General features: G+C 45.8%; 9 protein-coding genes and 1 pseudogene across 15 annotated transcripts; 7 read left to right on the top strand and 3 right to left on the bottom strand.

The window, feature by feature from the left end:
• The first annotated feature begins 50189 nt into the window (after nt 1-50189).
• On the top strand, nt 50190-81776 carry CSF3R (colony stimulating factor 3 receptor). The gene is made up of 15 exons (XM_060257631.1): nt 50190-50292; nt 51564-51860; nt 52723-52846; nt 54312-54499; nt 55792-55946; nt 60862-61015; nt 62427-62509; nt 65453-65663; nt 66400-66594; nt 71475-71576; nt 73125-73271; nt 75084-75224; nt 76878-76968; nt 78364-78445; nt 81111-81776. The coding sequence occupies exons 1-15, from the start codon at nt 50220-50222 to the stop codon at nt 81591-81593; spliced, it is 2526 nt and encodes an 841-aa protein (XP_060113614.1). The 5' UTR covers nt 50190-50219; the 3' UTR covers nt 81594-81776.
• Nucleotides 81777-88155: 6379 nt separating this feature from the next.
• On the top strand, nt 88156-97933 carry MRPS15 (mitochondrial ribosomal protein S15). The gene is made up of 8 exons (XM_060258194.1): nt 88156-88385; nt 90677-90739; nt 91231-91306; nt 91708-91756; nt 92199-92283; nt 94974-95032; nt 96044-96235; nt 97762-97933. Exons 1-8 carry the CDS (start codon nt 88310-88312, stop codon nt 97870-97872), a joined length of 711 nt encoding a protein of 236 aa, XP_060114177.1. The 5' UTR covers nt 88156-88309; the 3' UTR covers nt 97873-97933.
• Nucleotides 97934-99002: 1069 nt separating this feature from the next.
• On the top strand, nt 99003-103079 carry LOC132586245 (cornifelin homolog A-like). The gene is made up of 3 exons (XM_060258247.1): nt 99003-99207; nt 100377-100513; nt 102002-103079. Exons 1-3 carry the CDS (start codon nt 99096-99098, stop codon nt 102098-102100), a joined length of 348 nt encoding a protein of 115 aa, XP_060114230.1. The 5' UTR covers nt 99003-99095; the 3' UTR covers nt 102101-103079.
• A 669-nt stretch (nt 103080-103748) lies between these two features.
• On the top strand, nt 103749-122335 carry OSCP1 (organic solute carrier partner 1). Of its 2 annotated transcripts, XM_060258245.1 has the most exons (11): nt 103892-104093; nt 110065-110094; nt 113314-113468; nt 114403-114570; nt 115447-115527; nt 115642-115745; nt 116424-116552; nt 116643-116712; nt 117518-117657; nt 118549-118612; nt 121696-122335. In XM_060258245.1, exons 1-11 carry the CDS (start codon nt 103982-103984, stop codon nt 121810-121812), a joined length of 1170 nt encoding a protein of 389 aa, XP_060114228.1. In that variant the 5' UTR covers nt 103892-103981; the 3' UTR covers nt 121813-122335. The 2 variants fall into 2 exon arrangements, with proteins under 2 accessions (XP_060114229.1, XP_060114228.1); XM_060258246.1 differs by lacking the exon at nt 110065-110094 and having other exon boundaries at nt 103749-104093.
• Nucleotides 122336-129796: 7461 nt separating this feature from the next.
• Nucleotides 129797-131943, top strand: LSM10 (LSM10, U7 small nuclear RNA associated). 2 transcript variants are annotated; one of them, XM_060258597.1, is made up of 2 exons: nt 129797-130032; nt 131300-131943. In XM_060258597.1, exon 2 carries the CDS (start codon nt 131300-131302, stop codon nt 131669-131671), a length of 372 nt encoding a protein of 123 aa, XP_060114580.1. In that variant the 5' UTR covers nt 129797-130032; the 3' UTR covers nt 131672-131943. The 2 variants fall into 2 exon arrangements, with proteins under 2 accessions (XP_060114580.1, XP_060114581.1); XM_060258598.1 differs by having other exon boundaries at nt 129882-130244.
• A 4189-nt stretch (nt 131944-136132) lies between these two features.
• Nucleotides 136133-159144, top strand: STK40 (serine/threonine kinase 40). The gene is made up of 11 exons (XM_060258602.1): nt 136133-136278; nt 148779-148892; nt 149770-149855; nt 151743-151886; nt 152548-152775; nt 153157-153209; nt 154454-154569; nt 155517-155661; nt 155832-155951; nt 156142-156226; nt 158534-159144. The coding sequence occupies exons 1-11, from the start codon at nt 136275-136277 to the stop codon at nt 158750-158752; spliced, it is 1314 nt and encodes a 437-aa protein (XP_060114585.1). The 5' UTR covers nt 136133-136274; the 3' UTR covers nt 158753-159144.
• Nucleotides 159145-159165: 21 nt separating this feature from the next.
• On the top strand, nt 159166-198043 carry EVA1B (eva-1 homolog B). 4 transcript variants are annotated; one of them, XM_060258607.1, is made up of 3 exons: nt 159166-159367; nt 189236-189326; nt 195348-198043. In XM_060258607.1, exons 2-3 carry the CDS (start codon nt 189308-189310, stop codon nt 195758-195760), a joined length of 432 nt encoding a protein of 143 aa, XP_060114590.1. In that variant the 5' UTR covers nt 159166-159367; nt 189236-189307; the 3' UTR covers nt 195761-198043. The 4 variants fall into 4 exon arrangements, with proteins under 4 accessions (XP_060114590.1, XP_060114587.1, XP_060114588.1 ...); XM_060258604.1 differs by having other exon boundaries at nt 159169-159367; nt 189236-189322; XM_060258605.1 differs by lacking the exon at nt 159166-159367 and adding an exon at nt 175590-175795.
• Nucleotides 198044-199884: 1841 nt separating this feature from the next.
• Nucleotides 199885-234086, bottom strand: SH3D21 (SH3 domain containing 21). The gene is made up of 17 exons (XM_060258601.1): nt 233985-234086; nt 232919-233076; nt 225460-225520; nt 224308-224432; nt 223005-223095; nt 222189-222283; nt 220874-220934; nt 220050-220156; nt 219232-219330; nt 217440-217476; nt 217110-217178; nt 211738-211849; nt 209976-210040; nt 209686-209801; nt 203751-203896; nt 200992-201055; nt 199885-200837 (listed from the first exon to the last, which is right to left on the bottom strand). Exons 1-17 carry the CDS (start codon nt 233986-233988, stop codon nt 200739-200741), a joined length of 1509 nt encoding a protein of 502 aa, XP_060114584.1. The 5' UTR covers nt 233989-234086; the 3' UTR covers nt 199885-200738.
• On the bottom strand, nt 208159-209185 carry LOC132586442 (F-box only protein 28-like; annotated as a pseudogene).
• A 5044-nt stretch (nt 234087-239130) lies between the features above and the next one.
• On the bottom strand, nt 239131-273429 carry THRAP3 (thyroid hormone receptor associated protein 3). 2 transcript variants are annotated; one of them, XM_060258512.1, is made up of 12 exons: nt 273320-273429; nt 264158-264237; nt 258788-258948; nt 254986-255870; nt 251618-252364; nt 249942-250114; nt 248714-248819; nt 248111-248195; nt 245187-245368; nt 243381-243579; nt 240804-240959; nt 239131-240468 (listed from the first exon to the last, which is right to left on the bottom strand). In XM_060258512.1, exons 3-12 carry the CDS (start codon nt 258922-258924, stop codon nt 240247-240249), a joined length of 2892 nt encoding a protein of 963 aa, XP_060114495.1. In that variant the 5' UTR covers nt 258925-258948; nt 264158-264237; nt 273320-273429; the 3' UTR covers nt 239131-240246. The 2 variants fall into 2 exon arrangements, with proteins under 2 accessions (XP_060114495.1, XP_060114496.1); XM_060258513.1 differs by lacking the exon at nt 264158-264237 and having other exon boundaries at nt 273320-273413.
• Nucleotides 273430-285249: the final 11820 nt, after the last annotated feature.

Raw genomic sequence — 285249 nt, 5'->3', positions numbered from 1 at the left:
TCCCTGAGACTCTGGAGAGCCACTGCTAGTCTGAGTAGACAATACTGACCTTGATGGACTGAATCAGAAAGGCAGCTTCATGTGTTCATTTATGTCATTCTAGACAAATTGTGCACCCAGGTTAGGCCACACAGGAAGTGGAGAAGGGATCTCCCTCCCTATTCAACCTCTGCTCAGTCTTGTTAATCAAAGCCAGACACCCCACACATTTTAAGGAGGGAACAATGGTTTTTTTCAGAGCCAAGACTGCCTTCCTATTCCCACAACCCTGTAAAGCAGAGGGGGGAGTCTGGATGAGCACCACCCTGTTTTGACACGATTTGTCCCACCTGAGACTTTTGCAAAAATGAGGCTTTTAAAATTTGTAACCATCCCATTTACAGTTTAAAAGATGCATACCGGGTTTCTACTAAAAACTTCTGAGGTGGTTTCCATTTTTACTAGCATTCCATTTAAAACTGGCAATTTAAAAAAATCATTTCATAGTCAAGAATTTAAAAAGAAACATCAAACAAACCAGTTCCTAAAACCTTAAGTCATGGCATGTGGCCAAAAAGTGCAATGCCTGAGAAACCGAGTGAAGGGTTAATTTTGTAGGCAGGAAAACATTCTTTTGACAGCAGGCACCAAATGCTTCTAGCAAGAGGGACAGAAGGCAGGGGCCGAATGGGTGTTCGAGGTTTCGCTTTCATGACATGGGACCATGCCAATCTCTTTCTTTCTTATATGGAAACAAATAATATGCATATAATCTTTTTTAAAAACAAAAATCTATACTTGATATTCCTCTGACCTGGATAGCCCAGACTAGCTTGATCCCATCAGATCTCAAAAACTAAGCTGGCTTACTTGGATGGGGGACCACCAAGGAAGTCCAGACTTGCTACACAGAGGGTGCGGTCTCACTCACCATTAAATCCATCTGCAACGCACCTCTATTATAATCCGCACAACCAATTTCCCGATCAGACAACAGCCAGTCTACCGTTCTATCCCATGTGGGTCCCGTCGCTGGTCGATCAGAGTGCTCAACCGGACCTCATTTTTTGAGATGGCATTCCACGCTCGTGCAAGCACAGTACCATGAAATATCGTGCTTGGCTTTTTTTTTTTTTAAGGTGCCAGAAAAGGTGGGCGATCTGCCCCCCCCCCCCCCCATTTAAACACCCAGAAAGGAAAGGGAAGCCCAGGAGTTCTCTTTGCTGTCTCTCCGCCTGGCGGGGAGATAGCAAAGGTGTGGGATCTTCCTCCCCCCCCCCATTTAAACACCCTGCCATGGTGTTTAAATGGGGGGGGGGGGCGCACGGCAACTCTCTTTGCTGTCTCTCCGCCTGGCGGGGAGACGGCAAAGGTGGGTCATCCTCCTCCCCTGGCAGGGAGACAGCAAATGTGGGTGATCTTCCCCTTCCCCATTTAGGAAAGGTCCCCTGTGCAAGCACCAGTCGTTTTCGACTCTGGGGTGACGCTGCTTTCACAAAGTTTTCACGGCAGACCTTTTACGGGGTGGTTTGCCATTGCCTTCCCCGGTCATTACACTCCCCCCCCCCCCCAGCAAGCTGGGTACTCATTTTACCGACCTCGGAAGGATGGAAGGCTGAGTCAACAATTGCTGGCGCAATGATATCATTTGGAGTGGGCTCTCGCAGGGAAGCGGATGTGCGCTTGTGACGAGTCGGCTACAATGGAGCGTTCAAACATAGAAAGTACGTGCAGGAGTCGTCAGAAGCATTCTTATTCCGGATTTAATGTACTATCAAAAAAGTCCGAGTCTCAGTCGTGGCAGTTCAGGACACGAACGAGCCAACGACCATTGCCAGATGCTGATGTTTGGACAACCACATAAAATCTGACATGCATCTGGCTTTCATCCATGCCCATCTCATCAGTTTATGTGCGTCTGACCTCGGCCAGAGGCAGACAATGGCAAACCACTTCTGTTGTTCCTTGCCTTGAAAATCCTACAGGTCACCGTAAGTTGGATGCAACTTGATTACACTTTCCACTACTATAATTGACTATTTCCTGACTGAAATGGCCCAGGGTAGCCTGATCTTGTCAGATCTCAGAAACTAAGCAGGATCAGTCCCAGTTAGTGCTTGGATGGAAGACAACCAAGGGAGTCCAGGTTTGCTATGCTGAGGCAGGCAATGGCAAACCACCTCTATTCATCTCTTGTCTTGAAAATCCTCACAGGTTGCCATAAGTCAGCTTCAGTTTGAAGTTGTGTTCCACTGCTATGCTTGATATAAGAACTGAATCTAGCACCATTTTAAGGTTTTATATGCCTCAAAAACTAAAATACATTTTTAAAAAGATTAGATTCACTTGCAGAGCTCAGCCATTACATCTACAATCACTTCCTCCCATTTTACTCCTAAACTTAGTGGGACCCTGAAAAAAGACAAGTTGGCAGTGCTGCCTAGCAGGTATCTGGGCAAAACCAGAAAGCGCTCCATGCTCCATGGTCTGGGGTGATGCTGCATGGGCCTGGCCTTGTCTCCCATTGAAGCTAAGGGAAGGAGTGAATGGGCAAGAGCATGGTTGCATTTGCAGGTCAAATGGAGAAGAGCTAGTCCCTCCAGTGAAGCCAATGGTCCAGTAAGGGGAGTACAGAGCACACCCCAAATATGCTGAAGGGATCTATTTTCATTGACTGGCTGTACTTTCATAGAATACTTCCCCTGGGGATGCTCCGAAAGAGCCATTACACTGGTTAGAAAGAGTTAAGCACATGACACCTCCAGGTGTGAGTCCTCTTCCACCTATCCTGGCTGAGCCTTCCCTGCAATTTCTCATTTGCGATAACATCACCAAAGTGCCTGCCTCAGCAGCCTGCCAGCTTTCATTACCCAGCAGGTAGAAGAAATTGCCAGTGACACCTCACTTTAGACTGATAACAGGGGCGCACCTGGTACATTGTTACTTTGTCTGCCATCAAAACTCACAGCATGGTTTGGATTGTGCTTGGAGAGAGAGAGAGAGAGAGAGAGGAGCTGCTCCAGCCAAAGGCTGCTGAATACGGAAGAGGTGCTAGTGCCTGGAGGTTCTTGGGCAAGGCAATGCAAACTCTCACCCCACCCCCCACACACTCGGATGAACACTGGGCTCAAACCCACAGGGAAGTCAGTCCTTCTGCCAAAGCCTCTTTGAAGTGAGTGGGAAGTAAATATGAGGCAAAAGCATGCATAGAGGTTCACCACCCATGGGTTGCCATATAGTATGTCACAGGAGTACACCCCCTCACATTTTGTAAATATTTAAGTATATCTTTTCATGCGACAACACTGAAGAAATGACACTTGGCTACAATGCAAAGTAGTGAGTCTACAGCTTGTATAACAGTGTAAATGTGCTGTCCCCTCAAAATTACGCCACAGCCATTAATATCTAAGCTGCTGGCAACAAAAATGAGTACACCCTAAGTGATAATGTCCAAATGGGGCCCAAAGTGTCAATATTTTGTGTGGCCACCATTATTTTCCAGCACTGCCTTAACCCTCTTGGGCATAGGGTTCACCAGAGCTTCACAGGTTGCCACTGGAGTCCTCTTCAACTCCTCCATGACGACGTCACGTAGCTGGTGGATGTTAGAGACCTTGCGCACCTCCACCTTCCGTTTCAGGATGCCCCACAGATGCTCAATAGGGTTTAGGTCTGGAGACACGCTTGGCCAGTCCATCACCTTTACCCTCAGCTTCTTTAGCAAGGCAGTGGTCGTTTTGGAGTTGTGTTTAGGGTCATTATGTTGGAATACTGCCCTGCAGCCCAGTCTCTGAAGGGAGGGGATCATTCTCTGCTTCAGTATGTCACAGTACATATTGGCATTCATGGTTCCCTCAATAAACTGTAGCTCCCCAGTGCCAGCAGCACTCATGCAGCCCCAGACCATGACATTCCCACCACCATACTTGACTGTAGGCTAGACACACTTGTCTTTGTACTCCTCAACTGGTTGCTGCCACACACAGTTGACACCATCTGAACCAAGTAAGTTTATCTTGGTCTCATGGGACCACAGAACATGGTTCCAGAAATCCACGTCCTTAGTCTGCTTGTCTACAGCAAACCGTTTGCGAGCTTTCTTGTGCATCATCTTTAGAAAAGGCTTCGTTCTGGGACGACAGCCCTGCAGACCAATTTGATGCAGCGTGCAGCGTATGGTCTGAGCACTGACAGGCCGACCCCCCCACCCCTTCAACCTCTGTAGCAATGTCATGGTTCAAACTAAACCCTATTGAGCATCTGTGGAGCATCCTGAAATGGAAGGTGGAGGTGCGCAAGGTCTCTAACATCCACCAGCTACGTGATGTCATCATGGAGGAGTGGGAGAGGACTCCAGTGGCAACCTGTGAAGCTCTGGTGAACTCTATGCCCAAGAGGGTTAAGGCAGTGCTGGAAAATAATGGTGGCCACACAAAATATTGACACTTTGGGCCCCATTTGGACATTATCACTTAGGGGTGTACTCACTTTTGTTGCCAGCAGCTTAGGCATTAATGGCTGTGGCGTAATTTTGAGGGGCAGCACATTTACACTGTTATATAAGCTGTAGACCAGGGGTGGCCCACGGTAGCTCTCCAGATTTTTTTTGCCTACAACTCCCATCAGCCCCAGCCAGCATGGCCAATGGCTGGGGCTGATGGGAGTTGTAGGCAAAAAACATCTGGAAAGCTGTTGGCCACCCCTGCTATAGACTCACTACTCTACATTGTAGCTAAGTGTCATTTCTTCAGTGTTGTCACATGAAAAGATATACTTAAATATTTACAAAATGTGAGGGGGTGTACTCACTTCTGTGACATACTGTATATTCCACATGGAAAACCCTTTCTTCCTGAGCTCCACAGCTCCACTCTGCATTCAGGATTGAGGCTGGGCCTGGCAAATCTCAGCTCTCAGACTCAGACCTAGTCTTAGGCACTTGGGATAATCGAGCTGGCCCAAACCCCCTTTCTGTTTTGGTACTCAAAATCTGTCCCCTGAAACACCTCCTGAGAGTGGTGCCCCTGGGTGCAGTCTGCTGCCTGGAAGCACCTCTCTCTGCCTTGAACCCATGGTTGGACTCTCCTTCTCAGTGGGTTGCAACTGGGAGATTTGTGGGTGGAGCCTTAGGAGGGTGGAGTTTGGGGAGGGGAGGGACCTCAGAGGGGTATAATGCAACATAGTCCACTCTTCAAAGCATCCATTTTATTGGAAATGATCTTTATAGTCTGGAGATCAGTTATAAATCTAGGTTTCCAGGTCTTACCTGGAAGTTGACAACCCTACTTCCCAGGTGCACACCAATCTGCTCTGGTGCAGGAGGGGAAGATGCTGGGATGGACTGGCCTGTCTGTTCCTTGGAGGCCTCATTCAACTCCTGCCTCCTCCCTGCTTTTTTTAAAAGCCTCTCTCAGAAGCTAAGCAGGGTCTGCCCTGGTTACTATTGGGATGGAAGACCACCAAAGAAATGCAGGGTTGCTATGCAGAGCAAATGACAAACCACCTCTGTCTCTTGCCTTGAACCCCCATGGGGTCTCCAAAGGTTGGCTGCGATTTGACAGCACTTTCCACCACCAATCTTTGAAAGATCCATTAGTTTCCCCTCTTTTGAAAAAGCACTACCCAATGGCCTGAGGAAGAATTGTCTTGCCCAAGTGCCAGTTTAAGCTCTGTTTTGTGCAGTCACACATCTGGGTTGTATTCTAATTTTGTTCATGCAACCACAAATCTGTTTGATTCAGAGATGCCACAAAACTACTGCACGTTTATAAGGGACAGCAATTGCAGCACTCAGTAACACATTCTACCATAAAAATTCCAAGAGTTAAAGAAATGATATATATATATTCCAGGAAACTAAGGGCTATTTCTGTGAGTCCATATCCTCCTGTCTGGTAACTGTGGAACAGGGTCAGTAAAACTGCTAGGGGGCCAAAATGCCTTGAGTGAGCCCTGGCTGTGATTATTCACTAAAATGAACAAACACGAAGTTTCTTCGTTCCAAGAATCCTGATTCCTGCACAGCTTCCAAGGCCTTTCAGGTCTTTTGAAACCAATTTCCTGCAGTTCTGCCTCACTAAAAGATCAAACTTGCTCATTTTCCGGAACTGCTCTGTAGTTTTAGCTGGTCTTACAATTAGCGAAGCTGCTTTTCTCCAACCACATTCAGAACGCATGACTCAGACCTGCTTATGAATCAAAAGTCTGCCTTGGTTGGGCAGAAGGGGGAGAGACAAATGTTGTAAATAAATAAATAATGATATGGTTGCACCTGCAAACCAGGGTTTGTACGATGGCGCCAAGCTACCATTTGAAATGAGTCTGAAACTGGCTTGATAACCACAGTTTGTACTAATTGTGGTTTGCTGGGCTGTTTCAGTTCATAAACCACCGATTGCTGAGGAGCACCCTCTTTGCACTGCTACCTGGCAAGGGAAATATGTGGCATGTGTTCCTTGCTGGAAGACGCAGAAGTGACAACAAAAAAATGGACAGGCCAACATTCATGCCCGGTTACTTTTGTAGGGAAAAGTAACCACATTTGTTGAAAATAATTTATTATTATATTTAAACTTTATCTGTTGTAATCCTTTAGTGCATCCTGCATAGGCCATTTTTGCTTTTCACTGCGTTCATTTTTCCTTCATCAGGAGCAGCAAACCTGTTGTGGCTGAAGGGTATAAAGGGCAGTATGAGGCTGGGAAGGAGGATCTAAGCCTACCACAGAGAATTGGTTGTGTTGCCCGCTGGGTACCAGACAACATTTCTTTTGCACAGGAATGAGTGCATTAGTGCCACAACCACTTCTTAATGAGACTGCTGAGGCTTAATGAGGCTGTGTGGCCCGCTTTCTCAGCATTTTCATACAGCTGAAATCCCATCTGACCTCCAGTCATTCCTTGTACTGAGTCAGTGGCTTCTAACGCCTTGGAAATAGGAATGGTTGGAAGGGACACTTGGGAGTTCCCTGAGCGTATGCCCAAAGCACAACCTGTCCTTGCGGTCAGCTCCAGTGCAGCTGTTCCCCATTAGTACCCATTTGTGACCATATTTCCCTGGCAGATAGCCCAGATGGCTATATCTGCATACAGTTCCTTTGACTGAAATCAAGTCAGTTTTCCTCTTGTTAAGTCTAAAAATAAACCTGCTGGCCTGCTTCTCTTCCCATTGGCTGAGCTTCTATGTTGTCACAGAATATATCGGCAACAAAACACAGCTTCTGTAAAAAAACTAGAAGGTCCTTTGATTGACCTGAAAGCTGACATAGGCTGGAGACAGGAAAAGGTGAAGGAACATGAGAACTATAGCTTGTCTCCTGCCTTTCCAGGTGGGGACTTACTACTGGGATGGAAGACCACCAAAGAAATGCAGGGTTGCTATGCAAAGCAAATGACAAACCACCTCTGTCTGTCTCTTGCCTTGAAACTCCATGGGGTCTCCAAAAGTCTCCCCACCCCCACCGCCATGAACTTGAGAAATCCACCTGAAATCCGGGCAAACTCAGGTGGGATGATTTGTTAAGTGGTTTGTATTTGGGGCACGAGTAGCCACCACTCCACATGCTGCCAACTTCTGCTGATTCAGAAGTCGCACTCAAGCTCTGCCATGTCATGAAACTCAGAAATGTCCGGAGGGGAAGGGATCTGGCCCTTACTCAAGAGCTCTTCTGCTCCTAGCTTCAAAGTGATCATTCCCTAGTCTGTTTTCAACTTGAGCCAGGTACTCGGCTTTTTGAGAAAGCCAATGAGCACACACTTTCCGGAAAATAAGATGCAGTGAACGCAGCAGAACTTCCTTCCCGGGTATATACAGCATGCTGGCTGCGTGTTAAACTGACGGCAGCGGGGAGGAGTATACCGGTATATATTCAGAGCAGTCCTTCCCCGCCAGTTGGCACAAGACGCTCGCAAAGCAGCAGAAGAGGATTGCTAAGGAAGTCCATGGGGGGGGGGGGGGTATCCTTCAATGTTCCTATTCTAAAAAAGCATCCCTCGTTTTTAAAGTGGGAATCATGTCACAAGTTAATAGCCCATTTTGCAACGGAGAGGGCAACGGGCCGGCTCCAAAGAAACCGAGGGGGGGGGAGGGGGAATCAGCTCCTGCCTGCCTGGCTCCTCTTTTGCAATTGCTGGACACCGTCGCGCCTCCTTAGCTTTGCGGCCCACCCTGACTTCTTTTCCACGGATGAGCGAAGAAAAGCTGAGGCCGCCCTTAAGGCCTAGCAACCGCCGGTCCTCCAAGCCCACGCTGCTCTGAGCCAGACGGCCGTAGGGGACGAGCACCTTTCCTTGCTGAGAGCGAGACGCCCCCGCGGAGTGGGAAGGGAAGGCCAAGAAGGGCCCGCGTGGTTTACAGGTCCCTCCGGCTTCCTGGGCTGCTTTTTCCTGGCTAGGAAGGGGGAAGCAGCCAGAGCCCGCCGGGAGGCACGGAAGCTGGAGCCGCCGTGCTTGCGATTCAGACGAGGAGGGCAAGAGGCATTCGAACTGCCGGCGTGAGAGAAAGAGAGATGTGCGGACTCCGCGCGCAAAAGTGGGGAAGCAGCAGCACCTAGTGGACGAAACGGGAAAGGACAACCAAGCGCTACTTGGCTCGTCGGGCTCCTCGATCGCTATAGCTGGCTCAGAGCCGGGGTGGGGGAGGGGAGACAGACCTGCTTTGGCTCACCCCAGTTCTAATCTCCCAAGGCGCCTTCACACTAAGACTGTTTGTAAGTGGATTTAACATAGTAAAATCTAATAGCAAGTTACATTGAAACGAATTATTGTGTGTGAACGCACTCCGAATTAGCAGAACGCATACTCCACACACCTCTAAACTGTGGAGTCTTGTGAGCAAAAATTCTACTTTGTGAGCTACTGCATAAATTAGTGTGCTCTGGAGCAGGGGTGTCGAACTCATCTGTTATGAGGGGCAGGTCTGACATAAATGAGACCTTATCGGGCTGTGCATTGTCAAGCTGGGCCATGTGTGTAATTTAAGATTAGGTAGCAGAGATATAAACAACACAAACAAAACAAAGATTTTTTAAAAAAAAAACTTAAAACATTCTTAAAACATTAACACTCAGTCTTAAAGGTCCTTTCTTTGTATTTCTCCCAAGGGATCCAGGGAACTGGGCAAAGGAAGCTCTGACTATCAAAGATTTCAGGTTACAAACCCTAATGAAGCTCTGACTCTTTCCTTCCTTCTCCAGAGGACTAGGAGGGGGAGCAGCTTCAGCCAATAGAAGGGAGACTTGGCTCAGCAGCTCTGCTATGCTATTGAGAGAGTCTGGCAAAGCAAGCTCTCCCTCCCCACCCCCCTTCCTCCACAAGTGAGGAGCTGAGAAAATAGAGGCCTTGCTCTGTAGCTCCTGTGCAACTGAGCAAGCCTGTTAAAGCAAGCTCTCCCCCCACCACCACCTTTCTTCCCAAGGGAGGAACCTCAGCCAATGGAGAAAATAGAAGTTTCGCTCTGTAGCTCCTGAGCAATTGAGCAAGCCTTTCAAAGCAAGTTGTGATGCAGAAGGAAGTTAGAGAGTGGGAAAAGGAAGTGGATGACAGCCAGTTGCTCGGAGGCCTAATAGGAGCCCTCTAAAGGCCTGATTCGGCTCCTGGGCCACATGTTTGACACCCCTGCTTGGGAGCCATTTTTCTGAGCTAAGGCAAAAATGTGTGAGCCAGCGGCTAAAAAACTGAGTTAGCTCACACTAACCTTAGAGGGAACACTACTTGGAGTTTGCCTGATTCCATACCTTCTGAGTGGTACAGTGAGGGGAGAAAAAATCCTGTTTGCAAAGGCAAAGTGCCTTGGGAGGGACATGCTTGCCAAGTCAATCATCTTGCTTTTCTGAGGGGCCACAGCTCCTGCCTCAACCTGCCCAGTTTTGTGAAACTAAGGAAGACAGCTGAGGCTGCCATATTTGACTGATTGGTGGTGAACAGTGATGCCATCCGTGGGAAGGGCGGGATATAAATCCCAAATAAATAAATAAAATAAATAAATAAATGTCAAGCTGCAGCAGCTGTATGATGACCTCATAGGGGTTTCAACGTAAGAGATGAACAGAGGTGGTTTGCTATTGCCTGTCTCTGGGTACATTCACACTACACTAAATAATGCGTTTTGCAACTAGATTTTTGCTATTATATAATAAAAACCCAGTGGCTGGGGAAAAAATGCCAGGTTCAGTTGTAGACTGTCAACTGTTGAAAGGGGTTAAAGAGGACACCCAGCTACTTGGTATCAAGAGGATCATATGAGGATGGAGGTGGGGGAGAAATGTCCCCATTGATCATATTAGTGGGAGGAAAATACTTCCTTTTAAAGGATTCAAGCCTTAGTAGAAACAATCTGTTTCATTACTGTAAATCCAATTTGATTATTACTGTTATCAAAACTACATCCTCTGTGTAGCAGGCCTGGGCTTTCCTGGTAGTCTTCCTTGTACCATAGAGTTTCCCCGGAAACGGCTAGAGCGGCTGTGTGTGGCATTGCAAGCGCGATGTCGCTTCTGGGTGATGTTGTCACATCGGGTGCTTCATCCACATGCAAAAGTCCCCCGCTTTGGGACGAAGGGTTTTGGCAACCCGAGGCCAATGGGACCAACTTTATGCAACCCTAGCTAGCGTGTCATTGGGGCATTCAAACCAGCAGGGGGCTTGTGATTGGAGCAGGGTAGTAGGGATTTGGATTCTCCTGTCCATTGTTCCTAAGGCCTCCAGCTTGGCTCTTCTGGTTCCAATGAGTCAGGCAGGAACTCATATAAAACTGTGCAAATCACTAACAAGGGCCAACCCTGCTTAGCTTCTGAAATCTGATCAGATCAGGCTGGCCTGGGTCATCTAGATTAGGACTTGGCTGACCGGTTGGCTGAATTACAAAAATGTCCAAGTTAATCATACAGTAAGTTTTAAAAATGAATACAAATGGAGTACTACAAAAGGCTTTTTTTGTGGTAGGAACTCCTTTGCATATTAGGCCACACACCCCTGATGTAGCCAATCCTCCTGGAGTTTATAGTAGGCCCTGTACTAAGAGCCCTATAAGCTCATGGAGGATTGGGTGCATCAGGGGTGTGTGGCCTAATATGCAAAGGAGTTCCTACTACAAAAAAAAGCCCTGCAAAAAACCCCATGACCATCTTAAAACAGTCACTCTCCCTCCCTCCTTCTTACAAAATGGCAGGTTTACAAAATTACGCATAGGGTAGAGAAAGCACTACTTTTCTCCCTTTCTCACAACACAAGAACTTGTGGGCACTCAATGAAATTAACGAGTGGTAGGCTTAGAACAGATAAAAGGAAGTCCTTCACTCAAAGAGTAATTCACATGGTTGGTGGCTACAAGCATAGACAAGCAGCTCCTTGGGGCCTTTTGAGGCTGGCAAAATGGCGCAGAGGGGAAGATTTCAGCTCTTGCATGCCATGATCTTCATTCAAATCAGGTCCCCAAATGCATATGGATGTTGGGAATTTTGATAACACACTATCCAGCAGTTCAACTCATCATGTTCAAATGATGTTAGTTGATTGCCCAGCCTGTTTGGTTTGTGTTGAATAGCCACAATTGCCTGCCGAACAGGGTTGCGTGCATCAGATTTTTCCCAAACTGCACATGAACAAGGATGTTGATGACTCAAACTAACTGACAGCCATTTTGGAAAGTGTGGTCAAGTCACAGCAGACTTATGGCAAGAGACGAACAGAGGTGGTTGGCCATTGCCTGCCTCTGAATAGGAACCCTAGACTGCCTTGGTGGTCTCTCATCTGAGTACTAATCAGGACTGACCCTGCTTAGCTTCTGAGATTTGATTCCATCAGGCTATCATGACCCATCCAGGTTGGAGTATTAGCCTGACTAGAGTCTATTTATATGAATACCGCATAGCAGGATTTAATTAAAACACAGCGTTTATTTATGATTGATTTATATCATTCATGACTGATCTAATTGTCTGTTTAAACAATTGCCTGCTGAGCAGAGCAATTATGCTGCAAAGATTGGGGTAGGGAGTTGAACTCAACTGTGCTGTGATGCTGCTGCACATGCGCAAAACTCCAGTTGCACATGATTGGGAAGGAATACAGCAAAGCAACCTGCTGAACAGCCAGCAGGGTAAATGTACGGTTGAACCGATCACTGAAAAAATTGCTGGCCATTCAAAACCAGCAAGAGTATGTGAACTGAACTGGCAAGTATTGAATCATCCCTACGCATGCCTGGGAATTGAGTTTGCAGCATGGAACTCCAGGTATATGTCTGATCCAAAATCAGCCCTAAAGTAGCCATTCCCAGGGGGAGTTTTTTAGCAGGAACACACAGGAACACAGTTCCAGCTGGCTTGGCATCAGGGGGTGTGGCCTAAAATGTAAATCAGCTCCTGCTGGGCTTTTTCTACAAAAAACCATGTGTGAAATAATGGGGATGTCGCCTAATATGCAAATGAGTTCCAGCTGGACTCTTTCTATAAAAGCCCTGTATGAAACAATTGTGATGTCAGGGGGTGTGGCCTAATATGAGAATAAGTTCCCGCTGGGCTGTTCCTGCAACACAGGTCTATTGTCAAAACAGAGAAGGAATCTTTTGCTTCAGAAATACTGTTTTATTGATATATAAAATTCACGCAGATTGGATTAACTTGAAACTCATAGGATTAATCAATGAGATGTCAGTCTCAGAATTTACCCAAGTTGTCAGCTTTGTCCTCCTGTCATCAACCAATGGGAAGCTCTGGCCCAGGGGCCTCCAGCAGGGCGCCCACTGACTCCTGTCTTTGCACCTAATAAGTGTTTTTTAGAAAGTGCGCAGGGCCAGGGGGGGCTTTTACTGACCAAGGTTTCTGGTTTCAAACAATTTTATTAGTAACATATGGCAATATATTCAATTTCTTTTATCATTAATAATTGCTTTTTTTTCTCTATCCCATATATTACTTTCTACCTACCCCTCCCCCCATTACTTGACCCCCACCGGTGTACTATATTCAAAACATCATTATGAAAGGTACCCCTAATTAATAAGAACCAAAGTTCATATCCTCCTCCCACTTCTACTTAGGCATTATCAAAAATTGTCCAATGTCCTTTTATTCTCCATTCTTTTCCTACATATTTTCTGAACTTCTTCCACTCCATCTTAAATACTTCTAAATCATAGTCTCTTAAAGTTCTTGTTAACTTATCCATGTCGTAACTTTAACAATCCAGTCCCATTTCTCTGGAATTTTTTTTGCTTCCACAACTGCGCATACAATGTCCTAGCGGCTGAGAGCAAGTGCCAGATTAAAGTTCTATTTTTTTTTTTGAAATGTTTCCATTTGTAATCCCAACAGAAAAGTCTCTGCAACTTTGTTAAATTCATATCCCAAAATCTTAGAAATCTCTTGCTGAATCATCTGCCAAAACATTTTAGCTCTTTCACAAGTCCGACACATATGGTAGAAAGAACCTTCATGCTTTTTACATTTCCAACATCTGTCTGGCATCTTGTTATTCACCTTTGCCAATTTTTTAGGAGTTATATACCATCTATACATCATCTTAAAACAGTTTTCTTTAATACTTTGACATGTTGAGAGTTTCATAGAGTTCTTCCACAAATATTCATAGAGTTCTTCCACAAGTTTCCATCTGTATTTCTTCATTTACATTAATTGCCCATTTAATCATTTGAGATTTCACCACTTCATCTTCTGTAGACCATTGTAGAAGTAATTTATATACTTTCTTATACTTTGAAATTAATTTATCATTATCTCCCAACAGAACTTTTTCCATTTCTGTTTGCTCTTTCCTTATTCCTTCGGTTTTAATATCATTCTCCACCAAGCTCTTTATTTGTTGCATTTGAAACCAATCATATTTATTATTCAATTCTTCAGCAGTTTTCAATTCTATCTTGCCACTTGGTATTTTTAATAGTTGACTATATGACAACCACTTTTCTTCGCCTATCTTGGCTGTTATTTTTATTACTTCAGCTGGTACTATCCATAACAGTCTTCTCTCATCTCCATACTTCTTATATTTCATCCATGTATTTAATAAATTGTTTCTTATATAATGGTGAGAGAAAAAACCGTCCATCTTCTTTTTTCCATAATAAAAAAACGCGTGCCAGCCAAATTTATTTCCGTGACCTTCCAACACTAAAAGTTTTTTGTTTAACAACATTATCCATTTCTTTATCCACACTAAGCAAACCGCTTCATGATATAATTGTAAGTATGGTAATTGAAATCCGCCTCTCTATTTTGCATCTGTCAAAATTTTCATTTTAATTCTTGGTTTCTTCCCAGCCCACACAAATTCTGAAATTTTTCTTCGCCATTTATCAAATTGCTTACTATGCTTCACAATAGGAATAGTTTGAAACAAATACATTATTCTTGGTAAGATATTAATTTTAATTGCAGCTATTCTACCCAACAATGACAAATTAAGCTTGTTCCATTTTAACATGTCTTCATCCATCTTACGCCGTAACTTCTCATAATTATTTTTAAATGGATCAATATTCTTCATTGTTATCTCTACCCCCAGATATTTTACCTTGGAGGTGACTTCACAACCAATTAGCCTCTGTAATTCTTGTTGCTTGTTTATCTGCATATTTTTACACAGAATTTTTGATTTTTCTCTATAAATACAAAGTCCCGCCAACTCCCCATATTCTTGTATTTTAGCCAATAGCAAAGGCAGCTTGTATGGGGTTTTCATTTATAAACATTATATCATCAGCAAAAGCTCTGTATTTGTAAGTAAATCCTTTTATTCTTAATCCTTCTATATCTTTTTCTTCTTGGATCGGCATCAATATTTGGGGAGGGACGGTGGCTCAGTGGTAGAGCATCTGCTTGGGAAGCAGAAGGTCCCAGGTTCAATCCCTGGCATCTCCAAAAAAGGGTCCAGGCAAATAGGTGTGAAAAACCTCAGCTTGAGACCCTGAAGAGCCGCTGCCAGTCTGAGAAGACAATACTGACTTTGATGGACCAAAGGTCTGATTCAGTATAAGGCAGCTTCATATGTTCATATGTTCAAGAGTCATTATAAACAACAATGGTGAAAGTGGACAACCTTGTCTAGTACCTTTGCTACTCTTCATATCTTCTGTAAGATCTGCATTTATACATAACCTTGCACTTTGTTCAGAGTATATTGCTTTTATCATTCTTATAAAGCTTTCTCCAAGTTCCATTTTTTCCATTACTGCAAACATAAAATCCCAATTTAAATTGTCAAATGCTTTCTCTGCTTCCGCAAAGAATAATGCCATTTCCTTTTCTGGATGTCTTTCATAATATTCTACAATATTTACAACAACTCTAATATTGTCTCTTATTTGCCTTTTGGGAAGAAACCCTGCTTGATCTTCCTTTATAAAATTTACCAAATACTGTTTAAGCCGTTCTGCCAAGATTCTTGTATATATTTTATAGTCATTATTTAATAACGAAATTGGTCTATAATTTTTTACGTTTGTGACATCTCTATCTTCCTTAGGTATCAACGAAATAACAGCTTCCTTCCATGTATTTGGTATTTTCCCTTTTATTCTTATTGTATTCATCAACTTCTGCAATTTTGGTATTAACTCGTCTTTAAAGGTTTTAAAATATATAGCTGTATATCCATCTGGCCCAGGTGCTTTTCCATTTTTCATTGCATTGATTGCTGCTTCAATTTCTATTTTTTTCAATTGGATCATTTAAAACTTTTCGCATATTTTCAGTTAAGGGCTCTATTTTTATCTTTTGCAGATATTCATTCATCTTCTCTTTCTTTATTTTAACATCTTTAAATAATTTGGCATAATACTTAAAAATTCTCTTTTTATTCCTTCTTGGGTAACCACATCTCTTCCATCTACCATAATTTTATTAATAATTTTATTTTCCCTCTTTTTTTTTCAATTGCCAAGCCAAATACTTTCCCGGTTTGTTTGCTCCCTCAAATGTTTTCTGCTGCAATCTTTTCAAGCTCCATTCCACTTCTTTATTTAACACATGTCTCATTTGGGTTTGTAATATTGTAATTTCTCTTATAATTTTCTTTTATTCTGGCCTTTTTATCAATTCCCCTTCTTTTTTCTTTATTTCATTTGAATGTCCAACATCTGTTTTTCTTTTGTCCTCTTATCTTTATTATTCAATGTAATCAGTATTCCTCTCATTACTGCTTTATAAGCATCTCAGACCGTCTGAAAATCTATATCCTCTTTGTCATTCATTTGGAAAAAAGCTTTAGTTTCATTTTCTAGGTATGTCACTGTTTCTTTATTCTGTAGCAAATCTTCATTCAATCTCCATCTTCTCACCTTCTTAGACAATTTTGTAATCCACATTATTGGGTTATGGTCAGCCCCAATTTTAGGTAAAATCTCTATTTTCCTTGTTATAAGACCTAAATCTTTAGTTCCCCACAACATGTCAATTCTAGAAAAAGTTTTATGTCTTGCTGAAAAAAAGTATAGTCCTGAACTTCATATATCTCCATATATCTTCCAGATTTTCTTGTTTAACCAACTCAAAAAAAGACTTTGGCAATTTTCCTTCTTTACTATTGTTTTTTCCCCCCTACAGACCTGTCCAATGAATTCTTAACTGTTCCATTAAAGTCACCCATTATCAAAATTTGGTCATAGGTCAATTCATCAAGCTGTTGTATAATGTCTTTAAAAAAAACATCCTTTGCACCATTAGGTGCATACAGTCCCAATAACAATGTTTTCTTTCTATTTAATATTGTTTCTACTGCTACAAATCTTCCATCTTTATCTTTAAACACTAATTTTGGCTCCAATTCTTGTTTAATATAAAAAATCACTCCCCTTTTCTTCTGTTCAGCCAATGAAAAAAATTTACTCCTAATTGTTTATTCCATAAAAATTTATGCACTTTTGTAAACAAATTATATTACAGTTTTGTTTCTTAATCCAATGAAATGTTGCTCTTCTTTTTTGTGGTGAATTTAGTCCATTTACATTCCAAGATAATAATTTGTAATCCATCATGGTGTAAATTCTTTATTTTCTTCATAAAATCTATGCATTTCCTGTGCATTTGTAATTGTAATACTTTTCCCCTGAAGTTCAAAGCTCAAACCTTCAGGTATTATCCACCTAAACCTTATTCCATTGTCTCTTAATTTTTCTGTCAATTTTTATATGTTCTTCTGTCATTTATCACTTGCCTTGGCAACTTCTTCATGATTCTTACTCTACTGCCTCCCACTATCAATGTCTTTTCAAAGTTTTTATTCATGATCCTTCCCACCATTTCCTTTGTCATAAATCTTATGACAACATCTCTTGGTAAATTACTTTTCTTGGCATAAAGTGAGTTCACTCTATACATATAGTCATACATGTTTTTAGTCTCTCCAGGATCTTCCTCTAAAAATTCTGCAATTATTTTTATTATATATTCTTTTAAATCACCATCTTCCTTTTTGGGTACTCCTCTCAGACATATCTGAGTCTCCATCAATTTGCAGTCATGGATTGTCACTTTTCTTGCATTTTCAACAAGGTGGAATCATATACTTTCATTCTGCCTTCTACCTCCTGTACTTTCTTAGATGTTTCCTCTGTTTCCTTTCTGAGATCTTCCATATCCTTTTTAATCTCTTCAATAATTTCTTTTTTCAATTCAGTTATCATCTTTCTCATGCCTCTCAGCATTCTGGCCTCCATCGCCTCTAATTGGTCTTGCATTTTTTCCAATGAAGTAGCCCTTTACGGGGCTGCTTATGTTCTGACGTTTAAAAACAGTGAAAATTTGGACTTCACCAATTTCAAATTCAACTATCAGATTCAAAATAATAGGACTTGCCTTTCATAACAAGCCTAATTTTGCCATCCTCAGAGCTCCCAAAGTCAAGATATTTATTTTTAAAGTTTTTTAATCTTTCAAAATGGTGGTCACGACTATTTGCTGCTCCTTACAATTTTTTCCCCTTTTAAAATCGTCTGAGGTCCACACAAATAATATGTCCAATGGCATATATCTTCTTGTCCCCTTCTCAATTAATTCCAACAATTTTTAGTGTCCCTAACACTTTAAAAACATTATTTTAATTTTGACCTCCAAACAATGGCCGCCGATGTTTCTCAATGGTATTATATTCCTAGAGTAGGTACTTCCTGCTTTACTTGCCACAAAGTCTCATTCACACTGGTAAGGAGATCTCACAATACTTGACGTACTTCCTGTGTTGCTTGAATGTGCTGCAGGTCTGTGCTCTTTTTTCAAAACCGCAAGTAGACCAAACAATAAATTCCTTTCTACTTTTTAGCACTGTCCTTTATATTTACAAAGTCCAAATTTCACCTCTTCCTCCCTTCTTCTTCCAAACTTTCTAAATTTTCATTTCCCACCTTTTAAATTTACTCCATCAAACTGTAAATAGTCCCGGAATGAAAGATAGTAATCAGTACCTTCTCTTCCACTTATCCAAGTTCCCACCAGTCTTGTTTCGCTTTAGATGTTTAGCAATGTCCAAGAAGGTTAGTATTCTGTCGAGCTTATGTCAAATAAATGACTCTGAAAACTTCTGCAGATGATGAAAATGCAACTCTTCCTGGAGACCCCTCAAAGGAGCGCCCCCCCCCCCCTGGGACTCCCTTTTAGCCAAGGTAAATCTCCTCAAAGTTTCCTGTGCATATCTTGGACTAATCTCTGACTGAGAAAAGTAGGCAGTAGGCATTAATTTGCCTTCCACTACCCCGAACAGAAGTTCCAGCCTGCTCCCATTATGAGAAGCAGCTCAGCTTGACATTTTCCTCCCCTGGAAGTCCTTACCGACCAAGGTTTCTGATTGGCCACTGGAGATTTGATTGGCTGTGCAGATTTTTAAAAACATTTCTTGGCAGCACAAGGGTTTGAAGGTAAGCTGTGACAGCCATTTGTAGCTGTGCTCACAACACTGTGCCAGAATTCCAAACATGCCGACTCAAAAAAAGCCCTGTCTCTGATCCTTCTGCAGGCACTGCAGAGATCCTAGAAATGAAAACATTCCATTTAGTCTGGTTGCAAGACACATTTCTTCCCTCCCAACTCCATAGGGCTGCATTTTGGGAAGGAGAGCCCTGAGCTTGATGCGCTTCAGTTTGTACTTCCCCAGCAGAGCCTGTTTGCACCATGACAGCTGCCTGAAATCCCTGTTCTGCAGAATGTCAAATGACCTGATTGACATTCACTCGTGTGGCAAGATGGAAATGGTGCACTGCTGCAACAAGCTTCCAAAGAAACCTGACAGCTTTTTTATTTTGAAACAGTCCTGCAAAACCAGACCTCAGATACTCTCTGCATAGGATTCAGTGGGGTTAATTTGCTGTTCACCGAAGCTCTGAAGAATACACTCTCAGAGGCCCACCCGGGCCGTAAGCAGTTTTATTTTCAGCAACAACCTGGGAAGCATGTTACAAGGCAACCCATAGCAGACATACTGGTATGCCACATGGGGTTAGATAGGGGAAACATAACACTGAATCAAACCTCTGATGAGTTCACTTCAAGGTTGCCCTGCTCAGGCTAAAAATTGATCTTTTTTGTTGTTCTTTTAAAAAAGTTTGAGATAATCTCTCTTTGCTGTTTGGAAGGGGCTCAGACTACAAAAGTTTACAGGCCTCATGGTATAAGTCGGGTATAGGGTTGCCAAGTCCAATTAAAGAAAAATCTGGGGACTTTGGGGGCGGAGCCAGGAGACTTTGGGGGTGGGGCCAGGAGACATTGGGGGTGGAGCCAAGAACAAGGGTGTGACAAGCATAATTGAACTCCAAGAGAGTTCTGGCCATCACATTTAAAGGGACAGCACACCTTTTTAAATGCCTTTCTTCCATAGGAAATAATTAAGGATAGGGGCACCATCTTTTGGGGCTCATAGAATTGGACCCTCTGGTCCAATCGTTTTGAAACTTGGGGAGTATTTTGGGGAGAGGTACTAGATGCTATATTAAAAATTTGGTGCCTCTACCTCAAAAAATAACCCCCCCAGAGCCCCCGATACCCGCAGATTAATTCCCCATCATTCCCTATGGGAATTGTTCATGGAGGTGCATAATGGCTGTGGGGGAGGGGCTTCCCCCGCCGGCCAGCTGGCTGGGGGAGGGGGGAAGCCTGTTAAACCGGGGGATCCTCCGCTGGGACCTGGTGATTGGGAAGCCTATGAATGGGGCTTGGCTTGCTAGACTTGGATTTCAATTTCTCACTATCCCGATGTGTCTCCCTTCAGTTTTGTCTCATCATGTTGAACAGTATTAATTACCCTTCTTTACATGTTCATAAATGGGTACCGTATTAAATGGAAGGGTTAAGTTAAAATTGTATGCGTTCCGGATCAATTCCCTATTATTCCCTATGGGAATCGTTCTCCATAGGGAATAATAGAGTGCCCAGTAGACATTTCCCTCCCCCCACAATTTCTAAAGGGGGGGAGGGCCTCCAAACCAGGGAATCCCATGCCCCCTCCCTCTCTCACACACACAAATACTTACTAGATCTTCTTCCTGCAGAACTTTCCTTGCTGTGAAAACGAAAGCAAAAGAAAAGGAGGGGCCATTCTCCATGGAAACTATTACTGACCGTTTCCAATGAAGCCCTTCCTGTTTCCTGTTTCCTGCGCAGCCTTAAAGGCACACATTTTACAAACGGATCAGGAGCTCTACAACTACATGATGCCTACATGCATGCTCTCCCTCCCCCCCACGCTTCCGGATTTTTGGAGACCGGGGGAGGAGGCTGCAAATTCAGGGGTCTCGAAGCCTAGTCGGGTATAATTCACTTGTTATGAGGGCTGGATTTGACATGAAGATCTTGTCGGGCCGGGCCATGTGTGTCATAAAATGTAATGACAGATAGCAGAGACATAAACTTTATAAAGGACACACAAACACAATTTTTTTAAAAAACTTAAAACATACTTAATAGATTAGCACTTTTGCAATATTTTGTTTATTTAACAGTCTCTGATAACTGACACCTCTTGCACTGAATTATTGCATCAACATCTGAAGACAATGTCTGTGCTCTAGCAATCTTGAGTATGCTGTTAGGTGTGTATCTGTAAATTGCAAACCTACCTTTAATTTATTGACATTCATTAAAGAAATCTCATGGTCAATGCTTTGAGCCTAAGACCCAGAGGAAAACATGAAATGGCTGGGCATTGCGAGCTTTTGTGCATAAGCTGCTTCATGTGCAGGTCAACCAATGGGGAAAAAATAGAGGCTTTGCTCTGTAGCTTAATTGAGCAAGCCTGGCAAAGCAAGCTGTAATGGAGAAGGAAGTAAGAGAGGGAGAAGGAAGCAAACAACAGTAAGTTGCTCACAGGCTGATAGAAGCCCTCCAGCCCCTGGGCCACATGTTTGACACCCCTGAGATAGAGGTACAAATGTGGACTTTTCTTGCGGACCACTAAATTTTTATAGAAAGTGGGTGGTGCCAGGTTGGGCACTTGCCCTGCAGGGCTTCTGACTGGGTTGCCACGTCCTACCTCACTATCAGTAGAGGGGATCCTGGCCATAATCTGGTAGTGTTCTGCCATGCTCACAAAGTGTGCTATGAGTGATGATGTCACTCATAAGTTAGGTCATCATGTCACTGACATTGCATGTGATGCATGTGAATTTGCCCAAAACCCAGAGCATCATTACACAACTGGGATGTCGTGCAACAATGTCTCTGTTTGGGGGTGGGGTTTCCCCCACAGATCAACTGGGGACAGGTGGATTGGGGCCCTAAAGACCAGGGGAATCCCCTGACCAGATCAGGGGGCTAGCAGCCCTACTTCTAATTGGCTGGACAAATTAAAATATTGTTTTAGGAACGGTTATCAACACAGCATTGTTTTTATTCTGTCTCACTCCTCTTTTCCAGTGTATGTTTTTTTTAAAAAAAATTCTCCCCCTTGCACTTATGCTTCCTCTGTGTGGCTGGCTCCACCTCCTGGGGCAGCCATTTTGTGGCTACAATGCCCATTGCCCTGAGTCAGAATTCCAACAGTGCCTGAGCCACTTGTGGGAAGGGCGGGATATAAATCCCAAATAAATAAATAAATAAATAAATAAATAAAAGGTTCATAAAGGTTGGAGACCCCTGGCATAAGCTTATCCTTTTCTATTATGGAAACTAATTTGGGGATTTTAGGCACACAAACACCCACCTACCATGCAGGGGTTTATCTCAAGGCTCAAGTAAACACTATGTGATTCATCTCAAGGCTCAAAAATCACTACGTGATTCTGCCTTCCTTCCTGTGCCATTATCTCAACTTGAAAGGGCTGCTGTGGGGAGGAAGCTGTTTATCTGCATACGTCGCATTCTGTACATGTAAAGGTAAAGGTAGTCCCCTGTGCAAGCACCAGTCATTTCCAAATCTGGGGTGATGTTGCATCACAATGTTGTCATGGCAGACTTTTTATGGGGTGGTTTGCCATTGCCTTCCCCAGTCATCTACACTTTACCCCCACAGCAAGCTGGGTACTCATTTTACCAACCTCGGAAGGCTACCTGAACTCAGCTTCTACCGGGATCAAACTCAGGTCAGGAGCAGAGAGTTTGGACTGCAGTACTGCAGTTTTACCACTGCACCATGAGGTTCTTATTCAGTACATGTAGAACCCCACAATGGGGCAAGCATCCCCTCTAGTGGCCTTTCCTGAACTCCTCAGTCTAGCCCTGTTGATACAGTGGAAGAAACACACGAAACTAGGGTTGCCAGGTTCAATTCAAGAAATATCTGGGGACTTTGAGTGTGGAGCCAGGAGCAAGGTTGTGACTTGCAAAACTGAACTCCAAAGGGAGTTCTGGCCATCAAATTTAAAGGGGCCGCACACCTTTTAAATTCCTTCCCTCCACTGGAAATAATGAAGGATAGGGGCACCTTCTTTGGGGGCTAGTAGAATTGGACCCTCTGGTCCAATCTTTTTTAAACTTGGAGGGTATTTTAAGGAGAGTCACCAGATGCTATGCTGCAAATTTTGTGCCTCTACCTCAAAAACAACCCCATAGGGCCCCAGATACCCATGGATCAATTTTCCATTGCATCCTATGGGAATCGGTCTCCATAGAGAATAATGGAGTGCCCAGCAGACATTTCCCCCCCCCATTGAATGTAACCAGGCTTTTTGTACAAAATGCCCAGCAGGAATTAATTTGCACAATAGGCCACACCCCCTGACATCAAGATTGTTTCATACAGAGCTTTTTTGTAGAAAAAAACAGCAGGAACTCATTTGCATATTAGGCCACACCTCCTGACACCAAGCCAGCTGGAACTGCATTCCTGTGTGTTCCTGCTAAAAAAGAAAGCCCTGAATGTAACATGAGGATTACTGAATGCACATACAAGGAAAAATCAAGTGGACACCATTCACAAATTGTACATGTATTCCCTGTAGTTTGCTGACAGGGCTTCTGGAGTTTGCCTGCCTTTGTGTTCTGACCAGATTTTCTGCATTTTCCGTTCCGGCTGGCTCCTACTCTCAAGCCCGCGGTCTGATTCTGCAAAGACTCTGAACAGATGGAGCTGTTGTACCTCAAGGCAGACCATTGCTGTGTCTGACTAGCAGCCATTTCTCCAGGCTCTCCAGTAGGGGAAGATCTTCCCCAGCACCTGCTACCTGAGATCTATTAACTAAAGATGCTTCCAGAGATTGGCCCCATGGCCTTCTGCACATGATGTGCCTTAGTACAACATTTTATTTTTTATGGGTTGTAATTTGGTGATGCTTTTAGAAAAACAGCGCCTAGCTCTGTCCTAAGAATGCTCTACCGTGCTCATTTTGTCTCTATGGAAAGACTGGATTTGTTAGATTTATTTGGAATAATTGCACAAAACAGCATAAGGTCTGTATAACCTTGGGTTTCCAAGACAAGAGATGGTTTGCCATTGCCTGCCTCTGTCAGCAACCCTCAACTTCCTTGGTGGTCCTCGCATCCAAGTACTAACCAGGGCATGCCCTGCTTAGCTTCCTAGATCTCACAAGATTGGGCTAACCCAGGCTATCCAAGTCAGGTCAAAATTAATGCTAATACAATTTAGAAATAAGTGCCAGGTTCTTGTCAGTCATCCCAATGCCACTGCATGCATTGGTCAGAATCCCAGAAGGTGGGGCATCTGGATCTTACTGAACAGTTTGGTGGAATTCTGCCAGCATGTTTCCCCTTGCATTGTCATAAGTTTAAAAGGCCAATTTCTTTAAAGTTGTAAATCTAGGGTCTGGAATAGGATCAGCATCACCACCCTCAAAAGCTGCAGTCTCACCCCAGGTCTTTAAAAATTAACAGGATGGGCAGCAGCTGCACTCAGAGTGCCAAGAGGCACGGCTCTCGTTCTCTTGCTGGGTGCCAGAAGTAGGCAAGAAGCAGGAAGAGCAGCTGAGAGTGGCAGGGATCTCTGCAGCATGTTTGTACATGTGGTAACCGTGTTTTTGGTCAGCACAAGTAGGAAGATAAGAAAAGGGAAGTGGGGCTTTTCCGTCATTGCAGAATAAGCAGCCCATGTGAGTTCTGGCAGCAAGTGAATGTGGACAAAATGTTTCCTCAGGGGCCACAGAGCAAGCATGCGCCCCCCCCCCTTCACACCATATCTCCTCCCCATTTACACTTGGTCAGCTGTCATTGGTAACTGTCTATCATGTTGATCTCCAGGGTGTTTAAACAAAAGCAAAGCCTCTTGTCTACATAGGTAAGTGCCATCAAGTTGCAACCAAATTAAGTTGACCCCAGCAAGGGGCTTTCAAGGTGAGTGAGAAGCAGAGGTGGCTTGCCGTTGCCTTCCTTTGCAGAGCTTCCCTCAGTGGTTCCCCATCCAAGTACCAACCCTGCTGAGATCTGATGAATCATAGAATCATAGAGTTGGAAGGGACCTCCAGGATAATCTAGTCCAACCTCAGTAAGGCTATATCATGCTACCTTCCCTCCCGCTAGGACTGCCAGTTTCAAGTGGAGCCTAGCATTCTTCAACTGATCTGTGGACCACTGGATTACAACTGATCTGTGGACCACAGAGATCAATTCCCTGGGAGGACATAGCAGCCGCACAGGGCGAGTGTATGGCATCATGTCTGGGCTGAGCTCCCTCCCCAAACTCTGCCTTCCCCTGGTATTACCTTCAAATCTCCCAGAGTTTCTTGAACAGGAGTCAGCAACTCTCTTGAGTATTCACCCATTTATTTTTGGGCCTCATGATACTATAGATGGAAGCAAGATTTATCTCGAGAGGCTGAAACTCCAAGTTCCATGAAGTGTTCAGTCCCCTGTAAAAGGCCCAAGAGTAAAGGTGAACCATACTGGGCCATGGCCCATAAAACAATTCCTTTATTAGGACCCAGGGATGTTTGCCAAACTGTATGTGAGCATTTAAATGTCACAGGATGCTTTTTGCCCCACCACAGGGTTAGGATCAAAGGAAGAGGTTTATGCACCTTGGAAACTTCTCTCTTTTCCAAACCATAGTAGGCCGTCTTAATAAAGATTCCATGTCCAGGGTCCTCTGGGAACCAGGCTGCAGCACCAGAAGAAGCATCTAAAGAAGGACCTGCCAGCTGAACCTTGTGGTGCCAAGCAGTTCTAAACTCCACCAGCTCAGGCTGCCAACGCCGGGTTGGGAAATTCCTGCAGATTTGGTTATGGAGCCTGGGGAAGATGGGGCTTAGGTAGGGATCTCAGCAGGATATAATATCATAGAGTCCATACTTCAAAGCTGTCATGTTTAGTGTTTCCTAGAATTACAACTGATCTTAAGGCAACAGAAATCAGTTCCCCTGGAGAAAATGACAGCATCAGAAGGCACACTATGGTGTAGTAAGGGCTTTTCTTCTGGGGGAACACAGCAGTGTGGAGTTCTGAAACCTCTTTGTGAAACAAAATTCTCAACAAATGTTTAAAAGTTCATGAGGGGCACCCATGTGTTTCTCTTCCATTTCCCTCTTGAGAGTTTTAACATTTCTTTTTCCAGGAAAAAGCCCTGGGTATACCATAGATTCTGGGTGAAATTTCTCCCCAGATTTCTCATCCCTCCCCCCTCACCACCACCGGCACATATCCAGGAATGTTCCAGGCTGAAATTAGCAGCCCTACATTTTCTCCAGGGAAACTGGAAAATGGCATTACTTTAGCCCCATTAACTTTCATTACTCTACCCCAGCTATGGTTCTGTTCTTTGCTGCATCTAATGTTTATGAACTTTCATTATCTTTCAAGCATCCGATCAATACAGTTTCAATTTGACCAGGCTTTAACGGTTTAGAGTTGTGTAGTTATTGTTTTTAACCTAGCCTTTTGCCACGCGGCATATTCTTTTTATCATGCTTCTGCTTTCATGTTCTGTCACTTGCTCCAATTGTTACCTCAGACTGGATTTGTGTTGAGGGATGGTGGTAGGTTCAACTTACTGTGGTAGGGACTGTATATGCAATGCAGCCTCACCCATTGTAGTTTTTCATTTTTCTACCATTTCTTGCATTGTTTATTTGAAGTTGAAGTTTATGGTGAGATAAATATCTTAAACACACAAATAATGTGGCAATAGTTTGGCAAGATAAAAATGAAATACAAATAGACAAAATAGCTTCTTTTTTTACAAAAACCCACCTGTCCCACACAATATATACCTGTCCCCACATTAGGGTTGCCAGCTATTGGTTGGAAAATACCCAGAGATTTGGGGGAGTAGAGCCTGAGGAGGGTGGGGTTTGGAGAGGAGAAGGACTTCAAAGGGGTATAATGCCATAGAGTCCGCCTTCCAGTAGCCATTTTCTCCAGGTGAACTGACCTCTTGCCTGGAGATCAGCTGTAATCCCAGGAGATCTCCCGCCATAACCTGGAGGTTACAAAGACAAAACAACCAACTGTGAAATAAATAATGAAAGAAATTCAAAAGCTTAATAACTATTTAACAAATGATTAAAGCAATACAATACTAATATTCCAAATACTGTAAATTGATTACAAACACCCTACAGTTACAATTTCAATAATAAATATCCCAAACAACAATTTTATTCATTCAAGTCCATTTAAAGATATCAGTTTCTGACTTTTAAAATTCACAACGATTCACCCGCTCTGACATGCTGAATTAAAGTGCTGGTACTCCCAATATGGCCATGCAAAAAAGGTTCCTATAGTTTCCACATTTTTCTTAATTGTCCAAATTCATGGCTTCCAGTGTTCATAAAAGAACTTTTTGCACACGAAGTGGGTATGATATAAGCCTCTGAAAGGAATGCACCTTTACTTCTGTTTCCGGGAAAGCTCTTCTTCAGAGAGGCATATCCCAAAAGTTCTTCCGCCAATCACTTGCGCACAGCACCCAAGTATGGAGAAAGTCTCCTGATAACCTGGAGGTTGACAACCATGGGGAGTTTGAGAACAGAGAGTTGAATTATGATTGCATAAGATCCATACTTGAACTTCAAAACAATCATCAGGTAAAGGGACTTTGATGTTATCTTCATTCATTTTTTGTCTTAATGGATCTGGTGTTTTTGGATATTGTTACTACTGGATTTGGATTTTGCATACCCATTGGCTCAATGTGAAAGACCCCTTTTTGTCTCCGTTTGGAGTTAGGATAAAGTATTCTAAGACATTGTATGTAATGTGAATTCTGATATGCATTTATAATGTGATATTTCTTCATAGTGATGATACATATCCTTGGAGGCATGGTGGCTCAGTGGTAGAGCATCTGCTTGGTAAGCAAAAGGTCCCAGGTTCAATTTCCAGCATCTCCAACTAAAAAGGGTCCAGGCAAGTAGGTGTGAAAAACCTCAGCTTGAGACCCTGGAGAGCCACTGCCAGTCAGCGTAGGCAATACTGACTTTGATGGACTAAGGGTCTGATTCAGTATAAAGCAGCTTCATATGTTCATATATATATACATATATATATGTTTATATTTGTTCCATAGTGTTTAACTTTCCCCCCAGTATCTGAGTTTGCTTTGGATTTTCCATAGACTGTGGGAGCCCATGTTTACTTTTTCCTATAATGCCAAAAATCATCCTTCAGGAAGACCCTGATTGTCTGAACCTGACTTAGAGTTTGCCTACCTCCTAAAGACTGAAACTAAAGAAGAGGAAGAGGCAGTCACTGCCTCTTGGCTGCTCCCATGAAGTTTCTTCCCATAGAAAAGTCCAACGCTCAATCGCCATAGATACAAAAAGAAAGAAACCCATCCTATTTCCTGTAACAAAAGAGCTGTGAGAAATTGCATCACCTTTCTAAACCCAGACGGGTAATTACAATGCTGACTCATCTCTGCCTAGCCACTAGTAAATTGTTTGATATTAGCAGAAAGAGATTGTTGAGGGTTGGATGGGGTGGGCAACACGGGGTCACAAATGAAATTGAGACAGGCCTATTCACTCCTCTGTTCTCATTCCAACAATCACTGGGCGAGCCCTCCACCTAGGGATTGCCAGCTTCCAGCTGGTGAAGAAAACAAAAGAGGAGCACAGTGTATGATACAGAACAATGAGGAACATAAGAGAAGCCATGTTGAATAAGACCAATGGCGCATCCAGTCCAACACTCTGTGTCACACAGTGGCCAAAAAACCAGGCGCCATCAGGAGGTCCACCAGTGGGGCCAGGACACTAGAAGCCCTCCCACTGTTGACCCCCCCAAGCACCAAGACAGAGAGTTCCATCAATATGTTGTGGCTAATAGCCACTGATGGACCTCTGCTCCATATGTTTATCCACTTCCCTCTTGAAGCCGGCTATTCTGGCAGCCGTTATCACCTCCTGTGGCAGTGAATTCCATGTGTTAATCACCCTTTGGGGGAAAACACTGTGTAATAATGCCATTATATTGTCAACACAATGAATTATTATACTTAATAAACTGTTAATTTTAAAATTATATAAAGTGTATTCTTTATGTTTTAATGCATGCAACAATCATATATTCTAAGGTTACAATAATAACAATGAATGTAATTAATTCTTTTCAGTGCAAACAAGCAACATTCGTATAATAGGAACATTATCTATATATTGCATCAAATTGTAAGTATAACGAGGTCACATTGTATATTTCTAGTGGCCTAATTGCAACGAATGTTTAAATGCAATCCGCTGTCCAAAGAATTTCAGTAAACTCTACAGGAAACAACTTTCCAGTAATTGCTTTCCAGCGAACTGACAAGAAGCCTAGGTCTGCTGCTCCTGTTGCGACAATTCTTCTACGGAGTTCTGTCACCTTCAGCATATCTCATGCACACAACATTCTCAAAACTGGAACTGATATTAAGATTAAAAGAAAGGAAAACTGTATGCAGCCCAGGTGGCTACACTGAATTGTTTATGAAGTGAAAGATATCTAAACTTACCCAGTGTTGAAACATTACTAACCTAGCCAATCCAAAACTTTTTAAAGAACGATAAATGCCTTGCTCCTGATAGGATTGACAAAAGGTTCTCATTAGAAATAAAGTGAAAGGTATATTAATAAAACTGAATTCCATTAACTACTAACACCTGGCTGCACACTTAGCTCCTAGTTGATGTTTAAAGAGGTCTCATCAATATAATGCAATTTCCTCAAAGCTAATATGTAGTATCCATACAGATTATTTAACAATCAATTATTCTATTAAATAAAACAAGATAATACTAAGGTTTGGTTAAGACCAAATTTAGTATAGGCTGTTAACCTGTAAGTCCGTTGTGCTTCCTGGTGTAATAAAACCTGTTCAACACTGACATTAAAGGGCTGTGCATCATATTTAAAAAATATCAAAAGGTGCATATCTGTAGCTGAATGATTTTTTTCAATAAAATGAGCATCTAACAGTACCTCAGCAAATGTATTATTATTTCTTGATTTATGCTCTAATGTGTGTTGCTTTATTGTCCTGGTGGTACTACTCATGTAGAACAATTGACATGGGCAAGCTATGACATACACTAGTTGTTTACAATTTAATCGTAATTGTAAAGTGCGTTATCGAACAAAACCCCATGGGGAGATTGAACTCCTTAAATTCCCAGTTTAATGCACTCACAGAGCAATTACCACACTTGAAGTCTCCTCGCACCCCCAAGATCTCCAAGTGATGGCTAGAGATCTCCTGGGATTACAACTGGTCTCTGGGTGACAGAGATTAGTTCCCTTGGAGAAAATGGCTGCTTTGCAGGGTGGGCTCCATGGCATTATGGCCTGCTGAGGCCCAAATTCCACACTTTCCAGGCTCCACCCCCAAATTCTCCAGGTATTTCCCAACCAGAGCTGGCAACCGTACTCCTTCCCCTCCCAGGCTGTACACAACTGAGGGAGGGGTCTTCTCTACTGGTTCTACCATAACCAACATTTGATTCCCCCCCACACACATTTGATTCAAGATATATTAATAAAATGTAATTGTTCTACAATTATATTATCAAATGTTCAAAATGTACATGCCACAGCAGGCTGGTGTGTCGGTGTGCTGGACTAAACACATATAGCAACACACATACTCTGATATTTTTTTGAGGCCCACACACAGCCCCACAGAGTCAGGATGTTACTATTTTTTCTCCGTGCAGCCCTTCCCTGTTTTTCTTGCAAACTTTTTTTTAGCTAAACACACATGTCTCTGCAATGCTTTATATCTGCTGTGCAACATCACTCGCCTAAATTTTACCCAGCACAGATGCTGCAATGGGCCCCACTCATCAGCGACAATTCTACTTCTATGATCCTGATAACAAAAATCCCTCCTCTTAGTTTAGGGTTTGCCTTTTAAAAAGCAGTCAGGGAGCTGTGTCCTTCCCATTCTCTGGGTTTCAGCCTTTCCCTGCCCCCCTTCCCTGCCCTCCCATTTATGATTTTCTAAATGTTCCCTTTCTGAGAGTGAGGGAGGAATGCCTAGAGCACATGCATGTAACTGCCTATATGATTTAGGGTTGCCAACTTTGAGCTGGGAAAGCCCTGGAGATAGGGATGGAAAATCCCTGGAGACTTTGGGTGTGGATCTGGGAGAGGGCAGGATTTGGGGAGGGGAGGGGCCTCAACATGGTAAAAAGCCTTAGAGCAGGGGTGACAAACATGCAGCCCATGGGCCAAATCGGGCCCCCAGAGGGCTTCTGTCAGGCCCCTGAGCAACTGGTTGTCGTCTGCTTCCTTCTCCCTCTCTCTTGTTTCCTTCTGCATCACAACTTGCTTTCCCAGGCTTGCTCTATCACACAGCAGAGCTATTGAGCCAAACCTCTCTTCCTTCTGTTGGCTTAGGATCCTCCCCCTTCTGGTCACCTGAGGAAGGAAGGAAAGAGCCAGAGTTTCCTTTGCCCAGTTCCCTGAATCATATGGGAGAGATACAATGAAAGAACCATTAAGACCAACAAGTGCTAATGTTTTAAGCATGTTTTATTTTAAGTTTTTAAAAAATCTTTGTGTTTGTCTGTGTCCTTTGTAAAATTTATATCTCTGCTACCTGGCATTACATTTTATGACACACATGGCCCGGCCCAACAAGGTGTCATTTATGTCAGATCCAGCCCTCATAACAAATGAATGTGACACCCCTCTCTTAAAGTCCACCCTTCAAAGCAGCCATTTTCTCCAAAGGAGCTGATCTCTGCCAGCTGGAGATCAGTTGTAAAATTGGGAGATCTCCAGGCCCCACCTGGAGGCTGGCAACCCTAACAGACTGTCACTTTGAGGGCTAACCCAAATCTTATGTAGGAGACACAATAGTGGTGTTACAACTGTCTTCCTTGTGGAAAAGAAGCCAAAGAAGGTTGCCAGAATCTTGAAAGGAGAGGAGGGAGGAAACTGCTTGATCCACCCCACTCCAGTTACTGGTCTGCTCAAAATCACTTTTCCCCTTCAGCAGGGAAAAAAGAGAGGGACTGTATAAGGGAACTCTTTATTCACCATGCAGATGGGAAAATCATGGGGGATAAGACTAAAACCACAGAATAATTTCATAGCCTAGCACAGGTGTGGCTAAACTGCAGATCAGGAACCACATGTGGCTCTTTCACACATGGTGTGTGGCACTCGAAACTCCCCCACCACCCTGTTGGCCAGCTTGGAAAAGGCATTTGTGTCTCTAAGCCAAGCCAGCAGGTGGCTTGGAGAATGCATTTAAAGTTAAAGTTGCTTTCTTGCTACCTCTCCTCCTCCCTCCCCATCTATTTGCCTCCCTCCCTCCCTGTCTTGCAGCTCTCAAACATCTTACATTTATTCTCTGTAGCTCTTACGTTAAGCAAGTTTGACCAGCCCTGGCCCAGCAGGAAAGATGCCAAAGCAATAATATGTGAAACTCGTCTTATTATATGTGACATGCTTTCAGTATGCTTTACTGAAGCCCTGCCTCTTAATTTTAGTGGCAAGCAATGTTCCCTCTAAGCTGCAGAGTCTTGTGAGCAAAAAATTCTGCTTTGTGAGCTACTGGTATTAAAGTTATGAACTACTGGCATTAATGTTGTGAGCTACTGCATAAATTATTGTGCTCTGGGGTCATCCTTCCTGAGCTAGACAAAAATGCGTGAGCTGGAGGCTAAAAATCTGTGAGCTAGCTCACACCAACTCAGCTTAGAGGGAACACTGGTGGCAAGTACAATTAGAATGTGCCAAGCTGTGTTCCTCTCTGATGACCATACCAGAATGTACTTCTCCAGTAGTTAAGAAATGACTCATATGTGTTTTGAAGTGATATGGAGTAAGTATGTTTGGGAAGGGCTGGCAAATGAGGAAGACAGACCAAAAGGGGCAGGAGAGAGAACCAAGCAGAAGTTAAGAAATGTTTCTGTAGCTTAGAACAGAGGTGTTCCAGAGCTTGAACTCAGACCCCTGGACAGCAGTCAAATAGAATATGATACCAGAGTAGACAGAGAATGGTATATAAAAAGGCCATGAATTTGGGGAGAATGGACCCAGGCCAAAGCTCTGTCAGACTGGAAATAAAGCCAAGCTGACATAACCTAATTCTGGGGTCCCCAACCATGACACCCACTGACATCTTTCCTGGTGATTGCCAAGTGTTTTTAGCAAGGGTCATGAGCTCATCCAGGGATTATTATGCAGCTGCACCTACTATTCAATGGCAAGGAGGTGGAACTCTCGGAAGCAGGTGGAACTCTCAGAAAGGTTCAGGAGTTGCTCTCCTGTGAACTCCCACTGAATCCGAGGCCTGGTTTTTAGAAAGTGGGCATGGCCATGTGGGACTTTTGCCCAGCAGGATTTTTAATTGGCCATTGGAGATCTGATTGGCTGTGCAGATTTTTTTTAAAAAATGTTGCTTTGGCAGTAGCTGCCACCACAATGCAAGGATCTTCATGCCTGAAGATAAGTTGCTGCTACCATTTTGTGGCTGCTCCAATTCCCATGCACTGAAAAATGCTGGGGATCCCTGATTGTTGGTCAGTTGTGTTCTAGTTTAGTCTGGGCAGCCAAGCAATAGAATTATATGAAACTTATTCATGGGTTCAATTGCTATTGAGGTTCAATTGATATTGATGTATTGGTAGCTGATGGATAAACACTAGATTTGGTGATAGTGGAAAATACAGTCAAGTCACAGCCAACTTCCGGCATCCCTCTGCATAGCAAGACTGGACTTTCTTGCTGGTCTTCCATCCAAATGTTAACCAGGGCTGGCCCTGCTTAGCTTCCAGTATTTGATGAGATCAGGCTAACCTGGGCTATCCAGGTCAGAGTGGGGCAGTTGATTTACTGCAGGAGTATCCAGGGCCGGCCCTGCCACCAGGCAAATTAGGCATTCGCCTAGGGTGCTGGCCTTGGGGGCACCGAATGGGATGCCCCCCACATGATCCTCCCTTCCACAGCCTCTAGACTCAGGAGTGGAGCTGCCCAGCTCATTAGCTGGACTTGGGAGTGGAGCTGTGCTACCGTGCTGCTTCTCCAAAGCCTGGCTCACTGGCTGGGCTCGGAGGGCCAAGCCGCACTGCCGCAGCAGCTTCCCCAGAGCCCAGCTCACTGGCCTGGCTTGGGTGTGGAGCCACAATGTCTAGGGCCGGCCCTGGGAGTATCTGCCAAGAAATATGTGTGCACTGCAAACTGTGGAATATGTTGATCTCTGTCTACACTACAAGTAAAAGACCCCCATAGGAGAGGGTGAGCATCAAGGGCATATTGAGATGGGAAACTGAGTAGGAAAATGCTTGACTTGGAACACAGCCCTTGAAAATGGAGTCTGGCTCAAGGCAGCCATGGGGCCCGAGACAAATGACCCTGAAGCTGCCATGTGTTTTCTGGAAGAGGAAGTAAACATTCTCAACCAGGCAGGATGATTCACTTCCCACACCAGTAGCACTTTGCAAGGCACTGAGGTTAAAGGCTTGTCTAACAAGGGGAAGGACTTTTTGATGTAAAGTTCTCCACTTATGCACATTTTGGTAATGGGTTGCAAACCAAACATAGCTTTTGATGAATTTTTAAGTATGCAAGCTATAATTTAATTAAAATCAAGAGACCTCACATGCTTTAAGCAGCATGTCTTCCCATGAAATTAGAGCAAAATTACTGCCAGGTGTTTTAACTGGGAAAGCTGGGGATTGAACCTGGGACCTTCTAGATGCCAAGGAGATGCTCAACTGCTGAGCCACAGCTCCCACTAAAGATTATTGTCTGATGCTTTCCCTCTCACACTGACCTTGCTAAAGATTCTTCTTTACTCTCTGTGTACCTTGGCTCACTGTAGGGTTGCCAATCCCCAGGTGGGGGCAGGGGATCCCCCGGTTTGGAGGCCCTCCCCCCGCTTCAGGGTCGTCAGAAAGCGGGGGGAGGGGAGGGAAATGTCTGCTGGGAACTCTATTATTCCCTATGGAGATTTATTCCCATAGCAAATCATGGCGAATTGATCTGCGGGTATCTGGGGCTCTGGGGGGGCTATGTTTTGGGGCAGAGGCACCAAATTTTCAGTATAGCATCTAGTGCCTCTCCCCAAAATACCCCCCAAGTTTCAAAAAGATTGGACCAGGGGGTCCAATTCTATGAGCCCCAAAAGAAGGTGCCCCTATCCATTATTTCCTATGGAAGAAAGGAATTGAAAAGGTGTGCTGTCCCTTTAAATGTGATGGCCAGAACTCCCTTTGGAGTTCAATTATGCTTGTCACAGCCTTGATCTTGGCTCCACCCCAAGTCTCCTGGCTCCACCCCCCAAAGTCCCCAGATATTTCTTGAATTGGACTTGGTAACCCTAGCTCACTGGGGTCAAACTATGATATATTTAGACCCCAGTCAAGTTATGCAGCCACACAATGGGGCAAAAAGGATCCCCTTAGGGCCATTTTGACTTGGGAAAACAGCACTGGGGAGAGGAAGAAGGCTGGAGCCCCTCCTTCCCCCCATTGCCATCACCATGATCCAAATTGGGCCATGTGATGCTTAGGGAAGTAAATTATCTGCAGCTGCATGTATTTACATCTTATTATAAACACTAATAAAGTTTCAATAAAAATATCACAGTTAAGTCCTGCATACGAAAGCTTACATTCTGAATAAAACTTTGAAGAAGAAGAAGAAGATATTGGATTTATATCCCGCCCTCCACTCCGAAGAGTCTCAGAGCGGCTTACAATCTCCTTTACCTTCCTCCCCCACAACAGACACCCTGTGAGGTGGGTGGGGCTGGAGAGGGCTCTCACAGCAGCTGCCCTTTCAAGGACAACCTCTGCCAGAGCTATGGCTGACCCAAGGCCATTCCAGCAGGTGCAAGTGGAGGAGTGGGGAATCAAACCCGGTTCTCCCAGATAAGAGTCCGCACACTTAACCACTACACCAAACTGGCTCTCCAGTTTGTTGGTCTTAAAGGTGCTACTAGACTCCATTGTTCCAATGGAGAGAAGGCGTTTAAAAGGAAAGTGACCCCTTTAAATGTGATAACCAGAACTCCCTTTAGAGTTCAGTTGTGCTTGTCATACTCTTGCTCCTGGCTCTACCCCAAAATCTCCTGGCTCCACCCACAAAATCCCCACATATTTCCTGAGTAGGACCTGGCAACCCTAATAACACCATAGAGTCCACCTTCCAAACTGGCCATTTTCTCCAGGGGAACTGGCCTCTGCTGCCTGGAGATGATAGTGAGAGATCTCCAGCCACCCCTTGGGGGTTGGCAACCCTATGTGAACCACAGGACACCACTGATGAGATCAAGGCTTGAGCTGGGGTACCCAATACAAAGGCCACTTTCTCTTGGCGCCATTTTGAAATGCATGCACTCCAGACTCTGCAGTTCATTCAACTCCATTTCACCTTTCCTGCGACATTCAGCTGGCCAAGCTTATGAGAGCAGTTTCTGAGACTGTTTAGAGCTTCTGCAAGCTCATTTTTGGCAAGCTGGTTTGTGCTTTTTAGTGGGTTGTAAATCAATACTTAACTGTGACATTTTTATTGAAACTTTATTAGTGTTTATAATAATAAATGTTAAGGGCCCTGTAGTAAAACATTATTTAATAATAATTGGGCTTCATTGTGGGCTGTAAAATAAAATAAAAGTGCCTGAGCACGCAAAAAAATCTGCTTCGGCAACATAGCAGAGAACCTTTGTGGGGAAAACCAGTGGAGAGGAGGAAAAGAGATGCTTCTGACAGCTCCATTCCTTGATCCAGGCTGGTATTTCAGAATGCCCTGGATTAACCACATACAGACCCACTCAAGTCCCCACATGGAATGACCTCGGGCAGTCCAAAGCAGACATCCCAAATGAAATAACTGTTTACTTCATTTATACCTTGCCTTTCTCTCCAAAAAGGACCCAAAATGGCTTTCATCCAGTGCTTTCTTTAGCAGGAATGCACAGGAATACAGTTCTGGCTGACTTGGCATCAGGAGGTGTGGCCTAATATGCAAATAAGTTCCTGCTGGGCTTTTTCTACCAAAAAGCCCTGCTTACATCAGTCTCCTGACCCGCACGGAACATCATCGCGCCAGGGACATCGTGCTCTAGCTGCTCTAGGCATTTCCAGAAAAACTCTATGGTGTTCCCAGATGCTCTAGCAATTTGGGAGGGAAAACTCTATGGTACAATAGAGTCTCAAACTGCTAGAGTTTTCCCGGAAATGCTTAGAGCAGTTGGTGTGTGACGTCGCTACCACAACGACATCACTTGCAAGTGAAATCATCGCACCGATGACATCGGGGGAAGTTCCCCCCACTGGCCCAATGTGGGCCGGCAGGTTGGGAACCTCCAGGACGGGAGAACCCCGGCCTGGCCCAGGGGCTTGGCAGCCCTATGTCCCCTATTCAAATGGTTATAAGCAGACAAGATCTGATAAGCACTGCCTCCCCATTCCAAATCCTAAGACAGTCAAAATTGGCATATCTTTCCAAATGATCCATCTGGTTCCCAGAAAGTGAGGCAGGATCCTGAGGGCTGCTTTCCCCTTTCGGAGCTCTGGACCCTCTTGGATTGGACCCTGGCTCTTCTTCCTTTTCTGAAGTGGCATGGAGTCTGTTATGGCCCCTGCTGACTGCACTGCTCATAGCTTTTTCTGATTACCTTCTGGAGCAATCAAATTCCCTAGCTGTCCCATTTATTTAGAAATTGTATTGACTGTCTCTCCAGAGACATGTTCCAGGAAGCTAACAAAATGGAAACAATTAAGGGGGGGGAGGGAATGAAAACTGCATAAAACAAGAACCTACCAAATACTAAAAACTGGCGCAAAAACTAAAAATATTGTGACTAAGGATATAAAAGGAACACAAAGCAAAATAAATATAGAATGAAAGATCATGCAGCAGCATTAACAACATCAGTAAAGTGATTCCAGTATCAAACTGTAGTCATAAAACAGAACTCCAGCAGACACAGGCCATTCAAACAACCACTAAAATGATGAGACAAAAGCCTGGGTGGAAAAGAATGTTTTGGTCTGACATAAAAACAGTGGTAAATATGTGATGGGTTGCCAACTCTGGCTTTGGAAATTCTTGAAGATTTAGGCATGAAAACTAAGAGTAAATTTGGGGGAGGGGAAACACCTCAGCAGGATATGCCATAGAATCCACCCTCAAAAGCAACCATTTTCTTCTGGGAAACTGATCTCTGGAAATCAACTGTTATTCCTGAATATTTCCAGGCCCCACCTGAAGGTTGGCAAACCTAATTTCAAGAGTGAGGTGCCACCACCGAAAAAGGACTGTCTTAGTAACCAGTCACCTCAGCTCTGCAGGTTAGAACACAGAGAGCAGCTCTTGAGCTGACATGGGCTGGACCATATGGGAGGAAGTAGTCTTTCAGACAGTACATCACTGGTTGGTTCCCCCCCACACACAAAAAAATGTTTATTTTTGACCAAAACAGTTCTGAGAATCAAACAGACCGGGGGGGAGGGGTTGACTGGGAAGTCCAGCATCTAGCCCAGTCTCAGTTTCGCTTTTGGAAAGGTTTGGAAGTAAGGGATGGGGCTAAGTGTTGCTCCCAAGGTAGCTGGGTTAAATTCTTGCTGCGCTGTTCCCTTCCGCCCTTCAGTCTGAGTCAGCAGTTAGACTGTCACGTAAACACATGAAATTACCTTATACCAAATCAGACCATCAGTCCATCAAGGGCAGTATTGTCTACTCAGACTGGAAGCAGCTCTCCATGGCCTCTAGTCGAGGTCTTCCATGTCACTTACTACTTGAACCTTTTAGCTGGAGCCTCCAGCGATTAAACCTGGGACTTTCTACATGCCAATCAGGTGCTCTGCCACTGATCCATGGCCCCTCCCCCAGAGATGTGCAGCAGGGAAGCCAGAGCTCCTGGCATGTTCATGTCAAGCAATTGGATCTCAAAGTAATCAGTCTTTGATTTGAAACAAAGTATGATTTATTTGATAGTCCAGGGTTGAGCTGAGGATTGGAACTGATACATAGTAACAGTGAAAGGCATACCTAAAGGTGGCACATCAAAGCATTTTCTAAACAAAGCTATATTCTCTAAACAATGCTACATTCACATGTGAAGATTCACCTGGCAATCCCTTATCTCTTTGTGGTTTCCTTCCTTGGGGTCAGGCCTGGGAACCATCCCTGGAGGCGCTTTATCTTCAAAGAGCAAATTCCTGCATTTGTTAGTAAAAGCGAGAGGCTCAAACTACCCCCTAAATATTCCCTGCCTTGATGTGCCCATCTTGGCTTTGGTTAGTAATATTCATCAAGCTTTACAGATACATTCAATTGCAATATTTCATTAGCATCAGATTATTGAAAGAAAGATTCACATTGGTTGACAGTTCAGTCTGAGTTCTCTCCTCGCTTGTTTGGCCTCACTGGCTCCCTAGTGAGCTCGTGCAGAGCAGGCATCTGTTTGAAGGAGGGAAAGGACAATTCAGGATGTCGCATTGACTCCAAGGAGCTTTTCTTTAATTTTAAGATTTTAAAAGGGTACAGAAGGAAACAGTATAGGGGACTAGACATAAAAGTGCGTCTGTGTGCATGATTGAATTATTCAAGGATATTCATATTATACATCAAAATATGTTCTAAAATCGGTGTTTTTTTTGTAGAAAAAGCCCAGCAGGAACTCTTGCATATTAGACCACACCCCCTGCTGCCAAGCCAGTTGGAACTGCATTCCAGTGCGTTCCTGTTTGTTTGTTTGTTTGTTTGTTTGTTTGTTTAAAAGGCCCTATCTAAACTGTTCTAAAATGCTATATTTCTTATCTCCCCTTTTGCAGTTTTAACTTAACAATAACAATTAAAATTACCACATTGTCAACTTTAAATTACCATATCATCAACTATTGAATATTACTATAGGTCTGTTCTAAATGTATGCCATACATATAGACTCAACATTGATTAAATTTAGTGATATATACTTTTCAGTATTTGCCTTACTTTTTAAGGTAGTTTTTCAAACATTACTCATATTTTGCTCCATAAATCTAGACTATACAGACTATATTGATGGGCTCCTGGCACAGACCTCCATTCTAGACCCCTCACGATAAAACTGCTCAGTATGAAAAGCAGACTTGTGCTCCTAGCTTGGTAGGAGATGCCCTGGCAGAGGTGATCTCAGGTCTAGTGCTGGAAACATCTAGAACATTGCGTCTGAAACATGTTGGTATCCCTGCTGAGGCTGCTATGGCAGTTGATGCTCAGGTCGGGCCTTTATGGCCACCATGGCAACTCAGGGGCCGTCTCCAGTTACACGGGAATTAATCAGAAAACACACAGTCTCGCTAAAGGTCCCCAACTGTGTGAACCGTCTGATGCTAAGCACATTGACCAAGAAAGGGCACAGGGTTTGACGAGTGGATGTCAGATTGCACTCCTGGTAATGCAGGAAGAAGCACAACTAGAAGCCACCCTGCTGAAAATGTAACAATCAGCCATGGATCAAATACCTCTATATTTTCAACAGTACGGCTACCATTTTGGTGCTTCCTCCCAGACTGACAGGGGTGTGATCTGATGTCCTCTAGCCTCACCTTGTGCCGACTGCAGACAACCAAGCATCCTACTACTAGGTTTGCCAACATCTAGGCCAATGACTGGAGCTCTCCCAGAGTTACAACTAGGATTGCCAGGTCTGCGTTAGAAAATACCTGGAGACTTTTGGGTGGAGCTGGAGCAGGGCTCGGGAAGGGGAGGGGCCTCAGCATGGTACAATGCCATAGAGCCCACCCTTCAAAGCAGCCATTTTCTCCAGGAGAGCTGACCTCTGTCAGCTGGAGATCAGTTGCAGGAGATCCCCAGGCCCCACCTGGCTGGCAACTCTAGTTACAACTTTCCCCTGGAGAAAATGATACCTTCAGAGGGTGGCGAAAATAGTACCTTCAGAGAGTGGGATCTATGGCATCACACACCCCTGCTGAGCTCCCTCCCCTCCCCAAACTCTGCCCTCCCCATGATTCACCCCCAAATAGCCAGGAATTTCCCAATCCAGAGTTGGAAGTCCTCCTTGCAGTCATCCTACTGGGATGCACTCAAAGAGGTCTTAACCAGAAGTTAGCATGTTTTCTCTCCTCTTTGTTTTTGTTTTTAGCATTCAGCTTGGTTGAGAGTTCTGGAGGACTTGAAAGATTGCAGTTTATTCTGTTGTTCTGGTTGGTCTTGGGTCAATCAAAACCAAAACCAATTTTATTGAAGAACATGAGCCAGCATTAAGATACCCTGTGATCCAAAAAAAAGCATGATCACATGGTTGTTAATGACTGGGCAGTGGCAGAAAAACAGAAAAGTGGTTGAGGAGACGATCAAACTAGCACTGCACAGGGCTTTCTTTGAGCAGGAATGCAGTTCCAGCTGGCTTGGTGGCAGGGGGCGTGGCCTAATATGCAAGTGAGTTCCTGCTGGGCTTTTTCTACAAAAACCCTGTGGAAAACAATGGTGCCATCAGAGGTGTGGCCTAATATGCAAATGAGTTCCTGTCGGGCTTTTTCTGCAAAAAAAAATCCCTGGCGCTGCATGATGACTCCCTCCCAAGGAGAGAAGGCCATGTTCCTTTCTCCAGCTGATGGAGCTTCCAGGAACAAATCAGCCACGTGCATGTCTGCTTGCAAGCTCCTTAGGTCTGAGCTGTCTGGCAGTTTAGGTTTAGCAATATTTATGTAAGCCTTGACAAGGATTACATCCCAGGCCTTCCCCAGTCTTGCTTTAACCACCGCTCCACACTGAGTATATGTGTTGGTCACTTGCCCAATGTCATTACATGCTCCTCTGAATATATTTCATCTGAAGGCCTGGGAGGGCTCCTGGTATGGAACCCTGCACACTAACTGACCCAGAAGGAACATGAAGCCTCGAGGGGGGAAAATTAAGAATCCTGTGAAATTCCACTTAGCAATCGCCTAGCCTTAGCCTGAACTTGTGAGTGCTTGGAAGCTAAGCAGGGTTGGCCATGTTTAGTACCTGGATGGGACATGGGGGACCACTAAGGAAGACTGGGGCTGTTCTGCAGAGAAAGGCAATGGCAAACCACCTCTGCTCATCTCTTGCCTTGAAAACCCATTGAGGGGTTGCCAAAAGTCAATTGTGTAAAGATTCACTTCCAGCTGCCTCTTGCAAGACTGTTTGCTAAGGCCATTTCCATCCTGGGAAGGACCAGAGGACACACTCTGCCACGCCACTTACCTCCCACCAGCTGGCCCTTCAGAGGTCATCGGCTGTTGATCTTTTGGTACTTGGGTGCCTATCAAACCCTCCTTCCCCATCTTGGGGTGGGGGGTGGGTTCATTGCTACTGCAGATATTTTTGCAGAGAGGGAGAATCATGGAATCACCTCCTGCACCAGTGGAGGCAACCAAAGCTTATAATTTGAAATATTAAAAAGTGAAGCAGTAAGCAATGACTCTTCTCTTCAGGAGCTCTTCAGGCATGCACTCTAGAGTCTTTGATTCTGCCTTCTCAAGACATACAAATCTTGAACTAACCCCTGGGAAGGTGGCAGAGGAGCTGCCTCCAATGGACTTTCTCCAGGACTTTTCTTCAGGAGCTGGTTGTTTTGAGCAAGCTATGGTCTTAGACAGCTGCCCAATACATTGTTAGATCATGTCGACAAAACAGGGAAAAAAGGAAGATAAGCCCCACGGAGAGACAATGCAGTGTTGTGGTTAGGTTTGAATGTCAGGTTATGATCTGGGATACCCAGGTTTGAATCCCCACTCTGCCATGGGATCTTGCTGGATGACCATGGGCCATTCTAAGCCTAACCTACCTCACAGGGCTGTTGTGAGAATAAGACAGAGGAGAGTGATATAAGCTGCTTTGGATCTCCATTGGGTCAAAAGGCAGGAGTGTCACTGAAATAACATAGATAATATAAGAACCTCTGGGAGAGAGCTGGCAGGTTTGGAGAAGAACCAATCAATCAATCAATCAACATTTTATCAACATTTTATTTATATCCCGCCCTCCCCGCCGAAGCAGGCTCAGGGCGGCTAACAACATCAAATACAGTAAATTATATAATAAATATTTAAAAACAGTAGCTAATTTTAAACAGTCTAATTTAAAATTTCTAAAATTAACATTCTGGTGCTATTTCAGCATGATGGTGAAAATAGCTTAGGCAAGTTCCTGTGTCATTTTAATCGGTGAAGGTAGGCTTCTGGCGGGAGACTTCTGGGTTCGCAGCCTCATCTCCCGCTCTTCAAAACTGTGGAAGCGGGGGTGGGGGTTGGAGGGGGGGAGAACATACCTTTAGGCTTCATGTTGTAGAGCTCCTGAGCCGTTTGCAAAATGTCTGCCCCTTTAAGGCTGGGCAGGAAGCAGGAAGCAGGAAGTAGAGTTGTCCGGAGGAAGATCTGGTAAGTGTGTGTGTGTGAGAGGGAGGGGGCAGGGGATTCCCTAGTTTGGAGGCCCTCCCCCCCTTTAGAAAGCATGGGGGGGGGGAAATGTCTACTAGGCACTCTATTATTCCCTATGGAGAACGATTCCCATAGGGAATAATAGGAAATTGATCCGTGGGTATTGGGGACTCTGGGGGGGCTATTTTTTGAGGTAGAGGCACCAAATTTTTAGTATAGCATCTAGTGCCTCTCCCCAAAATACCCCCCAAGTTTCAAAACGATTGGACCAATTCTATGAGCCCCAAAATATGGTGCCCCAATCCTTAATTATTTCCTATGGAAGAAAGGCATTTTAAAAGGTGTGCTGTCTCTTTAAATGTGATGGCAATTATGCTTGTCACATCCTTGTTCTTGGCTCCACCCCCAATGTCTCCTGGCTCCACCCCCAAAGCCCCCAGATTTTTCTTTAATTGGACTTGGCAACCCTAGGTGAAGGCCATCCCAAAAAGGATGGTCTTGCAGGCCCTGTGAAACTGTTCAAAGTCCCGCAGGGCCCACACTTCTTCTGCGAGCTGGTTCCATAGGTGTGAAGCTACAATAGAGAAGGCCCGCATGCAAGTACTCTGCAGTTTTGCCTCCTTCGGCCCAGGGATGGTCAGTGAACACTAGCAGCTTATCCTTACAGTCTAGGCCTGGTGGCAACTTTCATGGCTTTCATGGCTTTCAGTAAACACTCCATAATACCTAATCCCGTAATAAACAACCCACTTGTACAGGATATGATGCCATTCCAAATGTCAGAAAATGCAAATGACATTGTGCAATGTGCCTGCTTTCACAACGGCACCCTTTTCAGTGAAGTACACACCCTTCTCCCTTAGCAATTGGCAAGAGGGCAGCACCAGCAAACATTCCACCAGCAGCTTTCAGGCTGGTCATTTGGTGCAGAAACCTTCCCTCACCAAGAGCCAAGCAGCCAGTCCCACCAGAAATATTCCAGACTCTTTTCCATGTGCAATTGTAGCCCAACATGCAAATTATACAAGTATACTTAATTTGAAGTAGGCCTGAATGTTAAATTGAAAACCCTGAAATTTCTGCACAAATGATTGAATTTTTTTTTAACCTTTTCAGTACTGATGCCTTGATTTTAAAATATGGTGGGTTTTATTTGTTATAATGTAGTGGATTTTATTTGTTACAAAAACATGGTTTAATTATATTAAATACTGAAAAGATAAATTAACTCCTGGTCTTTCGCAGCCCCTCTCTCCCAACTTTGTATTTCCCTAGCAGGAGCTGAAATTCTGCTCAGCATTCTATAGTCAACTTTCTCCTGAGCAGTTGCAATATTTGTGAACATTCTAGGACAGGGGTGGCCAAACTTGCTTAATGTAAGAGACACATAAAATGAATGTCAGATGTTTGAGAGCCACAAAACATGGACATCAGAAGTTTGAGAGCTGCAAGACAGGGAGGGAGGGAGGCAAATAGATGGGGAGAGAGAAGTGTGAAGAAAGCAACTTTAACTTTAAATGCATTTTCCAAGCCACCAGCTAGCTTGGCTTGGAGAAGTGATTTAATGCCTTTTCCAAGCTGGCCAGTGAGATGGTGGGGCCAAGAGCCACAGAATATGTGTGAAAGAGCCACATGTGGCTCCTGAGCCACAGTTTGGCCATCCCTGTTCTAGGACATCACAGCAACGATGGTTTAGGCAATGTGAGGTAGGGCTCACAATCAATCCAGGTTGTGGGGGCCTGTTAAATAGAAAGTTTCTCTGTTTAAATTTTCCATAACCAACATTTTAGTATACAAGCTGTATGAGAACTGTTCCAGATCCCCTGCAAAAAGTGTAAGTTCTTAATCTTGATATGATTTGCTGCATGGTCCAGCCCAACCCTTCATGCTTCCATCTCCCCTGAAGAACACCCATATAGCATTCTCCCTCTCTCTCTCTCTTCTGAGAAGCCCAGTGTGTAGCAGCAAAGGTGAGGATTGCCACATTGCCCCTATAAAACAGTGCAGGGTTAGGAAAGTTGAGGCAGGGGCCAGCTACCTCACTCAGTGCCGCAAGGCAAGTGAGTGTGCCAGCCACAGAGCTTCCTGCAAGGAACAGTTGGTCAGAGAACGCCTCCGGAGAAGGCTTTTGCAATCTCCTTGCTCGCAGTAACAGAGAGACAGAAAAGAGAGAGCATGCAAAGGAGAAACTAATTAACGGTCCCGGGTGGGTGGCCTTTGCATTTCATTTTGAGGAATAAATGGGGTAGTAAGAAGGCAGCGCATTGATTCAGTTTTGGTCTTCTATGTGGAGCATTCCCATGGTGTTGGAGGACACTGAGTTGAGGTGAGTTTTGAGGGGGACTAGTCGTCATGGTTTTGTTTGTGATTGCAGAGGAGGACATTAGCCTGTTGCCCTGCTGAGTTAATGTCCAAGTGCGCTGCTAAACTGTACGTGTATTTTATAATCTCCAAGCCCACTGGTGTCAAATGAGGCCCAAGATGTGTTTGTTGACAATTATGGGGCCAAATGATTATTACTTCTCTGTCAACTTGGAAGGGGGAGGTTATCTCCTATTGACATTGATTTGAGCCATCTTGATTACTATGCATGGGTTTTACTAAAGGGTCAAACTACAGATTACTCATTTTTCACCCATAAAAATAGCCACTGGGGGTATGGATCAATTTGGTCCAGCTCCCTGGCAGTACAGGAGGAGAGTCACCCTGTCCTCTGCACCATTTTCAAGAAAGAAATCCACAGGCACACACCCTGTGGGGCTGCTATTTTCTCCAGTAAAGAAAATAGGGATTTATATTATCTCCCCCCACTTCTGGGGCTAATAGTAGTTCAAAGGGGAGGGGGGGATCTCTACTAGGACAACAGATAGAGTTGCCAGCCCCCAAGTGATACAACGTTAAGAGAGTTGTCACACAATGACTATATATGAAAGAATACAACTGTGCCAATATTATTAAGTTTAACATCTATGTATTCATATATTTTGAAGATTACTGAGAGGACTTGCCTTTGGGAATTTGGTTTTGTGCATAATTGTTATTATTAATAGCTCTGTTAGAATGTATGGATGTTAAATTTAGTAATATTGGCACAGTTGTATTCTTTCATATATAGCCTCCAGGTGGGGCTTGGAGATCTCCCATTTTTACAACTGATCTCCAGCTGGCAGAGCAGCTCCCCTGGAGAAAATGGCTACTTTGAAAGGTGGATTCTATGGCACTGTACCATACTGAGGTCCCTCCCCTCCCCATACCCCACCATCCCCTGCATCCACTCCTAAAGTCTGCAGGTTTTTCCCCCAACACAGACTTGGCACACTAGGGGAGAATGGCTACCCCCTTTATTACCCAGAATTCTTACTCTGCATCCAGATTGGGCTATGTGGGTAGGGTTAACAATACTGGGTTGGGAAATTCTGGAAGATTTGGGAGTGGAGCCTGGAGAGGGCAGGTTTTGGGGAGGGGAGGGGCCTTAAAGATCTTCAGGCCAGACCTGGAGGCTGGGAACTGAACATGTTCATCCATGTTAAGCATATACCAATCCTGTATATTTAGTTGAAGAAGCAGCTCGTGGCTCAGAGTGGTAAAGCTGCAATACTGCAGTCCGAGCTCTCTGCTCACGACCTGAGTTCGATCCCGGCAGAAGCTGGGTTCAGGTAGCCGGCTCAAGGTTGACTCAGCCTTCCATCCTTCTGAGGTCAGTAAAATGAGTACCTAGCTTGCTGGGGGGGAAGTGTAGATGTCTGGGGAAGGCAATGGCAAACCACCCCATAAAAAGTCTGCTGTGAAAATGTCGTGATGTGATGTCACCCCAGAGTCAGAAACAACTGGTGCTTGCACAGGGGACTACCTTTACCTTTTTATATTTAGTTGAAATGTTGGCATGTGATTCTACATCTGTCTTTGGAAGATGCTTCTGGGAGTTCTAAATAAACTCTCCAGACACACCCAGCTAGTATGTTGATTTTTAAACATATTTATGTATGTGTTTGTTCTTGCATGCCTGGAAGTCAGGGTGACTTCTGGTAACCCCTAGTGAACCTAGGGTGTTTTTCAGAGAGGTGGCTTGTATTGCCTGCCTCTGACTCCCAGCCCTGATATTCCATGGAGGTCTCCCTTCCAAGTATTTGCCAGGGTTGGCCCTGCTTAGCTTCTGAAATCTGATGAGAGATCAGGTTTGCCTGTGCTATCCAGGTCAAGGCTTGTATGTTTTTAAAGAGTTCTTTTTTAAATTGTGTGAACCATTCATGAATCTCCCACATGACATGTAGTTTGAACCCCAAAGCATCCCCTAACAGGTGTGGGGCTGTAAGGAAAGAGCATTTATATTCTTTAATGACTAGGGATGCTTGGAGGAAGTACTTGCAGTATGAACGGGGGCACTGGAGAGGGACAGAGAGAGAGAAAGGCATAGAAAGAGAGAGTAAATGGACCAGCATGAGCTGAAACACAGTTGTGGAGTCCAAAATAGTGGCTTTTTTGGACTCTGATCCATAATCTTGCTGTCTGAGCCAAGAGACTTGATTTGCTTCTAAGAGGCTGCAATCACACCCAAAGGCAAGTCCTCTCATAGTAATCAATCCACTTTCAATGGATATTCCGGCTGAATTTTCCCAATTCACACAGTAAAATCCAGTTGGAAAGTGCATTGAAAGTCGATTGAAGCACATTATTTAGTGTGTGATCGCAGCCACTGACTCTTTTGCATGGTTTGCAAAAAAAACTCAAGTATGAGAAAGACTCCAACAGTCTCCAGGGCTCTCTCATCCACAGTTTTACTGATGCCCTGGCAATTATCACCACTCAGGAAAGTGGGAAGACACAACCATAATTACATGCCACTTTCTACTTGATGGTATGGAAAAGATTAATGAGAGTTAACCCCACTTCCATTTCATCTTTTTTTGCTTCCCAGCCCTGTACCTCAAGTTACTTCCCAGTTCTTATTGAGGAGCAAGTGGGGGGAAACAAAGAAGTCACACTAGATTGATGACTGGGACCCCCTGGTCTGCATATATAAAATCAACACTTGCACTGGCTTCTAGTTAAGCTTCCAGTGTAGACTCAAAGTGCTGGCTTTGACCTATATAGCCCTAAACAGTCTGGGACCATCCTATCTGCAAGACCATCTCTCCCCATATGACCCTCATCGCCTTCTTAGTTAGGGTTGCCAGGTCCCGCCTGGCCACCAGCAGGGGATTGGGGCGGGGAGATGGCCAGATCCAGACTGCGGAACTGGAGATTTGGGGATGGAGCCTGGAAAGAAAGGGACTTCAGTGAAGTACAATGTCATAGAGTCCACCCTCCAAAGGATCTGTGCTCTCCAGAGGAACTGATCTCTGTAGTCTGGAAATGAGGTAATTCCGGGGGAACCCCAGGTCCCAACTGGAGGCTGGCATCCGTACCTTAGATCGTCATCATAGGGCCTTCTACAGATGCCTGGCCCATGAATTGCCTGCTTGTCAACCGCCAGGGCAAGGGCATTTTCTGTGTTTTCCCCTTCTCTCTGGAATCAGCTCTCAGGGGAGGTTTGTGCCCTGTGGGATTTCCCAGCATTCCATAGGGCATGTAAGGCTGCTTCGTTTCCTGGGGCCTTCATTTAACATTACAAACCCAGAAACCACATTTAATTTCACATTGATGTTTTAATTGATTTTATTGTTCTACTTACTGTATTGATTTATATTTGTATTACATTTCTATTTACTGTATTTTTAAACATTGTACGCCACCCCCAGTCCACTGTAGGGAGAAGGTGCAGGGTATAAAATAAATAAATACATCACACATGGAGAGAAGGGGCAGAAAAGTGCACACTTGACCTCCCTTTGCTCTTTTATGTCAAAAGCCTACCCCTGCCATTCCCACCCCTGCATGACATCTGAAAAAGCAGACGCCTGGCTAATCAGGATTTCTTTTGGCTAAGATGAGAGAGACCTGATCCTTCTCTCCATTCACCTTTCTGTGCTTCAGACACACACAAACAGAGGCAGAATGGAGTGCTTTGAGACCATCCTCTGGTTCTTGGGCTACGTCCTCTCCCCCAGCTCCTAGGCAGGGCTGCCCTGCCATCTTATGGGAGGATGCAAGCAGATCCAAAAGCACCAGGCCTGAAGCTGACTCTCATTGCAGTGCCTCCCCCCGCCCCCCAAAAATAGCCACATCTGGCCTACCTGGTTTGGGTTCCTCTGAATGTCATCTGGAGTAGTTACCTTCCAATGTTGATGAATGGGTAGGGTTGCCAAGTCCAATTCAAGAAATATCTGGGAACTTTGGGGGTGGAGCCAGGAGACATTGGGGGTGGAGCCAGGAGACATTAGGGCGGAGCCAGGCACAAGGGTGTGATAAGCAGAATTGAACTCCAAGGGAGCTCTGGCCATCACATTTAAAGGGACAGCACACCTTTTAAAATGCCTTCCTTCCATAGAAAATAATGAAAGATAGGGGCACCTTCTTTTGGGGCTCGTAGAATTGGATCCCCTGGTCCAATCCTTTTGAAACTTGGGGGGTATTTTGGGGAGAGACACTAGATGCTATACTGAAAATTTGGCACCTCTACCTCAAAAAACAGCCCCCCCCCAGAGCCCCCGATACCCGCAGATTAATTCCCCATCATTCCCTATGGGAATTGTTCATGGAGGTGCATAATGGCTGTGGGGGAGGGGCTTCCCCCGCCAGCCAGCTGGCTGGGGGAAGGGGGAAGCCTGTTAAACCGGGGGATTCCCCGCTGGGACCTGGTGATTGGGAAGCCTGTGAATGGGGCTTGGCTTGCTAGACTTGGATTTCAATTTCTCACTATCCCGATGTGTCTCCCTTCAGTTTTGTCTCATCATGTTGAACAGTATTAATTACCCTTCTTTACATGTTCATAAATGGGTACCGTATTAAATGGAAGGGTTAAGTTAAAATTGTATGTGTTGTTATTCATTGCCATAATGAAATGGCTCTTCCCACTCTGATTTAGAGAAAATGTACATGTGTACAAATTGCAGGAGAGAAAAATGTTACGGTGTGACTGGGTAAATTCCAGATAACGCAAGGCCCCCTGAAACAAAACCATGGCAACAAGAAAGAAGCTGCTGAGGGAATTCCTGACATGCTGTGTCACCTTCCTTCTGCTTCCTGGAGGAGGTACGTACGGTAGTTTGCTATGTCATAATTCAGCCAGGGCTGACCTGACTGTAAAATCACCTCTGATGACATATTTGCCTCAACTTTCAGGTGGCACCTGGAGATCTCCTGCTATTACAGTTGATCTCCAGATGACCAAGATGGGCTCCCCTGGAGAAAATGTCTGCTTTGGAGGGTGGACTCCATGGCATTATACCCTGTTGAGGTCCCTCCCCTCCCCATACTCTGCCCTCCTTACACTCCACCCCCCAAATCTCCAGGTATTTTTCAACCCAGAGTTGGCAGGATTGTCAGCCAGAGCTGCTTATTCTCCAAGGAGAATGAATAGATTCATGCAAGCACTGAGAAGAAATCAATGCAATGTGTCTGAATCTAGTCCATAGTGACCAGAACAGACATTCTCTAAGGTCTTTTTCCTTGATTTCTCCTGTTCTTTTTATTGTGCTTAGAAGACCGTTTCTTCTCCTATGAGAATGAATGGATTCATGCAAGCACTGATGAGAAATTAATACAATGTATATGTTATCTAGTGATGATCCTGTGGTCTAAAAGGTAGTTTCAGATGGGTAACAGTAGAAGAGCCAGATTCAAGTCTAGCAGCACTTTAAAGATCAACATGATTCCCAGGGTATAAGCTTTCAAGAGTCAAAGCTCCTTAGATTCTAAGGGACATCTAAAAAGTTTATACGTTAGAAATTTTGTTGGTCTTTAAGATGCTGGAGTCTAAAAGAGGAGTTCATACACATGAAGCTGCCTTATACTGAATTAGATCATTTGTCCATCAAAGTCTGTATTGTCTACTCAGTCAGGCAGTGGGTCTCCAGACTCTCAGGTTCAGATCTTTCACACCACATTTTAACTGGAGATACCAGGGACTGAACCTGGGACCTTCTGCCTGCCAAACCAGATGCTTTACCATTGAGCCACAGCCCCTCTGAGCCAATGCAATATCTACTGCAAGATATGGATTTGTGTGCCCCTGGAGTCTGGAAAGGTCTAGGGCAGGGGTGGGGAACAGTAGCCCTCCAGATGTTTTTCCTACAACCCCCATCAGCCCCAGCCAGCATGGCCAATGGCTGGGGCTGATGGGAGTTGTAGGCAAAAAACATCTGGAGAGCCACTGTTCCCCACCTCTGGTCTAGGGCATGGAGGGAACAGGGTGGAGGTTTTTTAGCCAAACCAGCAAGCCCAAAGCCTTGATCTCTGTGTATGGATTGCTTTCCCATGCCTCTGGATGTGGCCTGTGATCTTCTTGGCTTCCCTTGCAGGAGCTCTCATATGTAGCAACCTAGCAGTGGACTCATCCATTGTTCACTGGGGAGCAACAGTTACAGCTAATTGCACCATCTGGAGGAACCACTGCTCCTTTCTCAAGGATGGAGAAATCCAGATGATGTGGAAACTGGATGGCCAGCCTGTCCATGGTGTCCAGTACAGTCTTGGCGATGGGGTTGAATTTTCCAACATCACCATTGGCCCCCTCAACAGGACTGTGGTCAGTCTGAGCTGCTCAGTGTTGAAGAAGGAGACACCACACCTCTTGAATCTGAAACAGATCCATACTGCGTGTAAGCATTGGTCTGCTCTTGGGCTAGGACTTGGGAATTTGCATTGCTTTAGGGAAGGCAGTGTAAGAGAGATCTACCCCCAAAAGGCACCTGCCGTGGAGACAGCACCAGATGCCTTTAGCAAATGAGCCAAGCTGCCCTCTCCAGAAGAAGGGAGAACACAGTGAACTTCTTGGCTTCCCAAGTACATCCTCCCAAGTACATCAAGATTTTTGATCTTCTTATATGTATTTAAGTGTTTTCTCAACCCCAACTCTTGGTTTTATTTTGTTTTTTTCTTCCACAAGCTTCCCTCCTCTTCATATTATATTTTGTATTGCCCAGACCACCAGAGAATAAAACTGGAGAGCATTAGAAATCCCCAACTTTCTACCATGGTCTCACTTATGCTGAGGATGGGTAGAAACCAAGTCTGGCAGTTAGGCCAGGCTGCAACTTATTTGTTTGTTTGTTTGCTTGCTTTTTATATATCCTGACTGTCTCCTTTATGGGAATCCCAAGTGATTTATGTCATTCTCCTCTCCTCGATTTCATCCTGGTTAGGCTGAGCGCATGTGACTGGGCCAAGGTCACCTCTCAAACTTCCATGGCAGAGTGTGGTTAGAATCTGGCTCTCCCAGATCCCACACTCACGCTCTGGCCACTGCACCGCTCTCTCTCGAACTCTCTGTAAGAAATGCACTCTATTTATGTGCAGAGCCATGGTATTTTTTTAGCAAGCCATGCATTATGGGTTTCCAAACCCAGCCTTCAGCATAAATCCCAGGGTGTAGCCCCTGGCTTGGACATAGTAGAGGTTTAAAGCAGGAATCCAGCCTCCACCTCTAAACTTCTACTTTTGTCCCATGTGATCTTCATTCAGATCCTCCATCACAGCCCCAAAACCTCACCTGCATCATGAATGACACCACTTGGAACTTGACGTGCCAATGGGACCCTGGAGAGGACAGCCTCCTCCAAGTCCATACTATTCTGAAGGGCTTCAGGTAAAGAGAAGGGATTACTGGGAAGGTGGGTATCAAATGAAATGGGGGCAGGTTTGGGCTGTTTTGCAGAACTTCTTGTGTAAAAACCAAAAGCTTGGACTGCTCATCTATTCTGAATAAGAGTATGCAGGTGTACATTTTCACTTTGCATGCCCCTTTAAACCATTCTTTCACAGGCATGCACACTAAGGCTGTGATCCTCAGGATATTTTCCTGGGAGTAAGTGCCATTGAATAACATAGGACTGGCTTCTGAGTAGACCTGCTTAGCTTTGCTTCCTAATTTGTTGCAAATTTTGTTGGGTCCAGTACAAAGTGGAGCAAATTACTCCCCCACCTCCCGCCCCAGCTGTTTTAGCTCAGGGAAATGGCACGGGGGGGGAAGCAGGAGTCCCTCCTTCCCCTATGCCATCCTTCCAAGTCAACTAAAGCCCATGGAAATTTTAAACATCCCTTTCCCTGTAGGGAGCTGCTGTGTAACTGCATGGAAACCAAGCTGGGTTTGGGTTTCTCTTGCCAGAATGCATAACATGTAATTAATATGTAGACAGTGCAACAAGACATAAATGATAAAATGCCCTTAGGCACTAGCAGGAATGACAAGCCATTTCTGTACTGGGCATACAGGGTTGATGTGAGGACACCAGTTGAAGGCCTGCCACCCAACCCCTCTGCCTACACTGCGGCATAGGTGTGGAAGGTTTTCCTCCTTTCTATTGACATTAGTGGTTTGTTTAAGAGGTGGAACTTCATGCTACACGTAGTTCTGTGAAATTTATTTATTTCATTTTGCTGAATGCAGCCACACTATTTTGACAGCATCCTGATTGTAAGACAATATATGCATTATTTAAATAAATTAAATTACATTCATTTCAAGGTGAAAAGTGGCATGAGGAAGACAGGCTTTCTTACCCTTTCTCACCATCACCACACCCAACATGCTTTTAACACACAGCCCCAGGGAACTATTCATATCACTGTGCGTCTGGAGATCATCACCACATTAAGGTGGTACTAAGGAAAGGGAGCTTATATTTTTCCTGTGTTGTTTTAGTGGGGAATAGTAGCTATATAGGGATTTAAGAGTCCCAGATTTAAATCCCTATTCAGCCATGACTCTGCATGACCCTGGGCCTATAAGTATGAAAATTCAGAGTGCATCTGCCACCGTGGAATTTGCATGCATTGGCACAGGTTATGGATCCAGAGGTCATGTAATGAGTGTCATGGAGTCTTACAAGGCTGTTTCCAACCCAATCACCATTTTCTTTCCTGGCAAGGGCCAGCTGAGCGAGAAAACTCACAAAATAGATGCCTCCAGAAGTTGCACTGCATCACAACCCTGTGAAATACATTCTCTTCCACACTGCTCAGTCAGTTTGGAGAGCTGAGGTTCACAAATGTTGGAAGGCTGAGGCGATAATGGCCTTTTCCACCAACTTCCTATTCTCTTGGTCACACAGGAGTCAAAGTGGATGTGCTGTCCTCCTGGATCCCATCCCGGACTGTATCCCAGAGGCGGACCAGAATTCTTGCACCATTCCTCGCCAAGATCTCCACCTGTATCAAAAGATGGCTTTCTGGGTGATGGTACACAATAGCCTGGGAGTTGCACAATCAGAGCTCCTTTGCGCAGACCCAGTGGACTTAGGTATGTGACAGTGGTTGCCACAGATGGGGATGCACAGGAGAACATAAGAGAAGCCATGTTGGATCAGGCCAATGGCCCATCCGTTCCAACACTCTGTGTCACACAGTGGCAAAAAAAAGCCAGGTGCCATCAGGAGGTCCATCAATGGGGCCAGGACACTAGAAGCCCTCCCACTGTTCCTCCTCCCCCCCAAGCACCAAGAATACAGAGCATCACTGTCCCAGACAGAGAGTTCCAACAATACACTGTGGCTAATAGCCACTGATGTACCTCTGCTCCATATGTTTATCCAATCCCCTCTTGAAGCTGGCTATGTTTGTAGTCGACATCTCCTGTGACAGTGAATTCCATGTGTTAATCACCCTTTGGGTAAAGAAGTACTTCCTTTTATCCATTCTAACCCAACTGCTCAGCAATTTCATTGAGTGTCCCAGAGTTCTTGTATTGTGAGAAAGGGAGAAAAGTAATTATTTCTCTGCCTTCTCTATCCCATGCCTAAACTTGTAAACCTCTATCATGTCATCCCTCAGCTGACGTTTCTCCAAGCTAAAGAGCTCCAAGTGTTTTAACCTTTCTTCATAGGGAAAGTGTTCCAACCCTTTAATCATTCTAGTTGCCCTTTTCTGCACTTCTTTCAAGGCTATAATATCTTTTTTGAGGCATGGTGACCAGAATTGTACACAGTACTCCAGATTAGGCTGCACCATTGATTTATACATGGGCATTATGATACTGGCTGATTTGTTTTCAATTCCCTTCCTAATAATTCCTAGCATGGCATTATCCTTTGTTATTGCAGTCACACACTGTCTCAACATTTTCTGTGGGTGTTTTCGCACTCATGTTTTACTGGCGCCACGACCCTCCTCACGCCGGCGGATCTGCAGTGATTTCGCACTAGAAGCGCCGGCGCAGCCCATTGCGCCGGCTACTTCCGTCGCTAAGCCAGCGCAAACGTTTTCCTGCATCTTTGCGATTTCCGTTTGCGCTGGCTTAGCGACGGAAGTAGCCAGCGCTTCTGGGTGCGCCGGCGCTTCTGGTGCGAAATCCATGCAGATTCGCCGGCGTCAGGAGGATGGTCGCGCCAGTAAAACGTGAGTGCGAAAACACCCACAGGGAGTTATCTACAACAACCCCAAACTCTCTCTCTTGGTCAGTCTCCACCAGTTCACATACATCAACTTGTAACAAAGGGCTTTCATTTAATTTGCAGAACAGCTGAAATGAATTGGGGTGGGCCTCTCCTGCCCCGTTTGAAAAGATTTCCCTTTTCAATTTACTTCTCATTCTAGTCAAGCTGGACCCCCCAGCTGTCCAGTCCATCCTGTCTATCCCTGAGGATACCCACTGTGTGTCTGTGGCCTGGGATGCAGCCAAAGACAGCAAGTACACCAAGTACTTGTGTGACCTGCGCTACCGCCTGGAAGGTGATTCGGAATGGATGCTGGTGAGTGGCAGCTCAGAGACATTTCAGCTTTGCATGGATATTGCTCCGAGGGCCCCTTTGAATCCCTGCAGGGCAGGCTTTCCTATGCTGTCACCTCCACACCCGTCCAGGCTTGACACCCAATTCTGTTTACCCGCCTCCACCCATTCACCCATCCCCCAGTACTTCACTCTCTCACCTGCTTCCCTGGCAACCTGCAAGCCAGGGGCTGCTCAGCTGTGCACTTCCATTGCTGGTTTGTGCTCCTGTCCCTTCCAAAGTCAGTGAAAGCAAGTCCAGCCGTTAGCAGATGATCACACCGTGGTGGTGGTGGAAAGTGCTGTCAAATCGCAGTTGACATAGCATTCAGAGGTGGTTTACTCTTGCCTTCCCCTGCCCAGCAATCCTGGACTTCCTTGGTGGCCTCCCATCCAAGAGTTGACCCTGCTTAGCTTCCAAGAGCTGACGAGATCAGGTTAGCCTGGGCCATCCAGGTCAGGGTTTACTCCACTGAGTGCCAAGCTGATCTGTCCCACATGGCTGCTGCTCCAGACCACTCTGGTTTGGAGCTCACATGTGAATAGCTCATGCTCCTGGAACAGTTGCCAACCTCCAGGTGGATCTCACAGAAAAAGAGTAAAAGCACAATCAATAACTGTGGGAAAATAACAAATGCTGTTAAAGAGTATTTTTAGTGCTGAAAAGTTTCTTCCTGTTACTTCCACTATACTGAATGGTACAACATATACATAAATACAATCCTAAATATCTTTTCAAAGTACATATAATAAGTTAATCAGAATTTCATCAGATTTCAAATTCATCAAAATACAATTTCATCAAATTTCAGAAGTTGTGGCCATCATCTCAACACTCGAGCTGGTTTAAAGCACTTGTGCTAGTCCTTTAGTAGTATAGTAAATTTTTCCTCGATACTTATGGAAATTGTCTGTTGATTGCACTTTCATGATAGCTTGCTCCAGCCTCTTTCGAGTCTTGCATGGTTCCCAAGTAGCCTGTGATGGAAACACCGATCTATGAAACTGTTTCTCTGCAATCTATTTATCAAAGAGGCATTATATCCATGTCAAACTTCAAAGGATCGCTACTACCAGCACGATTTTGTATTTATGTGTATGGTTTGTACCTCAGTATAGTGGAAGTAATATATAATATAGTGGGTTCGATGCATTGAAGAAGATTGGTGGTAGCGATAATCAGCTCTTTATTAGATACAGCATGGTATGAGGCTGCACTAAAAGACTGAAGAACTGGGCCAACGGGGCCAACTATATACAAGTCAGGTTTCCTGCACGAGCACATTATTGGATCATTCAAACCAGCAGGGGCTTGTGATTGGTGCAGGGCAGTAGGGATTTGGATCCTGCTGCCCATTGTTCCCAAGTACCCAAGCTCCATTCATATGGCTCCAATGAGCCAGACAGGAACGCCCAATTCAGTCCTCTCTTGAGTCCATATAAACAACATAATAGGAAGAGACTTTTCAACAGAAAAAATACTCATTTTAAAACAATTTTATTTAGTTACATATGGTAACAGTATCTATTTCTTGCACCATTAATAACTTCTTTTTATCTATCCCATATATTACTTTCTAACCACCCCTCCCCCTGTTACTTGACCCCCGCCGGTGTTATTTACTTAAAGTACTAATGTTTAAAGGTACCTTTAACTAATAAAAACAAAAATTAATATCCTTCTTCCTTCTAATAATCATTATCAAAAATTGTCCAATGTCCTTTTATTTTCCACTCTTTTTCTTCATATCTTCTAAACTTTTTCCACTCCATCTTAAAAACTTCTAAATCATAGTCTCTTAAAATTCTTGTTAATTTGTCCATTTCACTCCATGTCATAACTTTTACAATTCAATCCCATTTCTCTGGTATTTTTTCTTGCTTCCACAACTGCGCATACAATGTCCTAGCAGCTGAAAGCAAGTACCAAATTATAGTTCTATCTTCTTTTGGAAATTTTTCCATTTGTAATCCCAACAGAAAAGTCTCTGCAACTTTCTTAAATTCATATCCCAAGATCCTAGAAATTTCTTGTTGAATCATCTGCCAATACTTTTTTGCTCTGTCACAAGTCCACCACATATGGTAGAAAGAACCTTCATGTTTTTTACATTTCCAGCATCTATCTGACATCTTATTTTCATCTTCGCCAACTTCTTAGGAGTCATATACCATCTATACATCATTTTAAAACAGTTCTCTTTAATACTGTGACATGTCGAAAGCTTAATAGAATTTTTCCACAAATATTCCCAAGTTTCCATCTGTACTTCTTTATTTACATTAATTGCCCACTTAATCATTTGAGATTTCACTACTTCATCTTCCGTAGACCATTTTAAAAGTAATTTATATAGTTTTGAAATTAATTTTTCATTATCTCCAAGCAGAACTTTTTCCATTTCTGTTTGCTCTTTTCTTATTCCTTCAGTTTTAATATCCTTTTCCACCAAGCTCTTTATTTGTTGCATTTGAAACCAATCATATTTATTATTCAGCTCTTCAGCAGTTTTCAATTCTATTTTGCCACTTTGTATTTTTAATAGCTGATTATATGACAACCACTTTTATTCACCTGTCTCAGCTGTTATTTTTATTACTTCTGCTGGCACTATCCATAACGGCTTTCTCTCATCCCCATATTTCTTATATTTCATCCATGTATTTAACAAATTGTTTCTTATATAATGGTGAGAAATAAAAACATACATCTTTTTTTTTCCATAGTACATATAAGCGTGCCAGCCAAATTTATTTCCATGACCTTCCAACGCTAAGAGTTTTTTGTTTAAGAGCATTACCCATTCTTTTATCCACACTAAACAAACTGCTTCATGATATAATTTTAAATCTGGTAGTTGGAATCCTCCTTTCTCTTTTGCATCTGTTAAAATTTTCATTTTAATCCTTGGTTTCTTCCCAGCCCACACAAACTCTGAAATTTTTCTTTTGCCATCTATTAAATTGTTTACTGTCTTTCACAATTGGAATAGTTTGAAACAAATACATTATTCTTGGCAGTATATTCATTTTAAGTGCAGCTATTCCGCCCAGCAATGACAAATTAAGTTTATTCCATTTTATCATATCTTCATCCATTTTATGCCATAGCTTCTCATAATTATTTTTAAACAAATCAATATTCTTCATTGTTATCTCCACACCCAAATATTTTACCTTAGAGGTAACTTCACAACACATTAGCTTCTGCAATTCCTTTTGTTTATTTACTTGCATATTTTTACATAAAAGTTTTGATTTTTCTTTATTAATATAAAGTCCCAGCAATACTCCATATTCTTGCATTTTAGCTAACAACAAAGGTGTTACTTGTATGGGATTTTCATTTATAAACAATGTTATAAAATGTTTCATTTATCTGCAAATGCTTCATTTATCTTTCATTTATCTTTTCATTTATCTTCATTTATCAATGTTTCATTTATCTGCAAATGCTCTATATTTATAAATAAATCCTTTTACTTTTAATCCTTCTATTTCTTTATCTTCTTGGATTTGCAACAGTAAAATTTCAAGAGTCATTATAAACAACAGTGGGGAAAGCAGACAGCCTTGTCTTGTACCTTTGCTAATTATCATGTCTTCTGTAAGATCTGCATTTATACATAGCCTTGCACATTGTTCAGTATATATTGCTTTTATCATCCTTATAAAGTTTTCCCCCAACTCCATTTTCTCCATTACTGCAAACATAAAGTCCCAGTTTAAATTATCAAATGCTTTCTCTGCATCCGCAAAGAATAATGCTACTTCCTTTTCTGGATGTCTTTCATAATATTCTACAATATTTACAACAGTTCTAATATTGTCTCTTATTTGCCTTTTGGGGAGAAACCCCGCTTGATCCTCCTTTATAAAATTTATCAGATATTGTTTAAGCCATTCTGCCAATATTCTTGTATATATTTTATAATCATTATTTAATAGTGAGATTGGTCTATAATTTTTTACATTTGTGACATCTCTCCTTTTGGAATCAACGAAATAACAGCTTCCTTCCATGTATTTGGTATTTTCCCTTTTATTCTTATCATGTTCATCAATTTCTGAAGTTTCGGTATTAATTCCTCTTTGAAGGTTTTAAAAAATTTAGCTGTATATCCATCTGGCCCAGGTGCCTTTCCATTTTTCATTGCATTAATCGCTGCTTCAATTTCTGTTTTTTCAATTGGATCATTCAGAAAAAATACTCTTTAATAGCATTTGTTATTTTTCAACAGTTACTGATTGAGAGCTAGTTTGGTGTAGTAGTTAAGTGTGCGGACTCTTATCTGGGAGAATCGAGTTTAATTCCCCATTCCTCCATTTGCACCTGCTGGAATGGCCTTCGTTCAGCCATAGCTCTGGCAGAGGTTGTCCTTGAAAGGGCAGCTGCTGTGAGAGTCCTCTCAGCCCCACCCACCTCACAGGGTGTCTGTTGTGGGGGGAGAAGATATAGGAGATTGTGAGCTGCTCTGAGATTTGGAGTGGAGGCCGGGATATAAATCCAATATCATCATCTTCTTCTTCTTCTTCTTCTGGTTGTGATTTTCAACCTCCAGGTGGGGCCTGGAGATCTCCTGCTATTACAATAGACAATAGAGATCAGTTTCCCCGGAGACAATGGCTGCTTTGGAGAGTGGGGACTCTATGGCATTGTACTCTGTAGAGATCCCTCCCCTCCCAAACCCCACCCTCCATGCACACCCCCCAAAAATCCAGGTTTTCCCCAGCCCAGACCTGGCAACCCTTGCTCCTTTCACTTAGGCTCCCAGGCCCTTCCAGTGACACTGGAACCCAGGAGAGACTGTCCAGGGGGCTGAGGATGCAGCCAGGCTGCTGGCAATAGGCAGACTGTGGTGGGTAAGATGGACTTTTCTGTATGTTTCACCACTTAGGTGCAGAATATCACCACCAGGCCAGCCCACCACTGTGGCTTCCTCTTTGATGTCTCCTATGAATTCCAGATGCGCTGCCAGAAATTTGGGGCCAGGTATATGAGCGACTGGAGTCCTACAAAGACCTTCACCACCCATGAGGACAGTGGTCATGGTAGGTGGGGGCTCCAAAAGCCTAGTGTTGGGGAAATAGGGCAGACTTGAATATGCCATTACTCGTGTCCAGGGATTATATTTTCACCAACAGTCACTGCTACATGGTATAGTCCTCCCCCATTGTTTCAGACATTGGAGCACAGTCCTGTTTTTCAGTGCTGGTGCATGTTACCCTTTGGGTGACGCCAGGGACTACAGCTTCTCCTTTATAAATGGCCTTTTACAGAGTGAAGAAAATAAAGTAAAATAATGTTCTCTAACACTGTGTTCAAAACTCTGGCCCTGATGCTCAAACCTGTCCTCTCCCTCCCCATTAACTGACAAACTGAATACTTCAGGGGCTGTGTTCACGATATTCCATTGCCACTTTGGCCTACCACTGTTTGAAGGCTTCACAATCACTGCAGTTCCCTCTAAGATGAGTTCATGTGAGCTAGCTCAGTATTTTAGCTTCTGGCTCACACATTTTTGTTTTAGCTCAGCCTGCTCAGGAAGGATAGCCCCTTGCCCTGAGCACACTAATTTATGCAGTAGCTCACAACTTTAATGCCAGTAGTTCACAAAGTAGAATTTTTGTTCACAAGAATTTTTGTTCACATCACATGGGTGGATCATCATTAGTTCCCTCATGAAGTTATTGCTTTAAGCTTTGTGAAGTGCAAAAACTGTTTCATCCAAGAGATGCAGGCTGTCTGGTGTGACTGAAAGATCAGCCCCTGCTCCCCTCATAGGGTTTGCAGCTCCGTTGAAAAATTCCTGGGGATTTGGGTGAGGTGCCTGGAGAGAGTGGGGTTTGGGGAAGGGAGGGACCTCAGTAGGGCACAATGCCATAAAGTCTCGCTCCAAAGCAGCCATTTTCTTCAGGTAGGGATGCCAGCCTCCAGGTAGAACCTGGAGATTTCCTAAAATTACGTCTGATCTCCAGACTACAGAGATCAATTCCCCTGGAGAAAATGGATGCTTTGGAGGGTGAACTCTATGGCATCATACCCCACTGAGGTCTTTGTCTTCCCCAGGCTCCATCCCCAAAGCTCCGAGCTTCTCAACCTAGATCTGGCAGCTCTACCTCCAAGGGAACTGATCTTTGTCATCTGGAGATCAATTGAAATTTCAGGAGGTCTCCAGACCCCACCAGGAAGCTGGCAACCCTGTCTCCTGAGGGTCTATGACTTCCTTGAGCTCTTGGCCACCCAGCAATGAAAACCCAGGGCAATGTATATTAATAAATCAAGTCATCTCAAGCACAGGGAAGGTACACTTTTTTCCTGTTTCAAGATGTTTGCCTGACCTTACCTCACACACCTGCGATTCCTGAGTCACCCCTCCCCCCACCTTCCCTATACCTTGACAATGGGCCTAAATGAAACAGGATGCTAAATGAAACAGCCAAATCCCCGTTTCTCCTTCAGCACCTTCAGGAGAGCTTGATGCCTGGTGGAAGATGAAGCCTGAGGAGGCTGGACAGGGAACACAGGTGCAACTGATGTGGAAGGTGAGTCCCCCATCCCCTGACCCTGCAAATGCCTCCATGGCAAGGAACCCCTCCTCCCCCATTTGCTGGATTTAACCTACAGTTTGTAAAGGACAGTTGGCTGATCCACATTCAAAAGCCAGACAAACAGTTGTATGGTTGTACCCAATTGTGGCAGTCAAGGCTTTTTTTGAGCAGGAACACACAGGAATGAAGTTGTATCTGACTTGGAATCAGGGGGTGTGGCCTAATATGCAATATGGGCTTTTTTGTAGACAGTGCATTTTTCTTTTCAAGCAAAAGCAATTTTGTCAAAGCAACTTCATAGTCCTTTGGAGGAGACTGGAAACAGTGCGTGGAAAGGGGCTGAATGGGATTCCCAGTGAGTTACAAGCAGCAGGGCCTCTCCCCCCTCTGCAATCATATAGAATTAAGGCAAACAAAACCAGTGTATATGCAGCTCTGGATAATTTATTTGGGTTGAAAAACTGGGCTTCCCTGGGAGCAGAATTTGTTTCTCTGGTGTATCTGAGCAAGATTCAAGTTCAGTCACACCTTAAAGACCATCAAGATTTTCAGGGGAAATGCTTTTGAGAGACAAAGCTCTTTATCAGAGGCTACAGAATGTGATATTTCATTCAGTAGGTTGACCTTTGGAATTGGGGGAGACAAAACTCCCTCTATCAGATACTAGACTTGCCAGCTCTGAGTCAGGAAATACCTGGAGATTTTGGGGGTGAAGCCTAAGGAAAGCAAGGTTTGAGGAGTGGAGGGACTTCAATACTTCTTTATTTGTTTATTGTTTAGACCAGGAGTGGCTAAACTTGCTTAACATAATAGCTACATAGAATAAATATCACATGTTTGAGAGCGGCAAGACATGAACGTCAGATTTTTAAGAGCCAGAAGGAAGGGAGGGAGGAAAGCAAATAGATGGGGAGAAGTGGAAAGGAAGCAACTTTAACTTTCAATGCATTCCCCAAGCTGCCAGCTGGCTTGGCTTGGAGAAGTAATTTAAAGAGACAAATGCCTTTTCCAAGCTGGCCAACGGGGCGGTGGGGCTTCAAGAGCCACACAATATGCATGAAAGAGCCACATGTGGCTCCCAAGCCACAGTTTGGCCACCCCTGGTTTAGACGTTTAGGCTGCCCTTCTCTGCAAGCAGAGCTCAGGGTGGCTTACAACAGAATGAAAACACAATAATCCAGTTCAATTAAACCAATGTCAGAATACAGTTCAAAGTCATAGTAAAAGCAATTCCAAGGTGGTGAATAATTTGAATAAAAATTAGAACTTCCTGAAGCCTCCAAGGGGTAGGTAAGAGGGGGGCAGGAAAAACCTGAGAGTGCCAGCTCACCTGCTGTCCTCAGTCAAAAGCCTGGCAAACCATCGGTTAGGAAGAACTTCCTGACAGTTAGAGCAATTCCTCAGTGGAACCGGCTTCCTTGGGAGGTGGTGGGCTCTCCTTCCTTGGAGGCTTTTGTAACAGAGGCTAGATGGCCATCTGACAGAATTGCTGATTCTGTGAACTTAGGCAGATCGTGAGAAGGAGGGCAGGAAGGGTTGCATCAGTGCTTAGTTCTCATGGCCCTCTCTTACATGCCCAGGGAAATCATGATTGCCACTTTGAGGTCAGTCAGCAATTTTTCTCTAGGCCAGTTTGGCAAGGGATCCTGGAGGTTTTTACCATTGTCTGGGCATGGAGCAGGGGTCACTGGGGACGTATGCGTGGAGAGCAGCATTTGTGTATTTCCTGCATTGTGCAACAGGTTGGACTAGATGACCCTGGAGGTCCATACCAACTCTATGACTACCTCTGCCTTACAGGCCCTGCAGAAAGGTAAAAGGTCCTGCAAGGCATGGATATTCTCTGGTAAAGAGTTCCACCAGGCAGGGGCCAGGTCAAAATAAGATGTAATGCCATGGGGTCCACCTTCCAAGCAGCCATTTTCTCCAGGTGAACTGATCTCTGTCACCTGCAGGGCTGGCATGTGGGGGTCGGTGAGGTAGGTGGCCGCTGCTTTCAGCTTCCACAGTCACAGTCCCCAGAAGCTGAGAGCCATGGAACTGTATCCCAGTTTGTGCTCTTTTCCGAACGCAACTTCCTAGCCAGGCTCGAAGGAGAGCAGCATTGCTCTGAAGCAAAGGGAGACAGCCTCAGAACAAGGCAGGCAGTCCCACACCTTTCCCCCACTTGGAAGCCAGGCGGAGGAAGGAGGAGGCGCGGCATCGCTCAGACCCCCATGGGGGGCGTGCAGCCATGCGGGTGGCCTGGGGTGGTAGAAACCCCAGCACCACCCCTCCTGGAGTTCTGTTGTAATAGCAGGAGATCTCCAGCCACCACATGGAGGTTGGCATCCCTAACAGATAACTATCTAACCTGGTTTCTTTTCAGCATGCAGTGCATAAGAAGTTCCCAGCCCTGACACTGCAGTCTTAAATTTTTCATAGTTTCTAGCGTTGTGAGGGAGTGAGCTGGGAGTCTTTAACCTCAAAGTTCCACCACTCTTGCCAGTTTGGTGTAGTAGTTAAATGCGCGGACTCTTATCTGGGAGAATCGGGTTTGATTCCCCATTCCTTCAGTTGCAGCTGCTGGAATGGTCTTGATTCAGCTATAGCTCTCGCAAGAGTTGTCCTTGAAAGGGCAGCTGCTGTAAAAGCTGTCTCAGCCCCACCTATCTCACAGGGTGTCTGTTGTGGGGGGGGGGGGACAGGGGGAGGTAAAGGAGATTGTGACCGCTCTGAGATTCAGTGTGAAGGATGGGCTATAAATCCAATATCATCTTCTTCTAATGGCCAGGATCCTTTGGATGAAGCCACAGCAGCACTGGTAGAAGTTAGTGAAAGTGGGACAGCTATCGATCTTAACCTTCTGTCTTTTGGGCTCTGCAGAGGCAGTTTTTAAAATCATTCATGGTCAATTAGCATCCTTTTTCACACTGGTGTTTTCTCCTCTTTTCACAGCCTATGAAGCCAAAGGAAGCCATGGGCAAAATCCTAGGTTATCAGGTCACCCTCAGTCCCTGGCAGCACAATGGACAGCAGTTCACCCTTTGCGACACTGTGGAGTTGCATTGCAATTTCTCCCTGCCATCCGGAGCACAGAGAATTTATCTCATAGCTTACAATGCAAGAGGTGCATCTCCACCTACAGAGGTCTCACTTAAGAAGAAAGGTAGGAGCCTGCTCAGTTCAGGGTCAGTCCCATGGCAACCCCTTTGAGATAGTTAAGCATCTCTTGCCTTGCTGCCCCAAGAATACAATCACATCCAATGCCAGGGCTTTCTGGTTAGCAATCAGGAGCCGGACAGACTCCCCAAGCAAGAGCAGCAGTGGGATTCTTTGCCATGCCAATGGAATAAGTTGGGTGTGTTCCATGGGCCATATGGGTGAAATCATGCAGCCTTAAGGTTACCAAGTCCCCCCTGGGAAGGGGGGGTAGGCTTGCTAGATCCAGGTTGGGAAACTCCTGGAGATTTGGGGATGGAGCCTGGGGAGGACAGGGACCTCAGTGGGGTATGATGCCATTGAGTCCACCCTTCAGAGCATCCATTTTCTCCAAGAGAACTGATCTCTGTAGTCTGAGGAAGAGCTGTAATTCCAGGGGATCCCCAGCTCCTACCTGGAGGCTGGCATCCCTCTGCAGCCTCCACACTTGTGGTCAAGGAAACTGGGTCCCACAAAACAAGTCCTGAGTTTGGGGCTTCACATCTGTATGTTGAAGCTCTTTCCTAGCCCACAAACTACAGGTAGACTTAGGATGGTGTTTGTTTCCAGGGGAAGTGCCATCTCTGGCATGATTCTTTGCAGGCAGACATTCAGAATCTCCCCCTGGTCTCTCAACTGCTGCCCTTCCAAGATAGTCTTTGCTTTGCTGTCTCCATCTGACATTTTGCTGGTATTGTTTATAGGCATTTCTGTGCCAAGGATCCATGCCTCTTCTCTTGGGGAAAACAGAATCTCTGTGAACTGGGATCCTCCAGGAGAACCAGCCACTGGCTACATCATTGAGTGGCCGAGGATGACCTCTGTGGACTCCTTGTTTGATGCTGAGATTAGCTGGACAAAACTGCGAAGTGGAGAGGAGAAACAAATCCAGATCCAAGGTGGCTGAGGGATTGCGTCTGGGGGAGAAGGGTCTCTGTTTGGGAGGGCATGGGCAGTTCTGCATGTGACAAATGGCCAAAGACAGCCCCCTCTCTATGCAGAAATAAGCCTCTGGCAGTATTGTCGACCAGATCACCATTTCTCCTTGTGTCTTTGTTGAAGAGGCACCACTGAAAGTCTACCTCATTTCCAATAGGACAACCAAGTCTCATGTACTTCAACAGAGATTTTCACCATTGAAGTGCTTGACACTTGATTGTCCTATTGGGAACGAGGCAGACTTTCAGGTGGCGCCTCTTTGCACCCTTCTTCCTCCTCAAAGTCATCTGAAATTGATACAACACTCATTCCTCAACCTGCTTAGTGGTGCAAAGCCCATGCTTACTTTAAAATACTTTACTATAACATCTCTTCAGGAGCAGTTCTGCTCATACATGAAGCAGCAAACACAGGGTCAAGGGTTCAGCAATTGTAAGCTGGGCAATGCATCTAAGTTCCACTGAAAGCTTTCATATTCTACATAAGACTTATCAGAAGCACTGCAGGCCGCACTTACCCCGCAATGACTCCTCAGCTGGATGTTCAGCAGTAAAATCCTGGCTCTGTTCCTGTTCCTGTAATGCATTGCTTGGGTTCACGCTGCTTGAGCCTATAGTAATGCAGAAAAATCAACAGTATTGCACTAGCTCAGGAGGGTAGACAGAAGGCAGAGAAGTGCTGCGAGTATAATAAGCGCAGCGAGTATAGTAAGGCAAACATCCACGTCTCCCTTCATTAAGGGGCGGTTTCATTAAGGTTTTCCCCATGGCTCCCTATCACCGGCCAACCCACAGTAACCAAGCACGTTTTGTAATTTCGTAAGTTCGAAGTATTGCTATTGCGCAGGAAAAGAAAAGTTTAAAAAAGATTATACTAAGGAATCCTTCACGTGGGTTTCCTTATGTGTAAGAAGGGAGCCTAAACCATAAAAATTACACGGCAGGGAGCACTGCATCGCCTGGATACTAACCAGGAGGTGATTCAGTGGTGTGCGTCCGGAGATCAGCAGCGTTAATTGTTAGGAGGTCCGCGGAAGAGATGTTATCTGATCCTTGAATCGGCATGTTTTCCTTGTTTGCCTTGTAATACTGCACCCTCCAGCTTCTCTTCATGACGGGGGGACGCGCGGACTTATCGTTCCTAAGGATGCGGTCCAGCACATCATAGTGAGCGCAGTAAACTGGGGATGTTCCACTCTTTTCATTGTGGCTAACGCATCTTCGGCAGTCCCCACGCAAGCCCTTGGTCTTAGTGCGGCACTCATGCGCCGACCTCTTGTGTCCCATGGCATGCATTGCCTTAGATATTTCCTTGTAGACATCTATGTTTTTGTGGCTAGCAGCCAGCGCCTTCTGGATCTTATCCTCAGTCCAAATGGACAACAAGGCTTCTGTTTCACTCTCCCGCCACGAAACACCACGAGCCCCCATTGGCTTGCTGCTGGATGCCATTGCACGTAGCTGCTGTGCGGTGGTGGAGGCAGTAAGCTGCTCAATGGCGGCCAGCAATACCTGTCCCTTCTTCCTCCCAGTGTTCTGTTCGGCCGATGCAAATTGTGACGATCGCTGCTACTCGCCTCATGATTTGTCACTCCCATTGGAAGCCTCCCAGCATTGGCTAATTAACAGTGATGTGGGCGATTCCCTGATCCTTGTTCAGCAGTCGCAATTCTCGCGAGACCCTCGCCATAACACCCATGAGATTCTCGCGAGACCCACCCCATCAACCCTAATGCATACTGAAATTTCGTTGTTGCGAAATAACGAAACTAAGCTGAATAATAATAATAACAGTTTAAAAAAAAGTGCCCGTCTTACATAGAAAATAACGAAAACCGCCTTTTTAGTATAAAAAATTGGTTTTGGCTTACTCAGCGTAAACTACAGGAGAAACGAATTGGCAATTGAGGCTACTCAACCAAAAGTTTTCTTTTAGTGATGTGGGCGATTCCATGACCCTCGTACAGCAGGCGCAATTCTCGTGACACCCTCGCCATAACACCCATAAAATTCTCGCGAGAGACAACCCCCCTTGGCCCTGATGTGTATTGAAATTTCGTTGTTGCGAAATAACGCAACTAAACTGATTAATAATAAAAAAAAATTGTCCGGTGTCCCGTCTCACGTAAGAAATAACGAAAACCGCATTTTTGTCATAAAAATTGGTTTTGGCTTACTCAGCGTAAAACTACAGGAGCAGTGAAGTGGCAATTGAGGCTACAACCAAGTTTTTTTATTATTATTATTATTTTATTTCGAAGTATCGCTATTACGCAAGAAATATGAAGTTTTAAAAAAAATGGCCGTGCGGGCACTTTTGGGAAGCACGCGAACGGCTGATGATTGGCCAGGCCAGCTGCGTGCATGATTTGAATTGCACGCCCCAAGGGGGTGGATGGAGTGGGAGGACTGAAAGGCAGAGGGTGCCGCCCACAAAGCAGTCAATGCGGGGTGGGATGAATTTCCCACAACAAACTCCGCGGAGTGGATCCGGTGTGGATCCTCAGGTTTTAGGAAACTCCGCAAGCATGTGGATCCAGATACTGCGGAGTGAAACTGCTGAAGCCCCGGAGCAAACCGCGACTGCGGAGCAACATGTGCGAAATTGAGGAAAAGATCCGGAGGTAAATGGGATGCCACCCCGGAGTAAATGCTAATGCGAAAATGGCCTCGGAGAAATGGTGATCTAGTCAACAATGCCTTCAGAGGCTTAATTTCTCTGGGTCCATGCTTGTTTAGAGGTTTATTTCTCCGGATCTTTGCTTGTTGGTTATAAAGTTAAGGAAGACGTTACATCATTTCAAGCTTTGAATGAACTTTAATTAAGGATCTGGACTCCACAAGCACTTTATAGGAGGAACATTAGAATTACAGCAAATGGACCTTCTTCATATTGCATTGGATATAGTGAAGCATTCTGCAGAATTGATGAATTTTTGTATGGACTTTGTTGTTCTGAAAATTTTGAATGAGATTTTGCTGAAATAATACAATTGCATTTTGCGTAGTTTATTGTTTAGTTATTTTCCACGGCCACTGTTTGTTTCCACTTCCATAAGCATGACAGTTGTTCTACAGTCCAGACCACAAGTAGTGAGCACAGCCATGTTTACTGGGGGGAGTAGATTTGTATATCAAAATAGATGCTGGAGTTTCCCCCTATTTCTGTTCCCACTTCATGGCTTCATGTGCTTTTCTTCCTTTTGCTATCAGAACCAAGCAGGAAGGAAAATGGCTGCTGTAACAGAGCAGCAGATAGTGAAGGGAGAAGCATTCACCATCTCTTGTGGAGGTTGTTTTGCCATCTTCTGGACACGGAGCAGGGGTCACCAGGGCGGGGAGGAAGGTATTTGTGAATTTCCTGCATTATGCAGGGGGTTGGACTAAATGATTCTGGAGATCCCTTCCAACACAGTGATTGATTCAGTGATTCAATTATTCCTTGCAGAGAGGGCAGGATTGAAAGCTAAAGTAATAAACAAACAAACAAATAGCCTGAGCACAATGTTATGAAAAGGAGAACTCCATATACCTGGATGTATCAGACACATGAAGACCACATGTGGCTATTTCTGCACTGGGTGTGTCTGCTTTGGCTCTCAGTTTCATTCAAAATTGTGTCTGAGTCATGGAAAATGTGATGCTGTGGACTGTGCCTCTTTTTTCCCCACACATTATGGTCATGCATTTATACAGTCTAACCAATCATGGAATAGAATCATGGAATCATAGAGTTGGAAGGGACCTCCAGGGTCATCCAGTCCAACCCCCTGCACAATGCTGGAAATTCACAAATAACTCCCCCTAAATTCACAAGATCCACATTGCTGTCAGACGGCCATCTAGCCTCTGTTTTAAAACCTCCAAGGAAGGAGAGCCCACCACCTCCCAAGGAAGCCTGTTCCACTGAGGAACCACTCTGTCAGGAAGTTCTTCCTAATATTGAGCTAGAAACTCTTCTGATTTAATTTCAACCCATTGGTTGTGGTCCTACCTTCTGGAGCCACCGAAAACAATTCCACACCATACCAAAGAATGAACTGAGGTGTCCTGCATTGCTGACAAGGATTGTATTTACTATGGTGTTCCTGCTATTATGCATGAAAATTAGAGAAAGCTAGGAATTCAGGACTGACACAGTTGATCTGAATATTTTTGGCACTACTGGACCTAGAAAATTGTACAATATTCACAAGATTGGTCCCTAGAAGAAGGATTTGAGATCAGCTTGCAAACTGGACCAGTTCTCCATTGGACCCTTTTTTCAAATATTGTACTGAATATAATATAGTGGCTTTGTTCCACATAAGGACAGTAGGAGCATTGTGGAACTTCTGAGGTTTTAACTTGGTGTATGACTCAGATGGTGATATTCTTTTTGTATTTTGATACTTATTAGTCATAACAAGTCAGAATTGTATTTTACATGGAGAGTTTTTTCTTTGTTGTGGCCTTCCTGCAGTAGCATCTCTGCCAGTTTGGTGTAGTGGTTACGTGCACGGACTCTTACCTGGGAGAACCGGGTTTGATTCCCCACTCCTCCACTTGCAGCTGCTGGGATGGCCTTGGGTCAGTCATAGCTCCTGTAGGAGTGTCCTTGAAAGGGCAGTTTCTGGGAGAGCTCTCTCAGCCCCACCTACCTCACAGGGTGTCTATTGTGTGAGGGTGGGGGGAAGGTAAAGGAGATTGTGACCGCTCTGTGACTCTGAGATTCAGAATAAAGGGCAGGATATAAATCCAATATCTTCTTTTTTGTAACACCATCTCTTCCTTGAAATTTTCCAGTCCAGGCTGGCTCCAGGTCTCAATACCCCAGACAACTTCTGTCTTCTCTCTTCCAGAAAACATTGAGCCTTACCAGCGATACAATATTTCCGTCTACCCTGTCTACAATGATGGAGTGGGATTGGCCCAGCATACAGAAGTGTACACCAGACAGAAAGGTATGCTGATGCTCTGCTGCAATGGGGATTGATGGAATTTAGCTGCACAAAACTCTCTTTTAAACAAGCTTTTCATTGGCAGGGTGAGATTCACTATGAAGAGAGTTTTTTGTTGCTTCTTCTTCTTTTTTTTTTTACAAACCTGAGGTTGGATCCAACAGATCCATTCCACTAACAGTACATAAGAAGAGCCCTGCTGGATCAGACCAATAGTACAGAGGAGGGGGAACAAAGATGCTGAGGGGACTGGAGAACCTTCCCTACGAGGAAAGGCTGAAGAGTCTGGGACTTTTCAGTTTAGAAAAGAGCTATCCAGCATCCTGTCTCATAAATGGCCAATTGCTTCCCCAGGAGGGCCAATAACAGGGCATAGAGGCTGAGACCTTCCCCTGAAGTTGCCTCCTAGAGGATTAGTGCTTCTGAATGTGGAGGTTCCCCTCAGTCACCATGGCTTGTAGCCATTGATAGACTTATCCTTCATAAATCTATCTAATCCCCTGTTTATCCCCTTTGGCAATCACTACATCCTCTGGCAGCAAATTCCACATTTTAATCACTCAATGTTTAAAGACTTTTTTCCTTTTGTCCTTGCTGAACCTACTGCCCATCAGCTTTATTGGATGCCCTCAAGTTCTAGTATTTTGGGAGAGGAAAAAAATCTCTTTGTCAAGTCTCTCCATCTCATGCTATAAACCTCTATCATGCCCCCTTAGTCATCTCTTTTCTAAACTGAAAAGTCCCAAACCCTTCAGCCTTTCCTCATAGGGAAAGTTCTCCAGTCCCCTAATAATCTTGATTCTCTTCCTCTGTACTTTTTCCAGCTCTTTAATGTTCTTTTGGAGATACAAAAACCTGAACTATACACAGTATTCCAAATGAGGCCATGCCATAGATCTATACAAGGACATTACAGTATTGGCCATTTCATGTTCAGTCCCTGACTGAATAATAATCCCTGACACTTGCTTTTTTCAGTGCTGCAGCACACCAGGTTGACACTTTCTTTGAGCTATCTGCTATAACCCCAGGATCTTTTCCCCTCTCAGTCTCAGCAAGTTCAGACCTCATTAGCCTATTCTTGAAGCTGGCATGTTTTGTCCCAATGTTCATCACCATTCTCCCAATGTGCATCACTGTAGCACTTTTCCCTTGGTGCAAAGAGATCTACCCAAAACTATTGCATCCCATGAAGGCTGCTTACACAAGAGGGAGCACTTCTTCAACAAAATGGATCAGTGAGATCCAACCCATTGACCGTACTGATACTGAAGTGGGAAGCAGAGATACCTAAGGAAAAAGACTCTCCCACAAGCTGTTTCTGGGTCCCACTGCCTAATTTTTAAAAGGAGAAATTTGGGGATAACCTTTCCTGGATGCCACAGCCACCTAAGATTACTCAGCAGACACTCTGCACATGCTCAGATGCTACATCACATTTTCTGAGCTGTGGGCCTAATCACAGTTGATTTGGCAGCCTTGCCAAGCTGCACTGAAGCTACACCTCCTCTGGTACTATGGTCTGCTATTAATAACCTTCTCCCCTTACAGCTCCATCTGACAGTCCCAAACTTCACCCAGGCAGTATCGGCGAGACCACAGCTCAGCTCCACTGGGAGCCCATTCCTCTGGAACTGCGCAATGGCTTCATCACCAACTACACCATCTTCTGGATCAGCCCTGATGATGACACAAACAGTGAGTCCTACCTACAGTTCAGTCCCTTCCTCTGTCCATCTAGATGCATCCTCCCCTTCACCCCAGGAGCTCTGAACAGCATGCCTGGATCTTCCCGGCTCCATTTGACCCTTCCAGCAACCCAGTGGAATAAGCTAGGTTCACTGGCCAAGGTCACCCAGCAAGGTTCACAACTGAGTATTATTTATTTGTTTATTTTATTCCATTTGTATCCCACCCTCCTCGCCAAGGCGGGCTCAGGGCGGCTCACATAGACATGCATGTGCATGAGTAAATACAATAATACATTATTGTAGAGATTTACCAACCTACAGGTGGTTATTTCTTATATCAGTATTCCATCAGGTAAGTAAATTCAACAGTCTCTTAAAGTGCATCCTTTGAGAATGTTCTCTGTTGAATGTGCTTGAGACTTGGCTGTCCTTTTTTGAAGTGACAATGACTTCTAACAATGCCTCTTTGAGAAAGAATTGTAGAGAAATGGCTGCAAAGGTCAACAGAATTCATCAGAGGCTATTTATCAATTCATGCCAATATGAATATCTGGAATTAATGAAGATACAAAGAGGATTTATACAAGCACTTTATTCAACCATTAAGGACTGGCGCAAGCACTTTCTTCTGGCTCATCATACTATTGTACTTTAAGAGAGTGTGGAATTTAGAGACTGTGGAATTTGCCTTTTGGGGACTGTATGCACTTTAAGAGACTGTTGATTTACTTGCCTGATGAAATGCTGATTTAAGAAATAATTACTGAAACTTATTAATTTGGATTGGTATTAGTTAATTCATGGCTATTTAATTTTGATTCAACCTTGTTCTGTGGATCTCTTTCTATTGCATTTCTATCAGAGTTAATATGAACCTCCAGATGGTGTCTAGAGATCTCCTTCTATTATGAACAGTCTCCAGGCAACAGAGACCAGTTCACTTGGAGAAAATGGCCACTTTGGACAGTGGACTCTATGGAAATATACCCCACCCCACCCCTCCCCAAACCCCACCCTCCGCAGGCTCCACCCTCAAAATATCCAGGTATTTCCCAAATGAGAGCTGGCAACTCTAATTTGAACCCAGGTCTTCCAGAACATAGGCCACTGTCCTCTAGCCTGTTAAGAAATACCACAGAACCACCTGGCTCAGCAGTTAAGAAGAAGCAGAGCTGAGTGTCAGGAAATCCACTGATGATCTCTCCCAGCATTTTCATGTAGCCATTAAACAGCATGGGAGGCAAGATGGACCCCATAGCATAAATACCATGGGACAGAGCAGCACTTCACCAGCTCTGCCTTCTGCATCTGATGAGTCCAGTAAGGCTTTCCCTTTCTCTCTTCTTCCCAGTTCCTCATTTCCTTTTCCTTTGGACCTTCCTGTATCTGAACTTGCCATGACTTCTTTCTCTGGCCCTGATCTGGGCAGGGGCTGTGGCTCAGTGGAAGAGCCTCTGCTTGGCATGCAAAAGATTCCAGGTTCAATCTGTGGCATCTCCAGTTAAAATGGACCAGGCAGTAGGTGATGTGAAAGACCTCAGCCAAAGACACTAGTGAGCAGTCACCAATCTGAGTAAACAACATTGACCTCTGTGGACCAAGGGTGCAATTCAGTATAAGGCAGCTATTTTGTGTTGTGTGTTCAAGTGCCACTTGTATCATTGTTTTCCAGAAAGAGGAATAAGCATTCTATGCTGGATGCCAAGCACCACCCACTGGCAGTTCTGCTCCACCCCACCCCCCCTTCCTGCAGAGCCTTCCCCATGCCCATCCTTCCTTCCATGCTGGCTTGGCTAAGACTGGCTGCCTTTCTCTCTAGGTGCCGTCGTGAACTCTTCTGTGAACACATTCACCATCAAAGGTCTCAAACCTTTGACGATGTACAAAGTGCACATCATGGCTTCCACCATGGGTGGGAACACCAACGGAACCATCCTGATGCTCTACACTAAAGCAAAGGGTAAGGAGAGCCCTGGAAGAGGAACCAGTGCTTGGGGTGAATACTGCCAAGTCGTGAAAAGAGAGAGATCCATGGATCAGGGCCAACAAGCTATCAGGGCCAACAAGTCGTGGAGTGGTGTGTTTGGTTTCCTTAGCCAGGCTTTGAATCAATTAGTCACAAGCCAATCCCAAGCATGTGGGGCCCCGATTCAGATCAGGATGACGGTGCACAGGGTAAAGGGCTACTTGTGCAGCCCCCTACCCAACCCAGCAAATAGGACCTCAAGGGTCATTTTAGGTTAGGAATCAGCATAGGAGGGAAGGTTGAAGCCTCCTCTCCCCCAAGCACTGCAGTCCTGATCCAAATCATGGACCCACATACTTGTGAAATGTCTTCCTGCAGGGAAGTCTAATAGACGAGTGACTGATTCATTCAAAATCAGGCTGGGGACTTCTGTTACATCATGTTGAAAATCACAATGTGTAGCTTGGCCCTTAGTGGCCAGGGTTTTCCATCACTTGCCAGATTTATTCCCCCCAGTTGCCTGCTAACTTTAGGTCCTAAACAGAAGGACCTGATTTGAAGAAGGAGTGTTGGAATCTGCAAGTGAATATAACCTTTCTGGGGAGCTCTATATTTCAGCTTTTAAGCATGAAATCTGAACACAGTGCAGTGTTCAATTCTGATGTCAAATACAAATGGTTATTGAAAAGGGTGTGTGCGTAATTTCCCAACTGAGAAGAGAAGTGTGGTTACCAGGGCTTTTTTTTTTATAGCAGAAACTCCTTTGCATATTAGGCCACGCCTCCCTGATGAAGCCAATCCTCCAAGAGCTTACAGTAGGCCCTATAAGAAGAGCCCTGTAAGCTCTTGGAGGATTGGCTACATTAGGGGGTGTAGCCTAATATGCAAACGAGTTCCTGCTACAAAAAAAGCCCTGGTGGTTTCCAAGAAGGGACCTTTCAAAAGAGCAGTCTGCCTTGAGCCTCTTGGAGTCTTCAAAAGGGCCTCTTGATCAGTTGAGTTTATGGAAACCTTCTGTTTGCAACCATTCATTCACTCATGCCCCATTGGATGCTACACTGAAGAAACAGAGAGGGCCTGCAAGTGTGAACCAGCTCAGTTCAAAGTGCCCAGCTTTTCTCCTCCTCCATATATTGGGCCCGAGGGTAGGTGCCTGCCACCTGCTAATTAGGGTTGCCAGGTCCAATTCAAGAAATATCTGGGGACTTTGGGGGTGGAGCCAGAAGCAAGGTTGTGACAAGCATAATTGAACTCCAAAAGGAGTTTGGGCCATCACATTTAGAGGCACCACACACTTTTTAAATGTCTTCCTTCCATTGGAAATAATGAAGGATAGGGGCACCTTCCTTAGGGTCTTTTGAAACCTGGTGGGTATTTTGGGGAGAGGTACTAGATGCTATGCAGCAAATTTGGTGCCTCTACCTCAAAAAACAGCCGCCCTCAGAACCCCAGATACCTACAGATCAAATCTCTATTATACTCTATGGGAATCGGTTTCCATAGGGATTAATGGAGTGCCCAGCAGACATTCCCCTCCCCTTCTTTCTGATGTCCCTGAAGTGGGGGGAGGGCTTCCAAACCGGTAGATCCCCTGCCCCCACCTGGGGATTGGCAACCCTACTGCTAATACTCTGCTCTCCATTCCAGATGACATAGACATCTCATTTGCATATCTGTTTATCCTTCTGCTCTTGGTCATGCTGATCGTCCTCATCATCTGTTTCCAGAAGAGCAAAAAGTAAGCATGGGAAGGAGCTAGAAGATACAGACTCTTATTGAAGATCTGGGTGCTAGGTGATACGTAGACACAGAAGAGAGAGGAAAAACGTGCTCAGTGGGCATGGAACAAGGCGAGGCCAAGCAGCAGCATATAGCCTATGCAGGTGGACCAGGAGGGACTCCAATGCAGCAGGGAGGAAGATGTCAGCATAGGGGCATTGAAGTTCCAAGAATGAATAGACTTATTTTAGTTTAAAAATAAGTTTCCATTTATTGATTACAACAATGTTGCACAGCGGAGAGTCATTGATACTAATGACGAAAGGGGTTCAAGCATAAGCATTTATGGATACACATCAAAGCAAGGAGCCTTAAGTTGCTTCCCATAATAAAACCTGGGCTGTCTCGTTGACAGTGAGCATTTCTCTTATCTGTTATCTCCCCGGCATGGCCTGTCTCTCCTCCCCGCTGTGGCCTTGCTAGGCCGGCCTGAGAACTAGTTAGATGTATAACACTTCAAAGCTCTCTGGGAAGCTCTCTGGCACCTGGACTATCTCTCCCAGCTATTCTTCACATTTCGTTACAGTTAGTGAGGCGGGGTGCGAGGGTGTTAGTTAGCATTCAGATAAACATTTAAGGTAATAAAGAAAAGCTTCAATGCACATAGCTGACAGAAGAAAGGCTGGCTACTGGATTCAGATTTGGTTTTGCTGAATTAATTTCTTAGAAAGGAAGGCCCTGGCCTGGATGGCCCCGGCTATCACTGTCTCATCAGATCTGGGAAGCTAAGCAGGGTTGGCCCTGGTTAGTACTTAGGTGGGAGAACACTGAGGAAGTCCAGGACTGCTGTGCAGAGGCAGGCAATGACGATCACCATCATCTGTTGTCTCGGAAACCTTATGGGGTAGTCATAAATCAGCTGTGACTTGACAGCACTTTCCAGCAGGCAGAAACAGGAAGAAGGCCAGTGAGGACAGAGGGAGGCAGGAGTTTTCCAGAGCATCAAAAGTAATAGGATGCTGGTGCTTCTCCCCATGAGGTGGTCATAATCTGTGAGCAAATAGAGTGTTACAGTACTTTTGGAGGACTACAGAACAGTGGGATGAGCATGCCCTTTGGCTTGCTGAAAAAACTGGTCCAGAGAGGGTGATGCTTTGGGGTATGGGGTATATAGCCCAGCAGAAGATACAGAGGAGAGCAGAAGAAGGACCAGTGGTGGAGAAGGGATGAAGTGCAAGGAAGGTAATGGAAGGGCTGTCTTTAGCTTCAGCACATTGATAGCCAGAGTTTGGCTTTGAAAATGGCCCACAGATCAATGATTCTCTTGGCCACCCTCTTGGCAAAGAAGCTAGTAGTCTTTGGGGATGCCCACCCTCCAGAGTTTCAGCTGGTTTCTCTCCTCTGTGACCCACAGGATGAAGCTGCAGTTCTGGCCCAGCATCCCTGATCCAGCCAACAGCAGTCTGGGCAAATGGGCTCCAACAGTGCTGCAAGAGGTAATGATGTCAACTCCACAGCTAGGCCAGCTGCTGCTCCCTTTCCAGTCAATCGACTCCCATTTCAGTGGTCTTCTTACCTACAGTTCAAAGTTTCTGCTGGCAGAAGCACAGCTGGGAAACTGTGAAACTCACACTGATGCACACTGTGATGATGCATGTATATGACACCCCCCCTCCCCATCAGCCTATAGATGAGACTCTGTAGTGAGACACAAAACCTCAGCTGCCCCTCACCACAGAGTTTGATTATGAAGGTCTCCAGGCTTTTTTGTAGAAAAAGCCCACAGGAACTCATTTGCATATTAAGCCACACCCCCTGGCCAATGCTCCCTCTAAGCTGTGGAGTCTTGTGAGTAAAAATTCTACTTCGTGAGCTACTGGCATTAAAGTTGTGAGCTACTGCATAAATTAGTTTGCTCTGGGGCCATTTTTCTAGAGCTATGACAAAAATGTGTCAACTAAGGGCTAAAAAAACTGTGTTTTAAAATAGTTTTATTGGGTTTTCTGGTAAAATGAGGTTTAGGGTAAAGGGGAAGGGGAAAAGGTAAGAAAATAATTCAATATTGTTATAGCATTTCTACTTATACATTATTCATTTCATATTCTCTACATTCACCATCAATCATCTTATAATATTTTTCTGCATTTTCATCTTACAGTTCATTAACCATTAACATCTCTTAATATCCTACTAAGACAAGAATATATTTTATATAGCAATATTTATCACACATAATACTTTTTATCTTATTTTGAGAGTTTATGTAATGTACTGTAAACAGTTATATAGCGGTTCCCATGTTTTCTTCGTTTCGCAAAGATTAGCATCTTTCAGCCTGGCTGATAAAATATCCATTTCTTCAAGCTCTAGAAGTTTAGCTATCAACTCTTCTTTTGTCGGTATTTCATGTGATTTCCAATATTTGGCAAAGATTGTTCTGGCTGCAGTTATCACTTGTAACAAAAACACTTTTGTCTGTCTGGAATAATCCTCTGGTAACATATTTAGTACAAAGAGCTCTGGTTAGAATCTGATTTGTACCTTCAAATTTTTTTGTAATAGTTCATGTACCGTCTTCTAATAAGTCTTTGCTCTAGCCTCTATCATGCAATCACCAGATGTGATAGAAAGTTTCTGTTGTAGTCTTACATTTCCAACACTTATTTAACATGTTCTGATACATTTTTGCTAATTTGTCTGGAGTTAGATACCATCTATAAACATTTTGTAAATGTTCTCTTTTAAGTCCATTGATCTAGTCATTTTTATATTACATTTCCAAACTTTCTCCCAGGCTTTCAGGTCTATATTATGTCCCACATTTTGAGCCCATTTAACCATACAGTCTTTTATACTCTCATTTTGCATCTTTAGGCTAAAAAAAAAGTTGTATATCTTCATTATTAGTCTAAATTGGTCTGGTAAAACAAGGTCCAGAATAAAATTGAAAGTTTTACAAGATTCCAATGAAAGGGGAGGTTTGGCCCTCCTGGACTGGCAAACATATTACAGGGCATCAGCCTTGTTTGGTTACAGGACAGGATTTTGTTATAAAATAAAAAATTATTGTTAATAGAAGGTTCAGACTTGAATCTAGGATGGCATTAATTTCTTTGGCATGTTAAACCAGAAAGCTATAAAAAAATTTAAAATCATGAAATAAGAAGCTCTTTATTTAATATCTGGATTTGACTAGAACCCCAAATATATGAGGAAAGGAAAGGTCCCCTGTGCAAGCACCAGTCGTTTCCGACTCTGGGGTGACATTGCTTTCATGTTTTCACAGCAGACTTTTTATGGGGTGGTTTGCCATTGCCTTCCCCAGTCATCTACACTTTCCCCCCAGCAAGCTGGGTACTCATTTTACCAACCTCAGAAGGATGGAAGGCTGAGTCAACCTCGAGCCGGCTACCTGAAAACCCAACTTCCACCGGGGATCAAACTCAGGTCATGAGCAGAGCTTAGGACTGCAGTACTGCAGCTTTAACACTCTGCGCCATGGGGCTCTTCCAGATATATAAAGAGATACCCAAATAGGTTTCTCCTATAGAAGCATTCACTCAACCAAACTTATTCAATTTTCAAAAAATATGAGTCCCTCCTTTCAGATACAGTTGACCTAAAGGTGGATGACAAATTAATTCAACAAGATATAATAACAGATTTGTGGATGAAACTTCAAATAAAATCTAGATATGCAAAGGATAAAGTGATAGATTTTGTTTAAAAACAATCCCTTTTTGATAAGATGTTTGGACTGGGGGCTAAAAAACTGTGAGCTAGCTCACACTAACTCAGCTTAGAGGGAACACTGCCTCTGACACCAAGCCAGCCGGAACTGCATTCCTGTGTGTTCCTGCTCAAAAAAGCCCTGAGAGTCTCAAATGTGAAATTCTTGCTGTGCTAGTCCAGTTGAACAGATGGGGGAATAAGTCTGTGGGTGGTTGTGGTACAGATCCTCCATGTTCAAAGGCAATCTGCCATGGCAGAATTTGGGCTCTTAACATGGAATGAAGAGCCTCTATCAGTAGAGCTGAAATGGGACTTTCCTTGAGGAACCTGAGCCCTGAACATCACCAAGACAGCAGGTAGTTCTGGGCTACATGCTGAGCTCTGAGCTCCTTCCTTTAACTGTTCTGTTTCTTCCCATCTTCTCCCCAGGAGGTTTTCACAGTTAACAAGTCAGGAGAACTTAGTCCCATCATCATTACTGCCATCTTAATGCTTGAAAAGGATAAGAAGAAGAGTGAGCCTCCAAAGCTCCTCCTTGATGAGCCATGGTCAGATCCTTCTAACACTGACGCTGCTTTGTCACATAGCAGCCCCAAGCCAGCCCCTCACGTGAACAGCTCAGAGTCCGTTCAGTATGCCAAGGTGTTCTTCGACAGCTACCACAGCCAGCAAGAAGCACCATCCTCTTTCTACTTGCGCTCCAACTCCACACAGCCACTTCTGAGTGAGTCGATGCCCAGCCCAGAGCCCTATGAGAACCTGTGGTTTCATGACAACCAGCCAGCTGGGACACATAGCTGCAGTTTCCAAGAGGATGCCGTCTTCCTGGAGGGGGACCTGGTGGATTTCCCATTACTGCAGGGTGTAAAGATTGAAGGGGATGAAGATCTGAGCAATTTTTTAATGTTGTAACACCTGGCTGGCATTGGAGCGGTGCAAGGAACCATGATCCAGTGTTGCTCCTGCTTGCAATTGTAGCCCTCCTCCATGAGGGAAGAACTGTCTGATTCCCATTGTGCCCTCTGCCTTTATTCTCTGGAGATCTCAAGCACATGGAGTTGATCTTCCCAGGGTGGTACTCTCTATTCCACCAGCAATCCAACAGAGTACTCAGATCTTTGATTCTTCTTGTTCCCTGCAGCTCCTATCAGAGGCCACCAAATGTGATGCTGATGGTAAATTTTCTCAAACTGCTCCCTGCAATGAAGACTATCAAGTCTCAGTGGGTGGTCTTAGAGCTTTCCAGTTTCTTCCCCCCACCCTGGTCACCTTCATCATCAGAGTCCTGCATTGTCTCTGCTGCTCACTGCATCCCAGGCCCTGTGGTTCTCTAGCATCATGCACATGCAGATAAGAAGAAACCTGGGACCAGGACTGGGGCACTAGCTGTAACAGGAGGTGCACAGAGACTCAGCAATGGCCCCCTAGGGAGGGGCTCAGTATGACAAAGGCAAGAAGATAAGCTCTGCTCGAATTAGGACATTTATTCTCTTTGATCACGTTGAGGGTTTCATTGTTTTTATTTAGACTGAAGCTCATTCCCTCTTCTCCCACTTTTCATGGTTTGGTCCACCAACAGTTGAGAGCAATGCCGTGCCATGCCAGAAGAGTAAAAAAACCCCAGAGCTCTGCTGGAGCCTGGAGGAGCCCTCAGGCAGGCACCAGCTGTTTTCCTCAAGATTCAGCTGTACTTTGCAAACCCATCAGGACTTAACTGATTGAAACAGGGGCACACTGATGTTTCTGTAATACTCCGTTTCTCACACCCTTATTGGTGTTGTTGCTTCCATTCCAGGATCCCTTGACACTGCTCAGTCATTCCTCTTTTGCAGACATCAGCTAACAGAATGATGATGCGATCCTATTCCAGTCTAAGCCCACTGAATTCAATAGACTTAGTCTAGAGCTGCTCTGCCAAGGATTGCATTGCTAGAATGCTGGATCCGCATGTCACAATGTCATTATATCTAATTCTGAACTTGGCCCTAGATACGGATCATTCAATCCACAGATTAGGGCCATGTACAAAGAAGGGATGTTTTTCTACTCACTTGGGACAGCCTCCAAGTGTGCATAAAAATCTGAAAATAAAAAAAGTGACAGAAATGTATACTTAACTGGGGGAAGGCCAAAGTCTTGTGATGGTGCATCACGAGATCTCAGCCATCATTTTGAAGGTGGCTTAGCAACCCCAGACACAGGCAGAGGCAGCAGGAAGACACTATTGTTGGGATTGCCAGATGGAGGAACCACTGTTGCCACTGCTAGAAAGTGAAGCAGTGACTGTAAAAGTGGTAGAGAAGGGAGGAGGGGGTCAGAAGAGTGGCAGAGGTGCCACTGCTGGGTAAGCCAGAGAGGCACAGGCTCCATGAGCAAACAGGCAAGGCAGCTGTGGGAGAGGCAGTGAGGAAGAAAGGAGGGAAGGACCAGGAAGTAGATGGAAGTAGGACGGCAAGGAGGAGAAAGCTGGAGGGGCAGAAAGAAGCTGCGGGGGGGATTTGAATGATCCACGGGTGTGGCAGGGGGGAGTTGGATGGTGGTGAAAGCTGCTGTCAGCCACGGAAAAAGCTAGATGTGTAACAAGGTAGCCAGATGAGGTGCTGGTACCTCCTCTTCTTTCCCTAGCTTAGCCTTGTCTTCACCAAGGAGAAAAGCTGGACCAGGGGGAGAGGGGAAGAGGTGGTGGCACAGGTGTTGCTTGCTACTGCTTCTTCGTTCCTTCCTCAGCCCCACTACCTGCACATGAGAGGAGGCAAGCAAGGCGGGTGGTCAGCAGGAGGATGGGGGGATTTGCTGCTCCAGTCTGCACCAACAAGAAAAGGTGAGCAGCCAGGAAGAGATGGGGGTGGGCTATATTCTCTTCCCTGGTGAGTTTCTCATGGGTCTCTGCTTGTAGCATTCTGTTTCCTATAATATAGACTCTAAACAGAGCATAGCCCATTTCTCACCATAAGCAGGATCCTATTATATGCTTACTTAGAAGTCAGTCCCACTCAGAAAAGTGCCTTGCAATTGGAATTTTTACATTCTGCTGTTTCATATGCTGTTACAGCCATATTTACTTCTCTGCTTAACAGTGCAATCCGAAGCAGACTCACACCCTTCAAAGCCCATTGATGTCAAGGGATTTACAAGGGTGTAATTTGGTTTAGGATTTCACTGTAGTCCTTCGCACTGCTGTCTGACAGGGTCCACACATTTCTACCTTGTCAGTGGGAAGAGGGGCTTGAACTGCTGCTCTTCTTTTTTGCAGTCAAAATGAGTACTCATTCATTTTTAAAAATATATTGTGAATTTGTAATTATGCAGTTCACAACTGGAAAATAAACTAATAAAGCACTTTGACTAGAAAGGGAACAGTTTTCATTAAAGTTCTCCCCATAACTGGAGATCAACTCAGGAATGCAATCAGCGGAACTAACTAAATAAGCAGAGAAGTGAAGTCCACTTAATACACAGGTGCATAAAGAGACAGCATTCTGGAAAGCCTCAATGGTATCATGCCAGTCTGCACTGGACAGTTTTTAAGTATGTCCCACATGAATGCTCCTCCACAGTCTTGCCTCTTAAAAGCTGGGCCACCCCAATAGTGACAGCCACTGGCACAACTGCATAGAGCACAACAATTCCATGACTCCCTGCTACCAAGAAGCAAATGTCATAGAATGTGGCCCTGTCCACAAGTTACAGTGAACACACATGCAGGTCGTGTACAGTGTGCACTTAATTGTTCTTTGTCTGTGCATCAAATGATTCTCAAGCTACAATCAGTGCATGTACAGCTGAATGTGTGATACAAACCTTACATTTATCCAGGCACCAGGACTCAAGTTCATTCATAAAGTGAATGTACATTAGTAGCTCTTTCTTACAAATTGAGGCAAAAACTGGCAGTATGTATGTGTTCACTGTTGTACCTGTGTGAGAGAGAGAGAGCAGGGGAGAAACAAGAGCTGCTTTGTGCATTTCTGAGGGAGGCCAACAGGCCGTGTTCGAGAGCTGCCCAGACCATAGGCAGAGCGTAAAGAGGAAGAAGTAAAGAAGTGAAGTGGAACAGGGGGGGGAAACCCTTCCCTGATCAGTTCTTGATTATTGTTGTGCTGTTCAGCATAATGGAAATAGGGTTGCCAGGTCCCTCCCAGCCACTGGTGAGGTTGGAGTAGGGTTGTCAGTTCTGGGTTGGGCAATTCCTGAAGATTTGGGATGGGACCTCAGGAGGACATGGACCTCAGTGGGGTATAATGCCACAGAGTCCACCATCCAAAGTATCCTTTTTCTCCAGGGGAACTGGTCTCTGTAGTCTGGAGATGAGCTCTAATTCCAGGAGATCCCCAGGCCCAACCTGGAGGCTGGCATCCCTGAGGCACAACATGTCCAATGCAGTGCAAAGCCTTGGGCCAGCCAAGAGGGCCAGCCACAAAGAAGGTTGAATAAGAGAAGCAGCTTGGGTAGTGGGAAGCAGGACTGGTTTTGTCTCAACCTGACTAGGTAAAAAGATCAAAGTAGGCAAGAGTTTAAGCAGGCAACCCTTCCAGCCTTTTTTATTTTTCCTGCCACCACTATTTATTGTGTATATATAAAAATACATATGTTACAAAATAAAGCTGTATTAAGATTCTTCATGGTGTGTGCAGTCACAATAACCTTGTGAGGAAAGTCCCCTAACATTCCTCCCTTCAGAGGTCCCAACCTTTTTAAGCCTCAGGGCACCTTTCGAATTTTGCCAGCAGGAGACAGAGCAAAACACTCAGAGAAAGTCCCCATGCAAGGAAGACGAGAAGTAATTTAAACAATACACTGGGAAGTATGAGTGAGAAACAGAATAGAACCAACACTATAGTGGCAGCTGCCACCAAAACAACTTTATTTTAGTCTGTACAGCCAATCAGATCTTCAGTGGCTAATCATACTGGGCCCCAGCCACTTTCTGAAAATAACCAGATGCCAGGAAAGCTGCTAGTGATAGGTTACCTATCTGGAACTGTAAAAAACAGGTTCTGAATTTCTGGATACCTCGTTTAGTTCTTATGCAGTAAAAACAGAAATTTCCTGCATGTCTAAGAATCTACATTGACCAGCCGATGTTCGCCCATTCCCCTTGGCATTCTTAAGACGGTCCTTCATTCTATTTGCTTCAGGGAAGACTAAATCTGCACCTTCTATGAAATTGACTTAAGAAAAAGGAAATTGCCTCTGTGGACTTTTTAAAATATATATATATGTGTGTGTGTCATTAGGCGTTTGGCTCTTCTGCTGATGTTTCGTTTTCTATAAATATATCTTAATAAGGCTAGTTATATTTTTGTGTTAGAGTAACTTCATTTAAGTGTAGATGACTGGGAAAGGCAATGGCAAACCATCCCGTAAAAAAGTCTGCCTGAAAACGTCGTGATGCGACGTCACCCCAGAGTCAGAAATTACTGGTGCTTGCACAGGGGACTACCTTTACCTTTTTAACTTTGTGTTAGCTTTCAGAAGCACAATTGAGACTAATGCATACACGGAAGCATTGCTTTGTATCTCTGCCACCCTTATCAGTGTTTCATTTTGGTTGTTTAATCCCCAGATGGGACTGGGAACAAGGGATCCCCCAATTTGGAGGCCTTCCCCCCACTTCCGGGTCATCAAAAACCGGGGCGGGGGGAGGGAAATGTCTGCTGGGGACTCCATTATTCCCTACGGAGACCGATTCCCATAGGGAATAATGGAAAAATTATCTGCCAGTATCTGGGGGGGGCTGTTTTTTGAAGCACCAGATTTACAGCATAGCATCCAGTGCCATTCCTCAAAGCACCTGCCAAGTTTCAAAAAGATTAGACTAGGCGGTCCAATTCTAGGAGCCCCAAAAGAAGGTGCTCCTATCCTTCATTATTTCCAGTGGAGGGAAGGCATTTAAAAGGTGTGTGATCCCTTGAAATGTGATGTCCATAACTTCCTTTGCAATTCAAGCTAAATCCAGTGAAGACAGAGGTCCTTTGCCTGAGTTGGGGTGGTCTGGGTAGGGAAATCCCCCTTCCAGCAATTGACGGTGTGCCACTGAAAATGGCGCACAAGGTCTAAAGTTTGGGGGTGCTGCTGGGGCCTGCCTTAACAATGGAGGCCCAGATAGCAGCCACTGCTAAATCTGCTTTTTTCCATCTTAGGCGGATGAGGCAGTTGGTCCCCTTCCTGGAGCGTGACGACCTGGCAACAGTGATCCATGCAACGGTCACCTCAAGGTTAGACTGCCCCTGTGCCAAACCTGGAAACTGCAGCTGGTGCAGAACACAGCGGCCAGGCTGTTATTCGGGCTCCCTAAGTGGGAGCACATACAGCCGGGGCTGCGGGAACTGCACTGGCTGCCAATAGTGTACCAGATTTGTTACAAGGTGCTAGTTATTACCTTTAAAGCCCTATATGGCCTATAAGGACCTGCCTACCTTAGGGACCGTCTCTTCCCATATACTCCCCAGAGGGTGCTTCGATCTGGTTCTCAAACTCTATTGGTAATTCCCGGGCCGAAGGAGGCCAAATTGAAGGTCACCAGGGAAAGGGCCTTTTCAGTCGCTGCCCCCCACTGGTGCGGGCCTTGTGGAATCTTGGTCAGTTCTGCAGGGCCTGCAAAACCATCCTCTTCCAGCTGGCCTTTAATTGATACGGGGCCTACATCATAGATGGAATACCGTTGCACTGTAAAATCGAACAAGATAATATCTAGATCTGAGCACCAAATGATATGTTGTTTTAATCTCTAAATGTATAATTTTATAGAATGCACTATTTTATAATATGTATTGTTTTAACTCTGTGATGTTTTATGCTGTGAGCTGCCCTGAGCCTGCTTCGGCAGGGAGGGCAGGATACAAATCTAATCAAATCAAAATAAATAAATTACGTTTGTCACAGCTTTGCTCCACCCCCAAAGACCCCAAATATTTCTTGAAATGGACCTGGCAACCCTGCCTAGAATCCATAAGCGTTTAACCTCTGAAGCATTTCCTCCAGAGGAATTGATCTCTGTCGTCTGGGGAGGGATGGTGGCTCAGTGGTAGAGCATCTGCTTGGGAAGCAGAAGGTCCCAGATTCAATCCCTGGCATCTCCAAAAAAGGGTCCAGGCAAATAGGTGTGCAAAACCTCAGCTTGAGACCCTGGAGAGCCGCTGCCAGTCTGAGAAGACAATACTGACTTTGATGGACCAAAGGTCTGATTCAATAGAAGGCAGCTTCATATGTCTGAAGTCTAGTTTAGCTGTGATTCTCGGAGAACTCCACAGTGATCCCACTAGAGGTTACAACAAAGGTACGCAGGCTATTCCCTCCTCTCCTCCCCGAACCTCGCTTCTTTGCAAATCTGTGGCCATTCCATTCTATGGGCTCCAAAGAACCTTCAGCGCACCAATCTCAACTTTCGCTAGGGGGCGGGGCTCCCTATGCAAATATGGTAGCTTCTTGAAACGCCCCCCTGGGGCTCCAAAGAGCCAAGACCTTGGAAAGAGGTTGCCCTTGGTTGTCAATTATCGCAGTAGGCGAGCCACTTCTTCTGCCTCCGATCGATGCTATCGGTACTCCCCGGCGTCTGACGTTACAAGATGGCGGCGCCCACTACCTGAGCAAGGAAAGTACGGTGGTGGCTGCAACGCAGTGTGGCAATGTTGCGAGGCTTAACGACGGCGCTGTTGCGGGGGTGGAATGCAACAACGGCGATGACAGCGGCAGGGATCCCCAGTAAGGCTCTCGGCTGTGCGCATTCCGGACTCAGGGCTGCTAACCACCAGGTGGGGCCGGGAGTTCTTCCGGAATTGCAGCTATCTCCATAGTAAGGAGATCAGCTCCCCTGGAGGCAGCTTTGCCAGGGTAAATTTTATGGATCGCATACCCACTGAGGTGTCTGCTCTCCTCAAATTCCGCCGTCCCTAGACTCCGCCCCTCAAATCTCCCAGCCCAGAGTTGGCAACCCTGCTACAAAACCTAATTCAGATCAGAATTGCTTGGCTGCATTGTTCATTTTTATTCCTTATAAAGTCCCTTTTGCTCCAACACGGGTTTTAAAATGCATAAATCCATTTTTAAAAAATCAGAGCAAAAAGAACAGCCTTAATACGGGTGTGCAACCTTGAGGTGCCAGTAGTGCAGCTTGTCCTTGTGGAGGCATGATGCATAGTGAACGCTTGATGCGCTTCATCCTGTTCCCAGTCTCGGGGAGTTCTGCTGCTGAAGTACTCAAACCAGGGGATGAAGGAGGTAATCATGTTGCTGGCAATAGCTGTGTCTCTGTGCCCGCTAAGCAGAAACTCAGCAGTTAAGCCTATTTCCTACACAGAGCTGGAGTACGGTGTTGAGAAAGACATCACCTAGCGAGGTTCTGCCTGTAACATTGGTGCTGGAGAGAGTAGCCATACCAGCCCAGGACACCTTAGTAACCATCCCTTGATGCACTTATCAGCATTTTGAACTGTAGGCAGACCAATGTGATTGAATGTGCACCAAACAGCTATTAAAGCACATTAAGTAATCTTTAGCCCACTTTTTACTTTGGGGAGGGACGGTGGCTCAGTGGTAGAGCATCTTCTTGGGAAGCAGAAGGTCCCAGGTTCAATCCCTGGCATCTCCAAAAAAGGGTCCAGGCAAATAGGTGTGAAAAACCTCAGCTTGAGACCCTGGAGAGCCGCTGCCGGTCTGAGAAGACAATACTGACTTTGATGGACCAAAGGTCTAATTTAGTATAAGGCAGCTTCATATGTTCATATATGTTCATATGTACTTTCCTTTGCTTGGAAATCCTTTAAACTGAAAGATCCAATTTGAAGTCTATCCTAGGTCACAAAAAACCACAAGACCTTCCAGACTTACATATTCTAGTTCCTTCCTGCCACTAAACTCCTCTCAGGAGATGAGCCATGCCTCCTGGTGAGCAAATTTTAGCAAATCTACATAGAAATATTGGAACTAAGCCAAGGTGGGAAGGGAAGAATAGGAGGCATGAAGGAGGAGATGAAGGGGAGGGACATGTAATTCAAAGAGGGTTTCTTTTGCATATACAGCATGGCATAAAAACAGTGCCATTCTGGGCTTAGAAACTCTGGACAAGCAGTACCTACAGCTTGAACTGGGCATAACGAGTGGGAATGTTGTACTGAGAGTAGAGGGAATCAGAGCAGGTGAAACTTTAAGCAGCCTTTTGAATTGAACATGGACTTTGATTAGTGTCCAATTATGTTCTTTCAGCACTGGTATTATAGAAATCATCCCCACAAGTAAATCAAGCTGCATTTCATACTATCTGAAACTGTCTTTCAGAGCTTAAAAATGAGCCCCTCGTGGGGATGACATTCTCAGAATGGCAGGGCTGTTCAAACTGTCCAAAGAAAGAGAAAATACTTGGAAGTTCAGCTCTGTTGTTCATTAACTACTCAGAAAGAAAATTCTGCTCTCAGGCTGGGTCCAGGCAGGCAGTTTCGGGTGCACAAGAGGCATCCCAAATTGGGCTGGTTCAGAAAGGAGCAGTTGAAGCCCATTCAGATGCTCCCCTGCAAAGCGCCCATATCTTGCAGGAAGGCACTTTGGCACAGTCAGACAGTTGTTGCACACCATCCCCTTAGTGCGGTTTTGATTTCTTTTTTTCCTTACATTTTTAGTGGCCATGCACTGGGACAGATTTTTTAAAAAGAATACCAGTGAGCACCTAGAGCAGACTGGAGGGTTCACACTGCCAATCCACCTCACTTGCGTGGTCTCGCATTCAGACACCCGGAAAGGCAGATAGCATGCAGCAGCAGAATTTGTTACCGCTTCCTAAGTGGTAGCTTTTTGAGCCACCTCAGAGACACCAGAGGACGGGGCGAGTACAGGAGCGGGATGGAAGACAGATGTGCACGTTTGGACTTGATTTTTTAATCGATTTGCTAGCTGTCCCTGTGTTGGCTTAAACTGCTGGTCTAGTCCCAGCCTCAGTGTTGCATTAATTTTTTTTTAAATATGTGAAATGCCACTTTTATAACAACTCTTTCTCTGTTTAGGTAAGTGTCCACTATTTCAAACAGCTAGGGGTTATCCCAGGGCTGTCCGGAAAAGGAAGCCAGGTGTGTATTCTGAATTATTTTGCAGTTTTCTTCTGTGCCTCCCCAAAATTTTGGTGTTGTGTGCTATTAATGCAGTAGGACTGGTGGAATTTGTCATCTCCCATGTTTGGGATCCAGATCCTGTTCTGACCTATCCTGGAGATGATTAGTCTCTCTTCCTGAACCTTGGTAGAAGAAATGAAATGTTTTGCCTTTTGAAAAGTTCCTGACTAGACTGAAACAGATTCACTGCCCATTCTGTGTATATTGTTAGCTCAGTAAAAATGTTGAGCTAGTTTCCTTATGACTTCTGGGCCACTAAAGTGTTCTCAGCAGGAATCTCCCTACATGGGAGATTCTCTATTCTATATCTGCCAAGGGCTGGAGAAAGCTGTCTTTATAGTCTGCTCAGGCACCGTCTTATTAGGTCCAGAAATATTCAGCTGGTCCCTAAACTAGAGTAATTTTAATCAAAGGCAGCACTTTTGCTTATATATGTCTGTTTTTTGCAGAAATCAGCAGCCATTTGGATGACCTTCCTCCTACAATGTTGATGAAAAAATATGCCAAGGTCCCAGATATTGACAAGTAAGGTTTATAAAGCCAAGAGTTGTATCAAAGGAAGGTGACAGAGGAAATGATAAAGCTAGATGGTGCTTATGCAGCATTGTGTTGCCATTAACTCTATGGTTTCTCTAATTATGACTCAGCGAAGGATGGAGAAGAGGGTACTAAGGCATTTTACTAGGTGGAATAATGGAGGGGAGCCATCATGATCTCCTGATCCTGTTAAACTTGTCCCTCCTTTTACATGTTTCTCCTTTGCTTACACTGAAATTCTAGAACAAAAGTAGGCTGTCAAGACTGAGTTATTCTGAATCTCAAAGAACATAATTTCCTTTACCTTAAAATTTCTTGAGGCTGCTCTCAAAATGCTAAACTGTCCAAGGAGTGGAAACCAAGAGGCTCTCTGTGCTTTCTTCCCATAGGGTAGATGAGGTCGTGAAAAGAATGCTGTCGTTGGAAATGGCTAGTAAGGTCAGTTTTGTGTTACATGTGTGACTTTGATTTTGGAACAAGACTATCCAAGCTTTATTTGCTTTTTTACAGAATTTATACCTCACCTTTCTGCTGTCATCAGGCCCACCAAGAAGGCTAACATTAAAAACATGCATATATAATTAAAGCATGTCTTAAAAACTATTAAAACCAAACAAAAACACACAATTAAAACCAAGCTAAAATGCTCATACAAAAACATCAAAACAACAGTTCTAATAGTTCTGTAGTGCTCTAGAGTCCTGAAAGCACAACTCCTACTTATGCTGTAGGCTGAGGAGATGCCCTTAGTACTAGATGTAATATTTCCAATAAAGGCTAGATCACTTTCTTCCCAGCCTCTCCACAGTTACACTGCACATCAGAGAACTCACGGACAGTGACCCCAGATAAGCTTTGTGTCTTCCCTTTTTGCTTGCAGAGGGAGAAAGTGAAAATAAAGAAAGAACAGCTGGCTGATAAAGTGCGGCGATCCCCCAATGACTGTGGTTCTCTTGAAGTTCAAAGTAAGCAGAAATATCCGGCTGTATTTCAGTGTCCTATATGAGCCTTGCAACATTGATCGGGGAAATCAGAAAGGTCTCCTTTGTTCTAAAGTGCATCTGACCTACAGAACAGTGTTAAGCCAAGTTCACACAGTGAAGTGTTGATTTTCAAATCCATAATGTTCACAAATTCCTGTGTTGTTGAAACCAAGAGAGCCGGTAAAACGACAAAGAAACTCGAGAAGGAACTTGGTCAAAGAGGAGCAATACCTAACCTCATGCACTGTGCAGTATAGGAAGAAATCTCTTGTATTTCAGAGACTGTAGGTGCTTGAACTGGAGAAGAATTTTTTCCTCCTCTGAATCTTATGAGTAAGTTCCTCCTTGTGAATGGATGCTATTGGCTACTCCTTTTTTTTCTTAAAGGTGCATAAGCAAGGTCTATATTTTCTTCCGAAGTACCCAGGCTACCCCAAACTCAGTAGATCTCAGAAGCTAAGCAGGGTCAATGCTAATTAGTACTTGGAAGGGACACCACTAAGGAAGACTGGGTTGCTATGCAGAGGCAAGCAATGGCAAACAACCTCTAAATATCTCTTGCCTCAAACTGTACAGGGCTGCCATGTCGGCTGTGACTTGACAGCACTTTCCTCCACCTAATGCTGCTTTCTGCTGCTCGTGTGAGAATAAAGCAAATCAGATCAGGCTTGCTGTGATGCAGTCACTTTGGGTAGAAGTTTACAGAGGAAGCATCCTGATGTTAAAACAAACCAGTTCAAATAAGGTTATTTTATTTCAGAAGGAACCCTTAAAAAGTTTCTTCCTTCCCTGTGACAGATGCAAATTCTGTTAGAACAAAGAAGGAACAGATGTCAGGATGCTGCCAACTCATCTGAAAAGAATAACTTCCTTAGTGGAATCTCATAGCTGTCCCCCTACCATCAGGATTTCCAATCATTTGTCACACACAAAAAAAGAAATGTTCTTGAGAGCAGGGCAGATTCTTTTCTCCATTTGTGTAATTGAGCAGGGCAAATCATAAGGTTAAATCCAGCTGGAGCTTATCTCATCTTTCTCTACCACCCAGAGCCTGTCCTGTGAGCCTGTGACAAGATTAGAAATTTCCTTTAGTGCTTCGCATTTGGATAGCAACATAGCAGCTTTCTATTCTGCCAGGTCTTCTGGCAGAGGCTGGACAGCCACCTATTGAGCAAGCTCCAGCTATTTCCTGGATTTGATCCCACCTCTGTGATACTACCTGTGCTGGAAGAGTCACCAGATTCTGAGGATGAGCATCTTAAAGCTATAAGATCTTTTTGGTTGAGTTGTTGATGAGCAGGGAAGCTTTGCTTTACATTTTTATCTGTTTAATTGGATGGGACTTAGAACTGATGGAATAGTCTCGGTATTTTTTTGTTGCTACTCAGTCTGGAGTGTTTCAGAAGGGACTAAAATATTGCAGGGCACTTCCCATTTGCAGCCTGTCATTGTTGCATAGAAACATCCGTTTCCGCCTGCACCTCTTGCAGCTCCAGGTTTCAAAACCACAATGAAGCAACAGTGGCAAGAAAGTTATGCGGCAGGAAGCAGAGCTGTCAGAAGAACATTTTTTCACAAGCAGCTGCAATTGACTGCTGCTTGGCAAAAGCCAGTGTTGGGAAAAGGCTGCTCTGGATGGTTTCTTGGCACTCAGCGGTCCTCCTTCAACCCCCAGCCCTGCATAGAGCGCATGTGTGATTCTAGTAGTGGTTTGCTTGCCTCCTGTCCCATATGAAAAAGCTTGAGGTCATGGGCACATCCTCTTTGTCCCTTCTGTTCCTTTGTGAACAAGAGCAGCAACTTATTCATGCTCTTTGGGTGCAGTCAAGCCAGGCAGGATTTGATTTGACTTCTTAACAATGTTATCAAGTGGGATTTGCACTTATCAGTTTCAGTATCCACAGTTTTCACCTGCTGCTTTGTTACTGCTTGCCCAGCCTGTTCAGTGAGAAGCAAACTTTTGTTCCCCTTCTCTTTTACCTGCAGCTGAGAAGTAGTGGCTGTCACAGAGTCCCTTGCAGAGGGAACTTATTTAAATACGATGCTGGCTGAAGCAAAAGCACTTTTCCATGGGACTTTACACAAGCATAGTGTCCCATTTAAACTGGGCTGCTTCAAGACTAGAAGGCAGTTCATATGAGATGCCGTGCAGGTGCATAGACCCTCAGGTGAATGCATTTGTCTCACCAGCAGCACATTTAGATCAAGGCAAAAATCCAAAAGGATGGAGGACACTGCTTCCCAGATGTAGGCAACTAGAACGTTGAGAAGAGATATGCTCACCACTGATTTCTTCCTCAAAAGGCATGAATCATTACATTTTACCCTCAAACTGTTCACAGTGTCTCTTGCAAGCTGCCATAGGGAAGCAGTGGTAATCCATTGCCGGACATTTCTGCAGCAATATAAGACCAAACTGGCTTTGGTTAAGTCCAAACACTAGAGAGATTGGGGCACATTCAGCAGTAACGTGGTGATAAATCCCATGGTGAATACACCCAAAGATATGCCTATTCAAGTGCAGTTTTTAAAGTAGGTGTAAACCCCACAAGTTTGCAATAAAGCAGCTGTGACTTGATAGCATACACCCCAAAAAAGGGAAAAAAGAAAACATTCCATTACAAGCAGTCCCGGATGGCTGTTTCCTACACTGACTTTGTTTGTCATTCTAGTTGCCTACTTGACGGCCAGGATCCGCGCACTCCAGGAACACCTACAGAAGCACCACAAGGTGATCTTTGAAGCTAGTTGTTTATATGTTACTATTTACTTATGAGATATGTGCCCTGACCCTGATCTGGTTGGCCAGATCTTGGAAGCTAAGCAGGGTTGGCTCTGGTTAGTACTTGGATGGGAGACAACCAGGGAAGTCACTAGGCAGAGGCAGGCAATGGCAAACCACTTCTGTTCATCTCTTGCCTTGAAAACCCTGATGGGATCATCATAAGTCAGCTGCAACTTGATGAGAGATGTGTCTCCAGAAGTAACCTGAAATTGCTGTAGTTTGCGTTGATCACAAGCCCATGAAGCTGCCTTATACTGAAACAAACTGTTGGTCCAGCAAGGCCAGTATTGTCTGCCCAGCTGGCAGCAGTTCTCCAGGGTCTAAAGCAGAGGTCTATCACATCATACTCTACTTGATCCTTTTAACTGGTGATATTGGGAAGTGAACCTGGGGCTTTTGGCATGTCAAGCAGATGCTCACAGCTCATTCTCTACTGTGCCAACTACTAGAGGCTTTGTTCAGATTAAAATGTCTTTTTGATCCTGGAAGGACTGTGGCCCAGTGGCAGAGACACCTGCCTTGTGGGCTGAAGGCCTGAGATTCAGTCTCTGGCAGTAGGATAGATGTTTCTCCATCTGGAAACCTGCAGAGCACTTGCCAGTCAGAGTGGACAGTGCTGAGCTTGGTGGATGATGCTCTGCTCTGATACAAGGCAGCTTTTTATATATATGATCTTTGTATATATAATAAAATAGGATTGTTTGTTTTGGAAGCCACACTGAGCTGCAGTGTTTCATGTTTCAACTATGATGAACAAAGCACTTTCCTTCTACCAAGAAACCACTGCAGTTTATGTCCACTGAAATCTTTTACTGGGGCAGCAGCATCCTTTCTTCAGCACATTGCCTCCATTGAAGCTTTGCAATATGTGACTAAATTTAAGCAGGGAATTAATAAAATAGTTGAGTAATTATCAGCTGATAGCCCTGCAGTAAATAAACCTCTGCTCTTCCCCAGGACAAAGAAAACCGTCGCCAAATGATGATGGTCATTGACCGGCGGAAGCTGCTGCTGAAGACCCTGCGCAAAAGAGAGTATGATGTTTTTGAGAATACATGTAAGCAGCTGGACATTGAGTACACTTTCCCCCTGCCATACTGCCGGAGGGCCACCCGGCGCTGGGTGGTGAAGAAAGCCTTATGCATAAGGGTAGGTGTCAAGTCTGCAGATTCAATGATGAGTCGATGTAGGTACAAAGAAACTATTTTATTGATACTGAATACTTGTGGCTTAAGCCAAGGCTTGAAAAGACTAAAGGACATACAGTAGATACATTGCATATAAGGTATACTTCAAAGGGATTCCTATGGGTAGGGGAGTTGTGCAGAGGACATTCACACATAGATATTACAAATACATTCTCATGTTGATTAGAGGCCGAGTTGGCCTTGATGCTCTCAGGCTCTTTCCTCTCCCCCGAGCCTGGGCTGAGAAGGCTCAGATAAGACTTTTCACACATCACCATTTCAAAGCAGGAATATTCTCTAAGAGGAGGGGGGAACAGGAGAGGATTTGCTAGCAGCATTTGGTTACACTTTGGTTCTACCCAGCATGCTCTATATTTGAGCCAGAGTTATAGCCAGACTTGACAGAACGTAGACAGTGCCTGGTTCTGGTTTCCCAGGCAGCTGCCTCTGGACCAGAGATCCCTAACCTTTTTGAGTTTGCAAGCACATTTGAAGTTCTGGCACAGGGCAGCAGGAACAATTACAAAATGACTGCTACAGGAGGTGAAGCCAACCACAAAATGGCTGCCACAGAAGACAGAGCCAGTCACAAACTGTCAGGGAGCAAGGTTATGTGTAACTCTAATAGTACCTCTTCACCATTTTAGCAGAATGCCTTTTCATCTCTCCAGCGAATCAGACACTCTGCTGGGCAAAAGCCCCACAGCTCCAGCCATGTTCTAAAAGTACTTGGTGGACACCACATTAGGGATCCCTGCTTTGGGATATTGGAAAGCTCAGCTTACACATAACAGAGAACATGGGCTGGAACAGACAGAATAGCCATGTGGAGCATAGGAAGATGAATTTAGGAAGCAAATTTGAAAGGAGTTAACAGGCAAGCAGCTAGATTTGTCCAGTGACCTATGGAAAACCAGCTAGCCCCACTCTGAAGTGATAAAGAAACTGTCTCACCTGTCAATTTGTGATTAGGAATGGGCTTGGAGACCAGATAGCAAATGCACTTCTCTTTGCAGGGCAAGGGAGCACTAATGACTAAGTGCATTTATATGGCTAGCCATAGTCCAGCATTCCTTGGAAAAAAAATTGTTTGACATGTTTATTGTGGGAGAACAGTATCATAAATGCAACATATCTTCTAGATCTGGGGGTGTTAAGAGCCTCCCTGATCAGCACTCAAAAGGCAGCAACAGAGAGGTTTTAGCCCTTTCAAATGCCCCTGGAAGTCCAGGATGGCAGTCATGATTGAGAAGCCACAAGCTGCTACGGGCAGTGACCAGTTGCAGAGGCTTGATGCTTTAAAAAAAGTAGTTTCTTTGCAAAGATTTGTGTCCACCCTTTTTTATTAAATTATCGTCAAGAGGGCTCACAAGCAACAGATTAAATGCAATAGAAACATGGACTTGTTTTGTGCTTTACCCAGGTTTGCATCAGATCAAACACCCGCTCACCTGTCTCCATTTCTCTTCCTTTTGTTAACTCTTCCAGGTCTTTGAAGAGGTAAAGAAGCAGAAAGCCCTCGAGAAACTGAAGCAGAGGGAAGTGCGTGCCAGAGCAGCCAAGGATCAAGCAGTGCAGAAGGAAGGAACCCCAGTATAAACAAAGCTCCTGCTTTTCTGTAGGATCCTGAAAATAATTACTAATAAATGGTTTTACTCCCTTCTGCTGTGGTGTATATCTGTGTGGGGAGGGGTGCATGCACAGCCATCTTCTGGTCTTGTGATCCAGAAACTGCTGCCATCACTGGGTTGGTTTATTACAATCTATCTTGACTTGGTTTAACTGCCGCATTCTCTCAAAGTACTTCAGGCCTCCCTAAATTCTTCACTCATGTGACTTGCAACATCAGGACCTGCTTCTACACCCTTCACTCTAGAATTCCTTGGTTTCCCCTTAGAGCAGTTTCTTCTTTGAGAAGCAGGGCAGAGACTTTGGGATTCTCTGGCTTGACTGTACTGAAAAAAAGCCTTTGCAGGCAGTGGAGAGGGAGGACATGGGCTCAGGGAATATATTCCTTTCCGTTAAGTGTTTATGCACATTCTCTTGAGTAACTTATACAGAAATGCTGAAGGTGTGTCTGTGAGTGAATGCATCTGAGAAGCAAAGAATAGGGAAGATCCATTCCAGGAAGCTTTGTCTTACCTCTTAACATCTGTAACAGTGCTAGTGACAGTGCTAGTGACAGAAGCCAAGTTTATTTCAAATATTTCCTGTTCTACATATTTGTATATCCTAACTCCAGCTAGTCCGGTCTCAGAGATTAAGCAGGGTCGACCTGGTTAGTACTTGGATGGGAAACATCCAAGATTGTTACCCAGAGGCAGGCAATAGTAAACCACTTGTTATTCTCTTGTCCTGAAAAGCTTGTGGGGTTGCCATAAGTCAGTTGTGACTTGACTGCACTTTACATATAGCTGTGTAGTTAACTGAAGGAGGTGCCAGAAATCTTGACTGCCAGCATCTTCCACTTCAGATCTTAAGCACCAGTGCCCTTCCATAACTTTCTAATTGGCATCCTCCTCAATCACCATCGGTTCTCGCAAAGAGAAATGGGTGAGATTTTTGCATTGCTTAAATTTAATAAGCTACAAAAGAGCTTTCATAGGCAGTTTCACTTCATTCATCCCTGTGTAATTTTAACCATGTATTGCATGTATAACTCCTTCCCCCACCCCCTTCCCCAGTTTCCACATGTAGCACAGGAACTGACGCCAGGCTGAGTCTCAGTAAAGAGCATTTCATGCACAGTTTGCAAGGCATTTGCAATTGCAGTTCAGTTTCTCTGGAACAGACAGGAAGCTCAAGTGCTCTTGGTTCAAACCATGACTGAGCCAGTGACTAGCCAACCGGGTGCCACTGTCTCCCCTGTGACTATGTCCTCCGAAGGTAGCTGGAGCACAGGCAGATACGACTGCTGTGCAGATTTACCTATGTGTAAGTGTGCATTTTGTGTTACCTATTCTGTGCATTAGTCCTGCCATGGACAACTTTATGTGGGGGGAAGGAGGCTTGCAAACTTGCCCTATCCTAAGCATATTTTCTTGGGGTGTATCTTTTTTCTTCCATATTGCCTCATTTCAGGTTAACACACTTGTGGCAACAAAGCTGCGCTGCTCACATCTGGGCTTCTTAAAATCTGATATGTGTTTAGGAGTCTTGCAAGGGACTGCAGCTGTAGGAATATTTGGGAAAGGGTAAAAAGAATAAAGTTGTTTGGGGGGTCAGATTACTGTCAGATTTAAGATTAATCTTTTAAACAACTGCAAACCCTTTGGGATAGGGGGAATTGTTTACAGAAGCTGGGATCCAACAACCAGTTTAGACGGCCCCATGGCTTGGATGTTGGCACTGGATACTTTATCCATATTTTCTTTAAACAGTAGACTCTTCAACCTACCTGCAGCTTACAAATGTCATCTAGGTTTCAAGAATGGCTTGGCACGCAAAAAGCAAAAGGAAGTGATTTCTTGCAATGCCCCCTGCTGCACACAAAATTAGTTGCCTGATCCTTTGGTTTGGGAGTGACTTTTCTATCTGCCTTCAGGGGTGTTTTCCTCCAAGACCTAGATCTGGCATTAGATCAAGGTATATTTAAAATCTATGCAGATTCAAGAACAGCTGGTGTTTATACCCTGCTTTTCTCTACCCTAAGGAGTCTCGGTGGCTTACACTCTCCTTCCCTTCCTCCCCTCACAACAGACACTTTGTGAGGTAGGTGGGGCTGAGAGCATTGTGAGAGAACTGTGACTGGCCTAAGGTCACCCAGCTTTATGTGAAAGAGGAGTGGGGAATCAAACTGGGTTCTCCAGATTAGAGTCCACCACTACACCACACTGGCTTTCAGCTTGATGTTTTTCTGTTTGTTTACCTTCAAAGAACATTTTTTTTAAGACAGCAGAAATTCCACATATACTTCCTTTTAAAAATTAAATGCACTGTGGATATGTTTGTGAACAAACTTGAATACCTGCACATAGCTTCCATCTTGCTACCTCAATCAAGGAAAGAGCTGTCAAGATATTTGAACTGCTGTGCAAGTTCCTTCTGTTTGCGGAAGGTTTAGCTATTACTCTATGCAGGGATGTGTGTGCTTCCTTTTGCAGGCTGCGTGGGATTTTTGTGCCCACATATCCTATCCTGTTATGTATCACACAAATATGGAGAGAACTGTTGCCTTGGGATGGTGCCTGGTGGAATGACAGCATTACGGACTCACATGCGGCTCTCTTATGGCCTTCCGGTAAAGTGACTATTCAATGTTTTTGGGGTTCTGCAGAACTGTGGTCTGCACTGTGATTGCAAAGGGATAGTCATAGCAAAATAAAAAGTCCAGTGACTCTTTAAAGACTAACATTTATTTTAATAAGAGCTTCTGTAACCCAAGGGAACTCACTTCTTCTGATAGATATAAATCACAACTCACTTCTGATATATGTATAAGGGAAAATCATATAGGAAAACCTTTTGGGGAAGGGAGGAGGAACCAAAGTTTGGTCTACTGTGTGACCTTTACTAAGTGGCAGAATTACACACAATGAAAGAAACGAGAGGCTGGATCCAGCTAGTTTTTCTGCTCAGTACCCAATTCCCCTCCTTACTACAGCTCCCATCCCACATGACTTTTGTCAAGAGATGCCCTTCTCCTTTGTTCAGCAGTGCAGTGGAAAAACTGGTTAAATCAAAACCATGATATTCTTTGAGAAATCACTGCTTGTTAATCATTCAAAGTCATTTCTAATATGACAAATTTGCCCCTCTTGCAAAACAGAACCACTTCTGCAGATTTTGAAACAGCACAGATAACTTAATTTCCCATGGATTACAGAATCTCTGACAGGTTGTGCTTTTCAGACAAAAAAAAATATTGCGCCATTTCTTTCCTTATTTTGCAGGAAAAGTTGTAAGATATACAATAGGTTAAACAAAAAGAGCAGCTCCCCAATTGGAGCCATGTTTCTGAGGGATGGAAAACAGGCATTGAATGCTATTTAGACCCCCCCCCCCTTGGGATAGATATTTCCACACCACCAAGCAAGCATTGTTGTCTATTGTTTTTTGATTACTCTTGTGCCTGCTTCTACTGTTAGTGTGAAAAGGCTGGCTTACTATTCCCCTAACATTAATTTAGACAAGACTCATATGTGTAGGAACTTATTAAACAGAGAAGTATTAAGCACATAGAGGAACAAAGCCTGCTGAGGGAAAATCAGTAAGGCTTCTGCAAAGGGAAGCCCTGCCTCGCCAACCTTTTAGAGTTCTTTGAGGAGGTTAACAAGCATGTGGATAATAAACATGATCTGCCTGGAGCTTTGTGGTCCATCTTGATTTTCATCATCCTGAATAACTGGTGTCATCCCCAATTGTCACCACTACAGTGCACACTCCCCTCCTTTTCCAAATCACTTAAGAACAACTTTAAAAGCACCAATTTCTGAATGAAGCATGTGTGAGCATACCACATTCAGCACTTTGAGCTGCTCTGGGCAGTGGAAAAACAAAATATAAACCAGTGATCCAGGGAGTCTCTGGCTCAGAAGGGGGGAGGGACCTCAAAGAAGGCTATAGCTTTGCACTGGAAACTTACATTACCATTAAAGTGGGAGGGGGGAGAGGGACAAATACCTATGTCCAGAATCTAAAATGATCTAATTGCACCAGTGACATTTTTTTTTAAAAAAATGGAAGGCTGAATAGAGGCTCATGATCTCTCTTCTTGATCTGAACACAGGGTACTGTTTGTCAGGATGCACTGTCCATTTTCTGTTGCGGCTGGTGTGAATTATGCCGCATGGCTCGCGAAGTCCATACCCGCTCCAAGAGTTCGTGAACGGAAACTAGCTGAAAACTGCACTGCTGCAAACCTCAAGAAAAGCAGCTTGGACTTCCCCTCTTTTAAAAAAGTTATCCTTTTGTTTTAAACTGTGTTAATACCACTGTGAACTAGTTGGATGCCAATACTGGCAGAAAGCTGAGATATAAATGCTACAAACCAAAAGTACAGCAGCACTGGCATTTCAGTTCTCAGGGCCAGTGGGGTTCTGAGGCCCTTTAGGCACCACAGTTGGGTAGATCTTTAGCCGCACTGAATCATTGATGCTACCATGTCTAACCCTGCAAAGAGAAAGCACACCGTTTTTAGTGCTCTTAAAGTTGTTTATGTTGTGAACATGTACAGTATCTAACTTCTGTAGGAAAATGTCCGTCATGTCTGGTGAGAAAACATTTGGTGTATGTCATTGCACTTTGATATAACCATACAAATCTCGCATTATTTTCTTTACAAAAACAATGTTTTGGCCTGAAAAGGAAACCCTAAGACTACTTCAAACCATTATCTTTGGCTTTTCTGAGACGAGGCAGGTGTTGCTCAGGGACATAAGTAACCACATCTTCACAGCTAGTTTTTAGTTTTAAGTGACTGCAAAGATTGCCATCTCTGCGTTGAGAAATTCCTGGAGACTTGGGAGGTAGAGTCTAGGAGGGGTTTGTAGAGGGAGCTCAGCAGAGCATTATACCTCTCTCCAGAGCAGCCACTTTCTTTAGAGTAACTGATCTTTTTCAGCGGGAGATCAGTTGCAATTCCAGATCTCCAGGCCTCACCTCTGAAGCTTCTGCCACAAGAAATGGTCTAGTCTTTGAGGTGCCCCAATATGCTGTAGCTTCAGCAGCCTAAGTGTGCTTATCCCTCTGAAATTCGGCTTCCATTTTGTCTTTCTCCTTTGTGAACAGCTTTGACAAGGTAGTAGTGACCAAAAAAATGGGATGTACAGACTTCTAACAGATAAAATTAAATGCAGTTAGAAGTTGCTGAACTTTGTCTTATTTGTTCTATTTGGTTCTTGCCTGGAGAAAAACTAGGTATATCTTGAAATGCTGGATTCTGCTCTGCACCTAGTACACACAACACAGGATTTAATGGGATCAACGCTATGTCTAGTAGCATTTTTCCTCTGTCTCCCTTTTAATATATTTTGTTATAACATCCATCCTTCACACACAGTGCTGTGTCATTTGGTGGGGTCTAATAACATGGAGAGTGTTCGTCTCTGATAAATCCCATTCCAATCAGACAAGCAAGTAAACAGCCTTTTCCTCCTAATCTGTGTCTGAATGCTGGAGGAAATGGCACCATGGTGGGCTCGAATTTGAAAGGATGTTTTTAACAAGCAGGCAGAAGCCTTTCCTGGGGCTGAACCACGACTTTACGTTTTGCGTGCAGAACCAGCCTTGATGATCAGTTCACTTCGGAAGGGTTGCCATCTTCGACCTGGAAAATTCCTGGAGAGTTTCTGGTGCGGCAATTTGCAGGGCAGCTGCTTTTTTCTCCAGGGGAAATGGATTTGTCTGGAAATCAGTCGTAACTCAATGAGAACTCCTGGTCCCATCTGGAGATTGGCAACCTAGAAGAGGAGCCTGAGGAGAAGCGGAGCCTTCAAGCAAGAGCCCGTGAAATGCCCCCAACGCGCCTGCGCACCGAACGCACACACATATACACCTCGGCGCTGCTGCTCCGCCAGAGAGGGTGGGGCGGGCGCAGCCGCAGAGGGTGCCAAGTCCCGTCACCAAGACGCCCTGCGATTGGCTCATTTCCCTCTCCCCGTCTCTGGTCTCCTAGCAACTGGGCTGGCGTCGCCAAAGCCGCTAGCGGAACAATCCCGGTGGGGTGTTTTTTCCTGCCAGGCCGGGGCCTGGGCCGAAGTCGGGCATCATGTCGACACGGACGCTGCCGTTGCTCTTCCTTAATCTAGGCGGGGAGATGCTCTACATTCTGGACCAGCGGCTGCGCGCGCAGAGCATCCCGGGAGAAAAGGCGCGCAAAGGTCAGCCGGACTGCCTCACACAAGGCCCCGCCCCTTTGGAGAGCGGCTGAAATGGGGGGAGGGGAAAGAGGAGCGCTGGGCAGGCCCCTTGCTTGGCTGACGCGTGTCGGAGCGAGGTGGTGGGATAGATGAGAAGAGGGGAGGTCTTGGCCAGGGCTTTTCTTCTGGCAGGAACTCCTTTGCATATTAGGCCACACCCCTGATGTAGCTAATCCCCCAAGACCGAACTTGCTTAAAGTAAGAGCTACATAGAATAAATGTCAGACGTTTGAGAGTCACAAGACAGGAAGGAAGGAAGCTTGGGGAGGCACAGTGGGAGGGCTTCTAGTGTCCTGGCCCCACTGGTGGCATCTAGTTTTGTTTTGTTTTTTTTGTCACTGTGTGACACAGAGTGTTGGACTGGATGGGTCATTGGCCTGATCCAACATGGCTTCTCTTATGTGAAGGAACGAAGAAAACAGATGAATAGATGTGGGGGGGAGAGAGGGAGAGGTGGAAAGAAAGGAACTTAAATGCATTCTTCAAGCCACTGGCTGTCTTGGCTTGAAGAAGTGATTTAAAGAAAGAAATGCCTTTTGCAAGCTAGCCAATGGGGCTGTGGGGGCTCCAAGAGCCATACAAGATGTGTGAAAGCGCCACATGTGGCTTCTGAGCTACAGTTTGGCCACCCCTGCTCCAAGAGCTTACAGAGCTCTTACAGGACCTACTGTAAGCTCCAGGAGGATTGGCTACATCAGGGGTGTGCGGCCTAATATGCAAAGGAGTTCCTGCTACAAAAAAAGCCCTGGTCTTGGCAACAGAAAACCAACATGATATTGGATTTATATCCCGCCCTCCACTCCGAAGAGTCTCAGAGCGGCTCACAATCTCCTTTATCTCCCTGTGAGGGCTCTCACAGCAGCTGCCCTTTCAAGGACAACCTCTGCCAGAGCTATGGCTGACCCAAGGCCATGCTAGCAGGTGCAAGTGGAGGAGTGGGGAATCAAACCCGGTTGTCCCAGATAAGAGTCCGCACACTTAACCACTATACCAAACTGGCTCTCCAACACCAGTAGAGTCCATCTCCTGGGCTAGTTTTCTACTGGGGGGGGGGGGGGGTAGCATTCAGAACTGGGGTCTAGAGTGACGTAGTTTGTTGACCCTCTTTGATGCTCTGCTGCCTCCTCTTTCTGTGGCATGTGTGGGCTAGGTGGCAAACTAGCACTCCGAACCTTGTGGGAAGCTGCTTAATTCTGAAGGCACATGTAGTTAAGTGAAATGGTCGCATCCTGAAGTGGTGGGATGGACTGGACCCCTTCAGAGTGCAGGGGAGGGAACCACCTGCTTCATGTTCTCCCATAGAAGAAGTCTGCCAAAATTTGAAAAGGCGTCTCATAGAAAGATTCTATAAATGATGTTCTAGCTTTCTGCTTAAAGCATAGTGCAAGGGATCAGCAGTTCCCTTCGTTTAGTAAAACACTAATCTAGAACCATTTTGAAAGTTAAAATCTCTCCTTTGCAGTGACACCAGCCTTTCTTTACTCTCATCAGTTTGCCCTTGAATATTACTGTTTGTTGAGGAAGGGGTGGGGGGAAGACAGTGTTTATGGCACATGCCTTGCCTTTTTATTGTGGCAGAAGTTTTTTGTGCATTTTATTTTATTTTATGTATTTTTATTTGATTCAATTTATATCCCACCCTACCCCACCGAAGCGGGCTCAGGGCAGCTCACAGCATAAAAATTCTAACAATAAAATTCAGAATTAAAATACAATAGTAATTACATAGTTAAAACATTAATATCGATACATCAGTCCATATCGGTGTGCTATCTATAAACTTCCTTCAGTATTTCGGTGCCAGTCAGTTATAAGCCAACTGGAAGAGGACTGTCTTACAGGCCCTGCGGAACTGTCCAATATCCCGCAGGGCCATGACCTCTTCCGGTAACTGGTTCCACCAGCAAGGGGCTGTAATTGAGAAGGCCCTGTCCCTGGTTGACTTCAACCAGGCCTCCCTTGGCCCGGGAATTACAAGCAGATTTCGAGAGCCAGATCACAGTACTCTCTGGGGGACATATGGGAAGAGACGGTCCCTAAGGTAGGCAGGTCCTAGGCCATATAGGGCTTTAAAGGTAATAACCAGCACCTTGTACCGGACTCGGTATATTATTGGCAGCCAGTGTAGTCCCCGGAGGCCCGGCTGAATGTGCTCCCATCTAGGGAGCCCTAATAACAGCCGAGCGGCGGCGTTCTGCACTAGCTGCAACTTCCGGGTTCAGCACAGGGGCAGCCCCATGTAGAGGGCATTGCAGTAATCCAACCTTGAGGTGACCGTTGCATGGATCACTGTTGCCAGATCGTCCTGCTCCAGGAAGGGAGCCAACTGCCTCGCCCGCCTAAGATGAAAAAATGCGGACTTGGCAGTGGCTGCTACCTGGGCCTCCATAGTTAAGGCTCAAGTAGTACCCCCAAGCTCTTGACCCTGTGCGCCACCATCAGTGGCACACCGTCAAGAGCTGGAAGGGGAATTTCCCCTCCCAGACCACGGCGACCCAAGCAAAGAACCTCTATCTTCGCTGGATTTAGTTTCAACCTACTCAGCCTGAGCCATCTAGCCACGGCTTGTAATGCCTGGTCCAGGTTTTCTGGGACACAGTCAGGCCGGCCGTCCATGAGTAGATAGAGCTGGGTGTCATCAGCATATATTGACAGTTTATATTGACAACTGACTGTGATTCCACTTCTTGCATCTGGCAGAGTGGCTCTAACAATTCAGACATCCAGATGCTACAAAGGTTTGCTTTTGATTTAAGTTCCAGACTAGCCAGAGACCCAGATTCTCCTTTGATCCATTGTTTTTTGAGGTCAGCATGTCGTTTAACACTTGTTTGCTAGAAGTTTTAATTTCTGAACCAGCCAAAGGAGATGAATCTATGGCTGAAATGTGAACTTTTCAGAGTAGCACAAAAAACCAATTCTAGCTAGAGTGAACCCTTGCCACCAAAATAACATCTAAATATCCTTGCATGGGACTTGGCATTCTAAATAAATCTGAAATTGTTTTCATCCTCTGTTTCCAAACTCAGAGTTCATAGCATAAACTGGAATCCTGGCTTCATTTGTGATAACTTGTCCTTCCAAGAGGTGCTCCACTCCTTAACCAGTGCTGAATGTCTGTATATTCCACTGAACAGCATTAAATCATCAAGAGTGTGTGTCCCATGTACACATCCTGCACCAACCATGCTGGGCACCTTGAAAATATGCTGCAGTCCCAACATCAGGGATAGAGGAGCCATAATTGTGATCTCACCTAAAGATCTGAGAAAGGCAGGTGGAATGAGGCAAGTGTGACGCAGATCAGGCAATGCTTGAAAGTACTGGCATAAGAGAAAGTGGGTTATGGACCAGAAGTATTCAGTGCCTCAAATTGAGGGGTGGTGTGTGGTCTTCAATGATATAACTCCTATATCGGAGATGGGCAGATGGCACAGTCAAGGCAGAACGTTCATATCACTTGACTCCTGGTGCAATTCTATGCAGAGTTTGAAATCCATTGGCTTAGACGAGAGTAACGGCATAGGACTGCACTCCAGTTGTGGCTCTTTCAACAGACAACTTCCTCACACCATCCACAAGTTGTGTCTATCATTGTAGTCCATTCAACTGTGCAGCAAGGGGCTGCTGCCAACACCCTAACTCTGAGGCAGAGCACCAGCATTTGGCAATAGTTTGTTTCCTTTGGGTATTCAAGTCACCTAAATGGGAATGATAATGTTGTTCTGGGGCACAGGTTCCTCCATTCCTGGCTTTCTGTGCATGCACAGACACAGATATTCTACAGGGTATACTAATTGTGTCTTGATGTGCTTTCTGTGTGGAGTTTGCAAGCTTTTCTCTCTGTTGATGTGGGTAGAACACTTACCTGCTAATTAAGCACATTGACATATGCAGTTAGAGACTGTGGGTAACCTGTGTGTGCCAGGAGGCTCTTCTGTGTTTACTATGGGTGTGTGGTCAAGGCAGTAAGAATGTTGTCCTTAATTGGCAGAAGTCTCACAGGTATTGGGACTCTCAGACCAACAATTATTTTCACCACTTAGACTTAGAGAATCCCTCCTCACACAAAGGTTTGCACTGTCTCCATTCCTAAAACCAAAACACTGACATAGCATCCTATGTCAGTAGTTCCAGTTTGTCACTGTATTACTGAGATCCTCCATACTTTATTTGCTGGCATTTCAGACTACTCCAAAAGCAGCTTTGACTAGTAAGATTAGCCGGTGTTGTGTAGCAGCTAGAATGTTGGACTAGGATCTGAGAGACCCAGGTTCAAATCCCAGAAGCTTGCTGGGTGACCTTGGGCCAATCACATTCTCTCAGCTGAATTTACCTCACAGGTGTTGAGGATAAAATAGAGGAGAGGAGAATGATTTAAGCTGTGTTGGAGAGACAGACAGGATATAAATTAAGTAAGTAAATAAATAATCTAATTTCTTAAACACACAAAGCCAAGATGTTTTACTAGAATCAATTCTAATATTTTTCATTGGGTCTGTCTTCTGCCAAGCATCATAAAGATCCTGAATTCATGGGTGTCTACTGTTACATACATTTTGAACAGAAAACTTTATACAAGAATGAAGAGATGCTATTGTATGGGGAATTTAAATCCCACTTGTTTACTGAATCCATAAAGTTCTGCTCCATTTTTAATTGATGAGCTATGTTACTTTGTATGGTCTTGAGTTTTGTATCTGGCAATAGTTTGTGGACCAGCACATCTGAAAGCATTTCCATGTTAATAGTACAGGGAATACTGCAGTGGGGAATATGCCTGGGTGGAGATTTGAATACTGGAAACATTTCATCCTAAGAGAAGACAAAGCCATAGGGAGAAAACTCCTGGTCTCATGTTAGGAGTCACACAAAGGGTTGCAATCCCAGGTGCTATAGAAGAAACATTTCTTTATTTCTTGGACAAAAATTATGCTGGGTTAGCTTTGAAGGGTACTGTTCCTGATTTCTCCAAAACAAGCATTTGACATGCAAATGTAAAAGGAAGGGGGTGAGGGGGGGTCAAAACAAGGTTGACATTTGGAAGAATGCAAGTCAACTTGGTGCATACAGACAGGGTTCAAAAAAGATTTCCACTCTCCAAGCACCAGCATCAGATACTGAGCTGCTGATTCTAATGTGGGAATGTTGAAAATTCTATGCTACTGTGATGGAGTTGATGAAATTTGGTTTGGAAAAGGCCTGAATTCAACTCCTCATAGAGTTTACTGAATGTGTTACTCTCTGTCAGCCTAAGTTATCCTGGAGGGGTGTTGTAAGGATAAAGGCTAATTTCATGTGAGTTGCTTCACAGATTCCTTGAATCTCATAAATGTTCCAGGTACCCCAACAGGTAGACCCCTCAGATTTTTCCAGCCCTAGACAAAGTAGAACATAATGATCTGGAAGAGATTCATTTGTTCAGAATAAGGTAATCCATCCAGCACAATAACTTACTAGCACAGATAGATTTAAAGATTCATGAAATAGGCATTTTTGTACAATAAATGCATTTTTCTGTCCTAAAACCTATGCACAGTCCACATCAGGATTGTGCACTTCTTGTGGAGATATTGCATTTAAACAATTTTGTTTCTTGGAAAATCAATTTCCCCCATGTTGTAGATATTCAGTGTGTAGGATGGAGTTACATAAGTGTCAGAGGCCTTTGTTTAGTAATGCCCGAAACACTACTGGTGACAAATACTCATGCCATGCAGTGTGGCTTTTAAAATTTATATATATACATATATATTTAAAGCTTTTAATGCTCACTTTCCTCTGTTATATAATTCCAGCACAGCAGCACCCTGAGCTCTGATGTCCCTTGCTTGGATTCTTTTTGATTTATTTTTTTCCCCTTTCAGCCTGCTTGTCAGTGTTGTTCTTACTACTTGACCCATCGTTCTTTTCTGTTTTATGCTTCATGTAGATGAATGGACTGATGTGGACAGGAGACGAGGTACTGTAATGTTTTCAGTTGCATGCAGTAGAACCACGTGCCCACACATACACACTCCGTCCCCTGCTGCTTCACTGCTGTAGTGGTAGCAATTGACCGACCAGCAGTTCTTCGACTGAGGCTTTTCTGCATTTAAAAACTGGCAGAAATGACCCTGACGGTGAACTGAGGAACAAAGAGATCTCAAGAATGCTCCTCAAGTAAGCTTCTTTGGGAACTCACCTGAATGGGTTTTACCCAGCCAACTGTTGAACATCGTCATTGGCAAACTTTGTCAAACCAATGCAAGCACAAGCATGCAGCTGCATGAGTACCATGAGCATTGTTCATGAGCGAAATGCAGGCAGAGAGCATGCATGCTGTCTCTGTGTGTCACGCTTTCCCAGCTCTCTCACCCTTTCCTCCCCTGCTGTGTAATTGCAGCTCCCCCGGCTCTTGTAGGCAGCTGTCTTGTACTAGTTCCAGTCTACTGTTTTTTAACTAAGCCCAGAGTGTGTCACTGTTCTCCTCTGGCATCTTCAGATATCCTGTGTTTATATTCTTGAACCATTGCTGCGTCTCATTTTGTAGGCTTGGAATGAATTAAGGAGAGGAAGCCATCAGGTTTTACCAAGTTCATCGTGGGACAGATTTGGTCCAAGTGCTGCCATGTCTCTGTTTTTTATTGCTTCAAGTTGCACCTTAGTTTTGGAAGTAAATGGATGGGGAATCCTGCATTGCTTGTGTGCTATGGGGAGATATGAACTGGAAGGATGGCTTTGGCATGACTAGTTGTGAGGCAGTATAAAATGATGCCACTGTCTAGCTTTCATGGTTGGCTGCTTACAGAGCCCCAGTAATTTGGAAATCAAACATGCCACCCACACAGAGATCCACTGTAAATAATGGAACAGGTCAGTATTTCCTATCTCATGTAGACAGTCCCAAAGTTTAATCACTTACTGGTACTAAAGATCCTGAGAGATGAGAGAGCAGCTGAGTAGGCTGTCTCACCCACTTGGTTTTTTGTGTGGCTTACATTTTGGCAGAGTGGCACATTTATCTAATGCATCATGTGGACATGAAAAAACAATGCAAGAAGAGGTGACTCTTGTGACTGCTCCCTCTTGAGCATGTTTCTTAACTTGCAAGAGGAACTTTTCTGGTTGGGGCTAACAGAGAAACGAATCAGGCATGAGGTTGCTCATTCCAAAAGTCCTAAATGGGAATATGGAAGAACCATTAAATTTTACTATAGGTGGCTCTTTCCTTGGGCTGCAAATGATTAGTGTCTTATAAACTCTCTTTGGAAGCATAGAGTCAGAAAGATTTTTTACTGCAGCTTTGCTCGGATTGTTAGAGACATGACCAAAAAGGAATTGCAAAATAAAGGTTCTATTCATACATCCCCAGGGTTTGTGCATAGCAACCATTGTTGAATACTAGCTGGAACATCTGCTGTTCATGCAAGGGAAAACAGAAAACAGCAGCCAGAAAATACTTGATAAGTGGCACTACTGTGTAGAGAGCCTGGGGGGAAAAATCACTAGACCATCTTCGCTAAGACAGGAGAGGAAGAACCATATTAACCAGTGCTGATAATCTCCTGAGTTATCAGACTTTCCCTCATGAATCTGGTTTTATTGGAGACCAAACCCCCGTACAACGTATTACATCCCTCTGCCCCAGAAAGTTGCAGGTAATCTCAATTTGGCTACGAAAATTCCAGGCTCATAAAATCTGATGCTGGTGACTGGAGAATTGTTGACACTTTCCCATCGAGACACAGGGACATCCTATCAGCTTGATTCTTGAGAGTTTTGATTTTGACAGCTGAGAATATGAAATATTTTACCTGCTCTGTATTTAATCCTCAGGTCATGCATTAGTGTAGTTTTTGTCCTATGTCCCACCAGTTTTCATGATTATCTACATGTGCCCAAACAACAGCAGCAGGAGGGAGATCTGCTCTGATGAATGGGAGCATCCTCTGAAGACCAGCAGTTCTTACTTACCATTAGAGGAAAATATTTAATGTAATAGTTAAATAGCAAGATTCACATCCAGGAATACCTTAAATTTTAAGGCTTGAAAGACCAACAAGATTTCCAGGGTATATGCTGTCCAGAGTCAGAGCTCCCAATATCAGATGAAGGGAGCTTCTGCTATTGAAAAGCTCATGCCTTGGACATCTTGTTAGTTTTTTAAGGTGCTACAGGACTCAAATCTTGCTCTTGTACTGTAAATCAAAATAGATTCCCACCTAAAACTAGTAATTAAAAAGCACTGGTGTTGTGCTACCACTGCTATTGTAGGAATATAGATGTTGGATGCTGCAGGGGCAATGACGTTAATATGTACTGGGCTGAGCTGAAAGCCTCTTTAGGGATGTATTCATATTTAATAAAGAAGAAGCCACCAGTATTCATCTTTTGCTACTAGTGGCATTTGGTTGTGTTATCTCAGTCCAAACTGATTGCAAGTAGGGACCAGACACAATAATTGCCTTCATAATTCCCACAAGGTGCTGCAGATTCAGAAGGCTTTATGTCATGATTGTGAGAAATGGAGCTGGTGCAGGTTGCCAGTGTGAAAGAAAAAGCATCTGCCATTCTACAGAGTTTTTGGACTCAAATATGTTGCCCCCCCTTTTGTGGTGGGTCTGTTGGAGGAATAACGGTGAGAGCAGCCACCAGTGTTTCATACTCCAGAAAAGTAGATGTTTCCTGGTCCTGCATTGCTAATGAGGCTTATTAAACCCTTGGCAGCAAGATGCCCTGACCTGGATAACCCAGACAAGCCTGATCTCATCAGATCTTGGAAGCTAAGCAGGGTCAACTCTGGCAAGTACTTGAATGGGAGACCTCCTTGGAAACCAGAAGCCAGGAGGTGGGGGCAGGCTTCATTCAGCCACCTCCCTGAATATCCTCCAGGCCCCCAGTAGGGTCAGTCACCAGAGGTCACCATGACTTCCAGGTGCACACACGCATGCATGCTTATATAAATACAAAAATAAAAAAGCCTTGGCAGCAAGGGTTGGGGATGCCTTCTTGAAGGGTATTTGGAAACAAGAACAGCCATGTGCAGGGCCTTCTTTTTCGAAGATGGTGCTTCAGAGATGCACTTGGAGCAGACTCTGCAGTCCTTCCTTCCCTCAGCAACAAACGTCCATTTTGTCCTGCAGAATTAAAAATGGAGCCAAAAGCATCCCTGACAGATTGGGCTCTTTTGTCTTTACAGTTATGAATGACATCATTACAACCATGTTCAATAAAAAGTTTATGGAGGAGCTGTTTAAGCCACAGGAACTGTATTCCAAGAAGGCCCTAAGAACTGTGTATGACCGGCTAGCGCATGCGTCCATCATGAGGCTGAACCAAGCCAGCATGGATAAGGTAAGGCAGAACCTTCCCTTTTCCCTTAGCATTAAGGGGAATGCAGTGCACTCCTTCTTTACAAAAAAATATTGAACTAGAGGCAAGTTACACAACTCTGCATGTTGGCTGAGTGTGGATGTGCAGTCATAATGGGAATATGATCAAAGCCCATACTCTTTATTGCAGAGGATTTACTGCACCATCATGGTCCAGCAACTTCAGAAAGATCTGACAAAATGGCTGAAACAGTGGGACTTGCATGTGTGATAGTGGAGTCATATAACAGCTTTGGTGCACCATGCTAGGTGCACTTTTGTGGTCATGTTCATTGCTTATTGGATCCTTGCAGATGTCCTCTTTCCATTTAACTCTTATCACCTAGCAGTTCCAGAAACCAGTTTTCCCTGGGGAAAAACCTGCTGGCTAATTAAACCCATGAAATCCAAATGGTCGGCAGGCTGACTGCAATCAAGTGTGGGTCTGTTTTATGAATCATTCAGCCACGGGACAGCAGGAGTGTGGTTTTATGCATGCGAGTTCTTCTGAGGATGGCTAGACATGCATGTGCATCAGCACAGTCACACATCAGGATTGCTTCATGAGTGTTTGGGGCCGTTATTTTTCCATGTCCTTGTTTGCCTCATTTTCTTACCGATATCTTTCTCTGGATGTGAATAACAGAATGTTTTTTGCATGAACTGATAAAAGTATTTCCTGTCTACAAAAATCCTCATTCAGGAATTTCTATCGGGGGGATAGTTAGAATTTCTGCTTATGATGCACTAAACCAATTATCAGTTCAATTCTAAGAAGAGTTACACCCCTTCTAAGTCCATTGGAGTTCAGAAGAGTGTAACTCTACTTAGAACTGCACTGCAGATATGGGAGCTTAGCTAACTGGCCTGGGTTCTGTGATCCAACTAGATTCTACTTGCATTTTTTTTTCCTGTAGCTCTACGATCTCATGACCATGGCCTTCAAGTACCAGGTTCTACTCTGTCCCCGGCCTAGAGACATTCTGCTTGTCACTTTCAATCACTTAGATGCCATCAAGGATTTTATCCAAGATTCACCTGGCATTCTGAATCAAGTTGATGAAACTTTTCGGCAGCTCATTGATGTAAGCGTACAGCATGCCTTCTGTGTTTTGTTCAACCATTGGTTACTTATAACTATAGAAGAGTTACAAGAAGGAAAAGCCAGTTCATGCAAACCTTTACCGATTCCCCTCTAGCCTTGTCCTGGACTCACGCTCCTCTTCTCCGTGGTGCTTCCATCCAGTTTCGCACAAGCTGCCACAGGGCTGCAACTCGCCCCGCCTCTTTCCCACAGCAAGCAGAAACCAGTTTTCAGAGGATCTTGCTTGCCATGGGAAAGAGGTGGGGTGAGTTGTAGCTCCACGGCAACTTGTGCAAAATCAGATGGAAGCACCACAGAGAAGAGTATGAGACCGAGACAAGGCTAGTGGGGAATCGGTCCTTTTGTTTGTGGCTTTTGGGTGGTCAGCTACCTTGACTAATTGCAGTTGTGTGTGATTACAGAAAAGGTGAGAGCTTCCCAAATAATAAAGGAAATAGATTTCCAAAATGGAATTATAAAGGAATCAAAGAGCAGGATATCAAATGAGGGTGGAATGACCAGTGATAAAAGAAAGTAACACTTGGGGATTTGATCAGCAGGCAGTAATAGATCAGCAACTTTAAGTTGTAACCCATTCAGAACTTAGGGCCATTCTGAAACAGAGCCCAGGTTTTGAGAAATAAGCACATTTTATTTGGATCCAGATTTCCATGTTGATGGTTAAACCTGGGAGACCCTGGTTTAGGATCCCAGAAGCAGTTAGTGATCTACTGGGTGGCCTTGGGAAGTTGTGAAATGTTTACCAGCAGTTGTAAAGATATATGAAATACTCAAAAATATGCCTTTATAAATATTAATAACACTAAAGCAGAAGCCTTGTGTGTTGCTCATGTCACAACCCAGTTCTCTTTCCCAGATGTACGGCTCACTCTCTGATGGCGAATTTCAGCTCATTAGGCAAACACTGCTCATCTTCTTTCAGGACATGCACATCAGGGTGGGTATTTCTGAAAAGCCATTCCAGTAAAACTGGGGAAAGGGGACTGCATGATGAGATGCAGAAGTGAAGCATACATAATTTGTAAATGGAGCCATTTCCCTGACAAAACAGGTCTCCATCTTCCTAAAAGATAAAGTGCAGAACTCCAATGGCCGCTTTGTACTCCCAACCTCGGGTCCAGTTCCTTGGGGAACAGAGATTCCAGGGCTCATCAGGTGATTTTTTAAAGCTGCTTTCTGTACATCACTGGAGGTAGGGCAGGTACAACCTTTCCCATCCTAGAGTGTCATGTTAAAAGGACTAAGACAAACTGCCATCCTAAGAAGGAGCAAGGGTGTCTCTGGAGGGGCTTTGGTTCAGTTGAAGAGCATCAGCTGGGCATGCAGAAGATTCTAGGTACAATCACTGGCATTGAACCATAAGGGTTGCCTGCTCCAGACTGGGAAATACCGGGAGATGGGGGGGGTGGAGCCTGGTGAGGGATTTCAATGGAGTATAATGCCATAGAATCCACCTTCCAAAGCAGCCATTTCCTCCAGGTGAACTAAACTCTGTCATCTGGAGATTAGTTGTAATCGCAAGAGATTTCCAGTCACCACCTGGCAACCCTAGGCACTAGGGGCTGTGAGAGACCTCCACTGGAGAGCCATTGCTAGAGCAGACAATACTGACCTTGATGGACCAATGGTCTGATTCAGTAGGGCACAGCTTCATGGTCTTCCCTAGACTGGCAAACGCATTATCCTCAGCTCATTGAATAATACACATGTTACTAAGCTCTCCAGTTGAGCTGCTCCTAACAGATCCTTTTGAAGACAAAGTCTAGAGCTCCACAAGCCTGTGCCATAAAAAAATTATAAAATGGTGATTCTATTTTGCTTTTATGTTTTCAGGATTTTCAACAGCAAAGGGGATGAAATTAAAAGAACTGAGTTTGTTCACGGTGGGAATTATCTCCTTCCTATCCGAGAAGGCTCATTCGACCTTTATGGAGACAGAGTCATTAAACTGGGAACAAACATGTAAGCAGTGGCTTGCAAAGTCACACCTCTGTACTGGGCTTTTGGCCCCTTTCCTCCTGTCTGCCTAATGCGCTTTCTGTTTGCCTCTAGGTATAGCATCAGCCGGCCTGTAGAGACACACATGTCAGGAACAGCTAAAAATACGGCATCCCGTATAAAGGTTGGTCTCTTGTATTTTACTTTCTCAAGCACTGCTGTGTTTAGAACCTGCCTGGAGTATTGCTTCATGCACAAACATTTCCACTGTGTGATCCTTTTGTGATAAAAGCAAGATGGAACAATATTAATCAGAACATTACTCAATGTGCTCGATTTGATTTTATTTTCCAAGCCCTCCCTCGTGATCCAGTTGTCTCAGTTGCCAGATGCAACTTCTGTAGTCCTGTGTGTGTGGTTTTTTTTTTGAGAGCTCTGAAGGACTTGGGAGAGAATCTGGGCAGGAAGGAAGTAGGAGAGAATAGCAGTGACCCTCCCACCCCCAGGCAGGAGAGGAGCATCTCTTTTCCCAAGAGATTTCCAGAGAGGAGAAAGGGGGAGTCCCAGGAACAAGAAGTTTGACTCTGTGCAATTGTCAACTAAGTCCTGAAATATCCCATGAAGTTATATTACATCCCACTCTCTGAGATGCAGCAGATAGCTTGATAGGAGTTTTGGCTGCCCAAGTTACCTTAGAAGTGATTTCATGATGCAGGTGTATATTGTTCCCTTGTAAAACTCCTTTCCCTCTGAAGGCCAGATGAGGTAAAGAATGCCTTCAAGTCACAACCGACTCATAGCAACGCTATGAAGTTCCACCTGATGGGGTTTTCAGGGCAAGAGATAAGCAGAGGTGATTTACCATTGCTTTCCTCTGCATAGCAGCCCGTCTAGGAGGCAGCGACCCTGATGGACAGAGACCTCCCAGTGCCACTTTGTATCTACTTATTTGCTTCTTTGTGTAACAACCCCATTGCTGTTCCATGCAGGAGAATGCCGCTCCCAATCCTCTGGCTAAAGAAGAGCTGAATTTTTTGGCCAAGCTAATGGGTGGCCTGGAGATAAAGAAGCCCCTGGGCACTGAGGCAGGCTTCCGGCTGAATCTTTTCACCACAGATGAAGAGGAAGAGTATGATCAGTCTCAGTTTTGGTGTGGTGTGGGTGTGGTGTGTGGTGTGGTGTGTGGTGTGGGTGTGGGGAGAAAAGTGGGGAGTGGTGTTTGTCACAAGCAGGGGACCAGGGAGAGCCTTCTACTGGCTGCCACCACTCTGGTAAGGGTCTGTCTGGGAGGGCCCAGAGCATGCACCCACCCCCTGTGTCTTCCTTCCTAACAAATACCTTCCATCCATGACAGAATAGATGTGAGGGCTCAGGCAGTGTAACAATAATATGTTTACTGTAAGTGGTCAAGAACAAGAAGTGGTTTTAATTATTGAAAGTGAAACACATAGTAAAGGTGGTATAAAGAAAATAAAAGCCCTGACACGATTAACTAGTTCCTTTCCTTCTGCTTCCAACTGACTCACCACTATTTAGATGAGGGAACTCTCATGACTTCAGCCTTCTCTCCAGCCCGGCTTTTCCAGAGAGAACCCTCCCTCTCTAGCTGGCCTTTTATTCTTTCCTTCCAGGTCCCACTCTTCTGTTTTTCACTGGACAAGTTTTCCCTCCAAAACTGCTGCCCATCCAATCAGAGGGACAGAAGGGATCCTGGGAAATGTGGGCCCTGTAGCTAGTTTAATACAGGCTTCCCTACAGCCTGCAAGCTTCACTAGGCCTAGGATCATGACACCCCTCTACTGGAGAAGGTCAGCACCTTCTTTAACTAGCACCAGGGTCGCAGAGGATGCTAACCAGATACATCAGTATGGATCAATGAGTAATGCACTAAGCATAGTAACATTTCAGTGAGAGAGGTATAATGAAAACCACTAAGGGCAGCTTCTCAGACAAATCATCTTTGTAGCATCCTGTTGGGCAGCAAAAGAAATTCATCTCAGTATCTCTTCTTTCCCTCAAGACATGCAGCACTGACACGCCCAGAGGAGCTTTCTTATCAAGTTGTCAGCATCCAAGCAGACCAGGTATGCCATCACTGCTCTCTAGCATCTAATTGGGGGGGGTGGGGTGGCTTTAGTTCAGTAACTGAATAAAGCATATGTTTGTGAGGGGTGCACTGCTATGGACATTTAAACAGAAAACAGCACTAGGTGTAAGTAATGCTATGCAAGCTTTTCAGTTTTACAGAACATGCAGGTGGATCTGTGTTTAGTGTGATCTGCTTGCATAAATGACTACATGAAGATGCGGCTTACATTGAATACCTTTGCATATTGGGGGGACCCTGCATTCTATGAATGCAAAAGAAGAGACTTGCTGAATCCAAACAAAAGTTCAGCACACCGTCGGCAGTAATAAGCAGGCAGGTGCTTCCAGGAAGCAGTGCATCCAAGAGATTGCCCTTCCCTGCGGTTTTCTCCTACGATCTCCGCATGTGGAAGTTCTCTTTTGCTATGGCCATTGTGGTGGAATTTGCCTGCTCTGGCCTGCAGGCCCTGTTCCCCGCTGCCTTCCTAGGTTTTTCTCAACACCTGGAGAGGTTTTTCTTTCTCCCTCAAGTAGCCCATCACCACTGACCTTTGTATGAAATTATTCACTAGGGGGGTCAGGACTCCCAGCTTCCCTTCCAAGATCTGTGTTTCCCACTGATCAGCACCTGGCCACCATGGGAACTGTTTACTGCCCTGTGCACCCCTGGAGGAATGCCCCCTTGCCAATTGCCTGCCTTCCTCCGACACTCCTTTTAAAAGAGCATGTCTGAGATGAAGGAGGTCCTTGTGGTACAGAGAACCACTACCAGCATCAAAGGTTAGAGAGTATTTATTAAAAAGAAAAAGTTTATGAGCATACCTTTAGCACAACACTAGATTGAGCAAGGAATACCAAAGATATGGTATGGGTAAAACTGCAAGCCCTCTCCCTCTGTCTATACATGCCCTATCATTTGTTAAAATAGGATAGGCTCTTTAGCTTAGGAAGTTCTAGCTCTCTACAGATTTTTCCATTTCCTTGAAGCTTGCTCCAGATTTTCAGGTGAGCACATGGTCAAAATGGCTTCCTTGTCAGTGGAGAGGTCTGCTTGCTCTCCTGGATGCAGCACCCAAAGAAAAAGAGACCTCATTCCTCCTGCAAATATTTATCATAGCTGTTTCACCTCCCACTGACCTGGTCATGCTAGGTCAAAAAGGGTTTTCCTGGAAACCTCCAGGAACCTCCTTCCTGAAGACTCTAATACTCTGTTCCTTGTAATCTGTTTCCTGCTTGGAGAAGAGAAAGAGCTTGACCCACCCATTAGCTCCTCCGCCATATCTATTAATATTTGTATGTAGCTAAGCTGAGGTACATCTGGGAAGCAATTGAAGTGACTCCCCGCACTACCTGCTCTCTGCCTGGGGGGGACTTAAAATGCAAAGTGGGTAATTTACTCATTTCTGACCTCGCAGGACAAAATGCATTTCTTCACAGCCATTAACTTATTTTAATGATACTGCTTGTATAGCCAATTCAGTTCTGAGCAGTGTCATACTGAGACTAAAAATAAAAGAAAAATTATTAATACACATACCTATAAAATATAGTATAAGGATTTAGTGATTTTTAATCTTAATCAACTGAGAAAAGAATTTGGCAACTGCTAATGTAATATTGAACTCACCCCTGCTAAAAGAAACCTCAAATTATCCAATTCACATTTAGAGTCCTGGATCCAGCTGTCTCTTGTCACATTAGGCAGGTTGCAGTCAAATAGTCAATGTTGAAAAGTGTCTATTTGGCCAGAACCGCATCAACATACACTCTCATGTTTGGTCTGCAACACAACAGAGTGGAGCTTCTTGAATCTGCAGTCATTAACAATAGGTAGTGTGGAGAAACGCCATCTTAGTCAATGTTGGTGCTTCATTGGGAGGGATCATTAAACTACTAAAGTAGGCTTTGGCCTAGCCTCCCTCCAACCCCTCCTCCCTTCCAGAGTTAAACCAGCGCCTCTAGGGGGAAAGCCTCCTAGAAGGGCAGGAAGTTCTTTTGTTCTTTTTTTTTAGTTAGGCAGGAAACAGGCAGTCCGCAGCTGGCGCTGAAGGAGAAAGGTTGGTAGCCTGGGCTCCTGCCTGTGGGGGTGGCCCCAAGGCAGTCATTCACAAGGTAGGGCCAGTTTACACCAGGGATGAGCAGATGCGTTTAAATCCACCTTTATTTGTCCTCTGGTTGCTATTCAGGTGCTGTGCTAAACTTTTACATGTAACTGGTTTTGTTTTTGTTTTTTTAATTTTCTTTCTCTTATTAAACATTTTTTTTCTGTTTTGAATGCTGGCAGTCAAACTCTGTACCACATAGATCCCGACCGCTTAGACCACGCTGCTGTATGAAGGGGGCCCCGGGGAGGGGGGAAGGCATGCAGTTGGATAAGGTGCCAATCCTCCAGGGGTTCCCCGAAGAAGGGCTGTGGTCTCTGTGATACCCAAGTACAGGGTGGCAGAGGACCTTGAGGCTTGGCCTCATAGCTGGAGAGGGGGATTGGGAGTCCTGTTCCTCTCAATCTGAACCCCTAGCCTGAGCAGGTGGTGGCAGCGAGCCCAAGTGGCCAGAGGAGAAATAGCTCCCTCCAGGAGTTGGCGACTCAATAGGGAGTTGACGGGACTGGGTCCGAAGGCAGAATCGGGCTCGTTCCGTCACAGGTAGACTTATTTCCATGGACTTCTCAGGTTTGCTTTATCAATTTAGCCAGTGTCCATCACTACATCTTGTGGTAGGGAGTTCCCAAGGCATTGTGTTCCTGGAACTTAGGAAAGCCACAGCTAAAGTTCCACTGACTCAAGTTGTGGTACCAGGCTTTAAAATCTTATTCAGATGCCCCCAGTAAGTGCAACTGGCCTTACAACAGTTTCATTGAGGAACAATCTGCAAAACCTGGAATTCCTCTGCCACATTGTGCAATTTCTAAAGTTATCTGAGGTGAAATTAATTTTTAAATTATGGTTTTCAAAGAACAGATGTAGAAAGAGTCCAGGCATCTGTGTCTTACAAGGTTGGGATAGGACTGGGTTGTTGAATTTTCAGCATGGTTCACGTTTAAGATGTTCTTTGTAATGATGTCACTCTTTTAAACAAGGACCAAGAGCGGAATGAGCAGCTGAGCCGCATCATGGAAGAGTTTGAGGTGGCAGAGCAGCCCAGGCAGAGCACCAGCAAGGGAGCTGACTTACTAGCCATGATGGATGAACTGTAAGCCCTCGCTTTGGGAAGGGGCACTGCCTGGGCAGAATGGCATCCCCAGACCCTCGCAGAGCCTGACCATCAGCCTCCTGTGGAAGAGAATGGTCATCAAGACAGTCCATTTGTGTTGGGCTACACAAGCTGTATGGCGCTGAAGCACATTGGACCCACCCTTTCTATCTGGGGAAATGGGGGAGGGTCACTTAGCAGCCTCCTTCCTGTGTTCTCATGGCCTAGCTTGTACCCTGTGAGGTTGGTTAGATGTCTGAGTGGTGGAAGTGGACATTCGTCGTGCCTTTAACTTATGTGTGTTTGTGACAGAGACACTGATTCCCCACCCTAGTGTCTTTCCTAATTAGAAATGCCAACTGTGCAGTGTTGCTGATTAGCTTGTGTCTCCTACCAAGAGCAGAAAGAGCAGTTCCTTCATTTTCAGTGTAGAAGCCAAACCTGACAAGGAGGTTGGACTGATGTAGCAGCCACATTCTCTTTCTGCTGCAGTAATAAAGACCAAGAACAACCAGCTTGTTCCAAAAGCGCCTTACTGATTGTATTGCTGATCCATTAAAACCTGCAGTCTCACATGTCGGCTTGTGGTCCACACCTAAAAATGTTATGCTCCTTCAGTAGTTGGGGAAAGTCCAACAGTGGGCTATGTGACATTTTTAGCATTTCTGCCTTTCTCGACACTTTGAGTGGAGTGGAGCTTGGGGAAGGCGGGATTCACAGAAAGGAGGGACCAGAGTATAATACCATAGAGTCCTCTTTCCAACGCAGCCATGTTTTGGGGGAACTAATTGGTGTGGTCTGGAGATCAAGTGTAATTATGGGAGATCTTCAGCCTGTCAAGCATACGGGTTCAATGACGAGTCGAAGTTGATACAAAGACTACGTTTATTGATAGACCGATACTTTGGCTCAAGCCATTGCTTGAGGAGAATGAAACCGATACATTGATACACAACTTGTAAGACACACTTCAAAGGGATTTCTATGGGAGGAGAAGCAGGGGAGCGTTCACACATAGAATATCAAAACTATATACATTCCCAGGGCGTTATCAGACATTCGGCCTTGCAATGCCCAGATGGCTCATCCTCCCGGAGGAGAATTCATGGGAAGGTGCCGATTGCTTTGTTCCCTCTAATTAACAGTCATAAAGCAAGGGGAAAGCCAGGAAAGAATAATAAACTTACAACATTTGGTTCTCTGGGATCCTACCCAGGTCTGCTTTTAGTCAGGCCCTAAAACCATTAGTTATTGATCAGAATTAGCCATGCTTGACATATTGCCTCCCCCAAATTCAACCCCGCGGTCTCTGAGGAAACTTTCTGTGAAATTTATTGACCAGATCTGGAGCTAATACATCCTTTTGGGCCACCCATTCATTTTCACTAGGAGGGAAGTGTTTCCATTTGATCAAATAATATAATGTCCCCTGTTTCATTTTGGAGTCTAGAATCTCCTGGACCTCATGGTGACTCCGATTCCCAATCTGGATAGGATGCGGAGCTGTCGGTTGAGGGTGCCAAAGAGAAGCACTGGGGTCTCTTCGCAGCAGACTGCAATGAAAGACAGGGTGTACTTTACTAAACATTTTTGATCGTTCCAATTCTACAGTCACTCAGTTAATCACATGTTTGATTTTAAAGGGGCCTAGATACCGATAAGCCAATTTTTTGGAGGGCTGATTCAACGGAAGGTTTTTTTGTTGATACGAACACTGAGTCCCCCACCTTGAAGTCCCAAGCAGGCACATGTGACTTGTCGTACTGTTTTTTGTACGCCTCCTTGGTAGACTCCAAGTTCTCTTGAATCCCTTTCCAACCCTCACTCAGTTTTCCCCACCATTGCTCGAATGAACTGGGTTCCTTTATTTGTTCCCCCCCTGGTAGTGACGCGACGGGTTTCCCTTCGTACTCGTTTACGATTTGGAATGGGGAGGTTTTGGTGGAGCTGTGCACGCTGTTGTTGTAACCATACTCAGCGAAGGGGAGCAAGTCCACCCAATTTGACTGCTGATGATTTATATAGCATCGTAAGTATTGTTCCAACAAGGCATTTACACATTCTGTCTGCCCGTCGGTTTGAGGGTGGTAGGCGGAACTCAATCCTTGCTCCATCCCTAACAGTTTGCAAAACTCCCACCAGAAGTTGGCAACGAATTGTGGGCCCCTATCACTAATCACCTTATCCGGAAATGAGTGAAGTTTAATAATGTGATGGAAAAATAGATAGGCCAGCTTTTTAGCTGTTGGTAATTGCGCACAAGGAATGAAGTGTGCTTGTTTGGAGAAAGTGTCTACTACCACCAGAATTATGGTCTTGCCTTGTGACGGCGGCAGTTCGACAATAAAGTCCATTGAGACTACTGACCAGGGTCGTGTAGCTGTTTCTAGGGGTTTTAGCAATCCAGGTAGCTTCCCCCACTGCTTTTCGCCATTACGCAAATGGGGCAGGAGGCCACAAACTCGGATACATCTTTTTTTAGGGATGGCCACCAGAACTGCCTACTAATTAGATGGAGTGTCTTCATGTTCGCAAAATGACCGGCCAGTTTGTTTGAGTAAGACCTCTGCTCTCATGGTTTTGGGGACGTACAGCTTCTCCCCCCGATACCACAATCCATCCTCTTTCTTCTGAATTTCCCCCGGTCGGTCATCACCCTTTTTTTCTGTCTCTAAAGCCATCTGTTCTTTTCCCCACCCCTCCTGATTATGCTTGGTTTTAGACCATGTTGTCACCACAGCAGCTACCTGGGAGGGGGGAACCAAGGAGTCTACCACCTCCTCCTTTTGGCTGTTGTGCTGTGGCAAGCGAGAAAGGTCGTCAGCCAAGAAATTCTTGGTTCCTGGAATATGCTTTAGCACAAAGTCAAACTTGGAGAAAAACCCAACCCACCTAATCTGCTTTTCGCTCAGTTTTCTCCGGCCAGTAAGTGCTTCGAGATTCTTATGGGCCGTCCAGATCTCGAAGGGGATTTTGGCCCCTTCCACGACCGCCAGGTTTTTAAAGCATAAGTTACAGCAAACGCCTCTTTATCCCACACCGACCAGTTCCTCTGTTCTGCCGAGAACTTTTTGGAAATATATGCTCAGGGTCTCAGCCTCCCCTCTTCGTCTTTTTGCATGAGAATGGCTCCTACGGCCACGTCGGAGGCGTCACATTGCACAATGAAGGACTGCAACTCGTTAGGGTGGCCAAGACCAGTTCGCTAGTAAATAGCCGTTTGAGTTTGTCAAATGCCTCTTGGCATTTCGGTGTCCAATTTAGGCAGGCCCCCGGTCTCTTTGCCTCGGGTCCCTTCCCCCTCGTTTTAACAACTCTGTGAGGGGGAGCATGATTTGGGCGGACCCCGCAATGAAGTTTCTGTAGATATTTGCGAACCCGAGGAAAGACTGTAGTTGTCTACGTGTCCTCGGGGGAGCCCAATCCAATACTGCTTCTACCTTTTGCCGGATCCATAGCCAACCCCTGTGCTGACACCTGAAACCCTAGGTAATCTAATTCGGTCTTGTGGAAATCACACTTGGACAGTTTGGCGTATAACTTATGCTCCAATAAGGTGCTTAACACCTCCCTCACCAATTTTACATGAGACTTTTCATCCTGAGAATAAATAATGATGTCATCCAGGTACACCACCACCCCCTTGAACAAAAACTTCCACAATACATCATTGATAAAATTCATGAACACCCCCAGTGCTCCCTGCAGTCCAAATGGCATCACAAAATACTCAAATTGTCCCATAGGGGTATTAAAAGCCATCTTCCATTCATCCCCCTCTTTTATACGTACTCTAAAGTACGCATCCCTCAAGTCCAGTTTGGTAAAAATCTTTCCTTCGGACACCGTGCTTAACAAGTCTTTGATGAGGGGGATGGGATAGGCATTTGAGGTCGAAATCCCATTAATCCCGCGAAAGTCCGTGCAAAGCCGGAGCATGCCGTCCTTCTTCCTAAATAAAACGGGGGTGGCGTGGGGGGCCGTCACCGGTCTGATAAAACCCCGTTTCAGATTCCTGTCTAGGAACTTCCGCAACTCCACTTTCTCTGCCCAGCCCATGGAGTATAGTTTAGCTTTAGGCAGCGACTGCCCTGGTATCAGTTCGATAGCGCAGTCGGTGCTCCTGTGGGGGGGGGGGGGGGAGTTCGTCCGCTCCCTGCTCACTAAACACCCCCATTAAGTCCTGGTAGGCCTTAGGGATGGCTGAGACCTCCTCCATAGTCAAACAGACCTTCTCCTTCGTAGGAGGAGGTCACAGGTCCCAGTCCAGACTCCAAAGATGCGCCTTGCACAGTGGATCAACAAACTTTATAGTTTGATCCCCCCACCGGATGCTTGATTCATATTTAGCCAACCATCCCACCCCCAGGACCACATCGTATGAACATGAGGGGGTGATTACAAACGTCTCTTGGTCCCAATGCCCTTTGATCCCCACAGGCACCAACTGAGTCTCTAGTACACAGGGCTCCCCCCGCATAACTGACCTGTCCATTTGTTCAAATTGTATGGGGAAGGGCAGAGCCATGGTGACCAACCCCAAGGCGTCCACCAGTTTGGGGGTGATTAAGTCTCGATTGCACCCGGAATCAATTAGGGCTTTCACCTGTACAAATCTTTTGAGTCTACTGTTCAATAGTTTCACTGGTACAAAATACAGTGACCCCGTTACTCTCACCCTGAGTGGTGCCGGTTCCTTCGCGACCTGCTGGTTGGCACCCTTTAGAGCAGGTCGTCCTCGTTTCCCAACGGCTCATCCATCCACACCAGCTCACTCAGCTCATCAGCAATGAGGGCTTCATCCTCCGGTTCCCCTGCGGCTGCCACGCTGCCTTTCGCCGCTTCCTTAGGGCGGCTCGGTGTTTTCTTCGGCACTGGGGTGCCGGGCTTGGACGTACTCGGAGGCACCCGAGGGGGGGTTGGGGCAATTGCTGGCCAGATGGTTGGGGTCCCCGCATCGAAAACACTTGCGGGGCCCTGCGGCCTTCCCACCACCGCCTCCCCCTTGTGCTTTCTTCACCTCTGGTTTGGCCCCCGTCTTTGGGTCTTGGCTCACCTTGCCGCTTTGGAGCTGGCGCTGCATGGCCACCCACTTCATGTTGGTCTCGACCTCACCCGCCAATTGGATCCATCCCACCAACGTAGCAGGTCTGGCTTGGGTAAGGGCTCAATCCAGGATGCCAGTATTCAGCCCTCTGGTGAAATGCTCGATTTTCATCAGCTCACTCCACCCTCTCACTTCTGCGGCGTTGGCCCGGAACGCCGCAGCGTACTCTCAAATCGACTTCGACCCTTGCTGCATGTCATGCAAGGCCACCAACGCCCGGGTCTCTTGGAGGGGGTCTTCATACTGAGCCATCAAAGCCTGGAGGAACGTAGCAACATAGTCCAGTTCCAGACTCATGGCTTTGTACAGGCTCATGTACCATCTTTTGGCGGCCCCCTTCAGTTTCGATCCCAGGTAGTCCACTCAACTGAATTCGTTGGGGAACGTGTTCCCCCAGTAGTGCATGTAGCTGTTAGCCTGGATCGTGAAGTCTTCCACCTCCTCTGGGTCCCCATCAAAAGTGGCATCCAATTCACGCCCACAGCCCCCTTCTCTGGGCACTGGAGGTGCTGCCAGCCTAGGTGCTGGTCCCGCAGGTGGTGGAGCGGCCGGTGCCCCCGGGGCTGCCGGCTGTCTGCCCAGAGGGGATGGGTGAGCCCTCCAGGGCCCGGGCAGTCCCAGGACTCAGTTGATCTGCCTGGTGAACTCCCCCACCATCTGAGTGGTCATCGCCTGCATTTCATCCCGCAGTCCCTTGGCGATGTCCTCCACCTCTTTGCGAACCATCGCACGGAACTCGCAGGCCACCTTGTCTTCCTCCTCCTTTGGGGCCGGGGCATCCGGATCCCTCTCGCCCGGATCAGGATCGCCGTCTGGCAGGGGAACGACCACGATGGTATCGATCTCCGGCTCCACCGGTCCCGGATTGTCACCCCCTTTGTTGGCCATCTTCACCCGGCGCATGTGTCTGGTTAGGATGGCCTCTCTCCGCACTGGGGCCTCGTCCATTGTGGTGGTGGAGGTCCACGGCTGCCACTGCCGGGGTGACCAGGAGCTGTTGGATCTGGAGAGGCAAGCCTGGTCCTCTCTGGGCATCCAGCACATGCCACGGTACGGCACCCCTTCCTCAGGTTCATGAAACTCACCGCCTCCTGGAATCTTTTCAGCTATTCGGTTATAAAGTTGCCAGGGCGATTAAGCTTCAAAAAGGATTATTCTCAAAATGTCAAGCATGTGGGTTCAATGACGAGTCAAAATTGATACAAAGACTACGTTTATTGATAGATCGATTCTTTGGCTCAAGCCATTGCTTGAGAAGAATGAAACCGATACATTGATGCACAACTTTTAAGACACATTTCAAAGGGATTTCTACAGGAGGGGAAGCAGGGGAGCGTTCACACATAGAATATCAAAACTACATACATTCCCAGGGCGTTATCAGACATTCGGCCTTGCAATGCCCAGATGGCTCATCCTCCCAGAGGAGAATTCATGGGAAGGTGCTGATTGCTTTGTTCCCTCTAATTAACAGTCATAAAGCAAGGGGAAAGCCAGGAAAGAATAATAAACTAACAACATTTGATTCTCTGGGATCCTACCCAGGTCTGCTTTTAGTCAGGCCCTAAAACCATTAGTTATTGATCAGAATTAGCCATGCTTGACACAGCCCTCCCCCCTGGAGACAGGCAACTGTATGTGTTCATCTCTACATGTTAAGCGCATTCCAATCCCATATCTTTGCTTTATATTGGCACATGGTTCCACATCTGTCTTGGAAGGTGCTTCTGGGTGGACTAAATAAACTCCAGATTTTCTTGTGGCAAAATGGCCCTTACCACTTGCCTCAAAACCAGATAAAATGTGCCCCTCTAGGGGATCCCTACTGAGGACATCCCCACCAAAAAGGCCCAGCAGCCACTTGAAGTGCCATCAGAAACCACTACTCAGACTGGCAGCAGCTCTCCCAGGTCTCAGCTGAGGGACACACCTGTAGAGAGGCCTGCCTTCCCCATGCAAGGCTTCAAAAGTGAATCCCAAAAGGTAACTGAGTGCCAGCATGGCATAGGATGCAGCATCACATGAGCACGTGACTGAAGGCTGCAAAGCTTTTTCCATGCAGGATGGGAAGGGTCAGTCTTCCTCCCAAACCAGGGTGCTCCAGATGGTAGCATTCATGCAATGGGTTTGTTGAGAAACAAATGGCATTTACATTCACTCTTCACTTGACAGGTACAAAGGAGAAGCAAAAATGTCCCTACAAGGGCTCCTGTGATTCACCATCCTTAGCAGAAAGCTTATTTATTTTATGCCTTTACACAGCTCTCGCTCTCATATGACAGAATTACACACAGGAAGAATATAATAATATAATATATGTAACCAGGTCAATATTATGATATGCAAACCAATTGGACAATCCTCCTAAATACCAATGTCTAGATTTTTAATACACTCAGTCGCTGCTGGGGAGAATTCAGAGAGCTATGAACATATGGAGCTGCCTTATACTGAATCAGACCCTCAGTCCATCAAAGTCAATGTTGTCTATTCAGACTGGCAGTGGCTCTCCAGGGTCTCAAGCTGAGGTTTTTCATGCCTATTTGCCTGGATCCTCTTTAGTTGGAGATGCCAGGGATTGAACCTGGGACCTTCTGCTTACCAAGCAGATGCTCTACCACTGAGCCACCGTCCCTCCCCACATGAGTCACATCTCCCTGAAAAGCCGGATGACATTTGGAAAATAGTTTGGTAGGCTGCACCACAATCGCATTGGAGTCCTAGTATTCTGCCTCATTTAAACAAAAGATCTGCCGAACTGCCAAAACCTGTTCGTATTCTATCAGGGACCACCTTACAGAGAAAGGCGGTAGAGAGCCCCCTGCCCAGTAAAAGGCAGCCTTCGCAAGTAAGGTTCATGCTCTAGGGGGCGCAGTATCGGCCTAGGCATCCAGTCTGGGCGGAAGTGGAGTCTCGAGGCTCCCATAGCAACCGGTTATTCTTAAACCCCGCCTGTTAGAGGCTGAAGAGCGTGGGGCTTTGACCCCGGAAATTGTACTTGGCTGGGGTCGGGAAGCGGGCTCAAGCCGGAAGTCGGTGGTACGGGGTCCAGGCTTTTCCCCAGTGCCGTCGAGAGAGAGAGGTCTTGGGATGTTGCTGGGCTGAGAACGTGCGCAGGTCGGTAGGCGGAGAGGGCGGTGGCGCTAACAGCATTCGGTGGAGCATCCAGCATCCGAGGCACTCTATCCCTATTTCTGACGGGTGCGGCGTTTCAACGCCGCTTGTCGGAAATGAGCCCCCTGAACGGGCTTTGGGCTGAGCTCGCAAAACCAGCCTGCTCTTAGGCTTCCCTGGCCGAGGCGCTGCTACCGCCTGCAAGCTTAGCCCAGGTTCGTGGTTTGGCCACTGCCGAAACAAGCTCAGCTTTGCAGACTGGGTCTGCTTGTGTTCGTTGGCAAAGCGGCTGCTAGTTCCTGGGAAAGTACGGCTGCCACTTCTAGGTTGAGGGTGGACCCTGGGGAGGGGAGGGACCTCAGAAGGTTCTAATGCCATAGAGATCATAGCAGCTGTTTATTGTAAGGGAATTGATCTCTGTAGTCTGGTGTAATTTGGGGGGGATCTCCAGACCTCACCTGGAGATTGGCAGCATTCATGAGGAGACTGAGGAAATATTCAGAACCTTGAATGCTACAAACTGTGCCGGGGCTCCTGGTTCTCAACGTTTCACGTCCCAGCAGGCATGATATCTACTGGGTTATCTTAACAAAATAGGAGTCGATTGCACCTTTAAGACCAGCTTAGTTTTATTCAGAACGTAAGAATAAGAAGGATAATGGAAGAGATGAAAGGTGAACACAGTGGGATTTCTTTTAGCCTACCAAACTATAAGAATATAGCCTATATATCACTTTATATCAGTGATTTTCAACGTTTACAAACCCAGAACCCAACTTTAATCCCTAACAATCTATGAAGATTTCTCTTTCCCTCACAGGATTTCCCTTTATATATTGTCCTTAGCTGAGCAGCCCCTTATTTTCTTATTTGTTTTCTCTGGCTGATCCACCCAGTTGTTTGAATGTTTATTGGTAAATGCCCATAAGCCTTAATGGAAAGTCCATTCCTCATTTTTTTTGCAGCTTTGCAAGCCCAGAATTGTTTCCTGCTTCAGTCTTTTTGGTGGGCCTTTCAGTATTGCTTAGCTCTAACTGCTTGCAACCCATTCTCAGCGCTGTCACTCACAATGCATTAAATGAAGGTACACAAAACCACAACAGCCCCCCATATCTCAACAGCTCCCAAACAGGTTATCTTAAGTCCTTGTTGCTTTGCCCTTCACCAGAATCTACACTTGGAAGATGCATCTCTACAGCCATGGATGGTAATGCTTCTGGATGCATGTCAGATACTGAATTTGACATGATGTTTTTGCTCTAACCATTAGATGGAGATCAGCCACTCTGTTAAGGAGCGCACCATCTCTGAGAACAGTCTGGTGATCCTGCTGCAGGGCCTCCATGGACGGGTCACCACAGTGGAGCTGCGCAACGAGAGTGTGGCTGTGGGCCGCATCACTAATGTTGACGCTTTCATGAACGTGCACCTGGCTGAAGCAACATTCACAGACCAGCATGGCTGCTCCTCCTGGATGGACAGCCTCTTTGTGACAGGAAGGAACATTCGCTACGTCCACATCCCTGATGATGTGGATATCAGGACCACAATTGAGAAACAGCTACAGCTCATCCACAGAGTTCGCACCTTTGGTGGCCGAGACAAGGGGAGGAAGGAGTTTCTTAAGCCAAAGGGCAAATGAATGGGACTGGCAGTGTGCCCTGACCTTGTTCTGGTTGTTCCTCACTGAAATCTACTCTCTTGAGTCAGGGCTTCACTATCCCTCCTTGGCTGGCTATGCCTTCTTTGGTGTTTCAGGGATTTCAGTATTTTTTTAAGGAGAAAGTTTCTTAGTCTTTTTGTACATTAAAATTCTCTGAAATTTCTAATAGGTTATGCTTCTGTACCTCTAGTTCTATTTTGATAAATTCTGGGGGTTTTTTTTTGAAATAAACATTTGTTTATTCACCTGTCCATCTGTGTGTGGTTCAAGATCTGCTGTCCTTTTGCACACTGTTTCTAAGCAGCTTGACCAACAACAGTGTGTTAATTTTGGTTTTAAGTTCTTCATAGCTTTAACTACAGTTTTGCAGGCTAAACTGCCAGAACTCTCTGCTCACAACCTGATCATTGATTAACTGGAAAACCTCAAACAGAACCCCAAAATAAATTATATCCCAATGCTGATATTTTCAGGATCTTCTTCATCAGGAATAACTACATAAATATTTATATAACAAGCTAATATTTAAAGCATTTATTGAACTAAATATTTAGCAAACTCTGATATTTAAGGCACTTAAAGAATATAACAAAAGGAAGGAGTAACCCTACTACATACATCAGGGACAAGAAGCAAAGTATTACTTCATTTATATAGTGAAAGTTAATAATACAGTCGCATTCTAATATGATTGCATTATTCTGTTCGATAAATGCATAGCTTAAAAAAGTTTGCATTTTAAAAAAAGACTTTGTAAATACTGAACAATGCTTGTATACACCTGTATAAGGAGCAATAAGTTCTTGAATATATGTAAAATATAAAAAATGTGAATGTTAAGAACATAAGAAAAGCCATGCTGCATCAGTCCAGTAGCCCATCCAGTCCAGCACTCTGTGTCACACAGTGGCCAAAAAACCCCAGGTGCCATCAGGAAACCCACCAGTGGAGCTGGAGCGCCAGAAACCCTCCCACTGTTGCCCTCCCAAACACCAAGAATACAGAGACTATGTCCCAGACATAGTGTTTCCTCTCTACATTGTGGCAAATAGCCACTGAAGGACCTCTGCTCCATATGTTTATTCAATCCCTTCATGAAGCTGTCTGTGCTTGAAGCCACCGCCACTTCCTGCAGCGGTGAATTCCTTGTGTAAAGTACTCTTTGGGTGAATGTTCCCTATAATTTGTGGGCTTTGCAAGAAAACTTCATGCTGCTTAACAACAGCTCTTTGCTGGAGTATAGTATGACTTGTAAAGGTAGTCCTCTGTGCAAACACCAATTGTTTCAGACTCTGGAGTGACATGGCATCACGATGTTTTCACAGCAGACTTTTTACGGGGTGGTTTACCATTGCTTTTTACACTTTAGCCCCAGCAAGCTGGGTACTCATTTTACCCACCTCGGAAGGATGGAAGGCTGAGTCAACCTTGAGATGGCTACTTGAACCCAGCTTCTGCCAGGACTGAACTCGGGTCGTGAGCAGAGCTTGGACTGCAGTACTGCAGCTTACCACTCTGTGCCACAAGTCCTACAAGTATGACTTATAGATGGCTTCAAAAGGCCATTTTATAATGATGGCATCTCAAAGTTAGAAAGCCTTATAATCAAACCATGGTAAAAGAAACGAGTAAATACTGTTATAGAAATAAAAACTAGAAAAAGGGAACTCTAATAGTGTTTTTTTTTAAGTTTCCTTTTAGGGAGAGGACATTTTTAACACTGATTTACATTCAAAAGACACAGGTAGATGTAGAAGGGTGGAGCAATCTCAAGAAGAACAGATGTTCTATATTATGTTGCAGTGAAAAAGAGGTGAGACCTACTGTCACATTCTCAGGATGCAGGCAGGAGTCCAAAGCCAGTCCAAGGTCAACGTCCAGGAAGTCAAGCAGGAGCCAAGTCACCAATGCAGAATCACAAACTGGAATCAGAAGTCAATGTCCAAAAGGTCAGGGTGCCAAGGAAATCAAGCAGGTCAGGAATCAGGAAGGAGCGTGGATGGAAGCCAGAGAATATATTTGTTGCTTCCACAAGGTTACCAGGTCCTGGGTGGGAGCTACATGGGAGTCTCAATCAGCCTGCTCCCTGGGTGGCAGTGACTCTGCTAGAACTCAGGGCTGAGAGATCTGAAGCATCGGTGTCCCTCATGTCTTCGTCTGAAAGTTCTTTCTGGAGCCTACTTCAAACTCTTGAGATGGGAGGAGGAAAGCTTGGAGGAGATTGATTGTCAACAGCTGACACTGGTGCCTGGAGAGTGATTGATGGGCCAGCTGCTGTTTGTTCAGCTGAGGAACTGGCTGGCAACTCTTCCAGGTCTGTTAACCCTTCCAGCTCCTCATCAGGGCTCATGACACCTACAGTAGACACTGCAATAGATGACATTTCTGTTCTTTGGCATTCTTTAAAAGAGTTGAGTTTATTTTCAGCCATCCTTTGCTGTGGGAGACTTGGCTTGTTTGTTTCACTGGTCCAACTTGTCTCTGATTGTGGCACACTCTTTGGAGTGTGCGGGATTGACTTATCAGGAGTTGGTCCTACGTTTGTGTCAGGAGCTGAACTGGATTTACTAACCCTTCTACAACTGAAAGTGGAGGGGGGCATAGTTGAAGATTTAATCTGATAGTTTGGCTAAATTCCTTGGGTGGGAAGAAAGGGATACAGGCCTAAGGAGAACAGTTGATAGTGGAAGAGGATGCAACCTGGGCATAAGAGCTGCGGCCTGCAAGTATGAAAGCGGGATCTGTGAAATCCTAGCTCCATAAAGGACTTGACTGCCAATATAGAGAAGTAGCAGTCTGATACACAGTGCCCTCTTGCTAATTGTCACAGGTACCTACCCATCATAGTTATTGTTCTTTTGCCTATTAAACAGAGGAAGAAAAGCTGCTAACTAGAGAGCCATTCAGTTCTCCAGCTCAAGATGGGTTGGTACCCTCCACCCCAGTCATGCATGTGACTCCTCTTTGCTCCACTGAAGCTGAGTAGTTTTCCTTGGCAGGGCAGGTACAAGTTTGCAAAATGATTCACTTTGTAATTGATCTAAAGGCCAGGAGTAGGCAGAAGCACAGCAGCTTTACAGAGGCTTTATCTATCTAGGACTACTTTTCCTTGCTGTGTCTGGCTTTGAAGGGGTTTTGCCTATCTGCAAGGCCTCCTTTGCCTTGCTGTCTCACTTAAACCTGCAAAAGCTATTGCATTTCCAACTCCTTAGTAAAGAGTCTGTGCATGTTTCTTGGCTCTGCAGCATGGAGCAATTGAGGTCTGTGTGGAGGCAGGTACACAGTAATTCTGTGCCTCTCAACCCCACATTTGCTAGTCAGCCAAGGTGCTGAAGAGATTTCTAGTCTCAGGATAATGGCAATGTGTATTTTGTGGTTTTGTGATAAGGTCATGGTATGTATGGGAAAATTTGGTGGTGGTGGAATGTGTTGTCAAAGTCACAACCAACGTAAAATAATCCCCTCATGGGGTTTTCAAGGTAGGAGACAAACAGGTGATTTGCCATTGCCTACCTCACCATCCTGGACTTTCTTGGTGGTCTCTCATCCAAGTACAAATCAGGGCCAACCCTGCTTAGCTTCCGAAATCAAACTATCCTGGGACATTAGGTTAGGGTGAAGAATTTGGTACCTGGTGCAGCCAAATCCAGCATAGTGAAGTACAGCCATTGATCTGCACCTTCTGTAGTCCATCCTACGGAGGCCAGAGGTGGCTGCAAGGCTGCCTCCAGAGGGTGGGGACAGTGGCAGTTACTCAGGCTGGCACAAGCCCCATCAGCCAACATTCTCCCTTTGGAATGGAACACTCAAAAGTGGTCATAGGAAAGTGGAGAACATTCTCTCATTTCACACATTCTTGTTGAAGACCTCACGATTTGCCACAGCCAGTGAAGTAGCCACAGAAAAACAGTGGAGAGATCCAGTCTGGCCAGGTCTTGGATGGAGACGCTGGGAGCAAATCCATGCCCTCCAGAAACCTTTCTAAAATAGTAAGCAGGATGCCGATGAGAAGATGGAGGAGAGCCAGGGCCACCTTTGCGCTCCTGCAGATCCAGCCCACCTCTGGTGCTGATGCACCATCTGCCTCTCATGGGGAGGAAGAAGAAGAGGGAGTAAAGGGTGTTTGGGAATAACCATGACGACGGAGTAGTCACTTCCCATATAAACGCTTTAATTGACGTCTTTTGTATCACGTGACTGGAAAAACACACACACACCCCTCGTGCTCCTAAGCCTTTCCTTCCCCTCCCTTTAGAGGCGAGGACATGAGAGAGAAAGGCGGAGGCGGGAGAATCCTATTATATTCGCTAATGCCGTCACCTTCTCCGAGGGCTCTCTCAGTCTTTTAGCCAATCAGAAGCAAGCTCCGTCTTTTGTCCTGGGACGCCGTTTCCGGAAACAAAATGGTGGGCGATAGTTCCGGGCTCTCGGACCCGGGAGGGCGGGGAGGGGGCGTGACCATAAGCAGTGACGCGACCTTGCGTCATGTCCGTTGTCAGGTGGCGGAGTCGGAAAGCCCGAGTTGGCTGGGACAAGCCAAGGCGGACGGTGGCCGGCGGGGCCGGGCCCGGAGGCGGCGGCGATGGGTGAGGAGAGGCGGAGGACTGAGGCGGAGCGGAGAGCTCCGCTGCAGCTCCTGAGGGGCGGGGCGGCCGATGCGGAGACTCCGGGGGGAGGAGGAGGAAGCGGGGGGGGGTCTTTCTTTTCTCTCCCCCGCCCCCATTGCCGAAGAACCTTCCACGAACCCGTGCGGGGCTTTGCATGGGGGACGGCCCCGTCCACACAAGGCGCCGCCGTGCGCCTGCTGCCGCCGCAACGGATCCGTTTCTCCGACCTGTTTGAGCCTGCACTCCCCCCCCCCCCCGCGTTGTCGGCGTCGCTTCCTCTTTGTTTCCGAGGAGACCGTCGGACGCGGCCTCCCCCGCTGGAGCTGTCAGCCCTTCTCCGCTCGTCTCTCGCCTGCTTGGGTTTGGCTGCGCTAGTCGGGGGCTGGAGGACCCCGGGCCTGGCTGCGGCGAGTGGGGGCGTGCCTGTGGAGGCAATTGAAATCGGGGGGGGGGGGCCTTGCAAATTTTCTCAGAGTCTGAGCGCTCGCCTCACTGCCCATGGCCCCTGCTGCAACCCCCTTCTTAAAAGCCCCTTTGACAAAGCTGCAGGGAGAGGCAGAGAAAGGCAAACTTGGTGACAAGGCCAGCAGTAGCTGCACCAGGCAAGTTGGGCAAAGAGCGGCTCAGTTGCTGGCTGTGCATGCAGGCTGGGAAGGCTGCAAGCAAGGGGGAAACTGTGGGAGAAAGCCGGCCCAGAGCCCCTAAAGGCACGAGGGCCCAAAGGCTATTGCAAGGCTGTAGCCAGGATTTTAAATTTGGTCAGCCCACAGGGAGGATTTTTTGTTTAAGGGGCCAGGCTCTCAGTGTCACGCTTCTAAAAAACCCAAATGCCACATTATCCTCTTTATTATCACAAAATTATGCGCAAGCTATCATCTTCCCCTGCACTTTTTATCAGGCTGGATGGTAAGGGGGGTGAGGAGGAAGAAAAGGGCTAAGGCCTCTTGAACAGAGTGACAGCAAGCAATGGGGGACTGATTGGTGGAACCAGAAAGGTTACATAGCGATTTGATTGGTGGGGCCTGGCCCCCCTGGGGCCCCACTGTAGCTACAGGCCTGGGCTAGTGCCTACTGGGCTTAATTGTTAATCTGGCTCTGTGTGAAGCATGTGGGGGGGGGGGAAGGCCTGGCCGGATTAAAAGGCTGGAACTGGGGGTGCCTTTGGCTGGAGAGAAGGGTAGTGTGTGATGCTCCTCTGAGATGCTGGGCACAGCCAGGCTGGGGGAGGGGGCATTGACCTGCTTGCCTCCTTTCTCATTATGTTTCTATAGATCTAGCAACAGAGTTGACTTGACCTGGAGGGAGCGGCCTGAGCCTGGTCCTCCCCCACCCCCCCTGCCATGACCGCAGTGCTTTGGGCAAGCATTCTCAGCTGAGACCTATCAAATGAGGAGGGTGATGCTTTCAGAACAGAGGAGAGAGAACCCTGCTGGTTCAGACCCCTAGTCCATCTGTCTCATGGAGTGGCCTGGCAGCTGCCCTGCAACACCAGCAAACAGGGCATAGAGGCTACCTGCCTACAGTAGTGATGGACTTCTCTTCCATGAATATGCCTTACTCTCTTGAAGCCATTAACACTGGTGCCTACCGGTGTCTGAACCATCTATGCCTACTGGTGTCTGAACCATCGCCTGTCATCTTTGTTCTGCCCTCAAGTTCTGCTATTAGAGATGGGGGGGGGAGAGTTTCTTCTCTCCACTTTCTCTACAACTTGCTTAATTTTATAAGCCCTTATCATGCTCACCCTTAGCTGTCTTTTTTTACTACTATTCTTATATAGGCTGCAGAAATCCCAGGTGTTCTGTGTATGTCAAGTGTTTTATAAGATATATGTCTCTCCTGAATAATGACTTCACTTTAGCCAGTACTTTACAAGAACTACCTTGGTGATTCTCATTGCAGCGCTGGGAGGTTTTCTAGTACAGTTGTTACTGATGTGGGAATAGAGTCTGTGGGAGAACATTAGGCCTACCTGAGCTGGAATTTCAGTGAAGGGATGGGGCTTCCTGAGTTGTAACTTGGTCTCTCAGGAGCTGTGCTATATTAGCGTTTTTGTAGCTGGAGATAAGAGAGCCAGTTTGGTGTAGTGGTTAAGTGCATGGACTCTTATCTGGGAGAACCAGGTTTGATTTCCCACTCCTCCACTTGCAGCTGCTGGAATGGCCTTGGGTCAGCTGTAGCTCTTGCAGAGTTGTCCTTGAAAGGGCAGCTGCTGTAAGAGCTCTCTCAGCCCCACCTACCTCACAGGGTTGTGGGGGGGGGGGAGGTAAAGGAGATTGTGACTGCTCTGAGATTCAGAGTATAGGGTGGGATATAAATCCAATATCATAATTGTCATAAACTATTGTGACGATTATCACTTTCTGTATCTCCACTTTCTGTGGCTCCAGTGACCTCTTTGGGAAGGGGTTTATTGGCTTGCAGTTATGAAGAATGTTGAGGCAGGAAATGTATCCTCTGTCATGCATACGCAGCAACAGGGCCCAAATAGTCCTTCAGTTTCTGTGCAGAAGACAATGAGAGCTATTCACTTTTATGAGACAGATGCAAAAGCATGTAGGTGAAAGTACTATTTAAAAATGGGGTTGGGAAAAATTCAGGAGGTAAGTTGTGTGCACAATTTATTACTGGTACCAAGGAACTTGAGGTGTTTTTCAGCTCTGCAGGTTTTTGTGCCTACAGCTGCAGATTATATTCTAGCCTCAGTGGATCGTTTGCATATTCTCCTGTTTCTCATTCATACACAAGGTGATATAGACAGCCAGGTTCATCACCTCTAAAAGCTAGGGTTTTAGCTCTTTGGTGGCAGCTCTGTATCTACCTGAATGACTAATTAAACACTTCAAGCAGAATAACTGCAAGCCAGATGCATTTATAATGCTCATAAATCAGACTCACACTGAGCTTCCTGTCAGCATTTCAGTAGAGCAGTGTCATAGAAGTCACTGCAAATCCCATAGACATGAGAAGTCAAGGCTCAAAGACACTGTACTAGAACAGAAAAATACTAAAAGGGATGGATCAAACCAGCATTTCTGTTGCTGAAGAGGGGAAGTGTCACCTATGACTTCGCCCGCATCAAAGACTATCCTGGGGATCGGGGACCGACATGCATAAAAGCCATGTGGGATGAGGGTTGTAGTAAGGAGAAGAAAGATGAAGACTGAATGAAAAAGGTGTCTGGAATCTAGATCAGCCAATTATCTCTACTATTCCAATCCAGAAAAACTCTCACTCCTCTCCACTCCCCCACCAAAAGCTAGGACCACCTGCTGGAAGGGTGCAACATGCCATTTAGACAAGGAAAGGATAGAGGAAAAGGCAGTTTCACTCCCCCCACTCAGTCATCAGTGGTGGCATCTACCCTTATTATCTGGGATAGTGGTCTATCTCAAAACCAAAGTTTAAGAAATGAAGAAACATGAAGGACGCATCAGATTTTCCTGAGGACTGTGTGGGGCCCACAAAAGGAGAACATCGCTCTGGATTCCCTGGGCCTGACTTATCGCAGTTGTACTGCCAAGGAGAAGCTGTTTGGCTAAAGTCATACCATCAAATCAGGGGTGGAGGGTGCTAAAAAAATAGTGGGAGAGAAAATAAGGGGTGGCTTTTTATTAATCCATCCCTGTTTTTTTTAATCTTTTAGTTCGGGTGGTGAGCAACCCAGAACCACTCTTTCTGTGGTAGTATCTGTGCAGGTAGGAAGGCAGGATTTCTGGAATGTGTGGTAGAATCGAAGTAGTAGTGTGATTTTATATAGATGTGGAGATAATAATAATAATAATACATTTTATTTGTACCCCGCCCTCCCCTGCCGAAGCAGGCTCAGGGCGGCTAACAATACGGTGACCAATGGTGCACCAACAATAAAACAGTTACATTAGAAACATTAAACATTAATTGACCTTAAAAACCTGATTAAAACAATTAACTAAAACATATTATAACGCTATCCTTGACGCTCTTCTAGTTGATGCTGATGGCGGATTTTCTTCGTTATCAGTATAATTCAGTTATTCATAAGCTAATTTAAAAAGGGTGGTCTTGCAGGCCCTGCGGAACTGATCAAGGTTCCGCAGGGCCCGCACCTCCTCTGGAAGTTGGTTCCAGAGATATGGGGCTGCGGCCGAAAAGGCCCGAGAGCGAGTGTTCTGTGTAGGAGGTATCCAAAAGGCTTTTCCAGAATTGATATATGTCTCTCCTGAATAATCACTTTAGCCAGTAGCTGGTACATCAAGCCTTATCCTGTCTACTGAAGCTGATAGCAACTCTCCAAGATCTTATGTCTTTCTTAGCTTTTCTGAATGCTTTTTAAGTGAAGATATTACTGGGGATTAAACTTGAGACAGACTGCATGGACAGCAGGTAATGTGGCACAGTAAACTACAAGCATATTCCAAAGAGTGGGCAGCACAGAAATGCAGAAGAGTGTTGAGTGTGCTGCTCTTAGCCCTCCTTGCTGGTGTTTGAACCCATTAGCCAAGTGGTACTGAGAAGGCCCTGAGAGCAACAAGGGCTCTTTCAAATCAGGCACCTGACCAAGGGCAGATGTTGTCATCAGGCTGTGGGTGCTTGCTGTGGGATTAGCAGTTGCATAACTAAACATCTAGAAAAGTACATGTACAGTGCAAGTGGCATTTTCACCAGGCACCTGAACTGGATATGCATGTGGCCTGCTTAAATTCAGAGGCAAAGAAGTGCTTTCAGACCACATTCTGGGCCCCTGCAACTGACTATACCTGGTGTGTGTGGGGGGGGGTCACTTGACATTGGCAGGTAGCCTTCTATAGGTGCTCTAGAACAACCTGCTTCAGTCCAAAGAGTTGGTCCTTTTTTAAAAAAAAAGTTAGAGGGTGGGTTTTAAATACAGAGTACATGTGTATTGTTGGTGTTGATTCCTCCTATATGAGTTTAAGACTGGGATAGCACAAAAACAATGGACAGCCTGTGCTTGGACATTATTCTGTGTGAGAGAGGATCTGCTCTTTGGATGTAAGTAGCAGGGGTGGGGAAGACTGAAGTGAAAATTCAGACTTGATTGAGTCGGCAATCAGAACAGGGATTCTTGCTTCCAGTCGGATCATGTTAGGGAGCTGCTGAAAACAAAGCCTTTGGGTTTTTGCAGGGTATAGACATGGCCGGGGACCTACCTACCTAAGGGACCGTCTCTCCCCATATGAGCCCCAGAGGGCACTGAGGTCATCTGGGAAAAACCAGCTGAATATCCCTGGGCCAAGGGAGGCCAGACTGAAAGCCACCCAGGATCGGGCCTTCTCTATTACTGCTCCACTACTGTGGAACCAACTTCCTGAGGAGGTGAGGGCCATACGATGTTTAGAGGGATTCCGTAGGGCCTGTAAGACCCACCTTTTCAGGATGGCCTTCAACTAGCGAAAATTAGTGGAAAACTGTGACAAAACTAGATATGCTGCTAGAAATGCTTTTACTCTTGAAATGTTTTTACTGCTGAAATTTATTGAAATCTGTTATAACGCCATATTATTATGTGAATTTTAATATTTTGTAATTGTTTTAACCGTGTTTTATAATTGCAACTGTTGTAATGTGTGTTTTATGCTGTGAGCCGCCCTGGGCCTGCTTCGGCGGGGAGGGCGGGATAGAAATAAAAAATTAATATTATTATTATTATTATAGATAGAGAGCTGCTATTTGGTATTGTTAGGCAGACTCTGTTCTGTAATGCTGTAGCTGCCCTGTTCTCCCCCCCACACACCATTCTCTTGCCCACATTTGGTATGAGAGGTGAACCTTTTGGCTCCTTCCAAGCCAAACTTGCCAAACCTACATAGCTTGCATATTTCTAGGGGCTCTAAAATAAGCCCATCCAACAAATGGCCTCCTAAGTTAGTGACATCCTTGGGGTGGGGTGGGGGAGCTCTTGACCTTGCACATCATCTAGGATGAATTTAAATATATTTAAGGAGTAGCTTCACTTAAGTTTGCTTGGCTGTTCAGCTAACATGGCCACAAGCATAAACCTCTGTTGCTGTTGTTGATAAAATTGGTTTCCTTGGGAGGCGGGGTTCTCTTCTCTGTCAGATCATCACAGAACTATCAGCTTAACCTGTTGATATAAATGAGTTCTGATTAAAATACAAGCTGGATTGACCAGGCAGGGCTAGTAAGTCATTCTAATTGCTCCCAGAATTGATATTTCTGTATCCCTTTTTTATTTCTCCCTGCCAATAATAGTGCAGCACAATGAACTTTCCAGAGCAATAGTGTGCAAAACGTAAGCTTTCTTGTGACAAGAAAAAGGTTTTATTTCCTGCCCTTTGCCCACAGCATTTTGAAGCCTTTTAACAGCTTCCATTCTGCAAACTGACTTAGTATAATGGTCTCAGTTTGTCTTTCTGTCCCCCCACCTCCCTGGGAATTGTAGTTCTATGCACTGTATCAGAAAATCTCAAACAAAACCTCAGCATCTTAACCAAACTGCAGTTTCCAGGATTTTTTTTTTAAGAAGAGGAAGCCATGACAAAGAAAAATACAGTTACATTCAGTTTACTTGTGTGCTCAGTGGAGGTGTGCTGCAGCTGCAAAGCCAAGAGGTGATTCTGATGCCTTGGAATATATTTCAGCTATCTGGAGTTCTTTCTCCCATGGAGACTGTAAATGCAGAAGACAGAGAATGGGAGGAGTGGCGTGAGCTAGTACATGTGTGGCGGTGCTGGTGACTCACTTAGAAAAATAAGGGTGTTCTCCTTCAGAGATGACTGACCCAGGCATTCTGCAGTTTACCCAGCTGATGACTCTTAACAGCAGTAGATTTCATCACTGCACTCAAATGTACAAGGTCCTGTCTTGTGATAGTTATCACTCCAAAATCTGCAGACTGCTCCAACCTGCCTCGCTTGTGTACTGAAAGGAGGTGGCCTTTTTGCATGGACTTTTCTGGAGTTAAATGTGACCACCTTGGGATGCATTTTTGAATTTCACAAACCTCCCTTTACTACTTGCCTTGGACCTCCTTTTATGGATGTGCAGGAAAACTGCAGTTTGCCTTAAAAAGTCTGTAATAATGGTCTAGATATGTAGGATTTTCCCCAGTACAAACCATTTCCCCCCCCCTTCCTGCAATCATCCCCAACCAGTGTCTTGTGCTGCTTTTACTTCTGCTCCACTGCCTGCTTCAGGCCTGTCTGGTTTATATTCATAGATAGATGGAGAAGGCTGCCGTGTGGCTGGCCCTGTCAGAGGTGGCCTTGCGAATTAGCTGTTCAGTCCCCTTTTTCACAGCTGAAAAAGAATCCATAGGTTAGATACCATGCACCTATCCTGCAGCCACATCAGGGGAGAGCTCCCTTTACAGGGTCCAGAATTGGAAGGGAGCTCTGTCCCCTTTCTCACCAGTCTGTCCATTTTGTTGTTGCAGAAGAGATGTTGATCCTCTGATCCAGCATGCATGTGAAAGGTCCCAGCCCAGGCATTCCCTGGCATCTTCTGAAGGCTGGGGTGGAAGGCTGGCCTCTGCTTTGAAAGCCTACTGCCATCCAGTGTGGGTAGTTTTGGCTTGGCTTACCTATTGGGAGATCCTTGAATCCTCCTATCAGGCTCCAACAGGAGTTGCAGAACAGCCTCCTCTAGCTGTGCCTGGATGTTCAGTTTCATTTCATTGTTCTCTCAGTGCCTGCAGTCATCCGTGTGTCATCCCTGTGCCAGATTGTGTCACTGCCTTAGAGCAACTTCTGCTCTGCTTTGGTTTCGTCAGTGGCCTTGGAATGGAAAGGCTGTCCAGCAGGTTTTCCTCCCAAAGACTTGTTGGTATTTCTGGGTTATACAAGGTTACAGTTTCTCTCTCCCAATTTCTGGGTGCAGTTTTGGTAGGAATACTTGACACTTGGGTTGTATCAGTTTCCTTTAAACCAAAGCCTCTGTTTTAAATTTCCCAGTTGTTGCCATGTTTTAAAGGCTGTGTTGTTTCCCTAGAGAGTTTTGCAAGTTGGTTGAGATTCTGAATGGGTTGCCTGTGGGGGTGCAATCTTTGGGGTTCCTTGCTCACAGATTTTGTTGCATGGAATTTTGGGGATGTCTTTGCTTACAGATTTTGTTGCATAAAGCTTGCATAAAAGGTTTCTTTTCCACAGGGTGCCACAGTTTTTGCAGACTGAATGGGAGTTGTGGGGGAGGCTGATGTGTGGGCTGTGCTTCAGTAACGAGCTTTGCTAGCTGGTCAGTGAACTGTGCACAGTATAATGAAACAGATATTTTGTATTTACTTTGTGGAAATGGTGGAGTTCAGAGCAAAGGGTCAAAGCTCAGAACATCTGGTTCATAGTCAGGCCTCTGTCCCAGCAACTTATTCATGATATATGGGGTGTATGTTTTGTGCACCAAAGGTTGCTACACAGAGAACTTAAATTTTGCAACCTGAATATTTGGTCAGTGAGGCATATGTATGTCTGTTTGCTTGGCTTGTGTAATTTATTCTGCATCTAAGAAACTGCAGGATGTTGCTGTCCCAACTTCACATCAATGATACAGCTTTCCTGAAATATTTGAATGAGAAAATTTTCCAGCATCCTCAGTACAGCAAGATCTGCATGCTTCCTTAGCATGTTTATTTTGATTTACATTTGATGAACAAAAGGTATACAATGTCCCCTCTTTATGTTCCCAGTAGTATTAAATACTTGGAACTAAAATATTTAATTAGGGGAAAATAAATTGTTGTTTATGTAGTTCAATCGTAGTTCAAACTTTTGTTTGGAAATCATTAAATTAGAATGGTGGTGGCATTGTGCATCCTAGCCCTGCAATGACGTCTGTACAGTCGTCTTCTGGATGTGCTTCCTGGTGGCCGCTTTTGAGTGGCAGGCGGACATAATATTTCTTGCTGAGTGCAGAATGATGTCAGAAAAGCAAATGAAAATGAGTTTGTGTGGATTTTTTGGTATTCATTTCAATGCCCTTTTTGTCCATAATAAGGCAAAATTCTCCTGGCTGGTGGATCTAGTGGTTGGTTATTTCCACCCCATGGACTGTCCACTGACCACTCTTGTGTATATGTGTGATGTGCTGTCAAGTTGCTTCTAACTTAGGGTGACCCTGTGAATTGGTGACCTCCAAAGTGTTCTGTTAACAGCCTTGCTCTGGTCTCTAAAACTGAAGATCGTGGCTTTCTTTATTGAGTCAATCCTCCCCATGATGGGTCTTCCTCTTTTCCTGCTGCCTTCAGCTTTTTCTGGCATCGTGGCTTTTACAGCGAGTCTTGTCTTCTTATGATGTGACCAAAGTACAATAGCTTCAGTTTAGTCGTTGTGACTGTTAGAACACTAGGCAATGCTGAAGTTGCTTCAACTTCAGGCCATGACAAAAAAAAATTCTTGGGAAACAAAACAAACCACAGAGATCCATCAGTTCACAGGCAGCTAAAGAGACAGCGTGGGGTAGTGGTTGAGAGAGAATAACAGGCCTAACATTCTTTGTAGGATTACCAGAGTAAAATACTGGGGGCGGGGGGAGGAGAGGGGGTGATGTATAAACATGAGTAGAAGGGGAAGGATTCTCCAGTCCCAATGCTGTAGAATTCTGTTCTGCAGGTCCCCTGACCATTTCTCTTCCCAGCTACAACTGTCTGGTTGTACCTGCCATTAAGATGGTGGTCTTAAAGCTGAGACAGATGTCAGTAGCTCCCATCATTTGGTTAAAACTCTGCTGTTGGCCAGTTATTCTCAGTCAGTGTTCTAGTCCAGAAGCTCAAGAAGACTCTGGGCGGGATTTCTCTGCGGGAGCCTTTGTGAATTTCTTCTGGGGGATTCCCTTGGCCCCTTTTCACTTGGGCATCTCTGCTCCTCCCTGCTGCAGCAGCAGCGCAACAGCTGACGTTTCAAGTTTGATGACAAATTGTGCCCGCCAGGAGTCTCCGAGCAAGAGTGATTCATCAGTTGTGCATGTGGCAGTGGCGTGGGAACTTCTCCTGTTTCGCCATGTTATGTTCTGCCTGGTGCTTCAGTCTTGGGCAGGCAGTTGCATTCACAAGAGGCCTGAACAGATGAGCAATTGCTATTATAGAGTTCCTGTCTCTTTAAAACGTCCGTTTTGAGCAGCTGCTGCAGCATGACCGATGTACTGCTGCAGTACATGTGTAAGGTGCCGAATGTGTTCTCAGTGCAGCTGTTTTATGTTGGGTTGGTGAAGCTCAACGACAGGTCAGTGACGAAACCTGGGATTTTGATTCTCTTTGGAAATCTGTAGCATGAAATCCTTAAGAGCAATCCTCAAATCCGGTTTCTGTGCAAATACATTTTTATTTTGTTTGCTACAGAATTTGTTTGCTCCCTTCAACTTTTATTTTTCCTTCTCCTTAGATGGTAAAAATTTAAGGGAGCATGCACTGTGGTAGCATTGGGTGCAGCAGTTTGTAACTGTTCCTCAGATATTAGGTCTACATGCAGTTTTTCTTACAGAAAATGTAAGAATTTATACTTTCAAATTCCACAAGTATGCCAAGTAGTACACTTTCATTTGCTAAGTTAAAAATGGTGTGTTTTATGCTAAATTGTTAAAGAAGTTTAGGGTTGTGTGTATGTATGTGTATAAAACACACACACATGTATATATGTATGAGCAGACTTCGGAGGATGCTGGAAGACAGGAGGGCCTGGCGTGACTTGGTCTGGGGGGTTGCAAAGAGTCAGAATTGACTGTGCAACTGAACAACACGTTTTCCCCAAATTTCCTGTTTTTCTTCTTGGGAAAAAGTTGTTCAGATATCTTGCATCTCTGCGAATGACAGCAATGGTTGCCATTGAAGTAGAGCCCTGCCTGGCTGGTGGAGTGGCAGAGGCCTGGCCTAGGCTGGGAGAGGACATTCTACTGTGGTTAATGCACAGGAAATGATGAGCACAGGGAGAAAGGGTGGCCCTTGTGATAAACAATATTGTATTTGAGAGGTCTTGCCAAGCTCCCTCCCTGTGGCTCTCTCCTCTCCAGTCCTGTTCCTTCCTGACAGCAGCAAGGAGACTTCGGAGTCCCAATGATGACTAACTCCTCATCCTGAACCGACTGCTGTAGAATGTTCTTTCCCTGCCTTTTCTCCTCCTCAGATGTCCTAGGCAAGTCCCTGCAGCACTGTTGATGTGTTGGATTCTTCCTGTTCTGGGGACAGTTCACGCCTGACGCCTTTGTGTTGCTCTGTTGTTGGAGAACTGCCCTGTCAGTGTGAGCAACATAATGGGACAGTGAGCACTCATGTTTCCACTGCCATCACCCCACCTGTGGCTATCTTTTCCTTGCCAGACTATGTGCAGCTGAAAGTCTTCTGTGGACATACAGGGACTCATGTGTGAGGAGAAGCAGGGGGCAATGACAGAACTTGCCATTGGCATGTGACTTGGTTCTTGGGCCATTTATTTATTTATTTCATTTATACATTATTTTTCTCCTTAATGAGGACACAAAGTGGCTTCCTTCATTCTCTCCTCCATTTTATCCTTAAAAAAACCTTGTGATGTAGGTTAGGCTGACTGCATGACTGGCCATTCCTACCATCACTCAGCAGGCTTCCATGGCAGATTGGGGATTCAAACCTGGGTCTTCTAGATCCAAGTCCAGCATTCTAACAACTATGCCACACTGGAGAGACAGTTTTGCTAGTGGAGGTGTACTAGTACATAAAAATACCAGTGACAGAAGAAGAATAGGTTTTTATACCCCAGTTTTCTCTGCCTTAAGGAGTCTCAAAGCAGCTTACAATTGCCTTTCCTTCCTCTCCCTACAACAGGAACCTTGTGATGTAGGTGGGGCTGAGAGAGTTCTGAGAGAACTGTGACTGGCCCCGGGTCACCCAGCAGGCTTCATGTGGAGGAGGAGTGGGGAATCAACCATGGGTCTCCAGATTAGAGTCTATTGCTGTTAACCACTACACCATGCTGGCTCTCAAGGGTTATTCTGGTGTGGATTACGCCCTGTCACCATAGGTGCTTGACAGACATGGTGCTCTGTGAATAAAGGCGCACTGAGACATAATGGAGGTCTGATTGTTCATCATCTTATGGCAGGTGGAGAGAGAGCAGGTGGTTTGGTTCTGTCCATGCATAGGACACATCCTTAGGCACTCTCAGCTTGCTGCCTGGCATTTGAAAATCAGCCCCCATGGGGCCTAGCTTGTCCCTCAAGGATGTTTTCCTTTCTTCCACTTTCCCTGAGGTATCATCTTGGAGGGAGGCAGGGAAAGAAGAATGCCCGCCCCCCCCCAAAAAAAAACAGTCTTGAAGGGGAGAGGTGCAAGACAGACAGACTGAAGCTCACCTCTTAATTCAAAACAAGGCAAACCTTTCGATGCCGGCATGGCTTGAGCACATCTGGATGGCCCTTCCTGGAAAGATGGGAGGTCTGTGCCCCTGCACAGCCATTAATGAAGGACAGGAAGGGCCCAGCATCACTTAAGCTGACAAGAGGGAGGGGGGTGTCCTGTCATGGCTAGCAGCTCCCTCATGCAGTGTGTCTGTTCTCAGAGCTCAGGATGAAGCGGCGGGCGTCTGACAGAGGAGGTGGGGAAACATCTGCCAAGGCTCTCTGCACCGGGATTTCCAGCAACAATGCCAAGCGGGCTGGGCCTTTCATTCTTGGTGAGCAAAAGGGAGTCTGAGCCGTGACGTAGTGCAGCCAGGAATTGCTGGTTTGTATGGGGGGGAGGGGCTTTGGGGGGGAATTACACCCTTCCTACTCTCAGCTTCTGTAATACTTACTAAAAACATTAGTGCTAGGAACAAAAATACAATGAATTCATGAGTACAATTAAAGCAGTAAATGATGCAAAAGTCCCTGTATATACCCCACTTTATGTGTTCCCTACCCCAAAAGTAGAATTCTGCAGGTGAATTGTATTTTTTGCAGGTGAATTATATTTGCCTGGTTTCACATTGCATAAGTTATTCTGCTTCTGCTCTGCAGGGCACAGTTTTACCTTCAGTGCTTCCAACTGAACTGCAGCAAACTCCCAGTCCTGGCTGTAAGACCATCTTCCTTGATTGATGGCTGAAACCCCTGCTTTTCCCACTCCCTTTGCATTGTTGCGTTTGGCTCTCTGCGCCTGCAGCTCATCCCTAGTCTCGGTCACCAGATCCAATGTCATTGTTGTCATCCCAAGGGAGTGTGGTGGTTGGGACCGGAGTTTGCTGGCAGCCACCAGAAAGAAGCAGCTTCATACTGTGTGCGGTACTCCTGCCATGTTCTGGTGTAGGTGTCCATTGCTTCAGTGTCTCTGGACTGTAGTGCAAGGTAGGGAGGCAGGGAGAGAACACTTTACCTGACCAGTGGTTGAACTCCCCATGATTACAGAAAGACACATCATCGCTGCTGGGCAGGCAAAAGGGGGAACTACAGGAGATCAGAGTAGATGACCAAAGACTGTAACAGCTTTCAGACTCCCGTAACGCCCACACTGTTACAGCAGTTGCAGCCCATTCAGTCCTCAACAAAGCAATTCTGCTTTTGTGTTGCTAGGGCCTCGCTTGGGCAACTCCCCAGTGCCTAGCATCGTCCAGTGTTTGGCAAGAAAAGATGGGACGGATGACTTTTACCAGCTCAAGGTGAGCAGAACATGGGGCTGTGAATACTCTGCTCTGCAGAGGAGCTGCTTGGAGCTGGGAAGCGGCTGTAGTCAGAGGCTCTGTCTTGTTTCTCAAAGAAGCAGAAAGTATGGAGAAGTGGGGGAGGGTTGGGGTGGCTGAAGGCAGGGACTGAGTTCTGTGTGACCCTGCCAAGGTCTCACTGCCTTCCCCTGGAGTTCTCAGCATCCCTGATGGGAGGCGCCTTCCCCATTCATTCCCTTCCTTTGACAGATGTGCTCTGTTGGCACCAGTGAATCTTCTGCCATCAGTCCAGCTGTTCCACCAGACCTCTGCTGTAATCTCCTCTGGCTGGCAGTGGCCCTGTTGGCTTCCCAACACCTACTCTCCAAGGTCACTTTGTTTTAGTTAGGTTTATTATTCTGCTGAAACATGGCTTGGTATGTTCTGGGCAGAGACTGATATAAAACGACAATAAAAATATCAGTTTAAAATCACAAATACATACAACAGTTCCAGCAAAATATGTATACACTAAAAAAAAAGTAAAGGTAGTTCCCTGTGCAAGCACCACTCATTTCCGACTCTAGGGTTACGTCGTATCACGACATTTTCATGGCAGACTTTTTACGGGGTGGTTTGCCATTGCCTTCCCCATTCGTATACACTTTCCCCCCAACAAGCTGGGTACTCATTTTACCAACCTCGGAAGGATGGAAGGCTAACCTGGAGCCAGCTACCTGAACCCAGCTTCCACCGGGATCAAACTCAAGTCATGGGCACAGGAGATCCTGGCTGGGCTTATTTCTCTTGCAGTCCAGGTTAAACTGGGCTGCAAGAGAAGCAAGCTTCAGGAGCTGCTGTGCCACATGGAGCACATGGTTCCATGCAGCATAAGAGATCCTGGCTGGGTTCACTTCTCTTGCAGTCTGGAGTAATCCAGGCTGCAGAAGCAATGTGCTGCTCCATAAGGCACAAGAGATCCTGGCTGGGCTTGCTTCTCCTGCTGTGTGGTTTAAACTGGGCTGTAGGAGAAGTGAGCCCAGGAGCTGTTGTGCTGTGCCCTGCGTGGCACAGAAGATCCTGGCTGGGTTCACACATAGCCCAGCCTGCATGGAGCAATCTGTTCCTGGTGGCACATCAAATCCTTCATCTGCAGCCTGGTTTAAATGGGGCTGCATGAGAAGCCAACCCCAAGCTGAGCTAGGAGCAATCTGCCCCCCCCCCACGTTGTTTTTGGATCTGCCTGGTAATTCCTCAGTATATCCTGAGCAGTATTCCCTCTATGCTGAGTTAGTGTGAGCTAGCTCACAGATTTTTAACCTCCAGCTCACACATATGTCTTAGCTCAGGAAAGATTACCCCAGAGCACACTCATTTAGGTAGTAGCTCACAATTTTAATGCCAGTAGCTCACAACTCTAATGCCAGTAGCTCACTAAGTAGAATTTTTGCTCACAAGACTCTGCAGCCTAGAGGGAACATTGATCCTGAGTATCCCAAGAAAACACAAATACATTGGGGATGCCAAAATCTACCCCTGAAATACCAGTATACCACATCTGCCTTGAAGGACCTTCTGCCTCTGAGTGACTTTCAGTAGCTTTGAGACTGTGTGGCTGGCCTCTTTGAAAAGGACATGGTGGGGGTCTTTATGCATACAGGCTAGGTGCCCTGCCGCCCTGAGCCCGCCTCAGTGGGGAGGGCGGGATATAAATTGAATAAATAAATAAATTAAGCTGTTGGATCCCACCCCAGAAACAAACTGGTTTTCACATAAAGATACCTCCTGGGCACTGGAATATTTTGTGTCCTGCTGGAAATCTCCAGGCATCAGGCTTGCTCTTTGAGCTTGTGGTTCCCTTGGGAAGGACTGCACTTATTTTTTTTCTTTGCCCCTTTCCAAAAGATTCTCACCTTGGAGGACAGGAACGACAAAGGCACAGAAACCCAGGAGGAACGTCAAGGCAAGATGCTGCTCCATACGGAGTACTCGCTTCTCTCCCTCCTGCACAACCAAGATGGGGTAGTCCACCACCATGGCCTTTTCCAGGTAAGGGAAGCCTTAGTGGGCAGTTTAAGGGGAACTTCGCAGGAACGTCCGCTCAAATTCTGTATGCAGGTATATCTTACGGTGATGGCTGTGTATGGAGCCAGGCTGTGGTAGGTCTTTAAAACAGCTCCCTGTTCTTTAGAGGACACAGTCCACACCATCTATCTTTTACAGCTTTGCTAACAATCACAGTAGTTCCCATATCTTTAATTGTTACTTGCAACGAGGCCAGCACCCTGTACCCATGATTGTGTGTAATCTGTACCCGCATGATTATAATTGTCCAAGGGCTGGACCAAGCAAAATTTGGGCAGCTCTTCTGTCAAGCAGTCACTCTTGACACTTGGAAAGTCCCAGACATGGTGGGTGAGAGAAATTCTACTCACGTTTGCTCTCATTTTTGATCTTGTCTTCAAGAAGTCTTCTCCAGCCGCAGATGCTGTTGGAGAGACCACCTCCAGAACACAGACTGTTCACAAAGTTCTGTTTGTTCCATAGCTAAAAGGGTTGAACATGCTATGATTTATCAGACTTGATGGCAGGGCCAGGGTACTGGTCCAGGGTAGCCAGACAAGCACCAAGCTAAAGTGGTCAGTCAACAGTCAGTAGAAACACTGTCCCACCTCCCTAAATCATTGTCTACCTCCCTGGGATTTTGCAGGACCGAGCCTGCGAGCTGGTGGAAGACCTGGAATCCAACCGGATGGTTCGCAAGATGAAGAAGCGTATCTGTCTGGTACTGGACTGCCTCTGCGCTCATGACTTTAGTGACAAGACGGCCGACCTCATCAACCTCCAGCACTATGTCATCAAGGAGAAACGTCTCAGTGAGCGGGAGACAGTGGTCATCTTCTATGACGTTGTGCGGGTGGTGGAAGCCTTGCATAAGGTGCTTGTCTCTGCGTTGGCGGGGGACAACTATCAGCATGGCAGGGAGGTGACATCCAGGTTGGGAGTGTACAAAGTTCCACTGTGGTCCTAGACAGGTACAGAAGGGGATGCTGAACCCCAGAGAAAGCTGCCTGGCTCGGTAGTGGGCAGCAACCCAATAGTTAAATGCCTCTGCAGTAGCTGGGTGGTTCTTGGGACACAAACTGGCACAATCTAGTTGTGCCAAATTAGTGAGACAGGAGAGGCATCTCATTTCATTCGATTTCCTGTAGCATGTAACTTGGGAAGAAAGATTTGGGGCATCAGCAGAACATTGCCATGCAGCACCTGAGAAGAAGCCTTATTGCTCTAATAGTTCGGTGTTCTCTTGCCTTTCCAGAAGAACATTGTGCACAGAGACTTGAAGCTGGGCAACATGGTGCTGAACAAAAGGTGAGCTCATTTTGGAATTCTGTTTCTTTGCCCTGGGATGTTTCCAGGTTGAGAAGGAAGTAACCATGCCGTATTCTTACATTGATTTGAGCTCATACAGGTGAGTTCTCTGCTTCTGGCTGCTGTGTCAAAGTTTTGCATTCAAAAGCTGTCACCTTTTGGTCTGTGCCTAGGTTTTAGCACTGCTGTTTTTGCATGGGAAAAGCCTGGTGGAGGATTTTAGGGGGGAAACTTACAGGAACCACCTAAGGCAGTGGAAGAGAGAGATGGTGTGCCAGTCACCTATCTACTGAGAAGCTTGGTGCTGATAGCTTTATCTGCCTTGATTTTTTCTATTCACCTTTGACAGCCATCTGTACTCATGGCCATCGGTGCATTCTCTGGTAGTGAATTCCTCATTTTAATCACTCATTAAGTAAAGAAGTACTTCCTTTTGTGTATCCTGAATCCACTGCCCTCCAGCTTTATTGGATACCTCCGAGTTCTTGTCCTTGGGGAGAGGGAGAAAAAGTTCTCTGTCCTCTTTGCCCCATGGATAATTTTATAAACCTATGTCATGTGCCCCCGAAGTTGTCTTTATTTCAAAACTAAAAAGTCCCAGTCTGTAGCCTTTTCTCCAAGGAAAGGCGTTCCAATCCCTTAGTCCCCCTGATTGCCCTCTTCTGTACTCTTTTCCAGCTCTTCCTTGTACTTTTTTGAGATTTGGTGACCAGAAGTGCATGCAGTATTCCAAATGAGGCAACACCATAGATCTATAGAGGGGCACTGTAATAATTGGCAGTTTTATTTTCAGTCCCAAATTACTGTCTCCAGCATGGAGCTTGCCTTTTTCATGGCTGCAGCACACTGAGCTGACCTTTCATCAGGTTATCTGCTACAATCTGAAGGTCTCTCTTTCTCTCGGTTCCAGAAAGTTCAGGCTCCATCTCCCTATATTTCGAGAGGGTTCTTTTTGCTCCTGTGTGCCTCACTTCAGATTTATCGCAGATGAACTTCATTTGCCACATTGTGTCCCACTCGCCCAATTTGAAGAGATGCTCATGTAGCTCTTCACAATCCAGTTTAATTTTCACCATCCTAAATAACTGTGTCATTGGCAAACTTGGCACTCTGCTGCTCACCCCCCCTCCAGCTTTCCTCAGCTGCCTCCCAACCTTTTATCACCTTTCCTTTGCCATGGAGGGAGGGGGCCTGGGGGTCTCTTCCTTTTCCCCCTCAATTAACTTGCTCTTCATCCTCTTCAGGACCCACCGAATCACCATCACAAACTTCTGCCTCGGCAAGCACTTAGTGAGCGAGGACGATCTCCTGAAGGACCAGCGTGGGAGCCCAGCCTATATTAGTCCTGATGTTCTCAGTGGTAGGCCGTGTACCTTCTTTGGTGGGGCAGCCCTATTTTTTTTTTCTCCTGGGCTTCTCTTCTGTTTCACTTGTAGCCTCAGCAGACCCTGCTGTTCTGTTACATTTTCGAGATACCAATTGACGTTTAGGACCTTGCTCACTTGTGGGCATCTTCCTCCTCTTGGCATCCCTTTAAAGTCGGGAGCTCCTTCCCTTCCTCCTGCCTTGGACTCTGGCAGTCCCAGGTTCCCCCAGCCTTTCAGATTCCTCAACAAGATGTTCTGTAGTTTTGAAAAGATGGGGGTCCCAGTTAGCTAGCTTGCAACAGTGCCCCCAGGTGAACAGTAGTCTTAATTCCACTTCATTCTGCTTAAGGAGTGCCCCTTAATTGCCCCCTGGCCAGTATGGGAGGCAGGGCAGGGGTTTTCCTTCTTTCTTTGTGCAGCTGGAATAGGGTATGTCTTGGTGGTCACCTGCAGGGCTAGGTGAGCTTCAACATATTTAAATATTTGTACCCTGCTTTTATTTCCAAAGGACCCCAAACAGTGTACAACAGGGTGAGGGGATATTTTGTAAAATAAAATGAGTGAACACTGGCAAACAAAACATGCAGCTTGAACACCTCCTAGACCTGTTGACTGACTTGTCCAAAAACACAGGTTACAAGCCATGGGATGAAAGCCAAAGGCCAAGATTCTTTTTGGCTCATGCCCCTGGCCACACCCCAGGTTTATAAGGTACCTGGAAGGGGATGAACAGTCCTCAGCAGAGAAGCTGTGCAACCAGCAAAGATCTTCCTTCTCTTTCCCTCCCTGCCTCTTTGCTTCTTTCACGCTCCTTTTTTTTAAGGGGAGACATTCTTCCAGCTGTTGCCAAGGGCATGTGAAACTGAGTAGCAAACAGGCAGAAGAGTAACAGTTCTGCAAGCCCTACTAATTTGCAGAGGTGACTTCTGTTTTTCCACAGGTCGGCCCTATCGTGGGAAGCCCAGTGACATGTGGGCCCTGGGCGTAGTCCTTTTCACCATGCTGTACGGGCAGTTTCCCTTCTACGACAGTATCCCTCAGGAGCTCTTCCGCAAGATCAAGGCTGCCGAATACACCATCCCAGAGTGAGTGAGAGCAACCCAAGTCTTTTGTGCACTGCAGTGGGTTAATGCTGGGAACTGAGGCCTCTTCCTGAACCGGTGTAAGCAGAGAGTCACCTCTAGATTCAGAGGCCTCAGTGGCTTTGCTGGCCGCAACATCCCTTCCTCCCCGACTTAAACTTTTTCTTCAACAGAGATGGGCGGGTGTCGGAAAACACTGTCTGCTTGATCCGGAAGCTCCTGGTCTTGGATCCTCAGCAGCGCCTGACGGCATCCGAGGTGCTCGATTCCCTCAGTTCCATCATTGCCTCGTGGTAAGTCAAGTGATACAGCGTAAGGTTATGTTAAAGAGCAGATTGGAGCAAAGAAGGGGGAACTGGATGCAAGGGAGAGTAGTTTATTTGACCTTTTTGATCTAAAAAGCAGATGCACTCGGAGGCAGCTCTGGGACAAGTGGGCAAGAGCTTCATGTGCCTCTGGTTCACAAGCTTTGTTGCCTTGCAGGCAGTCCATGTCTTTGCTGAGCGGGCCTTTGCAGGTGGTGCCGGACATCGATGACCAGGTGGCAAATCCAGAAAGCGCCCATGAGGTAAGGCTCAGCATAGTCGGTGGGTGCTGGAAGTGTCTCTCCACACGCAACTCGTCTTCCATGCCCTCGGGCAAAGCAAGGTCTGAACCTCTCTGGATTTTACTTGCTGACCTCATTTTAGCAGCTGCTGACTTTTACCTTCGGCTGAACCCGGAGCGGGTGGAGGAGCAAGACTAGCCCATCCTTGGCCATTTCTTTGACTGTTGACCTTCACAGGGCCCTGCTTTCAAGACTGGCTTCCTGAGCCCCGTGGCCAACAGGCCTGCTTTTAAGTCTTTTGCTTCCAGGATAGAAATGGGCACAGGGGGGAGCTGATCTTGCAGACTTTTGCCGTTAGCGTCTCACTGCAGAGTGGAGTTCATAGCTAAGTGTTGGCTGGAAAAGGATCTGCAAGGGAAGGGGCTGGGATTTGTGGAAAAGGAAGTCCAGCATCCTGTGCATGAAGCTCTGCAGGCTGGACACCAATTTAAATTGCAATGGCAGCTGTAATTGCAAAGGGGAAGCCGTTAGTAGTCCGTTGTAGCAAAACAAAACAGAAGTCCAGTGGTGACTTAAAAGGCTAGCATTTATTTAAATATGAGTTTTCATGAGTCTCTGCTTAGTATATATGAGAAATCAAACAGAGGTTCCTTCTTATGGGGCTGGTTATGGGGGGAGTTAAACTAGGAAATTAATTCTGCCATGAGTCTTTCAAGTCACCTACCCCCTTTTTCTACATAGTAAATCTGCATTTGACTCCTGACAGAATTAGCCCCCTGCCTCCTCCCACCTCATAACCTGCTCCAAAAGAAGGAATCTCAGTCTGATTTCCTTTCATTCCTGAGGAATTGATCTGTGATGCCTGAAAGCTCATATTAAAACAAATTCAGGTATTGGTCTGAAGTTTTAAAGAGCCAGTGGGCTTCAGTGTATTGTAGCTTTAATGCAGACTCTGAGGCCATTTGTGATCTTAAAGTGTAGAATCCTTCCTAGAGACCTACAGCTCATTTATTTAAATTTCAATTTGTATACCACCCTTCCCTGAGTTCACAGGGCTCGGTATTTAACAACAATAAAAAATACAATATAAAACCAGATTTAAAACAATCAGTTGCCTGCTTATTTTTGGCAGATGAAGTTCAGCTTTGTCCATCTCCTCTTTTCTCCAGCTTCACATGACCCCTCCTGCTCAGTCCTTCCATCTCATTCTCTCCTGCTTCCATCCACTCCTCCATCCTCCCCCCTCCCCCAGCTTCCTCCCTCTCAAGCCCAGAGTCCTTCCCCTTGATTAGTTTGTGAATGGACTGTGCTTGATAGTAAAACAAAAAAATCCAGAGATTTTGAAGCCACGGGAAAAACAATTTTTAGAAGGAAAAAAAATGCAGAAGCCTGAAATATATGCAGTACTTACTTTCCAATCAAACCTAAATTTATCTTGTTGCTGCAACAACTTAAGACAGAGGTGGTCAAATTTGCTTAACGTAAGAGCCACATAGAATAAGTGTCAGATGTTTGAGAACCCCAAGAGGGAGGGAGGGAGGGAGGAAGGAAGGAAGATAGGAAGATAGATGGGGAGGGAGAGATGGAAATAAAGCAACTTTAAATGCATTCTCCAAGCCAGCCGACAGGGCAGTGTGAGCTTTGAGAGCCGCACAATATGTATGAAAGAGCCACCCCTGACATAGGATAAAGTTTGGCCACCCCTGACATAGGATAAAGGTCATCTTAAAACACTGCTTAGTTCTAAAGAGAAAAAAATATTTTTGGGGGTGGGGGGGATTGGCAGATTTTCCCAAGTCCAGATCTGGATAGGCCAGGCTCACTCAATCTTGTCAAATCTCAGCAGCTAAGCAAGGTTGGCCCCGGTCAGTATTTGGATGGGAAACTGCCAAGGGATACCAGAGTTACAATGCAGAGGCAGGCAGTGGCAAACTGCCTCAATGTCTCTTGCCTTTAAGGCCTCACAAGCCTCATAAGTCAGTGGTGACTTGACAACAAAAAACAAAAGACTTTCCCATCTCTCAATCTCACAGATAGTAGCCAACTCATATGTTTTAGGTGACAGTCCCTTCACCTTGGTGCTGAAGCAGAGAGCCTTGTGGAAGAATTGCGTCTATTTTATAAAGTGTCTTTCCATAAGGGTTAAACATGGCTCTCTTCTGAAAGCTGGAATTTTGAGGGGATGGATGGATGGATGGAACACTAAGCAAATTCCTCGTTTCATGAGCAGTGTGGCAGGCCCTTGCTTGGGGGCAAGAGCTCATTAGTAAATGCAGGGCAAGGGTGCCCTTGCGGTTGGGTGATCTGACAGGTCTGTCTTGTCCTCAGGCTAAGGTGACCGAAGAGTGCTCTCAGTACGAGTTTGAGAACTACATGAGGCAGCAGCTGATGCTGGCTGAGGAGAAGAACACGTTCCATGAGGCCAAGAGCTTCCTCCAAAAGCGGCAGTTTGGAAATATCCCACCAGTGCGCCGCCTGGGCCACGATGCCCAGCCCATGAACCCCCTCGACGCAGCCATCCTGGCGCAGCGCTATCTGCGGAAGTAGCTCCTCAGCCGCGCAAGGGTTGTCCACCACCCGTCTGACGTAGCACAACAGCCGTGTGCTGGGAAATCACCAATAATGTAGCAAGTCTTCCTCTGCTTTCCGAGTGCTGGCAGGGCAAGGCAAAAGGCCCGCCTGGGAGGGGCGGCTGACTCGGACTTTGAGTCCAGGCCTAGACGGCTGATCTGCTTTTTAAACGTGACTCTGAAATCTACCTCTGTCTTTTTTTAACCACACTGTTCTCTGGACTGGACTGAGCAGGAGCGTGTTTTGGCAAAGGGTGCCAGAGTGGACTTATTTTCTGACGCAAACGTTGGACTGCAGAGACCAATGTGGGGTTGCATCTCTGCTCCGTATGGTTTGAATAAGCTTAATCATTTCCCCACCCCTTCCCTCCCCCCACCCCTGGTTTCATGAAAGTAACTATTTCTTAGATCCCTCCCCCTCACCCGGTCCTCCTCTTCCTTATTGTTCTGTTTTTAATTTAACACCTGGTTTGAATATACTTTTCTGTAAACATTGGTTTCAGGGCCCTGTGCGAGCACAGACTTGGCCAACTAGTTATCTTTACAGCAACCTTGTCGGGGGAAGAAGCTTTGCATGTGACTTCTGCCCCAGGTAGGAGAGCTTCACCCACCCCCCTCACCCAGGGCTGTTCAGTTCCTCTTTTCTGGGGCACCTTCCCTTTCCAGCCATTTAATTCTTTTTATGGATCCGGGGACTTCTGACTTTATGTTGGGATTGGGGTTGTTTGGGTCCCCCCCCCCCCCCACCCCTTAATCAATAGCTTATGGAAGGTGCAGTTAACATTGCATTAATTCTGCTGTTGCCTGCCACAGTGGTATGGCTGAAGGGGTAGATCTGTGATAATGTGAAAAGTTTTCTCCGTCTTCCCTTCCTCCCCCCCCCCCCCCCCCCCGTATATGTCTTGAATTCAGAAAGGCCAGCTGTTCTCTGCTGCTTGTGTGATGCTCTTTCTTGCCATTGTTGCCTTGTCAGGGCACTTCCCTGCTGGCACTCTTCGAGGGAGGAAACACTCCCCAGCAGCCAGGTTACACGGAGAACCGGCCTGCTCCCATTTGGATCTCATTCTGGGAACTGGATGCCTCTCTTGCCAGTTAAGCTGCTTGCAGGCAACTCTGTTTGGCCTGCACGACACCAGCTCCCCACCCCCATCCAACTTAGGTCTGATTTAAAGATAATGCAGGCAAGGCCAAAGTACTCCCCTGGTGGGCTCTGCACAGGCCCAGCATCTTGTTTGCACTAAGCTGTGACCCTTGCAAAGTAGCAGTGCCCACTAGCAGCCTCGTCCAGAGGAGTCTGCTGCAGGGAGGCACTTTTGCCTTGTCTACTGCACGCTGCCTTTAAACCCAGCCATTGCCCCCTCTGACCTTTTACTTGCACCAGGCTGCGGTGTATGATCTCTGCAGGGACAGAGTAGCAAAAGCAGCTACGCTACCCAGTGGGGAACAAAGTAGTGGTTATAAAACTAGAGGGACTTGCCGGCTTCCACTCTAACCTGGATGGCCCAGGCGAGCCTGATCCCGTCAGCTCTTAGAAACTAAGCAGGGAGGGTCCCGGACAGATGAGGGAGTTCTTGGTGAGGAGCTGTCTGGGGCCAGACTCCGCAGCATTAAACGTTGGCAGTGGGAGAGGTCTGAGCCGTGCCGTGACTGCCTGCGTCTGTTCTGAATGGCTTCAGCATGCTGGAATGTTTTTCTTCTTACATGAAACCGAAAGAAATCCAAAAGCTGAGTCTTGGAGACCTTATAATAAAAACCTGTCAGGTCCTAAGGTGTTGCATGACGAAGCTGCCACCCTTGCCACAGTGCCCGCTCAGAGTGACCTCTTTTCTTACTGGGCTTGGGGGGCTGAGTCAGGGAGGCTCCAGCTCTCCAGTAGCATATTAGCCCATACATTGGGCTGCAGCTGCATTGCTTTGGAAACATTAGGCATCAGGCGCTTTCTGCATTTTTAAAAATTCGGCTTTAGATGAAACCAGGTTCAAAGAACATGAAAGCCTTGTCCTAGTGGTGAATATTTGGAAAGAAGCAGCAGCGGCTGCCTTGGCCCTGACCTCCCAGGTAACAAAGCCCTGCTTCTTCCTGCTTAGCCCAGGACCCCGGGGTCTTCATGGGTTGCATTGGCTTCTGTCACTGTCCCTTGGGGTACTGGATTACCTCCTCCCAAAGCACAGGAGAAGATGCCCCCCCCAGCAGTGCGTTACCCATTTTCCCACCCAAGAGCGAGCTGCATATTAGCACACTTTGCCACCTGGATCATGCGTGGCATGAGCCTGATATTAAACAGACCCAGTTTGTATTAAGCCCTTGTTAAGAAAGGAGTTTTGCCGGTATCTCCACAGGGAGTGCCCCCCCCTCCACACACACACCTTCCTGCTCCTAGTTCTGGAACTCACCTAAGACCTTACAAGGCTTGGTCCTGACAGTGTTGCCCAAGCAAGGAGGGGGCCAGGTGGCAGTGACTCCTGGCGAGGGGTGGGGGAGCTCTGGTTGCAAGACTGGTTCTCCCGTCTTTTAGTGGGATTAGCTAGAGCTGGATTCAAATCTAGTAGCACCTTAATAACTAAGAAGATTTCCGGAGTGTCTTTCAGGAGTCACAGATATGTGACCAACAGAGCTTTGACTCTCAAAAGCTGATATCCCCAAAAGCTACACTCCGGCTTTGCTGCTCTTCCTGGAACTATCTTCGTGGAATTAGGAAGACTCTGCCAAATTCCCAGGCCTTTGAATGGGCTCTTTAGCCCCTTCCGTTGAGAAATCTCAGTCATTTGAGTCCAGGTTCTCTCTTTCCCCCATGGACCCTCTCCCCCCAGGCAGGACAGCCTACATTTCTTCATCCTCTATTTAACTCTTTCCTTCCCTAATATAGTTGGCTGTATTTTTGTCTTGCTCTTTCCCAATTCCTCAAAAGATAGCAATACTTCTTGGACTGTGCAAAGCTGAGCACTCTGCCCATCTTTGGTATTGTGATAAAAAGCAAACTGGAATAGGGGAGTGGGGGGCATGCAGCAGCATGGCAAATCAGTGTGAGCTATGGGGTTTTGTTTTGGTGGATTGCAGGTTAGATGACAGACCGGAGACAAAGATCCTATTGTAAAAAAAAAAAAAGTTGCAAAGAGAATTTGTACAGAGACCTATTTTTGTATTACATCCAACTATTCCTGCATGTCAGCAATAAAGTTTCATAATGTAGAATTAAATCTGTGTTGTGTCAAGAGGGGACTGGCTTCTTTTTGTGGCAGGGTTGCTTTGAGAGCATGGAAAGCTGCAGAATTTGTCTTCTCAAGCATCACTGCTTGCTATTGAAAGGAAAGCTTGACCGTTTTCGCACACAGCTTACAACGCGGTCACGTTCCTGTTCTCTCCGCAGCGTCCGTCGGATTTCCCATTATCTGCGCCGGAGTTACAGGAAGTGCCGCAGCTTTTGCGTAGCAAACGTAAACTGGGTTTTAGCAGTTTACGTTTGCTACGCAAAAGCTGCAGCATTTCCTGTAACTTTAGAGCAGATAATGGGAAATCCGACAGACGCTGCAGAGAGAACAGGAATATGACCCCGTGGTAAGCTGTGTGCGAAAACGGTCCTTGTGTCAGGTAGGCCAGCTCTGCTTTCTCCTGGGACAGGGATGGCCAAATTTTCTTAACTTAAGAGCCATGTAGAATAAATGTTCTACAACTTACAGTTCCTGAAGAGAACCTCTGTCTACAGCATCAGCAAACCTGTGAAATATCATCACCATTACCTCCCATTAGGGGAGGGACAGTGGCTCTGTGGTAGAGCATCTGCTTGGTAAGCAGAAGGTCCCAGGTTCAATCCCCGGCATCTCCAACTAAAAAGGGTCCAGGCAAATAGGCATGAAAAACCTCAGCTTGAGACCCTGGAGAGCCGCTGCCAGTCTGAGTAGACAATACTGACTTCGATGGACTGAGGGTCTGATTCAGTATAAGGCAGCTTCATATGTTATATCACCAACCAGGAAGCAACATGGGGTGTGGCCTCTCTTCTCTGTTTGTTGGACTTACAGGGAACTGGTTGCCACTGTGTGAAACAGGGTGCTGGACTATTCTGGTACATTTGGGTTGTTTGGGTGGGTAGGATTGCCAGATCCAGGTTGGGGAATTCTGGGAGATTTGAGGGTGGAGCCTGGAGAGGACAGGGACCTCAGTAGGGTATACTATCAGAATCCACTCTTCAAAGCATCCGTGTTTTTTTTTCCAGGGCTTTTTTTGTAGCAGGAACTCCTTTGTATATTAAGCCACCCACCCCTGATATAGCCAATCTTCCTGGAGCTTGCAATAAGCCCTGTACTGAGAGCCTAGTAAGCTCGTGGAGTATTGGCTGCAGCAGGAGGGTGTGGCCTCATATGCAAAGAAGCTCCTGCTACAAAAAAAGCCCTAATGGGAACGATCTCTGTAACCTGGAGATAAGCCATTAGTTTTGGGGGATCCCCAGGTCCCAACTGAAGGCTGGCATGGCATCCCTAGCACAAGAGGGTCGAATCTGCAAAGGCTGGCAGTACCACTGAGCTCCTTAACTGTCTTTCTTAACAATCCCCCTTCAAAATAATTTCCCTGTTGCTTGGGAGGCTTAGACCTATGGGGATACCTTAGAACTGGGCATCCTCTTGCAGTGATCTCCCGATTGTCCCTGATCGGGAGGAGAGGCGCTGGACTGAGCTGCCTGGAGAATACTGAGACAACATGGACTTTGCAAGGTTTGCGGGCGGCCCGGTTCATGTGAGGCGCTCGCCGGAGTGCAAAGCCCCTCAGCTGAGTGTACGTGTTCATCAGGGAGGAGCGGGAGGTACTCTGCGAGGGGTGGAGAATTGCGGCCGGGCTCCGCGGGAGGGGGCGCTGCAGTACAACTCAAACAGTGCAGTCAAATCCCCGCCAACTTGGTGGGGAGTGCGGTAGCCACGTTTATACACAAGGGGGCAACCGCGGGCCACGCTGGGCTCTGCCTGCCCGGCCAGTAACTACCCAAGCCGGGAGCAGAGCTACTATCCGGGTAGAGATTGAGTCTGAACGCACGTGCGTAGTACACTCTAGCGGCAGCCCCAGGCATTGCTGTTGGAGGCCCAACAGGGCTCTATGGCATTTCTACCATTCGTGGGAGCCGCCAATGCTCCCATGCTTGAGTGCTGGAATGCGCCCGGCCGGCTGAGCGGCTGCAGTGCTTGGAATCACGGGGTGCAGGAGGCTGTAGCCAAGAGGCCAGGTCCGGCAGAGAACTTGGGGTGGGGGGGGGGCGCTTCGGCTCCCTTGCAAAGTGGACCCTGACAGCAAGCGGGGGGATGACTGGAAGACACTACGGTGGATGGGATCCAACCCCTGCAGCTACAGTTAGAAATGTGACGCTGATAAGGCAAGAACACAGGCCCCTTGGGACTGTGTGCTCACAGGTACATAGCAGTTCCGAGTCCTTCTTTTCCGGGCCTGGCAAGCGGAAGCCCTTGCGGGGCTGTTGTAGGGAATGCACATATTCAGCCACTTTGCGTTGAGTGCAGTTGAGAAGCACCTCCGCCCCCCCCAGGAGAAGCCGCACTGTTGCGCCAGCAGCACATTGGAATGAGTCTGTCCACTCGAGGCTGGTGAGGCAAATGCTCTCTTCCCTTGGTCACTGCTCTCTCGGAAGGTGCCAATGGCAAGTGTCGCCGTGTGATTTTGTCACTGCAGTGGAACAGTTTTTAAAAAGTACAATAAAATAAAGGTGGAACTGGAGTTCATTCACAAGTTCAGAACAATAGACACCCCTCGTGTGGGGGGCGGGGCTGAACAAGGAACATAGGATTCTTTTCTCACTACAGGTGCAGATTGTCTTCCCCCGGAGTTTCTCCTCTGCTCGAACTGCTCCGATTACAGTATGCGTGAGCACCTTTGCTTTACAAGTATTCTTTACCACACCCCTCTCTCCTTCTGCCTGGGATAGAAGGACTCAGATCTTCATTCCTACTTGATGAAGGAAGCTCAGCCTCTCCAAAGCTTGATAACCTGGAAATCTTTTGGGTCTCGAAGGTGCTCCTGGAGACCAACACGTTTTTGTGAGTCACTCACAGCTCACTTCATTCCCAAAGCTCATGTTGAAATAAATATTGCAAAGTTAAGAGTCCAGTAGCACGTTTAAGACCAACAAGGTTTTATTCAGGCTGTGAGCTTTTGTGTGCAAGCACACTTCATCAAACAGGATGGAATCAGGCTTGCCTGCCCATATACATATTTGGCAGAGGTTGAACAGCAAATCAGCATAAAATATAATGAAATGTTTTAACAGATGCAAACAGAAATAACAAGCTAATTTCATAAGGTCATTATAGTTCAGATATAGTTCCAGGAGAAAACATGCAAATAAAAGTCTCAGACTATTAACAGGGATTATATGACCCTGTTGTCATGTCTCAAGTGTGGAGGTAACTGATAGTATTTTTTTCCTTCATTGTGATGTTGGGTGTTGTCTCCTCTGTTGCCAGACCAGAGGAGTGCATTCCAAAATACCATTCTGATTCATTGCATTACAATTACAAGCAGTATTCTGCTATTTCAAATTAAAAATACACTAAAATAAGGAGGATGTATAGCTTGGTAGGAATACAGATGCAAGGATTGACTACATTTAGTCTATGTAGTGAGATAAGAAACCAATATCCCTGTTGAGCCCTGGAGAGCTGTTTGTTCTAAGTGTTGTAATAATTTGTAATTCAGCCATTTCCCTTTCCATTCTCCAGGGTTTAAATCTTGCCCACCCCCTCCCGAAGCTAGTGGCTTCACTCCATTCTGTGTTCAGGGTTGCCAGCCTCCAAGTGCGGCCTGGAGATCTCCCAGAATTAGAACTGATTTCCAAACAACAGGGATCAGTTCCCCTGGAGAAAATGGCAATTTTGGAAGGTGGAGTCTATGGCATTGTAGACTGCTGAGGTCCCTCCCCAAATGCTGCCTTCCCTTGGGTCCATCCCCCCCCCCCAAAAAAAAAAACTCAGGAATTTCTAGACCCAGATTTGGCAACTCTAGAACTTCCACACACACACACAACTGAACCATGCTCCTTCCCCTCCGCTCCAGGCAGAAGTTGCTGCTCCAGATTCCAGATGGTATTTTCCCTCCTTCCCTCCCTCTCTTGAGGAATTTAAGATGGCTTTAGTAGAAAGAAAGGAAGATATAGATGTGCTCTGTCTGCTCCCCCAATCTTGCTGGCTGTGCATGTGGGGAAGGGGGGCTCTGACCCACCAGCCCCCTGGAAACCATTTCCTGTTGCTCAGCAGCTGTAATGGGAACCAGACCCAACTTGGCTTCTCCCGCACAAGCAAGAGGACAAAACAGGGGGTTCTGCAGGGGAGGCGCTTCGTCTCGGCCTCCCAGAAACCTGGGGGACCCCTGAGTTGCTTGGCTCCAGTCCCTAGGTGAGTACAAGTGGAAGGGGTTCCATTTTCCTCTTCCTCCCATCAGGGGTGGGGCAGGGGAGTTAGCCAGAGAAATGAAAACCTTTTCTGTATTTCATGAGACTCTGGCGCCGTTTTGCACAAAAAAGTATAGCGGCTCAGTTCTGGTCTCCTGCAGGTTCCACGTAGGCCCCACGGTCCTTGCACGGACTCCCTGTGGGCATTTGCCACCTTCTAGCTGTGAGGTTTTCTTGCCTGGCTGTGTTCAAGCGGAGAACGTCATGAGGCATTCTCTCACCTCTTCTCTGGGGCTGGGGTTGAGTCAGACTCTGTTGGAATCCATTTACCCTTAACCTCAGTGTTGTAGCAGTCAGCTGTGGCATGGAGGACGCACTCTGCACATGCTCAACAGCACATTCTTTATTATTCATGTTCCTCCTTTAATTGAGGACGGGTCTATCAGTGGCTACCAGCCATGGTGGCTGAGGGGAACCTCCACATTCAGCGGCACTAAACCTCTGAATCCCAGAGGAGGTTATGTCAGGGGATTTGCCTGTCTCTATGCCCTGTTCTTGGCCCTCCAGAGTAACTAGTTGGCCACTGTGTGAGACATACTGAACTAGATGGACCGCCAGTCTGATCCAGCAGGGCTCTTCTATTGCAAACAGTGTGCGTTTGCAATAAAAAGGCCAACGCCATGCTGGGAATTATTAGGAAGGGAATTGAAAACAAATCAGCCAGTATCATAATGCCCCTGTATAAATCGATGGTGCGGTCTCATTTGGAGTACTGTGTGCAGTTCTGGTCGCCGCACCTCAAAAAGGATATTATAGCATTGGAGAAAGTCCAGAGAAGGGCAACTAGAATGATTAAAGGGTTGGAACACTTTCCCTATGAAGAAAGGTTAAAATGCTCTTTAGCTTGGAGAAATGTCGACTGCGGGGTGACATGATAGAGGTTTACAAGATAATGCATGGGATGGAGAAAGTAGAGAAAGAAGTACTTTTCTCCCTTTCTCACAATACAAGAACTCGTGGGCATTCGATGAAATTGCTGAGCAGACAGGTTAAAACGGATAAAAGGAAGTACTTTTTCACCCAAAGGGTGATTAACATGTGGAATTCACTGCCACAGGAGGTGGTGGCGGCCACAAGTATAGCCACCTTCAAGAGGGGTTTAGATAAAAATATGGAGCACAGGTCCATCAGTGGCTATTAGCCACAGTGCGTGTGTATATATAAAAATTTTGGCCACTGTGTGACACAGAGTGTTGGACTGGATGGGCCATTGGCCTGATCCAACATGGTTTCTCGTATGTTCTTAGGTTCTTGTGTTCTTATACTCCAAAGTGGAGGGCACACCGTTGAAAAGAGAGTCCAGTATGGTTGGATATTAAATGAAGTCCTGACCTGACTTGGTAGTTTGCTAGGGTTGCCAAGTCCAATTTAAGAAATATCTGGGGACTTTGAGGGTGGAGCCAGGATACATTAGGAGCCAAGATCAAGGCTGCGACAAGCATAAGTGAACTCCAAAGGGAGTTCTGGCCATCACATTTAAAGGGACGGCACCCCTTTTCAAGGCCTTCCTTCCATAGGAAATAATGAAGGATAGGGGCACCTTCTTTTGGGGCTCATAGAATTGGACCCCCTGGTCCAATCTTTTTGAAACTTGGGGGGTATTTTGGGGAGAGGCACTAGATGCCGTACTGAAAATTTGGTGCCTCTATCTCAAAGAACAGCCCCCCCCCCAGAGCCCCAGATACCTGCGGATCAATTCTCCATTATTTTCTATGGGAATAAATCTCCCTAGGGAATAAAAGAGTTCCCAGCAGACATTTCCCTCCCCTTCCCCCGCTTTCTGATGACCCTGAAGCGGGGGGAGGGCCTCCAAACTGGGGGATCCCCTGCCCCCACCTGGCAACCCTATGGTTTGCTGAGGCCAAATTCAACACCAGAATTCCTCTGATTAAGAATAGTGGCCAGTTTCTTCTTCCTCCAGGCTTTCAAGACCTCCAGGCTAATGCTCTCTCTAAGCTGTGGAGTCTTGCAAGCAAGAAAATCTACTTTGCGAGCTACTGCTGGCATTAAAGTTGTGAGCTACTGCATAAACTAGTTTCCTCTGGAGCCATTTTTCCTGAGTTAAGACAAAATGTGTAAGCCAGAGGCTAACAAACTGCGAGTTAGCTCACACTCATTCCACTTAGAGGGAACACTGCTCCAGGCCAAGCTCACATGCCTCAGATGCTAGTCATGCAAGTGCTGCCGAGGTGGCCCATCTCCAAGTACATGCTCCTGTGGATGGATTCAAGATGCAAACTGGAGCCTGGGGTGGGGTGGTCCCTTGGGCGGGAATGCTGCTGAGGGGATCTGTGCTTGCCAGGCATGAATACTACTCAGAGATGGCCTTCAGTGGCACAAAACCAGAGGGACTTGAAGAGGCCCACTCTGGCCTGGATGACCCAGACTAGCCTGATCCTATCAGATGTCAGAAGCTAAGCAGCAATGGCTGTGGTTATCCTTGGATGAGAGATCACAAAGGAAGTCCAGGGTTGCTACGCAGAGGCAGGAAATGGCCAAAAAAACAACATCCTTGCCTTGAAATCCTACAAGGTAGCTGTAAGTCAGCTGGGATTTGACTGCACTGGGGACCAGTTAGAACAAGCTTTTTGTTTTGGTTGCTTGTTTCTGGTTCTGGTTCACTAGGAGCCCATAGTGCAGGGAGAGCAGAATGCCTTGAGGGGAGTCCAGTGGGGGAGCTGAGGCATGTGAGCCAGCAGCACTGGAGGTGCTTGGAGCCAGACCCCTGCAGAGTCCTTTTGCTTATCCCACTTCCATTAGGGTTGCCAACAGAAAGTTTGAGCTGCTCAGTTCTGATGTCTTCAGCAGCAGTCTGATTTGCAGGGGGATGTGGAATGGTCTAGCCCAGTCTCATCACACCTCAGAAGCTAAGCAGGCGCCCACCCCGTACGGGGAAGCATCGCATGCCAGAATCACTGGTAAGGATTCGTCAAAATGGTGGAGCACCTCATTGGAAACTAGTAGGTCCTTGACTGCCTGAAAAGCAGCAGCCTGCTTCTTTCCCCAGACCCACAGGGCATTTTTATCTAGGAGCCTATGAAGGGGTTCTGCGATGGCCGCTTTGTGGGGCAAAAATGAATGATAGAAATTTAATAATCCCAAGAAACTTTGTAACTCCGTCTTGCACGTGGGGGCCGGGGCGTGGACAATAGACCTGGTCTTGTCGGCCGTTGGGTGGATGCCCGCAGCGTCTACTGCAAACCCCAAGAACTCTACCCTCGACACCCCGAGGGAACACTTCTCCCGCTTTACTTTAAGTCCCGCCGCCTGGAAACGGCGGAGTACCTCTCGCAGACAGTTGCTGAACAGGGGCAGCGATCAAAACATCGTCAAAAAACGTTTGCACCCCCGGGATCCCTTTGAGAAGAGAACCCATTATGATCTGAAAAATCCCCGGAGCCACACTAACCCCGAATTGAAACCGCCGCACCCAAAAAGCTCCCTGTGGGTCACAATGGTCTGGGCTTCTGCTGTCTCGGTGTCCACCGGGAGTTGCTGGTACGCCTGGGCCAAGTCCAGTTTCCCAAAAACCTTAGAGCCCACTAGTGCTGCCAGCACATGGCTGACCACCAGGAAGGGGTGTGGATTGTCCTGAAGTGCCTTATTTATTGTGCACTTATAGTCTGCGCAGATGCGCACATCTCCATTAGGCTTCACTGGAGTGACTATGGGTGTTTCCCATGCAGCGTAGGAAACCAGTTCTAGCACTCCCTGGGCCATGAGGCGGTCTAGCTCCGCTTCAATTTTTGGCTTAAGAGCGAACAGAACTCGCCTGGCCTTCAGCCTTATCGGTCTCACGTGGGGATCGAGGGGTAAGGTGATGAGAGGCCCTTTATAGCAACCCAGAGACCCATCAAACACTTCCAAAAATTCCTGGCACACATGCTTGAAATTTTGCGTTCGCAGCTGCTGCACCCCCACTATCTGAACACAAAGCGGTCGAAACCAGGCCAGCTCCAGTAATGTTTGACCACGAGTATGTCCAGTTTGCCTCTAAAGTTCTTAAACTCTACCCTAAGTGGCCCAACCCAAAATCTGTATGGGTTTTTTTTTTGGAAGTCCCGCAGTATGAAATCAGCCCGTCGCAGCCTGGGCCGGCCACGGGGGCCAAGTTTTCTTAGAGACTCCTCCGAAATTATGGAGATGGAGGAGCCTGAATCCAGCTCCATTAGGCATGGAGCGCCCTCGATTCAGACCGACACCTTGACCTTATCGGGGGCGTCGAGGGGCAAGTTCATTACCTGCAGGCTAGTCAATGCGGTCGAGTAGTCGTCGGTCGAGTTGTGGTTCGTGGACTGGCGTCTGCGGGTGGCCTTGGTCCGGCAAGCCCGCGCTATGTGGCCCACTCTTCCACAGTTCCTGCAGTCTACGTTGCGATAGGGGAAGTCCTGTCGCTCGTGTGGATCCCCACAGCTGGCGCACTTGGTGTTGCCTGGTCTCTCGGTTGCTCGTGGCCGATTGGTCGCTCTCGGCCCCATTCCTGGTTGGCGACGGAGCTGGTGTGCCTCCTCCTCCTCCTGGTTGCCCGGCAACATCTCCTCTTGGTGGCGGCTTCTGCTCACGGGTTGTGGAAAGCTTTGGTGGCTCTCTCGAACGCTGTGGCTTTGTTGAAGGCAAGTTGGAGGGTGAGCTCCTCCTTTGCGAAGAGCTTTTGCTGCAATCTTTCATTTCGGAAGCCCCAGACTAATCGATCCCTCAGGGCTTCATCCAGCTTGTCGAAGCTGCAGTTCTCCGCAAGTTGGCGGAGGGTGGCCAGGTAGACTGTGGCCGTCTCTCCCGCCCCTTGATCCCTCTTGTGGAAGAGAAATCAGCGGGCGATGAAGGATGGCTGGGGCAAGAAGTGCCTGGTCAGGAGTCTGACTATCTACTTGTACGTTTTCTCCGTGATTTTCGCGGGGTCCGAGAGACCCTTTGCGATCTTGAATGTGGCCTCCCCGCAGACACTCAGGAGCACATCTCTCTTACAGCTGTCGTCCATGATCATGTTCGCTCGTAGATAGCAGTTGACCCACTCCGCGTAGGTCTCCCACCTATCGGGGTTGGCAGGGTTGAACTCTGCAAGGTGGCCCATCGTCACACTCAGGTTAGCCATGGCGGCGGTGGCGGCGGGTGCTTCAGTCTCCCTAGACTGCGTGTCTTCCTCGTCTCCAGCCAGGTCGGCGAAGTCCTGCTTGGGGAGTTATCTGGCTAGGATCCCACCTTCGTCGCCACTGTAATGTACTGAGTGATGTGTTAAAGGCAACATACTTTATTGGCAAGTACATCACAAGGGAAGGACATGCGGGCTGGGTCCCTATTATATACATACCCCAGAACAACCCTCCGTCTGGCCAGGTCCAATCCTGGCCAGTTAAACTTCCTGCCACAGATCTTGATTGGCAGACGTATTAACGAGCTACATCCGGGGACCAGTGGACTTCCACTGGTCGCCTCTGTAGCGTTCGCTGTGTTGTAACATCACGACTGAATTGCAAGACATAACAACTTGGATAAGGAAGGCTCTGCAGAGGAAGACAGTGGCAAACCCACCTCTGCTTCTCACCTGCCTCGAAAGTCCCTTGCTGGGGCTATCATGTCGGCTGTGACTCAACGGCACATGCATAATTTGCAAGAATCAGCAGGTGATCCTTTTCCTAGCATGGAGCTTAGAGCATTGCAGGTGGGTGGTGCCCTTTCCATACTGTAAGAGAGTGGCTTTCTGGGAAGTTTTTGGCTCCTTATATGCTGCATGCCTGCTGCTGTGTCCCATGTCTCGATTGCTCCACAATGCCATGGGTCAGGGCCTTCAATGGGGCTCCTGGCTGCAGACCTGAGCAGTGAGGTGTTCTTGGGTGCAGGGCAAGGAGGTGTTTTTGTCTCCTCCTCTCTCTGTGGTGGAAATGGGCTGTGTACCCCACCCTCCCCAGAGTATTCTGAGCTATGAAAGTGCATGTTTTCTCCTCTGTCTCCTTCTCTTCTTGATTTGCCTGTAACCAATCCTCAACATTCAGTGCCTCAAGATTTATTTTGGGGAGTCATTTCCCCCCATTTCTTTGGGTTTTTTAAGTTAAAAACATACTTTATTTAATCAAAAAGCAATATGACAAAATAAGAAAAATAATTTTACATAAAGCAATTAAACTTGCAAATAAGGTAACTTTGAGTGAAAATGAGGATAGTATTATAATAGGAAGTATTAGTTGGGGGTGTATTGTGTGTGTGTGCGTGTGCCTGCACCTGGAAGCCATGGCAACCACTGGTGACTGACCCCAACTGGGGGCCTGGAGGATATTTAGAGAAGTGGCTGAATAAAGTCTGCCCCTGCCCTCTTGACTGCTGGTATTCCAAGGAGCTCCCCCATCCAAGTACTTGCCAGAGTTGACTCTGCTTAGCTTCCAAGATCTGATGAGAACAGACTTGCCTAGGCTATCCAGGTCAGGGCATTCCCGCCCCCCTCCCCATTTCTCAATTCACAAAGTCATATATTTCTGCCTTCCTGAGCCCGCAGAAACTCCCTCCTTTGTCTATGGGATTTGGTGCCCCACGGAGACCATCAGGTTAGTGCAGTGTCAGCTAATTCTGTGGGTCAGGCAGCGGTTAAGAAAATCACAGCTTTGGCCCTGAGGGATCCTCTGTCCATTTCTCGGAGGATGGAAGGGCGGGACGGATAAAAGTGTTTTTTAATAAATAATACAATAAACACAAGTTGGCAAGTGCAGCCAATCCATGTCTCCATCACCCCTTTGCTGTACTTCAAGCCTCTTTACTTTGACTTAATAATTAACCAGGTTTTGGAGGCCATCCAGGTCTGGGAAGGCAAGAATGTGAGTTTTAGCTGAACTTTTTCCAGTTGCCGCACAGTTGAGAGGAGGGAGCCAACGCTCCCTTAAAATCAGGGCCAGTTGAGAGTGAGTTCCTCTGAACTTTGAACCTTGTAGATTTTCCATCATGGCTCAGGGTAGATCAGGGTCCCTCCACTGCCCATCCAGACTAGGGACTTGAGCACTTGTAGAAATGACCCCCTAATAACACATGCCTGTTCTCCTAGTCCACATGAATAGAACTCCCTGATCAGCCAGTCACCTCTTTCATTGTTCTGCAGCTATAGACAGAGTTGTCCCTCCAGAAGGGAGCTGTCCTGGTGGGAGGCATCCATGACTTCAGTCCATCCAATCCCTTCCCCTGTCAACAAATAAGGGGCCCAGAATCTCCTCATTTCCCCTGTCACCTTCTGGCCAGTGGCTGGAGAGTTCTTTTGGCTGAGTGACCTGACTTCTTGCCAAGTGCCTGGAGGGGACCTGCCCTTGCTGCAGTCTTGGCCTGGCCCGGCTCATCTCTGCTGATGTGTCACATTTTTTGCATTTCTCCCATCATCCATCCATCCGGATATTTGTGCTGGGGAAAAAAACAGGTTCTGGCTGCCCTTGCATCCACTCCCCCACTTCAGCTGAGCTGAGCGGTTGGCCACTGCGCTCCCCCCTCTTCCCCCCCCTCCAGTCCCAGGAAAGCAGCAGCAGCCAAACTGCAGCAAGAGAACAAAAATGTGCCTCAGCTGCAAAGGAAGTATGTGGCTTTTGTGGGGCCCAGGTCAGGGTGCCTTTGGGTGACCATCTCTTTCCCAGTCTTGTATGCCGCTCTGGGAGAGTTTAGTGCCTAAAAAAAGTGGTGCACTGCTGAAGCGCTGTTCTTGACTTCAGAGGCATGAAAGGTTATAGGGAAGTGTCTTCTGCACACGTTCAAAAGCACTGGCTTGGAACGGAACCCCAGCACCCATCAATATCTCTCTCTGCAAAGCCCACAGCACATGGAGAATTCCGAGGGGAATTCTCTTAGCTGGAGAAGTCAGGGCATAGGCTGCTTCCCATTTACCCCCTGAGCCTATTTAATACACAGTGCCTGTTTTGCTAACCAACAGGTTCCCACCCCCTCAATTTTGCAACTAATGTTTGATGGTCCCAAACCTGGAGATCTGTTGATCAGGCTCTTGGGAACAGATGATCCCACCCTAGCATTGGGGTCGAGAGGGGGCACTGATGTGCCAGAGTCCTCCTGCTGACCCTTCTGCAGTTGTGCTCTATCATCTAGCTTTCCAGAAACCACAGCTTTCAAGGACATGAGGGTTTGAAAAACATTCCAGGGCAAGAGGTCCAGCTGCGGTGTCCTGAGGGGCTGGGTTTGGGGAGTTGTTTGTGACATTCAGGGCGGCAACAGGAGGAAAGGCCAATTTTTGCAAAGCCTCTGCCACCAGTCTCCAGGGGGAAGTGATCTGACCACAAGGCTGGCATTCTGTCCTGCTGGGTTGATCTAAATTTACTATGCAATGCTCCGCAAGGTCCCATTTTTGGACGCAGGATGCAATTTGGCTGTAGGGCTGGGACACCACTTGGGCCACAATGCACTTGGGTGTGGCCCCAGAACCTTTACTTTATTTACTGCAAAGTGGCTTACATCTTTCTCCTCTCCTGAACTTATTGAATACATGACAACCCTGTGAGGTGGGTTAGACTGAGAGTATTTGTCTGGCCCAGGGTCGCACAACAAGCTTCCTCAACACAAGTGGGGATTCAAACCCAGATTCTAGTCCTACATTTTAACCAGTACACCACACTGGCTCTCCTCCACCTCAGTCTTGGAGGGTAGGAAATCATAACAGGGTGCCTTTGAGCATGGGCAGAGTGTCCCTGGTCACAGAAATAATAGGCAGCCGTCCCTCAGCAGCAGATGTGGTAGTGTGACTTGAATGTCGAATGTAGGGTTGTCAGGTCTGTGTTGGAAAACACCTGGAGATTTGGGGGTGGATCTAGGAGAGGATGTGGTTTGGGGAGGGGAGGGGCCTCAGCATGATACAATGCCACAGAGTCCACCCTTCAAAGCAGCCATTTTCTCCAGGGGAGCTGATCTCTGTTAGCTGGAGATCAGCTGTAATAGTGGAAGATCTCCAGGCCCCACCTGGAGGCTGGCAACCCTAGTTGAACGAGATCCAGCGCCACTCCTTGAACCCAGGGGCACCTAGAGCGAGATGTTAAGCCAAAATGAGGGGGTGGGGGTTATCTCTGCTGACTATACAAACATTCCCAGCCGGTCTCTGTGCCAACCTCTAGGGAAATTCAGGAGAAAAGAGGGACTTTTGAGCAAACTGCCCTCGTTCCTAGGGACTGCGGTTCCCTTGAAACAAACACCAAAACCCCAGAAAAACCATCTTTGGGGGGCTCTTTCAAATTGCCAGTTTCCAAAAGTACCACCACCTGTATTCCTCTTTGCCTTTTTTGGCTTTGGGCCCGGGAGTCTAGAACCCGGAGAAACACAGCAGGCCTTCTCTCCTCCCGCACACACTCACTGGCGGCTTCCTGCTCGGCGGGAGGCGGCGGCTTTGCAGTCCAAAGAGAGGCAGCCTGCTCTCTCCCTTTTATTTACTGTGCGCTTCCAGCTGCAAGGAAGTGAGCCGCAGTTTCCACTGGCAGCTCCCTCCCGACTCAAGGGGCTCCTTTGGAAAGCGAGTCCTTCGCTCGGCCCCCCTCTCCGAGCCCCCTCGCTTCTGCCAGAGGCTGGGAATGGAGAGAGCACAGCTCTGGTAACGGTTCGCCGGCACTGCTCCAGGTAAGCGCGCACAAGGGGGCTGGCGCTGCTCATTCCCCCTCCAGGGCTCCTAGGAAGGGGTATTTGGGGTGGTGCAGCTTAGCTATGGGGCTGTGTGCCACTGTCAGGACGCCGGACCCCCAGGAAATCTTGTTTCGGTTTTGGGAAAGGATAGGGAAATGCTGGCTCTTAAGGCTTCCAGGGGGCAGGCGCCAGCGGGGGGGGGGGGGGGGGATGTCGGAGGTCGGTTACCGGGAAAAGAGAAGCCTGCACGTGCTCAGAGGCACGCTGGCCATGAGCACAGGCACCAATTTAAGTCCCCAGCTTAGAGGAGGACGGACATCAGTTGAAGGAAGAAATAAGTGGGTTTTGAGCGGTCCGGGGAAAGAAAGCCCCTGTTTTAAAAGGGCTCCTCCAGCACATTCTAACTTTATCCAGCTTGAGGGCATGTCCACGGAGTCCCTTCTAAAGTGTCAAGAAACCCAAAGCTGACTTCCTGGTTCTTTTGAACTTTTGGTGTTTTGTTGGGTATGGAAACAAAAACCCACAGTTGAAACTTTTAAAATGTCATCTCATGAGCACCAAGCAGGCTGTTCGGGTTGCTTCTTGATAATAGAACTGTTTTGGAGAGAGGAGGTCTGGGGACTTAGTGGGATTTAAGTCGTTTTGTAATTAAGGTCCCAGAATGCAATGGGTGTGAGGGGTGCATTCTGTGCATGTTCAGAGGCACTCTTGTCTTTACTAGAATTTAGCAGGTCCTGAGTTTCTTACAGCTTTACACATCCTGCCACTAAAAGCAGACTTGTGGAGTAATAATTCTGGCTTCCACCGGATCCCCTCCCACCCCACTTCCTGTACTCCAGGTTTTCATATAGCAATGGGTCAGATAACCAATAACCAACCAAAGCCAGCACTTGGCAATTTTGCCTAGGAGGCTGACTCTCATTCTGCTCTTTTCCCGTTCATCCTACACAGCTGGACCAAAACTGGAAAGGTTTCCGGCTTAAACTCTCCGGCTCAGATGGATTTATCATCACAGCAGTTCGAGTGGTGTCTGGAGAGGGCTGGGGGTGGGTGGTGGGTTGTAGCCAGGATTTGCTGGGTCATCTGCAACTGCTTTTTATTTCCCTTTGAAATTCCTCTTTCTCTTCTCTTTTTTTAACCCTTTCCCTCTCCCCCTTCCCTATCTGGCCAGACATTCTGGAAGTACCATATTTTAGAGAGAATCTCTGATACACCTTTTAAACCAAACAAGCAAAAGAAGGGCAGGGTTAATCTTCAGCTCAGTAAACAAACAGGGAGACTCAGAAAGGGCTGAATCAAAACAGCTGATGTATCCCTAACACTATTTTTGTAATCAATGGGACAGTTTTAATGAGCACCTTTGGGCAGGACTGTGCCATTCAAGCCCCCTTCGCAGAAAAGGACGTTAGATAATATATTTTATCCTGCTTCCTTTTTAACAAACAAGGCAAAAAAGAGCATGAATACCAGTTGATGAGAAGTAGTTGTTCTTGCCCTCTGGGCTCAGGCACCTCCTGGTTTCTGTGCAGTTTCACAAATATTTTTGCAGGCGATTTTTTTTTTACATAGTATTTTTCCTTCCATTTTTGCAGTAGTGCTAGGCATTAGAGGATGCAGAGGAGTATGTGTTTAAATGCAATATCAGGGGCAGAGGAGAGCAACAAGCTATTGAAGAGATAATAACTGTCATTACCTTCCTGCAGAAAGTATCTGTGTGAACTCCCACACTCCTGATCTAAACTGAAACTTTTGGCATCTGTTTAGCAACACACCCAGACAGACAGTGGACATTCAGCAAACACATGAGAGGTGGTGAATACACCATCTCTGCACAGCTGCCTGATGTTCTCCCTGGTGTGGTACCCTGCCTGGTTTACATTGTATTTGTGCTAGAATCTTGCATTCACAGGTGTGTTTGTTTGCAAATGTGACCAGCATTGGCCTTCATGAGCTGGTGATTTTCTGAGCCACCTGGTGTCTCCAAAGGTCCTAGAAGAGGGTCTCTGCAAAATGCACATCTGCGTTTCCTTGCAAATTCTCTGGCCTGTCTGCCTCCTACTCCATCCATGTGCACAGGGCTTAACATCAAAATCCAAATGAGATCATCTCTTGCCCCCCGATATTTGAAGTTTAGCAGAGCAAGGGAGCAGGCAAACAGAAAAGGAGGCTTATCTGGGGGGGTTTTCAGATGGTTTTAAGGATTTATTTGAAATATTTGCATCCCTTCTTGCATTCCTAAACAGCCTATAAATAAACAATGAAATATTGGTGTGTGTGTTTAAAAAAAATTGCTCTGCATTCAATACAGATCAGTTAGCCTGGAAAAAATGGCCATTCTGGAAGGTGGACTTTGGCATTATACCCCAGTGAAGTCCCTCCCCAGACCCTGCCATTCTCAGGCTTCACCTCCAAAATCTCCACGCATTCCCCAACCCAGAGCTGGCAACCCTACCAGTGGCGAAGCATAGAAAATTCTTCCTTCACATCTGCACTCCATGGGCCCAAGAGGTTCCTTCATGGAGAAAGGGCAAAGCTCCTTGTTGGAATTTAAACATTTGAGATACTGCATATTTCTATATAAATATCTTTGTTCTGACTCAGTTTCCTTAATTTTCCTCTGCCTTTTCTTGCTGGTTTGTTCTCTGGGACTTTGCATTCCATGTGAATGTGTGTCCGTGTGTGTGTGTGTGTGTGTGTGTGTGTGTGTGTGTGTGTGTGAAGTGCCATAAAAAACTTCTGACTTAAGGGGCGCCTATGAATTAATGTCCTCCAAAACAACCTATTGTAAACAGCCTTGCTCAGGTCTTACAAATTGAGGGCTGTGGCTTCCTTGAGTCCATCCATCTCATGGTAGGGGCCCCTCTTTTCCTGCTGCCTTCAGCTTTTTGTAGCATTATTGTCTTTTTCAGTGACCGTTGTCTTCTCATAATATGACCAGAGTAGCACAGCCTCAGCTTAGTCATTTTCGCTTCTAGGGGAGTTCAGGCTTGATTTGGTCTAGAACCCGCTTATTTGCTTTTTGGTGGTCCACAGTATCTGCAAAACTCTCTTCTAACACATTTCAAATGAATCAGTTTCCTTCCTGTCAGCTCTCTTCATTGTCTGACTTTCCCCATGAACGTTCACATTTCATCTGTGCACCTTCAAACTGAATCCAGAACTTCAAGAGAGGGGACTCTGCCAGTCAGGGCAAATGTACCCCAACTCCTGAGGCACCCTTTTAAAAATTGTATGTTTAAATATGCAAGTGTGTGTCTGTACCTGGAAATCATGTTGATGGTATTGCTCTTGGGTCACAGAAAAAGTGACATAGTATTATGCTTCAAATAAAGCAGGCTAATTGCATTTACCCTGCGATATGCAGTCATCTGACCTCTGAAGCTGTAGACCCAAACCAAAACAACTATAATATGGGATCTGGATCACTGTTCTAGGATTAAAGGCATGTTATATCCTAAAGAATCTATATGTGACTGAAGACTTTCTGTGGGAGTTGACAGTGTGGCATACCAGAGGACAGACCAGACTATTTTTCAAGGAAATGCTCCAAATATGATAAAGATACTTGGGAATGTGCAACAAATACGAAGGACATATTGACAAAGCAGAGCAATAATATCTGTGGGAAATGATTGCTGGTGACTGACCCCTACTGGGGGCCTGGAGGACATTCAGGGAGGTGGCTGAATAAAGCCTGCCCCTGCCTCCCAATTCCTGGTATTCCAAGGAGGTTTCCCATCCAAGTGCTTGCCAAAGTCAACCCTGCTTAGTTTCTGATGAGATCAGGCTTGCCTAGGCTGTCCAGGTCAGGGCAACTCCTGATGTATCCTTAAATGTCTCAGGAACAGAAAATGACCACTCCTGTCCCACGAGAAGTCTCTCGTGGCTTTCTCCACAATAGGAACAGTCTCACAGGCGAAGGAAGCTCTGCTTATGTATTTGAATCAATTTGCAAGTCCTGCTGTCTCTTCCACAATGGTTGTGGATCAAAAGTCAGCATGGAATTAGCTCTGACATGGAGAAGCTGTTGTTTGCAGTGTAAAAAAGGAACTCTGCATGGACTCAAGAGGCACCTCTGGTTAACACAGCCCAGGACCTGGTACTGGCATCCAATCTCTGATTAAGCAACTGCTCCTCAGAGGGTCTTAGGTGCTTTCCCTTACTCTAAGAAATCATAAGAATAGAAGAGCAGCTAGCCCAGCATTCTGTTTCTCACAGCAGCTGAATCCCCAGAAGGCCTTTGTGCCGGGTTTTGAGAGACGTCCTCCACCCTAGAATTCACCTCAATAATTCAACCATTCAGTTTATGAGTTGGAACTGGGCTGCAAACTTGTAGCTGGCAGGAAAGAGGGGGCCGAAGTTTATCATCTCACACTGCGCACCCAAAGGGAAGAGAGGGAAACAGTCAAATGGCAGTCCTCTTCTTCTGAGCTACAGGAAGATCAAAACAACCTTTAGGGAGAGACAGATTCTCCCAAGGGGAGATTATTATTTCCTAGGACATTGAAAGAAACTGTCTTCCATCTTGCTCTTCTCTTTGACTGGGCAAAAGCCTGAAGGCCTAAACCTTTACTCAGGGATTCCATCTTGCCATCGTGGTGAAGCAAGAAATCCCAACTACAGTAACACTTAATTTAAAACTACTGAAATTTCAAGTAAAGCTAGCCTGTCCTAATTAAACATTGTTTAGGATAAGTACTGAGTGTAGGAAAGGGGATTGTATCTTTTCACTTTTTCTTTATATCCTTGATCAGCATGAATGCTTGAACATACCATGTGTATTCTTTTTATCTATTTATTACATTTCCTTATCTTCTGAATATTCATTATCTGACATCTTTACCCACACAATAACTATTTGGTCTTGTTACCTGAAACACAGTAATGGGGAGGGGCATAGGGTTGCCAATCCCCAGATGGGGGCAGGGGATCCCCCGGTTTGGAGGCCCTCCCCCCGCTTCAGGGTCGTCAGAAAGCGGGGCGGGGAGGAAATTGTCTGCTGGGAACTCTGTTATTCCCTATGGAGATTTATTCCCATAGAAAATAATGGAGAATTGATCTGCATGTATCTGGGGCTTGGGGGGGGGGCTGTTTTTTGAAGTAGAGGCACCAAATTTTCAGTACAGCATGTAGTGCCTCTCCCCAAAATATCCCCCAAGTTTCAAAATGATTGGACTAAGGGGTCCAATTCTATGAGCCCCAAAAGAAGGTGCCCCTATCCTTCGTTATTTCCTATGGAAGGAAGGCATTGAAAAGGTGTGCCATCCCTTTAAATGTGATGGCTAGAACTCCCTTTGGAATTCAATTATGCTTGTCACAGCCCTGATCTTGGCTCCACCCCTATTGTTTCCTGGCTCCACCCCCAAAGTCCCCAGATATTTCTTAAATTGGACTTGGCAACCTTAGAGGGGCAGCAGATAAGCACATCCTGTAAACAGCAACACAGATCCAGATTGCTAGATATGCATTGCCATCTAGCCCGAGATGCTATCAGAACTGCTTGTGATAGCTGTTAGAATCATAGAGTTGGAAGGGAACTCTAGGCTCATCTAGTCCGACCCCCTGCACAACGCAGGAAATCCCCCCCCCCCCCGCTAAATTCACAGGATCCGCATTGCTGTCAGATGGCTATCCAGCCTCTGTTTAAAAACCTCCAAAGATGGAGAGCACACCGCCTCCTGAGGAAGCCTGTTCCACTGAGGAACTGCTCTAACTTTTAGGAAGTTCTTCCTAATGTTGAGCTGGAAATGCTTTTGATTAAATTTCAACCCATTGGTTCTAGTCCTACCTTCTAGGGCCACGGAAAATAATTCTGTGCCATCCTCTATACGACAGTCCTTCAAGTACTTGAAGATGATGATGATCTTATCACCTCTCAGCCGCCTTTTCTCCATGCTAAACATGCCCAGCTCTGTCAACCTTTCCTCATAGGACTTGGTCTCCAGACCCCTCACCATCTTCATTGCCCTCCTCTGGACTCGTTCCAGCTTGTCTATATCATTCTTAAAATGTGGCGTCCAAAACTGAACACAATACTTCAGGTGAGGTCTTACCAGAGCACAGTAAAGCAATACCATCACTTCACATGATCTGGACACTATACTTCTGTTAATACAGCCCAATATTCATATTGCATTTGCCTTTTTAGCCACCACATCACACTGTTGACTCATGTTCAGCGTATGGGCCACTAAGACCCCTAGATCCTTTTAATGCATACAACTGCCCAGACAAGTCTCCCCTATCATATAACCATGCGTGGGATTTTTCTTACCTAAATGCAGAACTTTACATTTATCCCTGTTAAAATTCATTTTATTTGTTTCAGCCCAGTTTTCCAGCCTGTCAAGATTATCCTGGATCTTATTTCTGTCTTCTACTGTATTTGCAACCCCTGCCAATATAGTATCATCTGCAAATATAATATGCATTCCCTTTATTCCTTCATCCAAATAATTTATAAAGATGTTGAACAAAACAGGCCCCAGGACAGATCCTTGAGGCACTCCAAGAGGATGAGGAACCATTCACAAGCACTCTTTCGGTGCGATCTGTCAACCAGTTATTCAGTTTTTCTTAATCCCACCCCCCAAGCAAGGGAAAGGGGCAGTGTCACTAAGTGGAGATTTGGCAACAGTTTTCTGGCCTCTCAGGGACCCAAAGGAACTGGGGCTTATGAATCTGTTCCTTCACACAGGGCATGGAACCCAAAGCCTGCCCCTGCAGCCTCCCCTGTGCTGCCTTTTGAACATAAAGGTGTCATTTAGCCATTTTGGTCACAGAAGGAAGGACTAGGCACACTGATTAATCAATATATTGCAGGTATAGAGAGATATGAGTGGGTGGGAGTCCTGGAAGTGTTGCTCCAAGTCAACCATAAAGATGTTAGCATACTGTGGAGCTATGCAGGTGCCCATGGCTGTACCTTTGATCTGAAGGAACAAGTTGTTACCAAATCTGAAGTGGTTATGGGTGATGTGGCGGAACCGGCCCGATTCTGCCTTCAGACCCGGTCCCGTCAGCTCCCTATTGAGTCGCCAACTCCTGGAGGGAGCTATTTCTCCTCCTGCCCCTTGGGCGCGCTGCCACCACCTGCTCAGTCCCGGGGTTCAGATTGAGAGGAACAGGACTCCCAATCCCCCTCTCCAGCTGTGAGGCCAGGCCTCAAGGTCCTCTGCCACCCTGCACTTGGGTTTCACAGAGACCTCAGCGCTTCTTTGGGGCACCCCTGGAGGATTGGCACCTTATCCAACTGCATGCCTTCCCCCTTCCCCGGGGCCCCCTTCTCAACACAGCGTGGTCTCAAGCGGTCTGGGGATCTAGGTGGTACAGAGATTGACTGCCAGCATTTAAACAGTAAAAATATATTTATTTAAAAAGAGAAAACGATAGGAAAAGAAAAACAAAACAAAAACAGTTGCGTTTAAAAGGTTAGCACAGCACAGCACACAGCATAACAAAGAAAAGTTGATTATAAACGCATCCTGCTGGCCCTGATCTAAACTTGCCCTGTCTTGTGAATTACTTACTTAGTCCGCCTGCCTGGGGGCCTCCCCGGCAGGAGCCTCCATTGCTCACCACATGCTTGCTCGAGCCCCAGTTCAAATCTGGCTTCTCTTCCTGCCTAACACATGCAAGGAACAACGGCACTTCCTGCCTCTCTAGGAGATTTTCCCCCTAGCGTTGTTGGTTTGGCTCTGGAAGGGAGGGGGGGAGTGAGGGGAAGGCTACAAAGCCGGCTGAGGGATTTACTGACCCCTGCCAAATGAAGCACCACCACTGCCTAAAATGGCGTTTCTCCACACGTCCCCCTCCTTAAATTCTGAGCCGGAGGGGTTGCCTCCTACAGAGGTGACCCCGTAGCAGAATCCAATCAAACAAGGAGAAACCCATTAACCAAAATATTACACAAACATCCAGGTATTTCTCCAATAATACACAAAGTCCCACAACCTAGGTGTCCATGTCCTTTCTGGACAAAACGTTGCATTGCTGCATGCAGAAGGAATGTCCAGTCTTTAAGATGTACTCCTCCATCTCCCAGGACCACCTCTGGAGTTTGGTGCTCTCCCTCCGTTGCTGCTGTGGCTGGGGTGAGTGGCCCATCAAAGGAGCAAATTCCTGGCCCCACATCTGAGGTTGGAAACTGCCCAGTTCCCACAAAGTTGCTTCTTTATCCCTCATTGGTGGAATGTTCCCTCTGTCCACTCTGTCCTCCCAGAAAACCACCTCTGGGGCTCCAAACAATTGCTGTCCCAGCTTCTTTTTGTCTCCTTCCTTCCTACCTATATGCACCACCAGGGACCTCGCAGAGAATGGCTGTGGTATATTCACCTGCACCACTTTAACTGCCTTTCCCGTCTTCTCCATAGCCACCACATAAGTAGCCTCGTCTAGGTCATCCACAATCACATGGGGTTCCCCCCATTCCACTTTCCGTTCACCAGTATGAAGTGGCAGGACATCCATCACCCTAGCCCCTGTCTCAACTTCTGAGAACTCCACTTTCTGGTCCCTTGCCACCTCACACAGTGGATCCAGCCTAGGGTCACTTTGAACCTCAGACAGGAACATTTCTGGCTCCCTCAGACTTCCTATCATCTGTTCCTTCAAGCCACCCCTAGTCCCACTGTTTCCAGAACACTTAGCCAAAGTTTGATCTGGGTTCTCCGCCCCCTCAGTTGGTTTTTCAGTGTCAGCCAACTGAGCTCCTTCCTGCCTGGAACGCTCCACAGCATCCTGCTGCCCTTGTTGAAATTGGCACCCCTCTTCCCATTGGGCACACCCGCCTGCAGGGCTTGAGACAGGCTGGTCCTCCCCCTCCCTGGTTGGTGGTGAGGTGGCTTCCCTAAAGTTGCCTTCCTCCCCCCACCTTCCCCTGAGGGTTTGGCTTGGGTGCTCAGTCCCCTCGGTTGGTTTTTCAGCACTACCCAACTGACCCCCTTCCTGCCTGGAAGGTCCCACAGCTTCCCAGGACTCCTGTCTGCCTCGCTTCAAGACGACCTGTTTTGAGAGCGTCTCGGACGATCCCACCTCCTGATCCACAGCTACTTGGTGAACCGGTTCCAACCTAAGGCCGCTCCGGACCCCCTTCTGGAACCGCTCCCGTCCCCCCAAGCCTTCAGCTATGTGCTCCTCTGAGCCCACATTAGCCTTGCTGCTCTCAGAACCTCCTGTGAAATCTCCACTCTCCACCTCGGTCTCTTCAGCATGCACATCCTTTATGCTAGACAGGTTCCTTTCCTTGCTAGGAACATCGACAGCCTCTTGCTGCACTTGGGGAAAGCTACACCCCTCTTCCCCTTGGGAACACCCTACTCCAGGGCTTGAGATAGGCTGGTCCTCCCCCTCCTGGGTGACTGCCCTCTCTTCGTCCTCAGTAACCTGGGCTATTTCCCCCTCCCTGGTTGGTGGTGAGGTGGCTTCCTTAAAGTTGCCTTCCTCCTCCCACTTCCCCCTGAGGGTTTGGCTGCGGGTTACAGCATTGATAGAGTACTGGCCAACCAACAAATCCCGGCCCAATAACACTGGAACTGTTTGTTCCTTCATTACCCCACATTCAGAATAGGATTTACCTTCTTGTGGAGCCAAACCCCTGAACTGCTTTCGGGAGTGGTCTGGCCCCCGTTTAAACCTTTTAAATACAGTGGCTTTATAGGCCGCAAAAGTTATCCCCCCATCTTCCATAGGCATGCTGTGATAGATGGCTGAGAGTTCTCCAGTCAGGTTGCTACAGAGGTAAGACATATAGTCTTCCTCTGCAATCCCCCACTGTTTGGCTGCCCTCTCAAAGTTGGAGAGGTATGTGGAGGGGTCTTCTCCCTCATTGTACACTGCAAAGTCTTTGGGGGTGACTTTGATCGTTCTGCTTAGTTCAGCTTCCAGACGTAGCACCTCAAGCTCATGGCGACGTTGCTCTTCCTGCTCCCGTCTGTGGATTTCAGCTTTCTCTCTTTCTTCCTGTCTGCGGATCTCAGCTCGTCTCAGCTCTCTCTCTCTTTGTCTTTCCTCTCTCTCTCTTTCCTCCTCTCTGCGGAGCTCAGCTTTCTCTCTTTCCTCCTCTCTGCGGATCTCAGCTTGTCTCAGCTCCCTCTCTGCTTGTCTTTCCTCTCTCTCTCGTTCCTCCCGTCTGCAGTCTCGGTCCGCCTCGATACGCATTCTCTCCAGTTCCAACTGTAGCCGCAAGATTGCTTCTGACTGGGTGTGGGCCACTTTTGCAAGTGCCCCTGCATGCTGATGATACTCCAAAAGGAGGTCTTTCATATCTACTACAGTCATGTTGTCACACTCCAGCTTGTGCTTTGCACACTCTTCCTGGAGCTGTGGCTTTGTCATCTTCAGGATTTCCCGCATCTTAGCACGCTCCATCCTAACTAGCTAAACTTTCCCTACTCCAGTTGACCCGAAAATAAAACAAAACCGCTGTTGCTTCCTCTGGGTGCTTGCACGTATCAAAAACCAAAAATGCCTGGCCAATCAAGTTCTCTGTTTGTTCTCATCCCACCGCTGCCGCCAAGTGTGGCGGAACCGGCCCGATTCTGCCTTCAGACCCGGTCCCGTCAGCTCCCTATTGAGTCGCCAACTCCTGGAGGGAGCTATTTCTCCTCCTGCCCCTTGGGCGCGCTGCCACCACCTGCTCAGTCCCGGGGTTCAGATTGAGAGGAACAGGACTCCCAATCCCCCTCTCCAGCTGTGAGGCCAGGCCTCAAGGTCCTCCGCCACCCTGCACTTGGGTTTCACAGAGACCTCAGCGCTTCTTTGGGGCACCCCTGGAGGATTGGCACCTTATCCAACTGCATGCCTTCCCCCTTCCCCGGGGCCCCCTTCTCAACACAGCGTGGTCTCAAGCGGTCTGGGGATCTAGGTGGTACAGAGATTGACTGCCAGCATTTAAACAGTAAAAATATATTTATTTAAAAAGAGAAAACGATAGGAAAAGAAAAACAAAACAAAAACAGTTGCGTTTAAAAGGTTAGCACAGCACAGCACACAGCATAACAAAGAAAAGTTGATTATAAACGCATCCTGCTGGCCCTGATCTAAACTTGCCCTGTCTTGTGAATTACTTACTTAGTCCGCCTGCCTGGGGGCCTCCCCGGCAGGAGCCTCCATTGCTCACCACATGCTCGCTCGAGCACCAGTTCAAATCTGGCTTCTCTTCCTGCCTAACACATGCAAGGAACAACGGCACTTCCTGCCTCTCTAGGAGATTTCCCCCCTAGCGTTGTTGGTTTGGCTCTGGAAGGGAGGGGGGGGAGTGAGGGGAAGGCTACAAAGCCGGCTGAGGGATTTACTGACCCCTGCCAAATGAAGCACCACCACTGCCTAAAATGGCGTTTCTCCACAGGTGAGAACAAAATGGATGAATTTTTCTAGCTCTTCCTTTTAAAGCCATCTAAACCACTGGCCACTTCCATGTCATGTGACAGTGAGTTCCATGCAATATCTGTGCATGCTGTGAAGAAGTACTTCCTTTTGTTGTCCTGAATCTGTAGCCTTTCAAATTCTAGTGGGAGGAAAAGTTTTTTCTCTACTCGGTTCATAATGTTTGTAAACCTCAACCATGCTCTCCCTTAGTCATCTTTTTTTTAAAAAAAAAAATTAAAAATAAACTCCTTAGCTTTTTCTCATCTGGAACGTGCTCCCTTAATTGTTTTGGCTGCCCTTTTGAATTTCTTTCCCAATGCTACTATACCCTTATCGCAAATTGTACTCAAAATGCAGCGCACCATCAGTCTATGCAAGAAAATTATGATATTAGCTGTCTTATTTTCAATTCTTTTTCTAATAATTCTAGCCTAGAATTTGCCTTGCCCCTGCTGCATCAAGTCAACATTTTGGAAGTGTATAATGTTGGAAATGTATAATGTTTATCAGGTCATGCCTTCTTTGCATGTTTGATTAACTTTATCAAAGAACTCCAAAAGATCAGTGAGGCAGGATTTCTCTTTCCAGAAGCCATGCTGAGTTTTCCTCACTAGGGCTTGTTCTTCTATTATGTGCTTAATAATTCCATCTTAAATAGCAGTTTCCAGCAGTTTATTCAAAATACAGATTAGGCAAACTAGTCTTCTGTTCAGTTTCTTGGCTCACCGTTTCAATGCCTTTAAAATCAGCATTGTGTTTGCTACTTTCCTATCCTTTGGTAACAAAGATGATTTCAGTGACAAGATATCTTTAAAAGAAGTTATTTAAAGCTGTCGGGTGTATGCCAACAGGACTTGATTACTTTTCAGCTTCCCATTCTCAGCTCTAGAACCTTGTCTTTTGGCACCTCTGTTTGAGTTAGTTCTTCAAACACCCTCCCTGAAAAGAGCCATTTACTGCTATGTGTAACTCTCTAGCCTCTTTGTTGGTGAAGATTGATGCAAACTGTTCCATTCCTCTGCCATTTTCCTGTCGTCCTTCCACTGCTTTGGCACCTTGATCCTTGCAGCCTGGTTCCCACACTAGATCATGGCTTCAACCTCACCAGAGACTCCATGAAGTCCCTGCAGTCTGCTATAAATAGTTGTGACCTGAGAGATTGGCCAGTGGTGCCAGAAAGGGAAGGGAGAGAGGAAGGGGAAACATCCGGTCTCCAAACAGAAAAGCATCTTCCCACCACTGAGGATGCTTCTTTCCCTTACCGAGTGACAGGAAGTGTATCAGTGGGGGAGGGAAGCTTGCTGTGAGTCAATTCAGGAGGGGCAACATGCAAGTATGGCCTAAGCACTGGGCCACATTGCATGATGCGGGCAATGCACAGGGACTGAGGGAGTGGGGCTGCCTCCAGATATGAGAAACCCAGGTTCAAAAGCCCACTCTGCCATAGGGTAGCCCTGAATAAGTCTTCCTGGTTTCCTTTTTTTCAGGATTATTTTGAAAGCCTCAGACAAGCCCAGCATGTCCTAGGAAGTGCTAAGCAGTGAGGGACTTGCAGCACTGGGTGTCCTTCCTGGGATGCCTGTCACAGGGTTTTCCGGCTGGGTTGGAATCCCATGACAGGCCCCAGAGGCGTTCAAAGAGCTAGGCTGGTTAAAGGAGGCACCCAGTTCACTCAAAGCTCCTTTATTGCTAGCTTTTAACCATCTCAGCAGTGAGTACAAAGGGGGCATTTATTGCATCTTGGTTAGCCTTTCACACACTTAAATATTAGGGACATAAACTATACAGATCCTCCTTTTAGAGAATTTTGGATCCCCAATGGATGTGTTATTTTAACCTTTCTCAAGGTCTTTCAGACCATAAACGCTCTTTGTTTTGGAAACCAAAAATGGCGGGTGGTGGGTGGGTGGAGAAGGAGCTCTCTGTGTAAATGAGGTACTAGTGCTGGTTTGCTGAACAGTGCTGGGGAGGATTTATTTGGGGAGCTCCTCATCCTCCTGGAGAAGGCCCATGTCTGTGGACTGGGGCAAAAGCTGCCTTTTCTTAAAATGACTCCCTGTCATCTCCTAGGTGCCACTGAAGAAGTCACCATGGACACGCACAAGGAGGAGATGGAGCTCTTGAGCAACAGCATGGCAGCCTATGCGCACATCCGAGGTGGGTGTGTAAATGGGGGTCTGTGGAAGCCTTGGTGGACCACCAGTTGGGGTTGATGGGCTTGGTATGGCTCATTCTTGATTTCACTTAAATGCACTGGCTACCTCTCCCATTCCAGGAAATACCTCCAGTGGGGTCCCAGGGTGCTGCCTCAATCCTCAAGACACCTCCACTCATCTATGTGTGACTTCCCTCATCATGACAGACACCCAAAGTAGCCAGTAATGTTATCATGTGAGGTGGGAAGACACTCATGAGCTAGTCTTCTATCAATGTGAATGAGATCCCTTGTCTTTTGTTCTGGAGAAGCCTGAGTGGAAAGGAAGAAACTTTCTTTCAACAGCCTTTCACTCCCATTCTGACAGAACCAGCTGACTTAGGTTTTATACCCATCCTGTGGCAAGGTGACACAAATGCACACCACAGAGACATTTTGGCTGACGAGGTCTTAGGAAGCTTAAAAGAAAGATCCATGACTCAGAAATATTGAAAAACAAGGCTAACTTTTGTTGAGGTGAATGATTAGTGCACTGAAGCAATCCAAATAATATCATGCACCAAATATCCATATCCCTGTGAGGATTCCAAATATCCACACACACACCTGTGCCACAGGTACCACTCAAGGAGAGGAGGCCAGAAATTGGGGGGGTGGAATGCAGATGGACAAAATGGAGGCGTAGGGGCAACTATCACACAGAAGACAAGTGGGGATTCCTCTGGAAAACTTCCCAAATGTCTAGGCAACCGGTAGGACCTTGGAACTACTCAAAACAGAAGCCAGCCCAAGGGGGTGCTTGTTGGCATTAAAGGCAAGCAAAATACAAGTTAAGATCCAAGGGAATCAGAGATTAAAAGGCACGTGAAATCAGCCGTGCAACATGGGGTTCAGTACTCTAAGGGAGCTGAATGACAAGGAAAGGGAGGCAGAGCAGAGTACAGTGTGCAGAAGGATTCTGGCATCACTTATAGGACTCTGAATTGAACAAAAGGTTCTGTTTTCCTGAGACTTGGGGGAAAGAAGGAAAATCCAGGTGAACTGAGGGGTGTTTTCTGATATTGGTGGGAGGTTTGGCAAGGGGGATTCCCATGTTTTGAGCACTTCTTCAAATAAAGAAAGTGGGCAGAAAGCATGTTAGAGGCAGTCTTGGTCTTCTAAATGGATTGTGGAAGTGCGTTCTGTCAGGGCCAGTCCTAGACTGTCTGACACCCTAGGCAAGGCTAACTTCTGGTGCCCCCCCCCCCCACTGATAACGTCACTGAGTCACATGGGGGCGCCCAATTTGGTGCCCCAGAAGGCTGGCGCCCTAGGCAGTTGTCTAATTTGCCTGGTGGCAGGGCTGGCCCTGCTAACTGTCCAGTCCTGTGAAAAGAAAACCTTACGAGTTAAAAGCACTGATGTTACCTGAGTCTTTTGTTACGGAGGAAATGTGAATGAAACGCAAACCTTTGTGCCCAGGGTCACCTCGATTGATTATCTAGAAGTTCTGCTTATGAAGAAAGAAGTTGTAAGTGGCTGAAAGACTTGATGCTTGGAGGGGGGATGGTCCTTATCTCTCTGGGTTGTCATGGTTTCCTGCAGGGCTTGTTTTGTAGAAAAATAGGTGGTGGAACTCATCCAGGGATTGTTATGCAGCTGCACCTACTATTCAATGGACAAGGAGGTGGAACTGTCAGAAGGAGGAGGTTGAACTCTCAGAAAGGTTCAGAAGCTGTGCTCCTGTGAGCTCCCACTAAATCTGAGGCCTGGTTTCCAGTGAGTTCTGATAAGAAGCAGACTGGGTGATCTCTGATCCAGCCGCATCTCTGTTGATTCTCACTCTTCTTTGTGAGCCAAAGCAACATTTCATGGGTCCTGTGTGTTCCTGAATGGCAGAGCTTAAGGATGTCCTGGTCACAGAGATAAAGAGGACAGGAAAGAGAGGGGGGCTTGATGGCCAGTCACTGATGTCAGTACGGCACCTTTCCCTCTGGAGGGTTTCCAGCTACCTTTCCCAAACTCATCTGCTGTTCCCTTGGCAAGCCCTTTCCCACTAAGCCATGGCATTAACAAACAAGAGTAAACCACAGCCTTAGGCCACAGGTTCCATGAACAAAGCCTTTTCCAAAGAGAGGGTCTTTTCTATTAGAGGGGACAGCCCTTGCGGCCTGCCACTTGAAAGCTTCAGCTGAACCTTTGCACAAGACCTTATTGCAACTCAACACCCACCGTGGGTTGCCAGCCTCCAGATGGTGTAACCAATAGGGAATCACGGAAGAAGATGGAAACAAACAAAAGCCTTGACAAGATAACTAGGAAGAAGACTAAATGGGTCTGCCATTGCTCTTGCAAGGGTTGTCCTTGAAAGGGCAGCTTTCTGTGAGAGCCCTCTCAGCCCACCCCTTCACAGGGTGTCTGTTGTGGGGGGAGAAGATAAAGGAGACCGTAAGCCGCTCTGAGACTCTGATTCAGAGAGAAGGGCGGGGTATAAATCTGCAATCTTCTTCTATATTAATTCAAGAATAACCTTTGTCCAAAATACACCACCACTAATATCATATATCACGAAGTCCATACAAACATTCATTAATTTGCATAAAGCTGTATTCAGCCCAGTTTCACGAAGAAAGGTCCGTTTCTTGTGTTTTCAGTTCTTGTAGTCTTCTTCCTGTAAAGTGCTTGGGCAGTCAGAAGTCTTAATAACGCTTTTCTCAAGATAATGTGAAATTCTTACTTGCTTTTCAGCAGCTAAACATGGATGTGAAGAACTAAGACTCCTATGGTATTGTGACTAAATTACTGTTTCCTATATCTTTGTCGAAGAGGCAACACTAAGGGTCCAAATCATTCCAAAAGGCAGGGGGTTTTTTGAGCAGGAATGCACAGGAACACAGTTCCGGCTGGCTTGGCATTAGGGGTGTGGCATAACATGCAAATAAGTTCCTGCTGAGCTTTTTTTACAAAAAAGCCATGTGTAAAATAATGCTGGTGTCAGGGGTGTGGCCTAATATGCAAATGAGTTCCTGCTGGGCTTTTTCTTTTAAAAAGCTCTAAAGGACAGTCATGTCTCAAGCACTTGTCCTTTTGGAATGATTACCAGCTGTGGTGACTTGTAAGCAAAAATTCTACTTTGTGAGATACCAGCATTAAAGTTGTGAGCTACTGCATAAATTAGCTTGCTCTGGGGCTAAGACAAAAATATGTGAGCCAGAGGTTAAAAAACTGTGAGCTAGCTCACACTAACTAACTAACAAAGGGAACTTTGATTTGGACCCTTGGTGTTGCCTCTTTGACAAAGATATAGGAAATGGTAATTTAGTCAACAATACTGTCAGCGGCTTTGTTCTGCAGGTCCACACTTAGCTGCTGAAAAGCAAGTAAGAACTTCACATCATCTTGAGTGTTCAGAAAAGCTTTATTAAGATTTTCAACTGCACAAACACTTTACAGGAAGAATACAAGAATTTAAACACAAGAAACAGGCCTTTCTTAGGTCGTTGTCGCACTCACCTCCAGCCGGCGCGACCCCCCTCTTCACCGCGCAGGATCTGTGCGGATTTCGCACTAAATGCCGCGAAGCAGCCTTTTGCGCCGGAAACTCCCGTCGCAAAAGCCGCGCAAACGCCAAACTGCTTTTTGGCGATTTACGTTTGAGCGGCTTTTGCGACGGGAGTTTCCGGCGCAAAAGGCTGCTCCGCGGCATTTAGTGCGAAATCCGCGCAGATCCTGCGCGGTGAAGAGGGGGGTCGCGCCGGCTGGAGGTGAGTGCGAAAACGACCTTAGAGAAATTGGGTTGAGTACAGCTCTATGCAAATTAATAAACTTTTGTATGGACTTTGTGATGTATGATATTGGTGGTGTAGTATTTTGTACATAGGTTATTCCTGAATTAACATAGCTGTTTAGTCTATTTCTTAGTTACCTTGTCATGACTTTTGTTTGTTCTCAGCGTCCAGATGGTGGCTGGTAGAGTTGCCAATCCCCAGGTGGGGCAGGGGATCCTCCAGTTTGAAGACCCTCCCCCCGCTTCAGGGTCGTCAGAAGCAGCGGGGGTGGGGGGGGAGGGGAGGGAAATGTCTGCTGGGAACTCTATTATTCCCTGTGGAGATTTATTCCCATAGAAAGTCATGGAGAATTGATCTGCAGGTATCTGGGGCTCTGTGGGGGCTGTTTTTTGGGGTAGAGGCACCAAATTCTCAGTATTGTATCTAGTGCCTCTTCCCAAAATACCCCCCAAGTTTCAAAAAGATTGGATCGGGGGATCCAATTCTATGAGCCCCAAAAGAAGGTGCCCCTATCCTTCATTATTTCCTATGGAAGGAAGGAATTGAAAAGGTGTGCCGTCCCTTTAAATGTGATGGCCAGAACTCCCTTTGGGGTTCAATTATGCTTGTCACAGCCTTGATCTTGGCTCCACCCCGAAAGTCTCCTGGCTCCACCCCCAAAGTCCCCAGATATTTCTTAAATTGGACTTGGCAACCCTAGTGGCTGGAGATCTCTTAAGATTACAACTGTATCTCCAGGTGACCATGATCTGTTCCTCTGGAAAAAATGAGCACTTTGGAAGATGGCCTCTATAGCATTATACCCCAGTGAAGTCCCTCCCCTCCCCAGACCCCAGCCTCTTCAGGCTACATCCCCCAAATCTCCAGATATTTTCCAGTTTGGAGCTGGCAACCATGGCCTGCTCCACAGAGTACCACCCAGTTTAGAAACAGACTGTTCTGTCTGAAATGCTGGTTTACACTGGTGCTTTGCCAAATTCCTCTCTGGGATGATGCAAAAACTCAGCTCAGTAATAGTCCCACAGACCCAGATGCTCTGTGTTGTTCTGATCCAAATAGATGAGGATGTCAGGGAAGCTGGGTAGACCCAGGGCCCAAAATGCACAAGGGCACAGCCCAGAGTGGTTGTTTTTAGACAGGACTTGCAAGACCCTGTGCTGGAGTGGGTGAAGGTGGCAGGTTCCCTGAGAGGGAGGTCAGGCATTCCACCTCTGCTGAGGGTGAAGAGGAGCCTGGTTGTAGTTGAGGAGTTTCCTCACTGCCCCCACGAGGGGTGCCGCCACCCATGAGATAGTATTTAAGGATCAGGCCTAAGCCTTCCAATTACCTCAGTTAACTAAAGAAATAATATATGAGGGTGGCAGCAGTGACGATTTGAGGTGGAGGATGGCTTGTGCGGTCTCTCTGCAAGAGAAACGTAAATACTGACTTTATTTTTTTCTTTAAAATTGGGTTCCATTTAAGACCCCATTGTTCTTTTGCTGTGTTTTTGCTAAGGGGATCCCACCAACGTCACAAACCAGGCAGCTCCACCATCTCAAATGTAGCAGGAAGCAACTCATCTGGGTGTAGGATCGCAACTACAGGTTGGGACATTCCTGGACCTCTGAGGGGAGAGGCTGGGAAGGGCAGCTTTGGGGGGAGAGAAGGGACTTCAGCAGGGTATAATGCAATACAGTCTACCCTCCAAAACGGCCTGCCTGGACGTTGGCAATGCTACGTGGAGAATAGTTTCTTAGCGACTGGTCTCAGACTGAAATGGTTCCTCATGAAGGGAGACTAGCCACCTCCTGTTCCACACCTAGGGTCGCCAACACTGAGTTGGGAAATCCCTGGAGATTTTGGGGATGGAACATGGTTTGGGGCAGGAAAGGACCTCAGTAGGATGTAATGCTTTAGAGTCCACTTTCCAGAGCAGCCATTTTCTGGAAATCAATCTGGGAGATGTCCAGGACTAACCTGGAGGCTGGCAATCCTCCAGCCATACTAGCATCTTTGGGGCACCTTAGGGTTGCCAGTCTCCAGGTGGGGCCTAGGAATTTCCTACCTTTACAACTGATCTCCAGCTGGGAGAGATCAGCTCCCCTGAAGAAAATGGCTGATTTAAAGGGAGGACTCTATGGCATTGTACCATGCTGAGGCCCCTCCCCTCCCCAAACCCCACCCCTCTCCCAGCTCCACCCCCAAAGTCTCCAGGCATTTTCCAACACAGACGTGGCAACCCTTTTTCTGACTGTTCTCTGTCTCGCTTTCCCCCCAGATCACCCTGAGAGCTTTGGGTTGTACTTCGTGCTGGGCGTTTGCTTTGGGCTCGTGTTAACCCTTTGCATGCTGGTCATCCACATCTCGTGGCAGCCGCACGTGATCCCAGCTAGGTCCCGCAAAAGCCTGCGGGAATTCAGCGAGGAGGAGGAGGATGACGAGGAAGAGGAGGAAGACACTGTGGACCATACTGCTTCCGAACCCCCCTTGTCCCTGACCGAGCTCCCCCTGGAGCCTCAGGGCACCCCCGACAGCACCCTCGCAGTCAACGTCTTTGCCTCGGCGGAAGAGCTGGAACGGGCCCAGCGGCTGGAGGAGCGCGAGCGGATCCTCCGGGAGATCTGGCGCAATGGGCAGCCCGACATTCTGGGGACGGGTACTGGGACCATTGGCAGAGTCCACTACTATTGACCGTACAATCAACTGGCCTCCAAACTCAGGCAGAGTGGGCAACTGGGGGGACAGTCTGGCCTGTTGGAGCTCTTCGTATTTCCTGAATGGACTGGGGAGAGCTGCAGAAATCAGCCAGTCTCAAGGGCTTGCCAGGACTTATCTCAGAACTACCGGAGGGGCAGCTGGATGGGGGAGGGAGCGGTTCCTGGTTCACAGTGGGGGAGGGGGTGTCAGTAACCAGTGTTCTGCCCAACAGCAAGAGGAACCCTAAAGGCAAATTGGCAGAGTGCCCCCCCTCCTTCTTGGCCTGTTGACCAGCTTTGAGCCAAGATCCTCTTTGTTCTGCCTGTCTCAAACTTTATCTTCCTGTGTGGGATGAAGGGAGAGGAACCAGCATCAGCATAGGCTGGTGGGGGGGGGGGGGGGAACTGCCACTGCCAGGGCTTCTGCCAAACAACAGGGGCCGCAAATGTCTGAAATGTGACGATACAGAAAAGGCAAGGGTAGAACATAAAAAAAAATCTCAAATTCACAAGTACCAGTAGACACCAGTCTATTGAAACATAATCATAGCAAATACAGAAAATGAAATAGAATTGGTGGTCACAATTCAGATACAAGTAGCAAGAACTAAATATCACAATTCAAGAAACGTTCTTCAATAGTAAGCCGTATAACCAATGAAGAATTGTTTTGAAACGTCTTGAATACCCGGCAAGGATGTATCAAATGTAGAAATTCCTCCAGGACGTCCTCTGCGTTTTCTTTAGACTTTAGGAGGTCTTCTGAACACTACTCTATGAAGAAACACAGAAGTCTCATGTTGGATTCATGTTTACTGTTGAAGAATGTCTCTTGAATTGTGATATTTCATTCTTACTACTTGTGTATCTGAATTGTGACTACCAAATCTGTTTCGTTTTCAGTATTTACTAGGATTATGTTTCAATGGACTGCTGTCTACTGGTACTTGTGAATTTTTGAGATTTTTAAAATTGCATTTTCAATATTTTTACACTGCCAGGGCTTCTGGTAGGGCCTTCTGCTGCTGTCGAACCCCCCCCCCCCACCGCCCTTCACTTATTTGCCAGTGCTCCACCCTGCTCTCAGCTACAGCCACTGCTCAATGCTGTTGGGGAAGGGGCTGCCAGCAGTGGTAAGCATGGGCAGTGGGGAGAGCTCACAAGCAGGCAGGAGGCATCTCATTTAAAGCCTGCCTCTTTTCCCTAGCTTGTGGGGAGAGGGTATATGTGGGAGATTATCACTACATGGTGCTGCTTCTTGTCCTTCCTCCCTCCCCAGTTGGTCTTACAGTTTCCAGGGGAGGGGGTGGACCAGCCACAAAAACATTCTCAGGCTCAGCCAACTCTCGTCCGGCCATTCTGTCTTGCAGAGCACTAGGAGACAGGGCATAGTTCAAACTGGACTCAAGGGCCCGCTCCATAATGTCTGCAAGGCTTCTGTGCCTACATGCCTATAGGGGGAGGGTGTGTGGGAAGGAACAGGTATCAACACAGATATCTAGGCCTGCTGCCCTCCTAGGCCAGCCAATTTCCTTGTGCTTTTGTTGGTGTTGGGAACAAAGTTTGAGTCCAGTGGCATCTTTAAGACTTCAAAATTTTATTCAAGGTATTTTATGCAAGTACACTTCTTTGTGCATGCACACGAAAGCGTATGCCTTGAATAAAATTTTCTTGGTCTTAAAAGTGCCACTGGACTCAAACTTTGTTCTCTTGCTTCTGACAAACACGGGCTACTTACCTGAAGAAACCATGACAGAGAGCAGAGAGAGGGAAGTGGTGCTCTTTCAATGTGCAAAGTGCCTTATATATAAGGATCGGGGGGGGGGGGGGCAGTTCAGCTTTGCTGCTTCCAAAGGAGCCAGAAAGGTTTGAGGTGTCCAAAGAGCCTCCCCTGTCCCCACAAATTCCCAGTATTTTTTCTTAACAAGCCGTTCTTACCCTTCCTTCCAGATGACTGGTGGGGGAGAAGTACCATTCCCCCTCTTTGCTTTTCCCCAGAGCAGCTTTGTTTATGGGGAAAATGGGGGGTGGGGAAATGGCCACATATCCTTTGATGAATTCCGTTCCCCCTTTTACTCACCAGGGTTGCAAATCAAAGGCTTAGAATTATTATTTTTCATTTATGAAAGCCACTAACCCTTTCCTCTCCCAAAAAGGTCAGGGGAAGGTTGGGTGGGATAATGGTTGTTCAGGAAAAGGGATGCTAAATTGTCCCCCCCCCCCAATTCCTGCATATGAGCATAGCTAAATAAAAATAGCCCATCCTTTGCCCCTGTAATTGGAGCCAGATGTTTTCCTGCAGGGTAAGGGGCCGGGTAGGAGTGTGCCTGGAATGCAGGGGGAAGGGTGTGTTGGGGGATGAAAGCCGTCCACATCATGGGGGGTGGAGAGGGGGAGGGAAAAGTCAAGTCTGATGGGGTGGGGAGGGTGGCACAAGTATGTGCCTCTGTATGTTCGGAGCAGGGGTGGGGGTCACTTGAAGCTCCTTCCTGCTCCTTTGACTGCTGATAAAACCAGGAGTCCAATTTTATACTTCCCACATCTGCCCAGCTGTGCTTTTTGCCCTTTTCTCTCACACAAGCCAAGGCCTGGAATCCTTTCACAAGGAAGACAGACTCCTCTCCTGCACATCTGGGGATTTAAAAAGCTCCCCCCCTCCCAGTGACAGCACAGCTCCAATGGGATCCAGACAGAGCAAACAGGGCAGAGCAGATGCTCCTAAGCACCATGCAGGGTTTTAACCCAGGATTAAGCGGGGGAGAGGGGCTACACATGAAGGAATTTATCCCCCCCCCCCCGCCAGACACTCTGGCCCCAGTTGTTGGAGCAGAGTAGCACCATCTAGTGGTAGAAACTGCATCTACACTGTGATCTGAAGCACACTGGGATATTTCTTCCCAGCTTCTTGACTCTTCTGTAAGAGGACAGACAGGGGAAAGAACAAGTTGAGCAGTTTCAAATTGTGAAGCCTGCCTAGGACTAGTGTGGGGGCTTCCAAGCTGGGGCAAAGAAAGGACATGCAAGAAGTCAGAACCCAACAACACAGTGCTGTCAAATCGCCACCAAGTTATGGTGACCCCTCATGGGGTTTTCAAGGCAGGAGATGAGCAGAGGTGGTTTGCCACTGCCTTCCTCCATGTAGCAGCCCTGCTCTTCTTTGGTGGTTTCCCAGCCAAGAACTAACCAGGCCAGCTCTGCTTGGAAAGTGCTATCAAATCACAGCCAACTTAAGGCAACCCAGTAGTGTTTTCAAGGCAAGAGATGAACAGAGGAGGTTTGCCATTGCCTGTCTCTGCACAGCAGCCCTGGGCTTCTTTGGCAGCCTCCCATCCAAGTATTTAGTGGCCAGCCCTGCTTAGCTGCCAAGTTCAAGCCAGTCTGGGCTCTTCAGAGTTTAAAGATGGAAACAACAAGGGACAGTTAAGCATAAGCCCCCCCCACACACACACACCTTGAAGGAGGTGAAGCGCTGGTCTGTCATCTACCATCAGCATGAGAAGGGATCCCTCCCCCTTCCCCAACCCCAGCCTGCTAAAGCCACTATCCTAAACTTTTGTGAACAAGCCCCGTGGTGCAGAGTGGTAAAGCTGCAGTACTGCAACCCTAAGCTCTGCTCACGACCTGAGTTCGATCCCAGCCAAAGCTGGGTTCAGGTAGCCGGCTCGAGGTTGAGTCAGCCTTCCATCCTTCTGAGGTAAAATGAGTACCCAGCTTGCTGGGGGGAAAGTGTAGATGACTGGGGAAGGCAATGGCAAACCACCCTGTAAAAAAGTCTGCCGTGAAAACGTCGTGAAACTAACATCACCCCAGAGTCGGAAATGACTGGTGCTTGCACAAGGGACTACCTTCACTAAACTTTCATAGGGAAGTCCCTGAGAGAGCCCAACCCCTCCTCCCAACCTGTTTGGCTGAGGTTTAACTCTCAAGCCTAGGCAAGAACCTGCCATTTTAAGTTTGCCCTCTTCTGCTTTCCAAACCAAACCCACCGGTTACTTGCCTCAAAAGGATGAGTACTGCCAGCACACAGAGAAGAAAGCCGGAAGGATAAGAAGTGACCCATTAATCCATATTTTGCGGGTCATGGACCATTCACGCACATGAAAGAGACAGCAGCCTGGCTTAAATATAAAAAATATTTAATTTTAAATTAAGAGGAAGTTGAACTATGCACAACAGTTTCCAGCCATTTGACCTTGTACCAGCAGCTGCCTGGGGAAAAAGAACATTTCTTAATTCCTGCCCCCCCCCCCCCCCCGCCGAATATTAGTAACCATTAAAAACAGCAGCAGTTGAGTATTTTACACCAAGGGCTACCTGGCAGAAGGAATGCAGAAAGGGAGCCACCAAAATAATCAGTCTAAAACAGTTTAATCACTGCTTTCCATTCCGCACCCCCTAAAAAATCTGGATTCTGTCAGAATCCTCCAAGTATACTGGCAAAAGGTCTCATACTTTTCAAGGGCAAACCACAAGTTAAACCCGTTCCATATGTCACTGTGTGCCACATGTGCAAACAGCTTCTTGGACTGCCTTCCCCAAGTCAAAGTGACCTGCTGGACAGTCAAGTCCAGCCCAGACCAAGCCCTGGTGGGATTCACCCACTCCAGAAGGCAGGAAATTCAGGCAGCAGGAAGGGAATGGTGAAACTGACCCTGGCAGCACCAGTCTGCAAGACTGACTGTGATCACAATTGTGCCTGGCCCAGCCCAACCCCCACCCTCAGGCCATGCAGGGCGGGGGGGGGGGCAGGAGAGGTGTTCCCAGTTCCCTGCAGGCCCAGGTGAAGCAGAAGAGCTCAAGCACGGGGAAGCAGGTGGGGCTGGACCTTGCAGCTCATCTCGGGCAGAAGAGAAGACAAGCCCAGATTCTGCAGAGCAGAAGACAGAATTCTTCCCCAGCAGTTTCAGGCCAAGGGAGAACAGAACTCGCTCCCCTCAACAGTCCACAGTGAAGAAGACAGGCAGCCATGAATTCTATGCCATTGAAGCAGCTCTGAGGTTTGGGGTTCCATTCTCAGAGGTCACAGTCCTACACTCATGGGCTAGGGTGTGCTTCAACTGCTCAATTTCAGTCTGTGAAAAAAGAAAAATGAACACAAGAATGAGGCAAGGGCAGAGTTCCCATTTGGCACAGACAAGAAATAGCATTCTCCAATATGGCTTTTATGAATCCCAGCTGGGCAAAGGAGTAACTATTCCACATCCAGTCCCATCCACAGTTTCTTACTTCTAGGGCTGCCCTCTTAGACTGTTCTTGACACAGCTGCTTCTTCAGCTCTTCCATGTCTCTCCTGCAAATGGGAGGGGGAAAAGCATGAAATCTTACAAACCCAGAAGGACAAATCAAAGGGAAAAGCCAGTGCTAAAGTCTTGGGATTTTACTGGGGAAAGGGATAAAAGGGCAGAGGGTCATTCAAGGAGACACTTAAAACACCAGTTAATTGCAAACACTGGAATACATTAAAATGGCATTTTCCTCCACTGACATGGGGCTTTAATGCATGGTTTTCTTAAACGATGCTTCAAGCAAGTAATGAAATCCTGCCAACATCTGAAACTGGAGACAGAATTGTCTGAGAGCCAGGAGTGGGTTCCAGAGAGGCACACCAGCCTTGCCCCCCACAGCACCCCAACTCCCCAGGAGGATCTTCTCACCCCACCCACCCTCCAGATGTGCACAGATAGGAAGAGTGCAACCCTGTGATGCACACCAGGCAGCCTCTATTTAGGAGTGTCTGGATCTGACACGCAAGGCCTCAGTTGCACAGCACTTTGGTTCCCAGTCCAGTCTTACTTCTAGTCCACCTAGGACTTCAGTCTTTGAAACTTCATTTTGAAGTCTGCAGGGGCCTGATATAGACAGGGACCAGGGCACATATAGAGGTTTTACCAATCTGAAACACCTTCAGGGAGCTGCTATTTGCCCCACTGGGAAAATCTGCTGTACTTATGCTACTGGTGTGTATTCCCTAAGAATTACAGCTCACCTCCAGACGACAGAGATCAGTTCCCCTGGAGAAAATGGATGCTTTAGAGGGTGGACTGCACAGCATTGTACTCCCCTGAGGTTCTTGTCTTCCCCAAGCTCCATCCCTAAATCTCCAGGAGCTTCCCAACCTGGATCTGGTGACCCTACTCCCCCATTCCCTGGTGGTGGCTGGGGGACCTGGCAACCCTAAGTGTGGGTGGGGGGCTGCAGTAAGTTCCACCAGTGGGCCAAATACCTACCCTGGAACAGTTCCAGGTTGGAAAAGGGGGTGAGGAGGCTTAAGCCCTTCTCTCCATGAACTTCACCCCTCCCCACATGCCTGAAAATCAAGTTTTAACACATCTCCCAGCACATCTGGTTAGATATAGGGTTGCCAACTCCAGCTTGGAAAGTTACTGGAGAAGGGGTGGCCAAACTGTGGCTCAGGAGTCACATGTGGCTCTTTCACACATATTGTGTGGCTCTCGAAGCCCCCACCGCCCTATTGGCTGGCTTGGAGAAGGTATTTGTCTCTTTAAATCACTTCTCCAAGACAAGCCAGGCATGGCTTGGAGAATGCATTTAAAGTTAAAGGTGCTTTCTTTCCACCTCACCTTCCTCCTCTCTCCCCCATCTATTTTCCTTCCTTCCTGCTCTCAGACATCTGACATTTATTCTAAGTGGCTCTTATGTTAAGCAAGTTTGGCCACCCCTGGGGGTTTGGGGGTGGAGCTCGGGGAAGAGAGTCAGCTCCATGGGGCAACCATTTTGTCCAGGGGAACTATTGTTTGAAGAACACCTGTAATTCCAGGAGAGCTCCAGACCCCAACTGGAAGTTGCCAACCTTACGGGAGAGGGCAAGATGGAGTTAGCTCTCAAAGAGTTCCCAACAAGCTGTTTTCCTTTCCAAGACCAGATCCCAGAGTTCAAAGACTGCAACCAAGCAAAGACCTTTCTCTTTTCCATCTGAGGCATTTAACTCTGGCCAGGGGAAAGCAATGCAAGCCCCAAAAGCTTAAGGCTGGAGGGAGGACAGCATAGGTCATCTTTCCCAGCTTTCTAGTTCTCAGTGAACAAATGGCCTTCTCAAGAGGGTACCTTCTGAAGACTGCCTGCAGGTTAGGAGCCACCCTTTCTTCATCTCCAGAGCTGCATTCCATAGGTAGGCAGAGCTGCAGGGCTTTAAAAAGAGCCATTCTGAGCTGCCTGCTGATTCCAAGTTCAGTGACACCTTCAGGGGCCACTTCAACAGCAATCTTCGCCCATGTGTCAGAACCCTCCCATGAGCCATGGAGCTCCACCTCCTAGACTGTCTGGTGTTCGGGCTGGCAAACTCTAGGTGGGGCCTGGAGATTGCCTGCTATTACAACTGACCTCCAGAGAACAGAGATCAGTTGCCTGGCAGAAAAAGGCTGCTTTGGGGGGTGGGTTGTTTGGCATTGTACTCTGCTGAGGTCCCTCCCCTCCCTGAGCTCCACCCCCAAAATCTCCAGGGTTTTTCCAGCCCAAAGCTGGCAACTGTAATTGCAGCCCCAGATAGAGTCACTGGTTTGTTTGTTTTTAACATCTGCTGCTGACGTGCAGTGCATGCACAGAGAACTCGCACTCCTCCTCTTGCCCCTCTTTGCACATCTTCCAAGGGAGGGGCGAAAGCAACTGAGTGGAGGAGTGGATTCCTTTTCAGAAAAGGCAGGGCTCTTCCCATCATATGACTGGTTCACAGTGCTTCCTGTCACATGCTTGCAATTAATTTAAGGTCTTATGCAGCCAAGTTGGGGGTTCACTTCAAAGCCTGTGTCTGCAAAGGTTAAAGAGGCTACTGGTCTTCTGTTTAGCAGATGACAAAGAAGGAAAAGTCCGCATGAAGAGGATTTCCATCTGCCTTCACTTCTGAAAAGACTACTAGCTGTCCCCATGATTCAGAGATGGGAGGTATGAAGGAGAGGCTTTCCCCATTTATTTAAAGGAATTCAGGCCTCCTCTCTTGTTGGAAGGTGCCCACCCATGACTCATCTCACCGATGCTGAGCCTGCAACAGCTCTATGTGCATCTTCAGCGAGCTGAGCTCTGCCTTGAGGTCCTCCAGAGATGCTGCGTGTTCCTCCACTTGAGGCATTTCACTGGCTGCAGCTTCCTCTCTGATGGGTAAGGATGGCTCTTTCCCCTGCCAAAACAAAGAGGGCACAGAGGAGTAAGAAATGGGCAAAGAGAGATGCTGAAACTCATCAGCAGAGAAAGGTCTCCAGCCTCAAGGTAGACAATGGAGAATCCAATCCCACCAGTGTCTGTTCACACTTTAGCAAGAGAAGTGGCGGCATCCAGAAAAGAGAAAAATAGGAGGGATGCTGACAGTTTGAAGGAAAAATGGAAAAGCAAGTTTTGGAAAGATTGCTTTGCTTCTGCGACCTGAAAATCCCCATTTTCCCATTGGCTTCACTGTGTGTGTGCGTTTTTAACTGCCACACATCACCAAGGCAAGCTAACCACAGGCCCCTTTCCCCACACTGTTAATGTTGCTGTAGTGTTGCTAGCTAAATATTGTGGCCCATTGCAGAAGGGCCGTGTGTTCATCACATAGAGTCTAGTGGCACCTTGGGACTAACCTTTTGTGGCCTAGAGCCCAGCGTCCCATTATGCAATTTTGAATAATTTAATGTGTCATGTTATTAACAGTTATGTTTTGCTTAAGTCCTGTTTGTAGATTTTGGGTTGGCTCTACAACCCAAATCCTAATTTTTTGTTTATCGAACGTCCCATTTTACTCACTCTGTAATCCCCCCTTGAGTCCCAATGAGAAAGTCGGACTATAAAGAATGTAACTAAATAAATAGTTGGGGCACGAAGAGTTGGCAGACAGATGAGTATCCTAGAGGCACAGAGAAGTTTAAGGTGGCAGATTCATTAGATGCACCAGGAAAAACCATTCCACACTTCCAACGACTACCCGCTTTTTAATTTTAAGGTAGAACAATATGACCATATACCATAACCTAGATGACCCAAGCTAGCCCAATCCTGGAAGATCTTGGAAGCTAAGCAGGGTCAGCCCTCACTATAATTTGGAGGAGAGACCATCAAGGAAGTCTAGGGTTGCTGTGCAGAGGCAGGCAATGGCAAACTGAGGTTTTTCAAGGTGCTCTGTGCACGGAGGAGCTAGAAGGAGCACATGCCACCATAAAAGCCAGCTATGCTCATTCCCAATCCCAGTTTCATGATAAAGGTAAAGGTAGTCCCCTGCGCAAGCACCAGTCGTTTCCAACTCTGGGGTGACGTTGCTTTCACAATGTTTTCACAGCAGACTTTTTACAGGTAGTTTGCTATTGCCTTCCCAAGTCATCTACACTCCCCGCGCCCCCCCCCCCAAGCAAGCTGGGTACTCATTTTACGGACCTCGGAAGGATGGGAGGCTGAGTCAACCTTGAGTCGGCTACCTGAACCAGCTTTCACTGGGATCAAACTCAGGTCATGAGCAGAGGGCTCTGACTGCAGTACTGCAGCTTTAACACTCTGCGCCATGGGGCACAGTTTCATGATAGCTTGTCCTAACATCTGAATGCAGTTTTAGTGAAATAATTTACAATTGTAACTTTTGCTGCAGATCCAGGTACCCCCTTCCTAACTGAGCATAAGACGAGTCCCTGCTGGATCAGACCAGCAGTTCCATCTGTCCATCACTCTGTTTTACACAGTGGCCAAGCAGTTCCTCTGGAGGGTCAACAACAGGGTGCAAAGGCCAAGGTCTCCTCCAGATGTTGCTTCCTGGCTCTGGGATTCAGAGGCTGACTGCATTTGAATGCAGAGATTCTCTTTAGTCACCATGGCTAGCAACTGCTGATAGACCTCTCCTCCATGAATCTATCTAATCCCCTTTTAAAGCTGTCTGTGCCTGTGGCCACCCTGACCTGGATAGCCCAGGCTAGCCCATTCCTGTCAAATCCTGGAAACTAAGCAGAGTTGGTCTTGGATGGGCGACCACCAAAGAATACCAAGGTCATGACACAGAGGCAGGCAAAGGTAAACTACCTCTGCCTGTCTCTTGCCTTGAAAACCCCGCGGGGTTACCACAAGACAGCACTTTCCAGCACCATGCCTGTGGCCATCACTACATCCTCTGGGTGTAGCACCAAAGAGGAGATCCAGCATTCAAACCACAGGAGAAAAGCAGAGTCTTTCACCAGCTTCTGTGTTAACTGCATGTTATTACAACTAATCTTTTCCAGGCTTCATACAGAGATTTTTGAGTGCAAATACCAAGGACTAAACCTGGGAGTTGTGAGTAAACCACACATTCTGTGTTTTAGGGATTACCTGCAATGTAGATTGGTTTTATACCAGTTTTAAAAGGCCATGGTTCTCCCCCACCCCCTGTGACTAACCTAAACAAAAAAGGAGAACCATTTGTGCTGCTACGTGGTTATTGTCCTACTATTTATATAGGGTTCTACACAGCATTAAAGATAGCTTTATACACACCATTAAATTGCATCCCAAGAGCCAAGCTGGTGGCTGGAGATCTCTCAGAATTACAGAGATCAGCTCCCCTGGAGAAAATGGCTGCTTTGGAAGGTGGACTCTATGGCATCGGACCCTGCTGAGGTCCCTCCACAGGTTCTACCCTCAAATCTCTAAAAGCATGTGCAGAGTCCTGGCTAAGGAACAGAACAAATTTTACAAAAGTTAGGAGAGGCAGATTGAATAGCAACTCCAGGCAAGTGCTTAAGCAAGCTGACTAGGCAATGCAGGCACCTATCCACGCAAAGATTTTATGGCTTCAGACACTTAGAAGTACGGTGTGTTCAGGGTCGTAGTCGGTGGAGAGGCGCTGGGGGCAGTCCTCCCCCATAGAATCTGCAGCACCCCCACCCAATCTTTCACTGAATGGGAAGATCGGGTGGGGGGCTGCAGATTCTATGGGGGGCACTGCCCCATTGCCCCCCCCCCCCACAGGCTACAACCCAGGGTGTGCATTTGTGAAAATCAGACAGAAGTCAACTGTTTGCTAAATTTACAACAATATAAATAACTGGTGCTGTAGCTTAAGAAGTCATCTTTACTTGTTACGTAGACTCCCATGTCTATAACTATTTTTCAGACATTCTCAACACAATCACTTGCAATGGAAAAGTCAATCTTTTTTTCAAAACAAGATTTTGAAAAGTGGATCTTTTCAAGTGAACATGACATTTGCTGTTTACCAATTTAAAATAAATCCAGCCTTAAATTTGACAAGAAGATAATCCGGTATCAGAAAAGGCATAAACATAAATTTCACTTTAATAATAATCTCCACAGAAAACTTAACATTTCAGAACATGATACAGCAGGTCTGGTTAGTACAAATCATTAATAAGGAGATTAAAGGAAGGATAAAAATGAAAACCATGAATGATTAACTAAGAAATAGGAAAGGTCCCCTGTGCAACCACCAATCGTTTCCAACTCTGGAATGACGTTGCTTTCACAATGTTTTCACGGCAGACTTTTTACGGGGTGGTTTGCCATTGCCTTCCCCAGTCATCTACACTTTCCCCCCAGCAAGCTGAGTCAACCTCGAGCCAGCTACCTGAAAACCCAGCTTCCGCCAGGGATCGAACTCAGGTCGTGAGTAGAGAATGTCAGACTTAGGACTGCAGTACTGCAGCTTTAACACTCTGCGCTGTGTTAATAGTTTACAACAAATGCTTATTCATTTAATGTCCCAAATCACATACAAGTCTGCTAAATAGCTTGTTTCAGTGTATTGAAATTGATCTGTTCCAGATTACAATCCAACAAATGACTTATTCCAAAAGTCTCTCTTCAAACAGCCACAATGTCTATTCAAAATCTGTGCACAGAAGGGTGGAACAGAGCAACAGGTATGATGCAGTCTGAAGAACGGGAATGTAAACAGGCAAAAAGGCACCATCACAGCTGGCTATATGGAGTCCAATCTCGTTTGAATTTTTCATACATCTGTATGGACACTTTTCCCAGATATTTGATGCACTTTAGCTGAATGAACTGAGCACTTTAAATTTTGAATGGACATCGTGGCTGTTCAAAGAGACTTTTGGAATAAGCCATTTGTTGGATTGTACTCTGGAACGGATCAATTTCAACACACTGGAATAAGCTATTTAGCAGACTTGTATGTGATTCTGAACATTAAATAAATATGTTTGTTATAGACTATTGACACGTATTATTTCTTATTTAATTATTCACAATTCTGATTGTTGTTTATAGTACAAATCATTGGCAAATCATCACAATCCTGTACAAAGTAGGACCCATTCAAACAGAAGGGGAGGAGGGAAACATGACTTAGCAAGAAGGGAAAATGTCATTTGAGTCTATGGTGTTCTGAAGAACCAGCAGGCTAAATAAGACCATACTGTGAATATCAGTGTCCTGGGCTACTAAAGTAGCACATTTTTCTGAGAGCTATAATTTATTCCACAGTGATTTGTTATTCTGAAGGCGTTTTGACTTCCTAAGCCAACCTATTGATTCAACGGTTTCCTTCCACTTCCTAGGAGCTTCCTGGTTTGGTGCAGGCCCTGAAGAACTTCCTACTACGCTTCCCATAATCACGGGCAGTTTGCGTTTGAGCTCAGCCAGTCAGGCGTTCTGCTTACCTATGATCTGGGTTTGCTTAAGCAGTCTCTGATCTTGGTCCTGGAGCTGCTTCTGCTGCGCTTGCACCTTGAAGTGGAGCTGTGGAATTTCATGCCTCAGCAAAGACATAGCCTGGCTTCGACTGGCTGCTGGAGCTTAGTGGCCTCCTCCTCCCTTGACAGTTTTGCGTGGTGAAGGCTGCAGAAGGACTTGCTACACCTGATCCTGCCAACTTTCTTTTTAGGACTGGGACTGTCTTCTCATCAAAATGTTCCTTTGCCATAGAAGAAATGTCCCTTAACTCCGGAAGGACTTTGTAGGGTCTCTGAGGAGCTTTGGTAGAGTTTACGTACCTTAACACACAATACATTTAATCTATTACCTTCCCAGGTATAAAGCAGCAGAGGTTAGCATTCACATACGTCATGAATGGCCTATTTAGCAACAACAGCCTTGTTTTTACAGCAGCAAGAATATCTGCATGGCACACTAGTGAATGATTCATCCTCTTGGATTCTTGTCTTGGAAGCTGTGCTTTAACTCGTTTCTGGCACAAATTGTGCTCTCTTTCCACCTTCAGAAATCCCTGATTCAGCCTTCTCTGGCAGACAAAGTCCATTTGCTTACAGACCAGGCGGAGCTGGTTGGTCTCCTTGTAGGACAGGAAGCTGAGAGTGTTCTCAAGGGCTACAATGGGCAGTCCCACCAGTTTATTGCTCTATGGGAGTTACTCCAGGGACTGTGAGTCCACCCAGGGCTGTGGAGACTGTGACAGAGGGGACAACTGCACCAGGTCCATAGCGCCTCCTTCCCCGTCTGACAGCAGCTGCTCAGCCACCGCCAACACCGCCATCTTGGGACCTATCCCCTTTGGCAAAGTACACTCCATATCCAAGAATGCTTGGAAAAGGGAACAACAGCAGACTGGCATTCATGGACAAAGAGAACCGGGCAGCCTGCTGGAGAACCAGAAATTGTGAACAATGCCCGACACAGAAGGATAGAATGAACTTTTAAAGGGAGTCACTAAAGACAGACAGCAACTGTTCTTGTGGGACAGATGGGTGCTGGAATGGCACTTTAAGTCAGAAATAGTGCCACCAATGAGAGCTAAAAAGAGAAAACCACACAGCAGAGAACACACTGAACAGCAATAGATTGTCAATATTGTTGCCCAAACTTTTTGGCTGTATCCACACAATGATGTTCTATGTTCCTTTTGTTGCCACTGGGAATGCAGAGGATTTCAGCAGCTATGGAGCATTCACCTAGGAAGTATTCTCCACACTCCCCTTTTTCCACCTCCCCTGCCGTTGCAAAAGAGAGGAGGGCACAAAAGAGTGGAGTACCTACCCCTGAATCTGCTGTCGGCTGGCTGGGAGGCCTCTTCCCTGGCATTTTGGGGCGGTCAGCTGTTGGGTGGCTCAGTTTGGCATGGGAAACGAGGAGAGCATCGAAAGGAGGGGTTTCTGGGAAGAGACATAGCCATGGCACCATTGGCAAAGAAATCCCCCCTCCCTACTAGCCTTCTCTCAACCCCCCACCCCACCCCTGCACATCAGAAAGTAGCTCAGGAGATGCTGTGCCCAATTCAGAGCCAGGGGCTCCTGTGACTTGCACTGCAGGGGGGAGCAAACACGTACCTGCCTCACTAGGCTTGCCTTTCCCCCCAGGGGTTGCCATGCAGGAAGTGGGAACACTTGAGGATCTGCAAGAATCATAAGGAAGAAGGGATGGAGGGATTCATTCAGCATAGGCTGGCCACAATAACGACCCCCCTGCAAGTCCCCCCCCCCCGAATGCACAGACACACACACACACACATCTGTAAAGTCTGCAGTTTCCAGGCCTTATATGCAGGCCATCAGAACCCACCACAAAGAAAGGAGAAGCCGCCTTTGGATTTGCCTTGAAATCAGAGCCTTGGTCCATGCAAGTCAGCATTGCTACTCAAACTGGTACCAGTTCTCCAGGGTTGCAGGTCAAGGTCTTTCACATCACCTATTGCGAGATCTTTTAACTGGAAATGCCAGGGATTGAACCTGGGACCCTGTGCATGCCAAGCTGATGCTCTGCCACTAAATTACAGATTATCTCTGAATCCCTTCTTCTATCACCTGTGGTTCTGCAGTCTGGAATCTAAATACACATTTCCAGCTCTGAAACACCCCAGGTCATTACAAATAGCCTTTGCAAGTCAGCCAGCAACAGCAACATTTCCCCTGTCAGTTTAGCACGACAAAAGGGCTACGGTTCCTTCAAGGCTAGACTAGTGTAATGCCTTCCACATGGATCTGCCCTTGAAGACAACCTAAATGCTCCAGGTGGTACAGAATCCCACAGCTTATTTACTATAAAGGACCAAGTGAAGTATGTGTATTACAGTCCAGTTGCAAGCCTCAGTCAAGGATGGAGAGCTGACCAGACCCTCCCCATTCTCTTAAATGAGGATCAGAGTGAGGAAGGCCAAAAGCCTAATACAAAGTTACTCCCCAAGGTGAATCCTACCCTACACCACCAATACATCTGGCCAGCTTAAATGCTGTTTGTGGCCTGCCAGGAAACCAGAGGTTGCTTTTTAAGCCTTCTGTAGCCCAACCAACTTTCATTTTAATCTCCACTGTGTTATGGTCACTTGCAGGGCTTTTTTTGTAGCAGGAACTCCTTTGCATATTAGGCCACACACCTGTAAGCTCTTGGAGGATTGGCTACATCAGGGAGGTGTGGCCTAATATGCAAAGAAATTCCTGCTACAAAAATGCCCTGGTTACTTGAGTAGTAACTGCACATGCTCAGAGGCACTCTTAGCCTGCTGCTAGAAACATGCCCAGTTGACTTATGCAGCAAAACAAAATGGAGGAAGGAGTGGGGGAGTAGAATATACCATTCCCAATTGCAAGCGGACTGTGTGTGATATCTTTAATGCTGCCCCTTGTAAAAGATTCCCTGCAGGAAAAGAACTAGCACAGAGAAATATTCTATCCCCTCTGTGCTTTAAACAAAACACACTGGAAGCATTATTTTTAAAAGGTGGTGCAATCCCTAGCTTCAGCTGGAAGTGGAAAAATCCATAATATCTTCATTCCGTCACAGGCAAAGGCCTGAGGCAATGCATGTGTATGTGGTAATGGGATATGTGTGTGTCAGAAGAAGCGTAAAATGATAAAGGAGAGACACAAACACCCTCCAAGCCTCAAAGAAAGAGGGGCCGGAGCTGAGCGGTAGAGCACCCTCTTTGTATGCGGAGGGTGCCAGGTTCAGGAGAACAGATAACAGATCTGGGAAAGGCCTCTCATGCCTGACACTGTGGCAGAGCTGCTGCCAAGCAGAGCGGACAACACCTGACCTTAACAGACCAGAGCTCTGGCTCAAGGCTGCTGCCAGCTGCACATGCTTAAATCTTACTTGTGGGACACAACAGGGGCTGGTCTGGCCTTTGCCGTTACAGGAGAAGGAGGTGGAAACTTCTTTGCAGGAGGATTCAACTTGGGGGCATCTGTCTTCTGTTCCTTTGCATCTGTGAGACACAATCAGACAACAGAGAATTATCTACAGGAGAGAACAGCAGCTGCAACTATATGTCTCCCCCACCCCACACTCCCAGATTGGACTTTACATTACAAGTTCTTTGGCGTTTGTCACAGGGGGATACTAAGGATAAAATCGGAAGGCTTCTTTGTCTGACCCATGAGCCAGAAGATACAGTGGCACGCTCAAAGCTATCTTGTAAGCCCACATTTTGCACCCTTCATTAAAGAATAATCAGTTGATACACAATATCAATTGATACAGGTGATGAAAACAATACTTGCAAATTTCATTCACTACTGTATTAAACATAGGGACGAAAAGGCAATGATTGTCTCCCATTGTATTGAGTTCAACCGTGCTTATGAGGAAATAGGATGTACTGTGGTATATGTCTTTTAAAAAAACATAGTTTCAACCTTGAGAACTCTTCCAAGATTTTATTACAGAAAGAGGCATTCTTTATTCACAAATTTCAGACACTGGCCCCGATGGGACCTAATGCTGATTTAGATTTATCAGTGTTTATTTAAAACAATAATGTAGAATGACTGTATTAGTGGGTTCTGCGACTTTTAGTAAAATGCACTCACTGTGAGCACAGGTGTTTTGCATTAGCAGGCAGGACATTGTATTAAGAAAATGATGATGTTGACTTCATACCCCACCCTCCACTCTGAATATCAGAGCACCTTACAATCTTCTTTACCTTCCTCCCCCACAACAGACTGTGGGGCACAACAGATTGTGAGCGATGTTCCCTCTAAGCTGCAGAGTCTTGTGAGCTACTGGCATTAAAGTTGTGAGCTATTGTATAAATTAGTGTGTTCTGGGGTCATCCTTCCTGAGCTAAGACAAAAATGTGTGAGCTGGAGGCTAAAAATCTGTGAGCTAGCTCACGCTAACTCAGCTTAGAGGGAACACTGCCTGTGAGATAGGAGGAGCTGAGAGAGCTCTCACAGAAGTTGCCCTTTCAAGGACAGCTCTGCGAAAGCTATGGCTGACCCAAGGTCATTCCAGCAGCTACAAGTGGAAGAGTGGGGAATAAAACCCAGTTTTCCCAGATAAGAGTCTGTGCACTTAACCACTACACTAAACCACTACAAGGTAACTAGCATGATCATAGTATGAGAACCATGGGTGCTGTTTGAAAAGTGAGCAGATTGTATCGAGAGCATGAGCCTGAAGCAGAGTGTGTAAGAACATAAGAGAAGCCATGTTAGATCAGGCCAATGGCCCATCCAGTCCAACACTCTGTGTCACACAGTGGCCAAAAAAAAATTCCTGCTACACACACATACACACACACATACACACTGTGGCTAATAGCCACTGATGGACCTCTGCTCCATATTTTTATCTAACCCCCTCTTGAAGGTGGCTATGCTTGTGGCTGTCACCACCTCCTGTGGCAGTGAATTCCACATGTTAATCACCCTTTGGGTGAAGAAGTACCGTACTTCCTTTTATCTGTTTTAACCTGTCTGCTCAGCAATTTCATTGAATGCCCACGAGTTCCTGTATTGTGAGAAAGGGAGAAAAGTACTTCTTTCTCTACTTTCTCCATCCCATGCATTATCTTGTAAACCTCTATCATGTCACCCCGCAGTCGACGTTTCTCCAAGCTAAAGAGCGTTTCAACCTTTCTTCATAGGGAAAGTGTTCCAGCCCTTTAATAATTCTAGTTGCCCTTTTCTGGACTTTCTCCAATGCTATAATATCCCTTTTGAGGTGCGGTGACCAGAACTGCACACAGTACTCCAAATGAGACCGCACCATCGATTTATACAGGGGCATTATGATACTGGCTGATTTGTTTTCAATTCACTTCCTAATAATTCCCAGCATGGCGTTGGCCTTTTTTATTACAAACGCACACTGTCTTGACATTTTCAGTGAGTTATCTACCATGACCCCAAGATCTCTCTCTTGGTCAGTCTCTGCCAGTTCACACCCCATCAACTTGTATTTGTAGCTGGGATTCTTGGCCCCAATGTGCATTACTTTGCACTTGGCCACATTGAACAGCATCTCCCACGTTGACGCCCACTCACCCAGCCCACTCACTCGCCCACTCAACCCGTGTTCATCAATGTGCCTACTCATTCTGTCCTTGATAATGGTTTCTACCAACTTTCCCGGTATTGAAGTCAGACTGACTGGCCTGTAATTTCCCAGATCCCCTCTGGAACCCTTTTTAAAGATGGGGGTGACATTTGCTACCTTCCAGTCCTCAGGAACAGAGGCAGATTTCAATGAAAGATTACAGATTTTTGTTAGAAGATCCACAAGTTCAACTTTGAGTTCTTTCAGAACTCTCGGATGTATGCCATCCGGACCCGGTGACTTATTAGTTTTTAATTCATCTATCAGTTGTAGGACCTCCTCTTTTGTCACCTCAATCTGACTCGGGTCTTTCAACACCCCTTCCAACATTAGTGGTTCTGGGGCGAGCAAAAAGTTCTCATCTTCCACAGTGAAGACAGAGGCAAAAAATGCATTCAGTTTCTCAGCCATTTCCCTATCCTCCTTCAGTAATCCTTTTACCCCATGGTCATCCAAGGGCCCCACTGCCTCCCTGGCTGGTTTCCTGCTTCTAATATATTTGAAGAAATTTTTATTGTTGGTCTTTATGTTTTTTGCAATATGCTCCTCATAGTCCCTTTTTGCCTGCCTGATCACAGTCTTGCATTTGATTTGCCACAGCCTGTGTTCCCTTTTATTAATCTCACTTGGACTGGTTTTCCACCACTTAAAGGAGTCCTTCTTACCTTTTACAGCTTCCATTACTTTGTTTGTTAACCATGCAGGTCTTTTCTTATACCTGTTTGTGCCTTTCCTAACTTGTGGTATGTATTTTATCTGAGCTTTTAGGGTTATAGTTTTAAATAGTCTCCAAGCTTCCCCAAGGGTTTTGACCGTATTTACCTTTCCTTTCAGTTTCCTCCTCACATGCCTCCTCATCTCAGAGAATTTACCCCTTTTAAAGTTAAACGTGGTTGTGGCAGTTTTTTTGGGCAACTCCCTATTATACAAACAGTGAAATCAATAACATTATGGTCACTGCTCCCAAGTGGCGCAATCACTTTTACATCTCTCACCAAGTCTTGGGCATTACTTAGGACCAAATCCAGGACCACCCCACCCCTAGTAGGTTCTGAGACCATCTGCTCCATAGCACAGTCATTGAGAGCATCAAGAAACTCAATCTCTTTCTCTCGACCAGAACACATATTGACCCAATCAATCTGCGGGTAGTTAAAATCACCTATTATGACACAGTTTGTACATTTAACCGCTATCTTTAAGGCTTCCATCATATTATAATCATCCTCTCTCTTTTGATTTGGTGGGCGATAACAAACTCCCATAGTTAAATTTCCTTTTGGGCCCTTTTATTTCAACCCAAAGCATTTCTAAAAGGGAATCTAATTCTCTGACCTCAGTCTTACTGGACCGTATATCCTCTCTGACATACAGAGCCACCCCACCTCCAACCCTTCCCTCCCTATCCTTCCGCTATAACTTATATCCAGGAATCACCGTGTCCCACTGATTCTCCTCATTCCACCAAGTTTCTGAAATTCCCACAATGTCTATGTTTTCTCCCAACACTAAGCATTCCAATTCACCAATTTTACTTCGAACACTTCTAGCATTTGCATACAAACATCTAAAATTTCCCAGGCAAGCTAGGCCCGCCACCTTCCTCCTGCTGCCTCGAGACTCTGGCAGACAGTCCATACTGTTTGTCACCATCACAGTGGACAACTCTGATCCGTTACCCAGTAGAAAAATAGCAGCCAACCCTTCATCTCTTTGAGACGAGTCCTCCCGAACCAGAGACATTTCATCTCCTGTCGGCTTTCCCCCAAGATTTAGTTTAAAAACTGCTCTGCCACCTTTTTGATTTTAAGCGCCAGCAGCCTGGTTCCATCCGGGGACAAGTGGAGACCGTCTCTTTTGTACAGCTCCCGCTTGTTCCAGAAAACATCCCAGTGCCTAACAAACTTAAATCCTTTCTCCTTACACCATCGTCACATCCACACATTAAGACTTCTAATTTGTGCCTGTCTCTCCTGCCCTGCACGTGGAACAGGTAGCACTTCTGAGAAGGCCACCTTGGAGGTCCTGGCCTTAAGTCTCCCGCCTAGCAGCCTACATTTTTCCTCCAGGACCTCACGACTGCATTTCCCCACATCATTGGTGCCAACATGCACCATGACCACAGGCTCCTCCCCAGCACTGTCTATCAGCCTATCTACTACATGCGTAATGTCCGCTACCTTCGCACCAGGCAAGCAAGTCACCATACGGTCAGTATGCGGTTTCGCCACCCAGCTGTCTACTTGCCTAAGCTTCGAATCACCAACTACCAACCCCCCCTTCCCCCTGCCCAGGGATGGTTCCTTGGCATGAAAGGATTCCCGCTCACCAACCGAAGAAGAGGTCCCTTCTGAGGGCGCATTCCCCTTATCCTCAGCACAGTGCCCTGTTCCCTCTTGACTCTCACGCTCTCTGGCAGCAACGGGGCTGCTATGTTCAGAGCGGGGCTCATCTAATACACCCCCGAGAATCTTCCCCAAGTGCCTAACTGACCGTCTCTGCTTCTCCAGGGCAGTCCTCTTTAAATGCTGTTTGTTTAAGTGGCTCCCCTTCTGTGTTACATTGGTAACTGTATGAACAGTATTAATAATCATATTCTATGTAGTTTATTCCTGTATCAGTTTTATTTTAATTTCTGTTCGTTCCAATAATAATTGTAATGAGATGAAGATTCTCTAAAAGAAACATGCTCTTGAATCCAGAACACATGTTGTCACTCAATCCAAATAGTGAAATAAATTTAAAAATATTGTTTTCATCCCCTCTGTCAGTTGATATCTACAGGGGCTGCTCCAAGCAACAAGGTGACTGTTGGGAAAAGTGTGTATAAAGGACTGTTGATTTGTATTAACATATTCTGAACTTATAAACAGCAGATTCTGCAACAACTTATGGAATAGTGGACTTTATTGCAGTAACTAAACATTGTAACAGTGTTTACTAGTTTTGTCTAGTCTCTGGGTGGTGGCTGGTGATCTGGAATTACAACAAATCTCCAGGCGACAGATCAGTTCACTGAAGTCCCATTTCTCCCCTCCCCAAACCCCACCCTTCCCAGGCTTTGCCCCCCAAATCTTGAAGTATTTCCCAACCCAGAGCTGGCAACCCTACACTTTCCCCTCTTGCATGAAGCCCAGACTCACCTTTGTGGTCTCCAAGATGCCTTAAGTCCACTTTGCTGCCATGGAAGAGCTTCTTGGCTGACTTGGTAGCTTTAAAAGCGATATTTAAAAGAAGATTTGAAAGAGTCTGAGGAAGACACTCAGAGGCCTCAGCTTAACCTGAAGCACAAACACACAAAACAACAAAAACCCTTCCCTGGTCCACAGCAAATATTGTGTCCATCTCTCTTCCCACTCTGCAAATATGAAACCAGGAACCAAGTTCAAGTCAATGTCCAATGCAAGGTCTTGGAGGACTTGAGTTGCAAGTTTGAATGTCAGTGGCCCGAGACAGACCAGACTGCTACTCACCAGAGTTTTTGCTCCTGGCTGGCACTTGGGATTTGATCTACAGAAAGACAAGAGTCAAGTGACCAAAAGAAATTGGGCTGCTGAATGTCCCTGGACAGCAATACAGGATAGGCCGGGGGTGGCCAAACTGCAGCTCAGGAGCCACATGTGGCTCTTTCACACATATTGTGTGGCTCTTGAAGCCCCCACCACCCCATCGGCCAGCTTGGAGAAGGCATTTGTCTCTTTAAATCAATTCTCCAAGCCAAGCCAGCCAGCAGCTTGCAAAATACATTTAATCCATGTCTCCCTCCCTCTCTCTTTACCTGCCTTCGTTCCTTCCTTCTTGTCTTGCAGCTTTCAAACATCTGACATTTATGTCTTGTGGCTCTCAAACATCTGACATTTATTCTTTGTGGCTCTTATGTTAAGCAAGTTTGGCCAGCGCTGGGATAGGCTGTGCCATTTTCACTTCTGCACAGTTTAGAAAGTGACGATGGAATACAGCTAGACCAAATCAAGGGAGGGAACCCACAACACACAACTGCCTTTGGCAGGGCCACCTATGCCCCTCAAAGATGCTTGGAGAAGCATAACTCCAGAGGAGAGACCTTTCTGCCTTCCTGCCACTCCCAGCACTCTGAGATGTTAAGAAGCCTCTATGGAAGAGAAGACTTGGCCAGCTGCCTAGAAAGTGGCCTTTTAACCGTTGGTAGACTGCAAATCTCAAGCAATTCTTCTATTCACCCATATGGCAAGAAGCCCACTTGCTAAGAACATAAGAGAAGCCATGTTGGATCAGGCCAATGGCCTATCCAGTCCAACGCTCTGTGTCACACAGTGGCCAAAAACCCAGGTGCCATCAGGAGGTCCATCAGTGGGGCCAGGACACTAGAACCCCTCCCACTGTTGCCGCCCACTCAAGCACCAAGAATATAGAGCTTCACTGCCCCAGAAAGAGAGTTCCAACAATACACTGTGGCTAATAGCCACTGATGGGCCTCTGCTCCATATGTTTATTCAATCTCCTCTTGAAGCTGGCTATGCTTGCAGCCACTACCACCACCTGTGGCAGTGAATTCCACATGTTAATCACCCTTTGGATGAAGTAGTACTTCGTTTTATCCATTCTAACCCAACTGCGCAGCAATTTTATTGAGTGCCCACGAGTTCTTGTATTGTGAGAAAGGGAGAAAAGTACTTCTTTCTCTACCTTCTCTATCCCATGCATAATCTTGTAAACCTCTATCATGTCACCCAATGTTTCTCCAAGCTAAAGAGCCCATAGTGAAACTATTCTCACACTTTAATCATTCTAGTTGCCCTTTTCTGCATTTTTTCCAATGCTATAATATCTTTTTTGAGGTGCGGTAACCAGAACTGTACACAGTACTCCAAATGAGGTAGCACCATCTACAGGGGCAGTATGATACTGGCTGTCTGATTTATTTTCAATTCCCTTCCTAATAATTCCCAGCATAGTGTTAGCCTTTTTTATTGCATAGCGTCTCAACATTTTCAGTGAGTTATCTACCATAACTTCAAGATCTCTCTCTTGGTCAGTGTCTGCCAGTTCACACCCCATCAACTTGTATTTATAGTTAGGATTTTTGGCCCCAATGTGCATGACCTTGCACTTGGCTACATTGAACCTCGTTTTCCATGTTGACGCCCACTCGCCCAGCCTCAACAGATCCCTTTGGAGTGCTTCACAATCCTCTCTGGTTCTCACCACCCAGAACAATTTAGTGTCATCTGCAAGCTTAGCTCTGCTTCTATCCGCCCCACCCCCAAGCCAGAACAGTCCTCTCACCTCAGGTGGCATTTGGGGCAAAGGCATGACGAAGTTGTCAGGGAAGAGGCCCCTCTTGCCTTGGATCTGCCCTTCCCACCAACCCACATCCATGGTGTCCTGCAAGAGAAACAAGGAAATGGTCATCTCTGGCCAAGCTGGGACCAGTGCCCTCCTGGAAAGGGCTCCCAAGGGCCTGTCATCTCCTTTCTCATTCCCCAGCACAAGATCTTGCTGGGGGGGACTGACTGACTGGAACTCAAGGATGAAGGGCTTTCTTAACCTTAAGCTGGAAGCTACAGTCTCTTCCCAGCAGACAAATGGACATACATGCACACCCTTCCCTGGGCCACTGCAAATGTTTTGTCCATCTCTCTTCCCACCTGCAAACCTCAAGTCTTAAGAGCTGAGCCAGACCAGACACTGAAGGATGCAGGACTGGACCTCCAGAAGGAAGACATGTTAGGCAGAGCTTTTTTGTAGAAAAAGCCCTGCAGGAACTTATTTGCATATTAGGCCACACCCCCTGACACCAAGCCAGTCAGAATTGCATTCCTGAGTTTTCCTGCTGGAAAAAAAAGTGGAAAGTGTCACACTACGAAGATTTCAAACTGGCGTGATTCACCTTTTTAAGAGAGGATTGATACTTTGACTAAGTGATGGGGGTTCCATCTTCCCCTCAATGGGAAGAACTTTTGCTTTCTACATCTGATGCTGCCCTCTTAAGTGTTCTTGAAACTCTGAGCTGAGATGCAGCTCTTGGACCTCAGGGGGGAATTGTACCACCCTAATGAGGTCCCCTGCCACCCTTTCCCACCCCACCCCCTGCCAACGCTTACCTTGTTCAGCAAGAGAACCAAGTCACCCTTCTTGAGCAGCAGCTCATCTTCATGCTCTGGCTCATAATCAAACATGACTCGGCAATAGAGAGGTGAGTTACCTGCAGCAGGAAGAAACCAGAGGGACATCCTCATTCACACCTGCCAGATATTCAACTCTGGGACTCCAAGGCTTCTCAGAAATGCACAGCAGTAATACCCCCCACAGCCCTACCAGAGACAAGCCTATAAATAGTTACCCCCTTCCCAATTGTTAGCAAACCACAATCCCCTACAGATTCCAGGCATTGCACCCCTTGATTTGACTTGGATAGAGCAAGCAAAACCAATCTTATCAGATTTTGGGACCTGAGCTGGATCAGTGTCAGTATTTGGATAGGAAACCACCTGCTATACAGAGTCAGGCAATGGCAAACCACCTCTGCCCATCCCTTGCCTTGAAAGTCCCACAGGGTCACTGTAAATCAGGTGTGACTTGACAGCACTTCACACACACACAATTGGACTTGTACCCAGCCTCTTTCTCCCCTCCCCCCCACAAGGCACAGAGCAAGAGGGCTTCTAGTGTCCTGGTCCCACTGATGGGCCTCCTGATGGCACCTGGGTTTTTTAGCCACTGTGTGACACAGAGTGTTGGACTGGATGGGCCATTGGTCTGATCCAACACGGCTTCTCTTATGTTCTTAAACGGCCTTAATACAATGACTGGAGTGCAGAAAAGGGGGTGCTGCCTCAGTTCCTTCTTCCAGCCCCCCAAAGTCAATGGTCCCCTGAACAAAGTCAGCCCCCCAACAGCACATAGGGAGTTTCTGACCCTCACTCACAGGTTTGTTGCGTCTGGGGCTTCTGAACTGGTGGAACGGGCTTCTCCATCACCGTCTCTGGCTGCAGTGAGAATCAGACAGCACAGATAGGAAGAGACAAGAAGGTCGTCCATGTTAATCTGAACAATCCAATGAAGGATGCCAGAGACAATAGTCATTGAAATATGGTGTTGGAGGAGGGTTCTATAAATACCATAGACCAGGGGTCCCCAACCCCTGGACCGGGGACCAGTACCGGGCCGTGGTCTGTTTGCAATGGGCCTCGCCAGCCCACCCCCCCTGCAGCCTTGCCACCTCCCCATGGCGCCTCCTTCTCCCGTTTTCACCATTTAAGGCTGGGGAAGGGACGGTGAAGTGCCTTCCAGGCCGTCCTCCCCCACATCAATCAGCTAATCCCACAGCAGCTACGAGGGACGCTGGCCTTGCCTCTGTCCTGGGGGAGGTTGGCCTGGGAGGAGCTTCACGGCCCCTTCCCCAGCCTTAAAATGGTGAAAATGTTGCAGGGGGGGGGAGGCGGCAAGGCTGCGTGGGAGGGGAAGGATAGATAGGAAAACGGGAGGAGAAGGATAGATCCAAGTGGGCAGCCGTGTTGGTATGAAGCAGTAGAACAAAGTTGGAGTCAAGTTGCACCCTTAAGAGGTGGTGAGGCTGCACGGGGTGGGGAGGGAGGAAGAAACACGGAAAGGAGGCGGCAAGGCTGTGGGGGGGTGAAGGAGGGAAGAGGAAACGGGAGAGGGAAACTGGGGGGGGGAGGAGATGCCGTGGGGGGAGGGGTGGCCAAATTGGGTGCCCCAGCCCCCCACTCTACCGGCCTTGGGGCCACAGTTGGTGGGCTGGCCCTGGGGCCAAAAAGATTGGGACCACTGCCATAGATCACCAAAAAGATATAAGTGGGTTCTAAAGCAAGTTAAACCTAAATTCTCCTTAGAAGCTAAAAGGACTAAACTGAGGTTTGGTCACATAATGAGAAGAAAAATTGGAAAAGAGAAATCATGCCAGGAGAAGTTGAAAGCAGCAGGAAAAGAGGGAGACCTAACATGAGATGGATTGACTCTATAAAGGAAGCCTTCCGTTTGCAAGACCTGAGCAAGGCTGATAGGACTTGTGGGGTGAGATTAAATCTGTAAAGCAGAAGTAATTTAGTGGCCTATAACACAGGAAGCAGAGCATGCAGGACCCAGTCTGCCCTGCAGAGGGCAGCAAAACTACACAGTTGCCACGTAGCCCTGCAAATTGCTCCCTGAATGGGTACAAGGGAACCTGAACAAACATTCCCTCTCCCCAGCCAGGCCACCCTGCTCCCGCCTCTGCTCACCTTCACAGCCTCCGTCTCGGTCAGCATGAATGTCTCATCTGTTACTTTGGGCCGTTGTTTCCCTGCCCCCAGTTTGGGCTCTAGGAAGACTGGCTCTGTTGTTGACCAAGTTCCAGGGAGGAAGAGAGAAAATTAGGCTTTACACCATGCCCTCCCTCTCAGCTTTGCTTTGCCCCGCAAGGGGACTCACCCGGAGCAAAGACATCCAGGGCCGGCCCTGCCACTAGTCAAACTAGGCTATCACCTAGGGCGCCTGCCTTCTGGGGGTGCCAGATCAGGTCCTCCCATGTGACTTGGTGACATTATCAGAGGGGGGGCACTAGAAGTTAGCATTGCCTAGGGTGCCAGACAGTCCAGGGTCAGCCCTGAAGACACCCCTAATGTATGACCCTTCTCAGCCCTGCTCTCACATCCCATAGGGGTGCCAACTAATGCCCCCTCTAAGTCTAAGCTGTGGAGTCTTGTGAGTAAGAAATTCTACTTTGTGAGCTACTGGCAATAAAGTTGTGAGCCACTGCATAAATTAGTTTGTCTGGGGCTGTTTTTCCTGAGCTAAAACAAAAATGTGTAAACCAGAGCCTAAAAAACTGAGCTAGTTCACACAAACTCAGCGTAGAAGGAACATCGTTGCCAACTTTGGGTTGGGAATTTCCTGGAGATTTGCAGGTAGACTCTGGGGAGGGTGGGATTTGGGGAGAGGTGGAGTCTCAGCAAGGTACAGTACCCAAGAGCCCACCCTCCAGCCATTTTTCTCCAGGGAACGCTTTTCTGTAGCCTGGAGATCCGTTGTGGTTCTGCAAGATCCACAGGCCCCACCTGGAGGCTGGCTGCCCAGTTCTTGCACGAAGTTGGAGGGGAAGGCTCCCAATTTCCCGCTCTTCTTGCCCAGCCACCAGCCATCCTCAATCTGCAAAGAAAGGAAAGGTGGTCCTTGCAGAGTCCTATAGCTAGTTCTGGGGCAACCTAACAGGGCTTAGGACTCCACACACACCCCCACCCCCAGCCACGCGCCCGCCAAAGCAACAGTTCCCAAGATCCTTTGGAGAAAGCTGACCATGGAGTTATTCTCCAAACCCCTCTGGCTTTGTTGAACATGTCTTGAACAGTTGGGGCTACATGTGGGGGCATGAGAAATGGCCCCTCCTGTTCAATGATTGAAGTGACCCAATATGTTTCTTAATTCCCCACTTTTGGGGAGTGTCATACATACATAATTTATTTCTGCAGTCATTGAGCAGATACATCAAAAAGGAACAAAAGTTCTCATATCTTGGGGAGTGTCAGTCACAACACTTCCAGTAAAAGAGCCATGCTCCATGTTGGGGTGGGGAGCATCTGTGCAGAAGTGATGTGAGCTGACCAAATGGCCCAGGCTAGTGCAGTCTTGTCAGACCTCGGAAGCAAAGCAGTGTCTGCCCAAGTTAGTACTTGGATGGGACTCGCAAGGCTTTCTTTGTAGCAGGATCTCCTCTGCATATTAGGCCACACACCCCTGATGGAGCCAATCCTCCAAGAGCTTACAGGACTCTTCGTATCGGGCCTACTGTAAGCTCCAGGAGAATTGTTACATCAGGGGTGTGTGATCTAATACGCAAAGGAGTTCCTGCTACAAAAAAAGCCATGGGGGAGACACCAAGAAAATGCAGAGGCACTCTGCAAACATGCCTTGAAAACCCTATGGGGTTGGGGTCACTGGAAGTCAGCAGCACTTTGACGGCACTTTACACACACAGTGTACAAACGGAGGAAGAGTTTTGTAGCCCTTTTGGCAGAAGCGTTGCCCTCCCGTTTGCAGAAGGCTACATGTTTGACAAGGAGAGTTATGAGCGGAGGGACAGACAGCTTCCCCAGGCCAAACACTGGATCCCTGGGGGTGAAGGAAAGACCTGCTCTTGGATGCCACAAAGGGGAGGTCATGAGGGTAAAGATGCTGCCTGGGCCGGCCAGCAACGCAAGCACCCATGGGTTGCATCTCTCCTGATCCCTCTGTATATTTTATGTTGCTAGCCGCCTTGAGTCTTTGCAGAATGGGCGGGATATAAATCTAACTTAAATCAATCAATCAATCTCTGCCTCCTCCTCCTCTGCAGTCACACAACCTGAGGCTGCCCTGCCTCACCTCCTCCAAGATCTGCACCAGCTCTCCGGGGCACAATTCCAGCTCATCTTCCTTGGCAGGCGTATACGGGAAGGTGACCTGGCACCAGCGCTGCTTCGGCAGGGGCTGCTTTTTCACAGCATGGACTACGGAAGGGAGAAACACAGAAGGTGCCACAGCAGTAGGAAGTGCTGAGCTCAAGGCATTGAAACAGAGCTTGGGAAAGGACACGTCATCTTGACTTATGCTCCTCTGAGCTGCACTGCAGCCCCTGTGGCTACAATAGCACCCGAAGCTGGAAGTCCAGAGATTGTAGCTCAGGGAAGAGACTCTCCAGGGTCTCCAAGGAAGAACTATCCCCCTCTCAAGAGCCCAGTCCCTGGGGTCTTCAGGGAAAGCCAGATCAGCTTCAGATAGAGTTGCCAATCCCCAGGTGGGGGTAGGGGATCCCCTGGTTTGGAGGCCCTCCCCCTGCTTCAGGGTCGTCAGAAAGTGTGTGTGTCTGCTGGGCACTCCATTATTCCCTATGGAGATTGATTCTCATAGGAGATAATGGAGAATTGATCTGTGGGGGGAGGGCTGTTTTTTGAGGTAGAGGCAGCAAACTTGCAGCATAGCATCCAGTGCCTCTCCTCAAAACACCCAAGTTTCAAAAAGATTGGACCAGGGAGCCCAATTCTATGAGCCCCCAAAGAAGGTGTCCCCATCCTTCGTTATTTCCAACGGACGGAAGTCATTTAAAAGGAAATCATCCCTTTTCATGTGATGGCCAGAACTCCCTTTGGAGCTCAATTATGCACGTCACAACCTTGCTCCTGGCTCTACCCCCAAAGCCTCCAGATATTTCTTGAATTGGACCTGGCAACTCTAGCTTCAGATGGGTTTGAACCAGCAGCTCAGCAGAGTTGTAGTCCTAAAACATTAACAGATGAAAAGGGAACTTCTTCCACTCCTAGCACCCTTTTTGCACGTAACATATATCTGCCCCAGTTCAACAAAACTCCAGAACATATGCTACGTTATATACATCATCCTGTAACTTATTGCTTTGCTTCCATCATTTTAAAACAAATGTTTTCTATGCCTTCTGGTCACATCCCAAGGCAATTTTGTCCCCCGTGGTTCTTCCCTTTGAAGCTGCAGGGCTGACGGCATCTGCACCCCACCTCTTACCACTGCGGACGGATCGGGGACACCGCTGGGAGCCATCTGCTCGGAGACTTGCTGGGATTTCCTGGGACAGGGGGAAAAGAGCAACAGGGGGGCTAGGAGCAGAAGCAGGCCTGAGGAGGGAAGAAGAGACCCTGCCCCCCAAGCACATCTGGGTGCCCCCAACCTTCTGAGGGCACCTTTTCCATGGCACTCCCTCCCAGACTGCTTGCCAAATGCCAGCTCCGATGATCTTTCGCCACCAGGTAAGAATCTGGATGGCTCTTCCCTTTGAAGCTGGAGGGGAAGCAATGAACTTGGCCACTGCTTTCACTTGCTTCCCTGTTGTTTTTTGATTGGGCTTTGAGCCAGCCATCCTGAGAACTCTAATGAGTTGGCAAGACACCAAGGAGGGCTGCCAGGGAGTGTCTGCTCTTTTAATCTGGGGAAAAGGGAGTTTTGGCAGACACTGGAGGGCAGAGAAAAGCTGCTCCAGCCAAAATTCCCTTTGGGCTCCAGAGAAAAGCTGCTCCAGCTAAAATTCCCTCCCAGGCACAAGGAAGCCCCAGCACCACCGCACAGAACCAAATGCAGCTGGGGGTAGAAAGACCGGAGATCCCACACAGCCGCTGCCAGTCTGAGTAGACAATACTGACTTTGATGGACCGAGGGTCTGATTCAGTATAAGGCAGCTTCATACGTTCAACAGACCAAGAGGAAAGTCTTGGAGAGAACTGCACTTGTACCACCACCCTCTCTGTTTCTCTCCTCTGTGCTGCCCACCATCCTTTCACCCCAGCCATCTCTCCCACACACACCCCTCCAGACTAGCATGCTAGAGCTGGAGTTATGTACCAGGCAACAGAGATCGAGGAAGGCTAGGAAACAGCTGAAACATCCTGATACAGCTGGTCCCCATTACAAGTACGCAACAGCCCAGCCCAACAGCATAATTCTGGGAAAGGAACTCAGGAGGCCAGGGGCTCAGCTTCATCCTGCTCCTGCTAACTGACTCAGGGATGGGAAATTCCTGGAGATGAGAGGAATGGAGCCTGGGGAGGCAAGGACCTCAACAGATGATGATGCCCTAGAGTCCACCCTTCAAAGCAGCCATTTCCCCCAGGGCTACTGGTCTCTGAAGTATGAAAAAGTGAGCAGTGACTCACAAAAGCTCATCCTCTGCCTCAAACTTTGCTAGTCTTTAAGGTGCTCCTGGACTCTTGCTCTTTTCTGCTGCTACCAGCAGGCTAACACAGCTACCTGTCTTGATCTGTCTCAGAGATGTTGTAATGCCAGATCTCCAGCCCCCACATGGAGGTTGGCAACCCTCCTCTTTGCTAAATTTTAACTCAGCCATTGCCATTTCCTTTCAAGACCATCCAGGGCTCCTGTGGGACCTCTCTACTCTTGAATTCACTAGAAGGACCCCAATGAAGAGGAGACAGCCCAGGAATCCTGAATTTCTCCCTCAGGGAAATTAAGCAGCCACCTCTTAGGCCAAACCCAAGAGGCCAGAGAGAACTCAGCCTACACTCAAGGCACCCTGGCAATAGGAAGGGCTGGAAAATATCTAAAACCCTACTCCAATAAAGCTCCCACCTTTACCTGGCGAAGAAAACCCTGCCTCCGGGCCAGAACTGCCATTCTAGAGAGCAGGAGAGGAAGGCCAAGAAAGAGCAAGTGCATGAATGTCAAACATATAGGTGAGGGCTGGGGTGTGGCCTTAAGAGGACACTCCCCCTTGGAAGCAGGTCTAAATACTTAGGGCTTCTCTTTCCTCCCGGGGGTAGCTTGAGAATTTGTAGTTCAGAGTGGCAATGAGGCTGAACTAACAAGCACTCACAAGGTCCTCACAAAATCCCATTTTACAGAGTTCCTTGAGGGAAGCCATGTCAGGTCAGTTCAAAACTAGTTTAACAATTTGAATAGTCTTAATTTAAAAATAATTAAGAAAAAAACAAAGTTGAGGTTCTCCAAATGGGTTGTCAGTGCAGAAAAACCAGGCTGAATTCAGGTTCAGAGTCTGCCCATGATTTTTAAAACTGCCAGCTCCATGTTGGAAAATTCCTGGAGATTTGGGGGGGGTGGAGCCTAGAGAGGGCTGGGTTGGGGAAGGGAGAGACCTTAGTGGAAGATAATGCCATAAAGTCCACCCTCCAAAGCAGCCATTTTCTTCAGAGCAACTGGCTTCTGTTACCTGGTGATTGGTTATAATTCCAGGCCCTACCTGGAGGCAACTCTATTAATTCAGTAAGCGGCTTTGGTAAAATCATTGCCTTTTGGCTCAGGGCAAACAAATATCTTGAACCAACCCAGGGAGGAAAGAAGGAGGGAGGGAAGGAGTGAGCTCGCTCTTCAGATGTTCTAGCCCAGCCAGCTACAGGAAGTAGTAACTAGGGTTGAGGTCCCCTCTGGCCACTAGCAGGGAATAGGGGGTTGGGTTGCTAGATCCAGGTTGGGAAACTCCTGCAGATTTGAGGATGGAGCCTGGGAAGAACAGGGACCTCTACTGGGGTACAATAGAGTCCACCCTCCAAAGCATCCATTTTCTCCAGGGGAACTAAACTCTATGATCTGAAGATAAGCTGTAATTCTAGAGAATCCCCAGGTCCCACCTAAACGATGTCATCCCCACAGCAGCCTGGGCAACAATACACACCTCCGTGCTGGGGTTTTGTGCAGGCCTGGCCCTGTATGTGCCCATTTACAACACAATCCGGGGGGGGAGTCTTTTGGGAGCAGATGAGCCGCTACGTAGGCGCAGGAAGGGTTTGCACCGACATACCACCGGCGCCGCCACAGCGGGGGGGGAGTTACGTGGACGGGGGGCCGCCCGAGCGCCGCTCCACCCAAGGACAGCGGCGCCTGAGGGCTGTGCCGGAGTGTGGGCGGAAGTGAGGCGGAGCACTGCGTTCAGGTGGAGGAGGGGGTGGGGTTGGGGGCACGGCCAGGCTTAGGCAGCTTCCTGAGCAGTTTGGCCCATGACATGTCCCCCCCGCGAGAAGCACAACATTACGGCAGCAAAAATAGTGACTTGTCCCATAGGCACTCGTTGAAACCAAAAACAAAGGTCACCTCCGCCGCTGTGGAAGCTCGCAAACCCCTTAGGGAGCGGCGTGATTGCCTTGCCAATACCCTCGCGCCTTGGGCTGACGAGCCCCCTCCCCAGCACCCAATCGCAGTCTCTCCCCTCCTAAAAATACTTCCGCTCTGGCCTCACACAACTCAATTGTTACGGAGAGGAATGCGTGGTGGGAAGATCTGCCGACGAGCTCCCGGCCATACAGACTTAGAGTGAGGGACAGGCAGGCACGTCGGTGACAGGTTTTGCACTGCACGATTGCTTTGACAGTATTTTTGACTTGCGAGGGGGAGAGAGAGGTCTCTCCCCGGGGCTAACTGCTCTTGTTTCCAGGTCTCCACAGGTTGCAGGCTCCCGGAGGCTCTGAATGAGAGGACTGTCGTCCATGGCTGGGTAAGTTTCACTGTCCTCTCCCCCCCAGCCTCCCCCTCCCGCTGTTCTCGACCACTTGGTGTGCGAGTGTCTCTGGCACTTGAACCAGGCAGTGGGCTCCGGCAGGGGGCATTTGCTGACCCTGGTCCCCTGTGCTGCCGCCTGCTCCCTTCTCTTGGTCTGCCCTCTGCCGCGTTCCCAACCCCTGGCAGGGTACAGGGTGTGTGTGTGACAGCTGCCCTGTTGCGAGGAGGTGGGTCAGAGACTGTCCCTTTAAGAAAGCGCCCAGCTGAAACGCAGCCTGCTCTTCCAGCCGCCCCCCTGCAGGTGCTCTTGATCTCTATCTCTGTTTTGCAGGTGGGACTCCAACACAGAGGCTTCCGCGTGTGCCGCTCCACTGCCCCCTCACTCCCTCAGCTGCTTTTGCCCTCCACTCTTATGGAGTCCCGCCCACGGCGAGACTGCCCAGTGCGCGCCAGGGAGACTGTTGCACTCTGTTGTGGAAAAATAAAGTCTGAGCTGTGCCCTTTGTTGTCTCTCCTGCTTGGCATCTGCTGCATGTTCCCTGGGCAACCCCCCCATCAGTGGCCTCTCCGAGGGAATGCCTGGGAGGGCAGGCAGACTTGGTTTGGGGGGGGGAATGGTCTATGAGCCACCACACTGCCCCTCGCTTGACTGGACGGGTGGGGAGTGCTGCCCCTTAGCCTGCCCTGGCTGACAGCCTACCCAACCCCACAGGGCTGTTGTGCACAGGGCAATAAGGGGGGGCTGATGAGTTGGACTCAGAGTTCTGCAGCTGATGCACTCACACTCTGAGTTCTGTGGCTCCCGAAGGAGGAGTTCCGTGCACATGGCAGGGGGCGCCAGGGCAACACAGGGGGTCTCTGGGTGGGGTGTGTGTCTGCTGCTGGGCTGCTCACTCCCATACACACATTCCAGCCACTGTCTATGACAGCGAACTCCTGCACTTGGTACTTCCTGCATGTCTGCCTGCCATTGGCAGAGTCTCTGACAGTGGGAGGGTGTGAGGGGATTGACGGCTTCTCCGTGGTCCTGTGCGGGCCTGTCTCCCCCACCCCCGCCTCGCCACCAAGCCAGGCTTCTTGTGCGCGCATGCCCAGCCTCACTCCTGTTCCTTCCCCATGTTAGTGGGACATCTCTCCTTTGCCTGTGATGGTCTGCCCATCATTGGTTCCGTCCTCTGTTTGGGGGCGGGTTGGGGATGGCTATCAGCCTCTCTGGGGCCACCTCTCCCCATCCCTGACTGTCATGAGCCGCAGCGCAAGTGCCAGGACTGGCCAATGGGGGGGGTGGGCTGGCCCTCCCCTCTGGCTACCTCCGCCTTCTTGTGTCTGTCTCCCTCACGGCAAGCTACGCCTCTCCGCTCCCCACATTTCAGCGTGCCGAAATCCTCAGGAAGTCTACTAGTGGCGCAGCAGCTACGCCACGGCCGGCCACCACTTATGTCTGGATTGGGCTGTTAGAGCCTCATTTAGATGCAGCCCTGCCTGCTCCCAGCTTGATCATTCTTCCAGGGGGTGGGCAAACATTGGCCAGAGGCTGGGTTCAGAAGAGGCACCAGCAGGACTTTGCTTGGTCTGTGCCGCTCTCCTGCTGGCCATGGTTTAAACAAAACATTCTCAGAGGTGTGGCTTTGCTCCGGAATGATTTGCATCTTTTGGCTATGAACTCCCCAGCTGAAGGCAAATAGCTGGTCAGTCCCTTCCTGGGGAGGAAGTCAAAGCAGCTGTAAGTAAAACTGTGGGGGAAGGACATGCAGAGCTTCCTTCTGGAAACTGAAGTCCTGACCTGGAGAACTCTACAGGGTAATGGTTAAGAGTGCTGGGCTAGGTCCTCTGGGAGAATCCCCACTCTGCTATAGAAGTTTGCTGGGGAGACACTGAGCCAGTCACAAATGCTCAGTCTAATTAGCTTTGCCAGTTCTGGGTTTGGAAATACATGGAGACTTGGGGGGTGGAGTCTTGGGAGGGGAGGCTCTTCAGTCATCTGGTCCACCTTCCAAAGTAGTTATTTTCTCCAGGGGAACTGATCTCTGTCACCAGGAGATCAGCTGTAATCGCGGGAGATCCGCAGCTGCTACCTGGAGGTTGCAACCAAAAAGGCAAAAAAGCCTCTATGTGATTGAAAGTCTCAATTACTCATGTTAAAGATGTATAAATGTATTGTAAATTTCTTAAAGTCACAAATGCATCAGTCATTAAATAATTTACAAAATGGGAAAACACATTTTAGGAACAGGTAACCTGAGACATACAGTAGTAATTTAAAAGGAACCAGTTCCAGTGGATTTTGCCATTTTTACACAGTAAACATCCAGTTGTAAAGTGTGTTATTTAGTGTGCGTGAACACACACTATGTCTAACCTATCTAGGGTTGACTCCAATGGCACCTTTAATGCCAACAAAGTTTTCTTTGGGGATAAGCAAAGATCTCTGAAGACAGAAGAAAACTTTGTTGGTCTTAAAGGTGCCACTGGACTCAGGCTTTATTCTGTTGCTTCAGACCAACATGACTACCTCACCTGACTCTACTTAGGGTTGCCAATCTCCAGGTACACAGCCAAAGGCATCCACATCAAGGGAAACCTCAATAATTTAAATGATTTATATAATGAAAAATTATTTGTAGTCAAAACACATACAAAAAGCATCAATAAAGTGCAAGTAGAGACCACTCCCATATACAATTCAAGTACTCATAGCCGATAGCCCATTCTTTCAGTTTCAAAATCCGGGATGTGGTATAAAGAGCCGTAGAGTAGAACAGAGTCCAATGCTCCAAGTCCTCTTTTAGCCAGTGGAAAGGATGAAAGCAGAAAGGCCAAGGTGCGCAACAGGGATGCACTATATGCCCTGTTTCACATAAGGCTTTTACGAGCTTCAAATAACACTTAACAATTCATAATGAAGACCAACGCTCCAACCATTCTGCATGCAGCGGCATGCCGTTTCTTGTCTGCAGAATGGTTGGAGCATTGGTCTTCATTATGAATTGTTAAGCGTTATTTGAAGCTCGTAGAAGCCTTATGTGAAACAGGGCATATAGTGCATCCCTGTTGCACACCTTGGCCTTGCTGCTTTCATCCTTTCCACTGGCTAAAAGGGGACTTGGAGCATTGGACTCTGTTCTACTCTACAGCTCTTTATACCACATCCCGGATTTTGAAATTGAAAGAATGGACTATCAGCTATGAGTACTTGAATTGTATATGGGAGTGGTCTTTACTTGCACTTTATTGATGCTTTTTGTATGTGTGTTTTGACTACAAATAATTTTTCATTATTTAAATCATTTAAATTTTTGAGGTTTCTCTTGATGTGGATGACTTTGGCTGTGTACCTGTGCTTCGTTTCACGTTACTCTTTTTGGGTTGCAATCTCCAGGTGCTAGCGGAGATCTCCTGGGATTATAACTGAGCTCCAGGCAACAGAGAAAAGTTCCCCTAAAGAAAATGGCTGCTTTGGAAAGTCAACTGTCTGATGTTATATCCCACTAAAGTCCCTCCCTCCTCAAACTCTGCTTTCCTTAAATTCTACCCCCAAATCTCCAGGAATTTCTGAATTCCAGGAAGGAATTACTTACTTCATAGTGTTGTAAGGATACAGGGAAGGCGAGAAGAATGATGTAAGCTGCTTTGGGTATCCTCTGGGGATTAAAGTAAGGTATAAATCAAGTACATAAATAAATGTCTGCAGATATGTGGGGAGGCTGGTTGAATGCCCACTGGTGAGCAGGGTTACACTCTGTGCATGCTCAGAGACACTCTTTATCACATTCTGAGTTTTGCCCCTGAAGAGGCTGCCAGGCTGCCAAGGGGGTCTGCACACTACATGTCTTTGCAAGCCCAGCATGTCCACTAACAGGGAGTCCAACCACTAGCATCCCTCCTCCTAATGGCTGTTTGCAAACACAAGCTCGCCCCCCCCTTCACTTTTTCAAAAGCACGTGGAATATATTTTAGCTGTACCACCTTCAAAAATGCCACATGTAAGTCAGGCATGGCTCACCTGCACAAGCTGCTGGGGGAAGAGTCCTGTCCTGCCTCCTAGTTCGCCCTGGAGCCACCCCTCTTCCGGGCCTGGATGCACCTTGCAGATGATGTCACCGGCTTTGATCTTCAACTCATCACCCTGCTGGCCCTCAAAGTCAACCAGCACCAGGACCTCTGGGAGAATGGAGACAGAGTGGCAGCTGCCCATCATGGCCCTTTCACCTTGCAGGAGTCCAACCTGATCCAGCCATTGGCCAAGGACATGGGGACAACATGTTCTGTCTCTCCGCAAGGACTGGTTTGTTCACTTGGGTAAAAGGAGCCGTTCTGTACTTGAAGGTGTCCTTCCGTGTAGGAAAGCTCACCAAGATTTTAAAGTTAGATCGACAAACACACATATATGCTAGTTGCCACACCCCTTTACTAACTTGAACCTATGCACAAAAAAATGGCTGTTTGCCCATAGAACTGATAGAAATAAATTGAAGTTGTCGACCACAATTCCCCTCAGCGATATCGCTTGGCCCCCACCTGAACAACCCAGTTTGGCCCAAGTCTGTCAGATTTTGGGAAGTAGGGTCACCCCTGCTTAGTACATGGATGGGAGACCACCAAGGAAGTTCAGAGTTGCTATGCAGAAGAAGAGAATGACCATTCATTTGCCTTGAAAGCCCTATGGCTACAACCTGACAGCAATATACATGATACACACATCATACACACATTTTACATACATGATGGATAGATGGCATTTCTGCAGTGCCTTTCTAAGTTCTCAGCATGCTTCTGCATATATTAGCTCAGCAGCACAACAACCCTGTAGGGTGGACCAGTATTATCTCCCCATCCTAGGAAGGCTGAGACAGCAGCATCTCCACAACCTAGAGAGTTTGTGGCAGAGGCCAGAGGCTGCCAGTAACATACTGGGGAAAATGCGACCCTCCATTTTTTGTGGCTGGGCGACAGATTACGCTAAAGTGGAAGATAAGGCTGCACATGCCTCAAACCCTGCGTAATAGCACAGTGAGCTATTCCGGCACCACTGACTCAAAGGTGGCCTGGAGATGAGCCCCGCTACATACCCATGGCAGCTGAATCCTCTGCTTCTCGTTGCCTCCCTCTGCATATATCCCGCTGTCCTTTCACAGACGAAGTGAGAAAAGAGAACCAGACACTCCCTTTATGAAACAAGGAGGGCCAGGCCCGTCATGACAAGCCTGATGCGCACGCAGGAGAGGGACGGCCCCAGGCCTGGCAAACAGGTAAGACGGGTTTCTGGCCCAGCCAGGCTGCGCAAACCAGGCAGTGGGACCCAGCAGACTTGCTTGCCGCAGAGAAGCTGGTGTGGCCCAACAGTGGCAAGAGAATGCCGAGCCAAAATGGAGGCTCTGTGGAGGCGGGGGGGGGGGGGGAGGAAGCAGGGCTAAAGGGGTACAGAAAAGCAGGAAGTGGCACCAAAGCATGGGAAGGGTCAAGGGAAGGGCCTCTGTGTTGCATGCAGAAGTTTCAGACCCCAGCATCTCCTGTTAAAAAGGACTCTGGGAAGCCAATGCCTGTCTGAGTAGACAGTGTTGACTGGGATGGACCAAGACTCTGATTCAGTATAAAGCAGCTTCACATGTGTAAGGGTATATGTGGGTGGTATGGTCTGAGGCACAGGTTACCGACCTCCAGATGGAGCCTGGAGATCACCAAGAATTACAACAGATCTCCAGACTGCAGGGATCAGCCCCCTTCCCGACAATGGACGCTTTAGGAAATGGGCCGCGGGGCACTACATCCCTGCCGTGCTTTCTCCTTTCCCCAAGCCCTGCCCACCCCACGTTCCGCTCCCCACAAATCTCCAAAAAAAATCCCAACCTGGAGTTGGCAACCCTATCTGGACAAGAGGCCAAAGAAAAGCAACAGTCCGTACAGCTTCAAAATAAGGAAATAAACTTTTGTCATTGTTGAGGAGGTGCACAATGCAGGCGAAGACCTCTACTCAAATCTTTATTCAGGAACTCTTGGTCTGCCCTCTGCCGTGTGAATGTGGTGCCCCTGAGCTATGCCCCCCCCCCCATGAATGCGATGCCCCTGAGTTATGGCTGATACTGCTGCTTATGGCACTTGACTAAGTAGGCTAAATGTCCCGACCTTGAAGAGTATTCAGTTTAAATGTTGACAAAGGGAGAGGAAATAGAGAAAGAAAGAGGTCAGGACTGGCATTTCCCACGCAGGGCACCAGAAGAGAGGTGTTGAGGTTCAAGCACCCTTTGGCACTGAAGCCAAAGTCAGAGATGACTACGGCTTTGCAAGAGGTCAAAGCTCTCTGTGTATTCTCAGAAGTGCTTTTGTCTTGACTCCTGATTTAGAGGTTCCAATGGCTGCATCCTTCCATTCCAAAGAGATTGCAGGCTGAGTTTCCTGGAACAATCTTAAGCTCCTCACACACTCAAGAGACAAAACAGGGATCTGAAACCCTTCATGTCTCTTTTGGCACAAATATTCTCACAAATCTTGAATGAAATTAGCCAGGGGCTTGGGAGAATTGTGTTCTGAAGTGCTTCAGCTGGAAATCCTGTGGCATAGCTGAACTGCCATCCACTCCCCACAATGGTGTGATTGTGCATGCTGCCCAACACTCACTTAGGCATACCCTTGTTTGAGGTGCTTGTGCAATACATAAATAACTGGAGTATGAGCAGGTCTTCCCCTTCAAAGAGAAGGGGAAGTTGGGTGGCGGCTTACAACAGGGGCATTTTTATAAGTTGACAAAAGGAGTCATTTATTTGGTTTCCAGCTGAGGTCTCTGGCTATTCTGGCCCGTGAAGCCCTTGTTGGGCACAGAAAAGTAATTAAATGTTTGCAGCAGCCTCCCCCACAATAGACACACATAGCAGCAGTTCTTCTTGCTCAGATGCTGAGCAGCTGAATAGAACAAGGCTGAAATTGGTCACTTCCTGCATGTGGGATGCTTCTTTTTATTACACAGACTATTGTTGACTGTAACTCTTGAGGCGTCCTTCTCTCTCTCTCCTGTAACATTGTGCAAATACTGGCCTACCTGCCAGGGTTCTTGTTAAAGATTATTGTTGAGAACATCTGTGAAGCACCTCCAGCACTTGAAAGGTGTTCTATAAATGTAATTATGATTCAGCTTATCGAGAAAGGCAGCTGGGGAGGGCAAGAAAAGATCTTTCCATCTAGCTTCGATCTGCTTTGATTTTTCCCAATATGGAAAAGTTGAACTCAAAATGGCTTAGCTAGCCCTAGCAGACATTTAATTAGCCCTGGTCTCAATCTATGGCTGAAACCAGCTATCAGCTCTTAAAATTTAAAAAAATGCTGGTAGCTGACAAGACTTTTGCAGGTACAGCCCAGCAGATATCAGTGGGGGCAATAAACTATGTGGTGGGAGCACATGGGTGCCTTCGTTGCCCTGATCAAAAGCAAGATAACCAAGCTGGCTTTTAGTTCCTGGAGATTTTGGCAATATGATCAATATGTGAGTCCAGGGGTGATTTCTGGAAGCAACAGCCTTTGCCTGGGAAGGCAATTTTGAGTCAGCACTTGGTGCATCTTCAAGGACCGCCCAAACAGAAGCTGCTGCTGGTAGTTCTCAGCCTCAGAGCTGTGCTTTCCTTGCCAGGTGTACAGTAAAAGCCACAGCTGCATGGAGAGTATTAACACTTCAACAGCCATGCCCAGGGAAAGAAAGTTTACACCCCTCTTCCTGAGTTTACTTCTGCTTCTCCATCCCATGAGCAAGGCCTTTCTGGCTGAGATGATGTCAGCTCTGAGACATCTGAACTTTGCCTGACCCCAGCCAAGTGGAAGTACCTGTTTTATTTCCCCTGACAACTAACAGTGTAATCAAAATGGACTGCCCAATAGCAGGCCACAATGCACAGAAAACTGGGTTCCTATTTTTTGCAACTCGGTATGAAGCTGTTAACCAGCTTTTCAGCTTCCTGTGGCTGTAACACAGGAACAGGCATTTCTGCTTTTTATCAGAGAACACAATAGATTTTACCCACAGTTTGAACCACAGGAGAGTCACAGGTTGAAGACTACTCCCTTTGGAACCCCCTTCTCATTTTTCAGATCCAATAACTCTAAACAGAAAAGGGTTAGTTGCCTTTGAAAAGTATGCTCTAAAGCCCCAACAAAAAAACCTTAGGGACAAAAGCTACCGTCATGAACAAGTGGTTGTTTAATCTCAGCTACGATCAGTGTGCCTAGTTCAGCTACTGGCAGATTCCACAGGAGTGAGATACAAGCCTTTTGTTTAGAACTACAGCGCATATCTTGCTTTTCTCAAATCAAACTACTCAGAATACTCCTTACTTTGCTCTATGAAATCCCACTCTTCTTGTGGTGCCTTCTATAGGTGGGGGCTTGTGCCAGGTACTTTCCCAAGTGCTTAAGTGTTGCCAAACCTGATAATTAATGTTCTTTCCAGAACAGTTCAGACTTGTAAACCTGGTTTTGAGTACACAAAGAACTGGATGTTGAGGGGTGTGTGCTTTATTGTTCAATGCTCTGATTTAAACTAGAAACACAATACGCAAAGTGACTCCCCTCCCACATACCAGGGAAAGCAGTGAAGAACAGTGAAGCCAGGCAGGTCTTTTGCAATTGAACGTCTTGCAAACACCAAGACTTCCCTAACAGCTCTTGAGAACAAAGCAGCAACTTAAAAGTGCTGCTCACCCAATGGTGGAATCAACACCAGGGGCTTAGTGTCACTTAAATGTAGTTCAATGTGCTGCCTCTAACTTAATATACTGCACACATCTCCCCTCCTTTGTCCCACTATTACACTTATAATCACTACTGTGCACTGGAAACATCCTCCCAGGGGAATGCACTTCTTGAAACTGCTCCACAATTTACCAGAAATCCGGCCCAAAGGCATTTTCTACAAGTGACTCGAGACTTTTATTATTTTGGGCAAGAGAGCTGTGGCTGCTGTTCAGGGCTGGCTTTCAAAAAGGAAGCAGAGCTACACTTTCAGTTTAACTTGCTCTGAACTTTTAAAGGAAGGGCAAAGTAAAACTGAAGAGCTAAAATGAGGTCCATCCAACACAGGCCTGGCACTGATGAAGCATCCACAGTCCCAGAGGTGAGCCCCTGAAGTATCAGAAGGCTGCAGAGTCATTGGAGCTACTTCACATGCTACAGACTGGACAGCATGCATTTATCCCTTAAAGTGTGAAGGAAGCACCGGCCTCCTCTCCATTGTGCAGGGAAGTTCAAGGGCCAATTGCAGCCCCCTAACCATTACCATCACTACCTCAGGCACTGCATGGAACGTTGTCCACCAAATAGCAATGCATGAAGTCACTGTGCAGCAACTGCTCCATTTGGATGAGACAGACCAGATTCCCCATGCCAGTTCAGCTACAGAGGTCACTGGATAGCCCATGGAAAGTCACTAACATGAAAAAGGTATAACACATTCTGAGTCCAGAGGCACCTTTTAAGATCAACAAAAGTTTGTTCAAAGTATGAGTACAAAAGCTCATGTCTTGAATAAACTTTTGTTGGTAAAGTTGCCACTGGACTCAAAATGTGTTCTACTGCTTCAGACCAACACAGCTTCCCACATGAATCTATGAAAAAGGTACACAGCAACTTCAGAAATTAAGGTACCTAAAGCATCTCATGATGGCAGCACCTCCCCTGCACGGAAGGTGCCCTGGTGGATAAGAGCTAAGGGAGCTGCTGAACAGCACTGTGCACTCCCAGTCACACCTGCAGGCAGCAGGAAACCAGCTGATCTTGATTTTTATTGCATCTGGAATGGAGGGAAAAGGAACTTCCAGAAGCATGACAACTGGGCTGTCTGTGCCCCATCTGTTCCCTAAGCATTTAATTTTAAACCATCTCATGTATACCGTAACATAGAAAACAAGCTTCTGGGCCTCATGGCTATGAAAATACACAGCCAGTAGGTGATGAAATCTCCAGAATTATGGGTGGGGCCCCAAAGGAGTACTAGAGGTCAAAGAATGAGTCTGCTTCAATACCATCTAGAGCTTTTTGCACAAACATGTGGCAAGATTTAAATAGCCAACACAGACTCCATTTTGCGCACGATTAAGAAAGTCAGCTTTTTGTACTGCAAAGCTGTGCACTGGATTCAGCAGCAGGCTTAACAGAGACACCTGTATACACCCTGTGTTGCGAGAAGGTAAATGTCACATAAACGCAAAGAAAGAAACCACAGGTACTTCCTTCCAGTTCATTTTAAAGTAATTTTATTTGCACAATCAAAACAAAAGCTTGCAGGCGTAACTAAGCAAGAACTGCGCTGGGTCCTGTAAAAGGAGCCCAATTTATAGCATAGAGAGGATAAGGTGATAGGGGAGGGGAGAAGAGAAGCACCGCAAAACCAGATTTTCAAGGGACTGATTCCTCTATGCAGCAACAACATTCTCTGTAGCTGGCTTGGAAGGCCTGGGAGGGAGGCTGCCCCCCTGTGCCAAAACAACCTTTTTGAGCACTACAAATTTAAAGCTGAAGATAAAACAAGAAAACCAACCACCAGTAACTTGCCATGGCCATCACAGAAGTGAGTCAAAATTGCTTTATAAAAAGATTAATAAAAATACTGGAAAAAATTCTCATTTTTCATGCTACAATTTCTGTTAACCTAATATATCCAGAAGTTTCTTAGAAAACTATGCAACCCTGAAAAGTATCTGAATTCACAATTGGAGGCAAAGAGGGTGAGCGCGAATCTAGAGTGAAAGGACCAAGATGCTGCTAAGATCAGCCAAGAGCAGTGGGGGAGGGGGCTTCGCCAACTTTCCTTCAACAACAAAAAAAGGAACACATAATGGGGACTCCTTAAAAAGGAAAAGGACTCCAAATTCAAGGGGTTGTTTTGGGGGGGGGGGGGTCCTTCAAAACTAAGAACACGCAGTTTGGTCCCAACAATTTATATTCAGGTGTTTAGTAACATGTGTCGTTCTCTAATATGTAAGAACCACAAAGGCTGTTCTGAAATTAACCATTCATAACGGGCGTCGTCTCTATTATATGCAAAGGCTTAAAATAAAGGTTTGTATTTTTAAAACTCCACAAACAAGTAAGGAGAGAAAACAAAAAAAAGGGAGGAATTTTCCCATCACCATCTTTTTTTTCCTTTGCCCTCAGGAAACAAAAATGATTGCCAAGAGTATTGGGAACAAACTTACTCCACGTTGTCCTCCAAGGGTCACACACAAAAAAATTAACAAACAGAAACACATTCAACTAGTCAATAAGGATCAGTTACAGTTCAGAGTGGCAGAGGCCACACACTCCAGGGGCTCCTGCTTCAGGCTCTCAGGACCCTCTTCCAACTCACGGCTTCTACTCTGCGACCGACTGAAGGCCTTCTTTCTCCTCTCTGTTCTCAGCTCCGCTCTCGTCATCCTCGATCTCTCCCTCCTCGCCACTAAATTTGTCATGGGCCCATTTGGGGCTGGTGTTGGATTTCCGGTACAGGAAACGGCCCCGACCGCGGGGGAAGATGCCACGGCCCCTGCCTCGATTTGCCCATTTCTCGCCACCTTCACCCTCGCGGTCATCATGCTGCAAGAGCAATGGAAAAATAGAGTTGGACCAGGAAATATCAGATAGTTACTCTCCCTACTCCCCTGGGCCATCTTTTGTTTTCTTCTGTGCCCCTTCTGCTGGTCTCCAGTGACTGCTGAGCTTTCCCCCCTCCATGCATCTTGATAACAAACAAAAGTGGGAAAATATTGTTCCTTGGGTGATGAGACAGCAAAACCAAATGCCAGAGATTTCCCAGATCTCCTCCAGTGTTTTCAGCTGCCAGGGGGACGGGGCAACTTCCCGGCAAACATCTCACCCCTTGCAGCCCCCTTCCCCCCACCCAGGTTCCAGCCCTTTTCACAGCCACTTACCAAGTAGTATTTTTTGCTCTTAGGTGTATACTCGGGGTCCCACTCCTCTTCTCTGGTTCGTTTTTGGAACTCACCGCTGCCACTGCTGTTGTTGTTGTTGCTGTTGCCAGAGAAGGTACCTCTTCCCCAGCCACGGCCCCTGGCTCGGAACTGCTGCTGAGAGCACCAAGAGGAGGAAAAAAAGGTTGAGAAGGAGGAGAAGAGGCTGTATAGGTTGCCTGCAAACGTAGCCACTGCTGTTGTAGCCCTTTTTCAGCTGCAAACTGAGATGGGGCAGCCTTGCCTGAGCATCTCCCATTACCGGAATTGGCACATTACCGGCCGGTCTCAAATTTGCCCTTTTTAGGCAAAATTATCGAGAGGGCCGTGGCGGTGCAGTTACAGGAATTTCTGGAGGACGCTTCCGTCCTAGACCCATGCCAGTCCGGCTTCCGCCCGGGCCATGGGACAGAAACAGTCCTGGTCGCCCTCATGGATGACCTCCGACGACAACTGGATCGAGGCGGCTCGGCGGTATTGCTGTTGCTAGACCTATCGGCGGCGTTCGATATGGTCGACCATCGGCTGCTGACCCGCCGCCTCGCCGACGCAGGAATTCGGGGGCTAGCCTTACAGTGGCTCTCCTCCTTTCTTGAGGGTCGGGAACAAAGGGTGGCAATTGGGGGGGAACTGTCTCAGAGATACCCACTTCATTGTGGAGTGCCTCAGGGAGCAGTTCTCTCCCCGATGCTGTTTAACATCTTTATGCGCCCCCTTGCCCAGATTGCACGGAGGTATGGGCTGGGCTGTCATCAATATGCAGATGACACCCAGCTCTATCTACTGATGGACGACCGGGCTGGTGATGTCCCTACAAATTTGGACCGGGCATTACAAGCCGTGGCTGACTGGCTCAGGCTGAGCGGGCTGAAGTTGAATCCGGCGAAGACTGAGGTCCTTTGCGTGGGCCGCGGCGGACCAGGAGGGGAGATTACTTTACCGGCCTTTGACGGTGCGCCACCGATACCGGTGCGCAAAGTCAAGAGCCTGGGAGTGCTACTGGAGTCCTCCTTATCAATGGAGGCCCAGGTAGCCGCCACTGCTAGATCCGCCTTCTTTCATCTCAAGAGGGCGAGGCAGTTGGCTCCCTTCTTGGAGCGCACCGACCTAGCAACTGTGATCCACGCAACGGTCACTTCGAGGTTAGACTACTGCAATGCCCTCTACATGGGGCTGCCCTTTGTACCGAACACGGAGACTTCAGGTAGTCCAGAACGCGGCGGCCAGGCTGCTGGAGGGACTACCACGGTGGGAGACTGCGCGGCCTGGGCTGCGGTATCTGCATTGTCTGCCGGTTGTATACCGTGTTCGCTATAAGGTGCTGGTTATCACCTTTAAAGCCCTATATGGCCGAGGACCTACCTAAAGGACCGCCTCTCCCCATATGTGCCCCAGAGAGCACTGAGGTCTAGTTCTCAGAACTTACTAACAATCCCTGGGCCAAGAGAAGTTAGGTTGAAGGCTACTAGGGAGCAGGCCTTCTCGGTGATAGCCCCTCGTTGGTGGAACGACCTTCCAGAGATGGTGCGAGCCCTGCGGGACCTGAACCAATTCCGCAGGGCTTGCAAAACATTTCTTTTCCAGCTGGCTTTCGAGATAGAACCTGATTAACTTAACGAGCGGACATCTAGCCATCTTGTGTACATCACGACTACAGCATTTTAGCACCTATTTTATATGTTTTACCTATTTTAAATAACTTATTGGTAATTGATATATTTAAATTATGTTGTTTTATGTGAATCATGGGACTCCCATGTCTGTTATGTTGTTTTATGTGAATCATGGGACTCCCATGTCTGTTAGCCGCCCTGAGCCCGCCTGGCGGGGAGGGCGGGATATAAAAATAAAGTATTATTATTATTATTATTATTACACAAGAAGGGGCTGAATTCTATATGTCATGGCACTGGTGCGGGGGTACTTCTCAGGACTACGGAGCTGTCTCACAATAAAGAACTGCCAATACCTAAGACTGGCAGCAGCTGGTGGTCCTCAAGGAGTGCCCTTCTCTTGCCTTCTTTCTCAGCAGTTTCCCAAAAAGGAGGGAAGAAGGGGGGAGTGAGAAGGCAGAGACAAAATGATAAAAACTTCCCCCTCCTGATCCAAGATGGCTTATTGATCTCTGATGCTCCCATTAAATGGGAGAAGATACAGAAGGGAAAGAGATTGGATTTATACCCCCACCCTTATATTGAATCTCAGAGCAATTTACAATCTTCTTTCTCTTCCCCAAAACAGACACCCTGTGTGGTTGGTGAGGCTGAGAGAGCTCTTTCGAGAGAACAGCTCTAAGCGAACTTGTGACTGACCCAAGCTCACACCAACAGCTGAATGTGGAGGAGTGGGGAATCAAACGCAGTTCTCCTAGATTAGAGACGGTGCTCTTAACCAATGGCTCTCCAATGGAGGAGAGCAGTGAAATGTGGAGAAATGCAAGCTTCTGCCTTCTTGGAATAGTTGAATGCAACCAAGCTTTGCTGGTTAAAAAGTTTAATTCACCACCCCGGAATGAAGGGGGCAAAGGGGGCAACTTACAAAAGTCCCTCGAGCTCTGCCCCGCTCATTTGGGCCAGAGAACTCCTTGGTGCCGAGGCGGGATTTGTCAAACCCGGGGGCAGACTCCTCCCGCTCTTCTGCCTCCTCAGGATATTCCTCAGCTTTGTAAGAGCGTGAGGGTGAGGATTGTGAGGATGAAGAGCTTGACCTGGATCGCTCCCGCACACGCCGGTGCTTCCTGCATCAAAGGGAGAGAGAGAAGCATCTGTCAGGAGAGAAACATACTTCTACTTTTATTCAGATTCTCTTTGCAGTGAGTGGAACAATCATAGGACCCCCCTCTTGCAAAAGGATCTTCTGCAAAAAAAAAAAAAAAAACAGGGAACCTCCCCCCACCACCTGTGCATCCACTTTCCTGTGGAAGAGCCCTCACACCTGTTGCCAACTGCCTCTACATACCGTCTCCTTAAATAAGGGCACCTGTTGGTGGTCCTCTTGGTCCACACCAAAATCAGTACTGTCTAGTCAGACTGGAAGCAGCTCTCCAAGGTCTCAGGCAGAGAGGTCTTTCACATCACCTATTATCTGATCGCCAACTGGTGACTCCAAGCAGATGCTCTACCCCTGAGCCACACCCCTTCCCCAGCCACCTGGATTGATCTCCTTCTCCTCTCCCAAGTATTTACAGGAAAATGTGTTCCTTCATGGGTGACTAAATTGCTAAGTACAAAGGGGCAGGCTTGTAGTTTTAGAAAGGGTACAAAAAAGTACTGTGATCTTCATGCATTTGGGTGGGCACTGGAGTTCCTTGAAAGATCATCACCATTTCCTTGATGAGAAGATCAAATGGGAACTTCCTTGGAATAACCAAGTCTCCTCAGACTTCTCTTGCAAGTCACCCTCCATCAAGTGGGGGTGGGGGGAGAGAGAATTCTAAGGCTGGTGCTCCCTCCCTTGCTGGTCAGCAAGTGGGCCAACAGTTCCACATGAATAGTGAACCAAGTTTTGAATAAAGGTAACTCAGCATCTCTGGACACTGGGGGTTCTGTATTTCTCTTTCTCTAGAACCAGAATGTGTGTGATGCCTCTTTTGGTCTGAGTGGGAAACTTCTCTGACTTCTCCTCTGTCTATGCCTTTCCCCTCTTTCCTCCTGGCAGGACAATTCTGCAGCAATTCTCTCCTGTACAAGCAAGCCAGGACATACCCATGATTTCAAACTCACAAAGTTGTGCTGTTGGATTAGCTAGCTACTTGTAATAAGGAATAGTATTTAGATTAGTCTTCTCTTTTATTCTTTTGTTATAAAAATGCTTGTGAACGTGAATAAGAATAAAAGTTCTTTACCTGTTGCATTATACTGGCTCAAAGAGTGTTTAACTGCACACAATTCCACGCTTTCCTGACCGTGCAACCTTTTTATTTTAACCAATACATAACCCAGTACCAAGTGTGCATCTCACAGCACTCCCCATCCCCAGAACCCTCAGTTAAGACACTGAGGTTCCGCGATGAACTTGCATGTTCCCTTGATAGACAAATCAATGTACAATTGAGTCTTACAGACAGAAAGCGTGAATCCATTAGCTCACCGAAACGGGTTCTTTGACCATTCAGGCTTGGCATCCAAATTAGCCCCCTCTATTTCTAATCTCATCTCACAGGGGAAGCTAGTGGAGACAGCTTCCATTATATACAATGGCCCATATCACACTGGAGTTAGCGACAAGTGGCCTGTACTTGACAGTTGATAATTTCAACACATCATCCATAGCCTTGCATGTGTTACTAGCAGCAAGCATGTGACGTCTCTAGAAAGGGAAAGGAAATGCTCCTCTCTTACGTACTTCTTTTTGGACCCTTTGTGAGACCTCTCTGTTTTCTCAGCTGATCTCTCCCGCGAATGACTTGAGGGCCTGGAGTCCACCGATTCCCTTGACTTGCCCCGCTTATCCTTCTCCTTATGTTTTTTACGACGTTCAATGTCAAGGCGCAGATCAACTGGGTCATCTTTATATTTGCTTTCAGCCTGGAAGAAGAATAATGAAAAGGCTTACACACAAAGACATCAGCGGCTCCTGCAAAAACCACAATCCTTTTCACTTTGCTCAGGACTGAAAAAGCTTGCAGCTGTGCACATGCCGTTGCTGTTAACACTGACTGGTTGTGCAAGACAAGAGGAGTCTGCGTCTTTCTCCATTCACTATTCTCTATGATAAATACAGATTATTACTAAACAAAGGTCAAATCAAAGCCTCTTTGGTCTCAAAGGGTAGAAAAGTGAGTTATGTTGGACCTCAAAAGTGTAGTATTATAAAATAACATTATATTCTTCTGCCCTCCTGAAAGCTTCTCATTTTCTGCAGGGACTTAACAAAATTCCTTACCTCTGCCTGGAAAAAAAGAGACCTGACCTCCCTGTGGGAGAGGTGAAATGCAAGTGCCCAAATGGGCTGCAATTAGGGAAAGAGATGGGAAAATATGCAGATCAGCTTTGCTCCACTATCACTGGCTAGAAGAAGACTGGTGCATACAAAGGGACCTGTGAAGGATGAATGTGGGGACCAGTATTCCCTCTAAGCTGAGTTAGTGTGAGCTAGCTCACAATTTTTTAGCCTCCAGCTCACACATTTTTGTCTCAGCTCAGGAAAAATGGCCCTAGAGCAAACTAATTTATGCCGTAGCTCACAAAGTAGAATTTTTGCTCACAAGACTCCTCAGCTTAGAGGGAACACTGGTGGGGACCCAGCCTTGATTTGGGTGCTCCCCCTTAAATCTCTGCTGGCCATAGGGCTGTCTAGGATGAACCTTGAAGGGACCGTGTATTTTGCACTCGCTCAGTTTCACCTCACAAATTCAGAGATGTGCAATGGAAGCACAGAGGGTGGTACTGCGAGAGCCAAGGGAATGACAAGGCTATTTCTATTACTAAAGGTAGTAGAGAGAAAGGAATGAAAACCACTGGCTTTTGGAGAGACCTGAAAACCAAATTGATCTTTTTTGTTCGCTGATCAGGGGCTGGTACTGTTCTGTTTGCTGCTTCCTCACCCATCCCCAGTTATTATAATACAGCTCCCCGGACTCTGGTGCCCAACCACCAGACACCTTTCCCTGCTTCCAGTTCCTCTTTTTTGCTCTGTCACCTGAGTTGCATAGAAACAAGCTTTTTGAACAAAATGTTATGCAAAATAAATTATCCAAATTACTTATTTTGGACAACACTTCCTATGATTACCAAATATTTATACAGAACAATGTGTTTAGGAGCACTAGCTGAAAACATAGATATTCTCAGAGATCACTTTAAAGGAACTTCCCAAGAAAATGAGAAAAGTCACATACTCCCAAATCCCCATTCTCCTTTCTAGTTTAGCATTTATTAATTTGCACAGGTGGGAAGAAATAATTATGAACACTGGAAAGTAGTCAGAAGAGTCAGTTCTATGAGCAAAAAAACTTGCTGGCAGCACAGTATTTCATGTTACCAAAGTAGTAATTGTTTGCCTTGTTACAGATCCTCCCTTGCTTAGCCACTACTGTCAACAGTGGATCACTAAAGTCTCTTGATCCATTTCAGGATCTTTTAAGCCCAGGATTAGGCAAGACCTTGGACAACTGGATCAAGAACTAGGAAAGTTTTTAAAGGGTTAGCAGCCCTCGACTAAAGGTTTTACTTACACGCGTCGCTAGCACATTTTGGGTCAAAATAAAGGTTGTTTTCAATGATAGCAGGAGCTGGCAATTTTTGTACGTGCGCATCTTTTTTGCTCCTCTGCCTTCCACACAGGTGAAGGAGAATTCTTTTCTACTCAGAAAACAAAGCTGATTGCTGGCCACCACAGCGGAAACTGATCTGTATCTGAATGGCAGCAGCAAAAGCCGACATTTTGCTTAGTTCGGTTTCATGTAGAGCTCTTTAGGACTGTACACCTGAAGCATGCGCCTCTTTGTGTGTGCCCACACATGTGGCCTGCACCGCCAACTGGTGCTCAAGGCCCCATCCATTCCAGCAGTCTATTATCCTTCAAAAGTGACAGATGAATTTGGAGAACTGCAAACACAGATGATAGGAAAGCAACAACTTTGGCAGGGTAGATTTTTTAAAACCTTTGCAACAAACATGTATGAAGGTGAACAGAAAATGCTTAAATCCAAGATATGCCCATATTTTTAATCCAGCTTTTTAAAATAAAGAACGTATAATCATTTCACTTTCCACAACTGCTTAAAAGATCCAGGAAAAAAGTTTAATTCACTGCTGTATTTTTTTTAATAAAGCAATGGTAGTTAACAGAAAATACATCTGCAGAAAAAATATCTGTTAAACAATGGTGCGTTTGGCTCAGATATGGATTTGATTTACTTCCCTCTGTTTCTGACATGCATGTCTTTTTTGAAAACATGGTTGGAAATATCACGGGTAATACAAGTGATTTAGTCATACTTACAAGCAGCAAAATATCACAAAAAGTCTCTTCCATCATCAAGGTCACTTGTTTTCCAAAAATCCACTTTTTGTTTCAAGCTCAACCTCAATTGACTTTGGGGTCATTTTTTTACCATATTTCTAACCACTTCACAAAGGTTGTTGATACATTTTTTTAATAAAAATTAACCCTTTGTAGTTCATTTTTAGAATTATGCCCATCCTTGAAAGAAAAACACAAACTTAAGTAGAGAGCAAGTTAAATAAAAAATATCATTTTTAAAAAAGTTCATGCCCACAGCACGCACACATCGTATTCAGCTACTGATCAAAACAGTAGTTCACCTTATAGCTGGTTTCTTTGGAAGTTTTGATTTCCTCCTGTGAGAATCCGTGTTTTCTAAATGAACTTGGAGAAATGTCTATCCTCCTAAAAACAAAAACAAGAAATTGCCATATAAAAACCACATTTCTGTCATTCAAGTAACATACAAATTAGACACAAAATAACACCACAGATAGCAATTGACCCACAAGGTTCAGTTGACTCAATGAACAGATTATGGGTTTCCATAAAGCAGGCCCAAGCCTAATGCCATGGCTCAGCCATGAACTCCAGAGCTATCCTGAGCAAGCCACTACTGCCACTTAGCCTTATCTGACCTGGCTAGCCCAACAGGGTCAGCCCTAGTTAGCACTTGGATGAATAACCACCATGGCAGTCCAGAGTTGCTACACAGATGCAGGCAACTGCAACCCACCTCTGTTCACCTCTTGCCTTGAAAACTCTACAAGGTCACCATATGTTGGATGCAATTTGACAACACTCTTCCTAAACCTCTGGTGTCTTGGAGAGGCTGAAAAAGCTAAGACTATTTAGGCAATTTAAGAAATTGCAAGCCATCTGGACACTTCCCTACCCTGGTGATCATGCCATGCGCCACCTACCTGTGGATTTCAGGGCTTTTGTTCTTAGCTGATTCCTGCTCTGCTCGCTTGAGATATTTTGTAAAGCGTTCGTTCAGCGTCATTCCCGAAGACCCGAAGTGGTGCTCTGTTAATTTGCAGTGATGAAACACATCATAGAATTAATACTGCATTTAGAGTTTAGCCTTCAATAACTTAGGAAAGCAAATGATGTAAAAAGAAAAGGGAGAGGAAAAAACAAAGAAAAGCTTCATTTCACAGCTAAGAGGATCTATTCTCTTTAAAAACTGTGGCTGGACCCCTCGGATCTGCAGCACTATGCCCACCCCACCACAAGAACTCTTTCCCCCTAATTCAAGAGGTGCTCCTGAACCCCAGGCTATGAGAAGGCATCTCACATGAGGAGACAGCACCACTGCTAGAGGAGTAAATCTGCAGGGTCCTGTCTCAAGCTTCTAACCCACCTAAAGCAACTGAACACCCAAAGCGGTAACTAGGCATCATGCCATTCTTCTCTCCCATGTGTATCCTCTTCCTAGTGCCCACTTGTTCAAGGGAGTGACTCTTCGTATTTATTTTTTTTAAATCATTTTGTTTGGGTGGCAGCACTTATGAGACAGATGACAAACAGAAAGGAACAAACACTGTGTTCTTTCCTACTTGCTAGAGTATTCCATTCAGCTAACTGCTGAGTTCAGGAATGGCTAATTTTTTAACACTAGAGCGCTACCATCTTCTCCAGATACTGGTTGGAGGCCAGAGTGTATCTTGCCTTCCAAATTGCCCTCTTTATAACAGTCAGTGTTGTCAATAAGGGTTTTGGGATTCCAGCGCACATTCCATTCAGATGTAGCTGTAGCACTGTGTACAAACCTCCCCAAAGGAGACATGCCACTAAAATGCTGACTCTTCGGCAATATATTTTGGCTTAAATTCCTTCCAGCCTCTGCATGCCAGCAGCTATTCCTCCTCCACTTCTAGCACAGGTTGCAAATATATCAGAAAAATAAAAGTGCAAGATGACAGTTTGAAGATCCTTTGAGATTTCTTTTTACTCCTGGAAAAACCTTCACAACTGCTAGTCATGCACTAGTCACAGTACAGAAGTTCCATGAAAAGGAGGAGCCCATTAGAGATGAGCAGAGTGCCTTTATGTATTCACCAAGTTGAACCCCCTCCTACAGTTCTGGGGACAGACTTGACCACCAAGCCAGCCACATGATCACCAGATTCATCTGTGGCAACTTACCTTTCACATGATGTACGATAGTAACTATGTGCTGGGCAAAGAGCTCCGAAGGACTCCGCTGAGATTGGGCCGACTGGATGTGGTGAAAGATCGAGCGAAACTCCTGCTCTTTTTTGTTGCTGTGCACCAGATCGCGACACAGTTTGCGCTCCTGAGCCAAAATTCCACTTGGGCTGGTGAGGAAACAGGCACACAGATTTCTTTATCTGGCCACAATAAAGGCAAGTTACTCAACAAGCTGCCAGTAATACAATGCACACAGGCTGTGTTCCCATAAAAGTTAACTGGTTGTGCTTCTCCCAAGATCCCTGTAAGCACTATTTCTGCATCACGCAATCCCTGTGGGAAAACTGTTTGATAGATGGTCCTGTAATGGGGGAATCATAGCTGAGAATCCATGAGGAGTGCCAGATAAAGGGAGCCTGAAATGCTGAGTTACTTGGCATGCAATGTTTTTGACTCACGAAAGGCTTACTGGTAACAATGCTACTACCGGAGCTACCACATGCTATTTTTTTATAGATCCCCCAACCCAATACTGTGAAGGAGTAATAATCTTCGGAATTTCTTGGCACATTTGTTTTAGATCTTTTAACAAATTATTTAGATTTAAAAGGTCATATTTTCAGTTCACAATCTCTTTCAAGCAGTGCATTAAAATACTTTAAAAAGCACACTCCTTATAGGAGCAAAAATGTCATTTAAGCAAATGGAATCTGGTAACTGTAGAGGAAAAACAAAAGGCTCTCATAAGTCACAGCCAATGAACAAAAGAATAAAAACAAATATGGCTCAACAAAAATTCCTCTGGTCCAACATTTAATGTCTTACATATAGACTTTACATTTTAGCCAAGTAGCTAATTAGAGGCACATCTGTGTTACCTTTAGCATGTCCAGATTTAAAGTAAAAATCTATGCAGTTCAGCAAAAATACTGAATTGCAATCCTTTTTGAAAAAAGGCATTATTTTCTGGACCTGCTCTCTTGTATTTTGTAACTACTGCATGATTATGGTAATTTAAATATATTTAAATTTATATTTAAATATAGGATTGTGTATTTAAATATGTGTATTTAAATATAGGATGAACCTGCAGATAGTAAAATGTCTGTATTGTGGTGATGAACACCACAATACAGACATTTTACTATCTGCAGGTTCATCTACTGAGCAAACTCATTATCTGAAGTACCATTAACAAAAAGAATCTAAGAACTTGATAGTTTCACCTGCTGATACACAACTCAGAGGAATTTGTGCCTGCTGACACTCTGCATGGCTAGTTCTACACAGAAACTTTTACACAGGGCAAAATTTCTCCCACTCCTGATAGAAACTAGAACTCTCTTCCCCCATCCTCAGGTACCTTTCTGCTCTTCCTTCTGGGATTGTTATACTTAAACCTATTTCTTTGCTGCCTATTCAGTTTCATAACATCTACTTTGATTTTGGATCTTAAGATTACTGACACATCACTAGGGACAAAAACATGGCTTAATTTGATATCTGACCACAGTCCTATGACGCCTTTTTTTTAAAAAAAGAGTTTCTTGTCTATTTAAAGAGAATCTAAAGACGTCTATCCCAGTACAAAGTGGTTTGTCCACTTTGGTTCTCCCGCCATCTCTTTGCCTTTCATTCCACTGTAAAGACAGAGAAGCTGAGCCTCTCACCGTGCAAGATCCTCATCGAAAGAATCCATCCGGAGATTAACTTGGGTCTCACGAGTAATTGAAAAGGAGGACTTCCCTGTGGTTAGGCCATCTCCCCGAACACCTGCCTTCTCTCTACCCTCTGAGGCCTTTCTTGGAGGAGGAGAGGTAGCACTTTTTTCCTGGCCAGCCTTGTAAGTGGTGACTCGGAAATTCTTCTCTGGGACAAAGCCTCTGTGCCCAGTCTCTGCTCTCTTGGCAGCTTGCCTTTCTTCTTTCTTGGACTCAGTATAGGAGTCTTCCTCCATCTCTTCTGCCTTCCTCTGTTTATCTTTGGCTGCGGGCAAAAATACCAGGCCTTCCCATTTGCCCGCACGATCTTCCTCCTGGTTTTTACTGGAGGCGGACACTGTCTTAGACAGAAACTTGGGCTCATCATCCTCATCCTCATCAAAGTTGGTATCCTTTCGCCCTTTGCCCTTCATTTTTTTGTCTAGCTCATCTGCCTCATCTTTGCCATAGTGCTCCTTGTGGAACTCGGCCATCTTTTTTTCAAAGTCATCTCGGAGTTTATAGCGCTTTGGGGACTGACTTCCACGATAGACCTTCTCAGGATCAGCTTTGGGAGCATATGGATCCAGCTTTGCTTTACCATCTGCTAATCCCATCTCAGAGAAACCTCCCTTCTCCTTCATTTTCTCCTTTTCCACACTCATCAGTTTCTGCTCTTTATCTTTCCCATTCTCAGACTTTTGCTCTTCCAAGTACCTATTTTACAGAAACAGAATATACACAGGTTAGGAACCATTACATTGAAAGCTGATTATCAAAACTGTAAGGAGGCACCTTGTGTCAACGATAAAGTTACTACTGTTTAGCTTCTTTCATCTGTGAATGCTTGGAAGATTTGTTCACAACAGGTCATGTAAGGTGGATGTACAGAACTTAAGTACCACCAATAAAACAGAACTGCAACATGAGCAAAGAACCTATTTCCACAGCTAGAAGGGGGGAAAATATGCAAAAGGTCTTACCCCACCTGTGTGGTCACTTACAAACCTGTTTGTGGAGAATTAACCCATCAATATTTTCACCTTGGATTGCTGTGCTTTTTAAAGTAACACACACTGGAAATTAAAGCCTCAAAAGCTACTTCAAATTTTGGAGGCAAGTCTCCTAGGGAAGCTAGGAATAATTCAAAACACAAATAGAAGCAAAAAGGTTAACGGGGAAAATATTTCATTCGGTAGGAGGAACACAAAAAACCAGCAATCTTGTTAAGCTTGGCAAATCCCCAGGTAACTGCAGGATATTTAAATTACCATGCTGGGGTAAAATATTTTTAATGACAACTTAAAATGGATTTCAAAAGCACATTAGGGTGATGGATCCAGGAGTTAGACATGTTAGTCTGTTGTTGCAAAATAGTAAAGAGTCCAGTAGCATCTTTAAGACTAAAAAATTTTATTGCAGCATAAGCTTTCGAGAAAAACAACTCTCTTCATCAGATGCAGCGTTCATCTGATGAAGATAACTTTTTTTCTTGAAAGTTTATGCTACAATAAAATTCGTTAGTCTTAAAAGAGCTACTGGACTTTTTACTATATTGGGGTGATGGTGAATGACCTCACAAAATTAAGAGGGGGGGGAACCCTTGCAAAGTATTTGAGAATTAATATCCTTCCTTCTGAAATGGACTTTTGAAGCCACTGGGATCAAATAAAGACAACTATGAAAAACAAAGCTATATTTCCCTAGCAAGTTAATGGTTTTATTGCCTGCTTTTCTTGAACTCTGAGCTTGGGAAAACAAATAATAAAGTTCAAGCAATCTGTACCAGCTGCCACTCCACCTGCTTAATTTTGCTGGATATGCAGGCTGGCTTTTGCACAGCTGTCACCAGCATTTGCCAGAAGCTGAGCTCACAGATGGATTCCAGAGGAAGGCAAAAATCCTGCCCATTCTTTTCAGAGCTTTATAAAGCATCTCTAAAATTAGGACTGGAAACTCCTGCTACAGAAAATGATGCTGATGGTGCCTGAAAATTCGGCTTTCTTCATTTCTCTCTTTTTTAAAAAACCTGTTCTCTAGAAGTTAGAAGGCAACACCAGAAAATCTGAGATGTACATTTTTTCCAACTTCCTCTACTTCTAAAGAGGTCTGAGGAAACATTTGTGCACTATGGATCTAAAAAGTGCACCAGGTACACAAAAAAACTCACGCCCCATTTGACCTGCAGAAATTAAAGGAACAGATTTCCTCCTCTAAGATGGGAACACCTGTCATTCTGGAACAGAGCAACACTGTTCTATCTATCTATTTTCATCTGCAGAACAAGGTGCAGAACTATTTTCACCTGCTGACCCTGTTCACCTCTTTGAAAATGAGCCTGGACATTTGGCTACCATGATACAGAGCCATCACAAATCTTACAAACAAAAAACTTTGTCCAGTGGCACGTTTAAGACCAACAAAGTTTTTTCAATGTATAAGCCTTCGTGTGCAAGCACACTTCTTCAGATCATGGAAGAAGTGTGCCACGTGCATGGAAGCTTATACCCTGAATAAAACTTTGTTGGTCTTAAAACGTGCCACTGGACTCAAATTTCGTTCTACTATTTCAGACTAAGATGGCTACCCACCTGAATCTAATCTTACAAGCATTTTTCTAACCCTTTTTGAAGCCCATTTATACTACTGACAATTATGGGCAAGGCTCTATGTTGATTTCAGCAGCAGCAAGTCATATATGTTTCTTCGAAAGATATCCTCACTTCATACTACAGCAACTAGCAAAAAATTATACACAAAACCAGAAAAAAAAATAAATAGAAGAGATCGTTATTTCTGAAGCTGTATTACCCAGTCCTCACTCCGTTGCTTCTATTAATGAAGTCAGAACTGAAAGGGAACGGTGCTTTTTCAGTGGCATCACCTGTTTCTGGGGAAGCCCAGTAAGCTACTCAACCATCTGCCTTCGGCCATTTGGTTAATATGTTATTTGCCAAGGCTTTTAAAATTATGTTAATTGGTTATTCCTCCCTTACCAAGCTTTCCAGACTTTAAAAATACGATTTTGATTATGTCATTGTAATAAGTTTTATGTCATCGTGTATATTATCTTCAGCAATCTGCCATTCAATGAGAAACCTAGAAATGTCTTAAGAAATCAAAATCCCATTGAAGTTAAGTCCAAATAACCAACTATATCCTGTTAAAATACTTTATCTGCTCTAACTGACGTTACTTCACTGTTTCTGTAACACATCTCCCCCAATTTTTTTTATTAACCTTAGGCTTAGCATAACCACAAACCACGCTAGACTGATGGACTGAAAAGTCAGATAAACATTCAATAAATTAAAACAGGAGGAATCAAGACAGCTTGCCTCTTGGAGAAGGCTGATCCCATTTCCTCCTTCTGAGATGCCCCATAAATGGAACCAATGGTTGTGGGGCTTTTGCACACAGGGCTCTTCCTTGTTGGACTCAGGCCTCCTAAGTTATGCTCAAACTGATGTGAGCCTGCCTGGAAGGAGCTGCTGCTCTGCAGAGCCGAGCCCATCTGAGAAGGGTTGGATGACGTTGGGCTGGGCTTCTGAAGTGGGCTTGGCCTGGGGGACCGGCGCCTCACTACAACTGACTGGAGGGGGCTCTTTAATGCTGGGCTACGCTCTTTTGGACTCATCTCTGTCACGGAGGCCCTTGATGCTGAACTTGTGCCATAAGTGCCCACTTCCTGCCAAGGCTTTGACCCCTCTGAGGATTTGGCATCCTGGGCAGTTCCTCCTGAGAAAGGCTGTTCCTTGGCGTCATCTCCTTGGCTGTCTCCAGCACCCTGAGATCCTCGGGCATCCTTGGAAGAGGACTTCTTATCCTTTATAGATCGACGCTTGGAGGACTCAGCTCTGCTGTGATTAGAGGAGGACCGAGATGAAGATGACCTCCTTGACCTATCAGATGAAGACTTGTCAGAATTTCTAGAATGACTTCTAGATCTTGGTGATGGAGACCTTCTCTTGGGAGACCGTGACCGTGAACGACCCCGACGAGGGCTATAAGCTTGGCGGTAGTTTTGCCAGTTGGATCTGTAATTTCCATAGCCACCTCGATTATACTGGCCCCATGGATAGAATCCTCTATTCCTTCCACGGAAGTAATAGGGCCTCCGATAACCTCTATTATGCCCTCGGAAATCCCGATTCTGGTAAACTCGTGGATGGTTTCTCTCCCTGTTGTGAGATGGAGAATATGATCTCGAACGGGACCTAGAACTGAGAAAAAGAAACAGTATTTGGAACTGCTGTATCTAGTATTGCAGCTTTCTGACTGAAAAATAATAATGTGCACCTTTTTGTATGCATTACTCCCCGCTGCCTATCTCCAACTTCAGTACATATTAAAATGACATTTTCCTTCCGATACTCAAAGGGTATCCCAGGCAATGCAGACGGACAAAAGGAACTACTTCTGCTGAGACTGGAATTTACCTAGAGGACTGCTGTTTGGGCACCTAGGCACCCCCCCACCCAAAGCACCATTCCCAAAGTACCCACCTTTCAAGGCTACTGCACCAAAAGACAAATCATACAGAAGCCACCAGTATCTTAAATTTACCAATTTTTACCTATGCTAATTAGTGAAAGCCCTCCTTCACAGATAAAATGGTTGTCATAAAAAGATGGGGTTTCCAAGAAAAAGATCTCTCAACAACAACAAAAATGGGGAGATCTAATCAAGCAATATTTTTGCTCTTGAAAGGGAGGTAAACAGCCAAGAACTTTAAAACTGCCTGTGAAACCAGTTTTCTTCCATCAATAAAACAACTCCTTTTAAGATAGCAGAAATTTACACCTGGTTTTTAGCAAAAGAAAGGCTAAAACACAAGCTACAACAAGCATGGACATAACTATCAAGCACGCAAAGGGTACTCTGTACATGACAGCTACAAAATGCAGTTCTGCAGGGCAAATCTCTTTGTTGGAAAACAAGTACAAAATCTGAACTATTAAAAACCCCACAGACAGGGTGCTCATAACAAGGATTAATTTCCACAGATTAAATGCTACAAAGTGTTTGCATAATATAGAAGAAACTTGATTAATTCAAATGGGTTGTTAATATGGCTAGGAGTAAGATTTTAATCCTACAGAGGGGCTAAATGGAATATATAAAAATGGGATTTGAGAGAATGGAAAGGGAAAGAGAAGAACATCCATATGCTAAATAGATCTTTTTTAAAAATCTCAGTCAAACAAAAGCAGGCTTTAAGACAGTAAAAGTAATGTTTGCCAGCACCAAAAGTATATAGAACAAATTCACACAAGAGAAGTTGCTTTCTCATCTCCTGCATTAATGCAGTCTCTTTTGCTGAGTTGCAGAAAGGTAAGCAACTTACCTCAAATACTGTTTCATTCGCAAACAGTTTCAGCAACCTAAGAAGGAACAGACATGCATACAGCCTGGTGCAGGTGGTGAAAATGAGCCAATTAAAATGTGTTCAGAAAGCACTAAACAGTATGTGCAAGAGTTGGTCCCCAGGTGGCTACTGTATTGCTTTACCAATTACTACCGAGGGACCTGCTCCTTCCAAAATCTATTCTGCCACTTTAGGGGCACAGAACCTGAAAAATTAACCTTCCAAAACTGTGAAAGACTTTCATGAGAAATCATCTGAAAGGTCACATAACATGATGTGTAGCAAACACTGCCGACAGGTGGAGAATGGGGTGCTGTTTTCCAAAGACTTCTGTTGGACTATGTAGTTTTCAGTGAACTACAACACTACACTTACATATTAAGTTCATAAACCATGCTGTGGGGATGGAATCAAAGAGTGAGGCCACCTGCTAATTCCTAACCCCTCAGAACGCAACTAGATTTGAAACAGAGTTAACAGGAAGCTCCCAGAAAAGCCATTCCCAGTCTCCCAATCCTAACACCCAACAGCAATGGCTATTTCTTCCTGCTACAAGAGGCTAAGTGAAACCTACCTTTGCCAGAGTGCTAAGCTCATGCCAAATGATTTGTATGCACCAGTCTCTTCCATTTTGCTTCCTAGCCAAGATATTCACAAAACCAAAGCCAGATCCATAGCTGACCTTTGCCAGGGACATTTTGCATGCCAGGCTGACACTCCATTTACCACGGCTCTCCTGACTTCAGCCGGACATACCCAGCCTACGGGTAGACCTTTCTCAATGCTCTTGCCTGCTGTAAAGAGATTTCTTGTCTTTCAGCTCCTCTCCTCCATCAGACTGTGTCTTCTCCTATAACCCCCTGAATAGTATTTTGCTGTTCTTCTTTTCTTATTCAAAAACCACACACTAATTATTAACAGTACCTCTTGCACTTCCAGCCCAGCAGAATTCAGTCTTTGCCTTTCCCTTTACAGTTATTTCAGCTAAACAAAATGGGTGTAAATTTACCAAAAAACCCCTCAAATTGTAGTTAAAAGTGTTCTTGAAAAGCAAATCAGCAAAATAAAAAGACATGTGAGGTTTCAATTTGCAAGACATGCCAGAAAACTGCTCCCTGATGATTATAAAGAACAACTCAGTTTTTCTTTAAGTGACTCCAGGTTTAAGGAGTAACTGGAAACATATTAAAAATTAATTCCTTCTCCCAAGTTTCAAAGCAAGGATATTCATGAGACACAGAAAATCCACACACCAGCTTTACCATATCATTTTCTACTTTTATCAGAAGTGGAAGGATAAGGAATTTAGGTTAGATACAACAGCTCTGAACCTGAAATCTTGAACACTTTGCCTCTGCTTAGCGAGGCACAGGGCAAGAAATACTCGACTAATATCTCTTCAGAGTTATCTATTCACCATGCTACCACAATTTACTGCATTCCACAAAGTCACAAGAGTGTCAGAAACTGGCCAGTCACTCAGACCCCCTACCAACTACCAAATCAAAAAGAAAGCCAAGTATTGGAAAATCTTTCCCAATGAATTTAAAATACAGAGTGGAAAGGTTTAGGGTTAAAAAGCTACTCTTGACGTGGCTGAGCAAGAGCCATTTTGAGGGAAAGGTTACAAAAATAGAATCAGCTGGCAGACAACAAAAGCAGTAACTTGAGACCACAGAATGCTTAAATATGGAATCCAGCAAGGGGCTTTCTACAGGACAGCTCCAGTTTGTGCACAAGTAACAGTATTAGATGCAATCAACAGCACTTACCTGAGCCTGCGTTTCCTCGACCGTGAAAGAGACCGGGATCGTGAGCGAGACTTTGAGAAAGACCTGGACCGAGACCGTGATCCAGATCTTGAACGAGAAGAACGGGATCCTGATTTTGATTTATTTGTTTTTGACATGCCTGCTATCTCCTTGACTTAAATCTGTCAACACAAAAGGAAAGATAAACAAAAAGGTCTATTACATTCAAGCTTCTTCACTTGGCTGTTCTAAAAATTTATCTTCCCAAACACAAAACAAAAAATCCAACAGCTCTTTAAATGGAATGTTAATTTGGTACTTGTGTGCATTTTCATTACAGAAAAAAAATCACTTTTCTTACTGTCCATATATGTAAAGCCATTTATAGTGTCTAACCACAAAATGCAACGGTTTCATTCAAGGTATAAGGTTTTTTCCCTTGTATCTGAGGAAGTGTGCTTGCACACAAAAGCTTATACTTTGAATAAAATTTTGTTGGTCTTAAAGGTGCCACTGGACTCAAGCTTTGTTCTGCTGCTTCAGACCAAACACAGCTACCCACCTGAATCTATCCTCACAATATGCAAGTTTGTCCAAGCTTCCTGAAGCCTTCCCATATAATTTGAACAGACACAAAATTTACAGTCTGCCACAGCTGAATCTTCCCCTCTCAGACAAATGTACACGTACACACTAGCTCTAAGGATGAGGTATTGACACTCTGTGAAAAGCCCTGGCAAACCAAGTTATACATTTGTCATAATCAAGCAGCCACTAGGGACTCCTGTTGCAGCCAAAATAAAATCAGGAGTCCTTCCAAGTATTCCAAGGTTTCAAATGTTGGTAATGGAAAAGAATTTCCCTGCAGAATCAAATGTCTTTGAAGAATCACATTTTGCATTGGCAGAATGTAGCAAGTTACCTGGAACAAACCCCCATCTTTCTAGCAAATCCGGGCCAAAAAAAAAAAAAAGTCATCAATGCTCCAGGTATAACCAAGCTGAGATTGATGAAACTCCTCAAGAGGCACTTTTCATTGGCTTTGTTTTACACCTGGGCTGCTTGGAAAAATCTTAAACAGCCACTTTCAACTGAACAAGTAGCCTGTGGCTGCAAATGAGAGCAAAACAACACACTGCTACAAATAAGCTGCAAGATCTACTCTTTCACATACAAAAGTCTCCTGATCATTCAAGATTTCTTATTGATAGTTTAACAAAGCACACCTAAAACCCATACAAAAAGCACAACACTCATCTCCTCATACTCACCCCAGATACAGTTCTAATTCAAGTTAGCAAATGAAAAAGAAAAACCAGTTCCCTTGTATGCCCGGCTCGTTTTTGAAACAGAACGGGGAAGTCACATACCTTAAGTAATCCTCAGTGAAGGCCATAAAAGTTCCCCCTGTATTTCTGGCAGGGCTGTGCTGCAAACCTAACCCTATAAAGCTAACACCTGGCCTGGCTCATCACTTTCACCATACAAAGAGCAAACTGCAGCTCAAGTTCTGTGCTGTTAAGCATACACTGACTTAATTCCAGGGAGTGATCCCCTTAAACCATAAATACTTTTGCTTCTCTGGAGGCAAAGAAAAATCAGGAGGTTTATACCTGTATCATGGCAGTTCTGCCACACACTCCCATACACATCCCTAGCAATTATAAGGAGTGAAGCAACATTATGACTGGGCTTTTCAGATACTGTGTTGTCAAGGGTTAAATCTTCATTCTCCTCCCACTCCTGCACAAGTCAGCTATATTCTGAAGCCCTAGCACTCACCAGAAGGATACAAATGTGAGGAAGATTTAAAAAAAGATAAGAATCTAAATAGGTTCCAAAGATAACTTTTTGTTGTTTAACATTCTAGAAATACACCCTAGGGTCAAGGGGGGAGGGGTCAGTTCTAAGTGGACATTTGCCAGAAAAATTAATTTAATCTGGTTTCACACAATATCATCCCCTAATCGTTTTCTTTCTGCTTTTTTTCTCTCTTTGCTGCAACTTCCCAAATCTAGTTTGCTACAACCTTTTTTAAAAGACCAATGTGTGTTTTTATGCTGTGTGGCAGAAAGGTTCGCATTTTTGCAGCATTTTCCTTCCTCAACTCCCACCTGCCATGGTCACTAATCCGCTCCCCACCACCAGAGGGTTTTTTCATGTTGTTGCTTTTAATTGCTAACTGGCATATCACTAAAGGAGTATAACAATCGTTTTACTAGTTCCTCTAAATTCCCAGCTTCCATTTAAAACCCCTACATCGCCAACCCTTTTCATTATGGAGATATATCTTCTCCTTCTGCAACAAAACACAGTTGTTGGCTTAAAAGCACACACACAAAAGCTGGGGATTCAGAGAAACTAGTGATACATAAACTGTTGGATTTATTTAAGCCTAAAAAAGGTCTGGAGAAGGGGGCAGAGTAGCAGCTAGGTAAGGAATGTGCATGGAAAATTGCCATGTGGATGCTTCACTGCATTTGCAGCAATTAATATTACACAGAAAATCACTGCAATACAGTAAGAACCTTAGACAATTGCTGTTTGAGTTAATGCTCACATTAAATTCTGTTTACAGGAAAATATTCCCAAGAACAACTAGAACGTGGAGTACCCACGACAAGCTGATTGTGCCTGAAAGCCTGTTGGACCCGGGAGTACCCTCACTGAAACCTAGTACTTCATCTTTCTTTATATGGAATATGCATTCCCCAAACAATTGCATGGTGAAGATGCTTTCACTGTCTCCTTTTCTGCGAAAGAGACAATGACTGCAAAAATAAACCACTTAAAAGAGCACATCAGGATATGTACTGAAAATGAAGCTCTCTATTCTGTTCAAAATGGTTGATTAAGAGTTTAGCTACAGCTCTTCAAACAACTCTGCAAACCCAGTTTACAGGCCATTCCAAACGGTTCTTTGTCCATTAATACAATCACCTATTCTTTAGTTTCTACTACCTTGTTCCCTCTCAGTCCACAGCCCCCTTCAGATTTATATCCTCTGTCCAGTTGTAACTAAGACCTTTCTACCCTGCAACATAATAATAATAATAATAATAAATTTTATTGATATCCCGCCCTCCCCGCCGAGGCAGGCTCAGGGTGGCTAACAAGACATGGTGTGTACCATGATTATTATACAATTCATATGATAAAATACAGTTAATAAATACAGTTAAAACAGTTACATAAAATTTTTAAAAACCACAATAAATTAAGAGGTGCTACATTCAGTGAGATATATATCCAGATATCCAAATACCCAATGGTATTTCCAAGACTACTCAAAAGTGCAATTGCTGACTTAAGTAACCTTTTTGGCCAACTTGGCCACAGCAGAGCTAAGGTTGAAGGTTTATGATTGCCACAAAGTGAGACAGCTAAGGGCATCTTTCATCTGCTGCACCTCCCTATGCGTAACTTGAAATGGTCCACATCCATGAAGTGATACAGCTGACATAAGAGAGTGGCTGACATAAGAGACATAAGCCCCTGAACATCTGGCAGAAGGATTGGAGGCTGTGGTGGGATGGCTAAAACAGAGCCAGTTGAGACTGACTCCTTCTTAAGATGAAGGTTCTGAAGCTGGCACGTGGAGGTTCCATCCTGGAGTGCCAATCCCTGGCTCTTGCTAGTGTGCCCTTGATATCGGCACCCCCATCAGGAGGCTGGCTGTTTCATTTCATTTTATTTGATTTATATCCCGCCCTACCCCATCAAAGCGGGCTCAGAGCGGCTCAAAGTGGCTGTGATCTTGGATGCCGCCTTAACTATGAAGGCCCAGGTCACAGGTTGCCAGACTGGTGTTTTTTCAACTGTGCCAGGTCAGGCAACTGGCCACCTACCTGTCTCACCTTGATCTAGCCACCGTAATCCATGCAACAGTCACCTCCAGACTGGATTACTGTAACTCGCTCTGTATGGGCCTACCCTTTAGGCTGACCCAGACCAACTGGTACAGAATGCAAAGGTGTTGGTCCTTAGTGGGACACTGCACACAGTACATATTCCTCCTGTGCTGCGTAAGCTGCACTGGCTTCTGGTGGAGTACCAGATCAGATTCAAGGTCTTGGTATTGACCTTTAAGACTCTTAACAGTCAGGGACCTATTTACCTATTCGACCACCTCTCCTGGTATACCAGAAGAGTGTTACACTCAATAGATCAGAACTTCCTGGTGGTTCCTGCTCCAAGAGACATCCAGCTGTCCTCAACCAGACCCGGGGCATTTTGCACCCTAGTTCCAATTCTCTGCAGAACAACATACACAGCCTGCGGGACGTGCTATTTCTATAGAACTTGCAAGGTAGAGATTTCTGCCAGGTGTTCAATTGGGGACAATGATGGTCCTGTCTTGGCACTCTCACCTCTGGGCCCTTTCCCCCCATGAGATAGCGGTGCTGCTGGTGTTTTAGCACCATAGTTACATTGCTATGTTTTTACCGTTTTACCTGGTTTTAATTGGTTTGATAGGATTATGTTGTATACCGCCTTAAGTCCGGTTTCACAGGGGAGAGCAGCTGATAGATTCAATAAATAAATAAACAAGCCCTGGAATCAAATTTTACCTCAGTCTATCAATTCACTATATGGCTATCAACAAGCCATTATTCTCTAAGTCTCAGCCTCCAATCATTTGTTATATGAGGATAAAAATATTAACCTAGCTCACCAAGCTGATATGAATGCAACTGGGCTAGACTAACAGACTTCCTGCGGATTTCTCTCATGTTTTCATACCATGGCTCTATTATAACCATTTCCAAAGGCTCCAAGAAATATGACCGATTTTTCCCATAGTTATGCATACCAGCACCCACTGCTGTATGTCTTAGCTATGCAGTTGTTCTTTTTTAACAAAAATAACCTATAGCACCATCAATACAGGCAATGTGTTTCAGGTGGTGATACTCTCGTTCTGTTTATGACATGCTAATAAAAAATCAAGCATGACAAGAAGGAAGTTTAATAGACGAATGCCTAAGTACAGGATGTAAAAGTTACTGAGAATAGTGACACAGCATGTTGGAATTTTAAAAAGGAAAGTTGCTGTAAATATTACTGTCATAGCATAATGGACTCTCTTCCTCAGAAATCCCAAGTAATTTCACAGCATAGGTTTATGCCTCATAGGCCACTAAAACATTTATACTTCATAAGCCATAAAACAAAGGAAACAGAAAACACAGGGATTTCAGAGTAGCTTTAAGAAAATCTGAAACTAACTGTATTGTGAGCATGTCACAAAGAAATAGAACAGCTCCATAAGATACTAAAAATGGCAGTGGTAACAAGAAAATGCTAGAATACTTTTCATGGAAATGAGGCAAAGCACACTTAAACTTTTCTTGCCATTGATGCTAAAGTGATGCTCTGCAGCAAGCCTACCTTGTTTGACAGTTTCTCTGCCTTCAGACAACACAGTTTTTGCCTGGAATGCTCTCCTCAGGCTTAAGAAATCAAAAGTTCTGTAAGACAGAAGGAATAACTTGTTTTATTCAAATATACCATCCATTTGCATTTCACCCTAGCATTTTCAGGGGGATCTGTATAATTGTGTCAAGCACTTCATGCATTAACAGAATTTCAGAGATTTACTACATTTATACCCTGCCTTTCTCCCCAAAGCAGTTTACATTTTTTTTTCTTGTTCATCTTCATAATAACCCTATGAGGCAGGTTAGGCTGAGTGTGTGTGACTGGACCAAGGCCACTCAGAAAGATTCCACGGAAGAGTGAAGGATCTGATCTTGGGTCACCAGATCCTAGTCTGTAACTCTAATCATTATATCACACTGTGCTTCATAGGGTGCCTGCTGCTGAAGAGCAATAAGCAACTGGCCCCAATAAGTCTTCACTCAAAGGACACCACAGTCCTGGAAAGAGCCCTGCCCTCCTCTTCCTGCCTTTTACTGGCAGAAACCAAGGCTTGAAGCCTAACAATACTGTTGTGGTTGCCCAGCGACAGCTACAGTTTCTTAATGGTACAGACACTGGGCTATTATTTGGGGGTGCTTTTAAATCCCTATGTATTTATATTTAAGACTTCAGATTTTTTTCTACAGACCTATGGCTTTCCTCAGGATTGCAGATAAATAGTTGCATCTTATACTATCTCTCCCAGTTTCATTCCAATAGAGAAATATATATTTGATGGGCTTTTTAACAATACCCCCCCAAGTTACCCAGAAAAGTGTCCTCAGACACCCCCCTCCAAATCTCCAGAACAGAGTGAATTGAAAATGTCTTGAAGAAAAGTGCTGGTCCTCCAAATAAACAGTACACATTGTTGCCATTTCAAAAGCATATGGAGACATGTTTTGCTGCTGCTTATCATAGGCAGGAGTAAGTGCACACAAGTATCAGTCATCTTTCACACCTACCTACTATCTAAACAACTCAATTTTTCCATTTCTATTATGAGACAACTGCCATTTGGATATTAAAGTCTTTCTAAACTATCCATAAATGATGGTGGGTGGGTGTTGCACACTGAAAAAGTAACCACTAACTTGAGACAGCCAAATTATAGGGACAAAGTTGCTAACAGGAAAGAATGCTAGAGCTGGAAGGTCACTAAATTAATTCTGTTTTTCATCCACCATCAATCTACAGCACACCACAAGAAGCAAGCAGCTACACAGCAGAAAGCAGGCAGACAAAACAGTTCCAGATAACTAACACAAGGAAGCCAAGCCGAGGGCCACTAACCAAGGGAAGGAAGTTCCCAAGAGAACAGCCAGATTAAGGAATCAAACTAGAGGAGAAATTACGCTGGACAGAACCAGTTCACTCTTCTAACTGCTTCTGCTCTGAAATAAATCAGTTTTATGGTGTCATGAGAGTCAACAAGCAGCAATAACTACTTTTTACACACACTACAGTCCTCAGCCCTACATTCATCTTGCCCTCACCTAAGCAAGGTACATTAACAAGATGCAACTAACAGAAAAGGAAACCCCCATACTAAGGCCACAGTAAGAAAAACAAAGCAAGATTCTTCAAGGGTGTTTTATGTCCATCAAACTGCTTGTGTACCCTACTATACAGTTATTAACACAGAGATGCAACAGGAGATACTCTGTGTGCTTTTATTTTTAACTTGAACGGATGGATGCAAACTCAGGGTCCCGTGAAGGCAAGCAGTTTCCTTTTGCCTTATCATAGCAATAGCTGCAAATCAATATGACAAAAGGTTTTTTCCTTCTAAAAAAAGAGCCTGTAAAGGAAAAACACCTTTTGTTCAACACAGAAAAACCCAAAGGTCCCAGTCAGCAGCCATGGCAGCCAGCCAAACACTCCTCCTCACTGCAGACAACTCCTCTCTTAATACAGCTGGATTTTTCAAAACAAGAAGTCACCACCTGTTCCAACTGGTCTATGGAGGTTCTAGTCCCAAAGGATGGTTTAATTTTATGCATCCTGGAAACGCCCCATGCATTATCTTCTCACCCTATCATTGAACAGAGATTAAATGTAGCCCTAAGCTTCTGTGTATCATTGTATCATCTGCCCAATGAGACCTATGTTGCTTCTGATATCTCATGACTGAATAAGAGACAAGTCAGCATTGTTTTGCCTTTACTTTTAAAGTTTAGCCTTGCTTTATGCCATTTGTTTTAGTATGTTTGCTTCTGTGTAAAAGAAATCACCCACACTTGGTCAATTTTCTGTCATACAGAAGGCACACTTATTGAACAACAGTTTCCTCTTACTAAAGCTAACAGTATGTGTGCCACAACAACCTCCTCATCCGTTTCCCCTGAGGCAAGTTTATGCAATTTTCCATCTCCAATTAAAAGCCTCAAGTGAGCATTGTTCTTTTTCACTTGGCAATCTTAAGACCTAACCCTAAGCACTCTGGGGTCAGTTTACTTGGAAAGTTGGGTCCTTCTTATACTCAACTAAACCCAGCTCCCTATCTGTAAAATGGGGACAACACATCTCAAAATGACCAATCACAAGGGAAAAAGCAGAATGTAAAGCTCTTAAGCCAAGAAAACAATTTACCACTGGCAAACAACAGTATGCAGGAAAGCAGATTGAAAAACCAAGACAAATCTTTTTTTAAAGTTGTAGCTTATTCAGCATTATATTCTCCAGGAGGCCAAGAGGACATGTGTGTGCACTAGGTAAAAGTACTAGCTGACTGCATAACTGTAAAACCACTATTTATGGGTTTGACTAGCTGCTACCACAAAATCATTTCATGCCTTGTATGTTAATAAGCATGCTAAAATTGATTTGCTGTCTCATACAGAAAGAAAACTCTTGAAGGGAGTACTATTGTATCTGAACACAAACTTTTGTATCTGAACACACACTTTTGTTCCTTTTTGCTCAGATCACATAGAAGAGTTAACAGTATGGCCCTTTTAGCATAGCCTTTATGTAGAGTGACTGCATTTCTAGACAGTGCCATTTTAGAGGAATTAAATCCACATTCTAATAACTTCCCAGAATTTTTTTTTCAGATGGCTTGACCAGTCCTAGCTAGCTGCTTCAGAACACTGTGGGTAGATTAGGCCAGATTATATACATATCCTGCCTGGAATGCCAGTTGACCCAAAAAGTTCCATTAGATGGTGAAGTTGTTGAGCTAGTGGGGGCTCTGGACAAGCTGGCCAAGTGATACAACTAATAGTCACTAGTCTTAGTGAACTATACACCCCCCAAGCCATTACTCTTTTAAAAGTATGATGGCCAATGTGGTGGCCCAGGAGCTCCTAACTATTTTTCAAAGATAGAACTCTCAAAGGGGATAACAACAGATTAAGGAATGTACTTTATAAGCAAAACTCTGAGGAAATAGTGGAAGCTGCTGAAAGAGAAGCCACTGAAAACAATATTCACAAACATACAGGCATGCAGGCAAGTATCTGGAATCCCACAGAATTTTTAAAAAATCAGAATAGACAGTGCGCATGGTCTACATGAGAAAACCAGCAAAAACAATTCTCAGGGATATACTTTCTTGCCTCTTTAAAAAAACCACTCCACCAGCTAAAAAGATTACACTAGTCATTCAGCTATGCTTCTGGCAATGATCAGGCCACAGAAGAGGCTTTATACATTTTAAGAATGTTATTTCCATTCCAACTGCACAAAATAATCCAAAACAGTCAAAATACAGAAGGCTAACAAGGTTCCCTTTACTGTGCCAAACTAATCCAAACCCAATGGATACTTTTCAGACACAAGGAAGAGATTATGCCAGATCAGGAAGGAAAGAACACTTACCCCAAACTTCCAAAAGGATGTCACATACAATGCAGTGGAAATGAGAACTGTAAATTCAGTCCATCACTGGAAAATAAAGTTTATGTCCAAAGACGTGACAAACTAAGGAGGGATTCTAAATGTGACTGCTTCATAGCAAAAGACACTCAAACCTATTTTAGACAGTACATCACTCAACTGATTGAATATGCCCACCACTATATAGTAATAAAGAGTCAACAGCATAAAACCATCTGCAAACCCAAAGCAGAGGGAGTTTGAGGTACTCTCCACAAACGAAAAACAGAAAATTTAATCAGCAAAGAAATTTACACCAGATTTTATACTGTTGTTTGTAAACCACAGATACAAATCTCCTTAACCATCACACTGATCTGCACTGTCATGTGGATCAGACTTTGAACATCGTAACAAATGACTGGATCAAGGGCACCTAATACGGCTCTGGTAGATACACACTAAAGGACTGGCAAAGGATCATGGAGAAATTAGTCTGTATAACACACAGTCCCCCTTAACCCTTAGAAACAGTTGTGGCACCAACAAATGGCAAGTCTCATTTAACAAACCTTTTAAAATACATCTAGGCCCTGGCACAAAGCCAGTGCACAATCCCAGGGAGAAGGAGACATCTAGCCTTTAGAGATTTCCAAGTGCCGTACTGCATCTGAGCATGCTCAGGAAAGAGGCTATCAGTTTTCATGTGAGGAAAGGCATGCTGGGAAGACGGCTGGAGAGAGAGTGATGACAAAGCACAAAGTACCTACTCTCAGGGAAAGAAGGGGGGAGTTCTGGCCATGTTATTTTAAAGCCTGGATATTAACTTTAGGCCATGCCAGCATCTGAGTTCAGAAGAGCCCCTTAAACCAAATGCACCATGTGACTCTTATAAAAACTGCAGTGATCACAAAGTCTAGCTAGCCCCAAACCCACTGTTCCTTTACAGCTCAGCCTCTGACTATCTTGTGGGAACCGAACCCTTAGGAAAAGAAGTATCAGGGCCTAGAAGCAACAGCTTATTGCTTAAGAAGCCAAACAACAGAAACTGATAACATTCAATTGAAAACTTTTCAGAAGAAAGTCTGAGCACAGCCTTGACTAAAATTGTAACAGCAAGATTCATATTTCAGCCTTCAGGGTTTTGTATTTTAATGACCATATTTTCTGATTACTGCTGCAAAACCTAATCCTAAACTTTTCAGTTTCTTTCAATATTATTAAAGCTGTGATGAAAGGTGTAGAAAATATACTGGTTATTGCTTTTCATAACTCCATTTAATTGAATATTAGAAATATAGGAAGCAGCTGAAATAATCAACCAACACTGAATGCTGTAAAATCAGCTCTACAAATAAACAAGTGACAACAACTTAATACACAATTATTTTTAAGTCACAAGACAAAATAAGCTTCGTACTTCCATTGATAACTGCCAAGTTGGGTGACCTTGGGCCAGTCACAGTTCTTTCAGAGCTCTCACAGCCCCCCAAAACAAGTCTAGCTTGCCATTAACATGCTAAGAGCTAGAATTTGTGGCTGCCAGACAATCTCAGGATATACACAATGCCATATGATAATTATTACTATGATAAAGCAAAATTGTATTATTTCCAACTTTCATTGTTACAGATAAGAAAGCACATTCACCACCGTATATCTGGTTTTCCAGATAAAATCCAAGTTTTAAATATTAATGGGAATATAATAAAAAATGTAGCAACAGATCTTATTGTATTACCACAGTCTTTAGTTATCAGTTGTTCCTGAACATAGAACAATCTGAAAGTTTATTTCCTGCTACATCTTTCCCAAGATATCTCAGTCGTCCTGTACTGAATATGTATGAAGTCAACACAATAACATGTTATGACCCAAGACTGCATCTAACAACACCTTCCAGGGCAGCAGTCAGACAAGCAAAGGAGGAGGTAGAATTTCACTTTTGTTGGCTGTGTCTTGTAGTAAAAGAATGGTAGGACTAGATTGCAAATATCACTGAAGAGGTTTAGGAATTCTTTCCCTTCAGATTTTGTCACTATTCCCTATTTTTAAAAATCAGGGTACTAAAACACAAATCACTGTTATTTCCAATTATATATCTGTAGCAAAAACAACAGCATTGAGAAGGATCACAGCTACCTCATAACAGCAATTATACTGATTCAAAGATGGTAAGATCATTACTTGAATTATAAGAATTAAGAAAACGTTGCTACATAACCTAGGGCCAGTCATTCTGTTTCAGTCTACTAGTATCATCCTAAACAGTTACTCCCTTCTAAAATAACTGATTTCTGTGGAATACATGGGTGTAACTCTGTTTAGGATGGCACTGTAAGCTACTTAGAAATATAAAATTTCAGGAAATTAAGAACATAAGAGAAGTCATGTTAGATCAGGCCAATGGCTCATCCAGTCCAACACTCTGTGTCACGCATTGGCCAAAAAACCCCCAAGTGCCATCAGGAGGTTCACAACTGGCACTTTGGGGTTTTTTGGCCACTGTGTGACATAGAGTGTTGAACTTGATGGGTCATTGACCTGATCCAACATGGCTTCTCTTATGTTCTTAACTTCCTGAAATTTTATATTTCTAAGTAGCTTACAGTGCCATCCTAAACAGAGTTTAGAAGTCATGGCGGGGAAGAACTCCCATTTTTTTCCTGGCTTTTCAGGCAACACACAGAAGTTCTGGGGAAAACTGAAACATATACCATGCTTCTATAGTAAACAAAGTTGTTTTACTTTTCAAATATTCAGTTCATGATTACTTGATGTATGAGGTTATAGTATTTTGAATGTTTATGAAATTTGAAAGTATAAACACTGTAGTTTTCTACAAGGGTACCTCAATAGAATCCATGTAATACTACATCACCTAACTTTTTGGTGAATCAACAATCTAAACTTCTTTCACTGAACCCTTACAACAATGCCTAAGACCACCTAGCTAGCTCCTGACAGAGGCATAATTGTAACCACAGGGATTTCCTGATGCATAACTTAGTCTCTTAGCCACTGCACTATATTAGCTTTCTATACAATCTATCCATTTTCAGTAACTGGTATGTTAAGAAAAAAGCAACCATAAGTGAATAACTAGCACATCAGTGAAGCCTGTAGCACCACAGTGTCAAAGAAGGAAATTATTTTGTCTTATAGATGAAGTAGGAAATGTGTAGTTATTCATGTTCCAGTTACCAGGTAGGCAACTCCAGGGAGAAAAAAACAACTACAAAACCAAGACCTAGCATATACTGGAGGTTTTCGGGAGGAGGGGGGGGGGGTTTAAGCCTGAAACCAGTGCTCAAACAACAGGCAAAAAATATAATAAATAATAAAAGTAACAAACCCCAACACCTTATTCTCTAAAATTTTAACTTTTCCCACTTGTTATTGAAAGACAAATGCCAGTTCTGTTCCTATAAGATACAGTATTAATTCTACGTATAATTCTGAGGTCATTGTGAATTTGGTTTATGAATGCACATGCACAACAATCAGGAAATCACTTGATATACTTATTGGTCTCTTCAGTTCATACTACAAAGTGTACAAAGACCAAACTTCTCCTTAAGTGCACTGAATGAAACTGCTGTCTTCTCACAAATTATTTCTGGGTCCCATTATCAAAATGCATACAAACACAAACCATACCACAGCTATTCTATTCTCATCCCCTTTGTTGTTCTCACTATGCTTTAGAAAGGTGAGGTTCAGAAAGCAAAATTCTAAACTTATCACTAGCATGGCAGTGCTGTAGAAGACGACCGTAGATTTATACTTCGCCCTTCTCTCTGAATCAGAGTGGCTTACAATCTCCTTTATCTCCTTCCCCCACAACGGACACCCTGTGAGGTGGGTGGGACTGAGAGCTCTCCCAGAAGCTGTCCTTTCAAGGACAACTCTTGAAAGAGCTATGGCTGACCCAAGGCCATTCCAGCAGCTGCAAGTGGAGAAGTGGGAAATCAAACAGGGTTCTCCCAGATAAGAGTCCACACACTTAACCTCTATACCAAACTGGCTCTCAGTGGATGAAGTCTTGCTACTTAAGCTTGATCAGTGAAACTTTTGCAGCAGTCTCTCTACTGCCTACCTTCTACAAAATAACTTTACAGGGGACTTCGTGTAGGCTGGTCTCCTCTCCTGCTACCCCCTTCATGCCAGAAAGAAATTTTTCAGGGATTTATTCTTCACTTGCACTCCTTGTTTTGAAACTTCATAGACCAGCTAAGCACTTCTGTCTTATCCACCCCTCCACCATGGCCACCAGCTCACATACACAGAATCCAGACTTCTTCTGTATGGTTCTTGATAGCCATTTGAAGCCCATCCCCCAAAGATCTCTTCTCCTGCTGGAGCTCTTTTGGATTCTGACTATGTAGTAGACAGAAGTCCAGCTAACCAGGGGTCCATGGGGTCTGGCCCCCTGACAGTTTTCGGGGGCCCTTCCCCCCATCCCAGGGCTGCCCCCTCCCCCACGATTTAAGCTGTGCAAGAGGGGCGCCCAGGAGCAGCCACTGCCCCTCCTATGCCATTTAAAGGGCCCACAAATCATGGGCTCTAAATCACATGGCAGGGGTGGCAGGAGAGTTCACCAGCCCCCTTCATGATTTAAAGGGCCTCCTCCATGGTGCCCCACGGCCCCCTCCCCCCCAGTCCCTAGCTACGATTCCGAGTCTGAACAGCAGTTAGTATGGCAGTTTGCACTGGCCTGCATGCTGTCGATTCGAAGACAGCCGGGACTCTTGGAATAAGGAGATTCTAAGGGACGAGGGGAAGTACTTGAAGATTAGGCAGGAAATTCCATCCTCGAGTCATAATACAGGCGCACCCAGATACAATCAAAGCAATGCAGGGATTCTCGCCCCCCCCCCCCCCCGTACCAGCTCGCCTGCTGGGCTTGCACAAACTGTCGTCACCCCCTCAAGAAAAAAAAACCTTTAAAAGTAACGATTCTTTTAAAGGAAATAAATCGACACCCGCCCAGGGTTCTAGAAGCTCCTGAAGTGAACGGGGCGCCGAGGACAAGGGTAGGCCCAAAGGCCGCAGCCAAGCCCAAAAGAGAAGTCTTGGCGCTCCCTCTGGGACCAGGCCGCTCGGCAGTTTTTGGTCTGATGGCCTGGCCTAGCGGCGCCTCCACCCAAACCCACCATAAACCAGTTTACCTCAAGACCTGCGACTCTCCCCCCCACCACCACCCCCGCAGGCGTCGCTTCCCCACTCCTCTAGGCCTCACTGCGCCACCACCCTTCCACCGGTCCTGAGATATGAGGTTAAAGAAAAAAGTCTTCACAATCTTTTCCCAACCTCGAGGGTCGACGGCGATAACCACACGACTCACTGCGACTCACGACTCACTGCGACCCGCTCTCACCGCCTCACAGCAGCAAAAGGCCCAGACACTCCGCGCGCAAGACGCTATTATGGGTAGGCGTATGGGAGGTGTAGTTCTTGGGAAGGCAAATGTCCCTTGGCAGCAATGGATGATGGCCGGAGGGAAAACTACAACTCCCAGCATGCTTAGGGGAAAACACGCGCCTGGCGTCGACCGCCTGCTCCAGAATAATCCCGTACCCCCAGCTCCTCATTCAGACTTCTTCCCATTACCTGGACTTCTCGTCAGCGACAACTACCCTAAAGTTTGATGGGAGATGTAGTCGTTTCTTGCCGAGCCAAACGTTGGCTATTGCGGAGGCTCCTGCAGAGGAAGGACTACAACTCCCAGGAAAGGCTTGCACGAGATTCAAAGCCGTGGTGAGACTGTGATCGAGCGACGTGTTTCTCAGGATTTGGGAATGGAGCTAGGAAGCTGAGCGGAAAGTGTACTTTTGCTTGTTTGGGCAGGTTAAATGTCAATGAATTAAATACATCATATAAATAACTACATAAAATTTACTACATCCCGTTCAAGGGCAAAGAGGCCTAGCCCCCTGTTGCAGGGGTCAGGCGTGGCGAGCCTGTTTTCCTGCAGAGCATCTTGGGAGGTGTAGTGTAATATCTGGATTTGCTCGTGGTGATCCCTAAGATCCCTAAGAGAAAAAGGACTACATATCCCATCGACCTCGCCGAAACAGACTGCTCAAATTTATCAAGGTGGAGCTGCTGCCCACCTTGGCCTAGGCACGAGGTATTTTTCTTTCAGGGCCTCTCCTTTACAAACAGTCTCCTAATCACAAACAGTCGCTCCCTGGCAACAGTGTGCCACCTAATAGAGACTTGGTTCTCCCCCCCCCCCCCCCGACAATAATTTCTTATAGCTCAGCAGGACCCATTATTGGAGACTAAATTGGCTCTTCTGAACGTGTTGGCAAATATACTTCAGGCTGCTGCTTTCTTGATTAGCTATGCTGGTCCTTGGCATATCTGCTTGGCTAAAAGTCCCAGGTCCAATCCCCAGCATCTCCAGTTAAAAGGACCAGGCAGTAGGTGATGTGAAAGACTTCTGCCGGAAATCTTGGGGAACCATTGCCACTCTGAGTAGACAGGTAAAGACAGGGTCGGCTCTGCCACTAGGCAATCGCCTAGGGCGCAGGCCTTCTGGGAGTGCCAAATTGGGTCCCCCCCCATGTGACCCAGTGACATTATCAATGCAGAAGGAGTGCCAGAAGTTAGCCTTGCCTAGGGTGTCAGACTAGCTAGTGCCGGCCCTGGGTACAGGCCTTGATGGAGTAACGGTCTCTTTCGGAGTAAGGCAGCTTCGTGTGTTCATCAAGTACTTTATTTGTAGGGGAGGATAGAAATGCTGTCCTTTCTCTTCATCATGTGTAGTAACCAAATCCATTCTACATCTTTACACAAGGAATTAGCCTAGAAGATTTATGGCAGGATTCAAACCAAACCCACCCCCACACCCCGCCTCTGCTCCAATTCCTCTTATCCCCCCTCCCCCTTCTCTGATTTTTGTTACACAAGTTTCCAAAATGATTTATTTCCAATAAGTATCTGCAGAAGCCAGCTCTGACTCATGGGAGCTCATACTGTAATAACGTTGCTGCTATTTAAGATCCCACCGGACTTCTTTTTTTATTTCGTGCAATAGACTAGCACAGCTAACCCTTTGAATGAAGTCTGCCTAACAGAGACATTATCCCAGGGAGCATATCCAGCAACAAGCCCAGATGCTCCAGGATCTACACAGAACCCAGTAACATTAGCCATCCTATCTTGGGCTCAACCTCCAATGGCATGTGTAACACTACTCAGGGCCTTTTTTGAGCAGGAACACAGTTCCGGCCGACTTGGCTTCAGTGGGTTTGGCCTAATATGCAAGAGTTCCTGCTGAGCTTTTTCTACAAAAAAAGCCCTGACACCACCCATCATGCTTCTGCTTCCCACAAACAAGTCTGTGTAAAAAGATAAATGGACACAAATCTGACACCAGACGTTGCTGCATTCAGAAGCCAGTGGATGAATATTTCAACCCACCAGGACTCTGTTGGCAACCTGAAAATCACCATTCTTCAACTTCCTATTGTATCCACTTACCTCATTTTATTCTGTGCTAGATTTTTGCCCACCAGTCACTGAGAGTGGCTCTTACCCACTCCGCATGTATTGATTACTGCTTCGTCTGGATCTTGATTTAAGCTGGCCTCTTGATTCCTACCTCTACACAGGGATTTTCCCCCACCCCACATGGGCAGTAAGAAGCCCGATCTTTTTTGTGTTTGCTACAACACAGGCATCCCCTAGTAGATTTAGATCACACAGTGGTGTCTTTCTAAGTCAGATCATGGGGCTGCTGATAATGGAACAAGATCCCTGACAAACCCTTCAGGACTAACGAAAATATTGTTAAAGAAGCTTTCATAGGCTGGAGATCACTTCTTGAGATGCATGAGCTGGTCATGAGGTCCTAGAGTTAATTTCCAGTGCAGATGCTGCGAAAGAAACCCAAAACAGAATGGGTTTCTGTTATTTAATAGCCCAGTTGTTCCCTGTGCAGATTACAAAAAAACACATAAAATCACTTAAGGCTAGGATGAGGATTTCTGCAAACCTGGATTTCCCACCAAGTTTGCAAAAAGAAAGAAAGAAAGAAAGAAAGAAAGAAAGAAAGAAAGAAAGAAAGAAAGAAAGAAAGAAAGAAAGAAAGAAAGAAAGAAAGAAAGAAAGAAAGAAAGAAAGAAAGAAAGACCTGCCCAACAATAACATTAATGAATGCACAGGTATTGGGGGTGGGGGGTGGGGATAGAGTTTCCAGTGGCATTTTCAGTGGTCAGGCTGACTCCAAACAGCACCTGAAAACCAGTGCTGCAAAATACCGGTACTAGGATATAAACTGGGACAGCAGGAGGAGAGGGGGATATAAACAGTCTGGAGCTGCAAGGGGAAAGGGGAGCTGGTGAGAGGGAAGAAAACAGGGCAAGTGAAGCAAGTAGCTGGGAGGGGAGGAAGTAGGGTTGCCAATCCCCAGATGGGGGCAGGGGATCCCTCGGTTTGGAGACCCTCCCCCCGCTTCAGGGTCATCAGAAAGCGCGGGAAGGGGAGGAAAATGTCTGCTGGGAACTCTATTATTCCCTATGGAGATTTATTCCCATCGAAAATCATGGAGAATTGATCTGCGGGTATCTGGGGCTCTGGGGGGGCTGTTTTTTGGGGTAGAGGCACCAAATTTTCAGTATAGCATCTAGTGCCTCTCCCCAATATACCCCCGAAGTTTCAAAAAGATTGGACTAGGGGGTCCAATTCTTTTGTTGTTTTAACCAATTTATTGATAGCATATGGTTACAGAACTTAATTTCCCTTCGTTGCTTCAATACTAACCCATATGACTTTTCAATCCCCCCTCCCTCCAATATAGACTTCCCCGAGGTTATAGATTCTAATTCAATACTAAAGATACATCTGACTAATCAAAATTCGTTATATAAATATTTCCCCCCCCTTCTTGCTTCTTCGTTCCCCCCCCCCCCATTATTACTAAAAAATTGTCCAATGTCTTCTTACATTCGACTCTTTCTCTATGTATTCTTTAAACTTCCTCCACTCTTTTTTAAATATCTCCAAATCATAGTCTCTTAATGTTCTAGTTAATTTATCCATTTCACTCCACGATAGAACTTTCATAGTCCAATCCCATTTATCTGGTATTTTTTCTTGCTTCCAAAGCTGCGCATACAATGTCCTAGCAGCTGATAGCAGATACCAAATTAGAGTCCTATCTTCCTTTGGATATTTTTCTAATTGTAATCCGAGCAAAAATGTCTCTGCAATTTTCTTAAAGTTGTAACCCAATATTTTGGAGATTTCTTGTTGTATCATCTTCCAATACTCTTTCGCTTTTTCACATGTCCACCACATATGGAAGAAAGAACCTTCATGTTTTTTACACTTCCAACATCTATCCGACATTTTCTTGCTCATCTTAGCCAATTTTTTCGGGGTCATATACCACCTGTACATCATCTTAAAACAATTTTCTTTTATGCTCTGACAAGTTGATATCTTCATTGAGTTCTTCCAAAGGTATTCCCATGCATCCATTTGTATTTCTCTATTCACATTGATTGCCCATTTAACCATTTGAGATTTTACTACTTCTTCTTCTGTAGACCATTTCAATAATAACTTATATACTTTTGATATCAATTTTTCATTATCACCAAGCAGGACCCTTTCCAATTCTGTTTGTTCTCGTCTAATTCCTTCCAATTTTATATCATTTTCCAACAAGCTTTTAATTTGTTGCATTTGAAACCAATCATATTTATTGTCTAGCTCTTCCGAAGATTTTAATTCAATTTTATCTCCTCGAATCTTGAGCAGTTGGTTATATGACATTTCTCTTTTATCGTCGGATTCAGCTGTTATTTTTATTACTTCTGCTGGCACTATCCACAGCGGTTTTCTCTCGTCCCCATATTTCTTATATTTTATCCAAGTACTTAGTAAAGTGTTTCTAACATAGTGGTGAGAGAAAAGACCATCCATTTTATTCTTCCCATAATACATATACGCGTGCCAGCCGAATTTATTTCTGTGAGTTTCTAACCATAAAGGTTTTTTATCTAACAGCATTATCCAATCTTTAATCCATGTCAAACAAACTGCATCATGATACAATCTTAGATCAGGAAGTTGAAAACCTCCTCTCTCTTTAGCATCTGTTAAAATCTTCATCTTTATTCTTGGTTTCTTTCCGGCCCATATAAAGTCAGAGATTTTCCTTTGCCATTTGTTAAATTGTTTTGCATCTTTTACAATCGGGATGGTTTGAAATAAATACATTATTCTTGGCAAAATATTCATTTTGATTGCAGCTATCCTACCCAATAAGGACAAATTAAGCCTATTCCATTTCATCAAATCTTTGTCCATTTTGCACCACAGTTTTTCATAATTATTTTTGAATAAATCAATATTCTTCATTGTTATCTCTATTCCAAGGTATTTAACTTTGGTTGTGACTTCACAACCCGTCACCTCTTGTAGTTCTTTTATTTTATTTGGTTGCATATTTTTACATAAGAATTTTGATTTCTCTTTGTTTATATACAATCCTGCTAGTTCTCCATACTCTTTTATCTTGGCTAACAACAATGGTGACACTTGAATCGGATTCTCCAGTATAAACACTATATCGTCTGCAAAAGCTTTGTATTTATAAGAGAATCTTCTAATTTTTAAACCTTCTATTTCTTCATCTTTTTGAATTTGTTGTAACAATATTTCCAGGGTCATTATAAACAACAGTGGTGATAACGGACATCCTTGCCTTGTTCCTTTACTCACTTTCAGTTCTTTAGTAAGATCTGCATTTATACACAATTTTGCATATTGATCTGTATATATTGCTCTTGTCATTTTTATAAATTGTTCCCCTAAATTAATTTTTTCCATTACCGCAAACATAAAGTCCCAGTTCAAGTTGTCAAAGGCTTTCTCTGCGTCAACAAAAAATAAGGCCGCTTTCTTTTCTGGGTGCTTCTCATAGTATTCCACAACATTAATGACAGCTCTCACATTGTCTTTTATTTGTCTTTTAGGAAGAAATCCGGCTTGGTCTTTATTTATAAAATTGATCAAATATTGTTTCAATCGCTCTGCTAAGATTCTTGAGTAAATCTTATAGTCGTTGTTCAACAATGAAATTGGTCTATAATTCTTTACATTTGTGATGTCTTTATCTTCCTTAGGAATCAAAGAAATTGCAGCTTCCCTCCATGTCTTTGGGATCTTCCCTTCTTCTCTTATTGTATTTAACAGTTTCAACAGTTTGGGTGTTATTTCATCCTTAAGAGTTTTATAAAATTTTGATGTGAATCCATCTGGCCCAGGGGCTTTACCCTCTTTCATTGCTTTTATTACTGCTTCTACTTCAATTTTCTCTATTGGGTCATTTAATATCTTTTTCATATATTCCGTCAAAGGCGCCACCTGGATATTCCGTAGATACTCTTCCATTTTTTCTTTGCTTATATTTACACCTTTAAATAAATTTGCATAGTATTTAAAAAATTCTCTTTTAATTCCTTCTTGATCCACTATTTCTTTCCCATTTGCCGTAATTTTATTTATAGTCTTATTTTCTTTCTTTTTTTTTCAATTGCCAGGCTAAATATTTACCAGGTTTATTCGCACTTTCAACCGATTTCTGTTTCAAATTTTTTAAATTCCATTCTAACTCTTTGTTCAGCAAATGCTTAACTTGGGATTGTAATATCGTAATTTCTTTTATGAATTTCTTTTTCCCTGGTCTTTTTTTCAAATCCTTTTCTTTATTATTTATTTCCTTTTGCAATGTTGCCAACTTTTCTTCCTTTGCTCTTTTATCTTTATTGTTCAATGTAATTAATAGTCCCCTCATTACTGCTTTATAAGTGTCCCATACTGTTTGAAATTCGATGTCATCCGTTTCATTTATTTGGAAGAACGCTGCAGTCTCCTTTTCTAAAAATGATACAATGTCTTTATCTTGTAGTAAATCCTCATTAATTCTCCATCTTCTTGTTTTCTTTCGCAGTTTTGTAGACCAACATATTGGGTTGTGATCCGCCCAAACCTTTGGTAGAATCTCAATTTGAGCTTTACCATAGAGAAAGAACGATTGCCATTTTAAAGGGGGGGAAAACTGCCAAATTTGTGAAAAATCAATATTTTTGCCTAGGAAAGTGGGAGGAAGACGAAATTAGTCTCATTTAAAAGAACTCATCTTAAGCTATTGGACTGGGTGCTGCATCCTAATTGGTGTTTTTTTTTTCAGGGTTTGGTGACTTTGTACATGTCAGAAGGAAGAGCAACTAGGGCAAGAACCCATTCATTAGACAAGATGCAGTCTCAATTTGATGCTCTGGAGGCAAAAATGTTAAAAGCTATGGAAAAATTGCAAGTGGCAATAAAAAAAGACATTAAAAAAGAAATTGGAGATCTTAAAAAAGATATAGAGGGTTTCAAGGAAGAGATACAAAATAGAGTTGAGAAGGTGGAGGTGAAAGTGGATGTGCAGGCCTCCTCCTTGTTAAAACTGCAAGAGAAGGTTATAATACATGACTGTAAGATGATGGAAACACAAGTTCGCCTGAGAGGGGTACCGGAAATGGAAGAGGCAGACTTAATGGGATACATGGTGAACAACATCACTGAATACTTAGGTGAAGACCCTGACGAATTCAAAAGGATGCTGGATGGTGCCTATAGAGTTAACTCTGCATATGCAAAGAATAAAGGTTTGCCAAGAGACATTGTTATAAGACTAAGATCAAAAGAGATGGCAGAAAAGATTGTGAGTAAAGGCTACCAGAAAGCATGGGCTATAGAAGGGAGTAAAGTCAAAATAATGAAAGAGTTACCAAGACAAGTGATCAGTGACAGGAAGAAATACAAGAAGTTAACCGATCAGCTACGTGCAGAGGGTACAAGATATAGATGGATAATACCGGAAGGTTTTGGATTTGAACAACAGGGAAGAAGGATCACAATAAGAAGCGAACAAGAGATGCATAGCTTTTTTGAAGAAAATAAAGAATCAAAATCATAATGGAGTACAAATTACTATCTTGGAATATAAATGGACTAAATTCACCACAGAAAAGAAGGAGAACCTTTCATTGGATTAAAAAACAAAAATGCAATATAATTTGTTTACAGGAAGTTCATATACAACACAAAGACAGTAAATTTTTGTGGAATAAAAATTTGGGGTTGGAATTTTTTTCACTAGCAGAACAAAAGAAAAGAGGGGTAGTCTTCTACATCAAAGAACAACTTGAGCCAAAATTAATCTTTAAAGATAATGATGGAAGATACATCGCTGTTGAGGTGATGATAGAGGCGAAAAAAACGCTATTGCTAGGATTATATGCACCCAATGGAGCAAAAGATAAATTTTTTAAAGATATAAATCGACAATTGGATGAAAAGACATATGATCAGATTTTGATGATGGGCGATTTTAATGGGACAATACAAAATAAACTTGATAGATCAAGCCAAAAGAAGAATGAAAAAGAAGGGAAGCTACCCAAATCTTTCTTTGAATTGGTTAAACAAGAAAATTTAGAAGACATATGGAGAAAATTTAACCCTGAAGTAAAAGACTATACATTTTTTTCAGCGAGACATAGCTCTTTTTCGAGAATAGATATGATATGGGGTTCCCAAAATTTGGGCCTCATAACAAAAAAAAAAAAAAAATAGGGGGTCCAATTCTTTGAGCCCCAAAAGAAGGTGCCCCTATCCTTCATTATTTCCGATGGAAGGAAGGAATTGAAAAGGTGTGCCGTCCCTTTAAATGTGATGGCCAGAACTCCCTTTGGAGTTCAATCATGCTTGTCACAACCTTGATCTTGGCTCCACCCCCAAAGTCTCCTGGCTCCACCCCCAAAGTCCTCAGATATTTCTTGAATTGGACTTGGCAACCCTAGGGGGAAGAAAGACTGGGCAGGTGCACGACCCATGGAAGGAAAGAAAAAAGGGAGGGAGGGAGCAAGCAGAGCAGGAGCAATTTCCCTCCCCCCCCCCCCGTCCTCCTGGGCCGTATATATTTCTAGCCATCTGTTAATTCAGCCTCCTCTCCTACACTGCTGCTTATCCCAGACCTGCTTGCAGAGCTAGCATAGGGTTTCTGTCGCCTTCTCATCTTTGAGCATTGCTCCCAGTAGGATTAGATGTTGCCCTATTTAAGATGCCAGTGATCTGCAACTGCCTCCCTGCTCCCAGCTGCATTGGTGCTTTTGTGAATGGAAACAATGCCACCTTCCCGGTGACAACCAATTTTGGGGGAGCCAAATACTGAAACTGAATGCCGAACTCTGCATCATTTATGTGAAATGGATCAATATGCCTTTACAGGCTGTAAACTCTACTCCGACACACAATTCTGCTGCTTCAGATCCCAGCCAACAGACTGCTGTAGGTGGGAGGCACAATGGCTACCTTCTCTCCTATTACCTTGCAAGCCCTAACGCAGCAGGCAGAATGTTGTGTTGTAACCCGACCAGTTGCTGACAGAATAGCAGAACCATCTGTGCTGGTCTTTGGGGTGTAATTTTCACAAGCAGGAGCTGAGATAATAAACTTGCGTCTGGATTTCAGGGGAGCAAGTTTACTCAGATGTAGAAAAAAAGGGAAGGTCCCCTGTGCAAGCACCAGTCGTTTCCAACTCTGGGGTGATGCTGCTTTCACAGCAGACCTTTTTACGGGGTGGTTTGTCATTGCCTTCCCCAGTCATCTACGCTTTTCCCCCAGCAAGCTGGGTACTCATTTTACCGACTTCAGAAGGATGGAAGGCTGAGTCAACCTCGAGCCGGCTACCTGAACCAGCTTCCGCTGGAATCAAACTCAGATCATGATCAGAGGGCTCCAATTGCAGTACTGCAGCTTTACCGTTCTGTGCCACGGGGCTCTTTACTTAGATGTAAGACACACACAATTCAATGGGGCTTACTCCCAGGAAAATGTGTGCAGCCTGATTCTCCTGGTGGGGAAAGTCACATGCTTGAATTATCAGGCAGCTGTAGCAAGGAAAGCATGTATACAAGATCCTCTGATGTTCAGTAAAACTTTTAGCACACGCTTGGAACCAGCTGTGCTTAAGTATTCCTGAGATGGGGTGTGCGAGACAGAGACTCCAAACCTAAATAGAAGCTCTGATATGAAACAAGCAACTGTGATCTTGCAAACATTCTTAAGGCTCATGTTCTTCTCATCTCTACAGATTTTTAAAATTTGTAATTGTTTCTAGAGCTGCCAACTCCAGGATGAGAAATTCCTGGATATTTTTGGGTAGAGCCTGGAGAGGGTGGAGTCTGAAGAGGGGAGGGATCTCAGCAGGGTATGTCATAGAGTCCACCCTCCAAAGCTGCCATTTTCTCCAGGGGAGCTGATCTCTGTAGTCTGGAGATCAGATATAATTCCAGATTATCGCCACATGGAGGTTGGCAATCCTAGAATTTGTTTCCCAGGTCCCAGTTGCCTTCAAGGGTGCATTGGCACCTCACATGTGTGTGGCAGAATTTATTTTGGGTTGGTCCTCTTTATGAAAGTGACAACAAGAGTTCTAAGCTCTCCAACATCCATATTGCTCTCAGATAGCAGCATAAACTCTCAGCTAATAGTATAAATTGAAAATCTAGATCAGCAGACAAAAAACTAGGGTAAAGTTGAGAGTCTTTTGAGGACAGGAATCTCATTTGGTTTGGACAGGAATCTCCTTATTTGGTATGGGAAGGAAGCAACTTGCCATCTGGATCTACTATCTACGGTACTGGAATTCATAACATTAGATTAAATAGATAAGTGATAAAAGTTTTCCTTTAAAAGCCCTGGGTTTTTTAACAGAAGCTGCTGATCTGCACCAGAGGCTGCCTCTGTGTTGATCATGCCAAGGTAATTGGGACTTAGACTGTGGGCTGGCCTGCCTGAGATGCAATCTCTCTGTGTCAAGATAGACTGATTCTGCTCAAAGACTGATGAGTCCAGCCTGTCAGAGCAGGCCTGGTTAAAATCATCCTGGACCAAATGCTGCTAGTTTATTTTCCTGTGATGACCCCTCTCTCCTTTATGACTGGCAATTGTTTTGAATCAAGTAAATTGTTCCTTCCCAGACAGTGGTGTGAGGGAGTGCAAGCCTTCCAAGGAAAGCAAGGCCAAACGGTGTGATAACTGGCCTGGGAATGTATCTTTGTAGTTACGTGTGAATGTTCCCTCACTACCCTCCCTGTAGGAATTCCTTTGAAGTGTATCTTATAACTCCTGTATCAATGTATTGGTTTCATTCCACTCAAGCTATCAGCTTGAGCCACAGTAATGATTAATCAATAAATGAAGTTTTTGTATCAACATTGACTCCTTGTTGAATCCGTCTACTTGACACTCTGATGGTCAAGTCATGAATTTAACAGCTCTTATTAGAGATCTCTAATATAGAATAGGACTTAGACTGTAACTAAGAAAATGTAGATTAATGGGGACTTAGACTTTTCATAGAATACTTGACTATAGAATGCTTTACTATGGAACTATGCTTGACTATGGAACTGAATTCTAACTGTATGAGCAACTGTACTAATGTAATCTTGTTTTGCTTTTCTAACTATATGTTATGTATGTGGACTCAAGTGAAGACTTTGGTTGTGCCTGACAGCTCCTTGGAGCCATACGGACTGAGCTTGGGGCCTTGGGAACAGAGGGCTGCAGGATCCAAATCTCTGCAGCCCTAGACTAATCACAAGCCCCCACCAGTTTGAATGACCCAATGCTGTGCTAGTGCGGGAATCCAGGGATGTGTATAAGTTGGGCCGGTAAACCCCCCATCCTCACTCTTGTAATGTAGCCCTATCTTATATCATGTCTATTAAAGAGCTTGTTATCACGCAACTGACATCTTCTCCATGCATTAAACCCACTATATTTTAAGCCCTTTGTTTAAAGGAGAAACTTGGAGTCTAATAAAGTTTATCTGTGAGGTCTTGAAACGTATTAGTGAGTATGTATTAGCCTTCTGATAACTGCAGGCTGTTTTGGTTTCTGGGCTTTGGTGTTGGGTTTGCGTTGTTGAGGGTACAAAATAAATCCCTCAGCAGTGTGAGGTGAGATCAGCACATGTGCCTCTAGCTTTTGCATGATTCCTGGGATTTACACTTAGACATTCTTGGCCCTGCAAAGTCAGTGAATGTGGCAGAGTGGGACCCTAATGCAGAATAGGGCAGGTGTCCAAAAGATCTGTTGAGCTGGATCAGATGAGATCATTAAATAAATAAGATTACTAAATTCTTTTTTGTAAATTTTTCAGTTTA

This window comes from Heteronotia binoei, chromosome 17, assembly GCF_032191835.1.
Source record: "Heteronotia binoei isolate CCM8104 ecotype False Entrance Well chromosome 17, APGP_CSIRO_Hbin_v1, whole genome shotgun sequence".
NCBI lineage: Eukaryota > Metazoa > Chordata > Lepidosauria > Squamata > Gekkonidae > Heteronotia > Heteronotia binoei.
This window is presented reverse-complemented; position numbering and strand designations above follow the sequence as displayed.

Excerpts from the sequence above, each read along its gene's own strand:
- CSF3R (XM_060257631.1), top strand. The coding sequence starts at position 50,220 with ATGGCAACAAGAAAGAAGCTGCTGAGGGAATTCCTGACATGCTGTGTC. Across the intron at positions 61,016-62,426 it reads CCATGAGGACAGTGGTCATG|CACCTTCAGGAGAGCTTGAT; the intron begins GTAGGTGGGGGC and ends TTTCTCCTTCAG. Across the intron at positions 71,577-73,124 it reads AGTGTACACCAGACAGAAAG|CTCCATCTGACAGTCCCAAA; the intron begins GTATGCTGATGC and ends CTCCCCTTACAG.
- MRPS15 (XM_060258194.1), top strand. The coding sequence starts at position 88,310 with ATGTTGCGAGGCTTAACGACGGCGCTGTTGCGGGGGTGGAATGCAACA. Across the intron at positions 90,740-91,230 it reads TGTCCGGAAAAGGAAGCCAG|AAATCAGCAGCCATTTGGAT; the intron begins GTGTGTATTCTG and ends TGTTTTTTGCAG. Across the intron at positions 96,236-97,761 it reads AGAAAGCCTTATGCATAAGG|GTCTTTGAAGAGGTAAAGAA; the intron begins GTAGGTGTCAAG and ends TAACTCTTCCAG.
- LOC132586245 (XM_060258247.1), top strand. The coding sequence starts at position 99,096 with ATGACTGAGCCAGTGACTAGCCAACCGGGTGCCACTGTCTCCCCTGTG. Across the intron at positions 99,208-100,376 it reads CTGTGCAGATTTACCTATGT|GCTGCGTGGGATTTTTGTGC; the intron begins GTAAGTGTGCAT and ends TTCCTTTTGCAG. Across the intron at positions 100,514-102,001 it reads GGCTCTCTTATGGCCTTCCG|GGTACTGTTTGTCAGGATGC; the intron begins GTAAAGTGACTA and ends ATCTGAACACAG.
- OSCP1 (XM_060258245.1), top strand. The coding sequence starts at position 103,982 with ATGTCGACACGGACGCTGCCGTTGCTCTTCCTTAATCTAGGCGGGGAG. Across the intron at positions 116,553-116,642 it reads ATTAAACTGGGAACAAACAT|GTATAGCATCAGCCGGCCTG; the intron begins GTAAGCAGTGGC and ends GTTTGCCTCTAG. Across the intron at positions 118,613-121,695 it reads TCAGCATCCAAGCAGACCAG|GACCAAGAGCGGAATGAGCA; the intron begins GTATGCCATCAC and ends CTTTTAAACAAG.
- LSM10 (XM_060258597.1), top strand. The coding sequence starts at position 131,300 with ATGGAGATCAGCCACTCTGTTAAGGAGCGCACCATCTCTGAGAACAGT.
- STK40 (XM_060258602.1), top strand. Across the intron at positions 155,662-155,831 it reads GCCGAATACACCATCCCAGA|AGATGGGCGGGTGTCGGAAA; the intron begins GTGAGTGAGAGC and ends TTTCTTCAACAG. Across the intron at positions 155,952-156,141 it reads AGTTCCATCATTGCCTCGTG|GCAGTCCATGTCTTTGCTGA; the intron begins GTAAGTCAAGTG and ends GTTGCCTTGCAG.
- EVA1B (XM_060258604.1), top strand. The coding sequence starts at position 189,256 with ATGGACACGCACAAGGAGGAGATGGAGCTCTTGAGCAACAGCATGGCA. Across the intron at positions 189,323-195,347 it reads AGCCTATGCGCACATCCGAG|ATCACCCTGAGAGCTTTGGG; the intron begins GTGGGTGTGTAA and ends CTTTCCCCCCAG.
- SH3D21 (XM_060258601.1), bottom strand. Across the intron at positions 223,096-224,307 it reads TGGTGCAGATCTTGGAGGAG|ATTGAGGATGGCTGGTGGCT; the intron begins GTGAGGCAGGGC and ends CTTTCTTTGCAG. Across the intron at positions 200,838-200,991 it reads CTAAGAGGGCAGCCCTAGAA|ACTGAAATTGAGCAGTTGAA; the intron begins GTAAGAAACTGT and ends CTTTTTTCACAG.
- THRAP3 (XM_060258512.1), bottom strand. The coding sequence starts at position 258,924 with ATGTCAAAAACAAATAAATCAAAATCAGGATCCCGTTCTTCTCGTTCA. Across the intron at positions 248,196-248,713 it reads AAAAGCCCTGAAATCCACAG|GAGGATAGACATTTCTCCAA; the intron begins GTAGGTGGCGCA and ends TTTTGTTTTTAG. Across the intron at positions 245,369-248,110 it reads CCAAAGAAACCAGCTATAAG|GCTGAAAGCAAATATAAAGA; the intron begins GTGAACTACTGT and ends TTCTTCTTCCAG.